Source organism: Nyctereutes procyonoides, unplaced genomic scaffold (genome assembly GCF_905146905.1).
Source record: "Nyctereutes procyonoides isolate TBG_1078 unplaced genomic scaffold, NYPRO_anot_genome, whole genome shotgun sequence".
Taxonomy (NCBI): domain Eukaryota; kingdom Metazoa; phylum Chordata; class Mammalia; order Carnivora; family Canidae; genus Nyctereutes; species Nyctereutes procyonoides.
In genome coordinates this window covers 65,721,907-66,010,264 of record NW_026575049.1, presented here as the reverse complement: position 1 = coordinate 66,010,264, position 288,358 = coordinate 65,721,907, and the positions used below count along the sequence as shown (strand labels likewise).

The 288,358-nt window shown below is 45.0% G+C and overlaps 3 protein-coding genes across 4 annotated transcripts; 2 read left to right on the top strand and 1 right to left on the bottom strand.

Moving 5' to 3' along the window:
* Positions 1 to 49,367: 49,367 nt before the first annotated feature.
* Positions 49,368 to 57,350, top strand: LOC129512198 (40S ribosomal protein S25-like). The gene is made up of 2 exons (XM_055329454.1): positions 49,368 to 49,435; positions 57,002 to 57,350. Exons 1-2 carry the CDS (start codon positions 49,368 to 49,370, stop codon positions 57,348 to 57,350), a joined length of 417 nt encoding a protein of 138 aa, XP_055185429.1.
* A 48,630-nt stretch (positions 57,351 to 105,980) lies between these two features.
* SPRED2 (sprouty related EVH1 domain containing 2) lies at positions 105,981 to 221,682 on the top strand. Of its 2 annotated transcripts, none has more exons than XM_055328615.1 (6): positions 105,981 to 106,118; positions 189,859 to 190,036; positions 197,750 to 197,918; positions 200,088 to 200,152; positions 215,262 to 215,411; positions 218,386 to 221,682. In XM_055328615.1, exons 1-6 carry the CDS (start codon positions 106,093 to 106,095, stop codon positions 219,049 to 219,051), a joined length of 1,254 nt encoding a protein of 417 aa, XP_055184590.1. In that variant the 5' UTR covers positions 105,981 to 106,092; the 3' UTR covers positions 219,052 to 221,682. The 2 variants fall into 2 exon arrangements, with proteins under 2 accessions (XP_055184590.1, XP_055184589.1); XM_055328614.1 differs by lacking the exon at positions 105,981 to 106,118 and adding an exon at positions 187,334 to 187,429.
* A 29,114-nt stretch (positions 221,683 to 250,796) lies between these two features.
* ACTR2 (actin related protein 2) lies at positions 250,797 to 287,154 on the bottom strand. The gene is made up of 9 exons (XM_055328673.1): positions 286,999 to 287,154; positions 279,230 to 279,340; positions 273,639 to 273,854; positions 269,641 to 269,713; positions 265,346 to 265,482; positions 262,814 to 262,963; positions 260,573 to 260,718; positions 256,409 to 256,541; positions 250,797 to 253,483 (listed from the first exon to the last, which is right to left on the bottom strand). Exons 1-9 carry the CDS (start codon positions 287,044 to 287,046, stop codon positions 253,313 to 253,315), a joined length of 1,185 nt encoding a protein of 394 aa, XP_055184648.1. The 5' UTR covers positions 287,047 to 287,154; the 3' UTR covers positions 250,797 to 253,312.
* Between the last annotated feature and the right edge of the window lie 1,204 nt (positions 287,155 to 288,358).

The window sequence follows — 288,358 nt, the reverse complement described above, 5'->3', positions numbered from 1 at the left end:
ACTTTCACACTACATCAGTGGTACAGTTGTAACAGAGACTGCATGTGGCCTCTTGGCCCTTGAAGTCAAAAATATTTACTCTGTGACCATCTGTAGAAAAGTTTGGCAACCCCCATGTTGCTGATCTGGGGACCACATTTTGAGAACTACAGGTATAAAAGATTCCTATCCACCTGCAGAATGATTTCGGGGTTCCTAAGAAAGCCCTGTTACAGATGAGCTTATAGCACAACAAAAGTCAGCCCCAGATGCCCCCAAAAGAAATCTGCCTTTCTCACAAACTCTGATATGACTCCTGACTTCTGGTTTGGGGTAACGGGCATGATGCCTCCTTGAGGCCCAGGAGGTGGGGCAGTGGTTCGGAGTGACAGGACAGAGAAAGAAAGTCCTTCCTCACCAGTAGAACCTAAAACTCTGTGACTTACATACAGATCATAGAGCCAACATTCCCTCCTTTTTTCCTCCCCCGCCAAATTCAAGTGTTAAAATTTCTCTCCCCCTTTCCCACTCAGCCTATTGTGATGCCAAAGTTGACCCTGATATTTTTATTTTTATTTTTTTAGAGATTTTATTTATTTATTCATGAGAGACAGATAGAGAGGCAGAGACATAGGCAGAGGGAGAAGCAGGCTCCATGCAGGAGCCCGATGTGGGACTCGATTCCAGGACCCCAGGATCATGCCCTGAGCCAAAGGTAGACACTCAACCACTGAGCCACCCAGGCGTCCCCCCACCCTTCTCCTTTTAAAGCTGATTCTCTCTGTATGCAAATCACGGAGGACCTGAGCTTTGCCCTACAGCTATTCTTTGCAACTCTGGCCTGGGTCTCTCTCTGTAAGGTAAGTTCAGGAGGATGATCAACGGAAAGAACTCAATGGTTTTACCAACCATGGACCTAAGTGAAGAGGTCCAGATGATGATGGCAATGATGGTGATGATGATGATAATTTGTAGCAAATTTTAAATGTGCCAGACGCTGTTCACATTTATCCATACAATTCAGAGAAGTCATACTGCTATGGTGATCAGGTAAGAGAGCAACTGAAGCTAAGAATGGTTGCCCAAGGATACTTGTTATGCACTGAATTGTGTTCCTCCAAACTCATATGTTGAAGTCCTAATCCTCAGAAGCTCAAAACATGCTATTTAGAGATGGAAGTTTAAAGAAGCAATCGAGTTAAAAAGAGGTCATCAGGGAATCCTTATAAAAATGGGAAATTTGAAGACAGACACATAGAGAGGCAATGTGAAAAGATCTAGGGAGACAATGGCCATCAACAAACCAAGGAGAGAGGCCTAAAGTAATCCTTCCCCCGTGATCCTCCCAGGGGCCAACCCTACCAACACCTTGATTTCAGAATTCTAGCCAGAACTGTAAGACAATATACTTTTGTTGTTTAAGCCACCCAGTCTACAGGACCAGCAATCCTGGCAAAGCAATGCAACACCCAATTGGTATTTAACTGCGATGTAACTGACCTCTACCAACGGGCCTTCTGAACAATAAATACGCCTGCCACCTGGCCAAGAAGATAGAGCAACTGCTCCATTTAGGCTCTCCCAAGACGTGGCTGGAATTTGCAGCCAGTTCTGGCACCAAAACTAAAGCCATCAATGATGGGAACACTGGGGCCTGTTGCTTCATCCATATTCCTTGCCCTCATCCATCAAACCCATTCCACCTCACATCTTCCCCTTTTTTATGGTACTTTTCCTAGCTGGTGCCTTGGGCCACGGACAGCCACTGTGTTTCTCCCAGTCTGTTCCTCCATCCAGAACATGTTGTAACCTTTCTTCCCATGTAGACAACCTCCTCTGTTTCTCAGCCTTTCTGCTGAATATGTCATCCACCTCCTGCTTTCCCATACTCCCTTGACCCAAGGCAAGAAGACACAGCAAATAGGCATCCCGCTCACAGTTTCTGCTCCCAAGATATTAGTCTTTCACCCGTGGCCAAGCTTCTCCTCCTCTGACACTCCCAACATCTACCACAGCCAGTGTTCCTCTTTCTAGGCCATGCCCACCTCAACGGAGAACTTTGGCATCTGCCATCATCATAAGAGATTTCAACATCTACTGTAATGAGCTCATTCCATCGAATATCCCAGGTTCAAAGTTCCTCAATCCCCCAGGACTTTTACCTCCACACTATCCTCCATCCCCCCAGCCTCACCCACTTGAACCATGTCACTTCTAACATTGAAAACCATGGCCTCTTGCCTTTAACCTTTCTGACTTCCTCCCTTCCACTAGTTCTGTTCTCTGCCCTACCCTTCACTCTCAGCAGAAAGCATGCATTTCCGCCTGCCTAGCCAAGACTCTTCTTTCCCCTGCTGTTGGATTCCATCCTGCCCCCCTGGGAGTGATGGCCAGCTACCAGCTTTCTCTCATCAATACTCTTGTTTTCACCGTTTTCCTCTAGATGGTCCTTTCCATATTGGCAGTATTTAAATGCTGCCAATTCTCTCTCATCTTTAAAGAGAGGGAATTCCATATGTACATTTTTTTTCTGGAAGATATTTAAGAAATTGATCACAATTATTACTTTTTGAGAGAGGGACTAGTGTTTTGGGATGAAAGGTGTGGAATTTTACTTTTACTTTTGTACATTTGCTATTGCATTTGATTTTTTACCACTTATATGTAATATGTTGATTTAAAATAGCAATTGGTAGATAATGATTTAACCATTGCCTCCTCTCCTTTACAGAAAGCCCTCCAGGGATGCCTGGGTGGCTCAGTGGTTAAGCATCTGCCTTCGGCTCAGGATATGATCCTGGAGTCCCGGGATCGAGTCCCACATCGGGCTCCCTGCATGGAGCCTGCTTCTCCCTCTGCCTGTTTCTCTGCCTCTCTGTGTCTCATGAATAAACAAATAAAATCTTAAAAAAAAAGAAAAGAAAAGAAAAGAAAAGAAAAAGCCTTCCATTGGCCTCATCCTTCAGTCTTCAGAGTTAACCTCCTTTAGTGCCCTTTGGTCTCTGCCCTGGAGGAGACCCACGCAGGCTCTGGAAGAAGGTTCAGGGTCACAGGAGAGAGGAATTGTGGGTTCACAGAACCCAGAGCAATCTGGGAGATGTGGGCTTTGCATGAGTACATCCCTTTATCCCACGGTCTCCTCACGTCTTGTGAGAGGAAAGGGGCTAAAAGAGGGCCAGAGGTGCAGTACCCAGTTCAAGGACCCCTTCCTGCCCACGTTTGATGATGGTGCTCTCCATGTTCATGTTGTCACTTATTTCTAGAATGCCTGGCCTTCCTGGAAGATCCTTAGTCATTCTTGAGACACAGCTATATCATCACTGGGGCCCTGGGGTTGTAAAAGGCAGTAAGACACAGTTGCTCCAAGAGGCAGGGAGCCTGATGGTAGTGACAGCCAAGTAAATTGGCAAAATACAATGTGATGAGCACAACAATCAGGGTATAGCCAGGGTGCTAAGGGCATGGGAGAACCAAATCATCTGGCCTTGGGGGGCTTCAAGGAGGGCCTCCTCACATAAATGACCCATAAGACCAGGAAAGCAGGCCAGATTTAAGCAAGCAAAAGGGAATGCCCCTAGCAGGGACTTCTCCAGTGTTCTACCGTCAGATATGCTCAAACATTGCTGTCTCTCTGACAACAGCATTGAGGAGCACATGGTGCAATTGTAGAAGCTGAACATGCCAAACGCTTAATGCATTTCACGCGTGACAGGTTGTATTAGACATGCTAATCATTGCCCTTAATGCCCTCACCCCTTTCAGGGGGAGTAGACCTTAACCATGATCCTGTCGTCTGCAACTCTGTCTCTAGTTGGAAGACATGAAAGGGCCACATGCTGACTGGTGAGTGACCAGGGGACAGGGTGGGAGGCCTTGAGGGCTGGTTGAAAGCAGTCAGAAGAAACTGCTGACGTGAATGGAACCAGAGACACAATGTCTTGCGCTGACCCCCCAGGCCAACTCAGAACCCCTAGTAGCCTGGCCTGACTGCAGCTGGTGAGCCTAAGGCCTGGGTGACTCTCTGCCAGGAGCAGAGACCTTCACCATGGCTCCCCTCTGGGTCAGGATCAAAGTAGGGGAAAAGAGATTCCCAAACCAGTTTGTTCCTTGTAAACTGGAGGGAAGCTTGGCTGTTGGCAAACAAACCATGGGCTAAAATTTGATATTTTAATTACCTGCACTTTCTCTTTACTTGATTTATTGTCCAGCCCCCAGTGGTTTCAAATCCCTTTTGCAATACACAGCAAAATATAACTCTGTCTCGTACCATATTTTGCAGATCATGGTCCTTGGGCTGTTTCAATTTAATATTTGCCACTACATAGGTCTTTTCTTCCCGCATGTTTTCTCCATGATCACCACAAGAGGGAGCCAGCAGGTCCTCGTTAGGACTTGACTTTCTCTGCTCAACTCCAGGCACCCCAGCTGGCTGAAGGTGAAAGATGGAAATGTTACAAACCCAGTACCAGTAAACCAAACTGCAGTTCTTGAATTTTCTGGTGGGTAGCACTCTGTAGAACGCTAGGATTTGGGGGCAACTTATTTAAAGGGAATAAGAAATGAAAATCTTGGGCATCCTGGGTGGCTCAGTGGTTGAGCACCTGCCTTCAGCCCAGGGCGTGCGTGACCCCGGAGTCCCAGGATGGAATCCCATGTCGGGCTCCCTGCATGGACCCTGCTTCTCCCTCTGCCTGTGTCTCTGCCTCTCCCTCTCTGTCTCTCATGAATAAATAAAACCAAGAAAGAAAAAAAAAGGAAGAAAAGAAAAGAAAGGAAAGGAAAGGACAGGACCTGGTTTCTGAATGGAGAGGTAGAAACAGGAAGGGACCAGAAGCAAGGTAGGAGACTAAAAGCTGGCTGTGATTTGAGGCAACAAAGCAATGACAATCACTCTGAATTCAGCACCTCAATTAATCCTTGTAGTTTCATCACAGCAGCACTTACATACACTTAAAAAACAACAGAATGCACATGTGGGAAATATTATATATTTTATCTACAGGTAAGGCTTGTTGCACATGTCACAGACCCCTTGCAGTAATTCTGCAGCACTTTCCACCCTGCCCTGGCTCCTTGGCACAGAATACAACAAATATAAATGTGTGACGGTAAAGAGAGATGTTATGCTCTCCGTCCACCAACAGAAGAATTGCCCTAGCACTCCTGCTCCATTGCAGTGGAAATGGGGGCCTCTCCCTAGGTGGGCTGGGGTAGGGCTGGGGCAGGTCCAGGCAGCCTTTACATCCTAAGCTTTGGCTTTTCCATCTCCCTCAAGCCTGAATTTCTCATGAGACAATCCTCCGCAGCCTCCTGAGCTCTTGTGGCTCAACATGCAATCGAGGGAGGTTAGAATGACAGAATTGTGAGTGACCCAGATGATTCTCCTCCTTCTCCAAAGCTCCCTTGCCAGGACACCCTCACTGAGCAGGACTTCCTGGGGCCGGATGTGGGGGCTTTTCTGAAGAAATCTGCAGTCAGCTGTGAATAATCACTGTTGAGCAAGAGAATGAGCTCTGGACTCTTGGTCACATCTGAGACAATCTTAGCTACTCACACAAATCTGCCCGCTGGAGTGAGAAGCCACACGGTCTTAGAAACCAGGAGGTCCTCTGAGCAGCACCGCAGGCCATCTGAACTCACCAGGATGGAATCAGCACAGGCCACATGGGGGAGACCATCCCACCCCCTCTCCCCATGCATACAGGCCTTGGTTAAGAACAAAGGCTACCATCAGGCACTATCGCTGATGCTTTGAGAGTCCAGGAGATGCACCATCTCCCTGGGAGCTTTCAATCTAGGAGAGGAGAGGCATGAGCCCCAGTGGTCCTCTTGTCTCTCAACTGGCCTTACTCATCTTTTAGCCTCCCACTTAGCCAAGCACTGTGTCTGGCACACAGATGATGCTCCCAAAATGTTTGCTGAGTATTATGCATAAAATGCAAGCATCAGTCCTGAGAGGGAGAGAACGTGCACTTGCTTTGGGATCCATTTACAACAAAGTTTCTCAAGAGTGACGCTATTGACCTTTTGGGTCAGAAAATTCTTTATTGTGGCTCTCCTGCATATTGTAGGATCTTTAGCAGCATCTTTGGCCTCAGTAGAACCTCCCACTCAGCTATAATTGAAAGTTTCTCCAGCCATTGTGAAATGTTCCCAAGGGCAATGTCACCCCCCACTGGGAATAACTGGGTTATAGCCTTTAAGTCATCCCACTACCCAGTCTTTCTTCTAGGGATTTCTGAGATTTCTCTATCCTGTTTCTATGAAAAAATTATGCTTCCTGAAATCTGTTACCTCAGAACCTTATTCTCCTTTCAATATGTCAAACAAGTAATATGCTGAGTGAATTCAAATTGAGTTGGAATTCAAATTAATGGAAATAGTTGCCAGTGGTTCCCTCATCCCTACTCACTTCCACAGTCCTTCATTTGTCACAGGGACATCTTAATAGGGACTACTTGGAATCAACCCTATAGTACTGAGCATCCTGTGACGTAAGTACCCAGTATGGCACAAGGGGGCCCCCGCAACAACACTTCCCAAGAACTGCTACAACAAGCTACTGAGCACTTGAACTGAAGCTCAAGGCAATGAGCTTGCTCCCACCTGATGGAGAGATGGAGCTCAGCGGAGTGGTATGTGCCACTCTGAGAAGATCACCTACTCCTCCTAAGACCCCGAAGCCATGACTTGAAATGGTGAGGATTTTAGGTTACATCCAAATCTAGCCCTGAAACCATTTTCCAAATTTCTGTATGTCCCCTGACCCACCTGTCGCCTGTAAGGGCCCATCCTAAAGATCCTAGAGATTTGGGTACGTGTCCCAAAGCCCTGATTTTCAAACATCTGACATTGAGATTCACTGGCTGACCCAGTGAGGATCACTGCAACATAAGCCTATTCTTCTAAAAAGGATAGAGAAAATGAGTGGAGAGAAAGCCCCGTGGCCCAGAAACACTGGTCAGCTGTAGAAGTGACCCCGGGGAAAGCCATGCACAGGATCCCCATCAGGGGTCCTCTGCTGTTCTCAGCTCGCCTGAGTTGACTGTGACACAGAGACATCCCTCAGACCCTGTCCCAGTTCCAGGCAGTGAGTCAGTTCAGCCCAATGCTCTAATTTAAAGCTTATTCACAAATTATAATTTTAGTACAATAGGGTACAGCTTTAAATAAGATTATGAGAAACCCACCCACCTATGACACGCCAGTGGGCTGCTCATCTTCCAACTTTGGGTGGACATTCTGTTAGTCACAGAGAAGCATCTGGGCCCAGCTCACTTGTCTCTCCGCTTTTTGTATCTCTAGACATTTTACCAAACAGACACTGAGTCAGAATAAGTGGGTTTAGCAATTAAAATTTGTGTGGAGGCTGCCTTGAAGAAGCATTTGGTGGATTTGGAAATAAATATTCCTGCACAGCAAATCAAACACTCATTGTAAAAACCTGAATGTAATATGCATGAAGACCAGCTCGAGCTGGAATCTCGCGGCATAATCTTTTCCTCCTTCAGCAAGGAACACAAAGGACTTCCACTTGCTTGCGGGGAAAGCTGAGTAATTTAGAGCAGAACCGTCTCTGAGCACAAGGAGCAGTGAGATCCTGTCAAAGGAAGCTTCTCTCTGCTTCTGCATAAGCACATTTCCATCAGGAACCTTGGTCAGCAAGGAGGACCCCGGACGACATCCCACCGGCTAAACCCAGGCCATTAAAATGAAGCACGGAGCCCAGCAATCTGATCACACCCAATTTCCAGTCCATCTTCTCCTTCGGGCTCCGAGGGGAACTCAGGCCTGGGATGTTTCTGCATTCTGAAAGCCCCTGCGAGGCCAGTGGGGGAGACCCTCTGCCGAACCTTTTCCAGGCACGTGAGGGGATGAAAGGCCACCTTCTGCAGCACCGCTGCCTACAAGCCTGGAAGATGTTCCTCCAGGACGGACACCTTTGTTTTCTCGTGTTTGTTGTGAGAGCCAGTGGACCTCCCGTGGCTACCCGCTAGCTTTGATGGGAGTGGGGTAGGGCCGTGGCTCAGTAAGACCAAGCCTTGGCTTCCGTTTACACAAGGATCACTGGCTAGCTCTCTTTTATAAAGTTCCTGGATTACTGACTGAACCTCCACCCCCAGCAGCTGGTGCAAACATCTGCCACCCAAAAGCCAGGCAGACACACACACACACACACACACACACACACACACAGAGCTGCGTTGCAGAGCCTGGCATAGCCTGTTCCAGGCAGTGCAGCTCCCACTGGAGCGCGAGGGCTGATAGTGTACGAAAGAACAGGGCCTGTAACAGGAGCAAATGCCATAGCAGAGCCAGTCACTGCACCTGCCAGGCTTAAATGAGGTTCTCTCATTTCCCCACCTAGATATCCGACGCTGTGCAGGGCTGCCAGGGGACCTGTGCTTGAGCTGATTCCTGCTCCCCGAGCTGTCCCCATCACATCCTAGGATATCAACAGCAATCAATGCACAGTTAGGTCTCCAGTCTGTAGGACTTGAGGCCCATGGCTCTTAGCATTTTTAAAGCCACAGAAATGCTGAAAAGCTGATAAAAGCCAATGTTTCTTCCCTCGGAAAAGTGCACTTCCACACATAATTGACCATACAGTTCCAGGGGATTCAGAGAACCTCTGAAAACCATTCCTGAAGCACAAAAAAAAAAAAAAAAATCTCTTCCCTGGTTACTGAATTTTAAAGTGCAAGAGCATTCCCTGCTCCCATCTAACCACCTCACACTTGCCCCACTCCGGGTAACCAAAATTAAACCATCTCTTGCGCTGGGATAAAGCAGCAATATCTAAACTGGCCAAATGTTAAGGCCGCATGTAGCAGGCCCTTTCTATGTCCTACAATAGGCAACACCCCTCAGCAGCTGTGTGTGAGGGGCTACTCCATGCCAGGCCCTCTAGAGGCTCAGAGAGGTGAAGTACCCTTCCTGGTCAGGCACACTGGCTCCCAGGCATGACTGCTAATGCCCCAAAGGCCCATCAGTTGCTCCAAGCATGGTTGGCTGGAGCAAATGCCTTTCTCTAAACTGGTAGGAACAGACTGAAATCTCAGAGCATTTGGTGAACAAGTTGTTAGAAATACAGTTTTGCTTTGTTTGCTACCGGGATTGTCTTTGTGTTCATTTGCCTTCTGACTTCCTGTTCGGAGTGGAAAACGAGCACATAAGTTTCTAGAGGCCCCATCCTTCTGAATTTGTAACAGATTCAGAACACACTGACTTCAAGGAGCATGCCTCTATCTCCTGGTACAGATAAGAGATACGCGTGATGAATAACAACAAAAACTTGGATTGATACGGAAATTGGTCACTGATACGATACTGTCTCGGCTGTCATCACATAAAACTAGGAAAACCAGCAGTTTAACATCTGTGTTTTAAAACATGAGTTACTGAACAAGCTTAGTGAGGTCATCAGAGGAGCAAGCACTCAGAGTGACTCCTCTGTGCCTGGCACTGTGCTGAGCCCTGAAAAGAAGGAGGTGAATAAGGCAAGTCCTGTCCACAATCAACTCATCATCTGGCAGGGAGGAGGGGAAGGCATATGATTAAGTGGAATAACAATATGATAACTGCTTTACCAGTGATATGACCAAGGTGCCAAGGGACAGAAGGCAGGAAGTGAGTAATGCTGAGGAAAGGAGAGGCAAAATCTCAGGGGGTTTCTAAGGGGCCGGGTCAGGGCACAGTGAGGGAAATGCATAGGGTGCGTGGAGACCCACTGGGTGGCAAGCTGGGAACGAGGGACCAGGACCGGCTGCTGGAGGCAGACACACAGGACGTGAGCCAGAAGAGGAAGATGGTAGCCAGATTATGAAGGCCTTTGTCATGTATGAGAAGTCTCTAAGAGATTCTTTTCCTGGAGAAAGGATTCAATCACATTTGCACCGTGACAGCAGCAGGAAAGGTGGAACCCCCTGGGGGAATTAAGAAGCAGGAAATGGAACAGAACAGTGCCATGCCGGCTTCAGTCAACAATGAACAAGGTAGCATTTCGGTTCTAGAAGGCCCCCACAAGCAAGCCCTCACAGAGAAAACCAGCAGAGTCTGAGGACATGTGGGATGTTGAGGCAAGGCAGAAAGAGAAGAATGAAGCACCTCTGAGGTTTCTAACTTGGAGAGGTTGGTAGACCAAGAGTCTCTTCAGAGAGGAAGAAAGCAGAACAAAGCACTGGTTTGGGGGCTAAGGAGACAGAGACGATGAGTTGTGTTTTGGACAGGTTGGTTCTGAGGCAGCCAAAGGAGAGTAAGTCAATCGCCTGAAGATGATGGCGTCAGAGGGTTTGAGCCTAAAGCATGAACAAGAGTCAGGAACTAAGGATGGAACCTCAGGAGCAGGAATGTTTACAGGGAGCTCAAGGAAAGAGCCAGAAGGAAGCTTAGGATGGAGAACTAAATGCAGGGTATGGACAAGACATCTTCCTAAAAGGAGCAAATATCAAAAGCTATAGCAAGAAGAACGGGACCCAGAAGGAAGTCCTTGGGCCAGGGAGCTAGGCCTTCCTGTCTGGCCATTCAAGTTCAGCAGAACCTCCCAGGACTGGGAGTGGAGGCAGAGCGTTTACACCACTCTGTAGGGAATGTTGGCCAAGGAGGGAAGGAGAGGCCACCCAGCCTCACAGCAGAGCTGGTGCTCCTCTACAGCGAGTGACTTAGTGCAGGCTGGGTCACACAGCCCCACCAGACTCACCACTCACCACTTGTGTTTGGGTAGAGCCACAGAACAGGGCAAGTATGTCCACACTGGCTGATGTCGAGACTGAGTGCTGGCATGGCCAAAGATTACTAGGTAAGGACTTCTGTGGTCCTGAAATGTGGGGTGAAAATGATTACTCAGCATTAGAGTGAGGAGGTGAGGCTCCAATGGGCAAGAGGAAGAGGAGGAGTATCTGCTAAGAAAACACAAAACCAAGAACGAAAGTGGCAAAGGGTCTGGTTGGTTTTGATAATACCTAGATGACATTTCTGGGAAGCAGGCATTCTCAGACACCACCAGTGAGGATTTAAACTGGCATAATTTTATCAACAAGTAACCAAACAACAAACAACATTTAAAAGATACAATAGGAATGGGCAGCCCGGGTGGCTCAGTGGTTTAGCGCTGCCTTCAGCCCAGGGTGTGATCATAGAGACCTGGGACCGAGTCCCATGTTGGGCTCCCTGCATTGAGCCTGCTTCTCCCTCTGCCTGTGTCTCTGCCTCTCTCTCTCTCTCTCTCTCTCTCTCTCTCTCTCATGAATAAATAAATAAAATTTTTAAAAAAAAGATACAATAGGAGGAAATATATATTTGGTCTTGGTCCTTTCCTGGCATGGAGCTGCTAAAACCCTTGGGATTTCCTAAGTCATGAGGAATGGTGTCTTTTGTTATGTTCATAAGGTGACTTTTGGAAAACCCCTAGGTCACCTAAGGGGGAGTAAGGCTAGTTGACAGGGGAAACAACCTTGTGATTAGAAGGTTGGAACTTTTAGTCCCCCCTCCAGGGACCCGAGAAGGGCTGGAGATGAGTTCAATCACTAACAGCCAATGATTTAGTCAATCATGGAGATGTCATGAAGCCTCCAGAAAAACCCAAAAGAAAGGGTTCCAGGAGCTTCCAGGCTGGTGGAAGTACTGGGAAAACATGGAAGCTCCTTCACCTTCCCTATGCATCACTTCCATTTGGCTACTCCTGAGTTATATCCTTTTATGATAAACTGGTAATACAGAAGGTAAATTTTTCTCTACAAGAAAGTTCACATTAGCTTTGTTTGTAAGAGTAAAATACTCTTGTTTATGAGTAAAAAACTGGAAACAATATAAATTTCCAACAATAGGGAATCATCATACATCATGATACATCACTATAGGATCATCATACATCACTATAGGATAGAATACTATGAAACCATTTAAAATGTTGGGTAATTGACTATTTAACAACCCAGAAAAATGCTCACAATGTGCTATTAAAGTTTCAAAAACAGTTTACAAAAGATAATGAGTACACATATACATTGTGTACATATACTCATATATACTCAGCCAAAAGACGAAAAGAATATGCACCAAAATAGCAACACATTCATATGAAAGACTAGGGAAATATTTACCAAAATAGGAACAGTAGCAAAATTTCTGATTGTTATAACTACAGGTGGTTTTAATTTACTTTTTGCTTCTCTGTATTTTTAAAAATATTTATAATAAACATATATAGCTTTGTAATTAAAAACATAATGAAACATAATAAATAATATAAAAATAGTTTAATAGATAAAAATAATTTAATATAACAAAATACTCTTTTTAAGTATAAAAAGTAATAGAACCTGATCATTAAAAAGTTAGAAAAGTATTAAAGTATATTAAGGAGGGGTAGCCCTGGTGGCGCAGCGGTTTAGCGCCGCCTGCAGTCCGGGGTGTGATCCTGGAGACCCGGGATCGAGTCCCACATCGGGCTTCTTGCATGGAGCCTGCTTCTCCCTCTGCCTGTGTCTCTGCCTCTCTCTCGCTCTCTCTGAATGAATAAATAAATAAATCTTTTTAAAAAAAGCATATTAAGGAAAAATTAATTATTCCATTTCACAAATTCCTCCAAGTCAAACTCCCCCATAGGGAATCACGAATAGCTTTGTTTTATTATTGTAAACCTTTTCTTTTTTTTTTCTTTTCTATCTAAATATATGTATACTTTTAAAAGTAATTGAAGATGTTTTTATTTTAGCTAAAGTAGAAGATTAGGTCAGGGGTCAGCAAACTTTTTTCTGTAAAGGTTAGGACAGTAAATATTTTCAGCTTTGTGGATGGTGTCTGTTGCAGCTACTCAACTCTGCCATTGTAGTGTGAAAGCAGCCACGAATAATATGTAAACAAATGAGTGTGGCAATTTTCCAATAAAACTTTATTTACAAAAACAAGTGGTGAGGCAGGCTTGGCCCACGATCCATGGCTTTCAGACTCTTGGACTTCGGTGAACAAATAAACAAACTAGAAACGCCAACTTACTGAACATACTGGCCAAAGAATATAGTTTTTTTGGTTCCTGTTTCATGTTAACATCAGCTACAGTTCAAACAGCCATGTTTCTGGATTGCCACGTAGTATTTCTTCCTTTTTAATGACAGTAAATAATGATGACTTTTTTTATACACTTCAGCCTGGGCTCCATATTGCAAGTGCCACACTACCCACCGCTCACAGCCAGGCTAACTGGATCAGGGCCCCATGCCAACGTTCTGAAACCGACCACCTTGGTACCACTCATCGAGCATGTGCTATGTACAGGGCACTGTGCTGCTAATGCAGCCTCGTACTAATTGTGGTCAGGGTCCATGTCTCGTTCACCTTTTTATTTCCAGCACTTAGCACACTGCCTAGCAAACATGGATCACTAATTAGAGTTGAAGAAATGAGTGAGCCAGAACCAAAGTAAGAATCCTACCCTCAAGTACTGTGGCCTGGTAGTGAGAAAGGCGCTGGCACACAGTGGGTGCTCAGTAGACAGGAGTCTCCCTCATATTTATATATAACAAATTCTATAGCAGCAACTGCTAGTGCCACAATCATGAGTACTTTAGACGAATGTTCCTCAAAGTTCTTTGTGAATTTGAATCACTTGGGCTTTGGTATTAAAAGGCAGATTTTGATGTAAGAGTTCTGGGGTAAAGCCTGAGAGTCTCTGCCTTTCTAACAAGTTCCCAGCAGATGCCAATTCTACTGGTCCAAATAGTAAGTAAGGTTATGGGAGGTTCAAGGCAGAGGTAATGACTGAGCACTGAGGAATTGGGGAAGCTGCATGCCTCCCCAAAAGCCTCGGAAATGTGGCCACTATTGAGAAGCTTAGTTGAGAAGCTTAGTTATGCTAGGTAAGAAAAGAAGCCTATGTCAACATGAGCCTCACAGGGAACTCCACCTGTGCAGTCCTTCATGGTCCAGGATAGGTCCTCAGTTCTACAGACCTATAAACTGAATTTTATTGATCTTTCTGGCATAACTAGATTGCTCTGACCAGAAAGCACGCCGATGGCTTCTACTGAGAAAGAAAAAATAGGCTAATATTGGGGCAAGAGCTGAGGAAATCAGCCAGGACAGATAAGACTATTCTTTCCTCCTCTATCAGCCAAAAAAGATTCTACATTTCAAGTGACCAAAGCTCAAGGGGCAGAGTGAACTCTGGAAGATGAAGCCCAGCATTAATACTCCAGGTTTCCATTTGGTAGGGGCACAGGAACATTAGCCTCCTGGTCTAGAAAACCAAGGCTCTTTGGGTCAGGTGTATGCATCAGTCAGAGCTCAGGAAGGCCCTCAGAGTTGCTGAGAGAGACACTAGGTGCAGGTCCCAGAGGAAAGGGGACCAGAAGTGATCCAAAAAGCAGAGACTCAGGCGGCCCAGCTGGCTCAGTGGTTTAGCACCGCCTTTGGCCCAGGGCCTGATCCTGGAGACCCGGGATCGAGTCCCACGTCAGGATCCCTGCATGGAGCCTGCTTCTCCCTCTGCCTGTGTCTCTGCCTCTCTGTCTCTCTCTCTGTCTCTCTGATCTCATGAATAAATAAAATTTGTTAAAAAAAAAAAAAAAGCAGAGACTCAAGCACAGGGCTGGCCAGCAGACTAGCTGTACACAGGGAGCTGTCCCTGATGAAGATAGGCACCCACAGCCCTTGGGACACTCAGCACAAAGACGACAATTTCCAGACGCACACATTAGTGGGGAAGGAGCTAACACACTGCCACCCCGGGGGCTCCTGGATTCCAGCCTGGCCTTGATGGAGCCTGACGTAGGTAATGATTCCTGATGGCTGCTGGGGCTATGACTGCTGAGCACTGATACAGAAGCCATCAGGTAGCACTGAGTTGAATCCTGCTATCCCATCTCCAGATTACTACATAAAATGTGAAGGCCAGTTTATCATGAGAAATGTCATTGTCAGTTGTGATAGGCAAGCCTTCAGTATATCCCCTTCTTGGTGGAAGAAGCTGAGCTAGGATGCAGAGGTTGCCTAGGGATCTGCATTGTCCTGGCTGAGGTCGTCCCTAGACCTACCAAGCCCTCAGAAATCCCACCTAAGACAGGAATGAGCCCCTGGGTCCTAGTTGGCCACCTAGGAAAAGCTAACCTTCCGTGTCTCTCCTCGCCCTAATCGCAAGCACAAACCCTCTGTTTTCATTGCCATTAACAACTCAGTTCTTCTTTATTACCCTATCTCTATGTTTTCACAGCATGTCATGTGTTCCCAACTACCTGGTTCTTTTTCTTTGGTTACATCTTGAGTTAGATGACTCCTAATAAGTGTTCTTTAACTTCACCAATAAAATATACTGGATGGAGATTAACATTCAGGAAGGTTGGTGTAAGCATGTCTCCCCTCTCAACTATAATTTGTTGGCTCTTATTATCATTGTTCAGTCAATAAATATTTATTGAGCACATATTTTATTCCTTACAAGACACTAGGTAGAGTAGACCCAAATGTCAATAAAATACTCATTTCATAAGTAGGGGTTCCTAGCCCAGGGAGGGAGATAATATGTAAATGAGCATAGATAATACAGATACCATAAGAGGAATAATGTGGTTTTGTCCAAAGAATGGAGTTCAGGAGAGTGTAAATGATGCCACCCAGAGAACTGAGCAAGGGAGTGAGTAATGGGAGAGGCAGCAACTTTGGGGTTGAAGCTGGAAAGATAAATAGTGAGCCCATCATTTCTAAGACACACTTTTTCACATTTTTACATTTCCAAACTGGTATGTGTCATACCATCACTGGCAGCCAGGTAGGTGGGTAATCATGTCATAGTTGTTATCTGACATCTGACACTATCAGGCACAATCAGGAAAGTGCTGGCATCAAGACCTGCAGAAGAGCGCACCTGGGTGGCTCAGTGGTTGAGCGTCTGCCTTTGGCTTAGGTCATGAACCCAGGGTCCTGGGATTGAGTCCCACATTGGGCTCCCCACAGGGAGCCTGCTTCTCCTTCTGCCTATGTCTCTGCCTCTCTCTCTCTCTCTCTCTCATGAATAAATAAAATCTTTAAAAAAAAAAAAAGACCTGCAGAAGAGGTGTCAGTAGCTTAGAAGAAAGTCTCAAAGAGGATAGTAGAGCACCCTTAAGAACCATGATAATAGGAGCGCCTGGGTGGCTCAGTGGCTGAACCTCTGCCTTTGGCTGAGGTTGTGATCCTGGAGTTCTGGGATTGAGTACCTGCAGGGAGCCTGCCTCTTCCTCTGCGTATGTCTCTGCCTTGCTCTGTGTGTCTCTCATGAATAAATAAAATATTTTTTTAAAAAAGAAAGAAATGTGACAACACCAAGGCACCTCTCTATCATGAATATATAAATAAATAAAATCTTTTTAAAAAGTGATGAAGGATAAGAGTGCGCTTGTTGTGCTGAGCACTGAGTAATGTATGGAAGTGCGGAATCACTATGCTGTGCACCTGAGACTAACACTGCACGTCAACTATACTGGAATTAAAATTATAAACTTGATTTTAAAAAATAAGTGATGAAGGGCCACCTGGGTGGCTCACTGGTTGAGCATGTGCCTTCAGCTCAGGGCATGATCCCAGAGTCCCGGGATTGAGTCCCACATCGGGGTCCCTGCATGGAGCCTGCTTCTCCTCCCTCTGCCTATATCTCTGCCTCTCTCTGTCTCTCTCTGTCTCTTGCGAATAAATGAATAAAATCTTTAAAAAAAATAAATAAGTGATGAAAAGATAAAAATGTTATGCAATTAGATAACGTGATGACCACACAACCTGTGAATAAATGAAGACCCCCTAAATTGTACACTTGGAAAGGGTGAATCTCTAGCTCAACTTTCTTTTTTAAGTGGGGAAAACAACTGGGGAAGATTAGAGATGTTTTGGAAGTGGATGGCAGTGATGGTTGCACAACAATATAAATGTACTAAATGTCACCGAACTGTATACTTATAAATGGTTAAAATTGTATGTTTTATGTTACATATATTTTTTAACACAATAAAAAATGTAGGGGGACAGATCCCACTATGAAACTCTTCCTCATCTATGCACAAAACTATATGCTGATCAACTTTCACCTTACCAAGGGTTCTGTGCAAATGATGTCCATATGAGAGGATCTCTGTGTATTACAGCTACAGGTGATTTAAGAGTAAAAATGAATGCAGGAAGTTGTGAAATGAATAAAATATAAAGCTAATCATTATGAACTTCCCCAGATAGCAATAAGAGAGGTAGAGGTGGATGCCAAGTATTTCTTGAGGCAAAATCCTAAAATTCTGGGTTAACCACACATGTTCAAACCAATAAAATCACTTGCTAGAGCGCCCCCAGCAGGTGCTGAAGTCAGAGCTCTGGCTCTCAGTAGCCAGCCCCTTTTTACCTCCTCTCAAATGACCACAGCAGGGGCCTCACACCAGAGCCTAAAAGCCTGGAGGACCAGAGCAGCAATTGTGACAGTAACAAAGATCAGACTTGCAAAGTTGCAAAGAACTGGTCCCAGGTCTTCCTTCTAGAAGCAGAGGACCAACTCCCTATCATTCCCTCCTCCAAGCGGTCCATGCAGCCCATCTCTGGACCATCCCTACAGCCAAGTGCAGACATGACATGTCATTCCCAAACTTATAACAGCAGTGTTTATCCAGCTTGCATATCCACCTGCTGTGAGCTCACTATCAAACCAAGAGCCACAGTGAAAAGACACCACACTCACCATGGAGACCAAATTGCTCAGTGCCCTAAACCCTTTTCAAATAAATAAGTTTGGGATGCTTGGATGGCTCACCAGTTGAGTGTCTGCCTTTGGCTCAGAGCGGGATCCTGGGATCCAGGATTGAGTCACGCATCGGGCTTTCTGCATGGAGCCTGCTTTTCCCTCTGCCTCTGTCTCTGCCTCTCTCTGTGTCTCTCATGAATAAATAAATCTTTAAAATAAATAAATAAGTTCACTAAGATCAGAGCTCTCTGTTTGGAATGATCTATGGGTGATAACTCCTCTCTAGGGACTTTATTTAGCTTAGTTTTCAAAATTGGCTAGCTGATAGGAAGGTGCATTGCCAGGCCCCAGTGTCTGACCAAATCCACAAACAGCAGTTAGCATTGGCCCCTTAGCTATGAACAGCCAGCCTCCCAGGCATCAACCACAAACTTACCTGCCAGCACCTCTCCAAAGAAAATCTTACTAGAGAAACTGCCTGGTCCAAGAAACTTGGACCAACAGAGCAGAATACCAAGCTCAAGGCCTCCTGGGTTCTTTTGAAGCAATGCAATGTTTAGATTGATTTTTACATTTCACATGTTACTAGAAGGCTAGTTACAATTTTTGTTTCTCATGAAGTCCACTAATCTGGCTATACCTTGCTTGTTTGTTTATGGATGTGTGACTGAGGTGAGCCAATCTGCCTGTCTTACCTTTGTCGTCTTCTCAGAATCGATATGCTGCCCATTCTTAGGAGTATGGGCTTTTGACACAGAGACCCAGATGTCACTGTTTGGAGTTTTATATTTTTTCTTATTACATTTTAATCTCAATTTTGGGTCGTCATTCTGACTTATTAAGATGGTTTTATACCCTATTTTTATATCTCATATATTAGCTATCCCTTCTTTCTAGCTTTGTGTCCATCCAAATCCATGTCAGTCTCTTCACCAAAGTCACTAATTAAAAAAGTTGACTGTGATGGTTAAAAAAAAGTTACGAAAAAGAAGCAGACTGAATGTAAACAAGAAATAATCAATTTATTTTATTGATATGATTTTTAATGTATGCATAAAAATTATATATGATTTTAAAATGTCTAAGAGAGTTCTTTTAGTAAGCATAAAAAATTCTAAGTGATAAAAAGTTTATAAGATCATTTAAGTCGCAGCATGTTTCTTCTTTTTATTGGTATAAAATAATAGCATGTCTTGCAATCCATCAGGTCTTCAAGTTACTGAACTCCAGTAAGAATTTGCCAAGTAGGACAAATGAGGAAGAGCTCTCAAAAGATTCTTGCATGTACAGAAACTGGGACCTGGAAGAGAATGTGACTTACCCAGGGGATTGCTGGTTGGTGTCCATGCAACATGGTGGGAAGGGAGAGATGAGAGTGGGAATACAGGAGATAACAGATTTTAAAAGAAAGTGGTCCATACCACTTTGAAATGAGGGTACCGTGAAATGAGGGTCTCATTCATTAACAAACAGGGAATTGGGAATTTGTGACCAGAAGAGTGGTGACTTAAGATATGGCAATGAAGGGATGTTTCTTAAAGACCACTCAGGCTTCTATGTGGGTGAAGAATGGAGGAGCTCAAATCTGCATGCAAATGATGGCATTGCCTTAGAGCTGGACCCTGGGTGAAATGTGACAGAGATTGAAGTCTAAACAGTGACAGTTACAATGAGTTGTTACTCATTAGAATGGCCAGGAATGAGTGACCATTAAAAGTAGGAAGTGAGGGTCAGGCAGGCAGAGGTCACTAAAGGTTTTTACCTAGAGTTACAAACTGGATGTGGCCTTTGGCCAAAGGTCATCCTCACTAGAAGGCAGTACTCTCTCACACTTGCTCTCGTTCTCTCTCTTTCTCTCTCTCTCTCTCTGACTGGACTTGTTTACTCCTTGCCCTAAGATGTGAGAACCCACACTTATTTGGGGCTCACAGGCATCTGTACTTGGATCACACATGGTTCGGGGCGCATTAAGCACCTCAGTAGGGGATCCCTGGGTGGCTCAGCGTGGTTTAGCGCCTGCCTTTGGCCCAGGGTGTGATGCTGGAGGCCCAGGATCGAGTCCCACGTCAGGCTCCCTGCATGGAGCCTGCTTCTCCCTCTGCCTGTGTCTCTGCCTCTCTCTCTCTCTCTCTCCCTGTCCAACATGAATAAATAAAATATTTTTTAAATAAAGGACCTCAGTCAGGTCTTCAAAGCTTCATTTACACTCTAGGAATTGTCCAGGTGGAAGGAGCGGTGTGAGTTTTTGTCCCTTGAACATGGCAATCCAGGCTTTTTGGAAATGTATATTTAGGGCTGACTCCATCAGGATGGAATTTGAGTCAAATACTTTCATAATCACTTGTTGCCTTTTTGCCACTTAGCCCTAACAATTCTTTTCCGGTCAAATGTGCACCACTTCAAGGTAATCACCATCTTTCTCCAGGGCCAAAAAACAGTGCTCACATTCACATGTGTTGACTTGCAACTAGGCTGGAAGAGAGGAAAGGGCACGGCAGCTTGCTGACACGCACGGTCCATCCTCCCAGACAATGGGGCTTCTCTCACTCCAAAACCAAGGCCAGTGAGTTTGGAAGGTTTGAGAGGGTTGGAGGCAGAATGGCATCACAATGAAGTGTTTGGTTTTAGAATCTGGGAGACCTTTATCTCTGGTCTGCCACTTATTAGCTGGTACCCTTGGGTTGTCAGTTTAATCTCTGAGCCTCAGCTGGTTTGTAAAATGAGAATGGGAATAACACCCACTTCACAAGGGTTCTTGTGAAGATTAAACAAGATAAAATGCTTTGCACAGTGCGTGACACATTATAAACACAAAATGATGTGCAGTAAGATGAAAAAACCACTGTGGATGAGTTGGAGGTGGGTAGTTTGATAAGCTTCTCTATCTCTCCAACAGCAAGTGCAGGCAGAAAGATAGGGTCAAGCAGTGTTTCTCAAACTTTTGAGCAAAATCCCCATAAGAAATACTTTTTGTATTGTAACCCAGAACGCATAACAGATACATGATTGGAACAAAACAAGTTTTACCATATAATTACCATGCACAACATGGGAGGCACTCTGAGACTTGATTCTTCATTGGTCTATTCTGTTTCATTTATTTATTTACTTTTGAAATTTTTCAAACCTACAAAAAGTGGGGCACCTGGGTGGTTCAGTCAGTTAAGTGTCTGTGTTTGGCTCAGGTCATGATCTCAGGATCCTGGGATCGAGTCCTACATTGCTCAGTGGGGAGTCTGCTTCTCCCTCTCCCTCTGCCCGTCCTCCCTCCCTGGCTCGTGCTCTCTCTTCTCTTTCTCTCTCTCAAGTAAATAAATAAAATCTTAGGAAAAAAAAAGAAAGAAACTACAGAAAAGTTGAGGGAATGATACAAAAACACTCTTTACCTAGAGCAGAATTTCCCAACCTCATCACCACTGAAATCTCAGACCAGATGATTCTTTGTTGTGAGGGCTATTCTGTGCATTGAAGGATATTGGGCAGTGTCCCTCTTACCCACTAGATGCCAATAGTACCCTCCCCCTCAGTTTTGACAACCAAAATGTCTCCAGGTACTGCCAAATGTCCCCTGGTGGGCAAATCTGTTCCCCTTTGAGAACCATTGACCTAGACTTACCAATAGTTAACATTTTACCATATTACTTTATCTTTCTCTCAATACACGCTCACGCACATATGCTTCGAGATATATTTTTTTGGTTGAACTATCTGAAAGTAAATTACAGACATCATGGCACTTGATACTTAAATAGTTCAGCATGCATCTCCTAAGAACGAAGCCATATTACACCCAAAAAATTAACATTAACAATAATCAGTAATATCTTCAGTAATATCTTTTTATTTTCTAAATTGATTTCATGATCTACTTGCGTGGGTCATGACCCACAGTTTGAAGCTTAGAAAAGGAAGATTCCAAGGGCATATTTACAGGAGTTTCACCAACACATTGCTGTTGTTCCCTCCTCAGCTGCCCCGCCCTGCAGGGTACCCAGGAGCTCTCCCAGGCGCCGGTGGTGTGTGCCCTGGCCTGTCTTCCCAGGGTTGGAGGGAACTGCCGAGCTGGCGCATGGTGGCCTGACCACATCACAGGCCCCGGCTTGGGTTCAGGTTCAGGCAGGCCGCCCACCCTTTCCCTGTTTGCTAAGCTCCTTTCCTTTACCTGCACTGGCTCCAGGAAAGTGGTTATGAGTTGGTCCAGAAATGTCCAACAGGCAAGGGCTGAGACACATGAAAGTGTGTGAGTCACTGGCCGTCTTTGATTTTCCTGACCTTATAAACCTGGCCTTTGTATCTAGCGTCAGGACCCAAACAGCATCAAGACTTGGAAAGTAATACAACCACAAGCAGAGGGGGAGCTAACTAGCTACCAGAACCCCCTGCAGGTCTGGAAGGATCAGTGAGGAGCAAGAGTAAAGAAAAGCTTCTCCCACAGGCCCTGAGTAGCACCTTCCATTATCCTGGCAAGGAGGGTTCTTTTGTGTTTGCTCTTGCTTTTGTTTTCTTATGAAGGCTTGAGACCTGGGGCACCCAGGTGGCTCCGTCAGTTGAAAGGCCAAGTCTTTATTTCAGCTCAGATTATAACTTCAGGGTCCTGGGATGGAGCCCCACATCAGGGCTCAATGGGGAGTCCACCTGAAATTCTCTCTCCCTCTCCCACCCTACCTCCCCACATTTGCATATGCACTCTTTCTCTCTCTCTCTCTCTCAAAATAAATAGATAAATCTTTAAGAAAAAAAAGTCTTGATACCTGTGTAGGTCAGACTTCCTTGAAAGCCAAGGCTTTCTCTAGCTTGAAGATGAGAAGTAGGGAAGTTACTCTGGTATTTGAAAAGAAAGAATTGACTACAGTCTGAAAAGCCAAGGAGAAACCTCCACTGGAAAAGACTATTAAGTCTAGGAGGCAGTTGCTATGACAACAGCCCATCACTCCAAAGAAGACCCCAGAATACAGGTTCCACCTCCCCAAGCCAGAGTGCTGGAGTGATATACCACCTGATAAGAAGAGACGAATGGTGAAGTTCAGTGATGGGGTCATAAAGAGAAATGAATTATCCCAGAAATGAAGAAATGCCATCTCCATGGCATCCCATAGGCTGCTCCAGTATATCAGTCCAAGGCTGAAGAAGACAATTCCAAAGCAGCCATCATGGCAAGTATAGAGATAAGAAGCAGCCATGGATGGGAGTGCCACAAATATTCACTGGTTGGAAACTGCTTTCACATACTATTATGCACACAGTGCCCTCAAGGTGTTTATGACAATCCAAAGTTATCTCATTTAGTTTTCTATCTGTCCTCCATACTGGACTACAGGGACATGAAATCCTTGTCTGTTTTGTTCACTTCTGAGAATAATGCCCAGCTGACATTTGAACAATGAGAGAGTGAGCAGACAAGTAAGCAAGTGTACATGGTTTCTCCTCAAACTGTAATGAGATGGATTCAATTCACCCAGATTAATAGAGGAAGAAAGGAAAGCACAGTGATGTCAGTTCATTCAGTTAATCAGTGGTAAGCCTGGGCCTTAAAACCAGAACTCCTGATTCTGATCCTCACATTTGCCTAAAATAAAAAAGACGTAAAATTTGTCTTGATCACTTACTTCTCTCATGCCCCTAGGACTTACAGATTGTCAGACTCATAGGACAATCCCAGGGCTGGTGGCTTTGCATTCATCAGCTCAGGTCTAAAGTCAGCCAGATGCTTTCTCAATCTGTGGGGATCTTTCTTTGCACCATTCTCATAAAGGCACAGCATGGTGAGCCCAGGGCCTAAGCAGTGACTTCATTTTGTCTTCGGCATCCCCTGCAACCCTCACCCCAGCCATAAAGATGGGCACGCATCACCCTGTGAATGCTGAAGATGCCCATCCAGGAGCCGACACCCAAGCAGATCATGTTCTACAGTCAGAATAGTGTTCCTGGTTGACATTAGAGAAAATAAATTAGATAATATTAAATTCTAAGAGGCCCAGAGGAATAAAGTGACTCAAACAAGGTCACAAGCAAGTTGATCTAGGTAAATTAATTGAATGTGTACTTAAAGGGAAAGTGAAGAAGGAAGGAAGGAAGGAAGGAAGGAAGGAAGGAAGGAAGGAAGGAAGGAAGAAAGAAAGAAAGAAAGAAAGAAAGAAAGAAAGAAAGAAAGAAAGAAAGAGGGAGGGAGAGGAGGGATGGAGAGAGAGAAGGAAGGAAGAAAGGAAAGAAAGGCAGAGAAAGGATGCAGGAAGAGGAGCAGAGGAGAGGGCAGGGGAGGAAGAAGGAAGAATGGAGGGAGAAAGGTAAGGAGGAAGGGAGGGAGGGAGGATCCCAGAGAGGGGAAAAAAGACAGTATCCTGTGGTGCTTCAAGCATTTCAGATTAGTATGTGAGAGAAGAAGCATTTAGGGACATTTAGGGACAAGGGGACCTTCCCAGAGCCTCTCCCACTACTGGCACCAGTGATCACTCCCCTGCCTTCCCCCAAGCAGCTATGACTTCTTGTCAATTGATCCCACTCCATCTCTTTTAAAAGCATCAAGGATTATGCTGATTTATCACCACAGAATGCAAGTCTCAGATATCACAAGGATGCTGTACAAGAACAAGCTAAAAACAGAACTGAATTCTGTGTCTTCCCCAAAATTCCTAAAATTGGTCAGACACACACACACACACACACACACACACACACACGCGCGCGTGCTTTGCTCCCCCGGCCTCATTCTTGCCATTGTTGCCAGCAATTCCCAAAGCCTAGCCTAGAGACTCACTGCACATGGGGCTCCCTGGGGATCAACCCCAACCTCATGCATCCGTGGCTGAGCCCTGCACTGCCCTAGTGCACCCTGAGTGGATAGAGCTGTGAGGAAGGGCATCCTCTGTTGATGCTGTCTGTCCTAGGCTCTAGCTGGTGCTTTTACAGTACTGTTAAGTACTGTTTAGTACTTAATCTTCCAACAAGACTGCAAAAATCCCCTTTTAACAGATGAGGAAATAAAGGCTCAGAAAGACAAGGTACTTTATCCAGAACACAACTAAAAATCTGCCTCTGAAACTCTGCTCTTTTCATTAAACCAAACTCCTGACTCATCATTCTAATTTATTTCAAGCTGAAAACACATAGCTTTCAATTCTCCAAAATAAAATTGGCCATATTTGCTTCAGGCTGGATAATGAAAACTTTAAAATTTAATTTCATCATGGATAATATTAAAATTGCAAATTTGGGTGAAAAAGTCAAGGACCAACGTTAAGACTAATCTCAACCCAAGGGAGACCCCCGTGGACAGAAGACTGAGCACTTGCACATACTCTCAGGAAGAGCCAGAATGTGACTCTTCACCAAATCCAGCAGTATCGCTGGCTCTCAGGCATTATTAGGTCCTCCAAGGTTTATAACAACAGCCTCCCCACACCAGGCTGTGGCTGCATCAGGCGAAGCATGACCAAAGGAATATGAGAGCCTGACAAGGGCTCTCATTACTAACTAGAGAGGATTCAAGCTTGCCTCTGTCTGGAAAGCATTCTTACATTCCAATGTGCTGTTCTGAGTGGGAGAAGAAAAAGACACAGGGTAAGGGCAAAAGTTCTGGAGTTGGATATAACGCAGGGAACGTGCGTGGGGTGGACTCAACCATCAAATGTCTGCTCATCAAAAAAAGTTATCAGCCAGGGATGCCTGGGTGGCTCAGTAGTTGAGTGTCTGCCTTTGGCTCAGGGTGTGATCCCAGAATCCCGAGATTGAGTCCTGCATCAGGCTTCCTGCATGGAGCCTGCTTCTCCCTCTGCCTGTGTGTCTCTGCCTCTCTCTGTCTCTCATGAATAAATAAATACACAAATAAATAAATCTTAAAAAAAAAAAAAGTTACCAGCCATTGACCCAAAGAGATTCCTAGGAGATAAGAGCAGGGCCACTCAATGATTTTTTACCAACCTAGTGGTGCCAGAGACTCACTGAGGGGTAAGCAGGGCTGAAAGATGGTCTCATTCTACTGAAAAGCACCCAAGCCTGAGGCACGCACCAGAATGCAAGTGAATTAAGTCGCAAAGAGAAACTCAACCCCACATGGGCCCCCATCTCCTACATTGGCATAATCTTAACCTGCGGCAACTTTTTTATTTGCCATGAGCCATCCACGTCACAAAGACCAGAAACGCTCAAAATCTCTTTGATCAGCACTTTCATTGTAGAAGACAGGTGTGAAACCAAACTGCAGCAGAAGATGGCCTGATGAACAGACCAAAGGTGATTTGATGAATCAAAAGTTTAATGGCCTCACCCTGAGAAGAGCCTGGTGCGGGTTGATCAACTCAGGGATATTTTGCCAAGGAGACTGCCAACCCCGTTCCCTCCCATTTCTGCAGCTCTGTGAAGGCCAGACATAGTCAAGGAGAGTTTTAGTGAAATTCCTCTCCCCTGTACAAAGCAAGGACCACATCAGTGGCATTTCTCTTCTATGGCTGGGCAATCCTGCTTCAAAGACTACTCTTTTCCCAGATGCCATGGGTCATTTGTTCAGGCTACAGTCAAGTCCTACAGGCCTGGGTACTCTCTTGTCTCTCTCTAGTAGCTTATTTATCCCTCCCTCATCCAACATCTGTGGTTCCCACAGAGATCATTTAACTTCCTGAGTTCAGGGTTCAGGTTGGCCCCCCAGGTGCTGATAAGAATATTCTCACATAGAAGAAGAAACTGTAGCAACATCTGAAAAACACATCTAGGATTTGATCTGTCCAGATTATTAACACAAAGTCTCTGTAGTTCACCACATTGGCTAAGATGTTTCTTCAGTGAAATTCTTCAGGACTTCATTGGTTAAGATACAGGTTTGGCTACTTCAGAAAAAAACCAAAACAATCAAGGTTTAAACAAAATAGAATGTAATTTCTTTTTCACATAATATATATAATATAGGACTAACACCATGGCACCATTTGGGACAAGGGGTTTATATTTTATTGCTCTGCCAACCGTAGTCATAATCTTTATCTTCATGTTCTAGGATGTGGCCTGGTAATGTCCATGCTTCTATCACTAACAGCAGGACAGAGGGTGATGGAAATTCAAAGTAAGCTTCTTCCATTCATTCCGTTATTTATTTAAAAGATATATTCCTTTATTTTAGAGACAGAGAGAGAGAGAAAGAGAGAGAACAGGGGGGAGGGGCAGAGAGAGAAGAAGAGAGAGAATCTCAAGCAAACTCCCTGTTGAGCATGGAGCTCCACCTGGGGCTTGATCCCAGAACCCTGAGATCATGACCTGAGCTGAAATCAAGAGTCAGATGCTCAACTGAGCCACCCAGGTGCCCCAGCTTCCTCCCTTTAAAGACATGACCTGGAAGACACACACATCACTTCTGCTCACCCCATGGCCATAATTGAGTCTACATCTGAAGTCCACATCCTAGCTGCAGGGCAGACTGGTCTTGTAGTAGTCTTTAGCTGCGCAGCCTCATGCTCAGCTGAAAACTGTGTATGTCTATGTAAAAATGGGAGAATAGATATTGTCTCTGCCCGGATGCTATTATTTCTCCTTTCCACATCTCCATTGCTTTCCCTTAAAGGCCCACGGCTCCTTAATGAGACTTAGTATAGCCTAGTATATAAAATTAAATGAGAAATATGCTACTTATGGAGAGCAAAGATGTCACATGGATTCAGACATGATTTTAATAAGTCAAAGTACAATGTCTTTACTGTATCATTCTAAAGTTCAAGATGAGGGGCGTTCTTCAATTAGTACCTGGGTATGGGGAGCATGTTTGCTTGAGAGATGGTTTCATGTGAGGAAAGAGTAATAAGCAGGGAAAGGAGCTTGGAGTTCCACTGGACAGGGCCCTACATGGCAAGACTAAGGGGACTGCTTTCTTTCTTCATGCTGGATTTCATTTTTGTGTACATGTTCAGGGTTACAGAGCTTCATTGTGTTTCTCTGTAAGTAAATGAGTGTACATAGATAAAAATCTTTAGATCCTATTTGTTCCTGAATGAGGGTCAGCTCTATGCTTGGCTATCATGGACTGAAGTCTATAACGTGATGGCCTACTACAAGCTAGCTCTATCATTATACTTCCTCCATCCTCCCTTTATTATCAGTGAAATGTCCTGTCCTGTTTTTAGCTGAAAAAGCAATCTCTGAGCTCTGGAAAAATAAATAAAATGAAAATGAGATGTAATTATGTATGGTTGCAACCATAACCACAGGCTTGGTTGGTATAAATGTTGCAATATTTTATTGGTCAGCTTCTGATCCACCACATGAAACATTTTTTTTTAATTTCAAACACTTCTCCCCACCTCTATTGACTACATAATCATTCAAACTATTGTTCCCAATGGACCAGAGGGGGTTACGTGTGCGTGTATGTGTGTGTGTGTTTGCAGCATCCAGATAGGAGGGAGGGGTTTAACTAACATATCATTGCCTTCTGTGGAGAAAGAGGGGACATGTATAGTCACCCACTTTAATATTAGTTCCAGCTCATTTTTCCTGACCAGAACACCTCACTTAATAATTAGCTCAACTCTTTCTGTGGCTTCATATATAAACATGCCACATTTCAAAGTACATGAAATAAGTATAGTAAAGTATCTGTGCAGTTCAAGGAAACTGAATTCCCAAATTTTATTCTCTGGGCCTGATTGGGTTCCATTAGCCTCCAGTATTCTTTCAACAACAACAAAAAATTGTCCCTCCCATTATATAAAATCCATGTAATAAAGATGTTTAACCAAAAAAACAGAGAAAATGAGCTCCCACAGAAAGAAATGAAGAAGGAAGGAAGGAAGGACGGATGGACGGACGGAAGGAAGGAAGGAAGGAAGGGAGGAAAGAAGGGGAAAGGAAAGGAAGGGGAGGGGAGGGGTGAGTAAGGGATATATGAGGAGATTCCCCCATAAACACCAAGCTTGAAGGCTCTCCACATGTATGCAAAGGTCACCCTCCCTCCCACAGTAGCTTCTGAAAACATCCACTTCTCTTTTAAATACAAACTGTCCAGCCTTTCTTTCAAAAACTACCCCTCCACAAATAAACATGTGCTTAGAGTTGGTCAACAAAATTGATCATTTCTGCATTGGTCAGCCCATATTTGAAGAATCTACAGGCTGGAAAGGCCCTGGCGGCCAAAGGGGGGAACTTCTGCCTCAAGGAAAGATGGAATCCAAGCCAGGGATTCTTGGCCCCTGTTTAATAGCACATAGAAACCTCAGAGTGTTGGGAAAGAAAAGAAAACAAACAGCTGAAAAATCAGATTTTTCTTTCCCCCTCTGTAGACGTTTTTTGAGTTACAAAAAATCCTTCGATGTTTTGCAAGGTCTTTAGACCTCTAAACAAACCAATTAATAATTTTATGAGCAAATCAACTTGCTTGTCACACAGTAATATAGTCTTTAACAATGACATTTTGGAGCTGTAAACTCTACGTTTGTTTTATGTTGTACACATTCAGATTTTCCTCAACTTCACACATCTAACAATACCTCCCATTGTTTCTAGTTATGTAACATTCAATTTGACAGAAATGTATTGAGGTGCTGCTCTGTGCCAGGCACCACACTAGACTCCAAGGATAACACGGTGACGTGCCCGCATAAAGCTTACAGTCAAACAGAGGAGATGGGTTTTAAGCATCAAAGCACAAAGAATTCAGTTTCTTCTGCTATTGCTCTCAAATCTCAAATCAATTTGAATCTGACTTAACACAAACATGCCACTGCCGAGGGCTACCTCTCTCATGGAAGTGGGCCTCCCCGGGCGTGCAGATGGCAAGGTGTATCATAAGTGTGCTCCTCGGAAGCCGCGATGCCACACCCACTTTGCTCTGCCTTTCATTTCAGGGCACCTGTCCAACCTCCAGCTGCCAACCGGCACCTCTGCCTACAGGCTTTCCCTGCCTGCCGGAGCGTGCTCTACGAGGTCATTAACTCCCACCACCGCCACCAGCATCGGCCCTCGAGCGGTAACTGGCAGGAGGTGGTGGCCAAATACCCCAGCAACCTTGCGTCTTGGGAAGCACATGTAGAAGGCCTGTTTTTTGCACTGGCCTCCACAGCTTCCGAAGGTGAGCTAGCTCCCTCCACAGGGTCGGCCTTCTGCTAACTTGCCTGATAAAGTGCCCTTTGCTGGCTGCCTTCCCCTCCCATCTTACTTCCTCATTCCCCTGCAGTAGTTTCCTAGCACATCTCCTACATAATGTACTTGAACTCAAATCCTTGCTCCGGGGTTGCAAAGAGCCTGCCTGATGCATCTTCTTCATAAAGTCAATCAGCATTCAGGGGCAGCTACTGAGCTCTGACTGTTTCATTTTTCTGATTTAATTTACTCATTTTCTCTCTCTTTAGAGAAAGAAAGGTGGCAGTGTCTCCTACACATGGTGAGCTTTTCGAGGCAAGTACACTAAATCACGTGGCCTTTCTTCCTCTGAGCCACTGTGTCATGAAATTTGCCATCATGGCCACACAAAATCTCTTCTCTTTCCACTGACACCTATTTCCTGTTATTCTGTTCCCTGGTGACAGAGGCCTAGAATGGGGAGAAGGATGGGAATGGGGTGAAATGAGCCACTGGCATGCCCTCTCCACAATAGGAAAGAACAAATAAGTCCAAAAATCTCATTTTTGAGTGATACAAGAACAAACGACCCTTTATAAAGGTCACATGGAGTCCACATTCTTCACTCCTCTCTGGAACTCGCAAGATCAAACTACATTTCTGTTGTCTCCACAAAGGGGCATTTGCCAAGAAGCCACCGAAGCTCTCTCTTGTTTATTTTAGGATGTCTAACTTAGCAAGAGTCAGAAACAGTTTGATCAATTTAAGTCAGATACGGGGATTTAGTAACGATGCAGGAGAATCTCATAGACCAGCCAAAGGTGTGGAAGAACAGAGATCCAGTTGAGTTTGGGTAGAATAGAAACCCCTCACAATGGGCTCTGCCCCTTTTCTCTGCTGCTCTCTGTAAACTGACTTAATGCTTCTCTCTCATTAAAGACTGTTTTTCTTCAAGTTTTCTCTAAATTGCTATAAGCAACAAAATCTATATGCTTTAAGGAGAAAGGGATGTTTGAAAAAACTTGGATGTCCTCAGACATTTGGCTGGCAGGTACCTACATGACCTTACAGCCACTTCCGTTCTGATTGGTCATAGCATCCACTCAGGTGGAGTCAGTGCCTGGCCATACTATTAACTAAGTATCCTGAAAATCACCCTGATGAACTCAGAAAATCATTGAGTGTGAAGAAACAGGCTTTATTTTTTTTAAGATTTTATTTATTTATTCATGAGAGACACACATAGATAGAGAGGCAGAGACACAGGCAGAGGGAGGAGAAGCAGGCTCCATGCAGGAGTTCCGATTCTGGAACTCCGGGATCACATCCTGAGCCAAAGGCAGACAATCAACCGCTGAGCCACCCAGGCATCCCAGAAACAGGCTTTAGACTGAGCTTCCCAGAGCAACTCCCAGAACCCAGCAGAACTGCCACCAACTCCAAAGCTACTCTGCCTCTCCCATCCATCAATGCCATCAAGATGGAGCCCACTCAGCCAAACTGCTCGCTTACATAATTCCCAAAGTCCCTCTTTGGTTGATTATCTGGTTGGGGTAATCTAGGCCATCATTGTACACTCTTTCTGCAGAGAAAGCTGGGAAGTGTAATTTGGTTTATTTGTGGTTTTTGGAACCCACCTTGAAATGGCAAGATTCATAAAATATGGCATATCAAAATGTGGAAATATTCACAAGATTTGGGCAGCCACACGTGACAGTGTTCATTATAACCCACAAGGCAGGGGAAGAAAAGGCCACAAATGATACAGCTTATAGTATCAGCCACTGAAGAAAGACTAGCCTATCTCCAATCTAGTCTAAAAATCCCAAGAAACAGATCTTTGACCCAAACCATTAAGCACCCCTCTGAAATAGTTATAGGGCCATGAAAGAACATGGTTCCTCCTGAGGGAACCACATATGTTTTGGGGTGGAAGGGTAGATAGATGAGGGATGGCAACCTGAAAAATAGAGGTTTGAGGTCATTCAAAATAATAAGTAATCACAAGATTAGTTGAACGCTATGTAAGGGATCACTGAAGGATTCACATTCAAAAATATTTCAGTAAACTGGGTGTCAACAAATATGAATCGCCCAAATAAAGGTGAACACTGGGGGATCCCTGGGTGGCTCAGTGGTTTGGGACCTGCCTTTGGCCCAGGGCACGGTCCTGGAGTCCGGGGATCAAGTCCTGCGTCGGGCTCCCAGCATGGAGCCTGCTTTTCCCTCTGCCTGTGTCTCTGCCTCTCTCCCTCTCTCCCTCTCTCTCTATCATGAATAAATAAATAAAATCTTTAAAAAAATAAATAAAGGTGAGCACTGGGGAGTAGCAGTCCAAATGAAAATTAAGCACTTACAAAGATGCTAATCATCATCAGTCATTAGGGAGATTCAAAGCCACAAGAAGATCCCACTACTCATCCATCAAAATGGCTAAAATTAAAAAGCCAAATACTGGTGAGGATGTGGAATTCCTGAAACATTCATGCTTTGCCGTGGGGAGTGCAGATACTTTAAAAAATAATACAGCATCCAAACCTCCAGTTACAAGTCACAGTGATGAAACGTACAGCATAGGGAACATATTCAGAAATATTGCCATAACTTTTGTGCGATGACAGATGATAGCTACACTTGTCATGGTGAGCATTTCATAGTGTATATAACTGCTGAATCACTGTTATACACCTACAATGAATATAATCCTGTATGTCAACTATACTTCAATTAAAAAATAAATTAAAAAATAAAATAAATTTGAAAATGTAAAAGAATACCATTTGTTTTAAATATATATTCGCCATCCTCCTCTAAGAGAAATTAAAGCATACATCCATATGTTAACACATATAAGAACACGCATAGCGGCTTTACTCATAATCTCGACTGGAAAGAGTCCAAGGGTCCATCACCTGGTGAAGTGATAAACACATGGCGATACACCCATACTATGGAACGCTACCCAGCCACAGAAAAGAATAAACGAGTGATACACCCTACAACATGAATGCATCTCAAATGCATTGTGCCAAATGAAAGCCAGTTTCAGAAGGCTACAAACTGCATCTCTTTTATACGAGATTCTTTTTGAAAGGCAAAACCATGGTGATAGTGGTGGTCAGGGGCCAAGAGGTGAGGGAAGGGGAGTGACTATAAATAGGAAATTTGGAACTTTAGGGGGTGATGTTCTATACCTTGATTTTGATGGTAGTTATGCAGGTGTGTGTACATTTGTCAAAATTCATCAAATTGTACACCTGAGATGGACAAATTTTATATCATGTAAATTATACTTCCATAAATTTGACAAAAATAAAGAAAAACAAACTGCTCACCTTTTCCTGCCTTTTCTGAAGTCTTCCATTCTTGTGTGTGTAATGTCTGCAGCATGAGATATCCTTTTTTGAGTTGTGTTTTTTCCAATTGTTACTCCAATCATTACTCTTTCTTACTAAAATGCAAATTCTCTGAGGGGAAGGAGTCATTGAAAACCAACCTAAGCCAGTTTGGCTACAGGCACCATTGGTTCTTTTTGGTAGAAGCAGTAGCTGCTGAAGTTGGGAGGATTCGCAGCCTCCTCATACCCTCCGCATCCCGTTATGTTGATGGGGAACCTCAAACCAAATTCTCCCACATATACACACATACTAAGAAACAACTTATTAACAAGTAAACACAAAGCCTGTTTGTGTATAAAGCCTGTTCTATAAGCCCTGTGAAGTCTAAGCTCTCTACCTTTTGAAATGTTTTGACTACTACCTTATATAAAAGATTTATCTGAGAAAGACAAGGCCACATTCCAGAAACAAGATCCTGTTACCCACACAGGTGGCATTAGGTAACCAGACATCCTCCTAAACCAATGACTGGATATAAGACCATTTAAGGATCAAGTGCCTGTTGCCTGCTCTAAGGATGCAGGATGCAGGCTGTGCTAGACTCTTCTACCCAAATGTTTCTGCTAGTGGCCCTGAAACATTTTCACCCACCTATACACGTATCTCATATTCAGTTCATCAAACTGAGGCCCACTTTTATAATGCAGGCTACTAGCTATTACTCTCACCCACAAAACCCCCTTGTGATATTCACTATGCTAATTAGCGAAGCATAAGGCACTGAGCAAGGTATGGACCGTGTTAGTGTTTGTAGCAGCTGCCTGAACTTCCTGATTAGGATGAAGCTGGTCACGCCCTGGACTGGGTGTTCTTGGCAAGAGCTGCTACCCTTGGAGCTGGAACCAAAACAAATAGCACAAACTTAAGATTCTCTGTCTATGCTGAACTTTTTGGAAGTAAATTACAGACATCTCTCCAAAAACATATCCTCTCTTCCTTTAAACTCTTCATAAAATTTCTGACTTCTAATAGATGCTTAGTAACTGCTAATGACTTAATGTTAAGCAAATTAAGAATCAAGGGTTTTTAAAGGGTCAGGCAGAGAGGAGGGAAGGAAGGAAGTCTCTGGCCTTGACCCTCCTTGCCTTTTTGAAGGTATAGACACTCAGCCCTGAGCTTTGCCTCAGCTTCTAATATAGCTTTTTGAGAAGCTTTTGGGGCCACTCAGGCGTCCCCCCTTTAATTCTTAATTCTCTTAAAAATAAATAAGTAGAACCTAGAGAACTGCATGCACCCACTCTACATTCTCCTGGCCATTATACCACAGGCCTAGAACAGTTGGCCCTCACTGAATGCATTTTGAAAAATTAAAAAAGTAGCACAAAAACACACAGACCTGCTACTTGATTGATTTTGTGGGATGGATAATAATGCACCATTTATATCCACATGTTTTCTCTACTTTATGTCCAATGGTCATATGTGCAAATTTACCAAATAAATTTCATAGGGGTGGCCAACGGGTACAAGAAGCATAGGGTCATACCAGAAAATTCAATTCCTGACCTTGTTAACATCATCTTTTCACTGAATTATTCTTTTGTAGACAATGAGAAGAATATATAGTTTGAATCTCAGGCAATGTATTTTGAATCTCAGGCAATGTCATCATACCAATGAAAGTAGGAAGTCACTTTCAAATATTTTATCAACATTTTTACTCAAAAGAATAAGGACAGAATCATTGAATAAAGCACAGAAGAGAATAAGACAGACATGGAGAAATGTGGAGCATTTAAATCAGACCTTAAAAACCAGCAGCCAAAAATCTGAACTATGTATAGTTCTATATATATATATATATACATACACACACACATATAGTTTGGCCTACACAGTAGTGACCCATTCCTTGATTTTAATTTTTTTAATTAGTAGCTGATATGTAAAAATTGGGATATTTCATATGAAGTCAGATCTCTTTCTCATTAAAATATTAAGTAATATTGCAATGTTGAGCCACAGCTCTCTCAAGGCCCTGATCCTGAATTTCCTTTAGCAGGATTTCCATCACTTTCAGCACATGTTCTGTTTCTGAAAATTACCACATTTCCCTAATACCCATTTTTAAAAATTGGAACTTGCAATTTCTAATTTCAAGTATATTTTCTGAGACACTATACAAAACAAAAGCCAGAATAGCATTCTAGAACTAACATGGTAAAAATTCCAAACCATGAAAATGCAGAACTTATGAGTAAGAACAGAAAAGTTTCAAATCAGGTGCATTTATAGTACAGACCAAGGATAAAATATGCTAATGTATTCATTTTGGTGCATCTACCATAACTGGGGCCTTCAGCCATGCCAAATCACAGAGATAAATTTAGAATCAATCAAAACCATTAGGATTATTAGTTCCTACGTAAGAAAAGCAGGATTGATAAACTCCTGCCTAAACAGAAATCAGTTCTTTGGCCTATGTCTGCTCTTCTACACCGTAATTGCAAAATTCCTAGTATGGATACATCACAGCCAAGAAATGGAGATGACCCAAGCAATGAACCAAAAATTGGAAGGGACCGCACTAATTTGTGAAACCCAGTACTGAGCTGAAACCAAACATCATTTTTTTTCTAAATTGTAGACTCACCCAAAAAAGATTTCTATGAAAACCAATAAAATTCAATTAAACTGATATGAACTACAACTGAACCAAAGTTTTCTGAAAGTTAAACCAAAACACTAGACTATTATCTGAACCAAACTAGTATTTTGTTTGTTTGTATCTTCCTCTGCTAAGTATCTTTAGAGGTCTTCATACTTTTGTCCCGGTTACTATATATATCAAAACTATAGGAAACGTATTTCAATCAGTCATGAACTCTTTCCAACTCTGACAGAAACTGCTAGTTGCCAAACAAATACCCATTCCATTCTATTTCTTTAACAAAACCCAGATTTAGTCAAGAAGACGATCTATCCAACTTTTTTTTCCTCGCCTCCCTTGGATACAAGGGTGACCACACCTCAGTTTCAAACTATGAGATTTAAGCAGATGTCAGGTGGAACTCACAGGAAACTTATTTGCCATGGACCCATTCTATATTCTTCCATCTTGGAATTCAAGTACATAGCTAGAGTTCCAATCATAAGACAAACTTAAAGATGGAAGCTATGCACTAAGATGACAAAACAAAAATAAGGACACAGAGATGCTAATATCCTGTGGGTCCATTCCGGCTCCAGACTTCTTTCATATGAGAGTTAAACAACCTTTATTGTGTATGAGCCATTGTTTCGAGGGTTTTCTGTTATGTGTAGCTAAATCTTATTCTAACTTATAAATTAAGTATCCTAACTATAGAAACTATAGAAAACAACTCAGTATATCTTTTATTCAACAAATATTCATTAAATATCTACTATGCATCTAGCATGTATTAAAGATACTGACATATTCCCTGCTCTCATGGAACACAGAACACAGAAAATTTGGCTAGATGATTAAATCCCAGACTCAGCTTGTTAACTAATAATGTCTTTTAACTTGGAGAAGCTACTTCATTTCTCATAAGCCTCAGTTTCTTCATATGGAATATGATGAAGCTTAACCACATTTTTCTCAGGCCATTCATTTCAAGCTTTCCCATTGTATGATACAGTTGGGTTTCCACAGAAAGTCAACCATTTTCTCACTCTCCACGGAAACCTATCTCACCCTCAGTCTCAGAGGCCAGTAAATACAATCCCAAATGAACCCCCTCCAACCACAGTTAGCAAGGCCAAGGCTGGACGGATGATCAGAAAGTCTGAAAATTCCCTTCTGAAAAGTCTGAAATTGGAAGATTTCAATACTGAGTCAAGGTCACATGGAATGGGGGTCAGGGTAGGTGGCATGGCAAACCAGGAGCATGTGTGAACCAACGTTTGGGGAGCAGAGGCACGAGGCAGTAGGGAAAGTTGCCTACATAATGAAGAAGGAACCTGCAAAGGAAGAGCAGGCACGAAAATCCAAAGGTACCAAATTGGCAGCCTGACAAGGCAGATCTAGTCCTTATTTGGATTCTCATTTGGCTCACATTTTAATAATTTGGACTCGTTGTCGACATTTTCAAAAGAGGAAGTTTTGCATAACATTCTGAATTTCCAGCATCTTTGAATTAGTGGGAGAGCTGATGACACAAGACCCTCTTATTGCACAGCCACAGGAGACCAGAGCAGATATGTCTAAACAAGGTGAGTTATGTCACCACCTCCCTCTCCCCTCATCTTGCACCATCCTGTCTCCTTCATTTCCCCTCCCTGTGGGGCTCTGGTTGGTAAGTGAGTTTGAAGGCTCTGTTCCAGGCAGTGTAGCCTCAGAAGAAAACGACCAGCTCAGCCACAATCGTCCAATTTCAGTGTCCCCTGTGTAGCCCCAGCTCTGTTTCAATGATCTCCTAGGATATTTATGAGATTCCAGAGTCAGCAGTCAGGAAAGCCAAGAAACCCTAAAGGCTCAGAAATGGTCAGAACCAGGTACTTCTGAGGCAGAATGTTAAGGAAGGACTAAAATGAATGTTGGTTGAAAACCAGATTAATAGCAGCTCACAGACACTACCACTTAAGCTGAGATGGAGCAACAGAGACCAGATTTAGCCTCCAACCAGACACAATTAATAAAACAGGCAAAATAGATGCAACAATTGTTGTCAAGACACTGGCTATTAGGCAACAAAGTACAGCTATTGCCAAGAGACAGGAAATAAAGAAGGTGCACCCCACGACTATCTCAGCAGGCTGCCTTGAGATAGTTTCTACTTCCACCAAAGACTAGCAGAACACACAGTTCTCTTTAATGCAAAAAGATCATTTACCAAAAGAGTCCATAATCTGGGCCATAAAACAAGTCTCAATGAATTCAAAAGGACATAAGTCAAACAATATATGTTCTGAGACCAAAACGAAATTAAAAAAGAAATCAATAAGGGAGGGGCGCCTGGGTGGTTCAGTCAATTGAGCGTCTGCCTTCAGCTCAGGTCATGATCCCAGGATCCTGGGATGGAGCCCCGCATCAGGCTCCCTGCTTATTGAAGCCCTGCTTCTCCCTCTCCCTCTGCCTGCCATTCTGCCTATCTGTACTCCCTCGCTCTCTCTCTGTCAAATAAATAGATAAAATCTTTAAAAAAAAAAAAAAAGAGAGGAGGGATCCCTGCGTGGCGCAGCGGTTTGGCGCCTGCCTTTGGCCCAGGGCGCGATCCTGGAGACCCGGGATCGAGTCCCACGTCGAGCTCCCGGTGCATGGAGCCTGCTTCTCCCTCTGCCTGTGTCTCTGCCTCTCTCTGTGTGTGTGTGACTATCATAAATAAATAATTAAAAAAAAAAAAGAGAGGAAACCAATAAAGAAAACATACCTTAAAAATCCCAAATATTTGAAAACCAAATATTATAATTCTTAACCCATATGTCAAAGAAGAAATCAAAAGAGCCATTAGGAAGTATTTTGAACTGAAGGACAATAAAAACACAATATATCAGAATTTATGGGATACAAGTGAAGCAGAACTTAGAGGGAAATCTATAGCACCAAACGCTTAAATTAAGTAAAATAAAAAGAAAGTCTCAAATCAACAACCTTAGCTACCTTCCAACTTAAGAAACCAGAAAAATTAGATCAATTGAAATCCAAAGTAAGCAGAAAAAAGGAAATCATACACTAAAATTTAAAGAAACAATACTAATCCTATACACTCTTCCAAAAAATTAAAGAGGAAAAAAGGAAATCTACGAAGCCAGCACTCTCTGATACCACGCCAAAGGCACTGTAAGAAAGAAAAATTACACACCAGTGTTCCATATGAACATGGATGCAAATTTCTTAAAACAAAATTTTGGCAAATTGAGTCCAACAGTATGTTAAAAGAATAATATATTATGAGCAAGTAGGATTTATCCCAGAGTTGCAAGGTTGATTTAACATTTGTAGATCAATCAATTTAACCCAAGATATTAATATGTTACAAAAGAAAAACCACCTGACTATTTTTGAAAGGTGCAAGAAAAGCACATAACAAAATCTAACTTTTATTTCATTTCGAAGTAGGAATCGATGGGAACTTCTGCAGCCTAATAAAAATACCTATGACAAACCAACAGCTAACATCATACTTAGTGGTGAAAGACTGATTATCTTCCCCCTAACATCAGAACAAGGGAAGGAGGATGCCTGGGTGGCTCAGCAGTTGAGTGTCTGCCTTTGTCTCAGGGCGTGATTCCAGAATTCTGGGATCGAGTCCCACATCGGGCTCCTCACAGGGAGCCTGCTTCTCCCTCTGCCTATGTCTCTGTCTCTCTCTGTGTCTCTCATGAATAAATAAATAAAATCTTAAAAAAAAAACAAACAAGGATGTCTGTTTTCATCACTCATATCCCACATTGAACTAGAGGTCCTAGCCAGTACAATAGGCAATAAAAAGAAACAAAAGGCATCCAGATTGGAAAGGAAGAAGTAAAACTGTCTTTATTTACAGGTGACATGATTGTCTATGTAGAAAATCCTATGCAACCTACAAAAATAGCTACTAGCATTAATAATGAGTTTGCCAAAGTTTCAGTGTGTAAGAGCAATGTAAAAAATCAAATTATATTACTTCATACTAGCAATAATAATGACAAATAGGATTTAAAATATAATACCAGTTACAATTCCATCTAAAAATATGAAAATCTGGGGATCCCTGGGTAGCTCAGCGGTTTTGCACCTGCCTTTGGCCGAGGGCGCGATCCTGGAGTCCCGGGATCGAGTCCCGCGTTGGGCTCCCGGCATGGAGCCTGCTTCTCCCTCTGCCTGTGTCTCTGCCTCTCTCTCTGTCTACCATAAATAAAAATAAATCTTTAAAATTAAAATTAAATAAATAAATAAAAATATGAAAATCTTAGGAAAGAATAAGACAAAAGATGTGCAATAAAAACTAAAAAAACATGGGGAAGAAATGAAAGAACACTTAAATAGAGATATACTGTTTTCTTGCATTGAAATATTCAATATTGCTAAGATGTACATTTCCCCCATGATCTATAGATACAATACAATCCTAGTGGGCTTGAGCGAAATAAGTCAATCAGAGAAAGAATTATCATATGGTTTCATTCATATGTGGAATATAAGAAACAGTTCAGAGGATCACAACGGAAGGGGGGTAAACTGAATGGGAAGTCATCAGAGAAGGAGAGAAGTCATGAGAGACTCTTAACTATAGGAAACAAACTGAGGGTTGCTGGAGGGGAGGTGGATGAGGGGATAGGGTGACTGGGTGACTGGGTGATGGGCATTAAGGAGGGCACATGATGTGATGAGCACTGGGTGTTATACCCAACTGGTGAATCACTGAACACTACATCTGAAACTAATGATGTACTTACTATATGTTGGCTAACTGAATTTAAATTTTTAAAAAATCCCAGCAGGCTTTTTTTTTATAAATTTTATTTATTTATTTATGATAGTCACACACACACAGAGAGAGAGAGAGAGAGAGAGAGAGAGAGAGAGAGGCAGAAACACAGGCAGAGGGAGAAGCAGGCTCCATGCACCGGGAGCCCGACGCGGGATTCAATCCCGGGTCTCCAGGATCGCGCCCTGAGCCAAAGGCAGGCGCCAAACCTCTGCGCCACCCAGGGATCCCCCAGCAGGCTTTTTATGTTATACGTTATATTACCATATATGTACACATTATACCCTTACTTTTATTTTATATTGTTAACTTTTACATTAACAATATAAATGTAATTTTTTAACTGACAAGCTCACTCTATCATTCACTTAAAATGCAAAAGACAGGGCAGCCCGGGTCGCTCAGCGGTTTAGCACCACCTCCAGCCCAGGGTGTGATCCTGGAGTCCCAGGATCGAGTCCCATGTTGGGCTCCCTGCATGGAGCCTGCTTCCCTCTCTGCCTGTGTCTCTGCCTCTCTCTCTCTCTCCTTTGTGTATTCTCATGAAAAAATAAATAAAATCTTTTTTAAATATTGCAAAAGACAATGCAACAATTCAGCTTTGAAATGTGGAGGGCTACCTAACTTCAAAACTTAGCATATAGTTATAGTAATCAAGATGTGTGGTATTAAATTCAAGATAAACAAATAGAACAAAATAGAGTATACCAAAAAAACATTTGCAAAGTACAAAGGCAATTTGATGGGGAAATCAAAGTCTTTTTGACAAATGGCCATGGAACAGTTGGATATCCACATACAGAATACAACTTTGACCCACACCTCATACCATATAGAAAAAACTCAAGATGGATCACAGACCTAAATCTAAATAAAACCTAAAAGTATAAACTTTTAGAAGAAAGCAGCAGAAAATTTTTCTGATCTTGAGTTAAGCAAAAAATTCTGAGGTATAGCACCAAAAGAACAATCAATAAAAGGAAAAAAATTGATATATTGGATCTCATCAAAATTAAGAACAGTTGCTTTTTGCAAGACATTGCTAAGAGGAAAAAAAAGACAAGTCACAGACTGAGAGTAAATACATGTAAGTCACACACATTTGATAAAGAATTTATATCCAAAATATGTGAAGAAATCTTAAAACTCAATAAAAAAAACCAAAATAATCAAATTTTGTAAATTCAAGAGATTTGAACAGACCACTCACCAAAGAAGATATACAGATGACAAACACCTGCAGAGATGCTCAACATTGTTATCCATGAGAAAATGCAAATTAAATCATAAGATACTGCTAAATACTTACTAGAACGTTTAAAATTCAAATGACCAAGTCAAGTGTGGCAAAGATGTTGAACAATTAGAATGTTTTCATTCATTGCTGGTGGGAATGTGAAACAGTGTAACCACTTTGGAAAATAGCATGGCAGTTTCATTCAAAGTTAAATATACACCTACCATGTGGCCCAGTCATTTCATTCCTAGGTGTTAACCAGAAGAAAGATGAAAAACCATGGGGATGCTCGAGTGGTGCAGTTGGTTAAACATCCACCTCTTGGTTTCTGATCAGGTCAGGATCGCAGCGTCATGAGACTGAGCCCCTCATCGGCTCTGCACTCCATATAGCGTTTGCTTGAGATTCTCTCGTCCTCTTCTTCTGCCCCTCCCTCTTGTGTACTCGCTTCCGCTCTCTAAAATAAATAAATAAATTTTTTAAAAGATGAAAAACTTATGCCCAAACAACAACTTGCACGTGAACAAGCACAGCAGCTTCATTTGTAATAACCCCAAACTGGACACAATCCAAATGTTCATCAACAAATGAATGGAGGGGGGTCCCTGGGTGGTGCAGCGGTTTGGCGCCTGCCTTTGGCCCAGGGCGCGATCCTGGAGACCCGGGATCGAATCTCACATTGGGCTCCCGGTGCATGGAGCCTGCTTCTCCCTCTGCCTATGTCTCTGCCTCTCTCTCTTTCTCTCTCTGTGACTATCATAAATAAATAAAAAAAAAATTAAAAAAAAAAAAAACAAACAAATGAATGGAGGGCAGCCCAGGTGGCTCAGCGGTTTAGTGCCGCCTGCAGCCCAGGGTGTGATCCTGGAGACTGGGGATCGAGTCCCGCATCGGGCTCCCTGCATGGAGCCTGCTTCTCCCTCTGCCTGTGTCTCTGGCTCTCTCTCTCTCTGTCTTTCATGAATAAATAAATAAAATCTTTAAAAAAAAATGAATGGATAAATAAATTGTACCATAACAATACCATGAGATACCACTTAGCAATAGAAAGAAATGAACTATCGATACACTCAGTAGCATGGATAAATCTCAAGATAATTATACTAAGTAAAAAAAGCCAGAACTCCTCTCCACAAAAACAACAACAAAAAAATATGATGTATGATTCAATTTATACAAAATTTGAATAGAAAAATGCAAAGTAATCTATAGTAACAGCAAATCAATAGTGTCTGAGGATGAAGACAGAATAGGGGCAATAAATATATTCATCATCTTGATTGTGATGATGATTTCATGAGTGTATACATAATTATGATATTATACATCATAAATAAATGCTATTTATTTTATGACAATTATATCTTAATAAAACAGTTTAATCCTCAGGCTCCAAGCAGCTCTATCCAACTAGTCCACTGGTTTTCCATAACCCTGACATTAGATTTAGGTTTACTCTCTGGAGGAAGTTAACAAAGGGCCTGGGCACTGGAAGACAGAATGCCCAAAAGATGGCAAGGGAATTACAAAAAGAAACAAATAGGAAAGTCCACATACTGAAGGCTGAGACTTAACAGCCCTGCCCACCTTGTCTCCTGGAACCCTGGCAACCAGGCCTATCACATCCAGGCAGAAGACTGGAAAACTCTTCTCTAAGCAATCTTATTGGCTCAAGAAGAAAAATAAACATTCTGACATTGGGGGTTCCCCCCCAAAAAAAAAACAGTATAGCCAGGTAACCCTACAATGAGGCTCACAACAAACCCCATCTGTGAGATCATGAGGTCAGAGCTTCTGATTGGCTTTTTAATATCCCCCTCTTGAACATGAGCAGACAATTAAAATTAGAATTTGTCCTGAGAACATGGATAGAAAAGGTGCTTAAACCTTTTCTATCCCTAAAGCTAAGGGACATTATTAAAATAGAGAAATTATTGTATGCTTTAGGGGATGTCATTAGAAAAGGCCAAAAATAATTTGCCCAAGGAGTAACAATTTATGCCCATTATTAGGATATGCAAAGATATACATCAAGAACCAGGTGGAAAAAAGAAGTAGTTGCCTCTTGGGAAGAGAAAATAGGGACAAGGGAATTCCTGTAGCAACAAGAATTGAGGGACTCCATTTAAAATCACGTGCCTATGTAACTTTTGTAAACATTGTGGGGAGGGGGGAGTGTAAGAAAATCGTTTAGAGATGAATAAAGTTCTTGAAAAGTCAAAAGATAAGATGACACGTTTGCCAAGACATTCCCAGTTTTCATCTATTAATAGTGCTTGTTTACTCCCCAAATGTCTGTCTGGCTAACTTTACAATGGATGTGTCAGACTGACACCTCTCAAACCCACCGATCAACCTTAACATCGCCTTAGCATGAGACATGGTGTCCTCCCCTGGGATCCAATAGATAGTACGCAGCACCACCTATGAAATATCCTTCCGAAAAATCAAAACAAGAGAAGAGGGGGATCCCTGGGTGGCTCAGCAGTTTAGCGCCTACCTTTGGCCCAGGGCGCGATCCTGGAGTCCTGGGATCAAATCCCACGTTGGGATCCCGGCATGGAGCCTGCTTCTCCCTCCTCCTGTGTCTGTGTCTCTGCCTCTCTCTATATATCATAAATAAATAAATAAATAACTCTTAAAAAAAAGAACATTACAACAAAGGCAGTTATTGGGGCTGAATGGTGGGTACGTGGGTGCTCAGGCACAGTAGTCCCCTTCCTTATCCAGAAAAAACGGTTTCAAGCTCCCCCCCCCCCCCCCGTGCATGCCTCAAACTGCAGGGAGTACTCACCCCTACTCATGCGTACCTATGACAAAACTTAGGGACTCCGGTGGGGGGGGGCGCTCAGCGGTTGAGGGGCCACCTTCGGCTCAGGGCGCAATCCCAGGGTCCCGGGTTCGAGTCCCGCACCGGGCTCTCCACGGGGAGCCCGCTTCTCCCTGTGCCCACGTCTCTGTGTCTCTCATGAATAAATAAATAAGATACTTAAAAAAAAAAAACAACTTAGTTTGCAAAATAGGCGCAGTAAGAGATTAACAGTAAAAAGTAGTAATAGGGCAGCCCCGGTTTAGCGCCGCCTGCAGCCCAGGGCGTGATCCTGGAGCCCCTGGATCGAGTCCCACGTCGGGCTCCCTGCATGGAGCCTGCTTCTCCCTCTGCCTGTGTCTCTGCCTCTCTCTCTCTCTCTCATGAATAAATAAATAAAATCTTAAAAAAAAACTAGTAATAAAAGAGAACAGAACACGCTGTAATGAAAGTCACGCAAACGTGGCCTCTGTCTCTCCATATACCTGACTCCTGAACGCGCCCTTCCGCCCGCGATGCTCTGAGAGGACAAAGTTACCACGTGATGGGGCGACGTGAGTGACGCGACGTGACGTGACGCGCAGGACGCAGGCGCGTGAGGCAGCTTGAAGCTCCTGCTGTGACCTTCCGGTGACTCCTGAGGAGGGGCGCCCCCGTCAGTCAGCTGCTGCGGACGGGGGCGACGGAAGCTTCCAGAGCCCCCGCGGCGGAGGGGTGCGGGGGCTGCTGTGCCCGGCTCTCTACTCTGGGTATGTTTGAAATTTTCAAAAATAAGAACTTAAAGGGAAGAGGTAAAAAAAAAAAAAAAAAAAATCTAAGAAATGAGCAGGGGCGCCTGGGGGGCTCGGTGTGTTGGCAGCTTCCTTCAGCTGGGGGCGCGGCCCGGGTCGCGTCAGGTCAGGGTCGGTCTGCACGGCTCTGCTTGGCGCTCGCTCTCTCGCTCTCTTTTTTTAAAAAAAGTTTTTAAAGAAGAAATTAATAAAGTAGGACTTCGTGGGAAGCACGTGGACTGGGAGTCCTGAGTTCGGGTCACGGCGCGGGCTGCTCCACTAACCGGCCCGGCCCGGCCCGTGTGAAGCGGACAGGTCCCTTGTGGGGCCTGTGGGAGGACGGGTTGCCGCGGTCCCTTCCAGGTGAGGCTGTCAGGGATGCGGCGACCTGACCCGAGGAAGGGAGCGGAGCAACGGCCCTGAGGACTCGGCGCTTCCCAAAGTCTTGAGCTTGCGGTGGAGACGCTGGTGGTGAGTTGCGGCCCAGGGCGCGCTGGGTCCCCTCCTGAGCCCCTCGACTAGCTTGCAAGCAGCGAGGTAAACTGCCTGGAAACGTCTTCGGAACGTTCTGGATTAGGAAGTGCCTGCCGACCCGACGACCCAAGGAGGCTTGCTAAGCAGCTGCGGCTTCTTAAGTCGTCAGGGAAGTGTGATTTACACGTCTGTATTACAAAAGGGCTTATTTTCAGCCTTTCCAAAAAAACAGAAAGAGGGAAGCGTGCCTAATAAGGCGGCTGGCATCTGAGGCAGAAGTTGGCTCTTCCTTATCCTCTCCTTTCCTCTTCTGAGCCCGCACCTGCGGGTATATGCCCTGCAAACGTGCGCCTGAAGCCCTCTGTAGGATTGGAAAGAAAGAGCAGGGGTGGAGGAAACCAGTACCTACCACCTCAAGGGGCGAAGAAACGACAGAAGCGCCGTTTTCGTCTCCCCACCCCGGCCGGACCCTGCTGCCACGAAGTGTATTGTTCACGTGGGACTGGCTGCCCAGTGCCACAAAGGAAACCCTTATGAGAGAGAGCTCCTTGAGATGCCCTTGGAAACAGCGTCCCAGAGATCTCTGTGCCCTTGCCCTGAAGAATGAAGAAAGCTTGCCCTGCCACCGTTTGTAGAGCATCATCCATCGTGAAGGGAAGGGGCAACTCACACGCCAGTTCCCTCCTTGGCACCCCACCCTGGGCTCCCAACTAAAACCTCAGCTTCTCTCCCTCAGCCTATCACAAGGGCCTGCGAACAGCCTTCGGCCTGCAGGGTGGTCTTCCACCTTGGTCCCCTTTGCTTTAGGCCTGAACCTCTTGGCCTCTCAGACTCTGCATCTCTCCAGTCTCCCCAGACCTCTTTTGTTAGTCGGGGGCACTCCCAAACCCTGCAGGGACGGCTGTGGGAAGTGCAGCCCCAGGTAGTGGATACCCCAGCCTGAGGTGGGGAGGAGATAGAGCAGCCCCAGGAGGGGTGAGGGGATGTGGTCCCCAAGTCTTGTCCACCAGAGTCATCAATCGAGGCAGCTCAGCACATAGTGCGGAGTCAGAAGCCAACGAGGATCCTGAAAGGCAGAGAGAGCCTCAGGTAGCCAGCAGAAGGTGAACCGGGTCATTTCCGGAGATGAAGCATAAGTGCCTGAGGTAGCTTTACACCTCCCCCCGCCCCCCGCCCCCCCACACAAAGTTTAGTCAACACAAGTAGCGCAGGGATAAATTCTCCTGAGAAACTACCTAACCTCTTTCAGATTAAGCTGCTGTGTTAGTTTGGGTGTATTTGGTTGGAACAGAATGCTTGGCTCACCGCGGTTTAAGCAAGAAAGGCGTTTTAATATCTCCGGGAACGAGAAGCTTGAAGTCGAATCCTGTCTGCCGCAGAACAGCAAGAAGATGTCAGGATGCTGGACTGCTGTCTCTACGGTTCTCCTGGCCTTTCTCTCGTGGTCATAAGATGGTTGTCATAGCTCCAAGCATCACATTTTCAAGCGCTATCACCCAAGACAAACAGGAAGGGGAGAGGCAGATCTCTCCGTCCACTATACTCTGTTGTCAGAGCAAACAAATCCTTCTTCTGAGTCCCCAGCAGACTGAGTCCCATACCTGCCTGTAGGCAAATCACAGGCGAAGAGAAGCGGTGTGACAGACTTGGCTTAGACCACGTTCAAAGTCTGGACCTTTCTTCCCTGAGCAAATGCTGCCCTTTGACACCTGAACAAAATTTGAATCATTCGCATGAAGAATTGGGTGGGGGTAGGAAACGGAACACACAGGGTCTATCACTACTGAGGTCCTCTTTGTCTCCCTTGTTTAAACCTCCTCCCACCTCCCCAGTGCAAACCACTTTTATCATTCCAGACTTTACATATATACACACACAACACACTGTAGTAGACAGTAGATTTGGGGTATTTAATAGACTTAGGGTAGCGCTCACGCATGTGTGTGATAAACATGCCATCCTACTTAGCATCTTCTTGCAATTTGCTTCGCCACTCAACAATATATCTCAGTGATCCATCCATATCAATACTTATTGATCCATTCTATTTTTGCAACAGCTGTATAGTGTTTCCTAGTGTGGACATATCACAGTTTATTCAGGTACTTCCCTACTGATAGCCTCTTGGTTGTTTTTAGAATAGCTGCTAAGCACTTCTGTGGATAAATGCACAGGATGTTCTCCCGTTGCCCCTCCAGATCCATCTTCCTCTGCCCTGTGTTCAGATTGCTGATCACCATAAATAGCATGAGCCAGCTCTCTTGCTCTCTGGCGTCTGGTTGGGTGAAGCCTCTGTGAGTGGCAGGAAATCCGAGAATCTCAGAGAAGTTAAGAGTGTTATCCCCCTCGTTCACTTCCTCCCAAGCTGCAGGTTAGGTTAGCATTTGTTCCTCTACTGAGGCCACAGCTCCTGTCCAGGGGATGCACATCCCTACAGCTAAAGTTCTTAGGGGGCTCCAGTGTCCGCTCGTGTCCCCCTGCTACTTCAGGCCCAACAGTGGTAGCATTTCTCCCTGCTGCTGACAGTCCCCCTCCAGGAGCTGTCTCCTGGATTCTGATTGAGCTGATGACGTTCATTTAAAAGAACAAGAACCATGAAGACCCAAACTTTTCCGTGCATGGCTCCATTTGTCTACTAATTTGCCTCACTATTCCTCCTAGTGTTGCCCCTTCCCAGCTTTTACTTTCATCTCCTCTTTATCACTTGGTCTCTGTGTAAGCAGCATCCCAGATGACCCCCACCCCAATCCACCCAGCTCCTGGACTCGACTCTGCATGTTACGCTATGAGGACACTGGGTCCTCATCCTGACTGACCTGTCCTCATATGGGGAACCCACTAGGTTTTTAATAGGCAGCTGCTTAATGGGAGCTAGAAAACATTCTCCATTCTCACAAAGCAGGACCAGGAATGTGCATGTGGTCTCCAACTACAGGAATGTTTCCCCAGAGACATGAGAAGAGCCCAAAGGCTCCCTCTCACCTCTCTCAGCTCCCTTACATTCACTTCTTGCTTCCTCTTCTTTTTTTTTTTTTTTTTTAAGATTTATTTATTTATTTGAGAGAGAGCAGGGGAAGGGGGCTGAGGGAGAGGATCTCAGCTCTTGGGTGGTAGAGTCAGAATTTGAACCTTAAGTTACTAGACTTCACAGCCCCTATTCATTTGCAAGGAACTCTGGAAATGTGTTGACTAGTTACTAAACTCATCTCAGGGCCTAAAGTAGAGAAATTCGTTCATGTGGAGTTTAGGAGGAAGCATGAGGTAAGCCTGGGTGGCTCAGTCAGTTAAGCATCCAACTCTAGGTTTTGGCTCAGGTCGTGATCTCATGGGTCTCTTAACCAGAAGAGTTCTGACTCAACCACCCAACAGCTGAGAAGCCTCGTGCAAGTTATTTTTCTGTTTTTGCCTCCATTTCCTCATTGTAAAGTTGAAATTGTAGTATTACTTACCTCTTAAGTTGTTTTAAAGATACATTAGATGTATCTAAATATATATCTCAAAGGTCTTAACATAAAGCCTAGTCTGGGGAGAGTCCTCTCATACGTGGTAATAGATATTATTCACTCAACACTATATAAATTGCTGTGGAAGTAAAAGCCATGGTCCGATCCTCAGAGAGCCTGCAGTCTACACTGGAAGATGAGAAGAACATTTATGAACAACACAGGTGACCCTATATTTTTGAGGAGCAAGTTATATGGCATGAGTTCTAGGGCAACAGTATTGGGATGGTTCTTTCGCATAGCTGACCTTTCATGTTGCCGGACAGGTTCCTGAGGGTAAACACCAGGCATTAATGCCTCTTGCATGCCCAGGGCTTAGCACACAGTAGACAATCGAACAGTCTGTCTAAATACCCAAGGAATACTTGGATCACACATTAGAACAAGCACCTCATTCTTTACAAAGCACTTTGAAACTGAAGCATCATTTCATTTCCATAACAACCCTGTATGATAATTACTATTGTTATCATCTGAATTTTCCAAAATAAGGAAACTGTCTCAAAAAGCTTAGCACTTTAAGTCCCAAAGGCATTTTATAGTAGGAATGGTCTGGGACATAAGACCTTTGACCATAAATATGGAGCTTCCTCCTACAAAGGGCCATACAAGCTCATAAGCTAAAAAAAAAAAAAATCTATCCTCTGCCAAATGTCTTTTTCTGCCTCCAGTATGCTCTCTTTCTAGCTGATGCTGCTGGTTCCATCCATCTTCCTTTAGCTAAAAGGAATCCAGTTCATTAGGATTTCTTTTCAGGGAGGCAGAGACTCTACTGTTTATCCAAGCCCCTAACAGACATATAAATGCACAATATAATCATTAAACTCTGAAATACATGACACAGTCATAACCACACACAAGCTGGGAAAAAAGCTCATTACCTCCAGTGGGAGATACTGAACATGCTTAGTACTCTCTCTTTACAGGGTCAGGGCAGAATGTTAGCTCTCTGGTTAGGAGAAATGTTTTCTTTTGCCCAGAAATTCTTCTAAAAGCCATTATGTTATTGATAAATCCTAGGTTATTTGTATGCTTCTGAATGCATTGGAAAGCAATGTTTTAAAAAAAATTTTGTTTTATCATGGAAAACACTGCACACCCTTTGGGAAAGGAAATCAACCAAAATGAAGTGTGTAGGGGTGCCTGTGTGGCTCAGTCTGTTAAATGTCTTACTCTTAATCCGGTTCAGGTCATGATCTCAGGGTGGTGAGATTGAGCCCCACATTGGACTCTGCACTGGGCATGGAGCCTTCCTGAGATTCTCTCTCTCTCTCTCTCTCTCTCTCTCTCTCTCTCTCACTCACCCCACACCCCACCCCCAACTTGTGCACATATATGCAGGCATAGTCTCTCAAAAAAAAAAAAAGAAAAGAAAAAAAAAGAAATTAAATGTGTAAAGTAAAAAGTGAAAATGCTCAAGAAAATGAGAAGACAACCACAGACTGGGAGAAAAGTTTTGTGAAAGCCATACCTAATATAGAACTGTTGTCCAAAACACACAAAGAACTCTTAAAACTCAACAATAAAATGAACAACTCGATTTAAAAATGGGCAAAAGACCTGAACAGACAACTCACCAAAGAAGATAAGATGGAAAATAAGCATATAAAAAGATGTTCAACATCATAAGTCACTGGGGAATTGCAAATTAAAACAATAATGAGATACCACTATACACCTATTAGAATGGTCAGATCTAAAATGCTAACAGCACCAAGTACTGGCAGGGATCTGGAGCATGGAATGGAATGAAAATGGAAACTCTCATTTGTTGCTGATGAGAATGCAAAATGGTACAGCCACTTTGGAAGACAGTTTGGCAGCTTCCTACAAAACTATACTCTTACCATACAACTCAGCAATTGTGCTTCTTGGTATTTACCCAAATGAGCTGAAAACATGTCCACACAAAAACCTGCACATGGATGTTTATAGCAACTTTATTCACTTGGAAGCAAACCAAGATGTCCTTGCCAAAACTTACAAGCAACCAAGATACCCTTCCTATGTGGGTTCACTGTAGCAAATGTAACACTCTGGTGGGGGATATTGATAGTAAAGGAGGCTGGAGAGGGGTGGGGCTGGGGATATATGGGAAATCCTTGTACCTTCCCTGCAGTTTTGCTGTTAACCTAAAACTGCTCTAAAAGTCTGTATTTTTCAGAGTGAACGTGATTTCCCCTCAGCTTCCCATGCACAATCCCACTCCCTATACGCAGTTGTTGTCAAATGTTTATTATATTTTCTTCCAGTCTTTTTTCTCACACACACATAACGTATATGAATATGTAAGGCCTTTTTTAAAGGTCAGCACAAGGTCTGTATATACAATAACAGTGTCTTGTTATAATAGTGGAAATACTTCAAAGTACCTAGTTGTTCAAAATGGGGAATAGTTAAGTAAACTGTAACAAGTTGTTAACTTGTTATACACGTTGAACAACTACATAATGGAAACTACTTTGGACTCTAAAGAATCTAGAGAAGGAGGAGGAACGGCACCTCTAGAGAAGAGTAGAGGTGATGGTGGTAGTGGAGGTAACAGTGGCAGTAACAGTCATAGCTGTTGTAATAGCAGCAGTAGTAAGAATAAAGTAGTAGTAGCAGTAGTTAGAGTAAATAGTGGTGGAGTAAACTAGTAGTAGCAGCAGTAGCAGTAGTAGTAGTCATAGTAACCATAATAGTAATAAAGTAGTAGTAGTAGTAGTACTAGTAGTATTACAGTCAGAACCGGATTTAAATTCCTGTCTTCCGGGATCCCTGGGTGCCGCAGCGGTTTAGCACTTGCCTTTGGCCCAGGGCGCGATCCTGGAGACCCGGGATCGAATCCCACATTGGGCTCCCGGTGCATGGAGCCTGCTTCTCCCTCTGCCTGTGTCTCTGGCTCTCTCTCTCTCTCTCTCTCTCTCTCTCTGTGTGTGTGTGAGACTATCATAAATAAATAAAAAAAAATTAAATTCCTGTCTTCCTATTTAAACAATTACCAAGCACTTGCCAAACCTTAATTTTTTTTATCTGTACCACAAAAATACTAGTGCTTACTACTAAATCAATTAAATTGAGAGAATGTATGTAAAGTCCTCAACAAAGTGTCTGGCACCTAATAGATGCCACAGTCCCTGCTCTAGGGTAGACCCTTTTCTTGTCTAGCACAAAGTCAGCAGTAAAATAAATGCTAGCTGAGTTGAACTGGAGTAGAATGCTATAACTTTTTAAAATCAATATTGTGGGATCCCTGGGTGGCGCAGCGGTTTAGTGCCTGCCTTTGGCCCGGGGCACGATCCTGGAGACCCGGGATCGAATCCCACGTCGGGCTCCCTGCATGGAGCCTGCTTCTCCCTCTGCCTGTGTCTCTGCCTCTCTCTCTCTCTCTCTGTGACTATCATGAATAAATAAATAAAATCTTTAAAAAAAATAAAATAAAATCAATATTGTATTTAGACACATGATGTGAGGTTTGGGATATCAAGAAAGACAAGATTTAACAGAGGGAATGAGGCACTGACACAACATAGAATGGTCTGGGAGTTGAAGTCAGGGAAGCCTATGCTCTCCTGCACAAAGTGTAAGGACCATCACAGTGATCTGGATGCCAGAAGCTGCAGCAAGACTGCCCATCTCCCCTGATAATGAACTTTTCTCTGTGCTGCTATCATGGCTCTCTGTTGACTCTCTGAGAGAGAAAAAAAAAACAAACCTGTGCCCAAAAAAAAAGGCAGAAAAGTAAGTTCTGATAAAGGAGAAGGAAGGAGGGATACCTGGGTGGCTCAGTGGTTGAGTGTTTGCCTTCAGCTCAGGGCGTGATCCCTGGGTCCTGGGATCAAGTCCCACGTCGGGCTCCCTGCATGGAGCCTGCTTCTCCCTCTATGTCTCTGCCTCTCTCTCTCTGTCTCTCATAAATAAATAAAATCTTTAAAAAAAGAGAGAGAAGGAAAGAGGAAAGTCATTGCTGAACCTATAGAACACTGTAGGAACATTCTTTAAAAAGAAAAACAACTCTAATTTTATATTACAAATATGTGCCCATTGTTGAGGAGAAAATCATCCACAATCTTACCAGCAAGAGGAAGCTCCTGTTAAAACCTTGGTCTTCCCTCCTTCTCATGAATCTTCTCCTATGCTGCATACATATATCATACACATATGTGTAAAATAGTATATATGTATGTGTTTTCTATATATGATATCCTCTCATCATGTCAATAAAAAGTCACCCATGACATCAGTTTTAATGGCTGAATAGAATTCCAGTGTCTGGCTAAACCATACTTTATGTAACCAGTCATCCATTGTCAGATATTTGGGTCATTTCCAAAATCTTGCTATTATAAACAGAGCTGCCAGGAACTTCCTTAGAGCCATACAGTGAACTTCTGATCCTCTTTCACAGAAGGATGAACGAGAACAATGGGCTATTTGCAAAAGTTGACTTCAACTCCAAACCACAATCCCCCTTCCCCACCCCTGGTGATACCCAGTCCTCTGGAGTCCAGCTGGAGGAATCCACGGTCAGGACCTTAGATTCCTGAGGATTTGCCCCACTCCCAGAAAGAGTGTCTGAGACTTTCTGAATGCACACAATTAGATTTGAGGGCCCTGAAACCAGGCCAGCTCTAGCCCAAACTGGGAAGCAGATGAAAGAAATCTTGGCTCCCTTTCAACTCCTTCTTCACTGTTTCCTTTCCCTAGCACTGTCCAGCCCTCCCAAGAGGCAACTACCCAGCATCCCAAGGCCCTGGGTCCAACTCTCCGCATCTGATCCCACTAATTTCTACAGTTGTGACGACAGCCAGACCACACCTTCTGCTAACGTACACTCTTCAAGAAGCTCCATTTAACATCTTGAGTCAACCCGACATGCTTTGAAGTAAACACTGCAGGAAGGCCCAGGTGAGTAAGACTTATCCCTGCCCTCGGGGAGCTTATAGTCTATAGTCTACTTCGGTTTCCTAGGGATGCCATAACAAGTGACACAAACTGGGTGGCTTGAAACAACAGAAATGTATTGTCTTACAGTTCTGGAGGCTACCAGTCAGAAATCAAGGTTTCAACAGGGCTGTGCTCCCTCTGATGGTTCTAGGAGAGATTCCATTGTTGCCTCTTCCCCATGTCTCATGGTTGCCAGTAATCCTTGGTGTTCCTTGGCTTACAGCTATACCTTTGCAATCTCTGCCTCTCTCTACCCATGGCCTTCTTCCCTGCACATCTGGTCTCTACGTCCAAATTTCCTTCTTCTTATGGAACACCAGTCACACTGGATTTAAGGCTTACCCTAATTCCATATGACCTCATGTTGACTAATTACATCTGCAAAGACCCTAATTCCAAATATGGTCACATTCTGTGGTTTCAGATGGACACGAATTTTGGGGGGCATCCTACTCACCCCAATTTGTGCTCTCATAGAGACAACGATGAATATAAAAAATCAGGAGCACCTGGATGACTCAGTGGTTGAGTATCTGCCTTTGGCTCAGGTCGTGATCCTGGGGTCCTGGGACCAAGTCCCACTTCAGGCTCCCTGCAGGGAGCCCTCTTCTCCCTCTGCCTGTGTGCCTCTCTCTGTGTGTCTCTCATGAACAAATAAAATCTTAAAAGAAAAAATATATATATGTATATGTTTATGTGTATGTGTGTGTGTGTATATATACCATATATACAGTGTGTATCTATATATATATATATGTATGTACCAAAACTGTAGGCATCAAATTACTATCATTGCTTTAAATGGACCAAGAGAGCTAAAGTATGGGGATATGGAGTATGCCCTGCAAGTATCTCCAAGTCGCCATCTTGTACCTCCTAGTCTGGCTATGCCTATGAGCCAGCCTTGCTGCGAGCTCCCAAGGGACCCTCTAAAACTGCCCGTGGAATAAGGAATACTTGAATTCCTTCCAGTGCTGCTCACAAGCCCGTTTTTTTCTGACCATAAGTTCCAGAGACCGTTGTGGCAGGGAAAAGATAGAATGTAATGAATATATAAAGGCAAACCTGCAACACCTTTTCCCTGAATTTGCTGTAGTTTTGGTACATTTGTCCCCTTTTCCTCTGCTATCTCAGGTTTAAAAAGTGGGAGGAGGGCAGCCCGGGTGGCTCAGTGGCTTAGTGCCACCTTTGGCCTGGGGCGTGATCCTGGAGACCCGGGATCAAGTCCTACGTCGAGCTCCATGCATGGAGCCTGCCTCTCCTTCTGCCTGTGTCTCTGCCCCCCCCCTCTCTGTCTCTATCATGAATAAGTGGATGGGATCTTTAAAAAATAATAATAAATAAATAAAAAGTGGGAGGAGGTACCTGAAGCAGCACTGGGCTCTTTGAACCCAGGAGATTGCTGGGTCCTGCCCTTGCTCTGTACTGCTAGCACAGCCGGGCTGCAGACTCCTGATGAGACAGTTAGCCAGGAGCCTTTCTCACCAAGACCTTGGGCAGCAGTCTCTGCCTTTTCAGAGCTGGTCTTCAGCCTTGCAAGCACAGGGCACAGGCTGGAATTTAAGAGCCACCCATCCCAACCCATCCCTTGGGTGTGAGAAGCCCACAGGGTTCTCTTCAGAGGCATTTGCTCCACAGCTAAATCCTCCCCTTAGACAACTTACAGGGTGACTATTGTTTCTCTACTGGTTTGTACAGATGACAGGAGCAACTCATAGCAAGTGTTTTCATGGTCCATACCTCACCATGTCCCCACACGTCCAGTGGAGACTCTGACCCTGTCCCCAGGCTGTCTTCTGTAGGCACTTTTCACTCTTGGCATGAGAGTTTTGTGTGGAAGTGCAGGAGAGGTCAGCCTTTGGGAGCAACCCTCAAGCAATGAATAACAGGAGATGGTGAAAAATGCCCCAGATTTCTTGCACTTGGGAGGAGGGGGCATAACTCTGACTTTTGCTTTCTGAGGTCTCCCAGAGGTCCCAGCAGGACTGGGCCCTGGTTGCCCACAATGCAGTCTGTTTATTAGAGTATCGTGGGTTATCTCCCTTCCCTACTTCCCTCCCTGGGCTTCCTGGCATCTCATCCCAAACAAACTACTTGCACTCAAATCAATGTTTCCAGGCTGGTTTCGGGACACTCAGGACACACGGTTGCATTAGCATGCATTTCTCTGTTGGGTAACGAGTTCCCCACAGAGAGGCACCAAATCTCACTCTTCTGAGCACTCATTTGGTCCTTGCCAAATGTTTTATATGTATTACCTCATCTCAATAGAGTCCAGCACTATCATTATTCCCATTTTACATATTAGGAAAATGAAGCTCAGAAAGCTTAAGTCGCTTGTCCTAAGTCATGCAATCTAGAAGGAGCTGAGATTTGAACCAAGGCAGCCTCTCTCTGTAGCCTACACCATTGATGATTGCCATTGGGAATGGTCTTCAGTAAATGTTTGTGGAAGAAACAAAGATGCTAGCAAGCAAACCTGACAAGAATTGGTACAAAGTACTCATTATTTGGATGCTGGAGATAGGGCTCAAGACCACTTAATTTCTTGAACATATTTAAGACCCAGTAGAGACAGAGGCCATTAGAGTGTCCTTTCCCAAATTTTCATGAGTTTTTTTTTTCTATTCATTTATTGATTCAAGAAGCATTTATTTATTCCTACTGTGTCCAAGACACTGGACTAGGCCCTGTGCAGGCTACAGAGAAATGTAATGTAAATTCAAGGAGGTTTTTTTGGTCCAACATCTTAGTGAGCCTGCAATGAGAGCAGCTGCTCTCTGAGCTTCACTATGCTGCAGGGACATCAAGAAAAAAGATCCTGGAAAGTCGCCCAAAAAAGACAAAGACCCAGTGAACAAATCTGGGGGCAAGGCCAAAAAGAAATGGTCCAAAGGCAAAGTTCGGGACAAGCTCAATGACCTGGTCTTGTTTGACAAAGTGACATATGACAAACTCCGTAAGGAAGTTCCCAACTCTAAGCTTATAAGCCCAGCTGCTGCCTCTGAGAGGCTAAAGATTCGGGGTTCCCTGGCCAGGGCAGCCCTTGAGGAGCTCCTTGGTAAAGGATTTATTGAACTGGCTTCAAAGCACAGAGCTCAAATCATTTACCCCAGAAACACCCAAGAGGGGAGCTGCCCCAGCTGCTGATGAAGATGATGCATACACAGGTCCTACCAGCTGTATGCTTTGGAAAATGAAACGTTATTAAATCAAAAATAAATAAAGCAAATTCAAGGAGTTTATAATCTGCTGGGGGTGGAGGAGACAAAAATAAGGCAGAAGTAGTTGAAAAGATAAATTTTAAGACTAGAGCCATCAGGGATGGTGAACGGCATGGCAAAGACACGCGAGCCAAGCCACAATGCAAGGGGATTCCAGACAATTTGCTCCATCTTTCTGCCCTGCCCCCTCCTCCAAGTCAAAGCAAATTGGGGAGGAAAAGGTAATGTTTACCAGGGGCAAAACCAAGGTTTAAGAGACAACTGCTGAGGATTATAGATACATGGTCATTTGCAACTGTTTTTCAAGCTAAGACACGCATAAAGGAATACAAATCACATACTTAAAGAGGTCACCTTTCCTTCAGGTCTCAAGATTGAGTAAGTGTGACCGCCATGGCTCCTGCTCCAAAAACTTGGCACCAGAGGACACTGTGTAACCGCCAGCCCTCACTGTTGTGCTTGGATCACACTGCCTGGAGTCCAGGAGTCAGACTTTGGGGATTGAAGATATTTCCCTGAAGGCTTGGCAGCGGAGACCTCATTTACAGCTCCTGTTCTGGGAGAGTATTGCTTCTTTACTCACCTTCAACTTCTCCCCAGTGAGGGAGTGGGCAGGCCAGATTGGCACACAGGATGAGAAATGGAAAGAGCCTAGCCACGCACTCTGCACAATTTGGTAGAGATCAGGCATGGAAAGCCTTGAAGACTCTGGGCTACTGTGGATAGAACTGGCTCAAAAGAACCTCACCCTTGGTGGCTGTGTCCAGACCTAAGAGGCCCCACTATCATCCAACTACCCTCAAATTAGCATACTAAGTAAAAGCAATGTCTGCTATGCAAACACAACTTCAAGACCTACCACCAAGCCTCAACCAGTAGCTGCCCCCAGGCCTCTTCCAAATAGAAATCCTACAGGCACCATTCTTGCCAGCTCACATGGGGCAACCAGAGTTTCACAGCCATGGCTATTGGAAGTCAAAGGCTGGATCCAGGTTCCAGGAGTTTCCAGGGAATTTTGCCATTTACTCAGCAACAGTCTGAAGCCCAACTACCACCAGCAGTTGTTGAAATGACACTTGTGTAGTCAGTGAGCCCATGTGGGGATCATATCATGGCTTTCCCCACACTCTGCCACAGATCAGGCGAGTGTAGGTAGGGCTATTGGTGTGGGTGGGGCTGTGCGTACCAGGCGCTGAGAGCAGAAGCATAAATGCTTCCCCATTTCCTCTTCCTCACCTCCCACTGTTCCTCAGATGCATTTCATAAAGCTGCTCAGAAGGTGGCCAATTCAGTAACACATTGTTTTATTGGTTCTTCCTCCTTCCCTGCTTCACTCTCAAATAGACCACTCACACAGAAGCATTCCTGTCAGGCTCTGCTTTCAGGAGAACACAGGCCCCAGCCCTCAGAAACCTCAAGAGATATCACACTTGGCTTCTGAAAATGAACCCAACAGAGCACAGCAATGAGAGTTTTCTCAATCTTTGCTTGTGCTTGTGTTGAATATGAAACCAGTCAAGCATTAACTCAGGGAGGTTCTCCACACATCCAGCCCAAAGAAGGAGAAAATGATCCCTCTATCTATATGAGGGAGGCACAGCAGGTGAATTCTTTTCACCAGGTCCTATTTCATTTTGTCAATTCACTAAAACCCATCTTGTGGGAGAGCCAGTGACTCACCATGTAAAAATGGGAAGAAGAGTTTCATTGGAAGTGGGAGGTTTTGGACATTTGCTTACACGCACACATCAGGACATAAAATGAGGTGACGTGGCGTAGCTGATGTCTGAATGCCCTCAGCTTAATGTAAAGATTTTAACCAAATATAGTAAAGAGGCTTCCATTTGAGAATCTAGCTCTCTCTTTCAAAGCAGATGATGGGTAAGAATAAGGGCAGGAACTAGGCAAGTGGAGAATGGGATTAGTGTTAATATAAACCTGAGAGGTAAGACCAGACTTCTAGGGAGGAGGGAAAGAAAAACCTCACACCCCACCCACTCCCCTTCGCGTGCCAATCTGACCATAATGGCTTTCAAAGTGACATAGAAAACACCTAGTAATGTAGACATCGTCAGGGGAAAGGTTGTTTTATTTAGGTGTGAGAACTAAGATTACAAATAGTAAGAAGAGTTGTGTCTAGTTTTTAGCACCTGTCACTGATTTAAAAATCATATTTTAGGCTTAAGACTTTGTTATAACATCATTTTTTCCTAAATTAAAAAAAATGTGAAGACTAGAACAAAACAATTACTTCTGAGTCTTCTGAAAGGCTGTGATTCAAAAAATAATAAAAAAATATTTTCTTCATGCCCTCACCCCCAAAGGAGGGGCCATGAATACCTCTGACCGTCCAGCTCCTGAGCACCTTGGCACCCAGTGAGAAGCATGAACTATTCAAACCCATTCCTAGGTATCGACACAAGAGAAATGAAAACTTTAGTTCACACAAAAGCCCATACGCAAATGTTTATGCACGCTTATTCAGAATTGCCCCAAACTAGGCATGACCCAAATGCCCTTCACCTAGTGAATGGAAACAAACTATGGTACGTCCATACAACGTAACAGTGCTCCTCAATAAAGGAACAAACACAGATGTAGGCAGCAGCAGAAGAAATCTCAAATGCATTTTGCTAAGGGAAAGGAGCCAGTCTGAAAAGACTATAGGATTCCATGTATATGTCATTCTGGAAAAGGCAAAACAGAAAACAGATCCCTGGATGCCCAGGGTTGCTGGTGAGTGGAAGGAGGGGACTGATTACAAAGAGGCAAGAGGGAATTTTTGAGGATAATTGAACTGTGTGTATGTAGCTGTGGTGATAGTCACAAAACTGTATGCATTTGTCAATGCTCACAGAATTGTACCTCACTAAAAAGAGTGAATTTTACTGTGGGTAAATTATACATCAGTTAAGGGGGGGAAAAATGTCATGAGCCATGGAGTCCCCGGCCTGGGAAAGAACTTCAGCTCCTGCTGTTTCCTTTCTGTGTGATCTTGGACAAGGTTCTTAAGCTTTCTGAGCCTTGGTTTCCTCTTCTGTGCACGAGGATTTAATAGTGCCTCCCTCACAGGTTACAAGGATTCAAGGAGTAAGGTGGGGCCTGACACCCATTCAGTGTTAGGTCTTATCATGACCATCCAGCCAAGAGTCAGGGTGTCAGGCCCCTCCCCAGGTGGTCTTGCTAGCTCAGGGCCCACGCTCCACCACCCCAGGCCTCCTGCCACCCACCCGCTGCCCAGCCTGGATTCCTGGCGAGAAACTAATGCCATCCCTTGAGAACTCTGGGAAGCAATCTGCACTGGGTTAGAGCTTGGTGTTCCTGAAACCTGGCTTTGGGTTCCAACCAATAAACTGGCATCTCTAGGAGTTTTTAAATCTTTCCTGTGGCCACTCACTGTGCCCCTCAGCCGAGCCAGTGAGCTCATAAATGCCACACCAGGTGAAAGTCGCATGCTCATTCTCCCGTGCTCCTGTAGGGCTGTGATCTATCCATTCTTTAATTCGTGGCACATAGTAGACAGCCAATAAAGGAATAGGATGTACAGTCCCAGGGCAGCTAGTTTCTGGACATTTTATTAGACTGTGCTAGACATTGATTGCAGGTTCCAATTTTTTTCTTTCTTTAGGTGTCTGTGTGTGTAATTCTCCTAACACTTTCTCGTGCATACTAATGAAAACCTACTCCCCAACTGAAGTGTTTTAAAGATCCCAAGCCGACTTAGGAAGTTGGGAGAGTTTTTCTTTAAGATTTTATTTACTTATTCATGAGAGACACAGAGAGAGAGGCAGAGACGCAAGCAGAGGGAGAAGCAGGCTCCCTACAAGCCCGATACAGGACTGCATCCCCAGGACCCGGGGATCACACCCTGAGCCGAAGGCAGAGGCTCAACCACTGAGCCCCCCAGGCATTCCTACATTTAGGAAGTTTTTTTGTTTTGTTTTGTTTTGTTTTGTTTTAATGATCTCTGAGGCCAACTACCTTTTTTTTTTTTAAGATTTTATTTATTTATTCATGAAAAGACACAGAGGAGATAGAGAGCCAGAGACACAGGCAGAGGGAGAAGCAGGCTCCATGAAGGGAGCCTGATGTGGGACTTTATCCCAGGACTCCAGGATCACACCCTGGGCCAAAGGCAGGCACTAAACCACCAAGCCACCCAAGGATTCCCCAGTTAGGAAGTTTTATGGAACATTCCATTCATTATATTAAGTAACAAGATAAATCCCCTCCTAACAGATTTTCATTGATTAGGAGGAAGTCCTTGGCATGAACTGTATGTGTACCTTGGGCAGGATTTAATTAGGTTCTAGGTTCTAGGGAGAGTCACACCACTCCTTACCACCTTCTACGCCTGAGTCCGCACAGTGTCACCACAAAGACACCTCACCCACGGGGGCCTTAGTTTTCTCCCTTGTAATTGTTAAGGCCACTTCAGAGTCATTCCAGAACCAACAGCCTCCAACTTAGAGGTTGTATTCCCATCGGTGGGAGCAGAGACATTTTATTGGAACTGAGGGCGACGGGCCGATGAGGAGAATGACGGAGCTGACCTGAAGAAGAGGAACAAGTGAAAAGGAATGTCGCAATAGTGGCGGCTAATTGGCAAGTTTCTATTTTTTTGCTTTGAAACTTCTTATGATGGAATGAAAGATGCTCAGCCCCTCAAATGGAGCAGACAAATGGAGAGCGGGTACCCGAGGGCTTCAGCTGAGATTTGTAATGTTTTATTCTTTAAAATTGAATACAATTCAATAGGACTATGTGTTATATCGGGGTGTTAGGAGTTCATATCTGTGAGTTATAATGTACTCTGCATTTTTTCGTGTGTTTTAAATATTTCTTGGTAATTTTTTTCAAGACACACTTCCTTCCTATAAGTAACAAAAACTGTGGCGTGAGGGATTTTTTTGTTTTTGATTGCAGAAAGGGTGTTTCTGTACTTACCTGAGTAATCAGTCCTTCCTTGGAAATAACCCCCTGCCACGGACCCCCCCTGTCTCTCTGTCCCCTCCCACTGCTCGATTGGACCCCGCCTATCGGCTTGGATTAACAAAGGGAGCGACCACTAAAGCTGAAAGCTGAAAGCTCCGGGACTTCAATTCCTTCGGGCAGGTCAGCTGCACGCCTCCCCACGACGGGGTGTGGACAGACGCCCTGCTACTGGGCCTTTGCTCGAGGATGCCGCCGGCAACAACCAGACACCCTGGCCCGGCCTGGAGCAAAAAGGATTCTGCATTTCAAAGGAATGGGCGAGGAGAGGGGCGGATCAGTCTCACCTCAAAGGCTAAAAATAACCCAGTTTTGTAGAACTGAGTTCGTCCACAGGAAAAGAGGACTGAGTAGGATCTCTGTATCCCTCCTGCTGAACTTGTGCTGGTTGGGAAAGAGTTAAGCTGGGAGCTCCATCCCAGGTTCTCTTCCAAGTCGACTTACAACTAGAGCTTACCACTCATCTCTTAAAAAAAAAAGATTTTACTTATTTTTTCATGAGACACACAGAGAGAGGCAGAGACACAGGGAGAGGGAGAAGCAGGCTCCCTGCGGAGAGTCTGATGAGAGACTTGATCCCAGGACCCCAGGATCACGCCCTGAGCCCAAGGCAGCCACTCAACCACTGAGCCACTCAGGCGCCCCAGCCACTCATCTCTCCCATAATAAAAATGTGATTAGTAGGAACCAGGTGGGGTTCTGTCCCTCTGTTAAGAGGCAAGCCCCAGCAAGTGCAGGTGCAAGGCAGCCTCCCTGAGGCTCTCTTCAGCACGCCTGGGCCTTTGGCCTCTCTAGGCAGTTTGAAAAGGCTGGAGGGGCTGATTAAAAACCCCACCGCTTCCCCTAGATGGTCTCATAACAAAGGAGATAACAGACAGAAAGTGCCTTTAGCCTTCTTGAGACTATCCAGCTGATGCTCCAGGCTACTTAGGGTCAGAGCAAGATGCCTCCTTTAGCCAAGACAGAGCCCTCTCTTCACTGGGTTTCCTTTACTGCTGAACTGCAGATTCTCTCAGACAAGAACCCCTTACTGCACGGGATGCTTCTCCTAATCACTCAAATCTGGGTCTTTGTAAACCTGTCTGAATTCCTTCTGCAGCAATGACTCCCGTCACAGACAAGGGTTAGAGACACCTAGGGAGCCCCACTAGCTGGCTGGGCCTGGGGAATGTCAGACCTACAGACTTGACAAAGATTCTTTGCTGGACCAAACTTCAGCCAGGTTCCCGAACCTTCTCCTATGCCCATCTGTCCACTTCCTTGTAAAATCCAGTTTTACCAAAACCCTTGCTAGGTCAGGTTGACCAGAATAACCCCCCCCCACACACACACACAATATTTGCTCACCTCCATCAGGTCCCTTATCCTCCACCGCCCTCAAGTGATGTCGGGTCCCCCTGGCCTGCCCTCAGCAAGAATCCTGTGAGGTGGGGACTAGCCAGCGGCTCCCTTACCCTGATGTTTCCTCTTAGTAGTTTCTCCATTGACCCCCACCCCTCCTGCCCCTTGGCTACTACCTGGCCTGCTGCATTCCCTGTTGAGCCCCATTCTGCCTACTGTAGAACCCCGCTGCGGCCGTCCTGAATAAAGTCTCACCGTTTTTCCCAAGTATCACTGAGGATTTGTTTTTTTGTTTTTTTTTTTTTTGGGGGGGGGTGTTAGTGTTTTCTTTAACGGCCTCCTCCTGGGTCCCTGGGCTGGACATCCTTCTTGGGAGGAGTAAGCAAGGAGTGAGGTTCTGCTCTATCAGATGGATCCACTTAGTAAACAAGCCAGTTTTCTACACACTAGCTGCTCTTCAGTGCAAGGACTTGCATGTGGAATGTGGCTCCACTCATCCATCCTTCAATTGGAAATCTCACTCAGCGGAGCACACAGCTGTCACAAAGCCAGTTTTTCTTTTCTTGGTGAATATGCACCCCCCTTCCCTCTGCCCCCGAGCATTGAATTTAAAGGTATATCAAGGACCACTCTCCCCTTCATCCTGGTGTTGTTGCTAAGTGTTTACCAGGCCCTCATAGGCTGCAGCAAACTTCAGCTTTTGTAGAGGGATAGATCCAAATAAGGCAGCCTCTGAAAGAGGTAAGAAGGCCAACTGCCTGGATGTGGACCTGAATAATTATTCAGGTTCTGCCCCCTAAAATCCTAAAATTCACCTCTTTGAATTACTTCTAAGAAATAATATGAACAGGTAACATTTTTTAAGGGATTTATCTCTGCCAGGCCCTGTACTCAGCCTTGAAAGAGATCATCGCGTTTGATCCCTACGTTTACAGCGGCGGGGACTGGAGCTTTTCTTTTTTTTTTTTTTTTTCTAATTTTTTTTTTATTATTTATTTATGATAGTCATACAGAGAGAGAGAGAGAGAGGCAGAGACACAGGCAGAGGGAGAAGCAGGCTCCATGCACCGGGAGCCTGACGTGGGCTTCGATCCCGGGTCTCCAGGATCACGCCCCGGGCCAAAGGCAGGCGCCAAACCGATGCGTCACCCAGAGATCCCCCTGGAGCTTTTCTAACAGGGTCATGGAAATGTTCTCACTGTCACACAGCCAGTAAGAAGTGGAGCCAGGATTCAAACTGATCCCGTCTCATTCCACGTCCAGAGTTCCTAACCCTGATCTCTAGAAGGGCCCTCGCTGAGATGCCAAGTGGTCTAGTGGGGCAGGAGAACGAGAATAGACATTGGAAGACGTGTTCCTGAACCTAATGCTTCATGTGATTGTGAGGAATAGTACAACATCTCGGGATCTCAGAGTCGCAGAAAGGAAATAACGATATGAGGTTGGCTTCCTTCACAAGAGTGGTTAGACGGGTTTTCCTGCTAATCTCTAGAGGGAGGCAGAAAGGAGATAAGCAAGCTCACAGGAGGAAGTGACCAAGATTCCTCAGCTTGCCATGCTTCTTAGAAAGTATCCCTTCTCCCCATGGAACTCCCCCCCACCTTTTTTTAAGATTGTATTTATTGGGACACCTGGGTGGCTCAGCGGTTAAGCATCTGCCTTCGGCTCAGGGCATGATCCTGGAGTCCCAGGATCGAGTCCCACATCGGGCTCCCTGTATGGAGCCTGCTTCTCCCTCTGCCTGTATTTCTGCCTCTCTGTGTCTCATGAATAAACAAAATCTTAAAAAAAAAAAAAAGAAAGTATTCTTACAAAAAATAAAGATTGTATTTATTTATTCATGAGAAACACAGAGAGACCGAGACTCAGGCAGAGGGAGAAGCAGGCTCCCCTCAGGGAGCCTGATGCAGAACTCAATCCCAGGACCCCGGGATCATGACTTGAGCCAAAGGCAGATGCTCAACCACTGAGTCACCCCGGTGCCCCTGAGCTCCCTTTCTAGCTGGTGCCTGGAACACAGACCCTGCCCCCAGCCTTCTCTCTGGGGTTTCAGTAGCCACCAGGGAGTTCTGGAAAAGAGCACACACAATGGGCTGCTCTAGGTGCCCAGGTTTCATCTTAAGGAAAGTGATATCGCCCTTTTGCTGGGTGCTGGAGGCCTTCCTTCCACAGGAAAGGATGTTTTTGGAGTCTGGCAACTTAGCCATTTTCATTGAAATAGTCCCCAAAGCAGAAGAGAGGTTAATGTCTAAGGCAGATCCTGAAGAGGTCCCATTACAGGCACTGAACTTCTCTGAAGCTTGGTCTTCAGTAGTCTCCCCTTATCTGTGGTTCTGTTCCAGTTACTGTTGTCAACTGTGGTGGAGAAGCAGACGATCCTCCTTCCCACAAATAGATCAGCGCTGCACAACATGCTCCACCGTCCCTGTCACTCCATCTCACACGTAGGCAGTTTATCATCTCCCATCATCACAAGAAGAAGGGCGAGGACAGCACGGTAAGATATCTTGAGAGAGAGAAAGAGACCACATTGACGTAACTTTTATTACAGTATATTGTTACTGTTGTCCTATTTTATTGCTGTTAATCTCTTATTATGCCTGATTTATAAATTAAGCTTTAGCATAGCTAAATAGGTATAGGAAAAAACATCGTGTATATAGGGTTCAGTACTATCTGCGGTTTCAAGCATCCACTGGGGGTGGTCTTAAATAAGAACAGACTACTGTATATTTTTTTAAATACATGCAAAGTTTTCATTCTAGTCATGTCTATGTCTGTTCATTTTATTTTCTCTTTTTTTAAAATTTTATTTAAATTCAATTTAATTATCATAGTCTATCATTAGTTTGAGAGTTTGGGGATTCATCAGTGTCTGTAACACCCAATGTTCTTCATATCACGTGCCCTCCTTAATGCCTATCACCCAGTTATCCCATCCACCCACCCACCTCCCCTCCAACGACCCACAATTTGTTTCCTAGAGTTCAGCGTCTCTATGGTTTGCCTCCCTCTCTGATTTCATCTTATTTTTGTCCCTTCCCCTATGTTCATCTGTTTTGTTTCTCAGATTCCACATACCAGTGAGATTGTATGATAATTGTCTTTCTTGGACTTATTTTGCTTAGTATAATACCTTCTATTTCCATCCACATCGTTGCAAATGCATGGCCATTTATTTTAACAAAAAAAATGTTTTATTACTTAGTTGCATTATTTATCCCCACCCCAAAACCTTGGGTAATCAGTTGTAGTTACTTACTGAACACAGCACTGGTTTTACAGACCTTACTTCACTAAATACAATCACCCTCATGAGCAAGTGCTGTGATCCTGCCCACTTTAGAGATGGGTAACTAACTCTTCCTTACTTCATTGCTGTCAGCACCATAGAGACATGTTTTGCCTCCAGCTTCTCTGCCCTGGGTGCTATAGATGACTACTCTCCCTTAATTAAGGTCATATGAAAGTCTTCATCATTGTTATTTTTTAAAACATAAAACTGCGTAGTAAATATTATGATAAACATACATTCCTCAAACTATACACTTTTCTAAGACTGAGAAACCCCTCCCACCCTTCTGAAAATGCCTGAAACAGAAATTTGCCTTGAGTGTTCCTTTATTTCAGATAAAGACGCAGTTTAATGTGGTGATTAAACTACTTAAACTCAAAGCTTGGGCTCAGGAGTTACAAATCCCCACTAAGCCATTTCCCCCTGACGTGATCTTGAGCTAATCATTTACTCTCAGCTTTAGTTACTTACCCATAAATTGGGGATAATAATAGGACCTACCCATAGGGTTGTTAGGAGAATTCAATGAGCTAATACATATATATATATATCACCTGTCACAAAGTAATTGCTAAATGTCAAAAGCTTTCCTTATTAAAGAGCTTTGGGGTGGAGATTGCTTTCAGCAATACCTTTTAGTCAATGCCTAAAACCACATTTCTGAGGTTGGGAAGATGTCACTGATTGCAAATCCATCTTCAGATATCAGAGCAGGTATACTGACCTTTGGCTATGAAAATGTAATACCTGAGCAATTTCTTGGGTTCTGAGCAGGAGAAGGGGCATGAGGTAAAGTCTACTGACAGTTTTAACAACTGAATTTCTGTAGGAACCTAAAAGCCATTTGTGAGGGAAGAACTAATCCATAAGGGGACCAGTTAGCTAACATGAGGTGATCCCTCTGAGACCATGTCAGTACTGAGCCTTGCAGGCTGCAGATCTGAAGAGATCACCCCACTCTGCCCTGCTGTGAGGCAGCCCTAATCACCATCAACCCCAGCTGATCTGACAGTAGCTGCTCAACACTGGACTTCACCTTCCCCCTAGTCTTCATATTCTCATCTCTGCAGGATGAAGAATTCCTAGAGAGGGGGCCCTGCAGTCTTCATATCTATACATCCCTCCCTGTAAATCTTTGCAGAATGAATTCATGGGAGGCTGGAAAATTCTCTCCCCTCTCCTCTAGGTATGTCTGTGTAACCAGTGCCAGTCCTATGGCCTGTATACATATATGTCAAAACACATGTCTTCCAGCCCTTGCAACCTTCCTATGCCAGACTTGTGTCTGGTCATTCTGGCATGATCTTTATATTCTTTATATTTGAACTGCACAAGTGCCTTGGTCTCCCTGGTATCATCTTTCTGAAACATTTATTAAGCTGGACTACTTAGGCCAATGAAAAAGCCATTAACTTTGGCTTCTTGATCTAGTAGCTAAATTGGGAGAAAGATGGGGAAGGTGGAATCTTTCTATAGCCTTCCAAACCCTGCCTAAAGAGAGGACTTAGGAATTGTGGCTCCTCTCCCACACTCTCATTGGCCTGTATGCTTATCTCCTCACCCAAATCCTATATATGAAGATGGCAGGGACGTAACATACCTGGATAAACTGAATAAGACTTTCTCTCCACAGACCTTATGGAACCTGGGTCCCCCACCCGTAAATAGATTAGTCTGATGTCCTGGCAAGGACCCTGGATTTATAATCATTGGCCCTACTTCTTGCTGGCTGTGACATTTTGGGTAATCACTTAACCTCCCTAGGCCTCAACTTTTTATTTATAAAAGCAAGAACAGCCCAGGATGTTTTAATGTTCTCTGTGACACTAAAGTCTAAATAGCACTATACAAACATGAGGAATAGTTAGTGTCCCTGGAAAATGCCTTCCTTCCCCACAACATAAGCTGGTGGAGGTTCTGAGAACACATGCCCCTCAGGAAAGAAAAACAAGAACTAGTGGATCACATTCAGAGCAAAAGAGAGGCTGTACAACCCCAGCCATATTTAGGTAGACTATCTCCCAGAACCTTTATGGGGGAATGTGACTCTGAAAGTTGCCTTCCCATGGGAATGAATGGGAATTGTCCTATAGACGTATCAATGGAACCTTTGGCTTGAAGTACTAATGTATTAACTGATACATTAACTGGCCCGTTTAGAGGACAGAATATGTCAAGAACTAATGTGCCTGAAGAACTAATAATCCAACCTGTACTCTGTTGTCCAGTGCTATTTTGGGTCTTATAAACCAAAAGCAATTAAAAGAAAATCAATGCTCTTAACAACTGAAAGCCAATCAAGTTACTTAAGATTTTCCCCAATATATATAGCCATTGACTGATTGTCCGGGAGCCTGGCTATAGCACTTTGAGTCTTGTGCAGACACCAAACTACTTAGCCAGCAGACAAAAATATGGAGCTCTAATCATCCAATCAAGAGACCATTAAAATATGGGTCATAAATCTCTGTTTCTGCCACAGTTCGCCAAGGACAACGGCTGGCAGTCTTCCAGCCTTGCTAAAAGGTATCTCTGTGGAGCTGAATCCTATTTTTCTCCTCCTTCTCTCTCAGTTGTATCCCAAGATTGGGGTGCACAAGTATCCTCAGGGACCTTTTGTTTTCCTGCCAGAAAGGGGATCTTTTCTCCCCTATAGTACCTGGGAGGGTTTTACCAGTTGAGTGCTTCAGCCTCAGCATTAATTCTGAGAATATTTTATCTCCAGGCTGCCTCTGCCTTTGGGCATGATCGGGCTCCCAAAGTTGCCCCTATAGTCCAGCCCTTGCCCTCCAAAACTGTGTCAGAGGACAGAGAAGCAGTGTCTGCCCCTAGATCTGAACTCAATGAAGTTCTGTCCTGTGGCCAGGGTACTCTCGGGTCAATTTGTAAGGCTTTTTTCTGCTCAGGAGGTAACTGGCAGGGTGATCCAGTCCTGGTACCACTGTTGCTGAGGGGATTGAGAACTCAGTGCACATGACCCATTCCAGCACACTAATTGGAAAGGTCTACAGACCTTCTGATCTCTAAGGTTTCTTCATCAAAATGAGCTTATCATGGAAGCAGAATGCCCAGTGTAGGGCCTGGCACACAGCAGGCACTCACCAATGCTGGTGCTTTTTCCACCTGCAATTGACATCCAACTGCTGAGGCCCATAAGAACCAACTGACTTTCTAACTCTGGAGAGGTGTAATCTGTAAATACTCAAACCTTGATAGCTATCAAGAACGATGAAGAATCCTGTTCAGCCTCTATTTTAAAAAAACTATCCAATACCCTTCTAACCGTGTACAAGAGAATTTCTAACAAGCCCACCTATTGAATTTCTAACAATATCTGATGCTCTATAATAGAGGTTCCCAGATCGTTGGTGGCTAGACCAGTATCTGCTCGTTAGAACTGCAAATTCTTGGACCCCACACCAGACCTACTGAATCAGATACTCTGGAGTTGGGACCATGCAATCTGTTTGACAAGCTGTCTGGGACTGACCCACTTGTCTAAGGAAACATAACTTTGTGTTCACAGAAGTGCCTGACACAAAGTAAATGCTATAAAATGCTGGCTGTTATCATGTATTAGCATATGTGAACATAAGATTGGGATGATATACACATTGGAGTAGAAGATATAGTCAGAGAACTGGAGAACTCTTGAGTGGAAGCCTCAGGGTACCAAGAACCAGGGCCATTGTGAAGCAAGCAGACAAAAACCAGGAAGGCAAATTGAACACCAATAAAAAATTAATTTATTTAAAAAAAAATACCAGGAAGGCAGAGAGCAGTACCGACCTGTGTGATTAACAATCAGAGAAAATTATAGGCAGGGTCTTGGCAGGACAGACCCAGCTGGGGTGAGGTGTGAAGATCATACCCAAACATATGTTTGAAATCACATTAATCAGAGTCACTTTCTTAATGCTATGAAAGTTTTGTATTCATTGTATTTCATATAATTTCCATATTATTTTTAGCTGACTTTGCTGTTATGAACCACTGGAAAGTATTTTTAAATTTTTAATAATTTGTTTAAAACACTGATCAGGGGCACCTGGATGGTTCAGCCAGTTGAGTGTCGGACTCTTAATTTCAGCTCAGGTCATCTTCAGGGTCTTGAGATTCAGCCCACCCATGGGCTCTGCACTCAGTGGGGAATCTGCTTGAGATTCTCTCTCCCTCTTCCTCTGCCCCATTCCCCCTAAAATAAATCAATCTTTTTAAAAAAATAAATTATTGGGCAGCTCCGGTGGTTCAGCGGTTTAGTGCTGCCTTCGGCCCAGGGCCTGATCCTAGAGACCCAGGATCGAGTCCCACATCAGGCCCCCTGCATGGAGCCTGCTTCTCTCTCTGCCTGTGTCTCTGCCCCCCCCCCGTATCATTAATAAATAAATTTTAAAAAACATAAATTATTAAAAAAAAAAAGCACTGACTAGGCCAAGATGGTAATGTGTAAATGTGTTCTGGTAGGTGAGAAAGAGGAGGAAAAAGAGCAGAGGGGAGCAAGTTGAGAATTCAGGTACTAGAACTGGGTGCATCTGCTATGGCTGCCATACAGGGTGACTGAGGAATAGTTGGCAAAGCTCTGTGGGTTGAAGGATGTCTGCAAAAAACATGCATGATAGATATATAGAGATATATCTATCTATCTATCTATCTATCTCTCTCTATATAGAGATAGATATATACACACAGAGAAGGAAATGGTAGAAATACTAGGGTAGAGGTAATCTAACTTCTCTGTGCCTTAGTTTCCTCATCTGTAAGATGAGGATAGTAATAGTATTTACCTAAGAGGGTAAATTATAAGGACTAAATGAATTAAGAATACATGTCACTTTGGAGAAGTATATAGTAAGCATTACATGTGTTCCTACTACTATTTTAAGTTTATTTAAATTTGGAGGTTAACTTGAGAGGATATTTCACTCATTTCTAGTTAATGATGGAGTGACAACATGATGAGAAAACAGATGGGAAGGAGGTAGATTTGCAAGGTCATTTCAGTCGATTCATTGCCCTAGAAAAATATATTGACGTCTTAAGGGATCATAGCACATCATTTCTTGGTGAATCAGAAATTGGTCTTGGCTGACACCATTCACAAGCTTGTGTTCTGGCATGGTGCCCACACCCTTGCCCCTACATAGTCAACACCCCAGAGAGCAGTGAATCAATGTCCTTAACCAGGCCAACCAAACCAGTTAGGAGCCATGTTAGGAATAATTTAAAAAACAAAAACAATCTGATGGAGGAGAGCTGCAAATAGAACTTTTAACCTTGACAGCTGTCCAGAGTGAGTTCTGTGGCTGGAAGCCATCACTCCATCTGTCTGATAAGTCATTGAAAAAAGTTCACCATCTTCAGGTCTTTAAAGATGAAGGCCTATCAGCCCACATGGCCTCAGATGTGTACAGAAGCCCCAGGCCCCTGACTTCCCTTCGTGGCCAAGATGCCCCTTCTAAAAGTCATCTGAGGAAGTCACTTAACCACTCAGTTTCCTTATCTTGGAAAAGAAAAGAACATTCAGTGCCTTAGTTCCTACTTTTCTCCCTAGGGAGTTGATGGTAGCCGGGTAACTAAGAATCCTATCTAGAGTATCTAGGGTTACAGAGACTAGCAAAATATGCCTGATTCATTCACTTTGAATTCATTGATGTTTCGGGAACTGGAGTAACTGGATAATGTGGGGGATGGGCACTAGGTCTGGCCCTGTGTTTCATACCTCTGGGAATCTGGAGGTTTAAAAGACAAAATCATGAACACATCTTTTATAAAAGATGCTCTTCTCAAATATTACTGCTGTCTTCTCATTCATGGACCTATTCATGGCATATTCTTGCTTATATACTGAAATTTTTCCATTTGCTCTGCTCATGCACAGTAAGTAATTACTGATGCTACCCCTGGAAACAGCCCTACTAGGAAAATATTGTAAGCTAAATCCTTCACATTTTGAAGCCTTTGGATGTGTTAAGAGGCCCATGCCTTCTTTACTACTTCAATTGGATGAGAGGTTAGCCAGCAGGAGAGGATTTAAAGCAACCAAAATTAAAGCTAAAGCAGAAGAGAAGCAGAATCATCTTAGTGTCTGCTTGTTGGCTTTATTTACTTCCTATTTGATCAAACAATGCTCAGGTTGATAGTGATTCTGACTGTGTCATGCATTAGAGTCACCTGGACAGCTTGTTAAAATATTCATTACTGGACCCAGCCTCATAATTTTAGACTCAGTAGGACAAGGAAGAGGCTTGAAAATTGGCCTCTTCCCTGCAGATTCACAGGAGGTGCTGCTGCTGGTCCAGGGATCACACCCCGAGAAACAGTGGGTTGAAAGGTACATTCTTACAGGTGAAAATCTTATATTCTGTGTCTAGTTAGGGTGAACACTGTCCTGGTCTTCTTGGAATTGAAGAATTTCCTTGGATGCAGGACTTTTCAGTGTTAAACTGGGATAGTGTTGAGCAAACCGGGATGGTTGATCCTCCTAAGAATGGAAGAGATGGCAACATCCCTAATCTTTTTTAAGTTTGGACTAATTCAGCAGGCTACCTTGTTAAAAATTTAGTAAGTCCCAGAGGCTACTTATGGGTACATTAGACACATCAAAACAAATTAAAAAGTGCAGTCGCAGTTCCTGTCCTCAAAGAATTTCCGGTCTAAGTTAGTCTTTCAGCCATTTATTCATCTGTTGACTCAACACGTTTTTATCGACTGCCTACCTATGCTGAGCAAGGCGGGTGGGGGTGCGTCAGTGAATAAGACAGCCACGTGCTGTGCCCTCGTGGAGCTGGCTGGCTAATTGAGAAGACACTGAACCTGTGTGAACAAAGATGAAACGGAAATAATTCTCCCCCTGAAGCGGCATATGAGACTCATTTGCGTTAATGTCCGAAGACTTTACAAAAGGAAACCGTGTGTTACAACGATTATAATCACATCACCAGAATCTTCTGAAAAGTCCTGATTACCATCTCACATTTCCCAGTTTGGGCATGTGGAGGGCAGGCCGTGAAGCCAGAGGCCAGGAGAACTGAGGCTTAGCTCTGGTTTGGCTGCTAACTTCTCTGCGACCTTGAAGGACCCACCAATGTCTTTGTTCCTCATTTTCCTCACACTATCACTGTAAGGATCAACTGCGATATTACTATGGAAACACTTTCACTATCAGCAAACTGATTTATTCGGAAGACAATTTATATGTAAAGACACCATGCAATTCTAACATCACAAATTTCCTGCTGCAACTGAAGTGTTCAAATCAGAACAATTTCTGTGACCTGTAGATCTTTCATGGAAACATTTTTTGGAAATAAAGAGCCTAGGTGAGCATAAGTTTTTCATTTTAGAGGATAGGACTTCCATAATTTAGAAATTCCTGAGGATGTATGGAAAATTCTTTGAAGACTCAGGATTTAAATTTGTGCCACTCCATTTGAGATCAAATTTCTAATGCCAGAGGGCAGCGCGGGTGGCTCAGCAGTTTAGCGCCGCCTTCAACCCAGGGCCTGATCCTGGAGTCCTGGGATCGAGTTCCACGTCGGGCTCCCTGCATGCATTTTATTTTAAAATAAAATCTTAAAAAGAAAAGAAAAAGGGCTATTTTCAAGTGTGAGACAAGGTCAAAGTTAAATTTTTTTTCTAATACCAGAGATCCTAAAGAATACCTACGTAGCATTAGGGAAAAAATATACATCTGCTGTCACCTCTATTTTTTCATCTGGGGGAAAAAAAAAGACCTCTGTATAAAGTTGAAAGATATTTTTAAAAATTTGTCTTCCTTTTTTTTTTAAAGATTTTATTTATTTATTCATGAAAAACACAGAGAGAGGCAGAGACACAGGCAGAGGGAGAAGCAGGCTTCCTGGGGGGAGCCCGATGTGGGACTCGGTCCCAGGACCTCAGGATCACCACTTGAGCCAAAGGCAGATGCTCAACCACTGAGCCACCCAGTCATCCCAGTTTTCCCTTTTTTCCCACTGGGTATATGTATGTGCAGACATTGTAGGGTCACATGGTATATCTGAATCATGTCATCCCCTCCTACCAGCAATTTAGTAGCCCTTAGATTAAGGATCAAATAACCTGAGGCGGATCCCTGGGTGGCGCAGCGGTTTGGCGCCTGCCTTTGGCCCAGGGCGCGATCCTGGAGACCCGGGATCGAATCCCACGTCAGGCTCCCGGTGCATGGAGCCTGCTTCTCCCTCTGCCTGTGTCTCTGCCTCTCTCTCTCTCTCTGTGTGTGTGCCTATCATAAATAAATAAAAAAAAAAATTAAAAAAAAAAATAACCTGAGGCTAGTGATCCTCAACCCTGGCTGCTTTACCTAGGGTTGAACTTACAAAACAAAACAAAACCTGTATCTGTTCCCTCCTCCTCCAATTGAATCAGAATTTTTGTGAGTGGGGCTTGGGTACTAAATTTTGTAAAAGCCACATAGTCTGGTTGCCTCTACGATCTCATCTGCCTGACCCCTCTCTTCCCTGGTTCTACTCAGCCTCACTGGATACAGTCCAGGGCATTTGCACATGGTGTTCCCCCTCGTAGGGTAAGCATTCCTCCCCTGACCTGAACTATACCAAATTGCTCCAACGTATACCCTCTTAGCACCAGAGCCTGGCCTCCTTAGCATGTGTCACAGCAGCATTGTACATTTATTTGTAAGATCCTTGGATTAACGTCCACCTTCCCTCTCAGGCTCTGAGTTCCTTGAGATCAGAGGCCAGTTGGTTTCTGTTCACTGTTGTGTTTTTCCCAGCTCCAGTGAAGGGCCTGACAAATAAGAGGTACTCGATACTTCTATTCAATGTAGGAAACAAATGACAGGATGGGAGATGATCCAATATTTTCTGTCACAGGCTTTAAGAGATCAAATAATAATAATAATATGTTTCAATAGATGGCAAGGATGCAGAGAAAGGGGGACCCTCTTACACTATTGGTGGGAATGCAAAGTGGGGCAGCCACTCTGGAGAGTAGTGTGGAGGTTCCTCAATAAGTTAAAAATAGAGCTACCGTACGACCCAGCAATTGTGCTACTAAGTATTTACACAAAGACTACAAATATAGAGATTCGAAGGGGCACCTGCACCCCAATGTTTATAGCAGCAATGTCCACAAGAGGCAAGATATGGAAGGAGCCCAAATGTCCATCAACAGATGAGCGGATAAAGATGATGTGATGTATATATACAGTGGAATATTACTCATGAGAAAGGATGAATACTTACCATTTACATAGATGTGGATGAAACCACGGGGTATTATGCTGAGTGAAATAAGTCAATCAGAGAAAGACAATTCTATGGTTTCACTCATAGGCAGAATTTTTTTTTTAAAGATTTTATTTATTCATGAGAGACACACACAGAGAGAGAGGCAGAGACTCAGGCAGAGGGAGAAGCAGGCTCCATGCAGGGAGCCCGATGTGGGACTCGATCCCGGGACTCCAGGATCAGGCCCTGGGCTGAAGGCGGCGCTAAACTGCTGAGCCACCTGGGCTGCCCTCATAGGCAGAATTTAAGAAACAGAATAGATGAACATGGGGAAGAGGGGGAAAAATAAAATAAGATGAAATCAGAGAGGGAGACAAACTATAAAAGACTCTTAACTATTGAAAACAAAATGAGGGGGATCCCTGGGTGGCGCAGCGGTTTGGCGCCTGCCTTTGGCCCAGGGCGCGATCCTGGAGACCCGGGATCAAATCCCACGTCGGGCTCCGGGTGCATGGAGCCTGCTTCTCCCTCTGCCTGTGTCTCTGCCTCTCTCTCTCTTTCTCTCTGTGTGTGTCTCCCATTAATAAATAAATAAAATCTTTAAAAAAAAAAATGAGGGTCACTGGAGGGGAGGCAGGTGGGGGGATAGAGTAACTGGGTGATGGACATTAAGGAAGGCATGTGACGTAATGAGCACTGGGTGTTCTATGCAACCGATGGATCACTCAACTATACCTCTGAAACTAATACACTATACATTAATTCATTTTAAATAAAATTTTTTAAAAATTTAAAAAATTCTTCCTAAATGTCATGTGTAAATCTAAGGAAATATTGTCACAAAACGATATCCCGCACTTAATCTTAGCTACAGCTTCCCCAGCCAAGCTTCAAAGACAAGCATCATTTGGAAAATAAAATTACAGAACTAATATAACGAGCCATATCCTGTTGAGAGTTATTTTGGGAGGAGCCTATAAAAGGACAGCTGTATGCTGCCTTTTCAACGCCCGGATGGGGGTCCACAGTTTGCAGCTTCCCCTCCAGAGAGAGATTTTCTGAAAGAAGAGTTTGGCCAAATAGCAAGTGCACGGCAAAGCCTGGTTCTGCTCTCATCCTGCTTCCATGGGGGCCTCTGTCAGTAGGTCAGTTAGTTCATCTGTAATATCTGTCCCTAAATCCAGAAATGCACAGCAGCCACGATTTGGGTTCACGTGTTTGTAGCGTTAAACATAAGAGAGTCCCAGGGTGCCAGCGATTTCCCTTTTTTAAGCCTCTAGATAAAAAAGCCAGAACTGGTAATCTGGAGCAAAGAAGTTTCTATACTAAACTGAAATGCACAGGAGATAAATTTCATTAACAAAACAAAGAATGGTCTATGTAGGGTGTGGTAGGGCCACAGATTCCAGATTACAGACACATATACAGTGGTTCAGTCAGGATATTTGTATTTGAAAGACCAGAGGCAAGTAACAAAAAGCAATGACAAATTTTAAAGTTACAAATTAGCTCCAGTTCTCTTTTCTGTCCTCAACCACTAAAAAGGAGAGGTTGCTGAAAGGAAATGGAAGGCTGGGGTGAAGTCTTTGTTATATCCTCCTCCTCTGGGCCTCAGGCTCCTCCTATGCAATATGCAGGAGATGGAGTCAATAAATACTCTCTGAGATGCCTCCTAAGAACAAAAGAAAAAAAAAAAACCTCTATGACTGGAAAACTTTTTACTGAAAGAGATACGAAGGCATTGAGGGATAGAGCAATTATATAGCTCCCACAGTGTTTGATGACTAAGGTCGTCATCAACGGAACAAATCCCAGACTGAACATCCCATCTCCCCCCTCACAAGCCTGCTACAGCCACAGCCTTCCACGTCCTGACCCCATGCGGATCTGCCCTTCCTGTCGTCACTTGGCTGGAAAACCTTGGAGTCACCCCCATGTCTTTATTTCTCTCATACCTTACATTCGACAGATCCTGCTGACTCTGCGTTCAAACTATGTCTGAATCTGAGCACTCCCCCCCCCCCCCCATCTCCTGTCTGTTAATCAAGGAGCAAGGGGAAGCAGGAATGCTCAGCCTGTGGCCTCTTGGAGCCCTGTTTGCCCCACATATAAAACAACCCTAATTATGACCTTGTTGTTTTCCTGTTGGAGTGGCTGTCTTTTTTTTTTTTTTTTTTAAAGTAGGCTCTACGCTGGGCCCAAACTCACAACCCTGAGATCAGGACTTGAGAGCTGCTGGGACACCTGGGTGGCTCAGCGGTTGAGTGTCTGCCTTTGGCCCAGGGCGTGATCCTGGGGTCCTGGAACCCAGTCCCATATTGGGCTCCCTGCATGGACCCTGCTTCTCCCTCTGCCTATGTGTCTACCTCTCTTTCTCTCTCTCTCTCTCTCTCTGTCTCATGAATAAATAAATAAAATCTTAAAAAAAAATAGACTTAAGCTGAGATCAAGAGTCAGATACTTAACCAATTGAGCCACCCAGGTGCCCTGCCATTTTCTTCTTCTTCTTTTTTTTTTTTAATGAAGTAAAGTTGACACACAATGTTACATTAATTTCGGGGGTACGACATAGTGATTTTGACAAGGATATACTTAGGCTATAGTCACAAGAATAGCTATGATCATACAACGCTACTACAATACCACTGATTATATTCCCTTTGCTGTATTTTTCTCCCTCCATGACTTACTCATTCCATAATTGGAAGCCTGGACCTCCCACTATTTTGCATCCATTTGGCCCATCCCCCCTGTCTGCCCCCCCCCCCCCCGTCCATCCCCTCTGGCAACCACCAGTTTGTTCTCTGTGTTTATGGGTTTTCATTTTAGAGGATAGGGCTTCCATAATTTAGAAATTCCTGAGGATGTATGGATGTATGGATGTACTGGTTTTTTAATTAGTTCATTTGTTTTTTAGATTCCGCATATAAGTGAAATCATATGGTATTTGTCTTCCTCAGTCTGATTTATTTCACTTAGCAAAATACCCTCTAGGTCCATCCATATTTTTGCAAATGGCAAGATCTCATCTTTTTTATGGCTGTGTAATATTCCATCACACACACACCACCACCACCACATTTCTTTATTCATTTATCAATGAACACATAGGTTGTTTCCATATCTTGGCTATTGTAAATAATGCTACACTGAAAATAAGGATGGATGTGTTTCTTTTCAAATTAGTGTTCTTGTTTTCTTTGGGTAAATATCCAGTAGTAGAATTACTGGATCATATGGTATTTCTATTTTTAACTTTTTGAGAAACCTCCATAATATTTTTCACAAGAGCTTCACCAGTTTACACTCCCACCAATAGCACCCAAGAGTTCCTTTTCCTCTGCATCCTCACCAACACTTCTTATTTCTTGTCTTTGATACTAGCCATTGTGACAGATGTGAGGTCCTGTCTCACTGTGGTTTTTGATTTGCATTTCCCTGGTGATGAATGATGTTGAGCATCATTGTACATTTTATTTTTAAAAATATTTTTACTTATTTATGACAGAGAGAAAGAGCACAAGTGGGGGGGGGCAGAGAGAAAGGGAGAAGCAGGCTCCCCCCAGGACCCTGGGATCGTGACCTGAGATAAAGACGCTTAACCCACTGAGCCACCCAAGTGCCCCATCTTTGTTCATTTTAGATATCAATCCCTAACTTGTCTTAAACACTGCAAATTCTATCTTCTTCCATTCTGTCAGCTATTAATTTTGTCCATAGTGCCCTTTATTGAACAAAAGTCCTTTATGCTAAGGTAATATAATTTATTGAATATCTTGTCTTAGGGCTTGTGTTTTCTATTTTTGTTTAAGAAATTCTTTCCTGGGCAGCCCCGGTGGCGCAGCGGTTTAGTGCCGCCTGCAGCCTGGGGTGTGATCCTGGAGAACCGGGATCGAGTCCCACGTCAGGCTTCCTGTATGGAGGAGCCTGCTTCTCCCTCTGCCTGTGTCTCTGCCCCTCTCTCTCTGTCTCTATGAATAAATAAAATATTAAAAAAAGAAGAAGAAATTCTTTCCTTGGGATGCCTAGGAAGCTCAGTCAGATAAGTGTCCAGCTCTTGATTTCAACTCAGGTCATGATCTCAGGCTCATGGGATCGAGCCCCCATCAGACTCTGTTTGGCCGAGTCTGCTTGAGATTCTCTCTCTCTCCTCACCTCTCTCTCTCTCAGTCTCTCTCATAATAAACAAATCTTGAAAGGAAAAGGTTTTCCTTAATTCTTGGTCACAAAATAGTATAATTAAATTTAAATAAAATGTTTTAAAAATAGTCTAATGTTTCCTGTTAACCTAATTTTATTCCATAAGATGAGCCAACCCAATCTAGCTAATAATTCATTCTTTGCCTATTGATTTATGAATTACCTTATACAATTAAATTCTCATACATACATGGGATTGTCTCTGAACTCTGTTTCATTGGCCTATTTGCCTGTTTTTGTACTCAAACCACATTGGTTTTATTAGTATGAGTTAAAAAAAATGTTTCCCACAGTTCTTTTTTTTTTAAGATTTTATTTATTTATTCATGAGAGACAGAGAGAGACAGACAGACAGAGGGAGAAGCAGACTCCATACAGGAAGCCTGATGTGGGACTTGATCCCGGCATTCCAGGATCACACTCTGAGCCAAAAGCAGACTCTCAACCACTGAACCACCCAGGTGTTCCATTTTCCCACAGTTTTATTAAGGAATAAGTATTCTATGTATTTAGGTGTATAACATGATGAGTTGATATACATTGTGAAATGATTACCGCAATTAAGCTAATTTATGCATTCGTTATCTCATATAGTTAACTTTTTTCCCTTGTGATAAGAATGCTTGTGATCCACTTAGCAAATTTCAAGTATACATACAGTATTTCAAATAATATACACACAAGTATACATACATTACTTATTAGCTATACTTATCATATAATTGAAAGTTTTTACCTTTAGACCAACATCTCCGCATTTCCCCCCATTTCCTCTTCATTCTCCTAGGTCCTTTCAACAACTATCCTACTCTTACTATGGCTTTTCAGTATGGTTTACTATCTGGTAGGGCAAAACCCCATGTTTTATTTTTAAGGGTGACATACTGCATAATATGCAGTATTAAATATATTGATTTCAACATGAAGTTTACAGGGCTGTTCATAGAACTTTCTTTCTCCATTTAGAGTAGGTTTTTTTTTATTTATTCATTTAAGAGAGAGAGAGAGAGACAGAAAGAGCAACAAGCAGGGGGATGGGCAAAGGGAGAGGGAGAAGCAGGCTCCCCACTGAGCTAGGAGCCTGATAATGGGGCTCCATCCCAGGACCCTAGGATCATGACCTGAGCCAAAGGTAGACACTTAACTCACTGAGCCACCCAGGGGCCCTAGAGTAAGTTTTTTTTTTTTTTTTTAAGTTCCTCAAAAGATCTCACTGGAATTTTGAATGGGATGGCATAAAATTCAAAGATTAATTGTGGGAGTATTTTTATTTCTATATTATTAAAGCAGTCCATCCAACAGAGCATGGATATGTATATAGATCATCTTCCATGTCCTGTATTAGTTTTTCTTTTCATTTTCAAGATTTTGAAATAATCAAAAACTTACAGAAAATGGGGATGTGGGCAGCCCGGGTTTAAGTCCAGCTCTGCAGTTTAGCGCCACCTTCGGCCCAGGGCATGATCCTGGAGACCCGGGATTAAGTCCCATGTCGGGCTCCCTGCATGGAGCCTGCTTCTCCCTCTGCCTTTGTCTCTGCCTCTCTCTCTCTCTGTGTCTCTCATGAATAAAAAAATAAAATCTTAAAAAAAAGAAAGAAAGAAAGAAAGAAAGAAAGAAAGAAAGAAAGAAAGAAAGAAAGAAAGAAAATGGGGATGTATAAAAGAAGGAATCATTTTCTTTCTGAGCCATTTGAGAGTAAATCTCTGAACTGATGCCTTTCTCATGCCTTGATGATATGTGCTGCATTGTGTATTGCTTATGAACAAGGACATCCTATCACATAACTCTCAGACACCATCAAAATCAGGAAATTTCTACTGATATATCTTCACCTTACAATCCTGGAACTCCAGGTTTCATCAACTGTCCCAATGCCATTTTGTATAGCAAAAGAATCTAATGCACAATGAAACATTGCATTTGGTTGTCATGTTTCTTTTGTCTTCAGGCTAGAATAGTTCTTCTGTCTTTCCATGATTTTCCTGGCCCCAGTTTACATATAGTTATTTTGTAGAATGTCCCTCAATGGGCTTTGACATTTTTGTAGGATTAGATTCAGGTTATATGTCAGGTTATGCACATGCCCACAGAGGTGATGCTGTATTTTTCTCACTGCATCCTATCAGAGGGTTCATGGTGTCAACTTGTCCCATATTAATGATGTTCCCTTTGATCAATGATCTAAAGTGGGGCATGCTAGGCTTCTCTTCTGTGAAGTTACTGTTTTCCCTTTGTAATTAATCAGGATGTGGGGGGTATTTTGAAACCATATAAATATCTCATTTCTTCTCAACTGTTCAAATTATTAACTTGTTTGTTTCTATCTGTACTGAAAAATTTTTCTGCTTTACTCAAAGGGTTATAATCCATCATCATCATCATAATTTTGAAGTTGAAGCTGTCCCCAGTGTGGCCAATGGGAGCTCCTTTAGTGAGAGCCTTTTGATACATCCCTACCATTCTATGTGCACTTTCTTGATTTCTGGCACGATGGAATTTGCCAGAACATATATCTCTACATAGATATTTTCCTCATGCCACCCCATGTGGAATCTGAATCCCATGTTAGGTCACCACCTCTCCCTATACACACATACATATTTCACTCTGCACCAAGGGTGACACCTGACACTTTGTTACTAGATTCCATCCTCCAAAGGAAGTATATGCCATGATCTGCCCCACCCTAATGGCTAAAGACCAAATATGCAAGAAAGAGAAGAGCAAAAGGAAGTAGAACTTGGCCTAGAGTTTTTAAAGTTTTATGAACAGAAATTTTGTATATTCTTGCTAAGGTTGCCATAACAATGTACCACAGGATGAGTGGCTTAAACAACAGAAATTTGGTTTTTTACAATTCTAGAAGTTAGAAGTGTAAGATAAAGGTGACTTGCTTTTATTTTTTCTGAGATCTTTCTCCTTGGCTTATAGATGGCTGTCTTCTCCCTGTGTCTTCATATGGTCTTCCCCCTATCATGTCTATATCCTAACTTCCTCTTCTTTTTTTTTTTTTAATTTTTATTTATTTATGATAGTCACAGAGAGAGAGAGGGAGAGAGAGGCAGAGACACAGGCAGAGGGAGAAGCAGGCTCGATGCACCGGGAGCCCGACGTGGGATTCGATCCCGGGTCTCCAGGATCGCGCCCTGGGCCAAAGGCAGGCGCTAAACCGCTGCGCCACCCAGGGATCCCTAACTTCCTCTTCTTATAAGAACACAGTCATATTGGATTAGTGCCTACCCTAAGGTCCTCATTTTAACTTAATCACCTTTTTAAAGATCCTATATAGCTACATCCTGAGGTACTAGGGGCTAGTGGCATCAACATATGTTGGGGGGATACCAGTCAACCCATAAAACTTGGTTAGGCCAATTCCTAGATATCCTATTGCTTTTTTATTCTCTTATATTTTAATTACATTTTGGAAGCTATGCTCACCACTATATCACCAACACAATGTTTAATTACATTTTGGATGATTATTGCTAGTATAGGCAAATGATTTTTAAATGTTGACTAGCAAACCTTCTGAACTTGGTTATTAAATCTAATTCTTTGTTTCCTTTACCATCAAACAATGATATATTTATTTCATTATCTGACATCCCCTTTCTCCACCAGCTTTACTTCCCAGTGGCTGCTATTTCCTGGAGGTGTCCTCTCACTTTCATTAGATTCCTGTAGATAACTCTGATAGCTTTGCCTATAGTCATCTGTTTTAAGATAGGGGTGTTGGGCTGCATAAGGAAGTTGGAGTTTGGCTGGGGGACTGAAGGAATATTGTACAGGATTGTTTTAATCACATTGGCTTTTTTTTTTTTCTTCATCCCACCATGATCTGCTATACAAGTGTAACTTAGAGAATAAACCACTCTCTGCTCTTACCCCTATGGAAACTGAGAGCAAGAGCTCTTGGTGAAGAATATAGTCAAGTCTCTCCCAGAAATTTCAGGACATAAAAGAACATTCATTAAACAGTACATGGCTCCTTTCTTATTCCTAGTAGTTACACTGTATCTGAGAATTCATGTTCATCTTTAAGTGTGTGTACATATCTGTATCTGGCAAATCCAAAAATCACCCTTGAAATTGTCAGGAGAATGAGTATTCATACTGTAGCTACACTGATGGGAAAACCTAAAAGTCAACTCAGCTTAGAGAGAACAATGCCCACACCAACACTCTTACCCCATAGCTTGGGCCCCAGAATAAGATACATGGAACAGATCACATGCCCCAGGTAGCCACTGGTCCAAGGAGGTTAGAGACACATAAAACATAACTGAATCTAACCTAGAGCTTGGAGTCCAGAGCCAAGGGTCAGCTGAGCTCAGTCAAGCCAATCTATCAATCTAGGAGCATGGGAATAAAGGATTGTTGTTTTAAGTAATTGAGCTTGTCTAAATAATTTGGTAAACAGCACAACTGTGGCAGTAGCTGACTGATAATACACTTTATGTCAGAGGAAACCAACTCTAAAAAGGGAGAAGGGTTGAGGCTGACACTTTTGAGTTATGCAAACAGTGGATATCTCTGTCTTATCTGGTATTGAATTAAATATTAAATTGTATTGATTCACTTATTCATGCTTTTATTCAAAAGATACCTAGTGAGGGATCCCTGGGTGGTGCAGCAGTTTGGTGCCTGCCCTTGGCCCAGGGCACGATCCTGGAGACCTGGGATCGAATCCCACATCGGGCTCCCGGTGCATGGAGCCTGCTTCTCCCTCTGCCTATGTCTCTGCCTCTCTCTCTTTCTCTCTCTGTGACTATCATAAATAAATAAAAATTAAAAAAAAAAGATACCTAGTGAGCATCAATTATCTTTTAGACACTGGGGACAAAACAGGGAGTAAAGCAGGTGGAACTCCTTGCCCCATAGAGTTTATATTCCAGTATGTGAGATGCATTGGCTACAGGCTTATATGAGTAGAGGATATACTTTTAGAATATCTTAACCTCAGTGCAGCCAGCTCACATTTGTTTAGCTACTACAACATGGGCCTTTAGCTATTCATGTAATCCAATTAGTTCCCTTCTCTGCTTCCCTTTTAAAAAGAGTAACTTGCCCTGAGTTCCTGCTATTTGACAAGCACTAAAACTACATTATTCTTAGTCATTACAAAATCTTTAGAATGGTTAGCAGTATTCCCGTTATGCACATGAGGAAACTAAGGTGAGAAAGGTGAAGTAATTTGTCCATAGTCATGCAGCTGGGAAAGACTTGCTGGGATTTGAGTGTACAGATACCAAGCCCTGTCTTGATGAACCATACTGACTCCCAAGAAAGCTTAGCGTTGCCTTGAAAGCTTCTAGATTAAAAGAAAATATTCTTTAATGTGAGCAATGAAAATGGTGGTTTCTGGGTATTACCTCTATGACTTCATCTTTTGCTACTAAATAAATTTGGTTTTTTTTTGATTCATATTTCATGAGCATATGGTTTAAGCGCATTAGAAATTATTCAGTTGTCTATAGATCTCAGAACACTTAAGCCTGGTTAGTTCTTCAAATTTCTCGTCCAAAATATATTTTTTTAAAGATCTATTCATTCATTCATTCATTCATTCATTCATGATAGAGAGAGAGAGAGACAGAGGCAGAGACACAGGCAGAGGGAGAAGCAGGCTCCATGCCGGGAGCCCGACGTGGGACTCGATCCCGGGACTTGGGACTCGATCCCAGGACTCCAGGATCGTGCCCTGGGCCAAAGGCAGGTGCCAAACCGCTGAGCCACCCAGGGATTCCCCCCTCTCATCCAAAATCTAATCCCAACCCCACTCCAAAAACAAAATAAAACATAGCAAAAAAAAAAAAAATTTCCAGAATAACAATCTTAGAAGCCAATATAAGTAATCAAAAGTTAAAGATAATGGCTCTACTGGCCAAATTTGGAACAATTTGAGCATTAAAAATGATAATAAAAGATTATAACTATGATATTGTGATTTATAAGAAACCAAATGCAAAAATGCAACACTTGATCCTTGATTGGATTGAGGGAATGCTTTAAAATATATTTTTAGAAATGGAAAAATCTGGACCATATTTTAGACTCTAGGATCATGACCTGAGCTGAAGGCAGTTGCTCAACCAACTGAGCTACCCAGGGGCCCCCTTTGACCATATTTTAGAAACACTGTTTCACTAAGGTTAAATTTTGTGGGTGTGATAATGAGACTGTATTATACAGGAAAATGGCCTTATTCTTAGGAAATACAATGAAGTATCTAGAGTGAAGCATCAAATTGTCTATAACTTACTTTCAAAAGGTTCATCATGTGCTTCTCCCTCTTGCTGTGTCTCTGCCTCTCTCTGTGTGTCTGTCATGAATGATGAATGAATGAATGAATGAATGAATGAATGAATAATCTAAGAAAACAAAAAGGTTCATCATGGGGGATCCCTGGGTGGCTCAGCAGTTTGTGTGTGTTTCTCTCATGAATAAAGAAATAAAATCTTAAAAACAAACAAAAGTTTCCTCATGTATGCATGTGGGTGGATAGAAAGATACAATAGAAAATCTTGAAAGAGCAAGAGGAAAAAAGAGAAAGAGAAAACAAATGTTTATCATGGTTAATCTAGGTGAAGAAGCCACAGATTTCATTACTTTTTCTTTCAGTTTGATTGTACATTTGAAAAATATTTAGGAAAAAAATGGGGGAAGAAAAGCAAAAGATGTTGGTGTAGATGGTATCTCCACTCCTTACCTTGCTGGCATTTGGAAAATGCCAAGATCTGAAATAGATCATCCTTGGAAGATGCAGTTATATCTGAAGCCTGGGTCAGTCAACTGCTCTCCCTGCAAACCCACATTGAACATCTGGCCTTTATGTTTGGCACACTCAGGGGCTGACCAAACGGGGCATTGGCTTCCCTTCTCCTTCCCCCAGTGTAGGACATTATGATGATCATGTGGAGCTCATTTTGATAAACAAGAGGATATGGGTGCATTGCTGAGAACAACTGAAGGGTGAGTCAGGAAAAGACTCGGAAGGAGATGAGGGGGCAGAGAGATGGGATGTTCGCAGCTGGGAAACAACTTGGAATGTGTGGGAAATGTGGAGGATGGGAGTCTAGAGAGGGTGAAGGAGCTGGGGCTTATCTAAAATCCCTTGGATACAAAAAACAACAGTGATAGGCTTATTGGGTCTTGTTTATTTACCTGCCACAAGTTCCCACTGTGAGATAGACAGGTGGCACCTACCTGCATTTCTTCATGCTGCAAATGAGCACAAGCTTCCTTCATACTCTTTGAGCCGAGCTTTCCTTTCCTTGCAAACAGCTGGTCTTCTTTAAATTAATGTGCCCAACGGAAGGAACCACACATTACAGAGTTGGAATATGTGTGAAGTCAAATTGGAAGAGAGCAAGGTTAGAAACAGGAAGACTAGTTTGGAAGATTTCAGAGTCGTCCCAGTGACTATGGCGGTGGCCCAGACCAGGGGGTTGCAGAAGAGATGGTGAGGTGGCAGCTGGATTCTGAATGCATTTGAAGGCAGGTGTCAAGAGTGTGTTTATCATTGATACCTGGTCTACAAACATCGCCGGCCCCTCTGATTTTCCTCAGGATTCCCTATCTCTGTGGTTTTTATTCTTTAACTGAAGGGCTTGGTTTCTTTGAGTCACAAGGTAAGTTGGACTATTGACAAATGAAGACAAATCCATCTCTGATTCACTATACACTATTCACACTATTCAAAGGGCAAGCCCTCCTGATAAATATTGACCAGCAATATTAAAGGAAATTGGGTCCAGCTCCACATTCCACCTTTTCTAGGAAGTCTTACTTCACACAGTGTGATATCTGTCTCCTATGAACTCAAGGGAAGTCTTATCTATAGTAATAATATCATACTGACTAGAGTATAGTACTTTACAACTATTTTATATCATTTGGGGAGGTCTTTTGTGATCCAGCATGATTATGCCCCTGTTCTGTGTTCCTATGGTATCTTGTTCTTCTCCTGTTAGAATTCTCACTATATTTTATTGTAGGTTCTTGTTTAATTATCTTTCTTGTTAGATGGAAAAGCTTTATGAGGAAAAGACAGTGTTATACCCCTGGTTCCTAACATAGTGCCTGCCTCAGTGAAGGCATCCAGTACATTCCTACAACTAATGAATCCAATAACTTTTAATTTCAAAACAACTCTTACAAGGTGAGTATCATTGTCACTACTTCGTTAATAGGGAGAAGGAGCTGTTGAGATTGTGGTCACAAAGCTAGTTAGTGGAAGAACTGAATGGGAATGGTACCCAGATCTCAGCTCTTGCCACTGTGCTCCACCTGGAACCTAGAAGAGGTTCATTTCAAGTGTCAACAGACACTTGCTGATTATTTCCCACACGTCAGGCTCTACTATGAGGATATATGTTCATGGGGGAGGGGCATTCAGAAAAGAGTAGTAAGATTTGCATTCAGATGCTGGAAACCAAAAGTGGGGAAATGGACATGCAAATATATAATTGCACTGTAGTGTGGTGAGCACCATGGGAGCTCCTAGAAGGAACGTCTAACTGCCTGGATGAGGGACGACTCAAAGGGGTCCATTTCATATGGGTTTAGAAAAAGAAAAAAAAGTATTTTCTAGGAACTGAGCAAGGAAGGTTATTAAAGGATAAGACTGATGGCTGGCACCTCCAAAGCTGGGTAACTTTGTTTCCTGTTCTGTTACCAACTCTCCCATCCTACCCAAGCCCCAAGAGCTGGCTTCCAGAAATAAAAGAATCAGTTCCAAGAACCCAGGCTTACTTCATTCAAAAGCAGTCAATGCATTAGGAGGCCCACAGTGTGGAGCCAGGTTGTGTTATAACACCCCTGCAGCAACTCTCCCTGGGCCACAATATACAGACTGAAATATCCATATGAGTGAAGTTTGTGGGATTCAGGCCACAAGGCTCAATTCTCCCTATCACACACAGGGCCCCCAGTGTCACTTCAATCAACATATAAAATCTATTTTTGTTACAAGTGAAAGACCATTGGAAGTCCTCTGACATGGAATAAAGTGAGAGTATTGGAGCAAAGGAAGACCACTAGTTTACGGGAGCCTGGGAGGAGTTGCCTCCTAATACTGTAAAACCAACTAGCCAGGATAGTCGACAGTTCTCATAGAGACATGGCACAGAAGGGCAGCCAGGAGAAGAAGGTTACATACCACACTAGGAATTCGAGGAGGAAAAGATATTACCATCAGCAGTTAGGTGACAGGAAAATTTTAAGTAGGGAAGTATGGTGACCATATTTACATTTTAGAAAGGTAATGGACAACCGTATATATTTGGGGAAAAGAGGACAGGGACAGGGAGATTGGTTAGAGGGTTAATGAAAAAATACCAGTGAGAGATGATGAGGCATCTTTCTGGGTAATGAGAATGAAGAGGAGGAAATGGATTCAGAAACTATTTAGGAGATGGAGTCATCAAGACCTGGATGACTAATTGCATGTAGGGGGTGAGAAAATAGGAAGAGGAGAGGATGACTACTTGAGTTTCTGACTTGGGAAAGTGGTTGAAAAAAAGAGAAAGAGAATGTGTGTGTGTGTGTGTGTGTGTGCGCGCGCGCGCGCGCATGTGTGTATAAATATGCACATGTGTCTGTCTTGTCTGAAGAGATTCGGCTTTGTAACTGCTGAAGTGACTCACCCTAGGTACATGTTTCCAGTAGGTAGCTGGATAGGTGGTCTGCAATCAGCAATGCAGAAACATCCAGGGTGGGGGTAGTAATTTGAGAGTCCCCAGAGTTTAATGGTAAGTAGGAGTGAATGAGGTAATCCAAGGAGACTATATCAAGGGAGGAGAGGGCTGAGGACCCAAACTTAGGGAACATTAACATTCAAAGGCAGTTGGAAACCGTTGCGCATGAAGAAGACTGAGGAGTCAAGCCACACAAACTCTAAACTCTAAACACCACTGGGATCCTTAGATGTTCTAGCTCAGTTGGAATTGCAATTGGTTGGATATGACAGAAATCTGACTACAGTGGATTAATCAATTTATCTGGAAGGCGGGACACCTGGGTGGCTTAGCAGTTGAGTGTCTGTCTTTGGCTCAGGGCGTGATCCCGGGGTTTCAGGATCGAGCCCCACAGGGAGCCTGCTTCTCCCTCTGCCTGTGTCTCTGCCTCTCTTGTCTCTCATGAATAAATAAATAAAATATTAAAAACAAAATTTTTCTGGAGGGCGGTCCAACCAGGGCTTAATGAAGCCAACAAGAGTCATGCTCCTTCCAGTTCCTTTTGTCCTCATGGTAATAAGATGGCTGCTCCACTTCAGTCGTTAAGTCCTTATTCCAAGCAGAAAGAAAGGGAACGACAAGGAACAAAAGGCGTATGCCAAGCCTTCCCCTTTATCAGAAAAGCAGTAGTTTTCTGAGAAGCTCCATCTGTTAAACTAAAACTTGCAACTCATTGGCTAGGATGGGGGCTATGAATATCTCACTGTATCAGAATTTGGAGGAGATGAGGTGGTGGTTGTTGTTTTTTAACTTTTTGTTTGGGAATAATCTCAAACTGACAGAAAACTTGCAAAAATAGTACAAAGAATTCCTGTATACTTTTTATTCTGAATATTAACATTTGCATTTACTTTATTGTTTTCTCTCTCCCATTGCACATTTACTTCTACATTCCTCAGAGTATGATTCCTACAAATAAGAATCTTCCTTTACATAACCATAATACAGTGATCAAAATCAGAATATTAACACAGATAAAATGCCATTATTTAATACACAGCTTTTGTCAATTGTCTCACTAATGCTCTTCATTGCAAATAAACTTTCCTTCCTTCCTTCCTTGCTTCCTTTCTTCTTTCCTTCCTTTCTTTCCTTTCCTTTCCTTCTTCCTTTCCTTCCTTTCCTTCCTTCCTTCCTTTCCTTTCCTTTCCTTCCCTTCCCTTCCCTTCCCTTCCCTTCCCTTCCCTTCCCTTCCCTTCCCTTCCCTTCCCTTCCCTTCCCTTCCCTTCCCTTCCTTTCCTTTCCTTTCCTTTCCTTTCCTTTCCTTTCCTTTCCTTTCCTTCTTTTCTCCAGGAACCAATCCAAGATATACATTGCATTGCATACATTGCACATTGTTCTCATGTTGTTTTAATCTACTTTAATCTAGAAAGTTCAAATTGTTTATCTCTCATGTCATTGACATCGTTATAGAGCACAGGCCAGTTACTTTGTAGAAAATCCTTTATTTGGATTTGTCTGATGTCTTCTCATGATTCTAGTGATGTATTTTTAGCTAGAATACTACAGAAGTGATATGGTGTCTTTCTTAGGGCATCATAAAAGGAGGTACATAATTTGGTTTGTCCTATTACTAACGATAGTAATTTTGATTACTTGATTAAGGTGGTATGATAGTATTGGTAAGATTTTCTTACCACAAAGTCACCATTTTACCCTTTGAAATTAAATTAATAAGAATCTGGGGCGCCTGGGTGGCTCAGTCAGTTAAGCGTCTGCCTTTGGCTTAGGTCATGATCCCAAAATCCTGGGATGGAGCTCTGAGTTGGGCTCCCTGCTCAGTGGGGAGTCTGCTTCTCCCTCTCCCTGGCACTCCTCCCTCTGCTTGTGCTTTCTCTCTCTCTCTCTCTCTCTCTCTCTCTCTCTCTCTCTCTGTCAAATAAATAAAATCTTTTAAAAAATTAATAATCTGTGGGAGATCACAGACTATATAAATATCATGTTTCCCATCAAACTTTCACCTACCAGTTTTCGCATCCATTTGATACCATTTGATGATATTGCCTGAAATAATATTATGGTGATTGCAAAATGGTGATGTTCTAATTCTGTCATTCATTCTATAATTTCTTAGTTTGCCTTTTCCATATAGAACTTTTTTTCCTCCTCCATTCGTTTGTTTCAGTATGGATTCATAGATTCCTATTCTATTCCGTAGGTTAGAATCTACTATCATTATCTTGATGCTCAAATTGTTACTGACTGGCCATTAGGAACTCCTTTAAGCTGACTTCTGTGTCCTCTTGACTTACCTCCATCATTCTTTGAGCACTTTTCTTAAGATCACCATTTTTAATAGGGCACATGACCTCCTTGACCAAATGTCTTTCATTAGTCAAAAACCAAAGGAGAAATGTAGATGGTGTGGGCAACCAGTTGTGTCTACCACACCTTGCTTCTCATCAGCCAAGGGCTGGTGGCTTAAATCCAGGCTGACAGCCTTGCTTTGTTCTAACAAAACAATATTGTGCCCACGTTCCTAAGAGAGCCTCAAGGCCATGTAATTCCATCCATGCCTTTGCTCACTGTAATCCTTTATCACCATCCAAAGTGAGTGCTCCTAGGTCCCCTGTGTTGCACAACTCCTGGGGGTGTCATTCATATAGGAAACTATGGATGATGTACTAGAGCAAGGGTTGGCAAAATTTTTTCTATGAAGAACCACATGGTCAATATTGTCAACTGTGTGGGCCATTTGATCTTGTTGCCACTACTCAAGTCTGCCATTATAGCAGGAAAGCAGCCACAGATAATACATAAATGAATTGGCAAATGGCCAGGATACAAGAAAACTTTTTTTGTGGAAACTGACATTGAATTTCACATTATTTTCATGTATCATGAAAATAGTACTCTTTCAATTAAAAAAATCATTTAAAAATGCAAAAACCATTCTTAGCTTATGGGCTTTTCAAAAATAGGCAACTGGCTAGATATGACCGTAGTTCCCCACTCCCTGCCCTGCTCAGCCTGAATTGTCATATAGGGTGGCCCTGCCTCCAGCCTCACCCTAATCTCCAATCTGCCATCTTGCTCTGGGCTTTCTTGTCACCTTTTGCCCTCCTCTTTCCCAGGTGCCTCAGAACCTCTTTGCCTCAAAACCCCCATTCAGTTGCAAACTTCTTTTCACCTTTAATCTCCTAGCTCTTCCTTGCCTGACTGCAAAGTAGACATATTACCTAAGGAACTTTCCTTGCTGAATTCTAGAAAGGATACTGCTTATTTTCTCATGCCCCATAACCCATGGGCATGAGAAGTGGTGTTGACATCCTCCACATTCCTTAATCCTATTTCTAAACCTTTACTCTTGCACCCTCTTGCAAAAGCAAGAAGGGTCTCCTGTGAAGCTCTTATCATCAGAACTCGTTGAGCAATTAGCCAACACATATTGAATGATATCCTTACAACCAGTAGGAGATAAGTACCATTATTATCCCCATTTTGCAGAGAGGCACAGAGTCACAGCCAGGAAAATGGCAGAGCCAGGATTCTAATGCAAGCAGTCTGTGCTTGTTACCAAGATGGTATATGACCTTTTCTGACTGATTACGTACCATGTGGATAATTATTCTCCATCTGAGTTTCACTATCCATTATCAGTTAGGCACCTGGGCAGAAACAGATGCGCACTCAACTTGAGTCCTTCGAAGAGGATTTAATAAATGAACCATTTATAAAGGTATAAGGCAGTCTTTCTCAACCTTTTTTCATTATTCTCTACCCTAAGGAGAAAATTCAAATGAATTTACTAATTAATTTTACTAATTAAATTAACTTAAATTAATTAATAAGACATCCAGTTCACCTGGATCCAATCTATTCTTCCTGCTATATGTGGAAGTCTTTCTAACTGCCAACAGTGGGTGCCTCTGGGATGGAACTGGATGGCTGGAGGCGGGCAGGAGGATGACCTTTCCAGCTTTTGAATGTTGTACAATATGCTTGTATCATCTAATTTTAAAACGTATCTTTAAAAATTGACCTAAAATGCAAATATGGTCATTCTTTCCCATGCTCAAAACACTTCAGTAGCCCATCTGCCACCAAGTTAAAATCCAAATTTGTTCACATGTCACCCCTGGCATGTTTCTTTAGCCTCATCTCCACCACTTCTCATCTCAAAGCCTGTGTCCAGACATGTGAATTACTGAAAAGTGAAGGCATTCCCTAAGCAACAATCTTCCTTTGCTGCCAATTTGCCCATAATACCGTTTTGTATCAGTCTCCTGTCTTTGTATACCTGCAGTTTTTACATCCTAATGGAAAGCCTCTCCTTCCTCTCTTCTTCCTGGTGAATTCTTCATTCTTCAAGGTTCACTTAAAATGACTTCTCCAGATTCCCGTGAGATTCGCGGCAGATCTTCCTCTTCGTGCCACGACTGCACTGTGTAGTGATGAAGACTACAGGCTGTTGTGCAAGACTCTGTAGATTTTTTTTAAGATTTTATTTATTCATGAGAGACACACACAGAGAGAGGCAGAGACACAGGCAGAGGGAGAAGCAGGCTCCCACAGGGAGCCCGATGCAGGACTCCATCCCAGGACCCCAGGATCACGCCCTGAACCAAAGACAGGCGCTCAACCACTGAGCCACCCAGGTGCCCCAAGACTGTGTAGATTTAAATCCTGGATTTGTTACTTATTAGTTGGTGACTCTGGGCAAGTTATTTAACATTTAGTGCTTCCATTTCCTTATTTGTAAAATGGAGATTACTGGGTATCTAAACAGACAAAAATTCCTGCTTGGGCAGAGTTTATATTAGATTTTAGAGCAAGGATTGGCAAACTATAGCCCTTGTGACCATTTCAGCCACCTGTTTTGTAAAAAAAGTGTTATTGGAACATGGCCACACTCATTTACTTATAGATTGTCTATCGCTTCCATGCTGCAGTGGTTGAGTGGCTGCAACATAGACGACGGTGCCTGCAGAGCCAAAGATACTTACTTGAAGAAGATACTTACCTTCAAGGAAAAGCTTGCTTGCCCCTGCTCCAGTGAGAGTGGGCACACACATGTCAAGTGTATAAAATTTAGAAACATCGCCTGATAATTGGTAACTACTCAGTAGATGCCAGCTTTATTACTATTACTGCATACCCTTCCAATAACACTTTATACTGGTACTCGGGTGACATTTTTGCTGAATAAATTGAATAAGCAGAAATAAAGAGGAACCAGAAGTTGGGGTCATGGAAGCCACTTGAGGAAGAGTTTTAAGAAGGTGGAAGTGGTCAGCTACGTTAGGTGACAAATCCATACTGAAGAAAGATGGTCAGATTTGGCAATCAAATGAGGTGATCTAGCTGAGGAACAACTTGTGTGAAATTGTGAGGACAAAAAGTAGACTATGGTGGATTTAGGAGAGAATGGAAATGAGGAAGGAAGTAGAGATTATATAATATATTTATAATGTGACATCTATGTGACAGCAAGTATTGAAATAAAAATGAAAATGTGCTCTGCCACTTGAATTTTTAAAAATTTCATTTATTTACCTGAGACAGAAAGAGAGCACAAGCACAGGAGTGGGAGGAGGGGCAGAGGGAGAAGGACAAGCAGACACCTTGCCAAGCAGGGAGCCTGCTGTGGGGCTCAATCCCAGGACCCCCGAGATCATGACCTGAGCAGAAGGCAGACACTTAACCAACTGAGCCACCCAGGCGCCCCTGCCACTTGAATTTTTAAAAATCAGCTAACCCAAAATGTCAAGTTTATTGAAATATTGGGGTATCTGATGGATTTTCTGCTTATCTTTGGGCTCTTTAGCATTGAGTAAAATGTCAACGGTTAAAATTCAAGCCCAGAGCTAACAGAACTTGAGGCTGAAACTTCAAGTGTAGAACCATTGAAAGATTCATGATGATGTTGATGATAAAGCAATGTTTGTTTCTTTTGTGATCTTAATTATTGTGTGATCTTAACTGGTTTGAAATGAGAATTTCAATGCAAATAATGGTATAAATCTGCCTGCAAAACATTTATTATAACTGCAAAAGAACCCTGTACCAGCGTATTTTTTGTTCATTCCATAAACGTTTGCATGCATCACACATTGTGATAGATATAGTTATAGTTATGTGTATATAGAAAGAGCTTAGTTAATTTGGTCATTGTTTTCCCCTTCCCCTCCAGGAATTTATGATTTAGTTAGTAAAGAAAGCTAGTTGAGCAAATAGCTTCAATATTTGTTATGAATGTTAAGGTAAAAGTTTAGATGGGTTATAGCAGAGTCACAGAGGAATAAAATATTTTATATGAGGCTATTTTGCCATCTGTCACTATTTGCCAACTATTTTTATGAATGTGTACATTAATACTGAAGAGAATGTTATCAAATCATAGCTGTTTCCTCAAAAACATGTATGAGACAGGACTCTGAACACATGCATATTATTACTGAGGTTTTTTTTAGGGGCTTACAAAAGAGGATGTTTAATATTACCTTATTTTTATTAAAACATACACTGTATGGGGCGCCTGGGTGGCTCACTTGGTTAAGCATCCGACTCTTAATTTCAGCTCAGGTCATAATCTCAGGGTCGTGAGATCGAGCCCCACATTGGGCTCCATGCTGGGCACGGAGCCTGCTTAAGATTCTCTCTCTCCCTCTTCCTCTGCCCTTTCCTCTTGTGCATGCGTGCACTTGCATGCACTCCCTCTCTCCCACAACTTTAAGGTGAGCCACAATGCAAAATTATATATATTTTCATTCCTAGGCAGACTTTGGAAAACTAAAAATAAATCTTCATTTTCTCTTTCATGAATGAAGCTACAACATTGATAAGCAACATTGCTTCCCATAAGCACAATGAGAAGTGCCAAGGGTTCATCTGGTTGTATTCCAACAAAGGCACCTTAGTTATGGAACTTGGACTTTGAGTTCCTGAGTTACGGTTTTAGATATGATCCTAACTATCTGTGTGATCTTAATTAAGTCACTTGACTTATCTGGGTTTATCTCTCTCAGCTTCCTCATCTTAAAACAGGTGGTTCTTTAAAATGTCCTTTGAACTCTAGTACTATATTATTTTATACTACTGTTCAACTGTGGACTTTCCCAGCCCCTTATCTGACACCAGCAAGTTGGGCCAGTGACACATGGGAAATTATTCAGAAGGTTACTTTCTCTGATCCTATGGGACAAAATATGTTTTTAGAAGAAAAGAAAGAAGGCAAGCCATGGTGGCCTGTCATTCATTCACTCAGTAAGTACTGCAGGACACCCACTATGGGGCACAGTGACTCTAGATCGAGTAAGAGACTAAGGTAGTCTCTCTGTCAGTGAGCTTACAATCTAGTGGGAAGGTAATATATATAAGTAGATACACAATTACATAATGTGCAAAGAAGCCCAGGACAGAGGAAGATGAGGCCAGACATTGGAACATCTAGCCCCACTGAAGGGAAGTGATGGAACCCTCTGGAGGAAGTAATACCCAAGGGAAGCCAGGAGGAACAGTACTTGCTTGGCCCTCCTGGTTCTGTGGGAAACTGCCTGGCATACAGGGCATCTCACCCTACAATTTATTCATTTATTTATTCATTTTTCTTTTTTTTTTTTCTCTGACATACTGTTTTTCTACTCCTTTCTTCAATATATTTGCCCAGATGTCTGTATGTCTGGGTTCAGGTGAAAGGATCATAGAGAAACTCTTGCCGCAAACTCACAGTTTCTATTTCAGATCTTTTTACCACCTCCACTACCATCACTTCCAGCACTACCACTACCACTCTACCTTCATCATCACCTCTCCACACCTCCATTATCATCACCATTTCTCAATACCTTTGTCATCATCACCATCATCATCACCTATACCACCATGAGTACCACCTCTGCCATCATCAAAAATGCAGGGATCCCTGGGTGGCGCAGCGGTTTGGCACCTGCCTTTGGCCCAGGGCGCGATCCTGGAGACCCGGGATCGAATCCCACGTCAGGCTCCCGGTGCATGGAGCCTGCTTCTCCCTCTGCCTATGTCTCTGCCTTGTCTCTGCCTCTCTCTCTCTCTATCATAAATAAATAATTAAAAAAAATGTATACAAGCAAGCCTTTCTTTAACTAATTCCAAAACTGTGCATAAAGTCTGATTTAATATAATGAACAAATTGGGGATGATTATTTGCTTTTCTATATGATTCAATCTATGGCAAACTTAGTTTAGCTTCCCTGGTATTTTTTTATACGTGCTTTGGTTTACAAACATTTTAATTGCCCAGATCTCTTTAGGAATACACATATTTTAAGAGGCAAGGCATATCAGAGATAGGATCTTCATGCTGAGAAAGAAGGACAAGCATAATAAGTTTCGAAGGTCTCTTTATTAAATTATGGAGAAGAGTTTTAAAGCATGTACAAATCTAAACATTAAGCAACTTTAGTTATTTGGTCATAAATCAGTGACTATAAAGGTGGGAGCTAATTCTATCAATAGTACCCCTATATAAAAATAATAACCTATATATTTATATATATGATATTTAAAAATATGAATCATATATTTATATACTTATACATGTATAAGTATATGCACCACATATATACAATACTTAAAAGTGTGATCAATGTATATTATTATAAATATCCTAATATCCTTCCCTAATTGTGAAACTTGGGTTAGAGACCTAAGTAGATTGTAAAAATTATTACAAGTTCCTCTCATTCTTGTGTGCACATCCCTTGCCATATGACTGTGCCACTCTATCAAGAAGGAGAGTCTAGGGGCCCTGATTGGCTCAGTTGGCTAAGCATCTGGCTCTTAGTTTCAGCTCATATCATGATCTTAGGGTTGTGAGATGGAGTTCTGTGACAGGGTGTGCTGGGCCTGCAGTCTGCTTAAGATTCTCTTCCTCTCCCTCTGCCCCTCCCTCTCTGCTTGTTCTCTCTCTCTAAAAAAAAAGAAAAGAAAAAAAAAGAGAGTCTATTTTCCCACTCCTTGAGTCTTGATCTGGGTTGGCTGTGACTTATTTGGCTAATAGGATATTAACAAATGTGACGCAAACAGAGGCTTGAAAAATGCATGCACTTTGGGGTTTACCTCTCTTGCTGATTTGGGAACCCTGCCCACCACCGCCATATGATCTAATCTGTGCTGGCCTGCTGGAGGATAAATAGGTCATGTGGAACAGAGAAGAGCTAGTCCAGCTCAGGCCCTACTACATCAACTAGCCCACCCACCACCAAGTATATCAGAAACCATCCTAGACCATCCAGACCAAGATGATCTGGCCAAAGCCAAGAGAGCCACTGAGTCAACAGACCAGAGACTCATGAAAATAATAAGATATTTATTGTTTTAAGCCACAAAATTTTCTGGTGGTCTGTTATACAAAAGCTAACTGATACAGGAACCATATATTCCTGAGTTTTATTCTCTTTTCCCTTTATCCATTCCAAAAGAAAACTTGTTAAAATGGTTTATTAGAGCCCAGGTTGCTACAAACACGATTTTTCATTTCTTCCAATTCTAAAAGCTCTGATTCTTTTTTTTTTTTTTTAATTCATTATCAAGTTTCCTTTCTTGGTTATGGTCTTCACAAAAGAAAGGGGGTAGAGAATAAAGGTAGGAAAAACAACATTAAGACTGAGGAAGCGGGAGATGTGAATTGTGGTGTTGGTGGGATGGTGACATAAATAGAGTCACTACAACTCATAACAGTGTTGACTAACTTCCTGGAAGAAGTCCGTTCTATAAAATCAGAATCTCTATGAAACTCCTGGCATTGACCCCAGATGTCCCTATGTTAAATTGCAAAGACACATTCTAAAATTCTCCTTCTGTTCCATTCCTTAGTTCCTCTCAATCTTTTTCACTATCCAAAATCTGGCATTCTATTTTAGTAGAATTTTTTTTGGCTCTAAGTGACAGCAGCCCAATTTGATCTTAAGAGTCCAGATCATCCTTAAGCTTCAGGCAAGACTGAATCCAGTTGCTCATATGATGTCCGCAAGGAGCTAGCTATCTATCTCTAGATTCTGCTTTCCTCTCTGCCGGCCTCTCTATATCTCTTACTCCCTGACCTATTTCATAGACCCCAAAGTTGAGTGGTGGCAACTGTCAGTTGTGTCTCTGAATCTTGGGGCACCAACCCCTCCTCCCCTCCCCCACCTGTCACCCCTAATCACATTAAAGTCCCTAAGATTCATCCAATTTCTCTATACAGAGTCTTGGGGCAGGAGATTGGGAATTGGTATCTTTCCTCCTCAAGAGGCCCCAGGGCTCCTCATGCAAACTGCTGCACCCAGTGACAAGTTCTGCCTCCTTGGGGTCTCAGAGAGGGGCCTTGATCCAGTCATAAAAGTTTCTTTCACGTAGAGGTTAAAACCACAAACGCTTCTAGGAGCCAGAAGCCTGACAGACAAGGCAGCGGCCACCCCAGACAATAAATTGTTACCAAGCAGGAACTGGGCAGTCACAGTTGCTGCATCTTTGGAATTTTTTTCAGGAGCCAAAAATCTTGATTTTTATGCGAAATATTCTGATTTTGAACTGTTAGCTTGCTATTTTTTTTCTTTTTTCTTTTAAAGCAGGCAAAACAAAAACTCATCTGGGGCCTTAAGTGGCCCAGGGGCTATCAGTTTGTGAATGTGGTTTTGCACCCTAAATCCTAGGACAATGAATGTCCACTTGCCCCACATTTGCATAACTATGAGGCCACTACAAAGAACCGGGACTGACAAAGATCGGCTGTGAACGGGCTACAAAGGTTCCAGGACTTCAGGAGAGTCCAAGGTCCTTCAGCGTGGCCATGTGGCCTCCCTGACCTGGCTCCTAGCCTTCTCGAGGTCCTGTTACTCCCCGGCTCCCCCACACTGTTTTGCACCTTTGTGCTCCCTGGGCTATTCTGGAGGCCCCTACTCCCAGTTATCTAATCAACACTCGGCCTCCTTCAAGACCCAGCTCAAATACCCCTTCCCTTCCTGGACCTCTGCTTTCTCTTTAGCTTACTCTGTGGTTTTGGAGGGGTACTCCATTGCCCTGAGGGTTTTCTTGACAGGCCTTAAATCCCAAGGGATTTAACCCCCAGATGGCAACTCCCTGGGTTCATTCATTTCTGTATCCCCATTGCCTCAGACTACTCACACTTTGAGTGCAGTCTGGAGGACAATTTGAAAAATACTGAGCCTGACTATTGCCGTTGGCATGCCAGAAACCCATTGGCAAAGCACTGGTCATTCTTACTTTGGGAAAATAAGTTGAAACTTGTTTAAGAGAAGGGGGGGGGAAACCCTCTGCATACTTTCATTTTTAAAATGACCACACATTTGTGAAATATTTGTTGCAAAGAATGGGTTTTCATACTTCCTCCGACTTGGACACAGCTGAGTCTTCTAAGGGTTCTAGAACTGGAGAATGGCTAAACAGACTCGTCGCACTAACCCCCGCCCAGCCTCAAAGGTTCCCAGGGCTCTGAACTGTCGGGGATGTTTGCAGCCTCAGAGGGGAGAGGGAACCAGCCAGCTCTGCAGAAAGAAGCTGCACTTCTCCAGAGGCGGCGGCCTAGGTCGGGGGAGCGAGCGGCCACAGCCCACCGCCGAAAGACCCTTTGAATAATCGGCTCAGAAACCGAGGCTGCTGGAGGTGTAAACTGAAACTCCAGAGGCTAACCCTACGCGGTTACATCTTCTCGACCAGAAGGCTGCCCAGGCCTGTCACTCATTCGTCCCTGCTTTCTCTGCCTCCCGCTGCGCGCCCCACACGCGCACACAGGTGCTGCCCCGCCGCACCTGCCGTTGAGCCTGTCTCCTACACCTCGGAAAGCAGCGAGGCTGGCGTGTCCTTCATAGTATGTGACCCCAAGGGAGGAGGGGGGCAGGGACAAGGGCCTGTCATCTCCGCCACTTAAGATCCCGGCCGCGCAGCAGCAAGGGAGCAGGAGCCGGGAGTGCGCCGCGCCGGGGCACCGAGCCCGGCCCGCCCGCCCGCGGCTATTTATACCGCGTGGGTTATGCAATCCGGCTGCAGCCATTCATGCCCGGGCTGGGACGCCCCGCGGGGGGGGGGGCGCTCATTCCCGGGCGCCGGGTCAGTTTCTAAGTTTGCATCATCTCCTTCGTTACGAGAGCTTGGGTTTCCATTCCTGCCGGCAGCCGGCCTCGGGGGTCGGGGGGGCACAGCTGGGCTGCTCGAACCCCGCCGGCACGCGGCCGCCCGCTTCAACGGCAGAAAGGCGCCGGGGCGCTGCGGAGCCGCACGCGGGGCCGGGCTCCGGGCAGACCGGAAGGAACTGATACCCCGAGCTGCGGATCCCCACCCCCGCGCGGCGGGAGCGCCTCCGAGCGCCGGTCATTGAGAAACACCGGAGGGGCGGGGGCGGGGGCGGGGGCGGGGCCGCACGGACCTCCCCGCAGCGCAGTCGCCCCCGCCCCCGCCCCGCCCCCGCCCCGCGCGCGCCCCGAGGCCGGGGGCCGGGGGGATGGGCGGGGATTTCCCGGATCCCACTCCCAGCCCCACCCCGGGGAGACGTACCCTCGCGGCCCCAGCCCGAGCCCCGGTAGGGTGCGGTGGCGCGGCGCAGGGGCGCAGGGCGCGAGAGGGGAGGGGGAGGGGGGAGGGGGGAGGCCCGCTCCGGCCGGCGGGGAGCGGGGGGCCCGGCCCTGCGCGTCTACTGAGCATGCCCGATCCGCGGCCGCCGAGGGGCGCTCCGGTTCCGCGCTCCGGGCTTTCCGGGCGGCCGGCGGAAGGAGCCGCGGGGGGGGGGGTGCTGCCCCGCCCCCCCCCCCACCCGGGCGGGGAGGCGGGGGTCCTGCCGGGGGCTCGGGGCTGTGCGTGCAGACGCGGGAAGATCGACTCCGCTGCTGAGGCTGTGCGACCTCGCTCCGAGGTCGTGGGCAGAGCTGCGCGACCCCTGTTGGGCCGGTGGGGGGCGGGGGGGGACATGGAGGTGGGTATTTAGCGCTTCCAGCAATGTCATTAAATGGAAGCCCTAAATCCGTGGTGCCCGCTATCCTGGCAGCAAACTCAGTAGACTTTGGTAACCCCCCCCCCGAATTCAGATCAATAAACACATATCAGTTATTCGCCCCACATCGCCATTTATTGTATGGAGCCGCAGGAGTCACAAGAATTGATGGGGGAGGACCAGGAGGTGACTTGCTGAGAACGTTTCTATTTTAAAAAGCCCCTCTTGGATGATGAAGGAGGCAAGAGAGAACTGGAAGGGTTTCTTTATAGAGGAACACGAAAGTGAAGGGGGGGGGGTAGCACCGAATGATACAATGGGCCGGGGAGGAGAAAGGGTTGCTATGAATCTTTTTGCAGTGTGCTGCTTATTAACACAGTAGCCATTTATTCTTCCCAGCTACCCTGTGCTGTGGGTGTTCTCCTGTCACTACGAGTGTTGTAGCCAAGGCTCAGAAAACCAAAGGACCTGATGGAATCTGGCATCAGGGCATCCAAGTGCGTTGCTGGTGACTCCTGGACCTTAGAATGTTCTCCTTCGCTCCTCTGGCTGTCTGGTCTGCCATCTGGGCCAGTCATTCACTGCTATTAGCAGGGCGCTGGAGGAATGAGTGGTGATGACACGGATTGGCTTACCTACCTGCACGAATTAATCATCATCTCACCTGCCCCCTTGCCATTCGGTCACTCTTAAGCTGCCTCCTTAAACTGCCACTATTGCTACCTTGCCTCCTTAAACTGGAGGGTGGAGCCATACAGATGCCCATTGGGTGGATAATTCTGACATGGACAAATGTCCGTCCCTGGAAGTTCAGGAATGACTGGGATCTCTTTCAGCTCCTCCAGGAGAAAAGCAATGACCAAAGGTGAGAGCTGGAGAGATGCCTTAGCCTTTGTTCACTGCTTTCTCATAAACTCTCGATGGCCTCAAAACCCGAGGAAGACAAGACTTGCCTTGTTATCCCTGTTTTATAAAGAAACTGAAGAAATCAGTGCTAAAAGTCTCAGTCAAGGGCTCAAGGCTGCTAGGGAAAAACCAAACCCAGGCATTCCTTCCCTGTCTAGTTCCCTTTTCAGCACTACACACCAGCACTCAGTATCAAAGGCAGGTGAACCCCTCTACATGTCCACAAAGATCATGGTTTTGATAGGCATGAGGCCTAGGGTAAACCACTAGTTTCTCCTTGACCCAAGGTGATACTGTTACTATCTTTGAAACACTTGTGGCTCTCCAAATGCATATATACACACTTTAGGTATACTACATTTGAGACATATATTTAATCTCTTAATTTGTTCAATGGCTGCTACTTGGTTAAAATCTCTGCACGTTCTCCTGGCATATTCAGTAGGGTGCAATGTCTACTGTGCTTGGAGAGCAGGAAGGGGCAGGGACTGTACTTCTTGCTCTCTATCTAGCAAGACCCCCAGGAAGAAGCACTAAACAACTATGTCATCTGTGGGACCCACTGCAAAGTAAAAACGTGGAGCCCGTTGTTCCAACACCGCAAAGAATTTCAAAACGGCAACAGCAGAATGTCAGACCAAGTAAAGATCCCTGTGCAACTAATTGCACAGGTTGCATGCCCTGTCCATTGCCCAGACAGTGCTGCTTTGGAGAACATGGGCCCACCCAGCTCATGTACCTGAGCCAAGACAAGACACATCATTTAAAGACAAAAGGTAAGGAGAGTGGGTATCCAGTGTGCCAAAGCCCACAGGACTGGTAACCTATGGCCCAGTAACTGGGGCCTTCGAAGGGCCATCCTCCAACACGAGAGAGGTTTACTAAGTAATTTTTGAAATGTATTTGGGCTCACCTTTTAACCCAAGGAAGCCCATCATTTCTACTGAAGTGCATTTGCATTTCTGAGCTGTGATGGAGTTACCTTTTTTTTTTAAAGTACAAATATCGATTCCTCGTAAATGTCCACTCCTCTAGCTAGACAGAAAAAAACAAAAAAATCACAAGATTCATGAGAAACTGAAAAGCCTCTGCCATTCGGAACCTTGGCAAAAACACCTGTGCCGCCCCCACCCCACCCCCGCCGCAGCGCGGGGGAGCTGGTCTTCCAAGCCCGAGCACCCCTGGGGCCTCCCCTGAACTCCGCGCCTCCGCCCCCGCCCCCCACCGTCGTTAATCCAGGGGTTCGGATGGAGGGAGGGAACCAAACTGGAGCCAGATGTGCGCGAGTCCTCGCTCCCTCCCGCCTCCTCCCTCCTCCCGGGCTTCTCAAAACCCGGAGCGTCGTCCAGCAGGGATCCGGAGCCAGGCAGACGCCGCACAAACAGCTCCGCTCCGCGGCTCCTCCGGGAGCGCCAGCCGGGAGGGAGGGGGCAAGGAAGCCGGGCATGCTCAGTAGGCGGGTCAAAGTTTTTTTTTTTTTTTTCCTCTCTCTTCTCCCCCCCCCCCCCTTTTTTTTTTCGGTCGCAAGTAGGAAGCTTTTTTGCACTCCACCACCTCTGGCCGCTGGGAAGACGTCATCGCTTCCGCCCTACTTCCTCCTCCTGTTGGCGGCGGTGAGAATCCAATATGGAGTAAATCGGCGGAGTCGGGAGATGGGGCTCGGACGGGGCGCCCTGCACCGCCTCCCAGGCGCACCTCCCCCGGCCGCCGGCCGCTCCCCGGAACCGTGATTGGCCCGGGCCCCGGGGGCGACCCCGGGCCGAGCCCCCGCCCGCGGCCGGCCCTCCCCCGGCCCCCGCAGCCCCCGCCGCTGCACGGCGCGCTTGTTTTTCTGTCTCCCCCGCCGCCGTCCGCTGCCCGGGGCGCTCCCGCTCCGCCCGGGCCGAGCCCCCGAGCCCCTCCGGCCGGGCCCCGGGCGCCGCGGCGCGCGCCCCCTCCGCGCCCCCGCGCGCCCCCTCGCGCCGCCCCCTCCCCAGCCCCATCGGGCGGTCTCCGGAGATGTGAAGCCGGGGCTGAGCGCGCAGGAAGATGAAGGGAGCCGGGCTGCCCGCCGCGGGACAGGCGTCGAGGTGAACAGGAAAATGACCGAAGAAACACACCCGGACGAGTAAGTTCGGCTGCGGGGCCGGAGCGTGCCCGCGGGCGCAGCGTGGGGTGGACTTGGCGTGGGCTGCGCGCCTGCCCCCCTGCCCGCGGAGTGGGGAGGGGGCGGCGGGGCCAAGGGCGCGCGGGTGACCTCGGGGCGCCCCCCCCCCCCGAGATCTCCCGTGGCCGGAGCGGAAGGCCCGGGCACCCCCGCTGCGGCTCCCCGGGGCCGGTGGGTTTTCCCGTGGGGGCTCCGCGGCTCCCGCCCCGCCGCTCGCCCCCCATCCCCATCCACCCCCATCCCTCCCCATCCCTCCCCATCCCCGTCCCGCCATCCGCATCCCCATCCCCGGTCCCGCAGGCAGCCCACCGGGGACCCGGGCTCCGCCATTTCGTTTTTCTTGAATCGCTCTCATTTGCATACCACATTTTCATTCATAAAAAAAAAAAAAACAACACGGCGGAGCGGAGGACGGGGCGCGGGCCGCGCGGGGGGCCTGCGGGAGCCGGGGATCCCCGGGCGGGGCGCGGCGCGGCGGGGGAGCCGCCGGAGGGGTCCCGCGGCGCGTGTGAGCTCGTGTGCACGCGCCCTGGGGCTCGGGACGGGCGCCCCGCGGGATGGGGGGGCGGATCCGAGGCGGGGGTTGCGGGGGCTGCGGGGGCGGGCGGGGCGGCGTGCGCGCGTGCACGGGGTGCATGGGGTGCACGGGGTGCGTGCCCGGCCCGCGGGCCCCAGGGGAGCGGTGCTAGGGGCGCTCGGCTGGGGGGCCCCCGGGTGACCCGCCGCCCCCCGCGGGCTCGCTCGCCCAGCCCCGGGCCAAGGTGAGGCTCCTGCAGCCTCGCGGTCGCGGAGTCGGAGCTGCCGTCCCCCCACCCGCGCCCGGGCGCCTCCGGTGCAGGGGGAGCCGAGGCCGAGCTCCTGGGCCCGGCGCCTAAGGTCGTCGGCCGCGGGTCCGAGCGGTCAGCGCTCGGCGGCCGTCCCCGCTGCTCAGTGGCTGTGCCCGCCACTAGCCACTTTTTTTTTTTTTTTTTTTTTTTTGTGAATAAGACGCTCTCCTTTATTGTCACATGATATCCCTCCCCTCCTCCCCTGCACATTCATAAATCCGGAGCCTGCCTCGGCTCCTTTCATTCAGAGCTGCCCTTAGCGAAGGTAGCGGTGGCGCGGGCTGGGGCGCAGAGCCGTGGGCGGCGCGGGGGCGCGGGGCCGTGGGGGCTGCGGGGGCCTCTGCTCCTGCGAGCCTGGACCGTGCCGAGAGGGGAAGTGACTCAGGGCTGGGTGACCCGGAGGGCTTCTCTTGCAGCAGGTGACCGAATGCTGTGCTCTACTCTTAAGAATCTACTTTTTTTTTTTTTCTTTTTCTTTTTTCTTTTAAATGCCCCTTTATCCTTTGGCGTCTGCTGTTGCCAGGCTGGGCAGGAGAGGGTGAGAGGGTGGGTGTTTGGGAAAAGGGACTTGCCTTCCCTTGTTCCCCCCCCCCCCCCCGGGGGGATGTTGGACTGCAGTCACCCCTGGTCTGCTAAGACACCTGCCGCTGGGGACCAACCCGCCTGGAGTGCATGTCGCTGCGATGCCACCACCGCTGTTGATCTTTTTTTAAACGTTTTTTTGCCTTTGCCTTCATACACTGCATTTTGAAACTGTAAAATGGGGGGAAAAAAGTTGCTTTTGGGAGGAAGAAATATGCTGCTGGGCCTTGTTCCCTTCCGAATGGACTAATAGGCCAGTGTTTCTCTGGGTCTTCCTTTGTCCCTGCACACGCAAATAGCAGTAGCAGCAGGGAGGGATGGTGGCCTTGCTCTGGACGTTGGGATTCGTGTTGGAGATTGGTTCCACTCGCCCTGCCCTGGGGTCCTTGGCTTTATTCCCTTGGGAGTACTGGTCCGGCCTCTCCCTTTTCACTGCAGCATGGCAGCTTTGCATCCTACCCCATCTGACAGCCAAAGCAAAAGGATTTGGGGTGGGATCATCAGCAAGAAATGACTACCTCTATTTCATGCTTTCAGAGCACTTGAGCTTGGAACTGGCTGCCCCACTGCTGTCAGAAGCCCAGTTGAGACAGTGGGTTTTGAGGACAGGTTCTGGTTTCAGTTAATCAGAAAGCTGTAGCGCCTTAGCCTACTGCAGAAATGGCCTTCCTGGGATTACTTTTAATGTAATGACCTTGGCATGAGACGTGAAATGTAAGCCGGTAAGAACACGGGCTGCATGGGCTGTTAACTGCCGTTTGTGGACACTGTCCATTGTATTGTTCAAGTTCTTATGTAATGACCCATCTGAAAAATGCCTTTTAAACATTAGTGCCTGGAAGAAGGTTTCTCTCTGGATTGCAGAGCTTGCTGTGGTTGCCTTTTTGTTGTTGGGTTTCTTTTTTTTTTTTTTTTTTTGCGACCATTGTCTGGAAGCTCAGAGCTAAAATTATTACTGGATTACAGTGGTCATAGTTAGCCTAGGTTTTTGCTAGGTTTATTTATTCCTCCTCTAGTATGAATTTTGATCTTTTATTTTCTCTTCTAATGGCTTTATGTTTGGGGTCCCGCAGATAACCTTTTGGAAGTAGACCAGGTGTGTTTCATATAAAGAGATTTGGAGACCTTTGGGAGTCACAGTTATGTCTTAGGTATAATAGATTTTTTTTTGAGAGTCCATATATATTTAAGGTTTTTGCTAAATGGTACAGAAATGTAATAAATACATTTAGCATCAGAGTACAAGAAGTCAGAATCTTGCAACTGGCAAAATTGTGCTGGATTTTAAAAAAATAATAAATATTTTAACTTAATTAATGCTCTTTTCCATGTCGATTTAAAGCTTTTCTAATAAACATATGCTAGCTCAGGAAAGCTTATCTGCTCTTTCTGCCGACTGTCCTAAAATGTAGCTTCTACATAGAAAATACTCTGACCGGTCTCCTCTGATCCCACTCCAGCTACCAATGTACAATTTTACAGTTTTTTTTTTAATGATTCAAAACTAAAAAGCATCCACAAACTATTGAAAATGATCTTTTGTAAATGAGAGTGGAAAAAATTTTTTTGATCTTAGGCATTTTGTCTGTATCTTTAAAGCATTTGATTAGGCTCTTGAATGATTTGGAAATTTGTTGACAAAATTAAGGAACTCTTCTCACATGAGCTTAATTCAGAAAACATGGGGCTACCATTTAGCTATTCTGTTGCTCTCATAAACCTCTCTGCAAGACATATCCTGCTGAGAATGGATTTGTAGCTTCCTCCTTAGTCATGTTTTTCCTAATGTTGGAAGGTCTTCCCTTAAATTTTTTTTTTCTGAACCATTTCAAAGAAATTAAACATCAGAATGCTTTATATTTAAATACTTGAACGTACTTTTCCGAAAGATGAGAATACTCTTCCATGAAACCATAGTACTATCATCACACTTCACAAAATTAAGAATCATTCTGTTGTCTTTAACATTCAGCCCAATTGCCTGAAAATGTCTTTTACAACTGTCCTTTCAGCCAGGTGCCAATTAAAGATCCTGAGTTAAATGCATTTAATGTATATTAAGGCTCAGGGCTCAGCCATTTGCTCACTTTCTGATCTAAGGCAAGTTACTTACCTATCACCTTGGTTTTAACGGAGTGAATGAAATGGGAATGAATGTTACCAGTTTCATGGAGTTGCTGTGAAAATTAAATGAGATAGCATGTGAAGCCTCCTGTTGAGCACCAAGCATAGAACAGGTGTCTGGTGTTGGCTCTTAGCAGGGCCCTGGGATAGGTTTCTTATAGGCTCAGCTTGTTCATTTTCAAATAATCCTATGAAGGAGTTGCCCCATTTATATTTTATTTTTTAAGATTTTATTTATTTAGAGAGTGTGTGTGCACACAAGAGTGATGGGGGGACAGAGGGAGAGAATCTCAAGCAGACTCCCTGCTGAACACAGAGCCCGATGATGTGATGCGGGGCTTGATCCCACCAAGCATGAAATCCCGACCCTGTGATTATGACGTGAGTCGAAATCAAGAGTCAGAGGCTGAACTGACTGAGCTCCCCAGGCGCTCCAGAGTTACCCCATTTGACTGAGGAGGAAGCTTAAGTGAAGTTGCTTGCCTGAGCAACCATTTTTTTATAGCCCTTGACTCATTCAATCTTCTCAACAGCCCTCTGGGGTAGGTAGGGTATTATTTCCCCCCTTTATAGTTGGGGACACTGAGGCCCAGAGAAGTTGAGTAACTTGTCCAAGGCCGTATCATTAGTAAATGAAGGAGCCTGGCTCAGGAAGGACTGTGAGGTACCTTCTCGGAAGAGGACAGGCTGGCCAGCCTTAGTCACCCTGACTTCCGAGCTCTCGCTGTTTCTGTCAGTCATGCTGTCCTTAATTCTTCTGAATCGATGACAGTCTGTCATTGTAATTTTTTCCACTTCTTTATCTTCCCTGAAATTGCTGTGAGGCACATACTGAATTAAAGTGAATTTAAATAAATTTGGGCTTGAGAATTAATTCCATGATACACCTTAAGATAATGGGAGTGTGAATTCATAGTTGGTTATTGCTGGAGGTTAGCTGTACATTCATTCTAGCAGTTTTAGAAATTAGACTTGGTACAACAAATTTTGATTCAGTTTCTTTGCATTAGCCTTTAAAAAGGGATGTTTCTACTCCACATATATAGAACTCCTTAAATTGTTAAAAGCATGCAGTTGGCTATGCAGAACTGGAATTTGGTTCATTCATCAGAAGATCTTGAAAGCAAGATGAAACAAAAACTTGGAAAGACCTTAACAAAATTGTAAGAGAGGACATTATCCTCGTATACAGTGGAGTGCCTACTGTGAGGCTGTACATCTTTCTTTACCGGTGGTGGACTTGGACTTCTCTCCATCTACTAAGCTTGTTTCCCCAAGGACTTAGCAGTGCTCCCTCCTTTCTAGCTATGGCTGATCCTGTCTGCTTTCCACTTCCTTTAACCAAGTAAAATATGTAAAAGTGAATCAATACAAATACCCAAACTACTTTGCTTCAACAGTCTACTTACTCATGCTTTTTATTCTGAAGTTTTTCTTCCTTCCCATCAAGTGAAATTCTGGTCATTCCCCACCACTCAGTTCTGCGGCCACTCCTTTTATGAGATCCTCCTAGACTTTCTTCACCTCCCCCTTCAAGTCAAAACTGAGGACTCTTTCCTTTTTAAGATTTTTATTTATTTATTCATGAGAGACACACACGGAGAGGCAGAGACACAGGCAGAGGGAGAAGCAGGCTCCATGCAGGAAGCCTGATATGGGACGCGATCCACCAGGACTCCAGGATCACCCCCTAAGCCAAAGCCAGATGCTCAAGCACTGAGCCACCCAGTGCCCCCAGACTGAGGACTCTTGATAGCATTTTTCCCTACACTGTTTGGCAGTTCTCACCATTTAGAGTTGGGCTTATACCTAGCTAGATTCTTACCAGAATAGGAGCTTTTTGGATTCATTGAGTTGAGAGGATTACCTCTCAACTGCCTAGTAGTCTTCTAGTTGTTGGCTCAATACCATTGGACACATTATGGTTGCTTAATAAATGTCTGTTGAACTTAACAGAAATGGATTTATTTATTTTTGTATTTTTGTATTTAATTATTTAAAAATGCTTTGTCCCTACCAACGGCTGGCTGCAGTAATTATAATCATTGTGTTTGGTTGACTTACAGTGTGGGTAAGCCTCCTCTGAGAAACTGCGTTCCTATGAAGTCCTTGGCACATTTTGTGGAACTTGGGTGCAGAACTAACTATCTGGTAGTGATCTGGGATTGACAGGTTAAAACTATTTTGATTCCAATCACTATTGTGGGAGTTGGGAAGTGAAGGCTCTTGAGTGCAGTAAGCCCAGGCCTCTGTTTCTGCCTCTGCAGGAGAATCTCCGCGGAAATCACATATTAACAATTTGCAGTAGCTGCAGGGTTCTGATGGAGTCTCAACACTTGAAGTCGGAGACAGCCGTGCTGATGAGTACCAATATTGGCATAGTTCCTCTGTTACCGGGCGGAACACAAATACGCAGTCTGACAGCAAAATCCTCAGAAACTGAACAGGATGATAATAGAGGCAGAGCAGCAAGTTTGGGTGTGTGGGTTTTTTTTTTTTTTTCTTTTTTGGCTTATTTTCTCAAGTAAATTGGATTGGACTGGGTTGGTTGGTTGGTTTTGAGACCCAGTCATATTGATAAAAAGTCTTAAATGCTTCTTTTTTTTTTAAATTTTTATTTATTTATGATAGTCACACAGAGTGAGAGAGAGACAGAGACATAGGCAGAAGGAGAAGCAGGCTCCATGTACCGGGAGCCCGACGTGGCATTCGATCCCGGGTCTCCAGGATCGCGCCCTGGGCCAAAGGCAGGCACCAAACCACTGCGCCACCCAGGGATCCCTTAAATGCTTCTTTTTAATCAATATTTAAGGCTAGAACATTGATGATTCTTTAAGTAATTTTCTGGGGTGTGTAGTCACTGGAGTAGAAGGGATATTTTTGCACTGGTGCACACAGTGCCCTGTGGAGCAGAGAGCACCGTCTCGGTGTTTGCCCTGGGTGGGCATGAAGAATTGTTACTGGAGCTTTGACATGTGTCCCATGTCATGGGAAGGAAGTCAAGCCAGGATCTTAGTAAAATACTTGATGGTAACTGGCGTAGGAGTTCACTAAATTAAGTGACAACTGTTTTATAACTAATTTCTCAGGTAGACTTTGTCAGCAGGGTGTTCACTTGTGGCGTATTGTGCACAAGATAGCAAATTGTGCTTATGTTTTTTATGCCCTCTTCAAAGTGTAGTTTGTTATTTATTTAAAGACCAAATTCCTGGTTTTGCATTCACATAGAGCGCAGAGGTGAAGAAATGGATTCTGACTTCATCCTAGCATTTAGAGCTGGCGATTGAAGGGATTAGAACGAGGGCAGCTTCTGAAATGTATGGCTTCGGCTCCTCTGTGAACTGATATAATGATTTTTCAAATCTGGTGGTTCTTGTTCTTATGTACATTCCCTCTGGTCCATTCCTAAGTGCTTAAACTTAATTATCAGGTTAAGTTTTTAATTGTCTTTCCTAGTTCATCTGGTAATGACATTTTTGTCTTTTCGTTTTCATTACTTATTCTTCTTACTTCTTTTTCTCCTTGCGTTGCTTAGCCTCTGGCTTCCAGTATTGATTTTTCAGATGAGCTCTTCTTATTTTGTATGTGCATCCCACCCTGGGAATGCACAAAGAAGATTGGCCCTATATGCCCTTCTAGGGGTGAGAATAATAGCTTCTTAAGCCTTACGCCCATAGCCTTGCAGAGTGCTGAGCTCTTAGTAGGCTTTCTGCAAACGTCTATTGATTGGTGAAAGCAAATATTCGTTAATTGAAAAATGATTTTACCTTATATCAAAATATAAACTATTATTCTTACTGTACCTACATCCCAAAAAGACTTTGCGGTTACTACCTTTTCAAAACTTGTAGGAGGGGCAGGCTGCCATGATGGTAGGGGAAGAAACATGGATTTTGTGGTCACACCATGCTTTAGTCAGGGCCCCTGGCAAATGTCTGAAGCCTGGAGCCCTGGTTGATGTAAATGAAGCTCACGCTGCTCTCTGATCCATGGCTGTTAAAAAGTGGAAATGAAAATGGGAAGGTAGAGCACTTCAGCACAGTGCCTCATAAATTGGGAATTCAGTGGGACTCACCCACCTCCAGTGTCTCCTGTCACAGAGCAAGGTATGATTTATTTTTAGAATTTACAAAGTAGAAGATCCCCATTAACAATATTTTACCTGCACAGCAACCTTTTGAGGCAAGAAATAACCTTTTGAGGCAAGAAATAACCTTTTGAGGCAAGATTCCCACATAATGCCTGTGAGAGCTGAAGTGACCTGTTCCAGGGGGTTTCTAGGAGGACAATTAAAGCCTAGAAGTCATATTTTGCTTTTTATTTGGCTTTCTGGTGCTGTGCTTTTAGGACCTAGAGTAGCACTTTAGTTCTGGTGTTGTAATACCAGTAAGGCCCTGCTGGCTTTTGGCCAGCACTAGGATCAGTGATCCTAGTTGGCTATCTTTTTGAGATTTCATGTCTTGTGGAAGCTTGCCTCCTTTGTTTACTGTCGGTGTACTTACCTGTTAGTAGCATCTTTGGCTTTCTTGCCATTTTTGTCTGTGGTTGAGAAACCTTTCACACGCCATTCAGATTGTTTCTAAGAGTCCGTAGACTTGGGATGGGCTGGGTTGAGGGGGTGGCTGGCTGAAGGTTCCCTTTTTTTTTTTTTTAATTTTTATTTATTTATGATAGTTACACACACACACACACACACACACACACACAGAGAGGCAGAGACATAGGCAGAGGGAGAAGCAGGCTCCATGCACCGGGAGCCCGATGTGGGATTCGATCCCGGGTCTCCAGGATCGCGGATCATGCCCTGGGCCAAAGGCAGGCGCCAAACCGCTGCGCCACCCAGGGATCCCTGGCTGAAGGTTCCCTTAGGAGTGAGTTGGCTCATGACTTGTTTTGTCCACTTGCATGTCCCGTTGGTGTTTATGTTTTACATTTTCAGCCAAAAAATAAAGTGAATGTTAGATCAGAGGTTTAATTTAATCAGCATCCTAGTAATTTTACTCATTTTTACAGATCTATTAAAGCTGCATAAGTGTGAATATAGTCTTAATATAGTGATTAAATCGTTCTCCTTCACTTAATAGGCCAAATCAAATCTGTGATTTTTCTCAGACTCAGAGTTTGAAAACAGGCCTGCTCTTCCAGGGTAGTATACGTTGGCTCAGTGTTACTTCTGGCCCTGAAGGCCTAATGGTGTCCTCTTAATTAATCTGCATATAAACAGGTTTCAGGTCTGGAGTCTTTGTTTTTGAACCAGCTTTGAGGCCTTTACCATCCATTCTTAGATGTCTCTTACACTAAGGAGAATTAGGGGGTACTAGATTACAGGTGTCCATTCAGAGCACGGTAGACTTTGAATCTAAAAAACTTGACTTTAGAAGATACTTGGACCCTAACTGCAAAGCTGTTCATTAATTATCATATTGGATAAAATAAATAACCAGGGTGGTGAGGCTGGAGGAAAGGGAGTGACTAGCCGTTGAGTGCCATTCACTTACGGCACACCTAATCCCCCAGAGAGTACCAGAGCTGTGACTCAGAGGGAGTCTCTGTCCTGAGGGAGCTTTTACCTTCTAGGGTGCTAGGCACTTTCATATTCATTAGGGGTATGAGGACAGCATCATCTTGATGAATGACTCTCAGAGTTTTTTCTTTCCTTCCGTTGCTTCTTCAGAGTTCCTCCTAGCTAGATCTGCATGCTTTGGGATTCCCAAATTTGGGGTGGGGGGAACTCTTTACCTGGAGCATTAAAGGAACAACATACCCTTCCCAGAATGGCCTAACAAGCTCTTCAAGTTATTTTTAGGGTGTGTGTGTATTGTGTACACTTGCACACTCACATGTGGAAGGAACATGCCTGACAGGCAAGGAAAAGACTCACAGAGGTTAAGTATCTTGTCTGAGGTCGCAGAGCAGAATTTATTATTTTTAATTCCAGGTCCTTCGACTTCAGATCCCATGTCTGTAGAATATTATGGGTCGTAACTTCATAGAGCATTAGTTTTCTTGTGTAACAAAATTGTGTGTGCAGCTTGATTTATATTATTATTGAGCAAATGAAGTTAGAACTCACTTCGAATCCTGAAAACACCTCGAAACTGTGAGGTGACATTTCTTTCTTGCGTTCCTTTTCAGCTCTGGGAGGGAGGGAAGCAGTGCCCACAGGGTGGCCTTTTCTGTACTGATATAAAGAGCAACTTTACAGGGTACCTCTTTGGGAAAAAGACCTAGCCACCTTATCCTCAAAAATCCGAATGAGCAGAATGGATAACAACGCACACTATTCTCCTGGGCCTGTGTTCTAGCCTCACTATTTTGAGAGGAGGATCAAACTTGAACCTGCATTGAGAGTCTTGCGAAGGGAGGATTGTGATTTGGTAAGGCCTCAGATTCCTGCATTTTTAAAAAAAGATTTATGTATTTTTGTTAAGATTTTATTTATTCATTCATGGGGGGGGGGCAGAGACAGAAGCAGGCTTCATGTAGGGAGCCCGACATGGGACCTGATCCCAGGACTACAGGAGCCATGCCCTGAGCCAAAGGCAGATGCTCAACTGCCGAGCCACCCAGGGATCCCCAAGATTTATGTATTTATTTGAGAGAGACAGCCCACCCACGCAGGAGGGGCAGAAGGAGAGGGAGAAAGAATCTCAAGCAGACTCTGCGCTGAGCACGGAGCCCAGTGTGGGGCTTGATCCCAGGGACCCTGAGATCATGACCTGACTTGAGCGGAAGCCAAGAGCCAGACGACTGACTGTGCCACCCGGGCATCCCTCAGATTCTGCGTTTTTATTAAACTTCCAGGTGCCGCTGGTGCTGCTGATCCATGGGTCAAAATTATGAGTTGCAAGGGCCTATGGCTGTGATGCTAGTAAGCTCAGAGCTGCCAGGTTTGTGTCTTCAAAGTCGGCTTCACATACTTGGTATTTGGAATCTGTTGAAGAAGCTCACTGGATGGGAAGGTGGTGCTTATCCATGGAGGGATATTACCAGGCAGCCACTTCTCCATCCCTGGCAGGGTTTCCAGCTTTGACTTTAGATGGGAATGTGCTGGGAGAATTTTTTCTTACAGCTTAAAAAAAAAAGTTCTTGGTGAATGCCAGGAGGCCCAAGAAACCCGTCATGTAAAAAGAAATACGAAGTCCCGGCACTTTGTGTGGAATGTCTATGGTCAGCTGGCATTCTGCACCTTCCAGACAAATCCGTCTTGTATGGAAAGCCTGCAGCCCTGGGAAGCAGGCGTGCTCAGCCCTAGAAGAAATCACAGGAAGTAATTAAACAGAGAAGGTCAGAGAAAGAGGAAGTGGTTGTGTTGTTTCTGATGCGAATAGCATTGTTGTTCCTGGGGACGCAGATGATGGTGTTTAAGTCTTCTGGAATGCGGCTGCTTGGGGATTTGATTGTATTTAAATTGCAGCCCTTTCAGTTTATTCTTTCAGACAGCAATCTAGTTAGGAAATGAATTGCTTTTAGGTCTTATCAGAAATACCCACGTGCCCAAGCAGAAGTTTTAAGCAGGGAGTTGCTTATAGCTTGGCAAATTGCACCTAAATGAAATGAATGTCAAGACTATTAGAGGTTAATTTTAGGTGTCTGGAGTTCTCCTTAATTCTCCTGATTAAACACTTTAACATAATAGTTTCCTTAATTGGAATAATGATGGAATATTAGCATGCATATTAAACCATTTACCCAAATTTGAATAGGGTTAAAATGCAAATTATCCATCACTTGTCAGTGCTTACTCTTCAGAGATGATTCCTGGTGAGAGATGGGGAGAAGACTGGAATGTGAATTGGGATGGGGCTTTCCACTGGAAGGCAGCATTGCTTGGAAAGCCAAGAATAGATCAGGGGCCTAAAGTAAGAGACCCTTTGTTCCCCCAAAACAGTGGGTACTAAAAAATACCCCACTGCTTATGATAGTAAAACTACAACATGGAGGCGGTGCAGTGGGAAATCCAAAATGAGCTAATGACCCTCTGGTTGTGTCTTCATTAGCTGGTCACATTTTTCTTTGATGGGAAGGTGATGGGAGACTAACGACCTCCCCCTGCCCTAGCATTTAGATACCCCATCTGAAAGTCTTTTTTTTTTTTTTTCTTTTTCCATCTGAAAGTCTTGATCTGATGTCACCACCCAGCAGTTAAACCAGTGGCTGAGATCCTATAAGCACTCCCAAGTGTCTGTACTGAACACATAATGTCACCTTTTTGTATCTATTACTCTATTTCAATGTATGTAGCCACATTTAAAAAAATTATTTATTCTTGAGAGACACACACATAGAGGCAGAGACCTAGACAGAGGGAGAGGCAGGCTCCTTGTAGGGAGCCCGATGCGGGACTCGATGCCAGAACCCCGAGATCACATCCTGAGCTGAAGGCAGGTGCTCAACTGCTGAGCCACCCAGGCGTCCCTGTAGCCACATTTCTAAAATAACAGTCATGACCTCATTAAAATACTACACAATTCATGGTGGATATTTGTGTATTTTTCTCAACTCACGGTTATTAACAAACAGCTGTAATCCCTGGGGAGGGGAGCCGGTCCCCGAGTTTTCTCCGTATGAATCTTTTTTACTTAGAAAATTGGGAATCCTTGCGGCCCTCGTTCTGGATGTGAGAACTTAGTAAGTGCGGTCATTCTTGGGGGAGGCATGCAGACGAGGGTGCGGTCCTACTCCCAGGGCGGATTGGTTGGAAGGTCTGAGAAAAGCAGGGGCCAAGTTTAGTTGGAGAAGGTTGAGGAGAAGTTGAAAATGATGAGGACATGTCCCTTAGAGACTCGGCAGGTGTTGGGTCTTCTGAGTAAGGGAGGGAGCGCTGGGGGCGTGAGTCTTCCCTGTCTCCAGTTGTCGCCTGTGGGCTGCCGCGGGCAGCTGTCCAGTCCCTGTGCTGTGGATAGCGGCAGCGTCGATGGCTTCCCTTTCAACGCGCGTGGACGGCTCTGGGGTCGGGAAACCCAGGTTCCCGGTCCTTCCTTGCCACTGGCCTCCTACGCAACCCAGGCTGTCGGGTTTCTCTGGACTCTGCTTTCTCATCTCTCAGATAAAGGGGTTGAATAACCTAAAACACTACCGGAGGACTCTTCTAGTTCCAAATATTGCAGGGAGAGTTAATGTCAAAGAAAACGTATTCCTATTTATTCATAAGCATAATAGTCTGTTTTTGTTTTAATCGCAGCACAACTGACGCACAAGGTCTCGTTAGTTTCAGGTACACGACACAGTGGCTCAACGGCCCGTGCCTCATGCTGCGCGCACCACACGTGTAGCTACCATCTGTCACCGTTCGATGCCGTTACAACGCCATTGTCTGTCTTCCCTGTGCTGTACCTCTCATCTCTGTGACTCACTCATTCTGCAGCTGGGAGCGTGTACCCCCCACGCCCCTTCCCCATTTCCCCATTTCCCCATTTCTCCCACGCCACCCCTCCGACAACCACCATTTTGTTCTCTGTGTTTATGGGTCTGTTTCTGCTTTGCTTATTTTGTTGTTTTTTTTAGATTCCACATATAAGTGAAATCATTTGCTATTTGACTTATTTCGCTTAGCATAATACCCTCTCGCTCTGTCCATTTCGTTGCAAATGGCAAAATCTCCTTCCTTTTTATGACTGACTAACATATTCCATGGTGTGTGTGTGTGTGTACTACATCATCTTTATCCATTCATCTGTCTTTTTGAAAAAGATTTCATTTATTTATTTATTTGAGAGTGAATCGGAGAGCACGAATGGGGTGAGGGGCAGAGGGGGAAACAGACTCCCCACTGTGAGCAGGGAGCCCGACTCGGCTTGATCTTGGGACTCCTAGATTATGATCCAAGTGGAAGGCAGATGCCTGACTGACTGAGCCACCCCTGCACCCCACCCATTCATCTCTTGATGAACACTTGAGTTGCTTCCATATCTATTGAAAATAATACTACAATGAATATAGGACTGTATATATTTTTTTTAATTAGAGTTTTGTTTTCTTTGGGTAAATGCCCAGGAGTAGAATTATTAGATTCTGTGGCATTTCTGTTTTTACTTTTTGTGAGGAGCCTCTATACTGTTTTCTACAGTGATTGTATCAATTTCCATTCCCACCAACAATGTAGGAGTCTTCCTTTTTTTCCCACATCCTTACCAATATTTGTTATTTCTTGTCTTTTTTATTATTATTATTATTATTTAGTTATTTGACAGCTCCAGAGAGCACAAGTTGGGAGAACAGCAGAGGGAGAAGCAGGCTTCCCACTGAACAGGGAACCAGATGCGGGGCTTGATCCCAGGACCCTGGGACCATGACCTGAGCCAAAAGCAGACACTTAACCGGCTGAGCCACCCAGGTGCCCCAGTTTCTTGCCTTTCTGATGCTAGCCATTCTGACAGGTGTAAGGTGATATCTTCTTGTGGTTTTTAACTTGCCTGCTGATTAGTGATGTTGAGCATCTTTTCATGTGTTTGTTGGCATGATACTCTTTTTTTAAAACAGAAAAATATAAAGCAGAAATTAAAACACTTCTTGCTGCTCCAGTCAGGGAAGCCTTCACTTTCAGTAGGTTGGGTCTTGAATTTTAGAGGACTCAGATAAGGATGGTGGCCCTAATGGGGAGGCACAGGACAGGCCACATAGGGAGGAAGTGTCTCTTTTTCGAAGGATTTCTTCCACAGGCAGGAAACTCCTCTAGGCTTATGCCGGGGGAGCTCAGAGAAAGAGGTGATTGAGTTGGCTGAGGCTAGCTTTGGGAGGCTGTTCAGTGCCAGGCTCACAAAGCAAGTATTTGGACGTTTGTTTTTAGGTAGGACAGAGCTGTTCAAGGTTTTTATTTCATTTTATTTTATTTTATTTATTTAATTTTAATTTAATTTTATTTTATTTTAAGATTTTATTTATTTATTCATGAGAGACAGAGAGAGAGAGAGGCAGAGACACAGGTAGAGGGAGAAGCAGGTTCCATGCGGGGAGCCCGATATAGGACTCGATCCCCGGACTCCAGGATCATGCCCTGGGCCGAAGCCAGGCACTAAACCAATGAGTCACCCAGGGATCCACAAAAATGCTTTTGTGCCTCTCCGTTGGGGCCTCAAACCCCGGTCTCTCGCGTGACAGGCGGGAATACTCACCACTATACTAACGAGGAACTGCACTGTTCAAGGTTTTGAAGCAAAGAGGTGCTGATGTGATATGTGGGCAAATGCAAAGTTGAACTAGTCAGAGGGTGCAGGCTAGGCTGGAGTCAAGGAGGCCGCTAATAATCCTTTCTCTGTCATACAGGGCAGGACTCTTCTCTCTGGCCTTACTTAAATGCAGTAGGCATTGCTGTAAAAAGCTTTGTTCCTAGGAGGGTGTTGTTAGGCTTATTGGAAGATCAAGTGCGCCATGGAATTCAGAACAAAATTAACTAACTTTGTAGATCAAACTTGCAACTTGGGAATAACCCAAGTGAACGTTGTTTATGTTTGTTTTTAGTATTGTTACTTCTGTAGAAACACAGCACTCACATCTGTTGAAATTGCCCCTGTGCAGTGCAGGATGCATTGCCCTTCCTCAGTCGAGTGAAATGGTTGCAATTAGACCATAAAAGTATAGAACTGGAGAGGATCTTGGGAACCTGCCATCTCAGCTCCTTTCTTTTACACATAAATTGCACTTTGGGGAGGTCAAATGAGTATCCTGGGGTCACACAGCTAGTCAGTGGTTTGGGATATGTCAGTGAGGACATGTCATCTGGCCTTGGTCCCAGTCCTGTTTTGGGCAATATGTTAAACATTCATGACAATTCCTGTCCTTGAGGTGTGGAACCCTTGGGTGGCAGGATAGAGATGGTGGGAAACAATCACTTCGGGTTAACGTGGTCCACGTAGACGGTGAACCGTCAACATTGAACAGATTGCCAACTTTGGTCGGCTCTTGTGCAGTAAGTTGCAACAGGTGAGCTTGCCCAGTGCTGTCCCTGTGTGGCTCACCTGCAGACGGTAGGTAGGGGTCCTGAGGTATGGCTTCCATGTGTTGTGTTTCGGGGACAAAAGGGTTGGGAGTGGAGCAGAGGAGAGCCTCTTTCAGCTTGCCATTCTGGGAGACAGGAGATGAGCCCTTCGGTGAAAAGTTGAAATATATGTGATGTTCCAAGGTTTTTGCACCTGGGCACCAGCAAAAAAGTTTTGAAACATTACCTCTGCCCGTTCTTCCTCCCCAGCTCCAGTGGCCTCTGTTCTCCCCATGTGTTTGCTTTTGATGCTAACTGCCAAGGCAGTGTGGTCATAGACAGCAGGAAGTCATATTTGATGTGCAGGTCTCGTGGGGTGGGGGTAGGTGGATGCCAGGATGGGAAGGGTGGCGGTTTTGGCACATCCGTGTGAGAACACTGCATGCTTCTAAGCCAGCAGGTGCTGTTGCCACTAAAGAGGGAAGGGAAGAGTTGACCACCTGGTCAAGTAAGAGCATTTTTTATGGTAGTGCTTTTTACTTGAGGTTTTTCTAAGGTCACTGCCCCATAGGTTGAACCCAGATAAAGTTGGGATTATCCTCTGGATCAGACACAGCGAGAGTTGTAGCCAAGGGCTTGAGGAAGAATGAAAATAATCTCCAAAGCAAGACCCTATCCCCAAAAGCCTGAGGTCCAGCAGGGAGTCTGGGAGGCCATAGTGGGATTTGAGCCATTTCCTAGTCCTGCTGTGAAACGGTGCTCTTCAGTCAGGACTCCCCCTGGGCTGAGGAGATTGACCCTCCTGGGGTAGGGTAGGAAACTGGTATTTTTAACACTTTCTTTCTCTTGGGCTTCTATCCACCCATCCCCTTTTTTTTTCTTCTTGTGCATCCCCATCAGCTGGGCATTCTTCTCACTCATAAAGGAAAAGGGTCCCTTGTGAGCCCAAAGATCCCACTGTGGAGTTTCAGGCTCCTAGTTCCAGGGTTTCTGGATCCTCGAAGTGATGCGGATCATTCAGGTGTAAATGATGGCTCCCCCTTCCACATTTCCTCTTACTCCACAAGGAGCTGAGCACAGCATTGGCCAGGAGAAAGAGACAGGTGTGGTGCACCCAGCACCCCTGGCATGCAACCTGAAACAGACCCCTCCCCACAACGGTCCTAACTAGGACGATGTATCAGCATTAATAAGAGGCCCCAAGGTGGAGCCTATCTGGGCTTGCAAGTACCCTTGCTGCTTCCCAGTCTTAACCTTTCTCATCCCTAGATGAATTGAATTAGAACTTCACCTCCGCTCTGTGTGTCGTTATTAAAGTAACTCTGGGAGATTCTCCTGCCAGGGAGATCAGGGTTGAGGGTCAACTCGTAACTCTGGGAGATCAGCCTTAGACTGATCAGGATTTGGAAGAGGAGGGATCCCTGGGTGGCGCAGCGGTTTGGCGCCTGCCTTTGGCCCAGGGCGCGATCCTGGAGACCCGGGATCGAATCCCATGTCGGGCTTCCGGTGCATGGAGCCTGCTTCTCCCTCTGCCTGTGTCTCTGCCTCTCTCTCTCTCTGTGACTATCATTAAAAAAAAAAAAAATTAAAAAAAAAAGAATAAAATAAAAGAAAAAATATTCTTTAAAAAAAAAAAAAAAGGATTTGGAAGAGGAGAACTAGAGAATGCCCGGCCAAACCTAGAGGTTATCACCAACCAAGATGGCACCAACTAGGGAAAATGGGCTCTTTTTAAAACTCCTGGGTGACAGATGTTAACGAGATTCGTTGTGGCGATCGTTTCGCAGTATATACAAATATCGAATCATGTCACAGCTAGGGTCACCTGAAATAACATGATGTTAGATGTCAGATCTCAAAAAAAAAAAAAAAAAGACACCCCTCCTCCCTACACCTCCCCAGTCTGTCACCACCATTAATTTATCCTGAGGAGCCTGCCCTTTCAGAGGGTGTTCAGAAGGCAGTGCACCTCCACATATCTATGAAGGGAAATGTTCTGATAAGTGTTCCTCCTCCTTTTCCTGCCCTTCCCTCTTGGTTCCATCTCATTTGAGTTGGATAACAAATAATTGCTAAGGGAGGAAGATACCAAATTGACATTACAATGTGAAGTGAGAATATAAGAGACAAAAAATAAATTCAGTTATTGATCCAAGAGATCTCTTATTTAATTAAAAAAAAACTAAAGCATATGAAGAAATCACCTAAAACTGTCCAAAATTATGACTGTTTCTAAAAATTATTATTTTTAAAAAAGGTTTTGCTAAAACTTTGAAAGCACTATTAACTTGGTGATGTACCACAGATGCCTGTAGCATACACATTTCTATTTTAATGGTTAAAGTAGTAAATATAGGTTTTGTTTTGTTTTCTTTACTGGAGTGAAACCAGTTCTCTTGCAGGAAACAAGAATAGTTCTTGCATTTGATTTTTGACAAACCTTTGTTAAGGCGAGACTGGTATTTGCTCGAATTTAAAGGAAAACAGTTATAAAATCATATGCTTTTACCTAGAAATGAAAATACACTGACTTAAAACAGATGTCTCTAACAAAAACTGATGCCAGGTTTTAAGATTGTAGCTTGTCACCCAGAAGTAGGAGAAAATGGGACACGGTCTTGTGCAACAGCGTAAATATACTTAATGCCACTGAGCCATACACTTAAAAACAGTTAAAATGGTAAATTGTATGTTATGTCTGTTTTGCCACAATTAAAAAAAAAATCAAGCCAAAAAAATGGGACTGAAGTCATGTAATGACTTAATAAGAACTCCAGAAAAATGGCAGTTTGAGCACAAATGTCTGGGCCTGTGCGCCCTCAGACTCTGAACCTCCCATTGAGAATCCTCATGTGTAGATTTCTAGTTTCCTTTCAGCCCCTAAATCTCCTACTTCCCCCTTCTGCTCCTCCCCTCCAGAAAAGCTCCCTCCACAGAGACGGTCGAGGCAGATGCACTTGAGATGCCTCCGGTGGCACTTAGCCCTGTAGCTCCTAAAGGTTCCCACAGCTCACTCCGTGTGTGCGTCTCTTGACAAGGGGTTGGGACCTCTGAGAAAACGCTCAAGGTCCAAACAGCTTTGTGGGAGCGCTACCACCACCACTGGTCTTGATTGATTTTGGGGTGGTGAGGCGGTGAGCCCCTCCCTGCCAGGGAGATCAGGGTTGAGGGTCAACTCGTGCAGTAGTGACCAACCCACGTGGCCCTGGGCAAGCACTGCACATCCAGAGAGCCTCCTCCGTGGCTCTCAGGTAGAACAAGAACGTGGACTCGGATGTTGTGACAACCATGTGGGGTGATGCTGCAGAAAGTGCACTAACACACACACACACACACACACACACACACACGTGTAAAATCCAAACAAGTAAGACCACCCCTCTTCCTTTCCCCTATTTGGAGACAAGCAGATTGCAACTGGCCGGTGAAATCAAGCTTGTGAGAACGAATGTGTGCCGTAGCGCCTGGCTGTGAGAAAACAACTTGCTCTTTAAAAATGTCAGGCCCCTTTTTTGGTGTTTTTGAAACTTGATGTTTCTTTAAGTAGTTTTACTAGTAGCACGATGGCATCAGTTGGATTGTTGGCATTGCCAAGGTGGCCTACCCCTCGAGTGGGAATATCGGCGACTTTTTATATAGATTTCATGAGTTTTTCAATAAACTACACACCAGCTCTTACCCACAAGTACTCATTCTTGATTGTTGAAAATTTATACTCATTCATAAACTGTTTATAGATTTGACACTTACTGGCCTTGGGAATACTTAAGTCACCACATCACCACATTCGATACTTAATTTGGTAATCTCTGTGTCCACCAGAAAAAAACAAATGTTATAATGAGCTGCTGTGATAAGCGTTTGGGGATAGGGCTATTCATGGTCGAGGGCAAGGTTGTCCATATGAAAGCACCCCCACGCCTCCCCCTTCCAGGATGGGAACATGGGATCAGAAGATCTTACCAGCTCAGGGAGCTGAGAAGTATGCCCTGTTCTACGAGGCTGGATGGCCCTTCGGTTTCTACTTGGACACTTTGGTGATAAGGAGCCCACGTGCCCGGTGATTTGGGCACGCAGCTCTGATTGTCGGCAGCCTCTTCTATGGAACCACTGTCCTCCACGGCAGCAACACCCAGCCCTCTTGTTCTGGCCGTCCTGCTGGTACATGAAGGCTTGGCTCCCTTCTGGCCCCGCGGCATCCCCGTCTCCTTATCAGTGTTCAGGTTCAACTATCTCTCTTAGAAAACCGGGGCCCAGAATTGGAGGCGCTTTTCCAGATGCAATAGACTCTTAGATGTTGTGATACTTGCCTCTCTTTGTGCAGTCTGGGGTGGGCTGGGGGCCACGGGTCAGGATAAAGACGCCTGGCTGTTGGCATCAAAAATGCATGCTGCTCGTGCTGAGCCTGCACCCTTGAATTTTCTTTGAATGGACATACTGGTCACCTTCAGTTGCTGTGGGCTTTAGAGGGGTACAACTCTCTGCCCGGGACAGGGCAAAAAGGAGGCCCTCCTAGTGCCAGCTGAGCACTTAGGTATCCTGTGGCTCTTGGTGTGCTGGGCACTGATGGGGGATGGGCATTCCCTCCTTTCCCAAAGAAACTCTCCGTTTGCAGATGAAGTACTCTAGTCTTGATTCCCTGGATGGCATTCTTGGGCTGGGGTGCAGAAGGACAGGCAAGAAGGGGAGCGAGCTGCTAACAGCATCGAAATTGGTCTTTCTCAAAGCTAGTCCTGGGCCACCTACTCAGTCAGTAGTCCGGAAGGCTTGTTAAAAATATGCGTGTCTGCAACCCACCCAGACGTCCTGGATCAGCCTCTCTGGGGTGTGGCCCAGGGAATCTGCATCTTTCAAAAGCTCTCCTAGGTGATTCCTCTGACTACGAGCCAGATTTACTTCCTAGATTGTAATTACACATCCTTGATGTTCGTTTTCCTAATTGTCCAGCTACTGAGTACTCAGGAATCTTAAAGGCCACCTTTGAGCCTCACTCCAGCCACCCAGTGCTTTTAATAGTTCCTGAGTATGTGTTTACACAATCTGCATTTTATGAAGTCCATAAAGACATATTTACCCAACAAGTCACCAGCGCTCCAAAGGTCAGTTTTCCTCGACTTGTATGAATGGTTCTTAACTCAAAGTCAATTAACACCAAGAGAGATGCCAATTAAGGCAAGGAAGTGAGCTGTTGGGGCCAACATTCCATCTCTAACTTCTGTCCCCTGTTGTAGCCGAGTTTTACAAGTCCCTTCACGCCAGTTACTTCACGTAACCTGTACGTGTGTGGCCAGTCATGGCATACAGGTAAACGTGCCGTTTGTCGTGTCATCATGGGGGAGTGCTGTTGAAAAGCATATAATTTAAGTAACTATGAAATGATGCCATGTTAGCACTTTTGCAGCTGCCTGAATCGCCCTCCCCATCGCAGGGGCCATCACCGGCCTGCTAGGGGAGGCTGGCCGGGCCGCCCGGGCTCCTGCACTCTTGCTCTCAGTGGTTGAAGGAGTCTCACCTGGGCCTCTACAAAGAGTAACTCCTCAAAAGAATCGCAGAAGATGAGATCATGTGGGTCACGTGCTCAGCGTAGTGCCTGGTATGGGGAAAGCAATCGGTTTGGAAATGAGTATGTCCTGCAGCAGCTGCGGTAGGTCAGGAGCCTCGGTTGGTAGGTTCCCCCCAGGGAAGGTGCAGGCCCTCCTCGGTGGACGGGACCCCGTCCAGACACCAGCTGGGCACCCCACGCTGACGACCACCGTTCCTGGAAGGAAAGGTATGGAAGTGCAGCAGGCTCCTTCTGGTTTCACCGGGGACTCTGCGTGACATCTTTCCACCTGCCTTAACTATAAAAGCCCCATCCTTAGGAGGAAAAAAGCTAGGTCCTCTTTTGAGTTGATTTGGGAACCATTTTTAGTTAGGTTAAGCACTGCGATTGAGTGGGGAGGCGCCTGGGTGGCTCGGTGGTTGAGCATCTGTCTGCCTTCTGCTCACCAGGGTCCTGGGATCGAGTCCCATATTGAGCCCCGCGCAGGGAGCCTGCTTCTCTCCCTCTGCCTGTGTCTTTGCCTCTCTCATGAATAAATAAATAAAATCTTTACAAAACCCAAAACTGGGATGGGGAGTGCAAGCAGTGATGTGAAAGAGCCTCTGCCTGAGAAGGGACCATCAGATGCCACCAGCACACTGAGGGCCCCAGTGTGGGCAGGGAGGAGGGACCGCCAAGTGTAGGCTACTTGTAGATTTTCGGGCATCAGCATAGGAGTTAAAATTCTGCCTCCCCCCTGTATTTAAAATTATTAGTCTTCATCAGGAAACAACATTCCCATTACTAGAAGTGAGGCTATTTATTTATTTATTTATTTTAAGATTTTTTTTTTTTAAGATTTTTCTTTTTAATTAGAGAAATAGAGCAGAGAGCAGAGCAGGACGGGGAGGCGGAGAGAGAGAAGCAGGCTTCCTGCTTCTGACTCCCCTGGGGGGTGGGGAGTTCCATCTGGGACCCTGGGATCATGACCCAGCCGAAGGCAGGTGCTTCACCGGCTGAGCCACCCAGGTGCCCCTGGGCTGCTTTAAATATCAGTTGAAATGATGTATGTACATAAGTTGATGGGTCCCCGAAGAGGTGCTCTGTCATGGCCATCCCTGAATTTTGAGGTAGCCACTGTGTATTTTGGAGGGTGGGGCTGAAAAAGCTAAGGGTGATGAAAGCCAATATTAGGGCAGCGTTTGTGGGCCAAAAGAATATTTTTAAAAATCTGACCAGTTCCTGGGCCCCGGGCCTTGCATCCTGTACACAAGCATTGGAAGGGGGCTCTGGTTCTGGTCAGTTTGCTTGGAGCTCTGTGACCGGTTCAGAGAAGTGCCGTGGCCTCAGTCTCCCCCTCAGAGGTGGGGGGGGGGGAGGTTTCAGATTCTGATTGCCCCTCATATTGCATTTTTTATCTTCCCAAACTTGGGCACTTTCGTCTCTTAAACGGTATTAATGAAACGAGGCTTGTGAGGATTCCGTGAGACACAGCCCGTGACGGTGTCTGCTGTGGCGTCTGGCACACCCGAGGTGCCTACTACGGAGTGTGACTGGCATCTAGAAAGCAGTTTTGTCTCGGTGAGGGGGCCTGAGGGCTGAACAAAAGGGAAGGATCATGCCGCTCGCCGGATAAGCAGCTCAGAAGGCGCCGGCAAGAAAGGAGAGGGGCCACGACGGGTTTTGTGAGCAACTATCCAACCATCCCTGGCGCTGAAAGCGGACTGCTCAATCCTGTCTAAGCCAAGCGAGTGGACGTGGGGGATCTAGGACTCCTCATCTATCTGGTTCATTGAATACGGACAGTCTCCTAGGCTGTTCCAAGGATTTGTGACCGTGCAGGGTTCCAGAGGGGACTCCCGGCAGAGACACAGGAAAGAGGAAGAAAGGGGGCACGGCCTGGGTTGGTGGCATTTGGGGAGTTACCCTCCATACACGGGTCAGGTCATCAACATTTTGATGATTTTTTTTTTCCCTTCTGTCCCTTTAGTCCTCTGGCTTCCTTGCCCGGCTTTCCATATTTTTTTTTTTTAAAGATTTTATTTATTCATGAGAGACACAGAGGGAGAGAGAGAGGCAGAGAAACAGAGGGAGAAGCAGACTCCATGCAGGGAGCCCGATGTGGGACTTGATCCTGGGACTCCTGGATCACACCCAGAGTCGAAGGCAGAAGCTCAACCACTGAGCCACCCAGGCGTCCCTCCATATTTTTTTTTTGTTTGTTCCGGAAAGGAAAAGGACTACTAGAGCATCGCATGCTCTTGGATTAGTAGTATTTTAAGATGCCCCCAAGAGCCAAAGGGAGAATATCCTCGAAATGGAGTTCTGGGGTGACCCATGCCCCCGAGGTGAAGCATGAACAGGGATACGGTGTCTTCAGACACTGTGCAAAGGCAGATGGGTCCACCAGCCAGAGAGAATAAATAACAAGCTGATCTTTGATTTAAGCAAGCCAGACCCCAAAATCTAGATTTGCAAAAAAAAAAAAAAACCATGAATGCGGGTGTATGACAGTCCCTGTACACCAAGATTCAGCATAAAATCGCTTTAAATAGGCAGCACCCCCGCCCCCAAACTTGAGCTGAGAGGGACTTTGCTATGTATCCACCTCTTTGATTTACCAGCAGTTCCTTGGCATCTGTGGCCACGTAGCAGTGTATTTGAGCCCCCTCCCACGACATCTTTACTTAAGGAGGATCATTTAAATGGCCCTGAGATGATCATCTGATGGGTTTTCCTTGAATTCAGGCGTAGGTATTAATCATACCCGTCCACACACACGCACACAGATGTGCAGCCATCTCAAGTTTCTGCTACGAACTTGTGATTTGTGAGTTTTCTCATTGTTAGCTCACAGTGGCTGTGAGGTCAGAGACTTTCCATCGTGGGACTTTGAGCTGTGAACAAAGGAGCTGAGTGTCTCATTTGGGAAAGAGGCTAAACTTCCCACTGCCCCAAGTAGTGTCCAGTGACTTGGACCAGAAACCCGCGTGAGCTGCCCAGGGCTTGGTTGGAGAGCCCTGCCTCTCACTTGTGGGTCTGAGCGCTCAGGAAGGTGGATCTTATCTCTAAGGAAGTGGTGGCTCCCTTTATCAGGCCATTCTGGTGGAACAGGTTTGCTCCCAACAAAGGGGAGTTTGATGTTAACTATTTCTGGCCTCTTACCTGCAGCAAGGAGGGCTGATTCACCTAGCCAAAAAAAAAAAAAAAAAAAAAGTGAAATAACAGAGTCTGAAGTGTGTGTTGCTACCTGCCCTAACCTTCCATCCCCCCTCTGCAAGTCCTCTCCAGAGATTTAAAAAGTCAGGACGTTTCCAGGTGCGGTTCAGAGCGTAACGATGAGCTTCATTTCCACAACCCCGGAGGCCCGTCACGGCCTCTCTGAAAGCTCCTTGCGTCTTGGAGACAGCCGGGTGCACAGACAGGAGGAGTCAGAACACTGGGTCCCTCCGAGCAAAACGAGGCTCTTTGATGGAAGGAGGAAGGGAGCACGTGGCTCGTGTTGCTGTTTTTATCATTTCAGTGTATTATTCTTGACCACCACGAAGAGTGAACTATAAGGAGGGTGTTGGAGGATGAGAGAGTGTGTGGGTGTAGGTTTGGGTGGAAAGGACTAGGAAATCCTGTTTTCTCACATTTTCTCTAGGGGTACAAGTTCGGTTTTTCCTGCCTCTGGGATGGTGTTTGTGGCTCTGGCATCCTGCCCCGAGCTGAGGTGCTTGCTCCTGTGACTCACGGGGCAGCATTAGCTCCAAGGAGTATCCCTCAACAACCTCTGCAGGAAGCAGCATGTTGCTACAGAGGAGGAGGATCCTGAGGCTTGGGGGTTAAACCCAGTGGTGAGAGAGTGTGGTTGGGCCTGCTTGTTTTCCCTTCCCACGGGGATCATCCACCTGAGCGCCTTGGAGAAAGGGTTGTAGGTGTGCTGTCCATGGCAGGGGGTCAGCTGGGGGGATTCGGTTGGATATTCAGAAGAGTTCCCGAAGGGAAAGGGCAACAGTCACTCTGCAGAGGTCCTGGGTCTCCTCAGACAGGAGTGCTCTGGGGGGGAGGAGGAGGAGGAGGAGGAGGAGGGTGGATGAGCCTGAGGACTTGTGGCGGAGCTCAGATGTAGCTGCTTAAATTAGTTCAAAGTGAGAAATGTAATTACTATACTTGCTCCAACCAAATGTCTGAACATTGTTATAAAATGAGGTGTAATCACAGAAAAGAAGATTGCAGTGTGGCATTACTCCCACAAAATAGTCTTTTGTGTTCTCAGGAGCCCCGTGGTGCTGATTAATCTTTTGGGGGGGGGGGCTGCTGAAGTCCCATTGAGTTCAGGTGTGTGTATTGGACGCACTTGGGAGGGAGGGGAGCATTTTCGCCCTGCTGGTTTGGACATCACTCACAGTTGGAATGTGTGACGGGTTTGTGATGAAGGAAAAAAAGAATCACCATTAAACATTTTAGTGGTTGAGGATCCCCGGGTAGCTCAGTGGTTTAGTGCCGCCTTGGCCCAGGGTGTGATCCTGGAGTCCTGGAATCGAGTCCCACATCAGGCTCCCTACATGGAGCCTTCTCCCTCTGCCTGTGTCTATTCCTCTCTTCTCTGTGTCTCTCATGAATAAGTAAATAAAATCTTAAAAAAAAATTTTTAGTGGAATATTTGAGGCCAGATCTAAGCAAGAGGAAGAACCAAGGCAGATGTGTGGCAAGGAACCCTCATTTACTGATACTTGAATGATAAAGGGAAAGATGCAGTAGGTATTGGGGTGGTTCCCTAGATCCCTGTTTTGTCCACGGAGCTGAAAGTGCTGTAAGCAGGAGAACAGAGCCCTGATTTGGCCCTTGATTAGCCACGTGACCTAGAGAAGCTGCTGACTCCAAGCCTGTAAGTTTCTTTTCCGGAAAATGGGCCAATACATGCACAGTTACAAGTGACACCTGGCACTGAAGAAAGCACGAAGGCTAAAGATTAGCAGGCTGCCATTATCGTAATCTAATCATGTTTATGGCCTCGTGTTTAAGTCACACGTGTAACCAAAGAAAGTGGAGAACACATGGAAAAGGGCCAGGATCTGTTAGGGAGCGCGTGCCAGGACCTACAAGAGGTGGGTCCAACAGAGGTTTCTCTGGCCAGTTGCTGGGTAAGGAGGGATGCATTTGGCAGAAGGAAAGGCTGATGTCCAAGCTGGGGAGGGAGATGGTGTGTGGGATGACTGGGCTGTGTGCAATTATAAGGAGTGGACACGCGGTTTTGTAGATCTGAAAACCTGTACTCTTTGTCTAATAAGTGGCTTCTCTGTGGTCTTGGGTCCCAAACTTGGGTCTGTTGACCCTCCAGCTCTCAGAGACCCCGGGGTCCACTCTGTGCACAGTAGGGTCTAGTTCTGGGGGGTCAGGGCAGTTTGCCTGGTTTGTTCATTGTGCGCAGTGCCTGGCATGCTAGGAGCCCGGCAGGATCTGCTGAATGAGCGAATGGGGATATAGCATGAATGAGTGTCTACGTGAAATCATGTGTGCTCCTTGAGGAAACTCCCCGAGAAAATCGGCATTACTGAGACCGTTTAGCCATCCAATAAGGAGAGGAGAAAGACTTTTAAAACATTTGGTTTGGTCACGAACACGTTGTATAAACTTGTTTTTATACCTACTTACCATGCAGTTTATTAATATACTTAATATATGTGATTCATTTTGCGAGTATATTTGATTACAGACTTTTAACTTCATTTGACAGGGTTGCCTGCCTACACACAATCCTTAAAACAATGAAAGGGGAACACGAGTAACGTGAACGTCCCTTTCAGAAACTGATTATGCTGCTGCTGCTGCTGAGGCCATGTTGAAATATTCTGTTCACCTGGTGATCACGGTGCTGAACCAGCGCCAGGACGCCCAGGCCTCCTAGCCCGGGCTTTGCTGTGTGTGTGCATCACCCACGGGTTTGGCTAAGCTTTGGGCTCCCAGGCAGCAGGTCTGGGGTGGAGGGGCTCAGACCCTGCATTTCTAGTAACTTTCCTGATACTGCTCCTGCTGCTTTCTTGGGACCATACTTGGAGTGGTGAGATTTGAATTTTCTTTAGTATTTTGAGGTTTTTCTTTGTGTTCTAAAGATGTCTACATACGTCATTCTACATGTTGACTCTTCTGTACCTAGTCTCTTCTGGAAATCGCTGTTTCCTGAGGAGGGCTGCTTGGTTTGTGCATGGTTAATATGGCACTGCCTAGCATCGCTGCTCCTAGAAGCTTGGACATTGCGAGAGTCCCTGTAGACCTTTAGTGAAGTCTGGTGCTTTACATTTGGCTTTTGGGAATGTGTTTGGGCTTTTGGATGTAAATCAAATGTCACTTTTTGCAGTGTTGGCAAAAGGTATGGGCTGTGCCAGTAAAATCCTCGGGCAGAAGCATAAAATGCCCTAAACATGGTAGATTCATTTCTCTTTCTCAATTTGACCCTATGGGCTCATCGTTGTCTGACCTTTTTTGGTTAGTACTGAATCACACTTTTCTGGGAGTCTTGAAAACAAAAACCTTAATTACAATTCTTTGCGTGTCTGTGCCATGCCTGTTGATTTTAATAATTTTGAGTTTTTAGAGAATTTCTTCAGATGCAGCTACTTTGTGGGAGTCCATTTCTCTAAATTGGGCAACAGTATAGGTGTGAGCTTAACTTCCAGTTTATCTTAACGAGGCTGTGATTGCATAGTGAGCTATGATAGGAATTACTGTTCATTCACTAATTAAGGCTTTACCCACTTCAGTGCTGGGACACCCCGGGGATCAAACCTGCCCCCTTGTCCTTTTCCCCTCTGCAGGCTTGCCTGAATGGTATATCTAGTCCCATGGCTTTGCGTCCTGTCTGGGTGCAGATGATGCACAGGTTGATCCCTCCAGGCTGGCCCTTCCAGAATTCCAGATTTGTCTAAGTATCGCCACATGGATGTCTAGCATGCATCTAAACTCAAATGTCCGAAACAACTTCTGATCCCCAGAAAGTGGGCAGCCCACTCACCCAACCTTCCCTGTTTGACAAATGACACCGGCATTCCCTCAGTGGTCCGGATCCCAAATGTCATGGTATCTTTGATCCCCTCTCCTGTACTGCCTATTTGCATCAAATCCATCCAACAGACTGGTTGTTTCTTCATGACAAAATAAAGTTGCTCCCTGTACCTCTTTGCAGCTGTCTCCCTTGGTCAGGCTGCACGATCTCCCTGCTGAAGCACTGCTGGAGCCCTCTGGCACTCTGCCTCCCTCTTGCCCCTGTATAACACGTTTTCTTCAGGGTAGTCAAGTGATGTTTACAGAAACCATATTGTTTCATGTCTCTTGTTCCCTGGGAACTTCTGACCTGCTTTACTTAATCCCTGGATTCTTGCATCGGCCTAGATCGATCATTGTCCTCCCTGACACCATTCTTGTGGAAGCCAGACCAGCTCTTTTCTTGTCTCAAGGTCTTGGTGTTGGCTATTCCTTCTGACTAAATGCTGTTCCTCCTGCTCTTCCCATCACTGGCTCCTTCATAATTGTATCTGAGTTTAAATACCACTACCCTGGGATGCCTTTCCTGACCCTGGTCACCCTGTAACATCACCCAGTTTTAAATCTGTGTGGGATTTAATCACTGTCTGTTGAGTTATATGTTCATGGTCTATCTCTCCATCCATCTTTGTCTTTGCTCTAGTGCATGGTAATACTTACTAGAAAGTACCTGAATATAGTAGAATCCTAAGTATTTGTTGCCTAAACGAATGACTTTGTCTTAAATGCAAAGAACTTTAGAGTTCTACCAGCATTGGTGTTTATTTACTACTGCTGGGGCAAAAAGTAAAAAAATAAACATAATTTCTAAAGGTTTTTTTTTTGCTTTGTTTTGTTGTAGTATAAAGAAATTTCCAGAGTATCAGAAAGTGAGGTCCTGCAGCTACAGGTCTGCATAAAGCACCCGACCCTCCTAGTGATGTCAGAGTTCTTAGGAAATGAGCGTGCCTTTAGAATTACCTTTAAAAAAAAAAAAAAAAAACAGATGTTCTTATGTTTTAATCCTCAGAGTTGCAGTTAATAATCTGTGGGTGGTCTAAATGTTCGCATATATTGACCCACCGCTTTTGGCAAATACTTCTTGAGCTCTTGCTACTTGTAAGTCTTTATATTTGATGCCAGAAGGGGGAAAAATGGTAGGAGACATGGTGACCGACCTTGTAATTCTACTTGTAAACATTTAGTTGTTGACTTCTGGTTGAACATAGTTAATTGAACAAGTGTATATATCTCTGCTTCCTCCCAAAGCTCTAATAAAATGACATAAGGAATAAAAAAACAGTATAAACCCAGAAACCTCCCAGAGAGATACCAGCCAAATTTTGCAAGATGGAATGCCACTGCGTGAATGCTGATTTAGCAGAGTGGAGAAAGCTGAAACCCAACTGCGTGCCTGGGTGGGTGGTGCAAGGTTGGGGGTGGGATAGATGGAAGTTTTTGCTACAGAATCCGAAAGGCAGGGATTCCAGATGCAGCCTGAACCAAAAAACAGGGAGTAGAAGAACGTTGCATCAGACAGAGTAAGGGAGAAAGAAAAAGGGAACACTGTGAAATCAAGGGACAAGGGTCCAACACAGGGCAGAAATGAAGAGAAGAGTCCCTGGCAATGCAGCTACACGTTCAGGCCCTTAGAGCCGTCCATCTAGATGGTGGGGATGCAGGAAGGTGGTCCTAGAAGGGATGGCACTAAGGGTAGAAATGCTTTTGATTCTATCACAAGAATATTTTCCAGCTCTGGCCCAGTTTGCAGATGAAACGGTCCTTGATATATAGAAAACTAAACACAAGGTGGCCATTTTTCATGTAGGAATAAAAAGTTACGGGACACCTGGGTGGCTCAGTGGTTGAGTGTCTGCCTTTGGCTCAGGTTGTGATCCCCGGCTCCTGGGATCTCATCCTGTGTTGGGCTCCCCGCAGGGAGTCTGCTTCACTCTGTGTGTGTTTCTCATGAATAAATAAATAAATTCTTTTTTAAAAAAGTTGCAAAAATTTTAACTATCGAATTATACAAGTTCAGCTCTAAATATCTAATTATACCAGTGTATCACCAAATCTTGATTTAATGAAAATGTCCTATAACTATTCAAGAAGGCATGAAGAGGAGAATCGTGGAGGAACTCGGGCGATGGAAGAGTGCCAAACGTGAGAAAGCCAGTAGATAAGTGCTCACATTGATGTCACAAGGGTTGGGGTTGTGCTTTATTGGAAAGATATTCACACTTGTATCCTCTACCACTTTGGGCATAGGCCTGTCAGGGGCTGTTCCTTTGGAGGAAGTGACATGTCTAAAGAAGTCTCACTAAGACTCCTGTCTTCAAGAAGTTGGCAGTCTAGGGGCACCTGGGTGGCTTAGTCAGTTGAGTGTCTGCCTTTGGCTCAGGTCTTGATCCCGGGGTCCTGGGATTGAGTCCTGCATTGGGCTCCCTACTGGGCGGGGAGTCTGCTTCTCCCTCTCCCTCTGCCTGCCACTCCTCCCTCTGCTTGTGCTCACTTGTTCTCTCTCTCTCTCTCTCTCTCTCTCTCTCTCTCTCTCAATATGTGTCAAATAAATAAATAAAATCTTGCAAAAAAAAAAAGAAAGAAGAATTGATAATCTAGTTAGAAAGTTCAGAGTCAGGGCTCCTGGGTAGCTAAATCGTTGAGAGCCAACTCTTGGTTTCAGCTCAGGTGGTGATCTCGGGTTGTGAGGTCAGGCTCTGTGCCCAGTACGGAGTCTGCTTGAGACTCTCTCTGCTCTTGCCCCACTCCCCCACCCCACCCCCTACTCTCGTGCATAGGCTCTCTATCAAATAATAAATCTTTTTTTTTTTTTTTAAAGGCCAGAGTCTGAATTAAATATAATTACAGCTTACCTTGTATTGGGAGCAAAGGGCCCAAAAAGGTGACAAAAAACCTTGGAATTTGATGGTGCAAAAGGGGAGGTTATCTTGGTTTAGGCAGTTCAAAGAAACCTCACAGAAGAGAAAGGAATTGAGCTTTGCCTCGATGGGTCGGTAGGGTTTGGGTAAAAGGAAAAGAGGTAGATCCAAGCCTACTGTGGTTGCCAATGAGAAAAGTTAACCTTGCCATTTGTTCAGTATGGTGGTTGTGAGGGCTGTGTGTATTATTTGGCGTTGTAATTGGCTAATTTCTGGCAGAACCTGGATCATGTTCAGGATTCTCATCAGTGTTGGTCCAGCCAGGTCACATAAGATCATATAAGCCCAGTGAATGGGGGTGCCGGGATGCAATGTGCATCTATTTCTCTATCAGAATTTTCCTACGTCTATTTCATTCAAAACAAAGAGAAAAGTCAAATCCTTTTCCTTTATTCTCTTCTGATGGCCATGACTGAATTTTTCTTGCATGAACGGTTCTTGTGTTCTTATTTAAAAGAAGAATTTGGCATATGGCAGACCTCTTCAAGCTATCTTTAGTTGGTTGTGGGGTGTAAGTGATTAAGAATGCAGCTGTACTTGCTACCAACACATGCTTTTAAGGAGCGAACTGCTAAAGCAGACAGGCCTGGTTAGAAGTTTAGAATAGCCTCTTGGGATCAAAGATCTAATTTTTCAAGTGCATGATAGTCAAGAGTCCCTCCCCTCAGGGCTGAAGCCTTGAGGGCTGTTTGGGCCCAGACGCAGCGTGACTTATTTGTTTAAAATGGCGGCCACTCTTGGCTCTGGAGAGGCAGCCATGCTTCACTTGGAGTAGACAGGAGGAGGCTGACTTCACTTTACTTTGTATAGTTTGGCTTCAGTGCTCCTTAGGAATAAAACATTCTTTACTTCTCTAGCATGTCCCAGGACAGATCCATCTCTGTCCTGTTGCTCAGTTACACTGTGGTACTGGGTCCTTAGTCTTCAAAGCTTGGAACTCCCTCTTGCCTTTCCTCCAAAAATTTGTTCTTTCGGTGAGCAAATATTTACCAACTTTCTGCCATATGGAGGACTTTGTGGAGAGCACAAAGATGAATCAGAGGTAGGGCCTGTCCATAAATGTTGTCAGTCACCTAGAGGACGACTTGCAGTAGGGCAGCCACACGGGAGCTTTTCCCACGAAGTGCCCAAGAATAGCGCCATGTGCTGTAGGTGTTTGGAAGGGGAAGGAGATTCGTTACATGGGTGGGTTGCAAGTAAACCCTCATGGAGAGCGTGACATTTGAGTTGAGCCTTAAGGCCAGGCTCAGCTCTGCAGAGAGGAGGTGTTTCAGGCAGAGGTGTGTAGCATGTGCTCTACAAAGCAAGAGGATGATGGCAAATTAGGAGAAAGGATCATCGCTGCTTATTCAGTTCTCTCTGTAGCTCAGGAGGCACTTGGCTGAGCTGTCACCTTGGTTTTCCCATTTAATTGTCATAGCAACTTTTTTCCTACTACAGAATTGAAGTCCTGGAGCATTCAAAATAACTTGCCCAAGGAAACTCCTAAGTAGGAAATGAGTGGGGATTTGAACCCAAGACAGTCTAATTCCAGATCTCAGACTTCTGGCTTCTAGGATAGAACAGGCATTAGCTTAAGCAAAGGATCATTTGAGGGCAGCCCTGGTGGTTTAGCGGTTTAGTGCCGCCATCAGCCCAGGGTGTGATCCTGGAGACCCTGGATCAAGTCCCACATCCAGCTCCCTGCATGGAGCCTGCTTCTCCCTCTGCCTGTGTCTCTGCCTCTCTCTGTGTGTCTCTCATGAATAAATAAATAAAATCTTAAAAAAAAAAAAGAATTTCCTAAAAAAAAAAAAAAAGATCATTTGAGGGGAAGAGGAGTAGTTTGAAAGGTAAAGTTGACAAAAAAAGTGCTTTGGGGGCAGATGGAAGAAAGAACCTTGATTGCTGAGCTAATTACTCTTTAAGCAGCAGGGAGCCATTGAAGGCTTGTAATGGGGTGTGACGTGGCCACAGCAGGGGTCCCAGCTCTCTGGCAGAAAGATCTGAGTTCCTCACTCCACACCACACCCTAAGCCGGGTGCCTGATACCCCTACTGCCACTTCATGGTCCTGACAGCCCTATAAGAGAGGTGCTGTGGGCGCCCCCTCTACCCACGAGGAAACAGTAAAAGTTGAGAGGGGTTAAGTGACTTGTTAGAAGTGGAATAGAGTATAGTGTGTGAGATAGACTTGAGGTTGGGGGCAGAGAGAGCAGTCAGGCCACCACAGGAGCCATGAGATGAGGGACAGAGGTGATACCAGGAGGGGAGGGAGCAGTGGGGGCGACAGGATGGGCGCACAGGTTTCTGACTTCCATCTTGTGGGGTACAGGTGCTAGAGAGCCCCAGGGCAGCGTGAGCCAAAGGGAGCCCATGGCCTTCCTTTCCAGCCCTGTAACCACCGAGCAGGGTCAGGTTGCTACAGGGTGCCCACACGTGGGGCAAGGCCTCTGAGCGCTGGACTCAGCAATGCTCGAGGTCCACGGGGATTCAAGGTGGTAAGAAAAGAGTGTGGAGGAGGATGGGAGCTGGAGCTGCGGCCTTGGCGGCGCTGAACACTTGGATCTGAGGCCGGAGAAGACCGAGGGATGGAATGAGGCAAGTCCAGGACGGGCACATGGGTGGATAGCCAAGGGTGATGGCTCAGGAGGGGCCAGTAATGGAGAGAAGCTGCTGAATGTGGCAAAGTCCTGGTCATAGGCAACTCTGTATTTTACACTTGCTGCTAGAATCAACCTGGACCGGAGGCAGTTTCTTCATTTTCCTTGTTTCTTCAGGTGGGTCAGGTGAACGTTTGATCGTGTGTCTATGAAACAGTGGTAAGCAACAGTCTTCAGATCGTGTGTGCGCCTCAGATTTGGCTCAGCAGCAGTTCTTGGTGTGGGAGCTTATTAAGGCTTCTTGGCTGTAGAGGATCTGTTGAGCGCTTGCTCGTGTCCACTCACAACGGTCTTCAGGTTTCCACCAGACTGGAGGCCTGTGTGGGGTACCCACAGCCACCCCCCGGGTGTGCCCACCCTGTGGAGGAAGCACTCTTTGCCAGAGACCTATGCATTTTAAAAGCAGGGATTTGTCTGTGGAGTCATCTTTCCAAACCTAATGATGTATAATTGCTTAGTTGTTGAACTGTGGTCAATCTGTTTCTAGGAGGAAATGAGAATTTAAATCATTTGCTGGACTTTAAAATTTTTTACATATGATGAGGCCTCTCCTCCACGGGTACCTATGGCATAGGGAAAACTTTGTTCCCAAGCAGCAGTCACTATTGGGTGACTTTCTGCAGTTTTCTTCCCTGGGTATTTTTCACACATAACAAGTATTTTTTTTTTTAAGATTTTATTTATTTATGAGAGATACAGAGACAGAGAAGCAGGATCCATGCAGGGAGCCTGGGATCATGCCCTGAGCTGAAGGCAGATGCTCAACCACTGAGCCACTGAGGCGTCCCCATAACGAGTAGTTCTACAACAGTTGTTTCCTTGTGTGGCTTTAAACCCATTTTAGAGATGAAGAAGCCCGGGTTCAGAAGGTAAGTAGCTTGCTCAGGACTCCCCAGCTGGGTAAGTGCCAGAGCTGGGATTGGAACCCGGCTTTCTCTGACTGCACCACGGCTTTCTGCTTTCATTCTCACGAGTAGTCGGACAGTTGGCAATGATAATTACTGAATGAATAGATGAATGATGAATGAATTCTCCAAAAAAGAATAGCCTATCTGCCCCGTAGTAGGAGAGGATATTTGAGATAGTTGTTTGGAGAAGTGGGCCGCAGCCCAGGCAACACCAAAAAGCATCCTTGTATCTGGTACATCCCTTTCCTATGTGTAGGTTTGCAAAGGGAAAGGGGAAAAAACTAGGACGATTCAACAAATAGGGGTGGGTAAAATTGCACTCTTCTGGCTCCGGATTTGGGAAATCAGGTAGGAGTTGGAGCGGGCAGGGCAGGCTGGGGAGAGGTGCCACGTTTCCTGCCTGTTCCCACAACAGAACAGCATCTCTGTGCGTTTGTCGGAAAGGCGGTGGAAGGCTTTGCCCAGCACTATTTTGGATAACGCGCTGCCTCGTTTTTATCTCTGTTGCAATAACTTCATGGAAGAAAAATGGATAGTTCCCTGATCTTTTCGCCTTTTGAGAAGGAGTCGGGGAGATCTGCTTTGAACTCTTGACCGGCTCCTCACTGTTCCTTATTTCCTGTTGTTTAGTGACAGAAGTAGAATCTCTTGGCCATGGAGCTCTGGGGCCGGAAGTGCCCGAAGGACCCCAGGCTCCTTCGGACTCTGCTTCCAGCCTTCATCCTTTCTGCTCAGCTCCCACAATCCACCACAACACCACTTAGGACAACTAGAATAGGGCCTGGGGTAGGAAGAGGATTGAGTGTCCCTGGCCTGTTCTGATTAATCCTATTCATTGTCAAGCTGAGCTTTTTAATGAGCTGATTCATTACTGAGAGTAGGTCTCATGCAAATCCCCGGTTTATATCGTGTGGATTTAATCTCTTAACCATTTCCTCATTTCAACACAAGTCTATTGTACCCTGGGTTTTATGATTTCCTTCGAATGTAGAGCCTCACCTCGCATTTTACTTCAAGACCGCCAGGTAAATAGAAAAGAAAAAGCTTAAAAAAATAAACCAAACACATGGGTGGATATTTAACTTCTCTCTAAAGGAAGGATTGCCCACACATAAAAGTATTGGAAGGAATTACAGAAGAATCACTGACAAGTTTCCAGGCTTTTGTTTGCATGACAGCATAGACAAATTTAACGGACGCATGAGCATGTGCGTGCGCACACACGTTTGCCTCAATTGTGATTTATGGAGTTAATACGAAGCTGTGAAAAGTTTAGGAAATTGCCAAAAAAGACACTAAGACAATCACTAGAGAAACAGACTACTTTAATATTTTAAAAATGCCAAGCGAACTGGTTAAAGGAGAAGGAGACTTGGCTAAACAAAAAGTTAACCCCACAAATTATTAAAGTAACACAGTGGAACAGTAGCATTTTTCAATTGTTAATAATTATCGAATAGAAAATTTTTTTGACGGTGCTATGCCTGGTGAGGGGACATTTTTCATACACTGCTCTTGAGAGTAGAATTTAATGTACTTTTTCTGGAAAGCAATTTGGTTATTTATACATATATTTTTAAGTTCACCATCTTTACTCAAAAATTCTTCTAGAAATTTGAAGATCATAATTCTAAGGAGACACATTTATGGACAGAGGTGTTTAAAGTTACATGGGGTCAAAAATGTTGGTAAGAGCATAGAAGACTGGTTAAGCCACATGGATCATCCACGTGGTCTGATAGCATGCAGCTTTAGTTTGTTCAAGGAATTATTACTAATGATACAGCATTGGCGGGAAACAGGATACAGAACTCTGACAGAGACAGAGAATGAAAGCAGAAAGCCGTGGTGCAGTCAGAGAAATCCGGGTTCCAATCCCAGCTCTGACACTTACCAGCTGGGAAGTCCTGAGCAAGCTGCTTCTGAACCCGGGCTTCTTCATCTCTAAAATGGGTTTAAAGCCACACAAGGAAACAACTGTTGTGGAACTACTTGTTATGGGGACGCCTCAGTAGCTCAGTGGTTGAGCATCTGCTGTTGGCTCAGGGCGTGACCCCAGGGTCCTGGGATGAGTCCCACATCGGGCTCCCTGCAGGGAGCCTGCTTCTCCCTCTGCCTCTGTGTCTCTGCCTCTCTCTCTCTCTCTCTCTTCCTGCATGGGGCCTGCTTCTCTCTCTGCCTGTCTCTCTCTCTCTCTCTCTCTCTCTCTCTCTCTGTCTCTCATGAATAAATAAAATCTAAAAAAAAAAAAAAAAAAACCCAAACTTCTACCTATCACTATCCAAATTTACCCTAAAATATATGTGTAACGAAAGGACCAAAAAGAACCTCATCACACTGTTAGCACTGGTTGTTATGGTCCATTTCTGAGCTATGGTGTCCTAGGCATGTCTTGTTTCCTTCTTTATTCTTTTATGTATATATTGAGGTGACCAACTGTTCCAATTTGGCCGGCACTGCCCTGGTTTTAGCTACTGAGAGCCCTACTCCGGACAGTTGGTCACTCTAGTGTACGTGTTTGCATATTGAGATGGCGTTTGTGTCATTTGGCAGGAAAGGCCAAAGATCAGGTGACAAGGGACAAGCTGATGGGGCCTGTTGGGAATCAGGCAATAGATTTTCTGGTAATAAAATGAATGTGGCTTATTTTAGAAAACCCAGGAAAAAGTACATCGGTAAAACCTTAAACGGTGCCTGCGTGTAGCCAGTGTCATTCTAGATGCTTTCTTTAGGTGGTTACCATTGTCTAATCACCCCAGCCTGTGGAAGGAAGAAGTACTGCTGTCGCATCCCCATTCACAGAGGCCTAGAGAAATGGAGCAGCTGGCGCACGGTCCCACAGCTCTCAGCGCGGCCCGCCTGGTCTGTTCACCACCGGCTGCATCTCTGCAGACCCTCGCCCCGTTCCGGCCACGTCCGCTGCTGCCCCCTCTTGACGTTTATGTCCTTCTCGCCCCTACCTGGCCACCAAGTTGGCCGCCCTCGGCTCACGGCTGCTCCTCATTGCAGCCCCCGTCATGCCGGGGCCACCACTGACCTCAGCCAGAGGAAACACCTTCCCCGTCCGGAGCCTGGGCTGGGGATTTCCATAGCAGAGTCGCTGGCCTCTGGTGATAGAGCTCTTTCAGTTTTGCCACATGATCTTGTGGCATAGGGCTGGGTCCAGGTGCAGCTGCAGTTATTTCTGGAAACACTTCTCCTTTTCCTTTACTTTGCTGAGTCTGGCTCATCCGCCGTCCTCTTCTCTGAAGGTGATTTTGGCTCCTCTGCCCAGACCAGCAGACATTTCTGTAGGTGCTGGAATCTTCCACGATGGTTCTGGACTCTGCACATTTCCAGATGAGTCTGAACACAGGGATGAGGTGAAGTATATTAGAATATCCATCCTCCCTTTTGCTCAAAGCCCCTGGTCCCTGCACGTTGCTGCGTTAGCAGTGGTGATCTCTGGGTGGTGGATCACAGGTGGTATATTTCCTTTTTTTGCTTATCTGTCTTAAACACTTCTTCAGCAAATTTGCTTTACTCTCCAGGTGTTAAAAATGTATTTCAGTTTTCTCTTACAATGCAGTTTTGCTTCTGTTGAATTTCCAGCTCCTTCAAAATCCATGCATGGCAAAGTGCGTCCTAACCCTCGTTCAAGTTAGAGCAGCTCCATTTCTTCACCAAAAAGAAATACCTTCAGCTGTTGTCTGAACTTGTACCTTGCTGAGAACTCTGCCAGAGTTTCTGGTTGTTTTTGTCACATTAACGGAACAATGAGAGGGTAGTGGCATTCTTTACCCATGATGTGGAAGCACAGAATTGCGTTTCTTTTTAGGTGTGAGGAGCAGGGGGGCCGGGCAGGGAATGTGTTTTTTTTTGCTTTTACATCTTAGAAATGTTATTTGACAAATAATCAATTTAGGTCCTCCTTTATGGGACCGTGGCGGTAAGCTAACACAGAGTTTAAATTTGGACCTCGTGTGTCAGGTTTTCAAAGAACCTGTGTGTTTCTTTGTACTCTTCCTTCCAAAAAGTTCAAAAGTATGAGTCACTCTCTCTCCCCTTAACACACTTTTTTTTGGGAGGGAAGAGGGAGGTAATGTAGCAAGATGATTCTTTCTAAATTGTTAGAAGTAGAATATCTTCAAAATTTTAGCGGTCAGAGGAAAGACCATGTTTCCTAAGGCAAAATACTCCTTAAAAAAAAAAAAAAAAAAAGGGACACCTGGGTGGCTCAGTGGTGGAGCCATCTGCCTTTGGCTCAGGGTGTAATCCTGGAGTTCTGGGATCCAGTCCCACATCGGGCTCCCTGCATGGAGCTTGCTTCTCCCTCTGCCTGTGTCTCTGCCTCTCTCTCTCTCTTTCTCTGTCTCACGAACGAATAAATAAAATCTTAAAAAGAAAAAAAAGGACTAATAATACATCATTTTATTGCTGAACCCAAAGGGGTGATAAGGCCTCTGCATGTGCGAAAACAGGTGAGAACTGCCAGGGGGATCCCTGATGCTGGGGCAAAGCAAAGGACTTCTCATCCTCAAAGGGAAGGGATGGAGGCCTGAGAAGCTACATGGAAGGGAACTGGCTGGGCTAGTCAAGATTTGCAGAGCCCCTTGTGCCCACAGCTCCCTCCTCAGGCCCAGCATCTCTGGGGAATTGTTAGAAATGCAGAATTGCCCTCTCCCTCCCCCAGATGATTCACCAGCACTGCCTGGGGGTACTGGCGGCCTGTGGGGCCACCCAGTAGAGCCATTCACCTCTAAACCAAGGACAGTGGGGGGGAAGGTGGGCTAGGAGCTGGACTGAGGGACAGTTTAACTTGTGTTACAGTCTGAATATATATTATAATGTAACATATAAATTTATGATACTGGACCAGGTGCTCAGGGTTTGGGTTTTTTTAAAAAAATATTTATTCATGAGAGACACACGGAGAGAGAGGCAGAGACACAGGCAGAGGGAGAAGCAGGCTCCATGCAGGGAGCCCGACGTGGGACTCAATCCCGGGACTCCAGGATCAGGCCCTGGGCCGAAGGCAGTGCTAAACTGCGGAGCCACGCAGGGATCCCAGGGATTTGGGTATCAGGAAAGGACAAGAACATAAGAGGAGTGAGTGTGCGTGCGTCTGTGTGTGTGCGCGTGCATGTGTTTGGGGGACAAATGGTCTCCCTTTCCTCCGCCCCCTTGTCTTACTGGTCAGTAGTCTTTGGATGGGACCAAGGGACTAAGTGCCCCAGCGGTAACACACCCTAAGCACATGGTAAGCACCCCAGTGAGGAGACTGGTCACCTTCATTCAAGCAAACAATAGAGTTCTTCATGAAGGTCCTCACCCTGTGGGCTCCAGAAGTCACTGAAAAGGGAGCTGCAAGCCTCTGGGCCTGGACTGATTTGACCAAGGCCCAGGATAGAGGAGGAACAGAGACGTCAGCCGGGAGACAGGCATGGGCTGGGCTGGGCAGCCTGCTCAGATGGTGCCCTGGGTGGGCGCCACCTGACCGCTCCTCGTTTGTCAGGTGCTGATAAGTCCCTGCCCTGCCCCCGATGGGGGACATGTGATCCTTCCATGGAGGCCGTGGATTCACTCAGGTTAGACTTCTCCCCCTAAACAAGTATGAAAATAAGCGACCAAAGACCTCGTGAGTGAGTCCCTGGCCTGGTTCTTTTTGGCTGTGCCAGGCACTAACCCGGCATTGTGCTAAAGACGCGAGCCTCACTGCGAACTCCCTGGTTTTTCAGTATTTATAAGTTCCCTTTTTACGTAAATGTGTACGTGTAGTTTGCATTTTTAGTTAACAGTCTAAGCTGGACTGTTAACTAAAAATTAACAAGATCTAAGCTATTAGATCTATGCTGGAAACAGATACGCATTCTCGGTTGCATAGGGTTAATTATTTTAAATATTTCTGATTTTGGTTAACCAGATGCTGTAGTATGTTCGCTCTGGAATTCACATGTACAGAATTACTACCTAAACTTGCCACATAGGTCCTTATTGACTTCAAAAATAGTTTTGAAACATTTACCTGGTATGTTTTGAAACTTTGGTATTTTTCACTTACTGGTATCAGAATTGAATATATATATACAAACAAATTGTTCCCTGTTTGGTAAACTGAGACTTGGGTGTGTTTACTGTGATTTTGCACAAAAAATCGACAAGAGTTACAAGTTATTAGATGGGAAAACTAGAAGCCTCTGGAGGGAGTTCTTATTCCGTTTTCTGTGGTCGTAGCTGGAGAACGGTGACTGTATTCCTGAAAGAGAAAAGCACAACCAAGAGCTGTGAATACAGCCCAAACGGGAGATTGTTCTGGTAGCCACTTGGAATTTCTGTCTCTAGGATTCTGTGACGAGTGAGGGGACCAGCATCGATTGAGTACCTACCACTTAACCCATTCTGCATGAGGTTTTTAGCAAAAAGGCCACAAAATCATCCTCTCACAAGGGAGGAGCCCCTCAGTCCCCACGTTGGGGTGTTTAGATATTCAGGGTATTTGCTGAGTACCTCATAACCCAGGTGTTTTCCTGTAACACTGAAGCCAGCTTCAACTTAAAAAACAAAAGCAAAATGTAGCTCTATAAGAACTATATGTGGGAAATGTTTGCTGAGTAAAATGTGGTTGGGAAAGCGGGTCTCTACATGAAGGTTGGGAAGGATGGTCTAATGTCCAGGACTCCGTTTTTTTGGTTCTTTTTTTTTGGGGGGGGGAGTGTAAGATTTTTATTTATTATTTATGCATGCATGCAAGAGAGAGCACACTAGTAGTGGAGAAATGTAGAGAGAAAGTGAGAAGCAGACTCCCCACCAAGCAGGAAGCTGGATACAGGGCTTGATCCCAGGACCCCGAGACCATGACCTGAACCGAAGGTGGACGCTTAACCAACGGAGCCACCCAGGCGCCCGAATGCCTGGGACTTCTGAGACACAAAGTGCCCTAAATGTCCAGGATGATGGCTGGAGGTCCAAAACCTGCAAGGTCCTCCCTTAGACACCCTGAGCGTGTTAACTTGGTTTTTCTTCTTCTGAAGAGAAGGGAACCATCCTGGAAGGATGGAGATCATCGATTTTTGACAGATCTGTGATTACGTTCGGACCTTACCAGGTTGGCAGCACCGGTCTGGGTCTGGGATGACCTTACATTTTGAAGGGGGAGGTGCACCCTAAGTGCAGAATGCAGTAAACAAGAAAAGCGCAGAGTGTTGTGGACCCCCGCCAGCAGAGATGTGAGGGAGAACCAGTGGTCCAGCCCTACTCAGTGGCTCAGTAAAGCGTGGTGGCTCTTGCTTTTGTGGTCAGTGTAACTGAATGGCTGTGGGGTGTGGGGGGTGGAGAGGAATGTTCCTTGACTCAATTACTCAATTTGGAGATCTTCTAATATCAGAGAGCTCAGAAAGTTAACGCCTGTGCCTTTTCTGATTCAGTATCACCCCCCGCCCCCCCCTTGGCCTTGCTGTCTCCCATGAGCATGATCAGTTGCCAATTGCTGGAAAAATCAACTTTGCCTGAATGTTTAGGAAGCTATCTGGGATTTTCAATGTTTTTCTTCCTCTTAAAGAATAATAGAGCAGGCTCACATTTCAGGGGTGGTGGTGGTCATGGTTCATCTCTTCTGCTCCCTACCTCATTCTGCTTCCTTGCTCAAAAGAACTTCTGGGCCCAATCATTCTCTCTGAAGAGGTCATCATTTCAAGGGCAGTGAGATCGCATTTACAGTTTCTAGGTGAGAAAAATCCGAGGCTCTTGCCTTTGTCCTACTTCCCGACGGCAGTTGGTGGGGAATTAAACATTGATCACCCTCTTCCTCTCAGCTCTACCCACCCCGCGTCAGATGGCATAAGCCGAGAGAAGGCAGTGCTGGCTCTCCTGTTTACCATCCTTCCTTCAATGCCCCCCACGATGCTGGCAGCGGCCAAGGAGGTGGCGAGATTTCTGCCGCTGCGCCAGCTGGGCCACCTGTGGAACCACTGCCAAAGTCAACATGTGCAGCCTTTGTGTCTGGCCAGTAGGTTTCATAATGGTGGTTAATGGAAGTTCCTGTTCAGACACCCTCGAGCTCGTTCTGTAATTCCGTCCCTAGAGGGCCCGAGCATCTTCTCTTATGTAAAAGCCAGATCTTCAGGGAACTCTCAAGATTTCTCCTCTAACTGATGACTTGGCAAGGTCCTAGGAGGCTCTGTAAGTGACCATTAGAAGGAGAGGGCGACATTCCTGGTGGCCGTTCTGTAGAAATTTGTAGTATTCCTCACGTGTACCAAGTTTTGTTCTGGAAAGGTGGGAGGGGGAGGCACAGAAATGACCAGGCCGTGAACTCGGAGCCCTGGTGATGTTGGTGTGCCTCACCCGTGAAGGAGAGGCGGGCACGGGAGGCGCCGAACTACAGATCCCGCGCGGGGAGCCCAGCGGAAGGGCCGGGTGGACGGGCCGCTTAGGATGGAGCCTCGCGGGGCTGACGGATCACGTGCTGAGTCACCACACCGGACACCTGAAACGAAAGTCACACTGTGAGCTAACTAGATTTAATAAAAAGCAAACAAACAAACAAAAAAAAGAGGATGGAAGCCAGTTTCCTTGTTGGGAGGCCTTCTTTGAAAAAGGAGGGACGAATGCCCATGAGGGTGAAGAGAGGGGAGAAGGAAAGGTTCTTTTCGGGACGGGTCGTGTCCTCTGCCTTTGGGGCCCCCGAGGGCTGCAAGCTGTGCAGCCTCGGGGCCCCTCCGAGCTGGCGTTGCCGCGCTGCTCTGGCCAGCCTGAAGTCCTTAGGGTTTCTGTGTTCCCTTTTGCTGCGGCCCCCGGGTGCCCCTTAGTCAGCCGCGCACACGGACGGGCTGGGCCAGCCGGGAAGGCTTGGCTGTGCTCTAGAAGCGGGGCGCCGTGCCGGGAGGGGGCCCGTGGCAGCGGGGCAGATGCTTTGCAGGAGCGGGGTGAGGCCCCTTCCGAAGAGACCCGGAAATCTCTGGCGGGACAGCTTGTGGAGACCTGCCCCGCAGCTGCTCAGCTGCAGCGCATGACCCGCGGATCAAGGTTTGTGTCAGTATCGAGAGCTTCACTAGAACAAATATTCATCCAAAAATAAACTTCCCGTTCTTCCTGTTTTTATAACTGGCCTATTTCCTCCGAGTTTGAGGCTGGTCTCCAGTTCCGTGGGTTATTAATCTTCAGAGGATCAGGACCTCTATAGAAGTATTTCCTGTACATGTTTATCTACCCAGCCCTAAATTATTTTCTCCAAATGATAAGAGAACTTTTCCATGCTGGTGTGTCAGACGCTTCCTCTGAGAGGTTTCAATTAGGCAGCCCGGCGAGCGAGGCCAAGCCCGAGACGTCCGTCCCAGCACCCGGGAGAGGCGGCGGCGGCCAGGGGCCTGCGGGGTGTCCGAAGGCGCCCCCAGCTCACCGCGCCACGTGGCAGCCCCCCACCCCCCACCCCCGCGGCCAGAGCCCTAGGAGCTGAGGTGCTGGCTGCAGAGGCGCCTACTGCATCTGCCCCTTCTTTGAAGAATTTAAAATACCCCTCACTGGGCCATCATTTGTTCGAGAAACATCTTCCAACTTTGCCCCCTTGACAGACAAGGGGACACGACCATATCCTTGGTGCTCGTGACTGTGCACAAAGAAAAGAGGAGCCGTGTGGAAGCTCGGGCCATGCTCAGACCCGGTGGCCCAGCGGAGGAGCTCGGGGAGGCGGGCGCGGCCTTGTCCCGCGCGGGCCCAGGACCCACCTGCCTCTGGGACAGGAGCTCCCAGCTTCCTGTGCATACGATGCGGGGCCAGCGTGCTGCTGAGTGGTTCTTAAATGAAAGCCTTCTTGTGCGACTCTTGCCGAGAGGCCGTGGGGACCTGGCTGCAGGGGTGGCGGCTTGTGCCGCAGCAGAACTTGGAGGGAAGCCAGCCGCCTCTTGCTCAGGCCTTCCCGGGTGGGGAGTTTTTTTTTGGGGGGGGTGGCCCGTTTTGCACAGGGCGCCCCCCTTCCCCTGGGCAGTCCAGGTGGCTGGGTTGGGAATTTCTGTGCCAGCCCACGGCCCACCGCTTTCCACCTGCACGGTGCAGCGTGGTGGCCACCAGCCACCTGGGCCGTGGGGCGCTCTCAGTGATGCATGGGTGACCTGAGACGTGCCCGGAGTGTAAAATAACACAGTGCACTTTGAAGACTTACTACGAAGAAGAATGTAAAATAATTTCTCATCAGTTGGATGACTCGTGGCAAGGGAAATATTTTAGATACATTGGGCCACGTCCACTGTATTCTAATGAGTTTTGCCTGTTCATTACTTTTTTTAATGTGACTATTAGAAAATTTTTAATTGCACAGGGGGCTCACATTACATTTCTCAGGGACCATGCTCCTGGTCTGTGTGGTGAGATCAGCTGCCAGTTTTGTGTGGCTTTGAAGGTGGTACGTTCCCAGGGGCTGGGAGGGGAGGGGTACCCCCTCTCCCTGGTGGCCTGGCTGAGGGGAGACCCAGCCCTAACTGGACTCTCTAGGACAGTGAGTAGGACAGCCTCCTTCTAAGCAAAGAGTTAATAACTTCATAAGCAGTTATTTTTAAAAATCCTTTTAGAAACACCCCCTCCTGGCTTAATTTTTTTTTTCTTAGCCTGCTTTGCAGACTAGCCTCCTTCCTGGAAGCTTCCTCCACCACCACCACGCACCCCCTCCCCCCATTCAGAACTCCCCGTGTCAGCATGGGGCCTGCAGGGATGCTGTTGTCCATAGGATCTTCCTGTTTTGTTTTATGTTCTTGTTTAGATTGTTCATCTATTCCCGGGTCAGGCTCCAGTAGCTGCCACCCCAGGAACTACCCAGTTAGGCAACAGAAGCCACTATTTCAGACCCGTGCATCTTTGGAGTGGAGTGGTGGGAGTGAAGCTTAGCAAAGTCCTGCTCTGACAAAGACAGTAGTACAGAACCACAGCCAACCTCCTAATGTCTGGGGGTGCCATTTCAGGTTGGGGGGGGTGAGAATCCCACTGGTACCTGAAAGCCCGAAATAATTCCTGTCGCAGGGAGGAGTGTCATGTTGACTTCAGAAGGCCAGGAACCTGTTGGGTTATATACTTAGCATTTTGCCAGAGGCTCTTACAGGGTGAAATTTCTCGGCTGGTGCACCTGTGCCCGGGAGGGGATTTCTGTCCTCAGCCGTCCCAGCAGCTCCACACCAAGGAGCTCCATTTTTTTGGTGCATTTTGTCCATACTTCTGTCCGTTGAATAGTGAACTTCTGGTATAATCAACATGAGAACCAGCTTTTCTCCAGTGCTTGTTCTGTGTGACATGCGTTATTACACGTAAGTTAATTGGCATCACAGACTCCAGTATACCCCAAAGTAGGAGCCATTGTTTCCCCCTTTTGCAGATGGAGAAACTGAGTTTAGAAAGATAAGTTCCCTGAGATCTCATGGCTAGAAATCAGTGGGGCAGGGAGTACAGTTTGGGTTGTGGAACTCCAGAGCTGAGGACTTACCTGTAGGGTGTCACTCAGCGCTGCCCAGACCAGCCCATGAACGCGTTGTTCCATTCTGCACGCGCGTTTGTTTATGGACATGTCTGCTGGTGCAGGCTGGGACACGACACCAGGGAGGCTTTGATTCTGGGTTGTTGAAAAGCTGAGCTGAGAGTTGAGGAGTACTGTGAGTGTCTCAGAGCTTTGCTAGGAGGACAGCCTCTCACATGGCTTTTAAAATGTTATATGCTACAGCGTCTTCTCCCCAGGGGGCTTTTTGGCTCCAGTGGAAGGTCCCAGCCTATCTGGAAAGATGTTCTGTTGGCCTCTCCAAGGTGCCTTGCAGTTTATGTTGGTGCAGAAAGGGCAACTCCACGGCTTGCTGGCTAATTTGGGGAGGTTTGGAAATAAAGGAAGGGGTTAAGAGCTGTCTGCTCTGGAGTCAGGCTCCTGTCTTCATTCATTCGCCCTCTGGATGGCTTCATGGGTTGGGCTCTTTGCTTCTGGGCAGTGGTCTCAGTTGCAAAATGGGGATACTCGGTACCCATCTCAGATAACTGCTGTGCAAAAAAGGACACACAAAGGCATTGTTACTTGGCTCATCAGGTAAATGTCAGTTAACATTTCATTACGAGGTTCATTAATGCCATTTAATGCTGTATGATGGATTAGAGTCCTACACAAAATGTACTAGAAAGTATGATCATGTGGCCCCAGTTTTTTTGTTCTAAGGCAAACACATTAGAATTTATACCTTTGTATCTGAATGTGTAGCTTTGTACTTGAGTGTTGTATCTTTCAAAGCTATGACCTCACCTCAGGAAGCAACATGCATATCTTGATCTCTGAGCCATTGGCTTTGAAACATTTTCAAAAGCCTTTCCTTTTTGGAATTCTCGGATGGAAAGAAGTTGATTATATTAAGTATTTAAATTGTGAGGGTGGGGGTGCCTGGGTGGCTCAGTTGGCTAAGCATCGGCCTTTGGCTTAGGGTCAGCATCCCAGTGCCCTGGGATAGAGCCCCACATGGGGCTTGCTGCTCAGCGGGGAGCCTAGTCCTCTCTGCCTCTGCCCCTCGCTCCCCATTTGTGTGTGCTCTCGCTCGCTTGCTTGCTCTCAAATAAATAAATCTCTTTAAAAAAAAATTAAATTGTGAAAGTAGATTCTAAGTTTGGAAATGGCCTTAAGTTCTTTAGAGCTAAGTTTAGTTAATAAGTCGAAAATAAGCTTTGGTGGTAGATCTGCGAAAAGTTAAAAAATGGCGTTTTAACTAGAAAGTCAGGGTGAGTGGGCAGTATTGACTCAGATCTGTAAGGTTGTATTTTTGGAGTACGTATTCATCTTTAGACTAAGTGTCTTCAGTGACACTTGCAGCTGGGTTGGCATTTGGGGTTCATGTAGCTGGTAATGGGGCTGGGAGCAGAAGGTTCCCTGCTTCCCAGGAGTAGAGGCCAAAACCTGGCTCTCCACGTTGTTAACTTGCCTTCTACGTCCGTTTACCCTTTGTGATACACAGAATTCAAAGCTGGGTGTGCGAGAAGCCTCCCTCTTCCTTCTGTATTGCCATGGACTGCTGAGCACCTAGAAAGCACCATTGGGCTGGCCCTCACTAGGGGTGAAGGAAAATGCACGTCCCCATTGAAAACGGTGGAAGAAAGTTCGACTTCTGTATCTTTAGGCTCAGGATGACTAATAGGTTTGTCCGGAAGGGCTGGGTCCCGAAGCAACCTTTGGATTATTTCCTACAGGTGGAAATTAGAGGTTGCCGTGTTCAGTGTATCCTAAAGGTTATCTTGACTGTGGAAAGAGCATCGGGCTTTAGAATTTGGCTGGTCAAATTCCGGTGCTGCTCTCTGTCGCTGGGTTGCCTCTAGGGTCATAACTTGAATTGCATAGGCCTCGTTTCCCTCCTCTGTAAAGTTGGATCGCAGTTCCACTTCAGGGGTGTTGAGAGAAAGGGTCAGAAGAGGTACATCTATGGCATCCCTGGGTGGCGCAGCGGTTTAGCTCCTGCCTTTGACCCAGGGTGTGATCCTGGAGACCCGGGATCGAGTCCCACGTCGGGCTCCCGGTGCATGGAGCCTGCTTCTCCCTCTGCCTGTGTCTCTGCCTCTCTGTGTGTGTGTGTGTGTGACTATCATAAATAAATAAAAATTAAAAAAAAAAGAAGAGGTACATCTATGGAGAGCCCCCAACAGGTGTAGACCCTCCACCTCTCCCAGGGTCCTGAGAATGACACCTCACTGCCTTGCAGAAGCCCCCAATCCTACATCAGAATATGCCGCCTGCTGCAGGGAAATTTCCCCAGTCCTTTGTGAGGTGCAGCTTGCACTCCTGAAAGGAGAATTGCCAGTTCCTATCTGCTTTGAATCAGGCCAGACGTGTAGCACTCAGAAGCTATAACAAATTAAGCTGCCTAAGGCCCTTCTGCCTCTTAAAACAAAAGCTTTCCTGTAGCTAACCTAGGCTAGCCTCGGCAAGGTGCACACTGGCTGCTCAGGTGAGTGAAAGGAAACGCTCAATGGAATGTTCAGTATGAACTTGATTTTGATCACAGGTCATTTCTTGGTTGGATTTAAAGGAGGCCCACTTTCAGGTTTTAAGCTGTTGGCCAAGTCCCTAGTTTTTACTGTAGTTCTGGTGTCATCCTTAATTGCACCGGTCATTCAGGGAAGGCTGGCTGGGGTCCCTGACTTGGGGACCCTGGCAAGATGAAGAACTAGGCCAGCAGGGTCACAGGCAGCCTCCAGCAGGGACCCCTCACACTTAACTTCCGACTTCCCTTGAACCACCCTGTTAGGTTCCCAGAGCTCTGATTTCTCAATTTTTGCTGCCCATTAAAATTACCTGGGGGAAACCCTGAAAAATCTGGAAATCTAAGCTGTGCCCCAAACAAATTAGATGCCAATGTTTTTGTTTGTTTTGTAAAGGCCAAACTCCCAGATGATGCCAGTGTGCAGGCACGTTTGAGAAGCAGTGCTTTAGGTGACGAGATGAAAAGTCTTCTGGTCCCGTTCCTCCTGAGTTGACTTGTCCTGTCTATCCTCCACAGATTATCTGGGGCGAGGGTGTCCCCTCTAGGGGTTGAACCTGCCCGTTCCAGTCAGTAGTGAGGTCTCAGTGGCATACAGCTATCATAACAACCTGTTTTCTTAGGAAACGTTTATACATTCACAAAATGAAAAGAATAGTTTAAGGGATCCCATGCACTCATCACCCAGAGGTTCGTGTTTCCTTTGCCCCACCACACGCGCTTTTTGGGGAAGTGGGGGGAAGGGGTGGCCTGGCATATTTTAAAGCAAATCCTAGAGGTCATTTCATCTATAACTACTTCAGTGTGTATCTCTAAGAGATTAAGGACTTTTAAAAAAAATAACCACAATACAATTAAGTCTTTAATCACATGTAATAGCATATCTGGACTCAGTTTTCTTCCAGTTTGTCACAAAAATGCACTTACACATTTGCTTTGTTCCAATTAGGGTCCACACGAGTATAATTCATTTTTAATAGTGTGACGTCACCCCGGGGTAATTAAACCATCATTGTGTGCACACAGGTGAGGATGCACATGCAGGTCTGACAAAAGGCGTAAATGGCATACGGCGCATCCAATGTTTACAGGAAGGTCTCTCTTTGCTCCTTACCTTCCTTAGTTAGCCCTTCTGGTGAGACCTTGACCTGTGCTGGAGGAAGCGTTTGTTGAGGCCCCAGTCACAGCCACCGCTGTGCAGCTCTGCCTCTGCCTGGAGGCATAGTGTCTTTGGTGAACTTAGAATAGAACCTGAGGCTGCTTGCTGAAAGACAGTATGAGTCAGCTCTGTGGACAGTTTCAGATTTCCTGCTCCTTTGCTGAAGGCAGTGGCTGGGAAGGGCTGGGACTGCCTCTTGGGCTCCTGTCTGGGCACTGCTGAGGGGTCCTGTCCTGCTGCTTCTCCCTGAGCATTCACCTGGGACGTGTGCTCTGATGCAGGGACCAGCCAACTCAGCCCTGCTTCCTTAGGGTGCAGCTGGTTCTGTGAGGCTTCACCTCCAGTTAGACCTCTGGGTTTAGGTCCAGGTGATGACGTGGGGGAGGGGGGCAGAAAGACTGACACAGTCACCAGTCACCACATTGACACAGTGTGGCTCTTAAGAGCTGGGATGCTGCTGGAATTTCTTAAAGGGACCGATGACTGGAGAGCCCCTGGGATGAATGGGTGGCAAGTATTTGTGGGGAGTGGTCAGGAGAAGGACAAGGATGGAGGATGGGCAACCTAAATAATTGGACTCTGGCTCCTTCCACAAATATCTATTTGTGTGCCCACTCCGTATACATCATATCAAATGAGAATCTCCTATTTCCATCACCATATTTTTTTGCTTTAGAAGAGCTTTGTCTTGATTTGGATTTGCATGGCAAGGTTTTTATTCCTCCTGTCTCTGTATCATGGTCAGGTTACAGAGCAGTAAACAAGCATCTTAATATGTAAAGGCAACTCTGATCTCTAAAGTTGTTCATCACCGGATTGTTTTCAATAGCAAAAGGTTCAGAAAACCCTAAATGTTCTTTAATAGAAACATTTATAGTGGTTAAATAAATCGTACTATATTTCTATGATGGAATATCGTACAGATGTAAAAAGGGAATGAATTTGTTCTGTGTTGCCATTTGGAAAGATCCCCAGGAGGTAAAAAAAATAAGATCCAGAATATGTGAATAATATTATTTGTATAAACCCTTGAAGGATACACAAAAAAACCTTTTTTTAAAAAAAAAAAGATTTTATTTATTTATGAGAGAGAGAGAGAGGCAGAGACACAGGCAGAGGGAGAAGCAGGCTCCATGCAGGGAGCCTGAGGGGGGACTCCATCCTGGGTCTCCAGGATCAGGCCCTGGGCCGAAGGCGGCGCTAAACTGCTGAGCCACCCTGGCTGCCCCGGATACACAAAAAAAATTTTTAAAAGACGTTTGCTACTGGTGTGTTGGATGGAAGAAGGACCAGAGCAAATAGGATGTGGTGGGAAGATACCTTTTTTTTTTTTAAGGATTTTATTTATTGGAGAGAGAGAACGAGAATGAGGGAGGGAGAGGGAGAAGCAACTCCCTCACCAAGCAGGGAGCCAGACGTGGGGCTTGATCCCAGGACCCCAAGATGACCTGAGCCAAAGACTGACACTTAACCAGCTGAGCTCCCCAGGCACCCCAAGGGAGTATCCCTTTTTATATTTTGATTTATGAATCATAAATGTGTTACTTATGCAGAACAATCACATATCCTGCAGATAAATTGATGGCTTATCATGCCTGGGCTAATCTTAGACAAGCTTCTGACCACTCCTTGCCTGTACTTAAAACACCTCAGAGTCTGGTATGTTCTGAAATGATCAGTGAAGCTTTGACCAGCCCATGGAATATGTGCCATATTTTTCTGTGATGCCTTACTCAAAAGCAGATTTATAAATATTTGCTTCTTTTCTGAAGCCCATGGGCTTTTCTCCTTCCTCACCCTGAAATATAAACTGAGCTGACATCTGAATTTTAATCAGAGAGGACAGGGAACGCAAGCCACCTACGTCCTCCAGCACAGTTGGTTGCCCTCTTAGGAGGAGGAGGCATGGTGGGAGAAGCTGCGGGCCAGGGTGAAGGGATTGGGATGGCTTCCCTTCCCATCTCTCGTCTCTCTGTGCAGTCTTCTGTTTCTCCCTTGGCATCCCGTGTGCCATATTGTCTGTGCATTTGTCTTTATTTCCAGCTTCTACTGAGTGGTAGCAAAATCCCTTGGAGCTGAACTGGTCCTATGCTGGTAGCTAGGAAGGTTCTAACATTAAGACTTGTTATTCACGTTTGGCACCTTAGTATTAGGGACAGTTTCTCTACGGCGTACAGGAAACAAATGAAATGCGTGCAACAGTTTTCTCCCTCTTGAGTGAAGAAAGAAGGGCGGAAAGAATCTGGAGGAGACTTGAAGCAAAGAACATGGTTGGAGTGGATTTTTTTTAAAAGTGTTTTAAAAGATGAAATTCAGGGATACTCAGGACCTATTCTGGGCTCTGCCACAAGTATACTTTATATGTTTTATGCCAGTTTGTGCATTTGGGCCTTACTCTTTGGTTTTGCATCTGTAAACTACATAGGACCCACATTCATTGGTCATTCTCCTCACTATTCTGTTTTAGCCTTCTGGTACTAATTTTAATAAAACTGGTAGGCATCTAAGTGAATGGAGAGAGTAAGCCCTCCTTGCTCCCTTTTTGTCCTTGAATGAGTACTACAGTGAGAACTGTTCTAGGAGTGAGCACTGACCAGGTTGAAGTTTGACCAGGGACTTGTTATCTCACTTACAGGTGTTTTTCTCTTTTGAGTAGAGCTGTACCCATGAAAATGGCATGTGGCCCTAATTACCCTTGGCAGCTCTGGAGGAGGCCAGCATACAGCCTTTTATTTGCCTCTTCTCCAGTCTTGGGAGGGATCACTGTATTCGTGATGGAGCACCAAGTGAGGTAGTTGGCCAGCATTTGCAGTCCATGTTAAAAGATGAGTGTGTGCTGCATCTCTAATTACCAGGGTCCTCTCAGTGGTAGCAACAGATCAGGAGGGGCACATGGACAGTTGGTCCCCAAATCTTGACCAACTCCAGAGTGCATGTGTTCATTAAGAAAAAGAGCCTCTCTTCTCCTTTTATTTATTTATTTATTTTTAAATTTTATTTATTTATTCATGAGAGAGACAGAGAGGCAGAGACCCAGGCAGAGGGAGAAGCAGGCTCAATGCAGGGAGCCTGACATGGGACTCGACCCCAGGTCTCCAGGATCAGGCCCTGGGCTGAAGGTGGCACTGAACCGCCAAACCACTCGGGCTGCCCCTCTCTTCTCCTTTTAAACGTACTCAGACTCTGGCTTCTGTTCTCATGTTGAATATAGGAAAATTAACTATGCATATATGAGCTTCCCCTATGAGGCTTACCTAGCAGAGAGAGAGCAATGATCTTCTCTTGGGAAGATACTTTGGATTCTCCTCTTTCCTTTCCTTTCTCAGCTTTTTTATGACCACCTTTGGAGATTCCTGAGAGGGGAAGATCCTTTAAAAGGTGGTGCCAAAGTGAGTGATCTGTAAGCCTTACCTGATCACTTGCACTCTGTTGACCAGCAAGCCCTAACTCAGATTCGTTGGCCCATTTTAAAAATTTCTGATGGAACTAAATGTTGATGGCGAAGTCCAAAACAATTTTCAGAGAAACAGTTTTCGGAGTAATCTGTCGCTTTGGCTGCCCTTCTGGTGATTTATTTAACCTGGTACCTGAGAATTGTAGTGCCGGTAAATATTCTGGACACCGACCATCATCTACTTCTCTTGGTCTGGAATCACCTCTGATTGCCTTTCAGAACCAAAAGTTATCAGGGGGACAGAATTGAGGGATGGTTTTGGGTTTTGTTAGGTAGGTAATATAGACTCAGAGTCCAAAGTTGTGAGCCCAGTTTCTGGCTCCTACAACTAAATTTGAACAAAAACCTTGGCTGCCGGCCATAGTTTACTCCTATGTCAAGTGTCATTGGTCTAGAACTAGAAATCTCTTGAAGTTTGCTTTAGGATTCTAGACTGCTCTTCTAGTTTTTTAGTTAATATCTAAGGTCTCTAAGATGTGAAACCCATAAATTATTTATCCCCCCACCCCTGCCCAGGGTGCTGAGTTAAAGAACTAAAAAAAATAATAATAAATAAAATAAAATAAAATAAAATCCTGTTAAGCCTTATACACAATATCTTTTGTTTTGATTAAAAATGAATAAATAAAAAAAATAAGGAAACATTTCCCAGTTATTTGTGTGATGGGGTTCAGACAGTGACAAAGAATACATTAAATTAGTAAACAGGCCTGTAGATGCCTGTAATGCTCTTACATTCTACCACCTAGATGTCACTTCAGGTGAATGTTTTCCTTTGCATTTTCTAAATGTTCTACAGTGAGCTTACCACATTTTGTAGTAAAAAAGAATATACATTACAAAAGTTTGCTACTACCTTTCTGTCTTTTTCCTCTTTCCATCTAATTTTCATCCCCAGTCCCTATTTAAGCCAATAAAGGTTCATATGTGTTGAATGAAATGAAAGAAACTCTGGTTTACCAAAGGTTTACCATTTGTTAGGCACTGAGCTACAAAAATGTGTGTGTGGGGGGTCTTTTCGGGAGTCTCAAATCCAATAGCAAAGGTGACATGCAAGTCACAGCAAAATGCCGTAATCAGTGGTACTGATTGCCATGAAGACAAAGAGAATGTACTAGGCTTCATTTCCTACCTCTAGTCTCCGTCTAGGATAAAAGTCCTGTGAAATCGTAAAGCTCAATGCTTGCATATGATCCAGCCAATGTTGACATTAGCTGCTGTTGTTGACCAATGTTGTTTGTAAGGAAAAGACAGTTCTAGCTTTGGGGTGAGATCCACATCCTTTTAAACGGGTGTGTTAGTTTAGGCTGGCCTCTTAGATCCAGGGTCAGAACATAGCTTTGCTGCCAGTCTCTTGGTCTTGATCTACCAGCATTGCCAGCCTTCTTTTTTTTTTTTTTTTTTTTTTTTTATTTATGATAGTTACACACACACACACAGAGAGAGAGAGAGGCAGAGACACAGGCAGAGGGAGAAGCAGGCTCCATGCACCGGGAGCCCGATGTGGGATTCGATCCCGGGTCTCCAGGATCGCGCCCTGGGCCAAAGGCAGGCGCCAAACCGCTGCGCCACCCAGGGATCCCGCCAGCCTTCTTTACACTCCTCTCTCTTCTCTGTTCACTTGTGTTAGTAGGCAGTTTTCTCGTGTCGCTGTTACCCATCAATGCCTTGTAGAATTCTGGAGGTTCAAAGACTGGATTAGGTTAAGCCCTACGTTTTCCAGACAAGGGAACTGAAGCACCAAGAAAAGTGACTCTGCCCAAAGGCACATAACTAGTGGGAAAGCCAGGCCCAAGCTACTGCCTCCCAACAGAATGAATTTGCAGGATTTCTAACTCCAGCAGTGTGTGTTTTTTCCATAGGTGAACAGTCAAAGAGCACTGTCGAGAGTTCTCAAGAGAGATTTCCATTTCCACAACTGAATATCTGTACAGCCATGTGACAAAAGTGGCTTCCACTTCGGAAGTGGCTCTAGGTCCAATTCTTCTGCGAGAAAGGTTTGCTCCAGCTAGGAAGCTGCCATTATCTTGGATAAGTGTTTTGTGGCCAGCGTTATGGTAGGTTTAAGACTTCCTAGAACTACACAGCCTTTGAGCAGCTTCAGGTCCAATTCTGTCCTGAAGTTAGGGAAACAACAGAGTGGGCTGGGCTGGGTTGGGCTGATGGCAGATTTGGGTCCGGCACACTCGGCCTGTGTTGGATCCTCATGGAGTGAGTGTATCTTGAAGAATGACCTATCCAACCATAAGCAGATTTTCAACAGACCTCACTGTTGAGTGTGGCACATGATAAATACACTCACTGGTCACTCATTGGGCACTTCCCATGTTCCCTTTCCAGGTCTTGAGGCATCTTCTTCCCTTGAACTTAAAATCTCAGGCACAGGTGTAGGTTTGTTTCTCTCTGCAGCCCATGTCTCTGAGGCCAGGCCCTCTTGCCCTGTTTGTTCTCCAGGCTTGAAGGGTTAATATGGTCTTCTGGTGGAAATCTGGCCTCCAACTTGGCCATATCTCCAAAACCCCTAATGCCCTTACCTTTTCCTTCCTGATTAAGCTCTTAGCTCCTTTCTTAATTTCCCAGAGTGAGTTTCCCATGTTTCTGATACACCTTGGATTCCCTCTTCCACTTTTGTCAGTCCTGCCCTGTCTGAAGGTATTTAGACTCTCTGGGCTAAATTGACCTCGTAATCCAGCCCCCTGTTTTTATTGCACACAGGCCAGGCACAAAATTTGTGGGTATTATCACCATATAGAATGCCCCGCACCAAGTAGGCACAGGGTGAATGTCAGTTCCCTTCACCTTTCCTTCAAGAAATCCACAAGCCTTGAAAGGTCCTCACATCATAAGGTCTCTTATCTTTAAAAGAAAAAAAAAATCTAGGGCACCTGGTTAGCTCGTTTGATTAAGCATCCGACTCAGGGTGGTGATCTCAGGGATGTGAGATTGAGGCCCCCCAACCCCAGGCTCAGTGCTCAGCAGACAGTCTGCTTAAGACTCTCTCCCCTTCCTTCAGCCCCCGACTCCCACACTCTCAAAAAACAAAATATCAGCTAAACATAATAGCTCATGGGCATGTAATCAGTGCAGGTCTTCTGGCTCTGACCAAGCTGAACATCCCCAGAGTAACCACGAGTGTTATAAAGAACCTATTTAACCCTCGTGCCAGCCAGTTACACTTTCAGGAGCGTGGCTGAAAACTGGCTTGGTCTCAAGTGAGACTTGTCACTGTAAGTATGTCTCTGAAATCCTCTCAGTAAGTGACAACAGAAATCATCAGGCTCCCCCTTCCCTTTCTTGAAGAGCCCTCAGCATGCGCATTGGTATTAACTGTGCAATTTCCTATTGGATCGACTGTAAAGTTGTTGATATTTGCCAGTGAGGCAACAAGTGGCCACCAGAAAGGCTGTGTATCTGAGTACACCTCAGATTTAATCTCTATCCAAACAGCTGCCTAAGGCTTTTTTTCCCCCCCTATAAGAGCTAACTGAAGGGAGTTAGAATGGTTTCTTTTGTTTGAGTTTCCTCTCCCAGAGACCAGTCCCAGGACTCCCTTCACCTGCATTATCCATTAATGCAATGGGTTCATTTCTCCAAATAAACAAGCTTTCCTGCCAAAGAAAACAGGCAGCACGATTGGATGCAGGGACTGCCTTGGGACCCGCATCTAAAGCATGTTCTTCATTTTTCTGGGTTGGCCCTCAGTCTCTTTACTGGGCTCTTGTCGGCAGTGATGATGTTACGGCAGCCCTCGTTTCTGAAGGCCCCTCAAATTGTATTAGTCCCGCCTGTGGCTGTCCAGCCCTCTTGAGAGCATCCTTCATTTCTGTTTGTTCAGTTTCCTGAATGCCTCTTCCAGATCATCTTTCACCTCTTGCTTCAAGCTCTGGGGACACATGTGGTTTCAACATAATGTACAGATGTGACTTGGAGGAGGGGAGGCAGGTCTGTGGGCTCACACTCATCAGCCCGACTCTGAAATAGGGAGGTCTTCCTCTTTGAGGGGGTCAGTCAGGGAGGAGTGGAGATGGGAAGAGCCCCAGGCAGCCCCAGGCCCTTTAGATACCCCCTACCGGCCGTGACATAGGGCACTGGGGTGCCGGTTTTGCATCACAAGGAAGGCACGAGCTCCGGCCCTCCTGGACCAGATCACCCAAAGTAACGCCTGTGTGTCTGGTTTCTTAAATTGAGACCTTAACAGAAGAAAGGGCCAATGACCGAAACTACTATAGCGGAAAGACCCGATTCTTTCTTTATCTGCTAAATTCTTGTTCGCCAGTCGTTGGCAAACTTTTTCTTTTTAGTAAATAGTTTCAGCTTTTGGGACCACGGGGCACTGTCACAACTGCTCGCTCTGCCTTTGTGGCTGTAAAGCAGCCCTGGGCGATATAGGAACAGACCAGTGTGGTGGCTGGCCCTAAGTTGCCCACTCCTGCCCGTCTAAATTTATAAGACTTTCAAACATCCCCATCTTTGTTGTTTGCATAAATTCAGGCATCCTCTGTACGTGGCCGGGCCTGTGCTAAGTACTTGTTGTGAGTGATCCCATTTATCCCATTCAGGACAATTCTGTGAAGGTATTAATATTATGCCCATTTTACCGATAAAGGAGCAGAGGCTTAGAGAAGTTGAATAACATAAGGGCCGGGCTGGATTGTGAACCGAGACAGTTTGACTCCAATTCCAGGCTCTTTCACCACTACACAGTACGGCCTATAGATTTCATCACTGATACCCACATTTGCCTTTAGATCTTGACATTAGCCAGTATTTGGACTTTTAGCCTCTCTCCATCCCTGCTGAAAAGCCCAAAAACATGCAAACACATCATTGCTAAAAACTCCTTTACAAATTAGCATGTGTCAAAAACTTAAAATGAGTCCAATCACGAGTTACAATAAATTGGAAGCCAAGTTCTGCTATGCTTCCCAGCTAGTTTTGCTTCCTAAATACCTGAGGATCATAGGAGAGGAGTATATAAAAGCCCAGGAGTCTGAGGCCAGAGGAGTCCAGGCTGATTTCTAGGTTCCAAGACCCAGTGCTGGGTGGGCCTGGAGCAAGCTGCTGCGCCTTGGGATGGCCATTCGTCTCTAACGCCAACCCTGCCTGAGCTGTGAATCTGCTGTACGCGTAGGTGCCACCGAGGGCACACCGATCTCGTGTGCTCAGGGAGACTGGGTATTGCATGCTACAGATTGTTTGCTGACTCCTGATGGTCATTTGCGTGCAATCTACCAAATAGGAATGTTCATTAACGATGGCAGAAACCAAGTTCGGATGCCTTTCGTTGTTGTAATAAATAAGGCGTGGTCTGAAGAAAGCTAAAAAGAGTAAAAAGATTGTGTGTGTGTGTGGTGGGGGGGGGGACAATTCCATATCCCATCACATACAGCAATGTTTCCCAAAGTGTTTTCTTCTCGTGGGGATAGTCACGGGAGGAGGGGTTCCTGTGGTCAAATAAACTTCCGAAATGCAAGACTAAACAAACAGTATTCTCAAGGATATAGTTTGTAGTTTTCCCAAAATGTTTGTTTGGTTGTTTGGTTTTGTTTTTGGATCCTCTTCTAAAACTGTTTATGGGGAACACCCTTTGAGAAATCTTAACCCAGAGACCTTTCCTAGTGTAGACTTTGGTAAATTTCCTTTACGGTGCATGATTTTTTTTTTAATGGGTGTGGTGGTACCAGCAACTGTGGTGGTTATTAGAGCTGGCAAAAAAATTTTTAAACAAGGTTATGTATTTTCTTTTATGTGTGTTTAACTTTATTTTGAAGTGTTTCATCATCATAGAAAAGTTGTAGGAATAGAATGATGGGCTTTTTTTTTTTTCTTTTCTATTTGTTACCTCCGCTAGATGGGCAAAGTTTTTGTTAAGATTTTATCTATCTGGGATGCCTGGGTGGCTCAGCGGTTGAGCATCTGCCTTTGGCTCAGGGCGTGATCCCTGAGTCCCGGGATCGAGTCCACATCAGCCTCCCTGCATGGAGCCTGCTTCCCTCTCTGCCTGTGTCTCTGCCCCTCTGTATGTCTCTCATGAATAAATAAATAAAATCTTTAAAAAAGGTTGTATCTATGTATCTATATATCTATCTGTCTGAGAGTGAGCGCGCACATGTGCACACATATAAATGGAGGGAGAGGGGCAGAGGAAAAGGGAGGGAATCTTGGGCAGACTGTGTGCTGCGCATGGAGCCCACCGCGGGGCTGGGCTGATGATCCTGTGAGCATCACAACCCGAGATCATGTCCTGAGTCGAAACCAGGAGTCAGATGCTTAACTGACTGAGCCACCCAGATGCCTCTGAAGGACTCTTTGATATCCAGTTCCCCATTTGTTAACATTTTACCATAATCGCCGTGTTCTCATTCTGTGTGTGTGTGTGTGTGTGTGTGCATATGTTTATGTGTACACATTATTATTACCATTACTTTTATATATTTTTTAAAAAGATTATTGATTCATGAGAGACAGAGGCAGAGACAGAGAGAGAAGCAGACTCCCTGTGGGGAGCCCGATGTGGGACTCGATCCCAGGACCCTGGAATCAGGACCTTAGCCAAAGGCAGATCCTCAACCACCAAGCCACCCAGGTGTCCCGCTTTAAAATTTTTTTTTCCGCTTTTAAATTTTTAATTAAATTTGATTTATATATTCTTTAATGAACTATACGTTTATTTCTTCAAATTACTTATAGAAACTCAAATTAGGCTAGAGGTTTTTGAATTTCCCCCCATTTCTGCCTGTTGTAAACTGTGTTCTGCAAATGTGAAAAGTTTTCATTAAGCTGCAAGGGGGGCATTTTGATAAGCCTGTAGCTTGCAGCCTTTATGAGGAAAGAATTTGTAGAACCAAGGAGGGCTTCAGCTCAGGTCTACACATGGTCCTAAGCAGTTTGGATTCATTGGATTCATTCGTCAGTTGATGTTCTATGGGGACCATCACAACCATTTGTTGCATGTTTTCAGTCCACTTGGGCGATGTCTTTTGAGGACTGGCCTTGACCCGACACACCCTCCTGTCCTTTGGATTCAGAACTCAAGGGAGCAGTTCAGAGGTCCTAGGCTGTCATAGGACCTCTGTGTTTCAAGTTTCCTGTGGTGACTTGTCACACTTTCAGAACATATCAACAAGGACGATTTTTAAAACAACACCTAGTTTCAATGGTGGTTTTGTTTAACATACATTGGAGCCTCCATATCTATTTTTTTTTTCCAGGCATGAAATCAAAGCTCTCTTTCTCCCTCAGATGGTTTAAGTAACCCAATTTGAGCATAAAGTGAGTCGAGCAAACACTGCTACCTTACAAAGAGATGTGTTGGTATAAGGGGACTATGGATGTGACTTACATAACCTCTCATGGAGTGTTTCCAAAACCATATAAGGAAGCTGGAAATAGTAACCTCTCCCTTGTAATGTCAACATTGAGATCACGAATGAGACTGGGGCTTGTGTCCTCAAAGGAAGCATAAGGAACAACCACTAGATAGTCTTGGGAGGGGAGAGCACCAGGCATTTGTTCATTGGGTGGATACAGCTCTCACAGTGGCCTTTGGACATGTGTGTCATATCTTCAAGCTGGAAACTCCCACGCCCATGGTCAGTTGGTTGCACTCTGTGAATGGTGGCCATTCACACATATGATAGGTTCGTACCAACTAAAAAAGTGCCTTGTTTGGGTACAAATTAGACTGTAGGGACTAGGAAAGAAACCTTTAATTTTTAAAACAAAATTAACAATCTTTGGATAACTCAAAAGAAGAGATAATAATATAGCCAATCCCCATATTACTTACTACAGATGTAGCAATGATGAAGATTTTACCACATTTCCTTACCACCACCCCCCGCTTTAGCTAAAATATTCATAACAAATCCCAAATATCCCATCATTTCATTCCTAAAAAGAAACTTTAAGAAGTAGACATTTTTATAAATACAGTGCCACTCTCCCACTTGACAGGATTAACCAGGACTAAAATTTTGATGTGTAGTTTTTACAAGAGCTCCCGCAGCTGGGTTAACTTACAACGTAAGAATCAACAGGGTCTGTGCCTATACTAATTCACTGATATCTTAAAAGAGAGAAGTCCTTGCTCTCAGCTCTGAACCAAATTATTTGGTTTGGAGATGGGGGCAGGTAAGCAATTTGCGCCTGTGGTTCTACCACTGTATTCTCAGGTATTGAGCTGTGCCACTTGCTTCCTGGGCATTTCATAGTATCATCAATGATTGATAATCATAACTTACAGGAATTTTTTTAAACAATATTTTAATTGGAAAAAGCATCTGTCAGCTGTCAGGCTTCCAGCTTCCACTTTTGAGAAGCAGGATGTTGAATGTGAGTAATGACACAACAGGCCTATAAAATGCGGACTAACCCTCGGATGACTCATCCAGTACGATGCAGTATATTTGTCAAGGAGACTGAATCATATATGGGGGAAACCACTTTTCAAGCAGCCAGCTGGTTCTCAGGTCCGCAAGAGACCATCCATTTTTATCGGAAGCTTTATAGTAGCAATAATGCTAATACCCAGCACTTGGGCTCTACAATGTAGAGGAAATGGCATCACCCAGCAGGTATGTGCTCACTGTTTACGTGAACTTTATTTTCTCCTTGTTCTCTTCTACCTAACCTTTCCGATAATTTAGCATTTTTTAAGGGAGGAAAAAAATGATTCTAATTGGAAGGAACTGAAGTGTGTGTGTATGTGTGTGTCTGCGTGTGCGTGTGCTCACATGCAAGGACAGATAGGTTACCACTGGTCTTCAGATGAACAGAGCTCTTTTCCACTCATCTCCCTCGCTGCAGACAAATTTCTCTTTAGATATTCAGGTGAACTCATCCCTTTTTTAAAGCCCTGAGTTTAAAGGACTCTACCTAAGGAACAGCTTGCAGAGGTGTGGTATACCTTTTGGGTGGGTAGCTTAAAACTTTTAATAAATTAAAAAAAAAGAAGAAGAAGAAAGAAAACCCAGAGGTGGTCTAATGGATCTGGTCTAGGAGTAATCATTGTGTTTATTATGTTGGATTTTTTTTTTTTGGATTTATTTTCAATATTGTGATTTTTCTTATCCTTCAAGATACATGACTTCATGCAAGAAAGCTTTATTCCCCTACCGAGTATGTCTAATTTTTGCAAATCATAATCTGCTCATGCTGAATTCATGCATTACTTTTCTAGGTGGGAGAAAGGGTAGTGAGGGGTTGGTAACAACATTTAATTATAGCTTTCACATGATCTGAAGGATTGTTCTGCATAATTGGGAAGCCGTGTCGCCTGTCTGACCTTCTCTCTTTCTTCACTCACTAAATTTAAACAATGCCTGACTCGTTAAGGCACAGATCTTGTTTATTTGAGTATATTAAACATTCCTCTGTGTGTTGACAGTCCATTGAGTGTCTCCTCATATTTCTAAAAAATACTTTTTGTGTCCTACTTGTTAGGGACAGATGCTATACTTAGTTTATAGTGGCACTATTTATGCTTTTCTGGTCTGTCTGTCCAGAATGGCTGGGTCAGGACCCCATAACACAACTGCCCACAAATTTGCCTAAGATTTAACATTTGCAGAGCAGCTCCATCTATGGTGGTAAATTCTGTTATCACTCAGAGAGCATTAACCAGATCTAGGCTTACAGAGCTGGAAATGTAGGCAGTCTTTGTTGTCTCTTCCCCATTCTTGTAAAGCCCGTCATAATGACTTGTTTTCCTTGAGGGACGTGTACTCCAAACTGTCCGTAAATGTATTAAATTTACCTATTTGAATACATTCAGAAATTTAGATAATATGGAACGCCAGCATGAAGGGGGTTTGTTTTTCTGTTCTGTACATTAGGAGGTGTGCTTTTTTTTTTTTTTTTTTTTAAGAATAGCCAATTTGTTTTTGAAGACAGGACCATCTCCAAATTTCATTAATTTTGCATTCTATAAATGAAAGCCACCTGTTATGCTGTAACATGCTAATTATGGTAGAGGACAATAATGAAGAAGAACAGTATTTGAAATATGTGGGGGTTTTGCTAAGAATTTTCCTGCCCACATCTGTAGTGCTTATTTTTATATGTGTATGTGTATACATGCTTGTATCGTGCATAGTTAATAATAGCATTTGGTGGTATTAAAAAATACTTCAGATTCAAAGTAAGGCTTTTTATTCCTTCTCATTGACTTTTTTTTTTTTTTTTAAGTTGCAGAAGAAAGGCTACTTTAAAAATGTTAGCTTGAACTACAGCCTGAATTTATGGTCTTCTAGTGGATGGGGTTCTCCTGCTTTGGTGGGTGTCATGGCTCAAGTTTCACTGTTAGAAGTCATCAGGAAAATAATGTGACTTAAAAACATAAATTAAAGGTAGAATAACTCATCTGTTCTGATTTCCCTGAAATCTTAGGCTTTGTTTGATCTTTCTCCGCCCCCCCCCCCTTGAGGCTTACAGAAAATGGTTACAGGCAGGTACATAAAAACATTTTGTCTAAATTTCGTCTAAATTTCTGTATTGGAATTTTCAGTGAAAATAACTTACTTTCCCTGTGATTTGTATAGTCGCGACTCAGATCCTGTCCAGATGATTTTAGGGCGACATAGGTTTTGTTCAGCTTTGGTTTCATTACCCACTCAGGGCATCTTGATGACTGTGATTTGGCAAGGACAGTCACCCCTAGGGTTGTAGCCACCGTTCTCAGAGGCCCCTGTGCCGTTAAGCACCATGAGCTGTTGATCCGGAGTGACTACATGTTTTTTAGATTCCTCCTTCCTCTTTTGAGAGAAAAGGAATACAGAGCCATGGCCAGTACCAGGGGTCTCATATTCAACTTGGAAGCAATCAATAGGTATTGAGTGAGATGCTGCCTACGTTCAGAGCTATGTGCCAAGTGGTGTTAAATTAAAAAATGCCAGTGATCTGGGCCCAGCCCTCTCCTTGCTTTCGTTCCCTCTTCATTGTGGTTCATCGTTATTGGCAATAGCTGCCTCCTGGGTTTTTTTTTCTTTTTATTCATAGATTTACTGGAGTCTATAATCTGGAGCCACTAATTGCTCTGTGTAGAAGCAACTTTTAGCTATTCCCTCTTGGTTCTTCAGAATCTAACTCTTCTTGGATGGATATTGAGAAAGAACTGCCCTAGTAAAAACAAAAAAAAAAAATTCATTTGATAGTTTTGGAGGCCATGTTTTTGGAGCCAAGTAGAGTGACAGCCTCGGATGAAGGATTCATTTATTTACTTACTTTCTTGGTTTCTTCTTTGAGGAGTGGCAGTCAGGGAGAGCATTTGAATCCTCAAGGCTTAGAGTGTCCAGGATATTTTATTGGAACAGATTAGTAGTAAGCATCAAAGATAGTTTTTCCATATCTTAGGGAGTTGGAGACCCCTCCCCTCTTTAGCATCTTTTAAAATTATATTTAATAACTCAAATCTGTAATGAATTCGGTAGCCATTTAATAAAAACCTGTTTATTTAGAATCACTATAGATTGGGGCACCTGGCTGGCTTAGAAGAGCATGGGATTCGATCTTAGTGACGTGAGTTCTAGCACCACATTGGAAATAGACATTACTGGGATCCCTGGGTGGCTCAGCGGCTTAGCGCCTGCCTTTGGCCCAGGGCATGATCCTGGAGACCCGGGATGGAGTCCCATATCAGGCTCCCAGCATGGAGCCTGCTTCTCTCTCTGCCTGTGTCTCTGCCTCTCTCTGTGTATGTGTTTCATGAATGAATAAATAAATAAAATCTAAAAAAAAAGAAAAAAGAAATAGACATTACTAAAATTAATCAACATTTAAAAAACACATATTTGTGTCTAGAAAGACCTGTTTCGTGAGTTTATAATCTTCTCTAGCTGTACAGGTGGATGAGCAGTGGTAACTCCAGCCCCCCAAGGGGAGAGCTGGACCTGTCCACTATTCTGCTGTTACACTGTCCTCCCCACATCCGAAGTGTATGGTCACTCTGCCTACATAGTGCGTGGGATTACCAGCACTTGTAGGTAAATCTTGTATCATTATCTGGAAATGACAGCTTTCCTGTTGTGTCTCAGAAAAGCCAGAGACAAGTACAGAACAGCCCTCTTAGGACCTATAAACCTCGCTCTTAAGGACCCACATATGGGGTGAACGACCACTGTCTTATCCAACCAGCATGAACTTTTCTTCATCCTGAGCATTCTTTCAGATATAAATTTGCTAACAGCTTGTTTGCATTGTCATCTGTGCCCAGATTGTCTTTAGGGTATATGTGGGACAATTAGGGAAGCCATGCCCGTTCCCAGTTGGATTCTTAATCACCAACATTTCTTTGTAATTAATGATTACCATAGAAAAAGCGAATGCTTGAGAACCAGGCTGGCACTTCAGCCCTTCCTGAAAGAGCTTTTGGCTTCTGTGACAGCTCTACCTTCCTCACACTCTGACAGCAGCACAGGGAGTGAGCTACATCGTCTTCACAGAGCTCAGTATGCAAGGAACCACAACAAGATACTATTTCTTTCCAGATTTCAACCCAAGAGATGACTTTTAAGTTTTCAGTGCTAATTCATGCAGTTGTAAAGATTTTTCACATTGGAGATGTCCAAGCTGGGTTTGGCTTTTTTGTGGTTTTCGTTCAAACACATGTTCCTTGTACCCATCCAGTGAAAGAGATGGGTTGCCTGCCCTTGCTCTAGCCCCACGAGGCCTGCTGTTTGACTGGGCCTCTTGAATTCCATGAAATGGAGCGCAGACAGCATGTGTCATAAAGGCTGCTTGGGAAGGGTGAAGAGCAAAATTAGTGTCTGTGGGTGGGCATGTGTTCTCATCACATCGCCAAAGAACTGCAATGTGCAAAATCTGGCAGGAACTTGTTCCAGAGAAAAATAAAACAGCCCCTTTTTTCCTGCTTTGAGAAATATTAAAAACATCGCTAACCCTCATGTTAAAGGAATAGAAGAACTGTTAGAAAATCTGTGATTTTGTGTGTCTGTGTTTTAATAATCTTAGAAACAGGTTAGTAAAAAGGACTAATCATATGAAATATTTTTTAGGGATTGTGTCACTTATATTGTAAACATAATAAGACTTCTATTCGAATATAATTGGTTAAGGATGAGGGGAATTTGTTAGAGCTAACAATTAGGGGAAGGTCTGTTATATTTAACTTTCCTCTGTTCTTTGATGTGATTTTATAAGAAAAGCCATTTTTATCTCTGTAAAACCAATTACAAAGGAAATGTTTGTGTTTTTCATATATGTGATCCGCCTTGTATCCGAAAGAACAAAGTGTAGGCCACACTTACATTTATATTTGAGGCATAAGATCTTCCATTTATAGTTACTTTGTGAAGGTCTTACAAATTTGTTCATTGTTCCTTATAGTGTAGAAGAATGTTTCGTAGCTTAAAGGGTGCTCATGATGTATAATAGTTTGCACAATGGACATATGCTGACTTGATAATCAGGAGGGAGTTTTGTGGGTGGTTGTTGGTTTGGTTTTCTTTTAAAGATTTTATTTTTCAGCAATCTCTGCACCCGACATGGGGCTCAAACTTACAACCCCGACACTGAAAGTCACATGCTCTACTGACTAAGACAGCCAGGTGCCCTTGTTTTGTTTTGTTTTGTTTTGTTTTTAAGTGGCAGTGTTTACTTCTTAAAGACTACAAAAACATTTCTTAGCCTAAACCCCAAATTCCTGCATTTGGGGTCCTTATTGAGTATATGCATTTCACATGTCCCCTTCTTGTTTCTTAGATTGGTTATCTTTTTTTTTTTCTTTAATAATAGCCAAATAAGGGATCCCTGGGTGGCGCAGCGGTTTGGCGCCTGCCTTTGGCCCAGGGCGCGATCCTGGAGACCTGGGATCGAATCCCACGTCAGGCTCCCGGTGCATGGAGCCTGCTTCTCCCTCTGCCTGTGTCTCTGCCTCTCTCTCTCTCTGTGACTATCATAAATAAATAAAAATTAAAAAAAATAATAGCCAAATAAATAAATTAAATAGACCATCTTAGCAATTTTTGAGTACATAGTACTTTCATCATATGCACATTGTTGTACAAATAATCTCCAGAACTTTTTCATCTTCCAGAACTGAAACTATACCCAGTAAACAACTCCCCATTTCTCCTTTGTCCTAGACCTTCACAATCACCATTCTACTTCCTGTTTCTATGAGTTTGACTACTTTAGAAAGTGGAATCATTCAGTGTTTGTAATTTGGAGACTGGCTTATTTCACTTAGTATAACGTCAGGGTTCTACCATGTTGTAGCAAATGACAGGATTTCTCTCTCTCTCTTTTTTTTTTTTCATATGAAAAATGTTCTCTGTATGCATACTACATTTTCTCTATCCAGTCATCCCTTGAAAGACATTTAGGTTGTTTTTGCCTCTTGGCTGTTGAGAGTAATGCTACAGTGAGCATAGATGTGAAATTAATTGCCTTTTGAGATAGGAATTGACTTTCAATAAATGTTAGTTAATCCTCTGTATGCAAACACACCAGAAAAAGTGTCATTTTGTCATATCACCTTATGTTTATCCAGCCTTTTCAGTTTACACCAGAGTTTCCATATGCCAGGTTACTCACTGTGGGAAATTGCTGGGTAGGTAGCAATTCTCGATCTGGGAGAGTGTTTCGTGCCTTCGAGGATCGTGCCTTTCCTCGAGGTGAGCTTAGGCCTGGGAGGTGGCCGAAGCACACTGGTGAATGAAATGAGCTGTGGGTAGTTCCTCTTGAATGACATTAAGACAGGAGCCCTTTTCTTCTTTCTTCCAATATTAAATGACAGCCAACAGTGACAGCATGACTTTAAGGTAGTGTAATTACATCTCCTTGGCTGTACAGCCTGCCACTGTCAGTAAAGCACCGTGGGTGGTTGGCCATGGCCACTCAGTTGCCTTGCCTCAAGCAGTGGTCTTTAGCCACCACTGAATGCCTGGTTGGGCTCCCTGAAGCAAACATGGTGGTGATGGTCAGGAAAGCCCGGTCAGGTAAGCAGCTTCACCTCCAAAGGTCTCAATTTCAAGACTCACTCAAGATCATGAGTCTTGAAATAAAACCGCTTCCAGTCCTTCCACAGGCTGGTAGACTTTGTTGTGTGAGGGTAGCTCTAGAGTTTCTTGGAAGTTCTTTTTGAACTGAAACTAGCATACTCTCCCATAAATGAAATAATATTTTAAGAATAGGGTGTTCAACGGTGAGCAAGCTTGGTAGCTAGTTGGCCTACACTTTTCTCTTATTGCCTTGTTCTCTTATGGCAGGAGAGTAACTTCCTAGAAGCACATGTTCCTGAGTGGATGGCTGTTTTGCAATAGCTCGGAAGGAAATTGCCCTCGTAAGGTCAAATCCTGTCTCTGTTGTGGTGAAGAACTAGTCAAGAATCCGCTGCCGGGCGATTAGCCTGTGAGCCCGACGCTTGTTTTGTCCTTCTTTATTGTTGACCAACAGTCACCGGCACCACAGGACAGAACAGTTTCCTCAGGGACACCGAATTTGGAATTCCTAAACTGTAGCAGTCATACCGTGTACCATTGTTACATTTGCATTTAAGCCAGTCATCCCAAGTTAGGTTAACTTAAGTGCTTTCCTTTGGTTTGTCTGCTGTTGAAGTGAAAAGATTTCTCAGTCTTCCTAGCACGTGATCATCAAGTTGGCCCTTTTTAGGGCTGGTCAAGATCCAGGGGTCCTAGATGAAGCCTAAATCAGAAGTTGAGAGGGGCATCTCGGTGGCCCAGTGGTTGAGCATCTGCCTTTGGCTCAGATTGTGATCCCAGGGTCCTGGGATTGAGTCCTCATGGGGAGCCTGCTCTCTCTGCCTGTGTCTCTGTCTCTTTCTCTGTGTCTCATGAATAAATAAATAAAAAGTTTAGGGATTCCTCCTTGCTTACCCCTTTTCTCCCACCCCACCCCCCACCCCCATCGGATAGGAACACGCTTAGTGAGAGCTAAATAGAACTGGCTGTTCCACAGAAGGTGAGCAAGAAGGCTTCTGTCAAGGAAACTTTTTTTTTTTTTAAGATTTTCTTTATTTATTCATGAGAGAGAGAGAGAGAGAGAGAGAGAGAGGCAGAGACACAGGCAGAGGGAGAAGCAGGCTCCACACAGGGAGCCCGATGTGGGACCCGATCCCGGATCTTAGGATCACGCCCTGAGCCAAAGGCAGATGCTCAGCTGCTGAGCCACCCAGGCGTCCCTGTCAAGGAGACTCTTAGCAGTCAAAACCATTTGGGAATATAACTGTGATTCATGTATTTCAGGGTTTGGTTAGGCTTTTAGACTGGATTGGGAATCCCGATGCTCACCATTTAATGTGTTGTTTTTTTTTTTTTTTTTCCTGTGGGAAAAATACAGTCCAGTTTACAAGAAAATTTTTAGACCAGAACTCATTGGTGACGTTGAGGGAGCCTGGACCAAACCAGCACCGAGTTGCTTTATCAAAGGTCTATATAGTAAATGTCTCTCCACATTGACTAGGTAGGCAGTTCTCCATTACCTTTTCTTAACATTTTTTCCCTTTCTCTCTGAAGGTAATGAAGATTTGGTACTGGAGCATCAGTCTTGAGTCAGTTGAGTAAAGCGCACAGGATGAACTATTCGGGAGAAAGGGAGCAGCACATCCCTTTTCTCCTCTTTGCCTGCATTTGGTTCATAAATATGTCTTGGGGATTTTCTTCCATGTGGCTAAAGAGCATTTCCCATTTGTGGATGGGTAAACCCAGCTAGATGGCTACATTGTGTCTGTTTTCTTTAAAGATCTTATGAAACTTGTTAAGACTCCATTTTCATCATTTTCTTGTTTTTTTTTTTTTTTAAAGAAATACTTCAATAGTTCGTGTTTGCTCCTAAGAACCTTATAATTGCCCAGTGCTACTTGTACCGAGAGAGCATATCTGTTAGTTTGTTGTGGTTTCAGGTCTCTGTACTTTCAAGGGTTTTATTTTCTCCCCCAAATCAAAGTCTGTTTTTGGGGGAACACGTGGGTGGCTCAGTGGTTGAGTGTCTGCCTTAGGCTCAGGGTGTGATCCTGGGATCTGGGATGAAGTCCCACATTGGGCTCCCTGAGTGGAGCCTGCTTCTCCTTCTGCCTCTGTCTCTGCGCCTCTCTCTCTCTCTCTCTCTCTCTCTCTCTCTCTCTCTCTCTCAAATAAATAAATAAATAAATAAATAATAAATAAATAAATAAATCTTTTTTTTTTTTTAAGCATTCGGTAGCATTTTGCTCCTGCAAGTTTTCTGATCTGCTTTTGTAGAGTATTTGGGTGACTTAAGTTTGCTAAGCCCTCTGGCACAGCTGAAGGACTTTCAACCCACCCCCCCTTTACACAAAGTTAAAAGGGGTGGCCAAAATTGAAAGGACCTCAAAGGTCACTGGACCCTGTCCCTCATTTTACATATGAAGAAACTGAGGTTCACTCTCAGATTGTAGAGTCTGGGTATCCCACCCAAGAGGGAGAAGGAGTTGTGCAGTAGAGGTTGTGTCTGCTGATTGATCTGGAAATGAAGATGGTGCCTCTACTGCTGGAAGGGTTGAGGAGGACCTCCCAGCCTCTCCCCCAGCTCGTCATTTCATTCACGTGGCAGTGTCATTAGTGATACCTCCTCATTTCTCCGTATGATTCCTTTGACAGTCAGTTGCCTGTACAAGAAACTGGAAGAGACCGGGGCAGCCCCGTGGCTCAGCGGTTAAAGCACCTGTCTTCGGCCTAGGGTGTGATCCTGGAGACCCGGGATGGAGCCCCACATCAGGCTCCCTGCATGCAGCCTGCTTCTCCCTCTGCCCGTGTCTCTGTGTCTGTCTCTCTCTCTGTGTGTCTATCATGAATAAATAAATAAAATCTTTAAAAACAACAAAAAAGAAACTGGAAGAGACCAACAAGAAGATTTTATACCCGCTAGATCACCTAGGTTAGATACCTAGGTTAGATAAGGGAAACCTGTGTCACCACATAGGAACCTTTGAAAAAAAAAGTGATGTGGGCTGTTTACCAAGATTAGATCTTAGTCATTTATCTGCCCCCAAGGCCAGTGACCTTGAACAACTCCCTTGTGTCTGGATTACAGTTTTTCTAAGCAAGGGGTCTGGAGTAGATGGTTTCTACAATTTTTTTTCCCCTAGCTTAAAAAAAAAATGCATATCTGACTTGTTTGTGTAGCTCTTCATAGTCTTGATTGAAGACCCAAACTCCACCCTCAGGCCCACCTGTATCCCGGGCTCTACTGGGAAAGGAAGAGGTCCAGAATTCTTCAGGGAGAACAGATGCCTTGCATGTGCTTTGTTTCTTTGTGTTAAGCTTTTTGTCTCTGTTGAAGGAGGTGGCGGAAGCTTAGAAGAAAGGGAAAGAATGAATTGGTAATTCTTGCCATCTGAAAGGGCATCTAGGTCCAGTAGATCCTTCGGGAGCAGAGGCAGGGAGGCTCCTAAGAGCTAGTCAGCCTGTTGCTAGCTCAACATTCTGACTGACTTTCTTCTTTCTGGGCTACAGTATCACTTTTGTGTGAGAGCAGGTTTTATTAAGGACTAGCTCGTAAAGGATATTGTAGATTTAGGAATTCGGTAATTAACATAGTTTGGTAATTTCCTGACCTTTTCACCGTGGTTTCCTTCAGGATGGGCAGTGGGGGGAGTAGCAGATGAGCAAAATGAGAAATGTGACCTGGACCACATGGAAAGTAGGCTGACTTTTTAGTGCCATTATCAATATCTTCTAGGTTTAGTGTTGATCTCCATTTAGGATGATAGTACAACAGTAGGGACGTCTGGGTGGCTCAGCAGTTGAGTGTCTGCCTTTGGCTTAGGTCGTGACCCCGGGGTCCTGGGATCAAGTCCCACATGGGGCTCCTCACAGGGAGCCTGCTTCTCCCTCTGCCTCTGTCTCTGTGTCTCTCATCAATAAATGAATGAAATCTTAAAAAAAAATAGTGCAGCACCATAAATTTTCTTATTATGAAAGTCTTCAGCTGTTGAGAAAGATAGAAAGAAGTGTACAGTCAACACTCAGTAGCTCCCGTGTCTGCAGCTAACATTTTGCTGTTACTGCTTTATCACCTGGGCATCTGTGTGTCCACCCCTCTCTCCATCCAAGATGCCGTGTTGTATATATATATATTTTTTAAATGTATTTCAAAGTAGGTGCAGATATTAGTCTGTTTCTCCCTAAACATTTCAGCATGTGGATCATTAGATACTCTCTTCCTTTGCTTTCTCTAATTCAATGAGAAAGAAAGCAAAGACATTCTGAGAAAGTCAGATTTGGACGTTCAAGGGCTGCAATTTAAAGACCTGAATTGGAGATTATTAACTTTAAACAACTCCCTTTGCCATTTGTGTTTTGAAGTACCAGTGTTTCTATTACATATATACTTTAATGTGGTGAGAGTTAATTTTCCCTAGTAATCTGACATTTCCATTAGCTGGCCTTTGGGGTTTAAATGTGGATCGTAAATACCATTTTTGGAAGGGTGTGTAAAACAGGGAAAGTCAAAGAAAATTATTGCTTTCGGAGTAAAAAGTAGGAGAAGAAGAAAGAGTTCTTCAGGGGTGGGTTGTTTTGTTTGTTTTAAGTTAGTAATCCTTTGATCTTGATTAATTATGAACTCCACTGAACTCTGGGCTCAGCAAAGCAGCCGACGATAAAAGCAAAATCATAAACCTAGATTCAGACTTCGGCCTCTCTCCTCCCAGGCCTCCCTCACCCGCTTCCTACAGTGTGATCACCCTGAAACTTGGCCCTTCAGGACAGAACTATTCCAGTCTGAGAAGTAGATTCATTATATTTCAGTTCGAATATATATATATTTTTAAAGTAGTTTACCCAGGTCCAAGTTGTCCTGCTCTGGTGAATTTTTTTTTTTTAAGATTTTATTTATTTATTTAAGAGAGTGAGCACCTGCACAGAGGGAGAGAGGAAGAAGCAGGTTCCCTGCTGAACAGAGCGCCGATGCAGGACTGGATCCCAGCACCCTGGGATCGTGACCTAAGCCGAAGGCAGACACTCAGCCACTGAGCCACCTGGATGCCCCCTGCTCTGATGATTTTTGACAAAAACTCAGAAATCTTCAGTATCTACTTTAACAACTTTAATAAACTGTTATGATTAAAAAAAAAAATCTTACCCTCACTTGCTAAAATGGTTTGCCTGAACCTAAAATTTCCCGTGTTAACATTGAGATGATCTGTGCATAATGCAGAGATAGAATTCACATTGAAATAAAACACATACATATACATGTATATGTTTAATCTTGTTGCTTCAGTAACTAGCCTTAGCAGATTAGATTCCTAAGCGTGCGGGTTACAGGAGCAAGGAGCAGAGGCAGGCTGGCAACATGTCCACTTGGGTTTGGAAGTCTTGTTTGGTATAGATTTGCCTTGAAAGCAAGAGTCTAAATGTGAGTTAGACCCCTTTTGTGCTAGTATAATTCTTACTCGTGACAGAGCAGAGAATCATTTGATGCTGAGCTTTACAAAAGAAAGCTTTTCAAAAAATTTTTCTGACTTTGTTGAATTCAGTGGAATTGTAATTTTTAAAAAAATTAAAAATTGTATCATATTTACTTCTTTGTTGTCAGAGTTTAATATCTGGGAACCAGTGTTTTAAAACTCAGATCAGGGCAGCCCGAATGGCCCAGCGGTTTAGTGCAGGCTTCAGCCCCGGGCCTGATCTGGGGACCCGGGATCGAATCCTGCGTCAGGCTCCCTGCATGGAGCCTGCTTCTCCCTCTGCCTGTGTCTTTGCCTCTCTCTCTCTCTCTGGGCCTCTCCTGAATAAATAAATAAAATCTTAAAAAAATAAAACTCAGATCGTTTAAACTCTTCCACAGCCTGCTGTCAAGGTAATTAATTACCCACATATAGATACTGGACAGATAAGGATACAGAGGTCCCATGTGGTTGACCAGGACACCCACCTAGGATTTAAGGGCTCGTGCTTAGGGATCTCCAGCTCCCTAATTCCCACCCCCCCCCCCCAGGGTGAGGAAATTAGGATTTCTGCTATTAGTAGGAATTAGAGCAAAGAGTCTTCAAATTTCAAGAAAAATGGTTAGTTTCTTCACTGATTGTGTATCCCCACACACACATATTCACCATAAACTACCAAGCCTGTCCTTCCCCATCACTCCAGGCTTGACCTCAGCGGGGCCTTTCTTCTAACTGTATGCATTAGTTACCTCAAGAGGTACTTGCTCAGGAAAGTTATATTGACACAGGGAGAGTTGCCAAAGAGCCATTAAAAAAAAAATCTGTCTTTGATACAACTTCTGAAATTGCCTTTTCGCGTGCAAAGTTAAGATTTACTTCAGCAAACACTTCATTTGCCAGATTTAAAACTGCCCAGTGTTATGGTTTTAGGTTGTATATTAGCAGAACAGCCCTCATGCCTTATCTTTATTGTGCCCTAGTTGTAAGCAACTCCTTATCACGGATATTATATATTTAGTATTCTTGTGGCTGCTGAATTTAAGTGCTGGGTATATATATTTTTTTAAGATTTTATTTATTAGAGAGCACAAGCAGGGGGAAGGGTAGAGGGAGAAGTAGGCTCCCTTCTCAGCAGGGATGTGGGGATATGGGGCTCAATCCCAGGACATCAGATCATGACCTGAGCCAAAGGTAGATGCCCAACCAACTGAACCACCCAGGTGCCCCTAAGTGCCAGGTTTAAATGTTGGCAGGAAAAGTTTTGTTGTTGTTTTTCAAAACTACAGCTCCATTCCTAAGACATTTGATATATTAAATCAAAAGATTTTTACAGAAGAAGAAGAAAAAAAAAAAAACCCAAGAGCAGGATAAGTAGGATCCAGCCGAATCACTCTTTTCCTGTGGTGGATTCATACTTGTTCAAACTACAGGCGATAAAATTTAGAGGTGAAATGAAAAAATTCATTTTGAGCTCAGTACAGTGGACTGAGTTTAATATAACTTTGTAAACCTTGCTGGGAAGGAAACTCAGAAAGGTGATTGCTGGCAGGCCCACGCACTGCTGTTGGGCGACACCACCTTCTGTTCACAGACCACAAAGGTTGGCCCTTAGACTGGGGGCTCTTGGCTGAGGTCGGGGCACAGAGGCTCTCCCTGGCCTCGGCCAGCTGTCCCGTTCTCCAGCCCGGTGGAACTGTCGGGCGTGCTCCCAGGGCAGTGCTCCCAGGCTGCAAGGATGTCAGGGGACCCCTCAGTGCCTCTGGTATTTCCTCAACTATTTCCTCAAAGGCCTCGTTAAGCCACTGTAAAGCGTATGAGCCTAACGTCCAGTCTTGATCTTTGTCCTTTTTCTGTCTTTGCTTCATTTCCTTTCCTTGGCCATTACGGGTCACCAGACACAGCAGCAAAGAAAGAGGGAACAGAGCGGTGGATGGCACGCTGCCCGGTACCCTCCACGTGGGCTAGCCCTGCAGAACGTCCATTCCTGAGGACATCTACGGGGCAGGTGCCTTGGCCCCGTGTGAGAGAGAATGTGCCAGAATGTCCAGTGCACGTGCTGCTTTGGCTCTTAAGGCCGGAAAGTGTAAAGTAGCACTTGAGATTAGAAAATGTGTCTATTTACAGTGTTGTAACTTAAAGGAAGATATTACAGAGGCACGGAGCAGGCTAAATTGGCACTCTGTTCAGGGTATGGGCATTTATTATGAAGCCTAGATTCATTCACTGGCTTTGTCAACTGGGAGTTGGTGATCGTTTTTCTAAAGGAGTATTTTTGTATTCAGTGTCGATAGGAACTGGTAGAAATACCAGTGGCCGTATCTAATGAACTTGTGAGCTTTGGTTTTAAGATTACTAAAAGTAATAATCGTTCGTATTTCGAACACCCAGTCTTGCTGGCAGTGTCCTTCACGATAATGGAGAAAGCAGCCCTTTCCATTATGTGCATTAGAAAATGGTGTGTGGGTGAATGAGTCTATTTATACGCTTCAGTGTAGCTAGGTAGCACAAACAACAAAGATGCTGTGTTCATATGTGGCATTTGAGGATGGGAAGGGACGTGCCCCATACCTCCCCCTCCAAGGGTGGGACTTGGAGGGCTCTAGTGACTTTGCAGAACAGCAGACAAGACTAACGTGGGGATTCCTCAAACATTTTCTCATACCCTCGCTCACGGGTTCTGAGTCCAGCACACAGTAAAGGAGGAGAACCTGTTCACACCCCTCTGGGGCTCCCACGGGACCCCAGGCTTGGAGCCTGTGCTGGTTCCTGGATGAAGTCAGTGTAAGACAAGCACCCACTACTACCATGACCTTTTGGGTACCACATTTATATATTGGGGTTCTGTTCCTGGAAACTCATTACATTACCATTTTTAAAACACCTGCATTGGCCCTGCAGATAGAACATAGAACAGCTCTGTCGTAACACCCTCTGGGGGCTTTGCTCTGCAAGGGCGAGATGAGCTGTGGCGTCTCAGAGAAGCAGCAGTACGACAAAGATGTCCTGTCTCGGTAAATCTGGTCCTGGGGAGAGTGCTTTGACACCAGGCGTTCAAAATCATGGTGTTAGTACCTGTTTGAGTATGTGGATCCTTTTCCCAGCAGACACGGGGGTAGGGCAGTCCCCAGCACGACTGCGTGGCTGATGTCACAGATGTTCAGTAACTGTAGGGAAGGCTTTTTCTTAAGCAATCTTATTAGCCTACTTTTCAGCTTCCCCAACTCCAATATCCTGCAAAGCAGTTTTCTTTATGAAGCAAATGTTGGACATTCAGAAAATTCCTTCTGTGCTTCTAATGCCTGCTCATCGGCGTTTGAGAGGAGAGCTGATGGCTTTGCCAGAATTGGCTGCTGCCAAGATCTAGCATGTTTAGTGGGCTTTTCGTGCCACGGTTTTCTATAGTGGCCTAACTGTCCACATTTTAGTAGACATTAGGTGAACAGAGCAAGTGTCCTACCTCTAGTGGCTGGTACAGAGCTGAAAACCGTGTTACCACCATGCACAGAACTACATTATGGGTAACTTCTTGCCTGTAATTTGGGAATGTATACATTTCTGAGACCAGAGCAGTCCACTTTTAAAAAATAAAGTAGTTGGTACTCACTGAAGTGTCACCCCTCCTGAAACCACCACCTGCTTAAATAGCATATGACAAATATCTGGCTTCTCGGTGCATTTGATTCCGCTGAAATAATTTGTTGATTCTAATTTTTTTTATTTTTTTATTTTTTTAATCTTTATTCATGAGAAACACAGAGAGAGACAGAGGCAGAGGGAGAAGCAGGCTCCATGCGGGGAGCCAGATGTGGGACTTGATCCTGGGTCTCGAGGATCACGCCCTCAGCCAAAGGCAGATGCTCAATCACTGAGCCACTCAGCCATCCCGATTCTAATTTTTTTTAAATGACAAGGCCTGTATTTCCTATTTCTGCACACATAGAATACTTGATATACGCATATGATAACATCGAAGACTCTGTAAAATCTATAGGCACGAGGATGAGAGGGAATGGGGGTCAGTGCGCCTGGCTCCCCTGGAGGACCTGTGTCATATTTGGCTCAGCGGGCAGCCGCCGGGTGTGCAGGGGAAGGGGGCCTGAGAGCCAGGATCCCGGCTAATCCCCATCCGGGTCTGGTGGCGGCGAGTGGGAAGGAAGGGGGCAGGCATGCTGAGCAGAATGGGGAGAGAAAGGAGCCGCCTCAGCCGATGAGGGCTGGCCCCGAGGCGGGGGCCCTGGGCACTTTGGGGGCGGGGGCAGGAGCACGGGGCCACCTCGCACATGGCAGATGGAATTCTTTTCCTCTACAGGTGTGCCCGAAACGGAGCCTCAAACCAAGTGTCTAGAAATCCGACTTGCATTGACAACTGCAGGAGCTCCGTTTTGGGATTTTCTTGTGTTGTCAAGGGCCTGACAGCCTCCCTGCTTCCCTGCTCTCTGCCAGCTGAAAAGGGCCGGCCGTCTGGAAACCCAGTCCTTAGTGGCCAGGGAGCTGGTCTTCAGAGGACCTGTTTTGTCCTCAAAGTCAGACGTTTAGCAAAAAATAATTATGATGGCTGCAACTTACCGAACTTCCCAGTGTCGAGCACTTGGCCTCTAGCACGCTTCTCACCCCCTGAGACATGCCAGCAGGTCCATCCTCTCTGGGGTTTTTGCAGATGAGGAAACCTGAAGCTCCACCAGAGGCTTCTTCAGCTACGGAGGTCAGGGTGCCACTGAACCTGTCTGGCTCTGAATGGCATTTACAGACCGAGGTGCCTCATCACCAAGTCCTACGATTCCTTTGTTTGCTTTGTTTACTCTATATTGTGGGCCAGGCAGGGCCTGCTTTGAATCTGGAAGAGAACTTAGAACATAAAAGCCAAAGACCCAGACCTTGCTGTGTGCCACCTTGGAATCCATGCCTCCAAATAAAAAATATGTATATAGTTTTGAAATTGTTTTGCCTCCCCATCCTGCCATAGGATGTCCCCGCCCTCTGTTGCACACTGACAGATCATAGAACAAATCTTACTTTTACAGATAAGCCCATGTGTTTGGAATGCAAAGCTTTTTCCTCAAAGAAATGACCTTTAAACAGCAGGTCTCCAGTTCATGTCATAAAAGCCACTTTTACTCACAATGCACTGAAAGAGTATGATATTGTTTGGGTGGTGGTAGTCAGGTCCCATATGTAGTGACACGGAGTCTTTGGGGCACTTGAGCTCCAGTTCAGACACTAGGGCTCCTCCATTCATTTGGTATTTAGATCGACACGTGGAACTTCACCAGATCCTAATGAGTTACACTGGTTTAAGCAGTTGCTGCTTGCAGATGCATTTTTTTAAAATTTTGTTATTTTTGACAATAGCATTTTAAAAATTTCTTCTTTTTCCCCTGTGCAAATTAAAAAAAAAAAAAAAAAAAAACAACTAATCTGCCCTTGCCCTTCCTGTCTCATCCTCCCCCAAACAAACCAACATCTGGCTTAAACATGTTGTTTAATTCTTTCCAGAAAGAGACAGAGGGAAGGTAGGAAGGGAGTTTTCGTCCCGTATACCTATTTGGTAGTAGAGTTCACTGATGTTTCTGTTCTGGGTGGGGTGAAGTGCCTGAGGAACATAAATACAGCACAGATAGGAAGCAGTTGGCATGTGGCCATGCAGCTGGATTATCCAGACATCCTTCACAGCTTTTAGTGCAACACTTTATCCCCTGGCTTGTTTTAAATAGCCAGATGCCTCCCTTAATGCTGGCTGATGGGGTTGTTGCCGGAGAAGATGGGCTGGGGGGGGGGGGGCTCTGTTCCCCACCCCCCAGCACACACACCCCATCACAGAGAGGTCTATGCTCTTGGGAAGGGGCACAGGAGGAATTAGGGCCAGAGAGAGAATGTGGCAGGCTGCAAGCAAAGACCAGAATTAGCAGCTCCTGTAGTCTGGAGGCCAAGGGGTGGAGTATTTTTTTTTTTTTTAAATCTCCAATAAATGAATACTCTTTGGAAGTAAGTTCATGGCACCAACATAAGTAATGCCAACTTCCCTTTTTCCCTGTTTACTTTATCCCCTCAAAGGAAAGGAGACAGCAGACAGCTGCAACACAAAAAATGTAAAAAACAAAAAACAACAACAACAAAAAAACGTTTTAACAAGAGGTGTGTAGAGTTTCAGATATTCACCTTGGCCATTTCCTATCAGGATAAACCCATAGTACGTTCCCAGAAGATCTGAGAAAGCCATGTGTTTCATCTTGGAGAGTTACAAATTCTGGGGACCTTTAGTTTTTCTAGAATGAATGGAGCATGGGTGGGAGGGAGAGGAATGTATTTTCAACTTGTCTGCATGTAACTAATCTAAATGAATGTTATCAAGAGATTAGGAATATGGGTTTGAATCATGAGATGAGTGGATTAATGATAGATACCACCTGATTATTAAATTTACTTTTCTTGTTAATGAAATCTTTATCCTATCCCAACTAAGCTATTTTGGCTGATAAGCGAATTAGTATTGAATATTTTTTTTCTTGGGATCCCTGGATGGCGCAGCGGTTTGGCGCCTGCCTTTGGCCCAGGGCGCGATCCTGGAGACCCGGGATCGAATCCCACGTCGGGCTCCCGGTGCATGGAGCCTGCTTCTCCCTCTGCCTATGTCTCTGCTTCTCTCTCTCTCTCTCTCTCTCTGTGACTATCATAAATAAATAAAAATTTAAAAAAATGCATGCTATGAATATTTTTTTTCTTGGAGATTTTGTTAGCTACTAATAACTTTTTAATATTTAAATATGTAAATATTATGTATCTAGCCCATTCATTCCATAGCCTACCACATATAAAACACATGCTGTAGGTTCTAGGAATGTAGCAGTGAACAAAAAGCACAAAGGCTCTGCTCCATGAAGTTTACATTCTAGTTGGGAAAAGTGGGCAAACAAATCGGGCGGATGTTGTTTTAGTAGCATGTAGAAAGATGAAGGATGAGAAGATTTAAGAGATTGGAGGGTGTTACTGTATATAAAGCAGAGAATCTTCCCTGATGAATTAATCTTGGCCAGAGACCTGAATGAGATAAGGAAATGAGCTGAGTTAGTGGGGAGAGAAGGGTATGTGTGGGGGGGGGGATAGCAAGTGCCAAGGCCCTGAGGTCATAGTGTGCTTAATATGGAGGACGAGGGCAATGGGACTGAGGTAGAAAGAACAAGGAAGACAGTGATAAGTGCTTGAGTTTGATTTTTTACTTGGAGTAATGTAGGAAGCTATTTGATGGTTTGTTTGAGGAAAGTCTCATGATCTGACTCACCTTTCTATTTTCTTAGGACGTTGGGCAGGTGTGGACATAGGAAGGCCAGGTAGGAGGCTGTTGAAATAGTCTGAAACATGATGGTAGCAGGGATTAGGGCACTGTTGATGGGGGTGATAAAAAGGAGGTTCTGGCTATATATCCAGGAGACAACCCAATAGAATAAAAAGGTATTGAGAATTAAGAGTTCAATCTGAAGCATGTTGCTTGAGATGCCTGCCAGATGCCCTAGGCAGTTGATTTTACTGACCTGAAGCTCAGGGAAGAGGTCTGGGTAGAAATGTGAATTTGGGCACTATTAGGCCCTAGAAGAATTTTAGGTAGGTTGGTTGGCCCTAGTTTGGGCTATGGATGGTTTAGCCATAGTTAAAGGAGAGAGGCAGAGAGTACTGGTGCAGAGTAATAGTGGGTACAGGTGCAAGGTCCCTTCTGACTTTGCTTATTTCCCCAGGGCAATTAAAGGAAGCTCATCCACCATCCGAGAGGGACAGGCTAGGAGGACCTATGAAATGATCTTCTTGGGGACAGATGAGGGAAATGTATCAGCATGCTGGGGGGCACTTACGAGCCCACTTGAGGTTAGTGACTTTAAAACTAGACCTTTGTCTTAAACAACAACAGCAACAAAAAAAAAGGACACCTGGGTGGCCCAGCAGTTGAACGTCTGTCTTCAGCTCAGGCGTGATCCGGAGTTCTGGCCAGGATCGCTGCATGGAGCCTGCTTCTCCCTCTGCCTGTGTCTCTGCCTCTCTCTGTGTGTCTCTCATGAATGAATGAATGAATGAATGAATGAATGAATGAATAAATAAATAAATAAATAAATAAATAAATAAATAAATAAATAAATAAATCTTTTAAAGAAATAAAATAAAACTAAGACCTATGAACAAAGTCGTGTTCAACAGCCTGGGTGGGGCATGGAGTTAAGTAGATGGTGGAATTTCACCAGGGTTGGGGTCTCACCAAAGCATTACAGTGAAGAAAGAGAGGGCGATGTGTTGTTTTTGTACAAAAGCGTGTTGTGATAGATTATGGAACATAAATTGAGCAGTGAATCGAGTGAGAACATGAAGATATGGGGTCGGGGGACGTGGTCAGAGCGATAGATGGTTGGTCCCAGTGGGGTGAAGACTTGTAGGAATGTGGAGGGAGTGAGCTGTGAAGTTGGGAAGTGGTAGCTGGAGAGCAGGATGCTTGAAATTGAGGTTAAGGGGATGATGCAGAGACTGGTAATGACAAGGTCGCTGTGTGACCTGGGCTTGGGTTACATAGGTTGGGGGTAAGACAAGGGCGTTGAGGAAGAGTTCCAGAAACTAAGAAGCCAAAGAATTGTGTCCGGATCCTCTGTGTAAATAAGGAGATTACCAAGAATCACAGCAGGGATCATGGTAGAGAGATGGAGGGACAGTTTGTAAATAAATGTCTTCCTGGAATGAGGGAAGGGATGTGGCCCAGAGGTCTGTGGAAGATTGAAAAGGAGGGTATTGGGGGCATGGTCAGACCTGTGAGTCTCAGAGGAACTGGAGAGCACACCAGTAGCCCGGGCTACCCTGCCCCACCTCGCCCCACCTCTAGGCTTCGCATGGAGGGATGCAGGAGAGAGACCGTGGCCCCAAGTCGTGGGCCCCAGGAGCTCAGCCCTAGAACACGCTTCCATTCAGGTTAAGAAAGTGGAAGGAACTTCTGTGAGGTACCCAGAGCAGTCAAAATCATAGAGACAGAAAGTAGAATGGTGATTGCAGGGCTGGGCGGGGTGGGGGAAGTACGGGGAGTTAGTGTTGAATGGGTCTGCAGGTTCAGCTTGGGAATATGAAAACCATCGTTCTGGAGACCGTGGTGGTGACACTGCAGAGCAATGGCAGTGTACTTGGTGCCCCAGACTCGCACACTTAAAAGGTAAAATGTTATCTCATATGTATTTTACCTGCTTTAAAAATGAAAGGAATGATGAGTTAACAGGGAGCACGGAGGCATGGTGGAGGGGAGTAGAGTCACAGGAAAAGTTGAGGCACAAGGGAGTCCCGGGAAACCTGAGTGAGTGCTGGGTGAGCAGGGGTGTAGGGCAGTGGCCTCTGGTAGACTGGAGATGGCAGTGGCCGGGCACTGGCTGGCGTGGGGGGTGGCGGAGGGTCTTCCCACAGTCCCGAGGACAGAAGGCCTTCTGTGTTACTCTGCATCGTTATTTCCCCCAGAATCTGGCCCAGTGCCTGGCATATAGAAGATGTGAATATATGTTTGAATGAGTAAAAAAATGAATTCTGTCCAAAGAAAGAAAACAGCAAATGAGAATTTAAAGGGCCTTGCCGAGACACCCAAGTGCGTTTCCCCAAAAATAATGAAGAATGAAAAGAGCTAGAGTTGGTCTCTGGAGAAGAAAGAGGATTTTTGGCAAATGTGCAAAAGAACTTATTGCGAAATTGAAATTTAGACTGGAAAAAATAAAATCATAAACAGAAGGCAGCACATGTGTAGAGGGTATTGGGACTGAAATGCTTTCCCACCTACATACATGATTGCATGGTGAATGTGCGATTCGGAAGGGAATTATCCTGTTCTTGTGCTAAATCAAAAGATTATTAGTTTTAAAAAATGTTAAGCCTAGGCCATTCATTGTAAACTAAGTTTTAAGGGTTGAAATGGTAATATCCTCTTAATAGGTTTGTCTTTCCTAACTTACAGATAACAAATTACAGCAATGAGCTCATTTATTTTATTAATACAGCCCAGAAACTAGAGAATGTTATGCCTGCGTATGTCTTCAAAGACTCACAGTTTTTTTAAGAATTACTGGGTGTCTTTAAAAATGTATATTTGCCGTGTGTTTAGTTTAAGTGTTGGGTCCCCCCCCTCCTTACATTGAGAACCTACCCTTTACCGTTGCTGCGAGGCATAGATTTTCTTTCGATGAGTCCAGAAACATGCTGGCTGGTGGTCCCCTTGCATTGTGAAACGTGTCCTGCAGCTGCCAGACCATTGTCATGCCCCGTTCTTCTTGTTGTCGTTTTAGTGACAGCTATATTGTGCGTGTCAAGGCTGTGGTTATGACCAGAGATGACTCCAGCGGGGGATGGTTCCCACAGGAAGGAGGCGGGATCAGTCGCGTGGGGGTCTGTAAGGTCATGCACCCCGAAGGCAATGGACGAAGCGGCTTTCTCATCCATGGTGAACGACAGAAAGACAAACTGGTAATGGCAGACATGCAACGCATGGGTTTTTAAATCAGCAAACGACTGATTGCTTTATGTTTAATCATAGCCCTCTTCTCGTAGGTTTTGGTGGTGGTGGTTACTGTCTCCCCCCCCCCCCCACCGTGTCCTCCACCCCACCCCCTTATTTCTCTGACTTCAAACTGTTGTGAAAGCTTCTTCGGAAGTTAGAGCTCTGGAGCTGATGTCAGATGCAAAACGTTAACCCTGGCCTTCCCGCGGAGGCACTTTTTACCACACTCCAGACACCGCAGGTGCTTAGAAGTCGTGTATTTGGCTGTCTCTGTGCGTCTTTGATGAATTCCGCTGTCTTTGTCACTGTAACGAGATACTCAAAACAAAAGTGTGTTCTTTGTTTTGAATCGCACTGTCGGGAGCTGTGAGGTCGGGGTTTTTTTTGTTTTTTGTTTTTTTTCTTCGTGTTTTTTTTGTTTGTCTGTTTTCTTGTTTTTTTAAATGTAGGGTTTCTTCGTGGAGCATGCCATCAAGGCTTGGCTGGTAAAAGGTCAGGTGCGAAGGCCGAATGTCACCCGACATGTTACTTGTCAGTACTGTTTATTGAAAAAATACTGTAGCTTTGGTTTCATACACTAATGAATAAAACATGTTTGAATAAAAGTAGTGGTATCACACATCTCTAATCATTCTACGTGCTCATTAAATACATACTTTGGAGAGTGATCATTACTCTTTCACGAGTGGAGCATTGGTAGTTCATAACCTACAGTTCCACGAAAGAACTTGGGTGTCCAGGTTTAACTTAGGAAGAAATCTATGATGCGAAGAAAAATTGAATGTCCAAGCCTATTTTTAATTGGTGGCCTTGAACCTGAACTTTGCTCCTCTCTGTCCTGTTTGATCCTGGAGTCTATACTGAGAAGCCAACTGTTGCTTCACAACGTGCAGGATCGTATTGGATCTCACCAGGGAAAATAGCAAGATACCACAGGAAACGTCCGTGTTACGTCTGAGACCCTTGACAGCGAGCGTGTTGTTGAGTTTTATGTGTTAAATGTACAAATGTAATCTTCTTTTGCAACCACTTCTTTCTGTTTAAAAAAGTTACCAAATAGATAAGACAGGACAATTTGTAAATGTTATATATAGATTAACAGAAATGCTATTTTCACACTTGATTCGTTTCCAGAAAGAAGATGAATGAAAGTTTAAAAGGAAGAACATAAGCTCATTTTAAGAAGGGTGTCCATTCAGGAAATTCCCTACCCATTAGTCAAATAATCAAAACGTCCTTATTTGCAATATATTCTCAATAAAGGCAATATGACCACACTACCAGTAAGAAAGTAAGATAACTACCATTTAGCTGACATCTGCCATGTGCTAAATACAACACTAGCCCTTTAGTTAGGTGACATCACCGTGTCCTTACAATAGCCTGGATAATTATAAGCGAAAAAAATTGAGATTCAGAAATTCCCCTTGTTCTTGGGGGACCCATCCTTAGGACCTGGAACCAGTATTTGATACCTGTCACTTTGACCCTAAAACTGAGCCAAAGTCACATGTGTACAACTGCCGTTAGTAGTTTCTCCCCCATGTGCTTATTTTTTATTTTTACATAGCTCTGACTGGAGCTTGCCAACAATTTTGTATCTCATTTGCTTTGCCTTAGCAAATTTTCTAGTTGCTGGTATCAGGTTGATGCAACATTGTTTATTTGATCATCTCCTTAGGGTTATTATCATTGTTAAGGTGCTTTTCCTCCCTGGCACCCACCCAGCATTACCTGCCTGCATTCTCCACATTTACTATTTTCTTGGAATAATTCAGAGCGTCAAATTTGTATGGCTTTGGATACTTGTACAAAAAACTGCTACCAGCATGGATGAGAATTTCCTTTAACACATGGAGGGTCTTATATTTTAAGTCTTGACCAATTTGACAGAGTAAGAGTGGTATCATGTCATTGAGCACTAATGGTATTGATGTTTTTCTACTTGTTAAACAGCTATGAATTATCTGTCGTGTCCTTTGCTTATTTATCTGTTGGGGGCCTTATTTTTCTCCTTGCTACGCATGCCCTCTCCTATAAGAAAGATACTCCTTTTCATTGGCCATATTTACTGCAATTTGTTACTTAAATTTTGTTTTGGTGTTCTTTTTCAACAAAAATTATAATAGGATTTTTCCCCCACTTCTTCCCTTTTTATTTTTATTACTACTTTTGTGTTAGCGAATTATCGTGCCTGAGCAGCGAAGACTTTTTAGATCTATTTTTTCTTGATAGTTTCACAGTTTGTCAGAGAATATGTCAACGTAGCATGGCCTTTAGATTGTCTCATCCAGCCCCTTTGTTTTAGAAATATAATTATAAACTTGGATGTAACCACTGACTTGTACCTAATAATTGTAAACTTTTACCATTTTGGTCAAGGCCCTTTATGTAAAATAAAACCTCAGTTAAATTCCTGTAACGTTCGGAAGGAGGAAGATACTTTTTAACTCCACCTTGCAGTGGGGAAACTCAAGGCTCCAAGAAGTGATCCATTTCCTTGGTCTTAAGCACGTGGTCATTAGCAGAGCCTACATTACAAACCATTTCATTATAAGGCCAAAATCTGGGCCCTCACACTAACTCTGCATGGTAATACGACGGTCCTGGTTGTGGACCAACTCCTATTATTTGTTGCTGTGGTACAAGGATTATGTGCCTCATCCCCCCATCCTCCCCACCCTGTCATGTTTCTCTGTCACTCCATTTCTCTTGCTGTGCCTTTTATATTCTGTGACTCTACACTTCTAGACTTTTAGGTGCCCTCACACTGAAATCACACGCCCCCATATACCCAGTGCTTCTCCATCTCTCTACCCCTTACACTCTGGGAAATTCTGGACTCTTCTACTTGGTGGTACTTAACTCTGACACCCCCGCTCCCCTCCGCCCTGTCCCACGACACACACACACACACACACACACCCTTTGGAGCTGTGGTGACTCCGTTGGCCTCCAAGCTTTGGCCTTCAAGCTGCCTACTAGAGGGCATGAACCCCACATGGGAGCCTCCAGATGGCATAGGTTGTTGAAGGACCCCTCCCCCCCCACACACAAAGTGGTGGAATGGTGAGGAGAGGGTGGAGATCATTTTTGGATGGATAGTATCAGAGTTGGTAGTATTCCAACTAGGACCAGAAATGACTTTTTCTGATAGAAACAGCGTTATCACTAGTTTTCCCAACGTAGTGCAGTTCTAGAATTTAGCACTTTGGTTCTTGTTGTTATTTGAATTATAAGTTGAAGCCTGCGAACAGAACTACCATTGTTTCCGTGTGGAAAGTCTGTGTTCCAGACGTTCATTCAGAAATGGTTATATGGATAATTTTTTTTAAGCTGGGACAATTAAGTTTTCCTGAGAAATGATACATAAATGTAAAATTTCTGAGTTGAATTATTTTAGATAAAGTAGAGAAGTTTACTCCTTACATCCCATGAGAAACCACCCTGTGAAGATGAATCACAATCTAAAAGGTTGGTCATTCCACTCGTTGTACATGTGCAGATCTGTGAGCATACGTGCACGTTGGGTGGGAGTTCCAGCTGGTAGAGCTCTTTGGGCGACAATTTGGCAGGATGTTCATTTTAAATGTATGTACTTTTTAACCTGCCATTTCGTATTTAAACCCAATCCTAGAATGTTAGACTTAGACACAAAGATTTAAGGAAAGCAAAGTTTCTCAAACATTTTTTGGTCCCAGGATCCCTTTCTACTCTAAGAATGTATTGAGGCCCCTAAAAGGCTTTCATTTTTTGAGTTACAGCTACTTATTTTTACCATATTAGAAATTAAAACCTAAATTTTAAAAATTACTTACAAGTCACTACATAACTATTTTCCAGAATAAAAACAATTGGAGGAAAAGAGTAGCATCGCTTTATATTTCTGCGAATCTCTTTTAATATCTGACTTAATAGGGAATTGCTGGATTCTGAGATCTACTCCTGCTTTCAAGCTGTTGCCGTTTGTTGTTTTGGTTGAAGTTTATGAGGAAGACCCAGCTTCACACAGATGAGTAGTTCAAAAAGGGAGAAAATTATTAATAGCCTTTTCAGGATATTAGATATAGATGTACTTGGATACCACACCAAAACTCGGCTTGGAGTAAGTAGTTTCTGAGATGTGTGATCTGAATCCACATTAATGAACTTTTCATACTGTTACAGTAAAATCTACTGGTTTATCTTTCACTTTGAGTGGACCTTTTACTCATCCCTGATTTTGTGACGTCATGTCATTTGAAAAATAATGGTTTACTGAGTGCCGCAGATCTTCCAGATGTTGATACATTTAATCTATAGTATCAAAAAGTCAACATTTTTCAACATCACCACTAATATATCATTAGAAAAGTTAAATGTTGGGAAGCTGTCCAAAATTCTAATTTCACTGGAAAGTGCAGGTTTTCTTATTGGCAACAGATGCCTCCAGTTGTTTCCCTTGAAGTGACGGGCTCGCCGTGTTCCTTTTCAAGAAAGTATCTGCCAGACCCCGGGGCCGAGTAAACCGTAGTTCATCCGCCGGCGGTTCTTTCAAGGAAACCTGGTGATCCATGAAGAAGGCAGTTAGTCCAGGTCACACTGAAACAGTTGCACAAGGACCTTTCCTTGAGACCGTCTTCATCCATATGCAGCAGGCGTGACAAGCTGGGAGAAATGCCCCGCCCGCCCGTCCCGCCCGCCCCGCATCCTTGGAGCCCTGCCTGCTTCCTCTTCAGCAGAGCAGCACCGCCCGGCGCACTGAATGCAGAGCCAGAGGGGACAGTCCCATTATGTGCGCCTCCTGTTTCGCCTCACAGGCTAAAGGCCGAGTTCAAGGGTCACGATTTAATACCTGCTAACTGCTTCGTCGAGGACACGCCGACGTGAGCTGGCCTCACCCGGCCCGAGTGGCCGAGCCGAGTGGCCGAGCCGAGCCCCGCGGTCGCCAGTTCGCTGCCCCGCCCTGGCCCATGCAGCGCCGCTGCCGCCCCACTCGCTGTGCCTTTCGCGTCCTCGCCAGAAATGCTAACAGTGAAAAGGCCAAGAAAAAAAAAAGGTTTTACTCTGTGAAAATAATAGTTTTGCCGTCCTGGACCCCGTGACACGAGTGGGGGTAGGAGAGGGCAGTCCTCCCAGGAGCGCACGGGACAGGATCTGGGGACGTGGAGAGGATGTTCGCTCCGGCGCTGTCCCCGGAGTGACCGGCCGGCGATCCTAACGTGGCCCGCTGAGCTTCCCTGTGCCAGCTCCAAGATGCGTCCTCCAGGAAGGTAACAGGCAAGCGGCAGAGCCCGTTACAGGTGTGGCCGCGTTTAAAGTCGCTCACGCGCAGGCTTCCGTGCATAGAAAGAAGGCGCTGAAGGGGGCAGGAAGGGGCCTGGCCCTGTGTCCCCCCGGGCGGTGGCCGGCTCTGGAGGGAGAGAGGAACAAGCATGGAGCCCTCATGGATTTCATAGATTTTTTTAAAGCTCCCAGCGAGAATCTATAATCCCTTTTCTCTCCCCGTGCATCTCGATTAAAAGGATAACTTGTTAAAGCCTCTGTCAAGTTTTGAGTTAATGCCAAACTCCACTAGAGGGTTCATACCTGCGAAGGTGAAAGCATCTGAACTTTTTCCTTTTTCTCACTAAACAGATAGGTAATGATGTTCTTTCCTCTAACAAGGACATAAAGAGAGGGTATTTGGTCCCCTTGCCCTCACTGATCTTAGATGGCCGAACTTTTCTAAGAATTCTGTAACTTCTCTAAGAAAATTTACCACTGGGAGAATTTTAAACCTGGAAAACATCAACCAAAGACTAATGTTTTTTCACCCTAAAAACACGGAGAGGGGTGCCTGGCTGGTTCAGTCAGTAGAGCATGAGACTCTTGACCCCATCGGGGTCATGAGTTCGAGCCCCATGTTGGGGTAGAGTTTACTTTAAAAATAAATAGAGAGAAACTGGAAGTCTGTTTTTTACAAAAAGTTTATTTTGAGACTTTGAATTGAGACTATTAAATTCTAAAATAGATAACATTTGTTGGTTAAAGCCTTGGTTATTTGAATTTCCCCAATTTGGAATGGGGCTGGGCTGACATTTAATCATTGCACTATTCTTAGAGAAAAATGGCCATAATAAGCAATTTAATCATAAATAGAACTATGTGAGGGGACTTTTGTCTTCTTTCAATACAATGTGATAAAGTGAACTGCTGGGATCTCCGTTTGATATACCAATGTCACCATTATACTCATCTATTTATTAAGTCGGGGACCATTTATTAGGCAGCGCTTAATTTCTGTTTGCTTAGATGTATTCTTGAAACTTGTCTGCATTTAAAGTTACTCTCTAATTTGAACTTATACTAATTTAGGCAGGGCTTTTACTCTTTCCCTCTGCTTAGTCTAAAATTAATAAGATCTGATTTTGTTAAATGTGGAGCTTTGCCAGAACAAGATCAAAGCTATTAAAACTTAGCAAAATCATTTTAGTATACCTAATGAAGCCGTAGGAGTAAATACTGTCCCTATTTTGGGTGTGTGTGTGTGTGTGTGTGTGTGTGTGTGTGTGTGTGAATAAAGAATGAAGTTTACATTTACATGACGGCACTGCTTCTTTTATTATATAATATTAAACTCTGGTGTCTTTATCAGCAACAGCACTGTGCTGGACATGGAGTTATTTTGTAATGCATCTTGATCTTTTACAGCTTGGTTAAGGGCACAAGGCTAATGCACATGAAACTGTTAGAAAATACTGTGAAATCAAGTACCAAATTGTGAAGGTCACAGGAAGAACTGGAATAAATAAAAGAGTAAAATGTGATGGTGGGAATATCCTGGGAAACGAGTGTGACCCTGTTAAGTTTCTCATTTGGTGTTTTCCAAGCATGTTGGTGTCTGTGTTCTCTCGTTGATAGCATTGGCATTATTTCCATTTTAAAGATAAAAAAAAAAAAAAAGAAAATCAAGGGTCTGAAACAATTAGCTCCAGGTCACAGCTTTCGTAAAAGGCATTTCTGGGACTAGATCACTAGAAATGTGATTGTTGGAATAATGCAGATCAAAGTTTACAGGGTGGGAGCAACTGAAATGAGGTTGATACACAAGATAAAGTAAAAAGGATGTGGACCTTAGTGGTCAGTAATACAGGAGATAGAGAAAGCAGAAGAGACGGAGACAGGCGTGGAGATTTTGAGATGGAGAGCGTGAACAGAGAAAGGTCAGCATTGCTAAATATGGGAAGTTGGCAGAAATTTCAGAACAGGTTAATTTTTTCAACATGTTGCATGTGAAGTCACTGGGAAACACCCATCGGGACAGAAGAGGGAAGATTGAGAGCCATGAATACAAAGGCCCTGACATAGAAGTAGTAGACCTGAAACAGGAGCAAAGGCCCCAAGCGCTGGGCCTTGGCGTAGTGCCCCCCACAATCAGGGGCAGGAGGAATTAAAATGATGGAGAATTAGGACGTTAAGTGGTACAGTGAGGCTTACCAAAGGCGAACGGGGTGGGGGACCATCAGCAAAGAGCAGATGGTCCACGAGGCAACAAAAGCTTCTTTCAAGATGGAGAGATTCACAGATGAGAGAAGGCAGGGATTGGAGGGTTTTCGTTTGTTGCCAGCAACGATGAATGGTTCCTAGTTGGGTTTTTGTAACCAGACACCGTCGTGTCTGCTTCACAAGTAACCAGCCTGTGCGTTTTGATCCTTCAGGTGGTATTGGAATGCTATGTAAGAAAGGACTTGGTCTACACCAAAGCCAACCCAACCTTTCATCACTGGAAGGTCGACAATAGGAAGTTTGGACTTACTTTCCAAAGCCCTGCGGATGCTCGAGCCTTTGACAGGGGAGTGAGGAAAGCAATCGAAGACCTCATAGAAGGTACTGGATTTTGTCACTGTGTTCTTAAGGGGACAATGGGAATGTTCCAAGGTCTTTTTTTATTCCAGTTGTCTGCCATCCTATCTTTGTGCTTTATTTGGGGGAGCCCTGGAGGCTAGGTCAGTAGATGCCAAAACTTCAGGAACCTCCACAGAGAACAATTGCAAAGTGACAGTGTATAGGGGGAAAGGAGATGGGTTTCAGAGTAAGGGGTGATCCCATTTGGTTTGTAGACTCTGCTCTGAAAAGCTAAGTTCTGGACTTGCATGTCAATGGCTTGACAGATGTCACCTTTCTCTGACTATTGAAATGGCTTTGGTCTGGTCCATGTGGGCTCAGAAATGGAGAATGGATTCTGATGGGCCCAGAAGGTGCCAGGTCTTCCCACTGCCTTCCTGTAATGAGAGCCCAGGGTGTTTGGCTGGCACCGAAAAGGAAGGCGATCTGTGACTCCTGGAGCCCTGGCTTGGTCTAGGCCTTAAGTCTGTGGGTGAGTGGGTAGTAGACATCGCATTTGACTGTGGCCTGGAAGGCTCTTGGGCAGTCAGTTCTCGTGGGCCTTCCTGGAGTCTGCACTTCACCACGTTCAGTTATCCATTCAGAGAATGGAAAGTGCCATGGCCAGGACCCTGTTGAAGAAAGAAATAAGCAAGGCACGCGAAAGCCGAATTCAGAATTCGGAGAGGTTAATTACAGAAGAACGTGTGCCGCATTTGTTTAAGAATTGAAGTGTTCGGATGGCATTTTCTCCTTTGTGGATTCGAGGTGAGAGCAAAAAAAGCAAATCTTGTAAAGAAGATTCGCTTAACATCGGTAGTAAGAGAGTTCTAGCTAGAACACGACCCTCTTGGCTACAACCATGTGATGGCCAGAAAGGCAGTAAAGACCAGAGTTCACACGATGGGTCTGACATAAGGTGGCAAATGTTTAAAATGTTACTCAACGTAGCTTTTAGACGTTTACAGAGAAAACAGCTCCCATGTTATTGATGGAATTGTGCTGTATGCCATTCACTGAAGCGACACACAAATTTGATTCTCTCACTTGTCATTTTTTTTCTCTGTATATGCCCTACCTAGCGGTTTTCTGTGAGACTTTCCGCAAATGCCAGTCGACTGGAAGAATTGAACAAGTAGGGAAAACTCCTGAAAGATCAGTAGTAATTGCACAGGGGACTTATTTTTTCTCCTGCAACCTCTTTGTTAGAAATTTAAATCGTTCGCATCCCTTTCTGAGCAATTCTTCTAATTCCAGTTGTATGGAATAGCAAAATATTTTCCAGATGCACGTTTTGAAAGACCTAACCAAGAAAAGGAGATAGAGAAGAAATTTCCTTTTCGGTATACCTATCACTTGGGCAGGTTTTAATATGTTTTTCCTTTTGGCCACTAACAGTGTCTGTTAAGCTGGTCCACACGGTATTGGGTACTGTTAGGGGAAGAGAGAAAAGTTATATGGATCTGCATACTGGAGTGAAGAAGGAGATGGACAAGTAAATACCCTAAATGCCCAGATCATTCCATGATAGAATAAATGGGGTTTTCTGGCATGAGCCCAGATTTCCAGCCTGCAGAAATAGGAAACTCACCGATGCCCCAACATTGTGAGAGAGAACCTCTTTGTGTGGGTGTCAGCTCAGAAGGCATCTCCCACCGTCTGGGTTTTTGAGTCCAGTGTCGAATTCCAGAGCAAGAGTCGTGACTGTCCAGTCAGCCCTTCTTGTTGGCAGAAGAAAAGACCAAAAAGCTAAGTCCAGGCGACGGGGAGACTGTGGCGGGTCCCAGCTGGGGGGCTACTGTGCTTCGGAGCAGCGGGCTGGCTCCCCTGCCCACTCGAGGTGCCTCTCTGGGTGCTGCTTTGCCAGTGGCCCCTGCAGAAGTTTGAGGGATAAACTGAGAGCTACAGTCGGCAAGGTGTGATTTCCGGAACGTTCTAGCTAGAGTCTATTAAAGAAGAGTGAATGAAAAACGTTTAATTCCCAGGTCATGTGTGTCTACTGATGATTCATATTCAAAAGGAACAGAGTGTGGTTTCATTAAAATACCTTTTTTTTTTTTTTTAATGATTGGCTTTGACTTATCCTCAGAAATGCGTTCTACTGTATTTTTTCTTTTCTTTTTTCTTTCTTTCTTTTTTTATTTTATTTTTTTTTTTTTTTTATCTTTTTAGGTTCAACCACATCATCTTCCACCATCCATAACGAAGCTGAGCTTGGCGATGATGACGTTTTTACAGTAAGTTCCCTTTGTCCTTTGCTTCCTGGATTAGTTGGTGAATAGTCAGAGAGGGGTTTTGTTAAAGGGTGTGAGAGACACTTTGGAGTTCGGCATTTGCTGTTGCCGTTGGGATGCCAACGGGGGAGATCTCCGTCTTGTCCCGATTTTTGCTCTGCTAGCCGAGCCCATGTTGCCGTGGTCCCGTTAGCCACGTGGCACAGCAGCATCTGCTCTCCCTCATCTGTCCATGGTCTTCCCTAGTGTGCAAGACACTTCAAATCAAGGCAAACTGCGGGACACCTGGTCACCCAACGCAGTCTTCTGTTTAAACAGCCCCCTCCCTGGCATCTGAGGGGAAAGCCCAGAATAGCCTTTCTGATGAGTAATTAAATGTCCGATAAGAACAGCCTGAAGGCTGAGTTGAGGTTAGGCCCAGGTATGCTAAGGCAGGAAAAGGCTTGGATGTTTTGACACAGCTTGAGTTAATGGGATATGACTGGAAACCAAATGACTCCTCAGCTTGCTTCTTCATTAAAGTCTTGTGCTTCTAGAATTTAATTAACAAATAGTTCATTGCACACCCGCAGTGGGCGCGGCGAGGACGCTGTAGGGCAGCATTTTCAAACTCTTCTCCTTGACCCACTAGTAAGAAATATTTACATTATAGCCCAGGACACACACACGTAGACACCTGAAACCAGATCATACTTCATGTTCTGCATTCTCATTTTTTTTTCCTCTTCCATTTCATTTACTTCCACTTTCTATTACGAGACTTTTAAAGCACTGCAGGAAAATTCAAAGAACAACTCAGTGAACACCTAGATTCAGCGGTGGAAACATTTTCTCCCATTTGCTCTCCCTGTGCTTGTGTGTACTTACCCATGCACACACACATGGTTTCAGTTTTTGTTTTTCGTTCTCGTTTTTGCAGATCCACTTGAAAACGAGTTCAACCTCAGTGCTTTAATTCTTTTAATACTTCTGCATGCATCTCCTAGAAATAAGGCATTCTCTTACGAAGCACGACATCATGACTGTAACCTAGGAAGGTTAATAGGAATCTTATATCATCTAAGATTTCCCCACTAGTTCCTCACTTACCCCAAGTATCTTTCATAAGCTGTTTTTATTTCGTATTTTTAAATATTGGCCTCAGCCCTTTGAAGGTGTTTCCCGGTGCGCTCATCACGGAACCAGGGATTTGAAAAATGCGACTTTGGGAATATAGAGGCGTGTAACCCGTGCCTTGAGCCCTCGTGGAGGTAACAGGATGGTCTGCACAGAGCAGAGAGTGACCCACGGGAGGCTGGGGGAAAGGCCCCGGTGCAAGGCCCAGGGTACGAGGCCCAGAGTGCTCCACCTCTAAGGTGCTCCACCTCTAGGTGCTCCACCTCTAGGTGCTCCACCTCCACCTCTAGGACGGAGGCCAACCCAGACCTGGGGGGAGGCATTTGAACCGAGCTCGGGAAGGGGCCTCCTCGCTGGCAGGGGACACGGTGGCGAGCTGCCTGAGGGCCACGGAGCCCAGCCTGGCGTGAACAGCGCGTGCATGGAGGCGTCAGGAGCCGAGCTCCCGCGTTCCCATTGAGCGGCTGGTGCGAGGTGGCCCGAGCAGGCTTCCTCCAGCGCCCCGCAGATCCCCTCAGCAGTTGGCATGTTGCTTACATCTGTTCCTTTGTCACGTTTTTCGAGAGACAAACAACAGCAGGCGGGTTAAAAGGTGGCTTCCTGTGCTCCAGAGCAGAACTGTCCCTCGCAGCTGCTTCCCAGCTACCTGCCAGGAGTGATTTATAGACCGGCGCGGGGCGGGAGGGAGAGGGTGATGGAGGCCGGGGCCCTCCGGGTCCGGGTCCAGAGCGAGTGTGCGGAGCCCCTGGTTCCAGACACCCGCGGGCCCCCAGGAGCCGCGCTTAATTGCCTCCCGGTGGACCTTGAAGTCTGTTTGCCTCTGTAGCATCTGTTGACAAACAAGGACCTATTAACAATAGCACCTCCCTCCCCCAAGCAGGCCTGGCCTAGGCCTTTGACCGGGAGGATGGGAGGGTCACCTGATGTGAGGTGTCGGAGCCCCCCAGGGAGCGCCCCCACGGACTCCTGCACCGTCCACGGCTTCCCGAAGCTTCTTGTCGTCTAAAACTTCTTGATGGGACAGATACTGAGAACTTGGGGCTCATGCAGTACGGATAGAGTATAAACAGCGAGAAGACCTTCTGAACAACACGATGGACCAGGATTATGAGGGTTTTCTGGGAGAACAGTGTGTGTAAGGTTGAAACTTGAGGAATGGGGGTACGGGGGGTCTGTCTTTGCCACAAGCACCAGGGGGTTCCGTCTGCTTCAGGGGATTCCTTGGGGCAGGAAGGAGCACAGGACGTTGCGGACAGTATGTTGATGTGTGTTCTGCGGTGGGAAGCAGTGGAGGAAGAAACACCCCAACTTCCCCTGGAGCTGTTGGGCGCTCACCGAGCGCGGGCTGTCCCTGCTCACACTTTCCCAGCCCTCCTGCTGATCCCCCAAACCAGGAGTCCTCCTGACTCCTCAGGATTGTGAAACCAGGCTGTGATTCCTCAGAGGAACATCAGTGCCCCGCTTGGTGTGTGGATGAGCGCGCGCGCGCACGTACACACACGCGCGTGCAGGCTCCGTGCTTCCGCGGCCACCTGCCGTCGCCCCCGCCGTGTCCCCATGCCTGTCCGTTCTGTCCAATGCCACCAGCCCGCTCTATGTCCACGTGCTTCCTGCCAGAGCCACCAGCAGAGGCTCCCGATGAGTGGCCGTTCTGATTTTCTTCTGAGTTTGGGCTGTTGATTCATTCTTGCGTCCTAATAGTTCTCCCTCCCATCAGTTACAGTTGTTTGGTCTCCTTTAAAATTCCAAAGCACTCAGATGGTGATTCCTGTCCTGCCACTTGACAGCCTGCCCTTTTTCTGTTTTTAAATTTTTTATTTGCTGAATGACTGAATCGTTATCTAATTAGAAGCAGGATATTCACCACTATAGTCTCAGCAATCCTATAAAGCTTTGGTCTAAAAGTTCTCTATAAACAGGTGATCTGAACCTCAGATACAGTGTGTAACAGTCAGAGGTTTACGTATTTTATTCATTTGCCTTTTTTTAAGATGTTATTTATTTATTCATGAGAGTCACAGAGAGAGGGGGAGGCAGAGGGAGACGCAGGCTGCATGGAGGGAGCCCAATGCGGGACTCGATCCCGGGACTCTAGGATCACACCCTGAGCCGAAGGCAGACGCTCAGCTGCTGAGCCACTCAGGCGTCCTTGCCTTATTGTTATCCTGGGAGGCCCTGCAAAGTTGGGTGATTTTTCAGGGATTCTTGGTAGCTTTGTGTCCTGTTTTTCTATCTGTGTTTTCTGCTGTGTCTACAAAGAGGAGCTGAACAACTAGCATTGTCAGTCCCTTGAAGCTTTTGACTGCTCCTGAGGCTTCTTGCCCTTCCGTTGACTCTTTCCCCCTTGCAACACGGTCTCACCCCGGGCCCTCTGCTCATGGGGACCTCAGTCATAGTGACTGGCACAGGTGAACACAAATACTTACGTGGCAAGGGTGTGCCTGGCATTACATATGCAGGTATCAGGTCTCAGCCATTTGGTAAAATTTGGAAGATGAGTAATGCAAAAAATATAAAACAACAACAACAGGTTAGCATTCTGTTTAACAGTATTTTTTGGCATTGCTAAGGGTTGGCGTACTCTTGTTGGTGCCTCTGACCGACAGCTTCTAGTTTCTTTCATTTCAGGGCTGGGGAGATGGAATGGAGAGACCCTCAAGTCTGTTCCCGCTCTTGTGCTTTTGTCCTGCAGAAAAGACATGTGCTTTGGCGTATCTCACGGAGGAGGCCCGTTGTCGGCCTGAGATAGGAACACTTTAGCTCCCTGGATAGGCTGAGCTGCTTTGGTCCCCAGCTTAGGACTCACTTCCTCCCAGCTTCCCAGAGTTGAGGACTCCGAGGCCAGAGGATTTGAAACGTACAAGAAAAGGGGTTTGGGGTGGGGGGGAGAAGAGGAGAAGTAGAAACAATGGACTGTATAGAACCGCTCTGTGTTTTATGGCCATTTAATGAAGAATTTTCCCAAATCCTATTTCATAGGGTTGGGTCCATAAAACCCAGTGGTTTATTTACTGCTGCCAGAATCTAAGATTATTTTTTAATTGTTACTAGCATCTTCATAGATAAGGATAATTTTAATGTGATCTGGGGAGAACGCAGCTGTAGTGTATATGGACACATACTTCTAGAGCAGGCTAATCTAGAATCTGCAGTCAAGTGTTGTCCCTGCTTCAGCTGTCATTGTGCTGAGTGGCTGGATTCTGGCTCTAAAGCTGGAGGATTAGGGAAATATTTGCTTTATAGACAGATACTTGGGGGTGTATAAAATAGCTAAGTCTTCATCTTCCATAATAAGAAGTCCTGAATAACTAACTCTGCAAATCAGGAAAAAATCCTATATAACCAACCACACAGCATTAAAAACAGTGGAGGGGCATCTGGGTGGCTCAGTCGGTTAAGAGCCTGACTCTTGATTTTGGCTCAGGTCATGGTCTCCGGGTCAAGAGATCGAGCCCTGCCAGCAGCTCTCCGCTCTGCAGGGAATCTGCTTGAGATTCTTTCCCTCTCCCTCTGCCCCTTCTCCTGTTCTCTCTCTCTCTCAAATAAATAAATACATCTTTAAAAGAAAACAAAAACAGGGAGAGAAGAAGGAGCCACGAGAATTTGAATTGGAAGTGTATTTTTCGGGATCCCTGGGTGGTGCAGCGGTTTGGCGCCTGCCTTTGGCTCAGGGCGCGATCCTGGAGACCCGGGATCGAATCCCATATCGGGTTCCCGGTGCATGGAGCCTGCTTCTCCCTCTGCCTGTGTCTGTGCCTCTCTCTGTGACTATCATACATAAATAAATAAAAATTAAAAAAAAAAATAAAACGGTGCTCAGTCAAAAGGGAAATGTGTACAAAAATCATAATAAAATATTGCTACACCTTCATCAGAATGGCTAAAATTAAAAGGACGATACCAATTGTTTGTGAGAATGTGAAACAAATGGAATTCCCTTAAATTTTTTGTGGGAATATAAATTGATACAATAACTTCGGAAAATTAGGTAGTATCTACTAATTCTAAAATAATAAGTATCGTATGTTCCAAGAGTACCACTCTTAGATATATACCTAACAGAAATAAGTACTTTTATTTATCAAAACGTGGGTGAGGGATCCCTGGGTGGCGCAGCGGTTTGGCGCCCGCCTTTGGCCCAGGGCGTGATCCCTGAGACCTGGGATCGAATCCCATGTCGGGCTCCCGGTGCATGGAGCCTGCTTCTCCCTCTGCCTGTGTCTCTGCGCCTCTCTCTCTCTCTCTGTGTGACTATCATAAATAGATAAATGTAAAAAAAAAAAGGAAGTGTATTTCTCTGGTGCACAAGCAGAGATAGGGAGGAGCAAAACTACTATTGATGATATTAAATGATAAATGTATATTGATTCAAAAAAAAAAAAAAGAATGCCAGGGTTTTCTCAGCACGGGGGCCAGGAGGTCAAGGGAGAAAGCAGAATCGAGAAGTTCCAGCGATCCTGGTTACCCCTCGTCAAGGCTTTAAAGACCTAAAGAGATGCAGCAGACCTTGAGGTCTGCGGCTGGAGCTGGAGGTACTCTTCGCTCTGCTTTCTCCGCCTGGTGCTGGGAAGCAGTATGTCCACCGTGCAAATAATTAGCTGGAAATGTTTGGCTTGCGGGCAGGCGAGGTTAGCGGTAGACATGCCAACTCCTTAGAATTACAGGTCTCAGAATTGGAAGGGATTTGGAGTTCCTATCACATGAGCCAGCCTGCTTCCTTCTGGCAGATGAAGTAGGCTTCGCCTCATTTTACGGCCTGGGCCGTGGAAGCAGCTCAGAGTCCACCGGGTGACTTGCCGAAGACCCCGCGGCCTGCTCATGGCACAGGAGCCGTGCACGCCACCCCCCAGCCTTTCCAGCTCACCACTATTTTGCTCTTCCTCTGCTGAACAATTATATTTATGATATTTCAGCTGTTCTATTTTTTAGACAACAGCCAAATACAGGCGTTATATTTTAGGGTTCTCTTGGACCCAAATTGGAAAGGGGAGAAAAAAAAGAGGATAAATATATGAGCGGTGCCCTGTGTGGCCCATTCATGTGACAGACTTGGAGCCCAGCGGTCCCCCAAAATAGCACCTCAAAGCTTGACCGTAGGAAAGCCTACCGTATGTAAGGTCTCGATTTTGTTTTTTCCCCTGCCTTCTAGGTTTTTACTACCACCACCCGAGTATTGTTTCTGGATTCGGGCAGCCCTTCTCAGTAGCAATTCCTAATTAAGCCTTGTGCCTCAAGGCATCCGTCCTATGTAATGAGATCACTACTCTCCCGTGTACCTAGAATGGTACTAACCTGTGTTCCATCCTTTGCAGAATTGGGAAGAATAATCCGCGTCACTGTGCGTGGGTCTAACATCTCTCCTAGAAGCCGGTTGAAGAAGGCTGGTATTTGGATTACGTTTGGCATTTCATCATACTTTAGGCAGGCAGCCCTCCTTCACATAGGAAAAAAGTCACGGCTTTTACAACATCGTCCGCTTCCAGCCATGTTTTGCCTAGACTGGAAAACTTGGTCCTTCCTCATGCCCTATGCCTGAACCCTTGACATCCTGTTTACTACAAGCTGCATTTTATTACTTTCTGGCTATTCAGAGCAGTTGTCCCTAATGACATCCCAGGCGCCTCCCATCCACCCCAGGTGTTTTATAAACCATGGCTAGAGCAAACGTTTGAAACCAAAGTACTAAGAAGCAATTTGTTTTATTGTCCTAGATGGGCTTTTGAGTATTTGCAAGTTGTGCTTGTTTTCATTCTTTTTGGGGTTTTTTAAAAGATTTTATTTATTTATTTCTGAGAGACAGATTGAGAGAGAGAGAGAGAGAGGCAGAGATACAGGCAGAGGGAGAAGCAGGCTGCATGCAGAGAGCCCGACGTGGGACTCCTGGGATCACGCCCTGGGCATGAAGGCAGGCACTAAACCGCTGAGCCACCCTGGCGTCCCTCATTCTTGATTTTAGTAGGAAAAAAAATGAATTCATTGTGTTTTGTAATTAAGTTTTCAGTTACAGAAGCAGAAGACTGCAGCATGCTGTGTTTCCTTTTTCTTAAAGTTTTTTCCCAGCTAATCCATCCTGACATTAAAACTGAAGGTAAACCTACCGATTTGGTAGTAAGTGGGGTTCGTTTACTGATTTTCTGCAAAGTGGTGTGTGACCCCTGAGTGTGTGGAGTTTGGAAGCTAAGGAGAGGCCTTTATTCCAGACTTGGTTCTGCGAGTAGTTAACTGTGAGTCACTGATCCTTTGGACCTAAACCCTTTAAAAGGTGGGGAAGCCCGAGTGGTTCAGTGGTTTAGCACCTGCCTTCGGCCCAGGGTGTGGTCTTGGAGACCCGAGATCGAGTCCCACGTCGGGCTCCCTGCATGGAGCCTGCTTCTCCCTCTGCCTGTGTCTCTGCCTCTCTCTCTCTCTCTCTCTCTCTCTCTCTCTGTCTCTCTCTCTGTCTCTCATGAATAAGTAAAATCTTCAAGAAAACAAAAAAAAAAAAACAAAAACCCTTCTAAAGGTGAATGTATTTCCTTTGAGCCTCTATCTGCTGGCCCAGGGAAGGCAAGGCACTGCGGGTGTGGAGCTACCCCTGGCACCTTGCCCTGCACTTCCCACATACGTGACTGTACTTGGTCCTCGCAGCCACCCTGTGAGGGACATACTGACACTTCCGTTTCTGCAGATAAAATCACCAAGGCTCAGTGTGACTCAGTTCCATACTCTGCCCACCCAGAATACAAACTTCACATCTGCTTGCCGCCTTTCAGAGAATTTTAAGAAAAGGAAGTGTTTGTTCACTAAGTTTCAATAAATTGTTCTTACTAGATATACCAGATCCCCTACTTGCAGAGCAGCTTCCTGAACGATGGCCTCTTCAACTAGCACCTCGGCTCAAAACTACTTCAGCTTCGGCGGCGGCCCGAGGTCCGCCTTGGCCCGGCTTGGAAGCCTCAGTCTCATTGTAGATGACCAGTTGCTCAGAGCTGTTTCCTGTTGCCTCCGCCTCTGGAGTCCAGGGATTGGGCTGAGTAGGATGGCGGAGAGGCGACATAAAAGAGAAAGTAGGTTGAAAAACGTAGGCTACTGCTACGGAGTTCAGCTAGTGAAACTGGTCTCTGGTGGTTTAGTAAGAAAAGCAAAAATGTTTTGGGAGGGGCCGCCATAGGCTTTGTGGTCGACACCAGGAAGCAGGTCCCGTAACTGCTACTGGCTGAGACCCAGCACTGCGCAGGGTGGCTGGAAGGTCTCCGAAAGATGGGTGGGAGCTGGTTTATCTTCTAAATGACAGTAACTATCAATCTCACATTGCCTAGGAAGGGGAGGATCTTTTTTTATTCAACGCCTGATACCTAGGTGGCTAAATTAAAGCAATTACTATGTCTAGGGCTCAGACAAAAGCTTGGCAATGCTCTCCACTCAGGAAGCCCAAAGGCACTTGGTAGCCCTCCCACTTGCATCTTTCTTCATTTATATGCATCGCATCTCATCTCTTTAGGCCAGGCTAGCAGGATACTGTTCTGTCCGTTTGACTCCTTCATACAGAGCTCATACCTGTTCAGGGTTCCCTGAAGCCCCGCCTCCCTGCTCCCAGCCCCTCAGCCCTTCCAGCGAAGCCAAGCTGTGGGTGTATCAGAGTCCTTTCACAGTAAAATTTCACCTAACTTCAGAATTTAGAGACATAAAGACTATTTTTTTCAATGAGTGGGAATTTTGTTTTGTTTCTTCACAATGAAAGAATGCCCACTTTATCCTCTGGGTCCCAGAGAGGAGAATGTCCTCGAGTCTGAGGACAGAGTCCTGTCTTTCCCCCGCTCCTGCAGCCGCCTCTTAGACCTACACGGCCTGCCTGCTGGGGCCACGCAAGAGCCCATGTCTGGCTGATTTCTTGCCTTTTTAGAAGAGGACACCTGGAACCTCTGTAGGCCTTTAGGGCAGGTGAGCTAGCGTTGCTACCTGTTCCCAAAGACTTGCTGACAAAATGGGTGACAACGCCCTGTTTACTGAAGGAAAAAGGGTTGGCCATAGGTCTGTGGGTCTAGCAGGTGCTGAGGGGAAAGGCGTGCTTTACTGAAGAGTTGGAAACAACAGCTCATTAAGCCACCTGAACCAGAAGCCTTCTGAGGCGCTCAACTGTGCAGTTTACTGTCTTCTGAGAAGCAGAAAGTGTCCAGAGTCTCGTGTCATTGGTCTCGTTGCCCGGCCCGAGGTTGGGAGGCATGGTATACATTTATATTTAGTGCATGTACATACTTTTTAAAAAAAAGAGAGAAGCCCTTGCAATGGAAAGAAGGTCGAATATTGCGTTGGTTGCATCAGCTGTTGAGCTCTATTTTGGTGGCGGATTGCAGTACAAATAATACAAATTGTGGTCATAACTACTAGGTAGCGCCCTTTAAAAATGTAAAATAGCAGCAGCATCTGCAGATAAGACAAGAATTATACTTGATCAATCTGAAGGAAGTCTGTGGCCTTCAGATCAGTGAAGTGCAACAGTCTTGGTCAAACCCCTGGGACCTCTGATGTTCTTAAGAGGAGGGGAGGCGGGGGGAGGGGGGATGCCTGGGTGGCTCAGCGGTTGAGCATCTGCCTTCGGCTCTGGGCGTCATCCTGGGCTTCCGGGATCAAGTCCTGCATCAGGCTCCCTGCATGGAGCCTGCTTCTCCCTCGGCCTGTGTCTCTCACAAATAAATAAATAAATAAAATATTCTTATTTTATTTTTTTAAGATTTTATTTATTTATTCATAGACACATAGAGAGGCAGAGACACAGGCAGAGGGAGAAGCAGGCTCCATACTGGAAACCCGATGTGGGACTCGATCCCAGGTCTCCAGGATCACACCCCAGGCTGCAGGTGGCGCTAAACCGCTGCGCCACCGGGGCTGCCCAATAAAATATTTTTAAAAAAATAATAAAAGGGAAGGATTCCATAAAGATTTTATTTATTTGTTCATGAGAGAGACAGAAAGGAGCAGGCTAGGCTCCATGCAGGAAGCCTGATGTGTGGGACTCGATCCTGGCACTCCAGGATCACGCCCTGTGCCGAAGGCAGATGTGCACAACCGCTGAGCCACCCAGGCGTCCCCCTTCCCCCTTATTTTACACGTGAGGAAACTGAGGCCCTGGGAAATCCAACAGCTTGTCCGAGACACATGGCCTATAACCTGGCTTGGAGTCCGTTCTCTTTCTACCCTGCAGTTTGTGCAGAACCTGGCTGTAGGGTTTCTGGGCGAGGTGGTCTGGCTCCTTCAGCATTTCTTAACTTTGGTTTTCTTTGTCTTGTGTAAAACACGTTGGCCTCTTAACCTCCTGACACGGTTGCTCCTTGTGTCCTGTGTTTTCTTCTCCTCGTGCGTGTTCCTGGGGACACGGGGATGAAGGGACTGTCCTTGTTTGTCTTCCTGAAGGTGGGGTTCGTCCCATTTGTCTCCATCCCCAAGACGGAGAAGGAAATTGCCAGTTGCCAACCTCCTCACAGTCACAGATAGACGGAATAGGACACACACTCCAGGTGCCTTCTAATAGGTCCAAGTGTCCTTGAAAGAACAGCCCTGGGCACGTCTTTTCCCTAAGCAGCGTTTTCCTGCTGCTTTTTCTTTTGGAAAAAACAAAGATTCAGTAGGAAAACCCAAGGGGAGCTGAAGGGATGCACATAGCCTTGAAAACACTTGTTTCACTTTGAAATGCATCATCTGACCCACCCTGAATGCCCCCAAAAGCCCTTGGTCAACAGCCAGGATTCCATCCCAGGATGGTAATTTAAGCAAACTGCCTCCTCAGCTGCTCTGGCTTCTTGGTTCTCTCCCTCCTTCCTTCTCTGAGCTTCCCTTGGGTCAAAGAGGTTGGCCTCCCAGATGAAGGAGGCCCATTCCGGGACTCTGGGCATGTGAACAGATGCATGTGCTTCTAAGAACTCCCGGGAAACCCAAGGAAAGGGAGACTAGCCAAGGTTCCAAGAGTAAGAAATCCTGTCTTGTAAAAATATGCCCGTGCAGTAGGAGGGAGCCAGCCGCGGGTTTACGGGAGACCTGGATCTTCTCCTTCCCCCATTCGTTTCAGTTTCCACCCACTCCAGGCAGCCTCGGCTCAGTGTCCTTTGCACCTCGGGTTTTGATGGACTGTCCGATACTGTAACCCTAAAGTCAGTTATTCGGAAGAAGTCTGCGTCAACTTTTGAAGCTCTGGTATTTTTCTCTCATTCGTTGTTAAATTCTGGGGAATTAAAAGAAATAGCTGAATTCTCAAAATAAGTACTGTTTATGCCTGCAGGGTCTGGCCATGGGAAGCTTGCTCTCTTTGAGGAATTTTATTAGATGTTCACTGGTCAACTTGAACCCTTTTTCTCTTCCTCTGAGCCTTGCTCTGGGTTGTCCAGGCATCTAGAATGGAAGCCACTTAGACTTGCCCCTGGCCCGTCACCTTGTGTGTCTGAGCCCACAAAGCACCCAGCCCCTAAAACCCCAAAACCTTCCAGGGAAGGAATGAGTGTCAGGCAGAGTAGAGGATCAGGCCCCTTGTCTCTCTTTCCTTGATTTTAAGGTGGGCAGGACCCCTCTTCTATGCCCTGACTCTTGCTCCGAGACCCTCCCTGTGTTCCTTTTCTCCGCTCCTATTCTGTCTAGGTTCTTCCTTGTCAAAGTCTTGCCTCAGCTTTCCGCCCTAGTAGAGAGCTTTAACACCAGGCCACACAAAGCTTCTTACCTTGAACGAGATCACACAACTTTTAATTAGAGGATGACTCACATCCAGTCTTCCTGAGCCGAGACCTTGTTACTTAGCATTAGATTATTCCATTGCATTTTGTTGTTCGGCACCTCATATTAGGTCACAAACTGCACAGTTGGGTGTCTTTTGAATAATGGGCCTGGACATTGAGTCAGAGTCCAACCCAAAGGCAAGATTTTTCGGAGGCTACATTTTGCACATGGAGATGGCCATGCTCGCTGGGTCGCGTTACCCAAGGGCTCCCGCGAGGCAGCAGCGCCTGTCCCCACGTGGGGGAAACCTCAGTCTGCAGCTTCTGCCTCTGTTCTTATTGAGCTCAAAGCCTCAAAAGAGGCAACCCCTGGAAAGAGCAAGGTGAGCTTAAAAGCAGCCAGAGCCTGGTGGAGTCGAAGGTGGAGCTGCCAGATTGGTAGGTTGGTAGGTGTCATGGGCTGGTGCGCACAAACAACCGACATTCCAGGAATCCAACAGAGAAAGTGTGTGTGTGTGTGTGTGTGTGTGTGTGTGTGTGTGTGTGTGTGTAGCTCATGGGGGGCTGCTTTTCTACAGTGTGTGTGTGGCAATTCCAAGCAGAGTTATAGCTTGGAGAATCGGGTCTGAAGTACACGTGGATGGGGTGTCTGGCTTAGTAGGTAGAGCATGTGACTCCTGCTCTCAGGATCATGAGTCTGAGCCCCGCGTTGGGCATAGAGATTACTTAATTAGAAAAAAAAATAAAAAAAATAAAAAAAATAAAAAGAAAAGAAAAGGTACATGTGAAGAAGAGGATCTTCCCCCTTGTTCGTTGGAGGTGCCCTCCTAGCACATTGCTTTGGTTTATAGGTCACACTCACTGCGTGGCAAGGTCTGGCTGATGGTGTAGATGTGGAATAAGCACTGGCCTTAATGGAGCCTGTCCCACATGCCCTCCTTGCCAGAGTCCGTGCTCACCCACTGCCGTCCAGGCATGGTCCTCAGCTCTGCCTGCAGGAGGCGGTGAACAATGGGCACGCCTCAGAGCTCTCCGTCCTCCTTGCATCCCCATAAAGATTCACCATCAGATGAGGAGAGACTCAGAGGCGCTGCTCGGTCTCACATTCCCTGATGGCTTCCAGGAAGCTTTGCACTTGACTGTGCGGTGGGAAGAGGCTGTTTGGGGTTGGGGAGGTAGGAGGAGTGCATCAGGGTGGCATTGCTGGTTGGCTGATGAGCGCTAGGGAAACCCGGGTGTGCCTCCTTTCTACACATCGTGAACCTGGACAAAGGTTACAGAAAACAGGGTGGGGGAGTGAACAGATGATTGACACAGGAGGTGAGCAGAGGTGCACAGTACCGTGTGTGCTCAGTAGGCTAGCTTCTAACCCGAGAGAGGATGGCCACGCGGGGTGCAGCTTCAGAATTTAGCCCTTGAGATTTGAATCACGCTGAAGGGCCTGTGCCTACTCACTGGGAAGTGTTTATTGAGATCTTTAGGAACCTTTGTATGATGAGACATCATCCCCTTAGCTCCTGGGTTTGCCTAAAGCAGGCTCTTTACTTGGAGACATTGTACTTCTGAACCTCAGCAAAAGCCCTCTGCAAGCAGGCATGGGAAAGGGCTGGCGCGACCTCGAAGCAGCCGTGTGGGGATGGCCGTCCCTCGCGGGCCGTGGAGATCAGGGGCTGCATTTCAGTGCAGCACTGCGGTGGCCACCTGGCCGGGTCGGCAGGTCCCAGTGTGCTGTCCCGCCGGCGACGTGGACACAGTAGCTCCTGTGCTCCCCGGGCCCAGCTCACCGTGTGCACCTGTACAGTCCGGGACTGCTAAGAGTTCATTTGCCTTATTCCGTGTGCTCTACGACCACCTGCATATTAAGGGGGGGGGCAGTCAGTACCCCCAAAGACGTGAGGCAAGAGCGGAGAGAGCTGAACAATAGGACGGAGTTTAGGAAAAAGAAAAAATTCTTGTTACTGGGATTCAAGGAAGAATTCTTCCCTGAGTTCTGACCTAGAAGGACCCTTTGAACTTCAGAGATAAAAACAGCATCTTTTCTGATCTCAGTTAAAAAAAAAAATCTCTTATTGCGTCGGAGTGGACTGTAAATCTCTATCTGAAGTAGTCACTCTGGATTGGGAGATGAGAAACAGGTGTCAGCTCTGCATCACTTGGACCAAACAGGATGAAGGGGGAAAAAAATCAGAAAGGTTGGGTCCCCAAAGAGGTGCTGCACATGTCCACCAAGTTTTAAAAATTAACAGTAGTCGCGTAATGGGAATACAGGTGTCTTTGTCCTAAATACTTGTCCCATTTTTCTAGGCATTACTTTAGAAGTTGGGGGTGAGGGTATAAAAATAACTTTCATATGTCTGTTTTACCCTTGCCCCCAAAAAGATACAGGATGCTAACAAAAATATATGTATATAAATAAAGAGATAAACAAGCAAAGGAGACCACGGGAATATAAGGTTGAGAAGCAAGAACTAGGAGTGCCTTAGTATTTGCCAGAAATAGGACCCCCGGATACTAGGAAAACCTTTTCATTGACTGGGGGGAGAAAAGGAACTGTGATCCTGAGAAGCCAAGGGAGGAAGGGGTTCTGAGGGTTCCCGGTTATAAGGGTGGTGGCCACAGTCCATCCCAGTATCTGATCACCTTCCACAGACACTGTCCTTGAGCCTCCAGTCTGAACCCATCACCTCTAGCGGGAGAGCAGATCTGCACTTAACCACCAACAGGCAGGGACCGTCATTCCCATGCGATCCATCCTCTCTCTCTCGCTCTCTTTTTCCAGCTTACAGTGACCCCCAAGGCTTGCCTTCAACCCAAAGATTACCAAATTTCTTCCTGGAAAGCCAATGCCCACAATACCCTTGAGATACCCTTATTTCTGAGACTGGGATTAGCTCCACACAGGAACATTTGGGTTTGATTTTTGCCTCCCCTGCACTCACCAGAGTACCATGCACTCAGGGCTGCAGATGGGGTAACCGTTCCTGATCAAACTGGGACGGCACCCGCAGGAGGCCCAGTGTAGCGAGCCCTCTCCCCGCAAAGCCCGGTGACTGCTCCCACATTTGAGAAAACAAACCCAACTTTCCAGGGTTGGGTGGCTGGCTTTCCCTTTCCCTGCCCTTTGAGCCAGGCACATCATGTTTAGACAATCTGGCCCTTTAGGGGTCCTTCTGCCTCCCACAGCCAAGATAAACTTCATATTTCGGGAAGTCCAGCAAGACACCACAAGTGTGGGTAGACGGCGTGTTAGGGTTTGCTATGTGGGCTTGGTTATTGTTTTTGTTTTAATTAACCCTTGGTTACCTCCCTCTACACAGACAGCTACAGACAGTTCTTCTAATTCCTCCCAGAAGAGGGAACAGCCTACTCGGACCATCTCCTCTCCCACATCCTGTGAGCACCGGAGGATTTATACCCTGGGCCACCTGCACGACTCCTACCCCACGGACCACTATCACCTCGAACAGGTGCGTGGCAGTCTGGCTCCTGTGAGGGTGCGGGGTGGATGCCTCCCGAGTCTGGACCGGCCCCGTCCCCTTCCCCGTGCCCCAGCGCTCAAGCCCAGGCAGCCTCTGTTTCTCGCATGGATGGTGGCGGCAGCCACTCCTCCTTACTTCCTCGTGTGTGTGCGTGTACACGCGTGCCAGACCCCGTGCTAAGCCTTTCATGTGCTCATCTCGTTGAATCCTCACAAATCACCCCACGGCAGGTCCTCGCCCTCCCCAGTGTACCAAGGAGAAGGCTAAGGGCTTAGACTCCTCGACAGAACAAGCGACAGATGCAAGCGTGTGCTCACCCAGGGTGTCCTGCTGCCTCCCGAGCTCCTCTGTCCAAAGGGCTTCCTGGCTTTGGGTGAAAGCCCAGAGCCACGATCAGGAGTAAGGAATGCCGTCCGCTTGGCTCAGGAACCCTGGCATCGCAGGCGGCAGGCCCAGGCTTGCTTGGGGAGATGTAGCTGGAGCCTGGAATTCAGTAATTCAACAAATATTTACCGAGTGGCCGTTCTGCAGAGCAGGTTCCCAAACTGTGGGACATGGACTGGTGCCCGTGGAGGGTGATGTGGCCACCAGTCTGCTTGGAAAAGAAAAAAAAGCATCATAGGGCAGTGAGGGGATTTTTTTGTTTTGTTTTTAATGTAAAGCTAGATTTACAGAACTTTTTTTTTTTTTAAGATTTTTTAATTTATACGTGAGAGACACAGAACGAGAGAGAGAGGCAGAATCCCAGACAGAGGGAGAAGCAGGCTCCGTGCAGGGAGCCCGACCTGGGCTGCCCTAATGATTTTTTTTTTAAGAGTTCTGTAAATCTGGGCAGCCCAGGTGGCTCAGCGGTTTAGCGCCACCTTCAGCCCAGGGCCTGATCCTGGAGACCCGGGATCAAGTCCTGCGTCGGGCTCCCTGCATGGAGCCGCTTGCTTCTCCCTTCGCCTCTTTCTGTCTCTTTCATGAATAAATAAAAATCTTATTGTGTGCTTCCTAATATTTTGGCATAAAATGTTCTTTTTAAAAACCACATTATGGGAGCTATAGATGGGAATTAATTGACCTTAATTGACTCTCCTTACTTTGCAGAATAATTAGCAAAGCCTATTCTGCTCCCAGGATTTGTTTTGATTGATTTAAGATTGTGGTTTTTCCAACGTCTGTGAAACGCTCTAGAATCTAATCGGAATCAGGCAGTGTGTGTGAGACGTGGCCCCTGCCCTCAAGGAGCACACAGTCTGGTGGGAGTGATGGATAAACGTAACTACCATGCGGTAAATTCGGTGACAATATCCTAATGACGATAACGGCAGCAGGTGTCAGCCACACCCTGTGCAACAGGTTCTGGGTGCGCAGCGTGTATAGATTAGCCCTGTGCTTTTTGATCAAGAATCTGAGGCTTGGGATCCCTGGGTGGTGCAGCGGTTTAGCGCCTGCCTTTGGCCCAGGGCATGATCCTGGGGACCCGGGATCAAATCCCACGTCGGGCTCCCAGTGCATGGAGCCTGCTTCTCCCTCTGGCTGTGTCTCTGCCTCTCTCTCTCATTCTGTGTGACTATCATAAATAAATAAAAATTAAAAAAAATAAAAATTCTAAAAAAAAAAAAAAGAATCTGAGGCTTAGCGACTTACTAGGACCTTCCAAAGTCTGAATTTTACTTCAGTGGGTTCATCCAGAGCTGTGTTCTCCCCACCCCTTAAAAAGCCTTCACACTCAAAGGACCTCAGTGGTATGAAATCTCACTCTGTCCCAACGAAGGTGCCTGGGACCGGCAGGCTTACCTACATCTCTCTGGTAACCGTGTGTTCAGCGCCTGCCCCCCTGGACAGGGCCTTGCGGGAAGCCGCAGCAGGACTGGCTCCGAGATGACTCTGTCGCCTGCAGGAGGTGGTGGTGGTGGTGGGGCCTCTGGGTCTGGCCTGCCTGAGCTCACATTACAGCTTGCCCCTCACCATCTGTGAGATCCTGGCAGGATCCAAACCCCAGACAGCCTGCAGATCTGCACTCCTACCTTTCTGCCTCTTCCCCACCAGATGACAAGATACCCCCGTATGGTAGCTCCTAGCCTTTTTTTTTTTTTTTTTTTTTTTGCTTTTCTGAGCATGACCCACAGTGCAAAATGCATTCTGTATTGTGACCTGGTGTGCACATATCACACACACAGATACCCACATGTGCTCCCCTTACCACAGGCTGTTACCCAGGCCGTGCACGCCAATATTTTTCAGTTCTACTGGGGGAAAAGCCCGTCTTTTTTTTTTTTTAATAAAGGTTATATCAATTTATGTTTTATTTAAAGATCTTATTTACTCATGAGAGAGAGAGAGAGAGAGGCAGAGACACAGGCAGAGGGAGAGGCAGGCTCCATGCAGGGAGCCCGATGTGGGATTCAATCCCGGGACTCCGGGATCGCATCCTGGGCTGAAGGCAGCACTAAACTGCTGAGCCACCCCAGGCTGCCCAAAAAAACCCATCTTAACAAAAGAGAACACACTGTACAAAAACAGGTCAAACTCCGCTAGGCTGTCAGAAATCCGGACCGTGGTCCCCGGCACCTTAGGCTTCCTAGGGAAGGCCTCCCAAGTTCTGCTTCTCCATCTGGGTGTCTTCAGGTCTAAATAGTCAAAGTACATTCTTTTCCCCACAGTCCACACACTTGCCCACCTTAGAGGGTCATACCCTCAACAAAAGGGGGAAAAGAAATTTCGGGGCCCCGGGAAAGGGTTGAGGATGACACCTTGAAATACCCCTATGACCTCGGGGATGTGCGGTAATGACAGGACAGGTGTGTCTAATGGGTGTTTGGTTGGTTTTGGTCCCACTCCCACCCCCATTCCCCCCCAGGAATGGCTTTGTCGAGGCCAGGGGTACACAGGGTGGGGGGCTGTTTCCTCCTCGGCCTCCCAACCCGCCCTGCGGCTGCTGTAACACCATGTGTATTTGCTTGTCCCCGGGCAGCCGATGCCCAGGCCCTACCGCCAGGTGAGTTTCCCCGACGACGACGAGGAGATCGTGCGCATCAACCCCCGGGAGCGCACCTGGCTGACGGGCTACGAGGACTACCGGCACGCGCCTGTGCGTGGCAAGGCCCCGGAGCCCGCGGACGACACCGACTCCTACGTGCGCTTTGCCAAGGGCGAGGTCCCCAAGCACGACTACAACTACCCCTACGTGGACTCGTCGGACTTCGGCCTGGGCGACGACCCCAAGGGGCGCGGGGTTGGCGTGATCAAGACCCAGCCGGCCCGGGGCAAGTCGCGACGGCGGAAGGAGGACGGTGAGCGCTCACGCTGTGAGTACTGCAGGGACATGTTTGTCCACGAGGAGAACCGGAGGGGCCGCTGTCAGGACGCGCCCGACGCTGTGAGAACTTGCATCCGCCGGGTGAGCTGCATGTGGTGCGCGGACAGCATGCTCTACCACTGCATGTCGGACCCCGAGGGCGACTACACAGACCCCTGCTCGTGCGACACCAGCGACGAGAAGTTCTGCCTCCGGTGGATGGCTCTTATTGCCTTGTCCTTCCTGGCCCCCTGTATGTGCTGTTACCTGCCCCTCCGGGCCTGCTACCACTGCGGAGTGATGTGCAGGTGCTGCGGGGGGAAGCACAAAGCGGCCGTGTGACTCAGTTGCCCTCCTCCCCCCCTTCCTCCCCGGTACCAGCCAGGGGAGCCCCACCTGGTGGACTCTGCACTTCCCCGGCCACCCCCACCCAGCCACCCACTGCATCGGCCACACACCCACCCACACACACGCAGTGTCCATGGAAAGGAGCCCCCGCGCACACACTCGTGTATTAGTGACAAGCCGTAATCACTCGGTCTCCGTGCGTTCACGTCACGTCTTTCGTCCCCACCTCTGCTGGTGCACAGGCGCCTGCAGTGGGGACTGCCGCTTTGGGGTGTGTGCTGGCGGCGGGCTTTCCCAGGTGCACTCTCCTGGTTCGGCCTGCAGCGAGCTCAGGAGCCCCGCTTCTGGCGCCTGCGTGAGGTCAGGTTGATGAAACCCCGCCAGGAGCCTTCTGACCTGCAGTCAGGCGATGGCCGGGAGGCGAGCTGGCTGACAGACTTCTGCCACAAACAAGATCGCTTTAACTTTTGTAAAGCCAAATTTCCCACGTAAGCTGCAGTTTCTGTCTGCAGCCCATCGTCATTTTCTGTGCCCTCCCCGCCCCCCCCAAAATCCGTTTGTTATTTTACTGATGCAACACATTCACCCATAAAAATGACTAAGAATTGAGCCTTAACTTCAGATTTAACTTGTGTGAATCAGGATAATTCCCTAAACCGCATTGCATCTGCATCCTCATGGACCAGGGCTAGAAAAGGAGGATTTCGGGCTTCTCTGAGCCTCCCCGGTACCCCCTAAGGTAGAACTTTTTAAAATTTTGTCTCCCCACCACTTCTGAAAACTTAGCAATATTAGAAGAAAACACTAACAAAGAAATTGTGCTCGTTGTTTTGCAAACGAAATAGTCTCACACACACACACACACACACACACACACACACACACACACGTGTTCTCCAAAGAGTTCCAGCTGAGAAACACTACGGTTGTGGTAAATAAAATTAAAGGAGCATCCTCCCACGGGCCCACTGGCGATTATCTGTAAAAAAAAAAAAAAAAAAAAACAAAAAAAACGGGGGGGCGGGGAGGGTAGGGGGTGGATTTTAAACGTCCTAAACCTGAAGAGTGGTGGGTTGCATTTTGTTCGTGGGTTTCCAATTTGTTTTCATTCGGGACTGAATTTCACGTCACCAAATTTTTCATTTATACTTGGGGGGCGGGGGGGGAAGGCCATATGTAAAACCCCTTCCAATGCCTAAGTGTCTTTATCCTGCATCTCCAATCCCAGACTGGCCAGTTCGGGCGCACAGATGGTTAGGTCAGCAGTCTGGGTCTGTCGCCTTGCCGTGCAGGAGGCTTCTCATTAGCTGGAAGAGAGTATTTTTCTAATATAGTGCGAGGAGTAGCCCAATCTCCTTGCTGCAGAAAAGAAGAAAAGCGAAGAGTGGTACGTAGCCTAGTACAATCAGAACGTCGCGGAGACCGTGGGGGCAGGCCCGGCCAGCCCGGCTGTGCTTCCGCCGTGACCTTCCCGTGCTAACGCTCTCCGCGGCTCCCTTCCCCCATCCCTTCTCTGGTGCACACGGGACCGCAGTCTTCAAGGAAAGGGACATTTTCCCAGTCCGCCAATCACACCGGGGACGTGCCAGCCATGCTTACCCTCGTGGAGTGTTGTCAGCTCCCCGAGCACCCGTCACATTTCTTCGGCCAGATCGTCGGTGTAAGTTCTCCGTGTGCTCACGAGTCAGTCGGTGGACGTTTCCTGTCGTCGGAGTGACCGGTTTGGGCCTTCCAGCTCGGCAGAGGAGCCGCGAGCCGTCGGTCTGGTGGTGGAGGAAACGAGAACGATTCCCAGCCTGGAGACCACGTCGAAAGCCCTCGGGCCCGGCCGCCAGACCCAGACCCGCGGAGAGACCGGCCCCCGCCCGGCCCCAGCCTGAGGCGCTTCCTCAGGGCATTTCTCAAGGTCTCTCCTCTACAAAGCACAACACTAATGTAGGTTTGTCAGACCTCAGCTCAAGTGCCCCTATTTATTTCACTAGGAACACACTTACCCTGTCGCGCGGTTGTTGTTTTGGGTTTTATTGGGTTTTTTTTGTTTTTTTTTTTGGAGTCCCCGTTGAGTTATCGGCCCCGTCCTTCCCCACCCCTCTGAAGAGTGACGCTAGTGCATCCTCCTCCGCCCGCACGTTTCGGTCTGTGAAGGCAGCAGGCAGTGAGCGGTTAAGGGCACAAGGACAGCCATGGGGACATCGATGTAAATACGTCTCTAATTGCCACACTGCAGCTGAACAGTGTGTAGTATTTTCCCCGTCAGCTTTGCCATACTGACGTCAATCATTTGAGAGAAATTATTCAGATTTTATTTTTGTATCTGTGGTAACAAAACATTAACCAAAAGATTTGTTTGGAAGCTTCCCCCCACCCCCACCCCCCCGCCCCCAGCTATTTGCTCACATTAACAAATTAAAGTGCCTGAAGCATAATTCATTCTTGACCTGTATACTAAAAACCCTGTTGTATTGATTTTTTTATAATAAGCCTTTTTACCTCTGTGTAAAAAATATATATACAAGTGTATGATGTACATTTTAGTTCTTAACTTTTTTTTATGGTTTCTAATATGTATGACCAACGTAGCCATCGCGTTAAGATGTACCATGTAAATACAGACACGTCCCATCAGCTCGCTGGCTCGGGTGTTTGTCCGGTGGGGGGCCCGGGCGGGGCGGGGCGGGGCGCGGGGCCGCTGGTCGGGCTTGGGGGGCCCTTCCCGGCTGCGGTTATGTCCTGTTCCCGAGGGGAGACCGAGGGGAGACCGCCGCTCCTCGGGCTCCATGCCTCAAGCGAAAGGAATGCTGCGCGTCGCCGCCCGGGAGGGAACACGCCGTCGCCCCAGGCCTGGCTCCCCCAGGCGCTCCGCAGAGGGAACAGCTGCGCTTCCTCCGAGCTGTTTTCTGCCAATTCCCGCTGAACCTCGGGTGGGGCTTTGGGAGTCTCTTTGGGCGTCTCAGAAGACGCGCTAGCACGGCAAGCCCCTTGGCCTCCCCGAGCGGGCCTGGCCCGGTGGCCTCGGGCCCGCCTGCCTCCCAGCCGGGCTCTGGACGACAGTCCCCGGGGAAGTAAAGCGTGGGCCTGTCACGGGCCACAGGCAGGCTCCGCTCCCCTCGGGAGCCGGGCGGGGCCTCAGAGACCTGCAGGCGGGCCCTGCCCTCCCTCTTGGTTTTAGCTCCTCCGGCCCCTGGCAAAGGCGCACAACCACGGGAGACGCTGGCTGGAAAGCAGGAGGCGGGGAGACCGGCCATGAGGAGGAGCAAGAGCTGAGAGACCCGGAGCCCGAGGCCGAGGCCGTGAAGAAGCGGGCGAACAAGCGGGCGAAGAGCCACGGGAGGACGCGAGGAGCTCCAGGTGGGCCGCGCTTCCCGCCCGGCCCCGCTCGCCCCCCTTGTGCGTCGCCAGGCAAGAGCCCTCCCTGCGCCCTTGGCCCCGCCAGGCGGCCTCAGGGTGAGCCCCCTCACCCCAAGTGGGGCCTGCTGGCCCGGCCCCGCCGTCAGTGCTTGGCCCTTAGCCCGTGGCCAAGGGACGTCACCTCTCGAGCTTTGGCTTTTTCAGGCTCTAGCAGACGGGACGCCGCCTGGCCTGGGCCCGTCGGGCGGGTGACAGGGGGCACCTGCAAAGGCTGGGCCCGGCCGCAGTTCTGGCGCTGGGGACCCGAGGACACCCCAGGGACCCGAGACCAGGCTCTTGAGGCACAAGACGCTGAGGCCACTGGGGCTGTCCTGGGAGTATTTAGACCTTCACCCCCTGCACTTCCGAACCGGCTCGGATCCTCGGGGGCCCTCGCACAGGTGTCCACGGCCCAGGCACCAGCGGTGGAGCTTGCCAGAAGGCCGGGGGCTCCGAGCAGTCCGTGGAGACGGCTAGGCCTGGCTCAGCGTGCTGGCCTGGGATTGGAGCCCGGGGTCTTGCGGAGCGCCGCTTTCTGAAACCCTGCGGCCCTCTTCGGTGGCCTTGACCCCTGTAAAAGTCCGTGCCCTCCTCGCCTGGACCTCTGCTCCTCCCTGCTCGTCACCACCCCACACCCCCAAACAGTGGGCACCCCTCAGAAAAGCAGGTACATCTTCCCAGGGGAAAAACTATTGGAAAATTCTGTCTTACGGGGACTCCTAGGGGGGTTTGTTATTCTAATGTGGCTTCGTCACCCCACGGGAATGACGGGCCAGAGCTTGTAGAAGGTGCCAGCTGCTTGCAGGCATTCTGACGGCAGGCTCCTTGGGCTCTCTGATCTGTGGGGGGAGATGGTCCGGAATCCCACACTCTGGGCCCGAGCCAGGTGTGTGGAATGAAGGGCGATGGTCCTGGTGACATCTTGCATGACCAGACCCCAGTTGTCACCTAGCAAATCACAGCCCACCAGTCTTCTCAGATAGAGGTCCCCTCAAAGCAAGGCTGCCCCCCAAAAGGCAGTGTTGGGGTGGGGGTGGAGCCAAGACCGAGCAAGGAGCAGGAGGTACGTTCCTTATTTACTGATGAAGAATAAAACCAGTTGTGTGATAGTCCTACCGTGGCCTCTTCTCCCCTCTTGTCTCTTCTCTCGTTTTCCAAAATTAAAACTTGAAGGAAGGGCATGCTCTGATTATAGAAGTGATGCACACAGTCGTTATAAAAATGGTCATATCCTGCGAAAACATGAAACCGGGAGCCTCCTTGCGTCAGGTTGCCGGGGCTGCCTCAACAGTACAGTCTGGGTAGCTTCATGGGAATTACGCGTAGTCTCAGTTACAGAGACTAGAAGTCCACAAACGCAAGATGTGAGGGAGGAGTCTGTTCCAGGCTTTTTACACAAGCTTATAAATGGCCATCTCCCTATGCCTGTTCATACTGTCTTCCCTGTGTCTGTGTCCAAATTCCCCCTTTTTATAAGGAAATGTCACACTGAATTAAAGGCCCATCCTAATGACCGAATTTTTTAAAATTTGATTACCTCTGTAAAGACTCAGTTCTCCAAATCAGATAAAATTCTGAAGTAGTAAAGGCAAAGAACTCCATTATTAATTTGGGGGAGACAACTCAACCCATAACACTCTCCTGGTCCCACCAAAAGTAAGCCTGTGTGTTTTTCTGGACTTTCCTATGCATTTATACACACGTTGAGTTTATGTTGTTTTTACTTAAAAATAGGTCCTTAACCACTCTTTCAATTCAAAAACTTAGTCCATTTCTATATTATTGTTAGGCACGTGCTCATTGCCATTTGTTGTTTTCTGGCTCTTGTGTAGCTACTCTGTTCCTTTCTTCCTTTGTGCTTTCCTGCTTTCTTTGTGATTTTATGATTTTCTGTAGCGATATACTTACATTCCTTTCTCTTTTTTGTGTCCACTATAGGTTTTTGCTTTGTGGTTACCATGAAACTGACATCTGGCAACTTACAACAGTCCATTTTAAGTTGATAACAACTTGAGTTTGAATATGTTCTAAAGCTCTACATTTTTACTCTCCCCCCACTTTGTTTTTAATACATTTTACATCTTTATATCTTTAATTATTTTTAAAATATTTATTTATTTATTTATGATAGATGGGGGGGGGAGCAGCATGCAGAGACACAGGAGGGAGAAGCAGGCTCCATGCCAGGAGCCCGACGTGGGACTCGATTCCGGGACTCCAGGATCGTGCCCTGGGCCAAAGGCAGGCACTAAACCGCTGAGCCACCCAGGGATCCCCTGCCTTTAATTATTATAGTCATTTTCACTCCTTTTTTTTAAAAAAAAAAAGAAAAAGATTTATTTATTTATTCATGAGAGACACAGAGAGAGAAGCAGAGACACAGGCAGAGGGAGAAGCAGGCTCCATGCAGGGAGCCCGACATGGGACTTGATCCTGGGTTTTCAGGATCATGCCCTGGACCGAAGGCAGGCACGAAACCGCTGAGCCGCCTCAGGGATCCCCTGTTTTTATCCTTTGTACTAGCTTTATAATTAATCCACAATCTTTATAATATTACACTATTCTAAGTTTTATCATATATTTACCTTTTTCAGTGAGATTTATATTTTCATATGTTCCTATTACTAATTAGCACTCTTTCCTTTCAACCTAAAGACATCCCTTTAAGGGCCCCTGCTGGCTCAGTTGGAAGAGCATGTGACTTGATCTCTTGGAATCATGGATTCGAGCCCCACATTGGGTGTAGAGATTACTAAAAATATTAACTTAAAAAAAAGAGACATCCTTTAACATTTCTGATAAGGCCTGTTGAGTGGTGATGAACTCTTTTAGCTATTGCTTATCTGGAAATGTCTTTATTTCTCCTTTGATTCTGAATAACAACCTTGCTGGGTAGAGAATTCTTGGTTGGAAGTTTTGTTTTGTTTTGTTTTTCCCCAGTACTTTGAATAAATACATCATGCCAATTCCTTCTGGCCAGCAAATTTGTGTTGAAATATCTGCCGATATTTTTATGACTGCTCCCTTGTATGTAACAAGTTATTTTTCTCTTGCTGCTTTAAAGATTCCTTATGTTTGGTACACCTGGGTGGCTCAGCGGTTTAGCGCTGCCTTTGGCCCAGGACGTGACCCTAGAGACCTGAGATCAAGTCCCACATCTGGCTCCCTGCATGGAGCCTGCTTCTCCCTCTGCCTGTGTCTCTGCCTCCCTCTCTCTGTGTCTCTCATGAATAAATAAAATCTTAAAAAAAGATTCCTTATCTTTAACTTTTGACATTTTAGTTATAATATGTCTCTACAGACCAATCTGTACGCTGCCTATAAGAGAATCACTTCAGATGTAAGGACACAAAGATGGAAAGTGAAAAGATAGAAAAAGATATTTTATGCTAAGGAAACCAAAGGAGGACTCTATACCTATACTTATGTCGAACAAAACGGACTTCAAATAGACTACAATAAAAGACAAAGAAGGGCATTACATAATGATGAAGGGGACAGTCTGACAAGAGGATATGACACTTATAAATATTTATGTACTCACCATAGAAGAGCCTAATAAATATAAAAGCAAATATCAACACACCTTAAGGAAAAAATAAGCAGCAACAGAATCATAGTATGGGGCATTAATAGCCCACTTTCACCAGTGGATAGCTCATCCAGGCAGAAAATCAATATGGATACAGTGGCCTCAAATGACACGTTATGCCAGATGGACCTAAAAAGTATATACTGAACATTCCATCCAAAGTAACAGAATACACATTATTTTCAAATACACAGAACACTCTCTAGGATAATCATGTTAGACCACAAAACCGGGCTTAATAAATTAAAGGTTAGTCTGGTCACATTCATGTTTTCTAAAAAAAAAAAAAAAAAAAAATCATGTTTTCTAATCACAAGGGTACAAAATGAAATCAATTACAGGGAGAAACTGGAAAATTCACAATATGTGGAGATTTAAAAACATACTACCAAACAGCCAGAATCAAAGAAAAAAAACTCAAAAATTAAAAATACCTTGAGAGAAATGACAGTGGAAACACAGCATACCCAAAACCTATAAATTGCTGCAAAAGCAGTTCTAAGAGGGAAGTTCACAGTGATAAATGCATACATTAACAAACAAGATCGATCTCAATTTTAAAACCCTACTTTATACCTTAATGTACTAGAAAAAGAATAAACTAAGCCCTAAGTTAGTAGAGGAAGGAAATAGCAAAGATCAGAGCAGAAATGAATGAAAAGGAGACCAAAAAGACAGTAGAGAAGATCGATGAAACCAAGTTCTGAATCTTTGAAGAAATAAGATCGGCAAACCGTTAGAGTCACTGAGGAAAAAAAGGGAGGACTCAAATGAAAGGGAGGGAATGGGTTAAACGTCCTGACTCAATTTCAGCTCAGGTCTTGATCATTCCTAGAAATACATAAGCTACTGAATCAAGAAGAAACAGGAAACTTGAACAGATTGATTACTGGTAAAGAGAGTGAATCAGTAATCACAAACCTCCCAACAACCAAAGGTCCATGACCAGAGAGAGGGCCTCACTGGTGAATTCTACCGATTTTAAGAAGAATTAATACCAATCCTTCTCAACCTCTTCCAAAGAACAAAAGAGGAGGAACACTTCCAAACTCATTTTATGAGGTCAGCATCACCTTGATATGAAAACCTGACCAAGGACACCACAAGAAAAGAAAATTACAGACTGATATCCCTGGTGAGCACAGATGCAAAACTTCTCACCAAAAAGTAACAAAATTCAGCAAAACGTTAGAAAGATCATAAACCATAATAAAGTGGGATTTATTTCAGTTATGCAAGGATGGCTCAATATCCATAAATCCATCAACAGGACATACCCCATTAGCAACATGAAGGATAAAAATCATATGATCATCTCAATAGGTGCAGAAAGCATTGGACAAAATTCAACATCCATTTATGATAAAAATTCTCAACAGGTCAGGTTCAGCACAGTCTACTTTAGATTCCCTCTCTCTGTCCCTCCCCCCACTTGCACACATGCTCTAAAATGAAATATTTTTAAAAATTTGTTTGAACATGGTTAATTTTCATCAATAATGTTATGTTAGCATGCAGAGGCTTAAAGTTTTTAATAAATATTTTTAAAACCTCTCCATTTTAATCTCTACTATAGGCCTATTTTTTTTTAATTTTTTTTATTTATTTATGATAGTCAGAGAGAGAGAGAGAGAGAGAGAGAGAGAGAGAGGCAGAGACACAGGCAGAGGGAGAAGCAGGCTCCATGCACCGGGAGCCCGACGACGTGGGACTCGATCCCGGGTCTCCAGGATCGCGCCCTAGGCCAAAGGCAGTCGCCAAACCGCTACGCCACCCAGGGATCCCTCTACTATAGGCCTATTAACAGCTATTAAAGCTCTTTGTCATCCTCATTAACTTCTAAGAGGATAAAGAGATCCTGAGAACAAAAAGCGAGTGGCCTTTCTCCTCCTTAGTTAACAGCTATTTCTTAGTCATTTCTGCCCTTACTCTCTCCAAATGCAGCTTTGACTCTGGCTCTTCTCTTTTGAGGTACTTTCTATTATCTTATTTTAGCCAGTTCTCATCTGTCTCCTTTCTTAGCTCAAGATGGTTTTGTCTTTCTAGTTCCTTCTTTAGCCAGTTCTGCAGAGGCCAGATCTTTTTCTTTTTTTTTTTTCCTTTAAGAGAGAGAGAGAGAGAGAGAGAGAGAGATGGGGGCGGGGGAAGGAGGGAGAGACAGAGAATCTTAAGCAGGTTCCACGCCCAACATGGAACCTGACTTGGAGCTCCATCTCATGATCCGAGCTGAAACCAAGAGTCAGAAACCTAACCGACTGAGCCACCCAGGTGCCCTGAGGCCATCCATATCTTCTTGCATCTTCCCAGAGAAGCAGGGCAGCAGTTCTCTTAGATTAGCATCTGTTTCTATAGAACAATAGTGTTCAGAGAGTTGTGCTGCCCCCAGCCCTGAGGGCGGGTCTCCTTTCCCTCTTTTCATTGGCCCCTTGTTGGTGTTCACATGGAGAGCCCTCTCTCCGGGCTCAGCCTTGGCCATCAGGCAAGGTAAATGCAGCATCCTTAGCCTCCCACTTGGGTGCCAGCAGCCTCCTCTGTGGATCTGAGGCTGCTGAGCACCCTCTGGGAGATTTCTGAACCAGCTGATGTGTTTCTTCTCAGGCTCTCTAACGAGGCTGGGGAACGCAGCAGACCTTGAGCAGCCATTCCCGGCCCCCTTCCCCTCTCTACCCATCAGGGATACTTCCTCTAGCAATTCAGCATCTGAAGGAGATGACGCATGCCTTTAGCCACCTTTCTTTCACTGCGTTACATCCTGGAAATTACAGTCCTTGTCGCTTTGGAGAAAGGCAGACGAGGGGAACTAGGCCGTGTCTGACCTGGAAGACCACTTCCTGCCTGCCCAGGTGAGAGATGATCACTGACCAAGGGACGGAGGGAAACAAAACCTAGTTCTTCCCCTTCCGGGGGCCGTCTGGTTCAGTGGAGCCAACATGAATGACATGACATCCAAGAATGTTCTAAATGCATCCCAATGGATGATGTGGTGAGTGAAAATTCTGCCCGGATTTTGGCTCGTGGCCCCAGTGTGGTCAGAGGGCCGTCGCCAGGCTTCACGTGCGTGTGGGATTTCTGGGAGGCGTGCAGGACGCTCGCAAGGGGGTATCAGGTGTGTCTGCTGTGCTTCTGTGCTCACCTGGGAGTCTTTGGAATTAATATTTGTGGCTTGATGCAAAAACCAGCCCACGTTTTTCCTTTTTTGTCAAGACTGGGTAATAACTACCTCTGTCTCATGCTTGCCATGCTCCATTAGTAACTATGGTTGCCTTTTGAGTGTCTTCCAAAAAAGACTTCCCCTGCCAAGAGAGAGAAAACTGATCATGTCTACGCAGCCCTGAAAGCTGACATTGTAGGCCGTCACAAAACCACCCTGTGCGGTGTGCAGCGAAGGAGAAAGGGCAAGAAAAAGAAACACGGGACCCCAGGCTGTGGTCCCTTTCTGAGTCTACCTTCTGGGGCCAGGAAGTTGTGGCACGGTTCCTGCGTGCAGCTTTTGAATGAACGTCTTTGCCTCCTTGCTGGCTTGGTGTGACAAGCAGAAGCCACTTTGAAGATGCCTCGCCCCGACAGAGCCCAGATATTTACATAGTGGCCTTTCATTCTGTGAACAGAGTGTGTGCCTCTGCAAATATTTTCGGCCTCCCTGCATGCCTGTGGGCCCCTAAGTGCCATTCACCAGCTTTTAAGTTTGTTTTGCAGGCAGCAGGCCGCCCAGAGGAAGGCCTGACTCAGAGCACAGGGGGGCCCGGCCCGGCTGTCTGCCGCCACCACCTCCCACCACTGCCGACCTGGAGGGGAAGGAAGTGGTGGGTTTTACAGCTGGTGTTTTAGGTTTGGGGGGGGGGAGAGAGAAAAGAGTTTTTCAAAAAAACGTAAAAGGACACTAAATGTAAGTAGATGCACAGTCTTGGGGGAGGAGAGAGATTGTGTGTTTGCAGGATTCATCACTCCGCCCGGTGACAGCGAGGGAGGCCTGCGCTCAGCCTCTGGTATTTTGGGAGCTGGTTCCAAACACTGAGAGGAGCAGGGGGCCCTGGTGCCTTGCCCCTTCCTTGGAAGAGGGGGGTCGCGTCTGGGTTATGTTGAGGCACGATGGTGTTTGCTTCCCTCTGTCTCCTGTGACTTTGCACTGAGCTTCTCATTTTCCCATCAAATGGCAGGTTGGCGGCTTCATGGGCGCAGGGCACAGGGCGCAGGGAGCAGGAGGAGGGAAGGAGGAAGGGGGAAGGGGGAGGAGGGGAGAGGGGGAGGAGGGGGAAAGGAGGGGGGAAGGAGGGGGGAGAAGAGGTGAGAAGAGGGAAGGAGGGGGAAAGGGACTCCTGACAGCTGGGCCTACAGCACATCAGCCCAGGGACAGAGAGAAGGGCAGGCCGCACCCTGTCCCCAGGCCCAGAAGCTTCGCACGCCTCAGCATGAACCAGAGTAGCGGCAATGCTGTGCACGCTGCACCAAGAGGGATGGTGGAGGGGACCCCCCGCCCCCCGCCACCGTGTCTGCTCTGTGACCTGGGCCACCACACCACCTCTGTGGCTGCCTCCTGGGGTGGCGGGCGGGGCGCAAGCCTTACCCGCTCAGTCTCCTTCAGAAACACCCTGGGGGCCTGGGCGCTGCCACAGTCCGTCCCTTTCAAAGCCAAGGTGGTCCTTACAGCACGTGCCAACGCCTAGGGCCTGGGTGGCTCCCTGGTTGCCATCCCCAGTACCCAGAGATGACGGAAGCAGAGTCTCTGACCCAGTAACCTGGTGAGGGACCCCCAACTGTTCCCACCTGTCATCTCGCTCTGGTGATCCAAATGAACAACGCGGTCACACACGTTTGCACAGCCATGTGCCTGAGGATGCCAACTGCAGCATTGTTGCTGATGGCAAAAATTCAAGACAGGCCCGAGACACAGAAAACTCCAGAAAGTCCTCATGTCCCTAAGGAGTGGACTGGTTAAGTTCCTATATTCAGGTCTGTGCTGTGAACCACTGTGCGGCCAAGTGAAAGGCAGTCGCGTACTGACAGCACACGAAGAGGAGGTGCAGAGGGTGTGGACAGCACACAGCCATTTGCACATACATGTGTAGACACACACACGGACACATCTGTGTGTTCCTGCAGCTGGAAGGCAGCACAAGCAGCCAGGCGTGGGGACTGGATCCGGGCTGGGGTTTGGTGGGACACATTTGTTCCGCTGTAACCCCCTAGTACTGCCTTTTGCCGTATATGGACGGATTCTACTTTGAGGTTTTTTTAATCAAAGAAGAAAAAAAGACACTGGTGCTAGAACCCCAAACCTAGGGGGCACCTGGGTAGCTCAGTGGTTGAGCATCTGCCTTCAGCTCAGGTCATGATCCCGGGGTCGGGGATCGAGTCCCAAGTCAGGTTCCCCACAGGGAGCCTGCTTCTCTCTCGGCCTGTGTGTCTCATGAAGAAAGAAAATCTTTAAAAAATAAAAAAAGAGGGCAGCCCCCGTGGCGCGGCGGTTTGGCGCCGCCTGCAGCCCAGGGCGTGATCCTGGAGACCCGGGATCGAGTCCCACATCGGGCTCCCTGCATGGAGCCTGCTCCTCCCTCTGCCTATGTCTCTTCCTCTCTCTCTAGCTGTGTCTCTATGAATAAATAAATAAAATATTTTAAAAATAAAATAAAATAATAAAAATAAAAAAAAGAACCCCAACCCTAGATTTTTTAAGATTTTATTTTATTTATTTATGAGAAACACACACAGAGGGGGAGAGAGAGAGAGAGAGAGAAAGAGAGAGAGAGAGAGAGAGAGAGAGAGAGATTGAGATTGAGACAGGCTCCATGCAGGGAGCCTAATGCAGGACTCCATCCCGGGACCCCAGGATCACGCCCCGGGCCGAAGGCATCGTTAAACCCCTGAGCCCCCCGGGGACCCCCCAACCCTACATTTCAAGCCAAGCTTCGCTGCATCACCACTGTGTGACCTGGGTCGAGCCTCGATTACCTGTGAAGTGGGGCCAGTACTAGTGCCGTCACTGGGCCACCGTGGGGAGTTGGGCGCAGGCCCAGCGCCCCCGAAGCCTCCTTGGCCTCCACTCACGCACCCACTCGACTGTCTCTGGCGGAGCCCAAGGGTCCCGGCCGCGGCCAGAGCAGGGGCCGGCACAGCCCGGAGGGCTCCCCCTAGGCCCCTCCCGGTCAGCACACAGGCTGCTCGGTCGGAGACACGCCACTCTCCCTCTCGGGGCCGCGGGGTTGAGCCCCAGGGTGGGCATAGAGGTCACTTAAAGAAAAACCCACAACAACAAACATTAAGGAAATCTGAATGAATCAGAAAAAAAAGGTAAAACAAAACTTGGAGCTTCAGGTGAACGCATCCGCATGCAGGGAGGGCGCCACCCCCACTCCACTGGGACAGGAGCTCCTGGGACCCCTCTGGAGCCCCCCCCAACGTCTCTTTACCTTATTCATTTGTGCCCTTTATAACATCCCGGGGGACACTGGTGAAGGAGTGGAAATGGACGTGAAAGGAAAGAGGAGCGAAGAGCGAGGGGGACCGCGCGAAAGAGCAGCTTCGCCCCTGCCCCTGGTTGCCCGCAGATGGCCCCGTGTTTGCTGCCAGGAGAGCCCGGCTGCGATGGAAGATGCTATTCCCTGGAGTAGGACACAGAGAGACGAGGAGACTGAGACTGAGACATCAAAGAGGGAATGTGACGGACAAAATGTCAACGACAAAACCAGTTTTCATTTTTTTGTTTTCCTTTTTTAGGGTTTTAAGTCAACTCTACCCCCAACACGGGGCTCAAACTCCCGACTCCGTGATAGAAAGTCACGTCTCCACCCACTGAGCCGCCAGGCACCCCGAAGAGCACTTTTTCCACCTCGACTGCATGATCCTTAGAAGTCCTTCTTCTGATGTCGTCTCTGTGTACACTGGAATATTCCTCAGCCATTAGAAATGACAAATACCCAGCATTTGCTTCGATGGATGGAACTGGAGGGTGTGATGCTGAGTGAAGTAAGTCAGTCGGAGAAGGACAAACATTATATGGTCTCATTCATTTGGGGAATTAAAAAATAGTGAGAGGGAATAAAGGGGAAAGGAGAAAAAATGAGTGGGAAATATCAGAGAGGGAGACAGGACATGAGAGACTCCTAACTGGGAAACGAACTAGGGGTGGTGGAAAGGGAGGTGGGCAGGGGGTAGGGGAGACTGGGTGACGGGCACTGAGGGGGGGCACTTGATGGGATGAGCACTGGGTGTTATGCTATATGTTGGCAAGTTGAACACCAATAAAAAAATAAATTTAAAAAAAAAGCCCTTCTGCCTCCAAGGGAAAAAAAAATGAAAAAAAAATACTTGTTTCTGTTCTACGGTCATAAGAAATTCAGCATCTTTCACGATAAACAGAAGGAGCTTGTTGTACACCTTTTCTTATGGCACAAAACTGGAAACGGGTAGTGTTCTCAGAGTACACACGCGCACAAGCACGGAACACGGGTTGTGTGGGCCTGTGGCTCGTCCCGGGGAGGCAGAGGACCCGGAGTCCGTCCCCTGCCCCGCCCCCGGCCTCCCCACTGTAAATACTGCTCTGTCTGCTCTTGTCCGTCTGGCCAAAGGTGATCAGGGGCTGCAGCGAGGGTCACTGGGCCTCTCGCATCCGTGCAGCAACTGTCAGGGACCCGATCACGCCCAGCGCCAAGCAGGCCAGAGGGGGACTGAATTCTTATTAGCTGTGGTCCTGGAACAAGGGAAGGATCTTGGAAGCCCCGGCTGGTACAGGGGGACGGAGCTGCTTGCCTTTGGGAACCCGCTGGGCTGGGGCCAAGAGCACGCTGGCATCCTCCCTCACAGAGGGGAGACCAGAGGCCCTTCGCCGCGCAGGCACCTGCGAATTTCTAGATGCATCTGTGACCGTAAAAGAAAGGGAGGACCTTCACCTCTTGGAATATGACGGCGATGGAACTCCACCCACCCTGTGAATGGGAGCTTGAAATCCTAATTAGGGGGGCAAAGTAATTGTGATTTTTTGGGGTATCAAAAGTTAGGAACTAAAAGTCTATCAACTCTGTGGGGCACCCGGCTGGCTCAGTCAGCGGAGCATGTGACTTTTGATCTCAGGTTGTAAGTTCCAGCCCCGTGTTGGGTGTAGAGATTACCTAAAAATAAGAGGTATTAAAAAAAAAAAAAAGTCTTATCAACTACATCTGTATCCCTGGCAGCTGGCACAGAACCCAGCATATAGTAGGTGCTCAGTACGTGTATAATGAGCGAATGACCAATCCGGAGGCCTTATAATATCTTCCTCCAGTCATTAAATAAAAACTCAATTTTCATAAGTTCTATTATTCTCAAAGGCAGTGAGTGGCCTCCTACCGTTTAGAAAATTGCTCATGCCTGTTAGACAGCAGAAAGTCTCCCTTAAACCACGCGCCGCTCCCCTGCTTGATTCCCCTAGTGGCTTCCATACACTCTGAATAAAGTCAAAAGCTGGGGATCCCTGGGTGGCTCAGGGGTTTAGCGCCTGCCTTTGGCCCAGGGCGTGATCCTGGAGACCCGGGATCAAGTTCCACATCTGGCTCCCGGTGTGGAGCCTGCTTCTGCCTCTGCCTCTGCCTCTGCCTGTGTCTCTGTCTCTGTCTCTCTCTCTCTCTCTCTCTCTGTGTCTATCATAAACAAATAAATATATCTTAAAAATAGAATAAAATAAAGTCCAAAGCTCTTCCCGCGACCTTCCCACAGTCCTACAGGGTCTGGCCTGCACCGTATCCCTGCGACCTTATCCTCTACCTCTGTCCCCTGCTTTTCCTCGCTTTAGCCACACTGGCCTCCTCGTTCCTCAACACGTTCCTGCCTCAGGACCTTTATATTTGCTGTTGTCTCCACCTGAAATGCTTTTCCCTGAGATCTCTTTAGAGTTTCATCCTTACTCACTTCAGGTCTCCGTTCAAACGTCACCTCTTTAGAAAAGCTTTCCCAGCCTACCTTATCTAAAATCACAACCCCTCTCACTTACAATGGCCAGATTATGGACCAACCCAGGTGTCCGTTGATAGGTGAGTGGATAAAGGAGATGGTGGTTATCTCCAGGCTTGGGGTGGTTTTCTTCCTTTTTATGCTTAGTTGTCCTCTTTCTTCTTTCTTTCTTCTTCTTTCTTTCTTCTTCTTTCTTTCCTCTTCCTTCTTTCCTCTTCCTTCTTTCCTCTTCCTTCTTTCCTCTTCCTTCTTTCCTCTTCCTTCTTTCCTCTTCCTTCTTTCCTCTTCCTTCTTTCCTCTTCCTTCTTTCCTCTTCCTTCTTTCCTCTTCCTTCTTTCCTCTTCCTTCTTCTCCCCATGCCCAGAATGGAGCCCAATGCAGGGATTTTTTTTTTTTAAGATTTATTTATTCACGAGAGACACAAAGAGAGGGGCAGAGACCCAGGCAGAGGGAGAAGCAGGCTCCCTGCGGGAAGCCCCATATAGGACTCAATCCCAAGACCCCAGGATAACACCCTGGGCTGAAGGCAGACGCTCCATCACTGATCCACCCAGGCATCCCAAGTGCAGGGACCTGTCCTCCAATGCAGGACTTGAACTCATGACCCTGAAGTCAAGACCTGAGCCTAACCAAGTGAGCCACCAGGGCACCCCTGCCTAGCTGCATTTTTATTTTTCTGTAATGCCTTTAAAAGGGGGGAGAAAGATAAAAACTAAGAGCTCACGTAGGTGACACAGTATTTGCAGCTGTCATTCGGTTCCTCCCTAGCTGCGTGACCTTGGAGCGCTTGCCCTCTCGAGTTCCTCATGTCAAAGCTTCCCCACCTTGTTCCTTCTGGGAGATTCTCTGGGAACCACCGCTGTCCCACGGCGCCCCTCCCGCCCTGGGCCCCCGCCAGTCCAGCCCGGTGATGGCAGGTGCAGCCCCATGACAGCGCGGAGCCAAATGCACGGACCCTCGCCCTGACTCTGCTTGCGAGCAGCTGGGACAGAGCCGCAGGGTGTGCAGCTGGGGCGGTGGGAGCCAGGGCCGCCGGAGCCAGCGCAGGGCCCCTCGGCCAGCCTCCCCCCAGGGGCATGAGGGGGCTCCAAGCAGGGCCAGGAGGGGGGATGCGGCCCGACAGCGGCAGAGGCCGCAGTGACAGGCGGGCCTGGGCTCATCCTGTCTGCGCCTGCCCCAGGCCCGGTCCCTCGCCCCGAGGATGACGACGGTGCCCAGGTTTGGGGTGATTGTCACCAGCAGGGGAGGCCCTGCAGGTCCGGCCTGGCGGAGGCCCGCCCTGCGTCTCCCCCCGCCCCCGGCAGCCCCCCGGACCCCGAGACCTTCTCACAGCAGGTGCCCCCGGGCGGGAAGGGCACCGCGAGCTCCCGGCCTGGGAAGGGCCGTGGAAGCGGGAGGAGGCGCTCACAGGTGTGATGGGCGTGCGGGCATGGACGGTCGGGGGACTTCAGGAAATGGGGCAGGAAGGACGGACACTCAGTGGCCCAGGTGCCCAGAGCTTCACATCCGACCCCTGGCTCCCACCTGAGCTTAGAGCACAGAAACTCCTTCAAAGTCATTATCTACTTGGGGCGCCTGGGGGGGCTCAGTCTGGGCCCCCATGTTGGGCATCTGCCTTTGGCTCAGGCCATGATCCCAGGGCCCTGGGATAGAGCCCTGCATCTTTCTCGCTCATAAATAAATACATAATCTTTTTAAAAAAAGTCATTTTCTACTTCTATAACTAGTTCAAACTCTTCCAGTAGAAGTGGGGAATGCAAAGTCTACCCAGACCATGTCCTCTTATTCTGATTTGTGCCAGTGGTTTAGAGCTTCTTTGTATGACAAATATTTTATAAACTCTTTTCAATACCCCCAAATAAAATTTGAGGATTATGAGCTATTGACACACAAGTTAATGTAATTAATGTAATATCCTAACAGGTTTTTTTTTTAAGATTGTATTTATGTATTCATGAGACACACACAGAGAGAAGTAGAGACACAGGCAGAGGGAGAAGCGGGCTCCTCACAGGGAGCCTGATGCGGGACTCGATCCCAGGACCTGGGGGTCATACCCTGAGCTGAAGGCAGACACCCAGCCGCTGAGCCACCAGGCACCCCAGCACAGAGTTTTTAACCTAACTGTTGGCACGGGCCCACATAGGCCCGCGGCCCTGTCCCTACACTGCAGGGTGGCTCGGGGCCTCCCAAGGCCTCTGCTTACCGATGCCAGCAGCCCCTGACCCTCAATCACAACAACCAAAGTTGTCTCCAGATATCGCCATATGTCCCCCGGGGAGCAAAATCGTCCCCCATTGAGACCCACTCTTCTAACAAAGAGCATCAACAGAAAGATGATAATTTATAATAAAGTAGCTCGTATTGCAAAATACAGACTCAAGCGTGGCTGCCCCAGAGGACAATGCAGCAGCCTGAACCTGCTGATAAAATGCTTGGGGTTTAAGAGAAGAAGATCAGAGCAGCTTGTACAAGAAGAGAAAAATGAAAGGCAGGGGTACGGGTGGATATTGGAATAAAAACTGATGTTACGCTAATAACAGAACACTCACCTGCGTGTAAGACAAAACCACCATGATTGAAATAGAGAGAGCACGCTGAGGCAAGCCACAGACTCAAAGTCATAAATGAGCTGGGACTTACTTATAAGTACAGAATCCAGACGGTTCCCCCCTTTATGATTGGGGTTATCGCTCTAGGGACAGAGTCTCTACTTAAAAAGGACTTGGGCTGTGTCCTGCGAGGATGGAGTGAGAGAGGCCAAGCAGGGACACAGGACCCTCCAGAAAAGGAATCAAAATAATGTGGTTTTTTTAAAATTTTTATTTATTCATTCATAGAGACACAGAGAGAGAGGGGGGCAGAGGAACAGGCAGAGGGAGAAGCAGGCTCCATGCAGGGAGCCCGACGTGGGACTCGATCCAGGGTCCCCAGAATCACACCCCAGGCTGCAGGCAGCGCTAAACCGCTGCGCCACCAGGGCTGCCCTCAAAATAATGTTATTGAAAAAGAACAGGCAACTAGAAAAATACATTTTAGGGTGGGATTCTTACATCCTAGATTTCCTATCATTGTGCTATTTAAAAAAAACAATAGGTACATAGATGGCAATATTATAACAATTTTTTAAAGATTTATTATTTATGAGAGGGGGGGAGGGAGGGGCAGAGACACAGGCAGAGGGAGAAGCAGGCTCCATACTGGGAGCCCGACGTAGGACTCGATCCCGGGACCCCAGGATCATGCCCTGGGCCAAAGGCAGGCGCTAAACCGCTGAGCCACCCAGGGATCCCCTATAACAATATTTTTAAATGTTTTCAAACAATGAAACTCAAGGAGATCCTTGTATTTCACAAGCCTGTTTATATCTGGCTCGAGTCTGTTCAAAGAAAGCTCAAATCCCTGTTAACAAATTTTCAGTTGGTGTCATTGCTCAGTACCTGGCCAACGGCACCGAAACCCTTTTCAGAAGAATTTGTAGTTAGAAATGCTTAGTGCGTCAAGCTGGCTCACGCCTGCACAGCGCGAGCAGATTACACGGTAATTTCCAGACAGGATCTCTCCTCCTTTTGAGCTGGCTTCTCTCTGTGGAACAGTCTTCTAAATTACTGGGCTCTTCAAGTAACTTCTTGGAACTTATTTCCAGAATTATTATGTTCTAAGTCTCGCTTACGTTTACATTGGTAAGGAGTTTCGTCTGGAAGGATATTCAAAAGCCATGTGGGACAGGAGATCATTTTTCTTCGTACGGGATTACTCGGGACATTGCAGGACACCCAGCTTCCAGCCCATCCCCGAATGCCAGTGGGGGGTGTCGACCAAAAAGCACCCCCACTAATCTCCAACATGCCCCCTCGGAGGTGCCGTAGCTCCTGTTGATTACCCCAAGCTGCCATGACATCTCAGACGTGGGTCACTGCCACCCAAGACGGCCTTGACAAACACCCACTTTGGATGCATAGACGCCTATGTTCCTGCCACCAGTGGGGGTTTGGGGCACCAGGTAGGGGTACATCTCTTATCTCCACTAGTATTATCTCTACTACCTTTAACACGTCAATGCAATGTTTGTTTTTTTTTAAGGTTTTATTTATTTATTCATGAGAGACACACACAGAGAGAGAGGCAGAGATACAGGCAGAGGGAGAAGCAGGCCCCACGCAGGGAGCCCGACGCAGGACTCGATCCCAGGACTCCAGGATCATGCCCTGGGCTGAAGGCAGGCATTAAACCTCTGAGCCACCCAGCGATCCCTGCAATGTTCATTAATCATAACTCAATGAAGCCCTCAACAAGTGGTGTTACCATGGTAACAACTGTTGAGCGTTAACCTGGGAGTCAGACCCTGGGCCTTAGGTCTGTCGTTTCATTCAAATTTCACCATAACCCTGTGAGACAGAGGCTAGGATTAGCCCACGTTTTGCGGAGGGTAGTTTGGGTAACTTGGCCCAAGTGGCCAACTAGCGAGAATCTGAACTCCTGGGACGCCTGGGTGGCTCAGAGGTTGAGCCTCTGCCTTCTGCTCCAGGCGTGATCCCAGGGTCCCAGGATCGAGTCCCACATCGGGCTCCCTGCATGGAGCCTGCTTCTCCCTCTGCCTGGGTCTCTGCCTCTCTGTGTCTCTCATGAATAAATAAATGAAATCTTAAAAAAAAAAAAAAAGAATTTGAACTCTAGCTCTTACTCTATTCACGATACTATTTCCCTAGAACCGGCTTCTCTGCATTCAAGTAAAAGGAGTGAACGGCAGGCAGAAAGCACACTTTTATGAAGAGTTGTAGGTGTTTATACCCCAAGTTTTCCCAGACTCGGTGTACATGCAGCGCAGCCCTCCGACCAGCACCTGTTTTAGAGTCTTGTGTGCTTGGAGTTGGAGCGGAAGAAAGGCTGTTTGGAATCTTTGAGCCTTGAAAGCTGCCCCATCGTGAAAGAAATACGGAGCTTAATTTTCCATTTCACTCCCAGGGTCAGCTGACTGGTCATGGCTGCCTAGGGTTGGGAAGGATTTTTAAGGCAAGTTGGAGAGGTTATCAACCACTGATATCTGTCCTGGCTCGGGAGAGGGTCCATGTTCTGAGGAGATTATCCTTATTTCCCTAGGTAGGAAGTTATACACCTTAGAAAAGTCTTCAAAAGGAGGGATAAAACTGAAAAGGAAGTTTTGGTGGGATTCTAAGTAACCAGAAAACTCTAGTTCCTCTGAAAGCCTCTTCATAGTCATAGAAACATTAAAGTAGGAAGGACCTTCAAGGCTGTCCGGACTCGTCCGTCAGAAGAGGAGCGGAAAAGGGGGGGGGGGAATACACGTACACAACGGACTTCTCCCCGGGGGTCAGAAAGGAACGAGACCCTGCCATTTGCAGCAACACGGATGGATCTAGAGGGTATTATGCTAAGTGAAGTAAGTCAGAGGAAGACACATACCATGTGATGTCACTTAAATGTGGAATTTAAGAAACAAAACAGATGAACCAAAGGGGAAAAAGAGACAAAGGAATAGACTTAAAGATTTGAGAGAGAAAGAGCATGAGCCTGGAGCCCCGACTCAATGCTCCCTCCCGGGCCCCCAGGATCATGCCCTGGGCCGAAGGCACATGCTTCACCCACTGAGCCACCAGGCACCCCGGGAAACAGCCCCTTCACTATGAAGGACTGACGGTCCTGGGTGGGGGGCGGGGGAGACAGATGGTGGGGACTAAGACTCACTTATCACACAGATACTCGAACGTGTTGAGTCACTGTGTACACCTGACCCTAAAACTGACATGACTCCGTGTTAACTGCCCTGGACTTTTTTTTTTTTTTAAGATTTTATTTATTTATTCATGAGAGATATGGAGAGAGAGGCAGAGACGCAGGCAGAGGGAGAAGCAGGCTCCCTGCAAGGAGCCTGATGTGGGACTCGATCCCAGGACCCCGGGATCACGCCCTGAGCCGAAGGCAGATACAGACACCCAACTGCTGAGCCACCCAGGCACCCCTGCCCTGGACTTTTTAGAATCAAAACATTTTACAGAAAGATTATTTGGGTTTATTTGCTTTAGAAAACGCTCGTCAAAAATAGGAAGAGAAACAAGAAGGAGCTTCTGGTGGTGAATTCGAAGTTCACCAGAAAACTCGGTTCCTCAGAATATTCCTTCACGGACTTGAAGAAACTTCAGGCGAGGAAGGACGTTTAGGGTTCCTCGGGCCTGTGGTTCCCCAATTCGGCTTTACAGTAGAATCACCTGGGGAACTTCTGAAAAATTCTTGCCTGGGTCCTGATTCAGTGGGTGTGGGGATGGACTCGGGAATTGACATTTTCTTAAAATTCCCCTCCTGGTCTTAAGGCTTGGCCTGGACTGAGAACTAGGGACTTGGTCAAAACCCCTCATCTCACAGATGAGGAAATGGAAGCTTGGAGAAGCCTCGTGGTCCCAGGGACACACGCTGGAGCACAGCAGGCCAGGGCCCGCGGCCTGGAGGAGTCCCGGGGCCCGTGGCGGCCCTTGTCCTTACAGCCGCCCGTCGCCTGGGACCACACACCCTAGGCCCGTGCTGTCCCCGCGCCCCCACCCCACCCCCAGCTTCTCCTGCAGGGCCTCCATGACTTTTTTTTTTTTAAAGATTTTATTTATTTATTCATGAGAGCTAGATAGAGGCAGAGACACAGGCAGAGGAAGGAGCAGGCCCCATGCAGGGAGCCCGACGTGGGACTCGATCCTGGGTCTCCAGGGTCACGCCCTGGGGTGAAGGTGTCTTTTTTTTTTTTTTTTTTTTTAAGATTTTATCTACTTACTGGAAAAAGAGAAAACAAGGAGGGGGAGGAGGGCAGCGGCAGAGGGGGAGACAGACCCCCTCCGAGGACCCGGCCGCGACCCGAGCCCAAGGCAGGAGCCCCCCCACCCGGGCCCCCACTTGCCACGTTGTACTCCCCTTGGTGCCCCTCACGGCACCAAACACGACAGTGACAGCCACAGGCCGCGGTCCCCAGGGTAACCCTAGAGAGTAAGGAAGAGCCGGCAAAGGGGGAGATCCCCGAAGGGCCTCGGCCCGCACACCAGCTGCCCGTCAGGGGCACGAGGGGAAGGCCGTGTTTCCAGCTCAGGGGCGGGGACGGAGGAGCTGAGGGGGTGGCGGGGGGGGGGGACTCCCACCCGGGGCCACAGGGCATGTGGGAGCCAGGATCTGAGCCAGGGCTCACTCCCGCCCTTGGGAACCCCACTATCGCTGTGGCCGGTCCTCGTCCCTCGGGGGATACGGCCCCACAGATGGCTTGTTGGCTGCCGGGAGACACCGAGGAGGAGGGGAAACCGAGGCATGTGGGGACAGCGGACGAACGTGGACATTCCGGTGGACAGCAGCCAGCACCCTGGCCTTGCCCTCTGGCCGGGGCGCCGGCACCCGGACCTGCTCGTGGGGAACCCAGATTGAGGAACGTCCTGCAGGATGAGCCCCCGCTCTCCAGACGCTCGAGGTCACAACAGGCAGAGGACGGCCGGGGAGTGGCCCCGGGGTGGAGAAAGCAGGGGACACGGGGTCTTCAGGTTCGTGCGGGGGTCGGATGGGCTCGGGGATGCTCTGCGGTCTCTTGGGCCGCTGGCAACCCCGGACAGCCAGATGATGGCATCACAGGCCCTGAATCTGGGGACCGTCACGGTGAGGAGGGAGCATCCGTCCTTTGGCGACACACAAAGACACGAGGGCCACAGTGTTGCGGGCAACTTGGGACCAACAAACACTGCTGTGGCGCTCCTGGCAGTGGGCAGAGAGCTCAGCCCCCACACAGTGTGAATTAAAAAATCTTTGTCTTTATGTGATTAAATAATCCCACAGTTTCCTGACATCAAGGAAAATACTTCTCAAAGTGGCTTTCTTGGTTTCTAGCACTTCTGCTTGATTTCAGAGGAGGCACACCCAAAATTCTGCTTGCGCCCCTGCCCGCTCCCCTCCGTACCCTCAGCCCCCCCGAGGGGAAAACCCGGCTGTGACTTTGTTTCACTGTGTTTCCATCCGCATGCAGCCTCCATAGTTCCTAGAAATTTATTTCAGATTTTCTCACTCTTCCTGGACTCGTAGGGGGAGCAAGACGAGTCGAGCAGGATCTGACCTCACGTCCAAACTGAGGGCTAAATAACCTAATCCTCGCAGAGCGAATAATACGATCCAGTGCAGAAAAAGGTATTTCCTGCAAAACCCACGTAACCTCAAATGTGCTTATTTAGCGTCAACTGAAACCGATGTTGTCAGGAGTTGGTTTTTGGTTATTTTTTTGTTTCGTTTCCTGGTTCACTGTCAAGTTTGACTGCAAGTTAATGTAATGCAGCCCGGGTGGCTCAGTGGTTTGGCGCCGCCTTCAGCCCAGGGCCTGATCCTGGAGACCCGGGATCGAGTCCCATGTCGGGCTCCCTGCATGGAGCCTGCTTCTCCCTCTGCCTCTCTCTCTGCATCTCTGTGTCTCTCATGAATAAATAAAAAAATAAAAAAAATAATGTAACGCATATACACGTGCAACACTTGCAAAATCCTTGGCTCCTGCGTAGCCGGGGGCTCCAGGCCCTCCCCTGAACAGCTGCACTCGGCTTAGAAACCCTCGGCCTCCTTTACAGTGAAGATAACTGGGCAGCCTCTCAAAACGCCCACCCCTTGGCCTCTTTAAAGGTGTATGGTGCTATCCAAAGGCTCATTAAGATGTTGAGGAGCCCCATCTGTGAGGTGTGACACACCATCGATCCCGAGGAATCTAGTCTTTGCCATAGTAGCACAGAACTGTGGAGGTGGTCAGGGGCCGGCTCAGTTACCTAAGAGCACCTGATGGAGATTCCTTGGCTTAATGGGTTTTGATTAAACAGTCAAGAGATCACGTCACCCTTGGCATCACTACGGTCACTTCTTTCAGAGCATTTTTTTTTTTAAGCGATGAATTACTTTCAACAAGTTCATGAAACCTACTTAACCCCATTATGAAAACCTAAGGCGAACTGACAGGGTGAATGGCCTCACGGTAAAACTTGCTGGTTATGGTCAAAGAGAACCAGGTTCCCAGGGGCCTAGATGGTTCTAAACCTCCAGAAACATGGGAGGAATCGGTTTCGGGGCCCTCGCTAGGCCCGGCCAGGCGCTCCACACTCTCGGCATCTGGGCCCTAACCCTCAGCCAGCCCTGGGACTACGTGAATTACAGATTCTCGCACAGCTCAAGTACTTTCTTGCAGCTTTTTTTGGTTTTGCTTTGTTTTGTTTATCCTACACAACTTCCTTCCTTCCTTCCTGCCCTTTGCTCCCCGGGGCTTGGAGAGAGAGGCTGACCACTAATCCGGTCCCCCCTGCAGCAGCAGCAGCGACAGGAGAACCACAGGGGACCCGGATCCAGACCCCCACCCGCCCGCCTCTAGCCAAGGGGGGACAGAAGCAGACAACGGCCATTGTCAACCACACTGCTCCTCCCAGGAGAGAGCCGGGAAGGTCCTTGCACTCAGGACAGTAAGACGGCTGCTGCCCAAGGGACACCCGCGGCCCAGCCGGGCCACGGGGCAGCCTCCACGGCCGGCCTTCGGCGCCCTGAGCAGTCCAGCAGCCAGCTCTTAGCAGATTCAACGACTCCAACGTCCCCGGTCCCCAAGTGTTCAAGGGCCACTTGGATTCCGGGGGCCACCGCGAACCTCAATAACTGACATTCTTTCCATTTCTCGCCTTCCTGTTGTGTGTAGAGATTTGGGAGACTGCAGACGAATCTGTCAAGTTCTGATCTAAATTCAGGGCCTTGGACCAGAATGAGCACCCGAGAAGCAAAATTTAAGCCTACCGAAGGGAAATAAAAATTAAAGCCCCAGGGACGCCCGGGTGGCTCAGCGGTTGAGCGCCTGCCTTGGGCCCAAGGCCTGATCCTGGGGACCCGGGATCGAGTCCCGTGTCAGGCTCCCTGCATGGAGCCTGCTTCTCCCTCTGCCTGTGACTCTGCCTCTGTGTCTCTCATGAATAAAATCTTTTTAAAAAAATTCAAAAACCCAAACTTGGTAGACCCTCCCTCCAAGGGCACGGCTCCTCTGGACTTAGGCCCGCCCCAGCCCGGCAGGCGGTTCCTCGGTTCGGCCCGGAGCTCCGGCTTCACTCCCGGCCCGGGAAAGGCTCGCTGGGCGCAGAGCAGGCGGTGGGGCCGCGTCGAGCGCTTCTCCAGGGCTGCGGGACCGGCCACCCCCGCTGGGGCGCTCCCCTCTCCCGCCCGAGTTAACCCAAGGCGCACAGAGGACGAGGGCTTCCCCCAGGCCTCTGCTGGGGACGGGAGTCAGACGGCCCCTCCGGGATCGAGGCTTCGAGACAGGCGGGCACACGGGGAGCACGGGGAGCACGGGGCCGCTGCGGGCCCGACGGCAGCCTGCGAGCGGGCTCGGCCTCTGCGCCCTGCTGCCGGGGATCTTCCTCTCGCGGCCTGATTTCTCACCTCCGGGGAGCAACGAGGACGGGAGGGGCCCGCACGGGCCTGGGGCAGCACCGGGCGGCGGGGCCCCAGCACGCGGTGGCCGGCGCGGCCTGCTGCGGCTTGTGGGGGGCTCCTCCTCGGGACCCCGCTGCTGCGCTCCCGGAAACTCAGGGAAAGGCCACAGTTCGATGACGCTGGCTCAGGATGCAAGTCCCGTTCCCTGAGAGGCAGTAAACCAAGGCAGGAAAATACTCTCCTTTTCCAAAGGGGTTTGAAACAAAGGCCCTTTCAAACGGATGAGACTGGCAACACTTTGGAGAGTAATAAAGGAAGCCAATTTTCTCAAGGCACACAACAGGAAGGGGGGAGGGGAGGGGGGAGGGGGGAGAGAGGGAAGGGGGGAGGGAGGGCAGGGAGGAGCCAGAGTCCCAGAGCCCCTGGTGGCGAGGCTCTGGGCAGGGAGCACCGGGCTTCATTCTCTTAGGCAACGAGGAAGCACAACCTTTGGGGAAATACACCCAGATTTTTATCCTTTGAGCCGCAGCTTGTTACTTCTGTACAAGACACCCCGGTTTCGGCTTTAGGTTTTTCCCAGGCCAAGGGAGCTCCTCTCAGCTGATCGCCTCCACTCCTGAAAGCGGGGCCGGGCGTGTGTCGCAGCAGGTGCCCCGGGGGCAGGTCCGGGCCGAGGGGACGCTCGGACAGCGGGAAATCGGCTGCTCTAGATGCGACAGTTGGCCGCGACAGGCTCCCAAACCAAGGCCCGGGCCGGGCCTCTTTGGCTCCCCCGTGAGCCGGGCTCTGCGGCTCGGCTGCGCTCGCTCCCCCCACGGGGCGGCCCCTGAACGCCCGCGGGGCCAGGAGTCCTCCTCTTCCCACTCTTCCCCGTGGGGCTTCCCTCCAGCGTCGTTGCCCTCACGGGCCCACGAACGCGGCCCAGCACCGAGCGCCCCGCCCAGGGTGCCCGGGACGGCTCTGCTGCCACTTGGGAAGCGCCCGCGGGAGGGGGCTCGGGCCAGTCTTGGCTCCTCTTAACCGGTCTGAGCAGGACAAGCACAGAAGAGCGCGCACGTGAGACGGGGAGACACAGACCATCCTCAGCCCAGGCGTTTCCGAGCTCACCCAAGCCAAACACGACACCGTCTCCCCACTTTTAAAAGACCAGGAGTTTAGAGTCAGAGGACAGTTCTCCTACGGGCACTTCCACGGATTGAGCAAAGGCACGAGGCTGGCACGCGCGGCTAACCCCGAGGCACGTCAGCAAGATGTGCCCCCCCCCCCCGTGTCCCCGGCCACCACATCTCCGCTTAGGGACGAGCTGCAGGTGGACATCTGCAACCCCCGAGGTGCCCTTCCAGCGGGCAGAGGCGGGGCCTGGAGGCTGCAGTCTCCCGAGATGGAAAATTCAAGAGCAGCTTTACCTGGTGAAGACGGCGGGAATGGGATACACGTCAAGGGGCAGCAAGCGCAGGCACCGCCGCACGCTCCGGGGCGAAGAGAGCAGCAGCTCCCCACTCGCCGGAGGCTCCATCGGACTCCCCTCCTCCTCCCCTGCAGCTGCTTGTTTAAGCTTCCCGCACGCTCACCTGCACGGGCTCACCTGCGGCCCGCACCGAGGCCTCCCCCCCTCAAATCTCTGGCTAACAGGATCCTCGCCTGAGAAAGCAAACGCAGGGGGTTGAGTTTCTGGTTCTTTCCAGCAGCCGTCAGCCACGCTAATAAAACCCCACAAACTCCCAAATTCTGGAACTGGGTTTCTACTTTCAAAAACACAAAACCAACCAACCAGAACTTCACTATCTGTACTCGGCCTCCAAGCTGCATTCAAAAGTTTGTGGGTCAGTTGCATGGAACTCGAAACAGATCCTTCCCCCCCAGAAGTGACGCTGCGTCGGGGAGGTGGGTTGCTGCTCGGCCAGACTACACATCATCTTAATCCGTCAAACGGCTGGATCTGGCTGGATCGCAGCACTCGCCGTACCAGCTGGAGCTCGGGAGCGGGGAAGCACGCAAGTCAGAGGGAGGACAAAGCTCTAAACACAATTTTGAAATACGCAGTTTGCTCCGGTTATTTCATGACTCCCACACCCAGCTCCCCCGGACGTTTACGGCCCCTAAAAAGCAATAAACCAGTAAGTCCACATCTTCCCCGGAGTCTGGTTACTGCGAGGCGCGCCTTGGGCCAAAGTTACAGACCTTCCCTTGCCTTAAATCACAAAGAGCTGATAATCTTCCTGAGGTGTCGGCCCAGTCCCTGGTCTTCCTTTAAATCCACACACGTGTGAATGGCTAATGGTGCTTTAACCTCCCCAGAATTTGCATTTTGAGTAAAGGCTGTTAGCACCCCCAGGACTGAGGACTGAGGATGTTTGGGGGATGGGGTGGAAACCAGCAGGGGGGCCACCCAGCACCGCCCAGACGTGGTGTCCAGGGCCTGTTCCCACCCCACTCCTGAACGTGTTTGCCAAGAGCTCCACGGGGCATCAGGGGTGAGGGCAAGGGTGCACCGGTGTGCGCCCGGGCCCTGGCTCGTTCTCTGGGGCTGCCTGCCCTGTGAAGACCCTCCAGCAGGGGAGTGAGAGCTTGGGGGGGGGGGTGGCGGGGCACCCGGCACAGCTGGAAAACAGGCCAACCCTCAGCCCCTCAGCCCCTAACTCCGTAGGTCGAGTCAGGGCAGGAACCTGCATTTTAAAACATCCTGTGTGATTCTGACTTCGTATCAGGAGTGACACTGAGTGGCAAGTAATTTGACTATTTTGGAAATTTAGCTCATTATGCTCCACCTACCTAATTTCCTATAGGATACTTGATGTATGAAATTCTACCTAAAACTCTAAATAAAAACAAAACAAACGAGCAAAATGGCCTTTTTCATTGATCATGGAAGTCTTCTGAATCGCACCTGGTCATCATGGTTTTAGTTTCCAAACCTACATTCCTTTCAGCAGTTCTTAAAGTTGAATGTCAGAAGCTTTAGATCTAAGAAAGAAAACACAGACGTGGAGAGAGACCGAAAGCTTCGAATCAAAGGGTCAAATGCTAGGTTATCAACTTATTTTTGACATTGGAGTCTCACTTAAAGCCCAAATTTCTTACTCTTCAAATACCAAGTTGGCACGAGACTTGAAAACGTTTAAGAGCAGTTAATGGAAGTATTCCTCACTCAGGAAATCCTCAGATTTTGGTTACCTAAGACAGGCCTTGGAATTTCTTATGCATATTTTATAATATACCCGGAGAAAAAATCCCCACCCCTGCACAGAAGGCAGCCACTTCACAAAAAGATCAACTGAATATTGTTGCAAGTCTTGACTTCAGTTTCTTGAGCTAACTGCTAAAAACGTCCACCTTTATCTGATATTCATACCTTTGCATTCAAAAATTTTTCAATGACTTTTTTAGTGCATAGAACTCTTTAATTCCTGAGGGTTGAGCCCTCTTCTCCAAACCCATATTCAAGGAAGAGCAAGGCGGCTTGGTGGGGTATCCTTTTTACCATTAAGAAAAGGCACTCATCGGGCAAAAGCTCAACCTGATGCTGACGGCCAAGGGCAGTGTTCTAGTTTACACCTTGGGCTTAGAAACCATACTTTATTATTATTTGACTGCGTTCCGCACTCGCCAAAACCCAAACCCAAACCTTTCAGCTGGTGCACGCAAGCATAGTTAAAATACTAATTCTTCTCTTTCAAGGAAAAATATTTGCAGAGTCCTTTCCAGTCTTTTTCCTCCTCTGGGTGGGCAGGAACTGAGGGTAGACAGAGGAGACAGGACAGGAACTGTTCTGCCAAAAAGACAGTCATAATTTAGATCCCCCTACCCCGATGGGGCTTTTACATCTGCACACAACACAAAATGGAAATACTTAGAATAGGTACAAAGCATATTATTATTATTGTCACTGCCATAGTAAAGATGATTTAAACAAAACTATAGTGTAATAGCTTCTGTCTCCCTATCTTCGGATGGTAAACGATGTAGAGCACGATGCTTTAGGAGGCTTTTAAAATGTTAAGTTTAACTTGAAAACCTGGTGTAAGTGTATACAACAGCTGCCTTATTTACAACCCCAACGCAAGTTTTTCCACTCTATAGCTAAGATTACTTGCAATACAGTGGTTAAAGCCAGTAATTTGGCCCTTCCAGAGTATTCAAGCTTTTAATAGGTCAAGGAATTTGAGCTGGAGGAAAAGAGGGACCCTACACATACTCCAGGTACTGTGGGTAGTTGGGTCCATTAGTCCAAGATCAGATTATGTGTTAAATATTGAGCTAAAATCAATCCGTGAGCTTCTGGTTCACTTTTGTTGGGTACCGTTCTTTGATGCTTCTACAATTAGCACATTTCCACACTCAACTGTGCAGCGCTCAAAGTTTATGGGTGAAGGGAAAAAATGAGGAGCACTGCAACATTCGTTCCATCACCGAGGAGCAGCGCCCGGTATCTTCTTCCTCTGTGGCATATGGACACAGTGGTCATGTTATTCTGGCAACCAGGAAGAGGCTGCGGAAGACGTGGAGGCAAACCCCAGGAAGTCCTGGGGGAACGTGGCCATGAAGGGAGAGATGATGAGATTCAAGCACACAAGTTAATGAAGACTAAACGAAAATCCTATCACCTACTCCTCAGCGCCTATCCTCAAAGTAGGAAAGCAAGGAGAGGTCAGTAGAACAAAGGGGCACGTTACATAGAAGGTCTGTCTGGTGTTCCTAATCCTACAACAGCCATTGTAAGTCTTGCAGGAAATAAAACTGTCCGCGTGAAGGAAAAATTACAGCTGTGGCTGTAATTTCCTCTGGTATCCAGTTTCTGTTTTCCTTACGTATTTAAAATCATACCGGAAAAAAAGAGGGATTTTTTTTTAATTTTTTTTTTTTTTTTAATTTATGATAGTCACACACACACAGAGATAGAGAGAGGCAGAGACATAGGCTGAGGGAGAAGCAGGCTCCATGCACCGGAAGCCCGACATGGGCTTCTTCCCATCGATCCAGGGTCTCCAGGATCGCGCCCTGGGCCAAAGGCAGGTGCTAAACCGCTGAATTACCCAGGGATCCCAGGATTTTTTCTTTTAAAAGAACAACACGGAACTGGAACTGAACCTCGCCTGACAACTAGTGTGAAGTTGTCAATCCAATTTGCATTAGCAAAAATGAAAATATGAATAAAAATAAAATGAGGGCAGCTCAGGTGGCTCAGCAGTTTAGTGCTGCCTTCCACCGGGGTGTGATTCCTGGAGACCTGGGATCGAGTCCCACGTCGGGCTCCCTGCATGGAGCCTGCTTCTCCCTCTGCCTGTGTCTTGGCCTCTCTCTCTCTGTGTGTCTCTCATGAATAAATAAATAAAATCTTTAAAAAATAAAAATAAAATGAAAAATGAAATAAAAATAAAATTAAATAAAGAGAAAAATGATAGGCAAAACCAACACAAAATTCAAATTTACTTTCAAAAATCTGATTTTATTTTCTGAATCAAAAAGAAGTGCATTCACGTTAAATGTAGAATGTTTACTGTCCACTGATCTCTCAAAATGCTTTCCAGATATTAACAACAGTGCTTAGAACTGTGTAAAAAGTCAACATCCAATACCACGTTTTAAAGAAAAAAGTTTAAATGTAGGACTTATCTCTAAGAAACCCTTCTCAAAGGTCAAGGCATTGGCAATTCCAATTTAAAAATAATTTTAATCATTATTGGAAATTTAAGTGACAATGGTTTCCAAGAGCTAAATAAACATCAGATCTTTTTTAAAACAGAAAAAAATTTTAATTTCTGAGGGACTCCCGACCTGACAACTTCAATTAAACATAGTATTTCCACTACCCCCCAGATTACTAAATGCATTATTTTGCCTTGGAATAGGAAAATTAGAAAATGGAAATTTTAAAATTATACTATATATTTATATATATAAATACACCATTTTAACTGTCATGTTTGCTAGCAGAATTATGAAAGTAAAACCAAATTCTATATTCAAGGGATAAATGATCTTTCATTGTTCTAAGAGTCCATCCTAGTCCTTGTTGTTTTCTACCCTCATATATTAAAATCATGACCAAAGGCTAAGAGTTAATCCATTTACCTTAAATGAACAGCTGGGTAGCTACTGTCCTACATTTGTGTCCTTTAGCCCAGGACTCAAAGGCTGGGGGATTTAGAAGAACATGATTTAGGAACACTTTAGAATTCCAAAATGACTGACATCCATGTCCCTCCACTCTGGTACACGTTATTCATAGGCTATTCATGTGTACTGAAGCATGGCCAGCATGCAAACTTCTTTTACTTGTTTCAAATTGAGGTAAAACAGACAAAAATATTTAATATTAACAGAAGCTGCATAATTAAAACTAACCTGCTTTTGCTTATTTCATATAAATTGATTTTTAAGTTTGCTCACAAAAAAAGACTCTAAAGCCAATAACCTAATTTCAGTCACCTAAAAATTGAGCTGCTTTGCTCAAAGCCATTATTAGTAAAGAGTATTTTGAAATGAAGAAAAACATTTTTTCCCCAGAATCTGCATCTTGTCCTTAGCGTGATACAATTTATTACTTTATTTTTCAAATTTAGAAAGAATTCAAGTCTGAGTACTATTTGATGTTTTCTCAGTAACAAAGCAATACCGACGGGATTCATAAATATGATTTTTCTGACAGACGGGAAAGTCTGCTAACATTTAAGAAATATCAACAACTCTTCTTTCAAGTGTAAGGTGGCTGAGATTTACTAGTTATGATTACTTTTTCAGTACAAATACAAATTTAAATCTTGATTTTTTTTTTGCCAATGTTTTAAGTAGTCAAATTTTACTCCACTTTCAGGTTTCAAATTAAAATAATAATAAAAAACTAATGAAAATTACCCAACTGGCAACAAGTCCCATATTTTAATGTTATTTTTAACCCAACAATTATAACCTACTGCCAGTAATTATTGTAATTATTTATATGTATCTACTTATTAAATAAGCACTGGTCAGTTATATAAAAGAGTAACTGCAAGAATGGTACTTGGCACTGGATTACCTTAATGCTTCTAGTATAAAAAGAAGCACTATTAAGCACTTTTTAAATCTGTAATTTGAATTTCCAAGAGCATTTTTAAATTGTTAATTTTCCACTGATAGATTCTAGGGAGTCTACTCCCAAATAATATGGTTGATTTAAAAACAAAACAAATAAATCCCTAAGCCACATGGTAATGTAATGGAATATTACACTTGCTTTTTATATCATGGAAGCAGTTCCAGGCAGACCAAAAGTAGAAGAAAACCTGCCAGATCAAAGTACTGCAAATAAATTTCATCTTAGATATCTCCGAGCAGAAAAGCTCAAAAATCAAAAAGTCAAAATCAAAAGACCACTCCCTGCCCCCACGCAAAAAACCCACCCCAAACACTTTAATTCTGAGCCTAACATTTCCCTAAAATGTTAATTCCAGAAGCTTTAAGGTACTTCAACTGTGCAGTAACTGTTGAAAGCACCACACCAGAGGAAATGCTGTAAAGGGGTCAACAGCTGCCCGCCCATGCCTTACCACCCCCACCCCAATAATATGTAAAAAGCTCCTGCAAAGTTTTTTCTTATGCTAATGAAGGCATACCACCTAGTGTGCTAAAGACTAAAACTAGCAACATTAGAGCAGTAATGTGAAAATAGGAAGCCGACAGCAATGATCTAAATGCCTACTTAGAAGAAACAAAGCAGCAGACAGGACCCTTTGCCCTCTCATTGTGTTTGTAGGGAAGTGGTTGAATTAAACAGATTTACCCACATTAACAAAAATTTAACAAAGCTTCCCCAAGACACCAGAATAAAACCTGACCTTTCCAGTCAAAGGGCACAGAGAGGACTCTTCCATGTCCTGGAGTTGAATGAGTTCAAAGATTGGCAATAAAGGAAAAAAGAAAGCATTTAGGGGTGTGATGCGAACAAGCTCTGGAGTTAGTTTATCGAACAGTCACACCAAGTTTCTCCAGCACACGAACACCCTTTTCTTGGTATTCTTGTCGGGTCATCCAGAAGTTGTCTTTGTCTTTCATGATATCTGCTAGAACTGCACCACCCAGGAACACCATATGCTTTCTGCGCGGTGGGTCTTCGATGCGGATCTTAAATTTCTAAAGGGGAAAAACAAGATCATAATATGTCACAAGTGCATAAAGCTTTCTGCTTTATGAAAATGATTTTTTCATATATTCTCCTGCTGAATTCTCACAAGTCCTGTGACATAAGTAGGATGGCACAATTCCGTATCTGAGGCAGTGACATTTTTTGTATATTGCCCAAAGCTCACAGCTAGGAGATCACACACATCCATCCCAGTGTGCTCAGAACAGCCCTCATTTATACCCGTTGCCCCAAAACTATTAACAACACCCCCGTCACTCTCAAAAGTGTCTTGATTTGACCAAGAGATTTCTACAATCAGCCTACTGAGAGCCCAAGTACCAGAGTCCTGATTGTGGCAGGTTTTCCAATCTCCTGGTGACGACCACATGAGCAAATCACTTAGCCAGATGTCAAGAGTTTGGGGAAGAGGACTTCCACGGTTTCTTCAAGGTCTAATGCCTCTAAATCATAGAGGAAGGGGTCCCATGTAACAGTAAGACTGAAATTCCTTTCTTATAAGCAAAGCTCACTTTATATTGTCTCAAATTCAAATGAAATGTTCTCAAAATAAACAAGACCAAATACGGTCAAGTAAACCACAGGGATGCTGGAAAAATTGAACACAGCAACCAAAATTAAAGACAAGTGGGACAAGTTTTACACTCTGTAGCCACTCTTGATTATGTAACCACATAAAGACATACCTCAACCTTGCATGCGCGTGTGCTCTCTCCACCACTTCCTGGTGTTGTCCTTAGTGACTTGGTCTTTCTCTCCCTCTTAAACTCATGTGGCCCAACACCAAATACCGACTACTTCACAGCTGCCCCCAGCAACCGAATACGACACGTCTTCGTTTAACTGCATCACTTCTGTCACTTGAGCCCCTCAGTGCAGCTCAGCAACTCCATGACACGTTTCTTCTCTCTTCTACTCACAACCATTCCATACCTCCTCCACTTCATAAACCTCCACCATCTCCCCCCTCCCTCCGAGCCTAACTCAGCCTTCTACAATCTTTCTTCCTCCCTCCAGCAACAATCTACTAACCACACCAGACTCAGCGATCCTTTTTAAAACAAGTCAGACCCTATCACTTCCCTGCTCAAAATCCTTCCCAGGCTTTCTATCTCATTAGGAGTGAAGCTAAAGCCTTCACTGTGGCTGAACAAGCCTTGCCTCCAACCACCTTTCTGAGTTCACTCCCAAGCCTCCTTGGGCTCACTCCTTCCCCTCTGGCCATGCCTGCACATTCCCAACAGCCCTTGCCGTTCCTGCCTGGAAGAGTCTTTGCACCAAGGGTTACGAGGCTCACCGCTCACTCTATTTAGGTCTCTGCTCAGAACCAATCCCTCAGAGCCCGGCCCTGATCACACTATAGAAAGATGCGTACCACCTCCCCAGTCACTAGAGCTTTCTAGCCCCTGACCTTACTTCACTTTTCTTCACCGTGCCTTTTACTACGGACACACTAGCGGAATCCGAGTGGGGATCTGGTTTCTATTTACTACTGTTTTGCTTGTTTGAGCACCTAGACAAGTGTTTGGCACCCAGAAGCAGTTCAAGAAATAATCACCTGAGACTAATTTTAAACTCTATGCATAACTCAAAAATAGACAAATAAGCAAAATACTTAAACAAGGCTCCTTTTGAGACTTTTAGTTTGTTCAATGCATGTGAATCCACATTCAATTTTCACAATCTGAGTCACAGTTGAAAGATATGACATTAGTATCTCTGATATATACAGTCCCCTGTAATATGTAATCTCATTATCTACAACAGCAGATCAAAGTTGCTAGGACAAAGCTCAGCGATTAACTCAGAATTAAATGCCTCCCAGCTGAGTGCATAGTATCTACAGTATACTTCACACACTCCAGCGTTTGTAGGAAAAAAAAAAATCAATCCCAAATAACCATCAACTATTATATACTAGTTCATACGTTATTTTTTATTCTATACATTGACAAGTACCAATTAACACCTGTTTCAGGAGCTAAGATAGCTGATGGGGATTCAAAATATTTGATATATGATGTTTTACAATCTGATTAGGGAAATAAGACATATGCAAGAAACAGTCAGAAAAAAATAACCTAAAATCAGAAAAATGAGACAGTCCAAGAGTAACAATGAAGGCTGATTACATATCCTAAAAGTAAGTTAAAAATCACCCCAAAACATCAAAGAAGCATTTCTCTCTCCATAGTACAGCAGTCCCCACTTATCTGTGGCTTTGCTTTCTGTGGTTTCAGTTACCCATGGTCTGGAAGCAGATGATCTCTTTCTGACATATCACTACATCAAAAGGCCTGCATAACGCACGTCACCTCATCATGTAGGCATGTTATCCTCTCACATCATCACAAGAGTACAGTACAGTAAGATATTTTGAGAGAGAGACTTTTGTATAACTTTTATTCTCCTATATTGTTAGAACTGTCCTATTTTATTGTTATTGTTAATCTCTTACTGGGTCTAATTTATATATTACTTATCATAGGTGTTCTTGTATAGGAAAAAACATAGCAATGTGGGATTCAGTATTATCTGTGGTTTCAGGCATCCACTGGAGGCCTTCAAACCTGTCCCCCACAGCAAAGGGTCTGGGGGAGGGACTTGTCTCGGCAGGTTCTTTCTGCATTTAGAGGCAGCTGACTCCAGGCTATTACAGATGAACCGGAACATTTGGCCCCGGACCTCACTGCCTCGGGCCACTGAATACAGAGCTGACCAGGCCGTACCACCGTTCTCAAACAGAGCTTACCTCCAGTCACTGACTTCTCCCTAGCTCTTCACGCCTGCACGGGACTGCATTAATAATTTGTTTAGGAAGACTTCTTGCTCCCTCTGGTGGCTGTCAAGATTCACAAGCTACTTTACAGGGTTTTCAAAGTATATTAACAGTTGCATTATTGATCTGTACTTACGGAAAGTTTTTCCACATCTCCCTTTAAAACTCGTTCTAGGTAAAGCTGTTTAAGTTCTCGTTCCAACCGTGATGGCAGCCCAGGGTACATAGTAGATCCTCCAGAGAGCACGATGTGCTTATAGAATTCAGATCTGGAAGGACATAAAAGGTACTCGTTTGGGGTTTCAGATGAGGAAAACAGTCTTTCAGTTTCTTTTATATCTGTCGGCCTCAGGGGGATTGCTGGGAGAATTAAATAAAACTCAACATGGAAGTTGTGGGGCTGAATGTTTGCTATTCACACTGCCATTAGATAACCAACCCTCTGTACATGTGAAATACTGTAATTTTAATGAAATGACTTCTAAAGCATATGACATACTTTCTTGCAAATATAACTGAGCCTTTATTAAAAAAGATTTTATTTCTTGAGAGAGTAAGTGAGCGCCGGGGGGCGGGGAGGAGTCAGAGGAGAGGGACAAGCAGACTCTGCACTAAGCATGAAGCCTGACTCCAAGCTCAATCTCACAACTCTTGAGATCACAACCTGAGCCGAAATCAAGGGTCGGATGCCCAACTGACTAAGCCACCCAGGTGCTCCAGTAATTGAGCATTCAATAATAACCATAGTTTACATTATAAACTTCCACTATTTGGAATGTCTTATCACAGTGCTTCCCCGGAGCCACCGTGATGTGGTTGTTACTATAATTAATCATTTTCTACTATGATTTCAGTTCTTGCTTTTCAATTTTTCCATTTGCCTTTTGTTCTTTTGCTTTGGAACTGCCTGCTGTTATTTTAGGTGAGACTGAGGTGTTTGCTTACTATAGCAGTCCTCTCTTTCTCCCTTAAATACGCTAATGGTTATGATACCAGATAATAAAATCTAAAGTAACTGCATATGTAGTAAAAGTAACATAACTGAGTGAGGGTCTGAGGAGCTATTCTCATAGAAAAGTTCAGGAGCCAAGTCACATCTATTTTAGCCTCACTCAAACTGGCTTCCAATGGCTCAGGCTATTACAAACCCAGCTTATAGAAGAGCGGTTTTTATATTTACTTGCAGAAGTATGCACATGAGTGTAGCATTTGCAGCTGAGATATGGCTACACATGGTATGTGCCCACCGGCATTTACATGGACACCTTGAACATGCAGAACACACAAAAGTTGAGCTGTGCTACTTCTCAGTGCTAACTCTATCGTAAGGGTACTGAACCTGACTCCAGTGCTTTGGGAATAACAAAACTTGAATCACCGCTGATAGGCATACACTTTCAAATGCAATTTTACTATTAACGATCATTAAATCAAGGGATGAAAGTAACTACATAATCCCTACTGTGAAAATTTACTTCCTACCAGAAGTTTAGAGTTTTGGATCATCTTCCATTAAATTTATTGCTTGTTATAAGACAACTGTTATTTTTATTACTTTCTATTATTATTCTCTTCAGTCATTGCACAAAAATTAGTTTGGTGTTTATTTAATTCAGGGTTAACCAGACACGTAAGCAAACACTTGCCTTTTACAAAATGCTTCTGAGTAAATTCCTCCTATAACCTGAGTGTATAAAAGAAAGGCTTTTCAACTAGGACTCAAACCCTGGGTGCAATAAAAGGTTATAAGCTTATTTAATACTGAGTAAATACAAATTTTTGTATAGCCAAAAAACACTGTAAGCAAGAGACAAATGGAATTAGGACATATATTCTGCAATAGATATCACAGAGCTATTAATATAAATATAAAAATAACTTTTTTTTAAAGTTATTTCCTTTATTTATTTATTTTTTTAAAGATTTTATTTATTTATTCATGATAGTCACACACAGAAAGAGAAGCAGAGACACAGGCAGAGGGAGAAGCAGGCTCCATGCACTGGGAGCCCAACGTGGGATTCGATCCCGGGTCTCCAGGATCGCGTCCCGGGCCAAAGGCAGGCGCCAAACCGCTGCGCCACCCAGGGATCCCTAAAAGAAGAACTTTTAAAAACGGAGAGGGAGAATTGCAAAAATTCTACAGAAGCAGCAGCCAAAGCCATGAACAGATAATCCACCAGAAAAAGATAAGACCAGCCCTAAACATAGAAAAATACGTTCACCTTCACTTTTAAGTAAAATACAAATTCAATCTACATTGAGACATCACATCAGTCTCGTGACTGGCATAAAAGTTAAAAAGCTGCCAAACCATGACCAGCTGTGGAGACACAGGTGCCCTCATCTATTTCGGTAGGAAAGAGGAGGGTCCCACTTGCCACAGAGGGCGCTGAGCAGTAACAAAACTACGTGCATTTATTTATCCTTTGACCTAACAATTCCCTCTCTCAAAATTTTTTAGAATATACACACCCACCAGTACAAAAATGTGTGCACAAGGTTATTAACTCCAACATTGTGTGCAAAATACTGGAATCTACCTAAAGAACCAAGATTCACTGAACAGACCATGATATGTATACACTGGAAAAAAGGAGGATGACCCCTAGGAAATGGTACAGGACTGTTTAGGATGTATTAAGTCAAAGAAGTAAAGTGCAAAAAAGCATTTATACTATGCTACCTTTTGTGTAAGAATACATACACTCAGAAAGGATAAGCCTGAAACTAATGAGACCAGTTACCTACAGGAGAGAGGACTAGGGTGGAGAACAAGGGGTGGGGACAGTCCTATTTCCAAGGATCCTTTTTATATAGTTCCAACTATACATATGGTAATGTTTCATCCACAAAATTATAGATAAGCCAGGACTATCCTGAGCCACAAAACAATGTGCTCAAAGAGATAACAGCATGTCAAAGAACACAGAGGTATGTTTGAAGGGGCTCTCACTGGCCAAATCAGGAAGAATTTGAGCATCAAAATAAAGACAGTAATAAATTATAATCACCGGACAAAGTCATGAGTCCATGATGATAACAAACAAAACAAGGAAAAGCACCTCCTCATGCTGGAATGCCAATTAATAAATATAGAAGGAATGATGGAATTAGAAAATCACCTTTAATAAAAAAGGATTTAGGCAAGAATCATCAACAGACACTAAAAGGGGTGGTGGGCAGAGTTTGATGAGGAATAGGAGATCAACACAGTCTCAAAGAATTTTCCTACAAAAAGGAGAATTATAGACCAATATCCCGGATGAACATGGATGCAAAAATTCTCAACAAGATACTAGCCAATAGGATACACAATACATTAAGAAAATTATTCACCATGACCAAGTAGGATTTATCCCCGGGATGCAAGGCTGGTTCAACACTCGTAAAACAATCAATGTGATTCATCACATCAGCAAGAGAAGAATTTTCCTACAAATTACTTATAAACTAAGGAAAAATACAAAAACTAAACAGGAAGCTTCATTAAGAGCTTACTACTACTAATATCACCAACAAAGAACAACAGATCTCATCTGTGGATGGGAGACCCTGATAAGCACATACCACCTAAGTAGTATTCCAGCCCCAAATGCGTAACCTGAATCTACTCATGAGAAAATATTCAAACTCAAGTTGAGAAAAATTCTCTAAAATAACTGGCCTGTGGTCTAAAAAGATGTCACTGTCATAAACAGATAAAAGGTAACTAAGAGACATGACAACTATATACACTGTGTGATCGTAGACTTGATAATCGCCTGAGGGAAAGAACAACTGTATAAAGGACATTACTGGGACAGAAGATGAAACTGTAAAGTGGATGGCAGCTAACAGTAGATCAGTAATCAATCTCCTGAGCTCAGTAACCGCACTGTGGCTGTAAAAGAATACAATACCTCTCTTCTCAGGAAATACAAAGCAAGTACTGAGGAGTAAAGAGGACTTACTTATGTGTTCGACGTACTCTCAAAAGGCTCAAGAAAAATGAGAGAGGGAGAATGACAGAAGAAACATGCACAACATCAAACTTAGAATGTGACACTGGGTAGAGGGTATACATGAGTTCTCTATATCATTCTTGAAATTTTTCCTTAAGTTTTGAACTATTAAAAAAAAAAGTTTAAGGTGGTTTCTGAGACTCAATGATATATACTCCACATCCAGTGCCACCCTCAAAACATTCTTTTGCCTTATGTGTTCAAAAACATGAGTGAGGTAATGGACAACTTGGTCATTGTAACTGCACACACTCCATCTACTGACAAATAACTTTGAAACTATCATTATGATGTACCTGGTATCAATGTCAGCTGCCTGGATTGTGTTAAAAAGCAATTCAGCAACACCTACTCCCTCAACATTGATCAAGTGAGGCTGAAATAAAGCTTCTGGTGCTTCAAATCTCTCTCCCCCAACTTTGATAATGCGGCCATCTGGGAGCTAGGAACCAAGAATAACAGGTATTAGTCAGCAAAACATTAAAAAATTTCCCAGTGTTCTTTAGAATACTAGTACTTCAAGCACATCTGTTCTATAACCAAAATCACTTATCAACAACATATTTCTTCTAAAATCAGTCTTTCAAAAAGAAAAAAGTAAAAATAAAATACAGTTAGATAGTTATTATCATGCTGTTCTGTTTTTAAAAATGCAGAACATGCCAACATGCCATGCTCCAACACATCAGGAATTTCTTGGAAAAATCACCAATGCATGGACATGTTATGTTCCATTGCTATGTGCAGTTGAGCATAAAAAGGAAGCAATAAACTTGTGCATTTGGAATACTGCTGGTGTCAATGCTGCTTGTCTATTTTAACATATTTGTGATTTATTTTTACCATGTAGCAGAGCATAGACACATTCAGTTAAAAACTTTAAAGAATTTACCAAATAATTACACTGTGAAACTTTACTCTTTTGCCACCATCAGTTTCATCAGTCTACTCTTATTTGTTGTGCAGCTGACCCAAAAACACAAGTTTGAACTGCATGGGGCTACTGACACACAGTTCTTTTTCAATAAATTGAGTACTGTAAATATACTTTCTCTTCCTTATGATTTTCTTAACATTTTCTTTTCTACCTTACTTTATTGTAAGAACATGGTATATAATGTATATACAAAATATGTGTTAGTCAACTGTTCATGTTATTGGCAAGGCAATAACAGGAGGCCATTAGTGGTTAAGTTTTGAGGGAGTCAAAAGTTATACACTGCATAGGGGAATGGCGCCCTGTGCTGTTCAAGGGTCAACTGTATATTTTGTAATCCACCTCAAATTCTTTGAGAAAGGAGGGGAGAAATTAAATAAAACATGTTTGACATTTGTAGTTCCCTCATCTTTTTTCTCATACCATATTCTTCCAAATAAGTCATGTAGATGAAAAATTATAAATCTAGAGGTACTATCAAAAAAGCTTTAGTTTTAAATTTTATTTATCTTATTTTACTTATTTATTCATGAGAGACACACACACAGAGGCAGAGACATAGGCAGAGGGAGATGCAGGCTCCCCAACGCAGCACTCGATCCCAGGACTCCAGGATCATGCCCTGAGCCAAAGTCAGATGCTCAACCACAGAGCCACCCAGGCGTCCTTCAAAAAAGCTTTAGAAAAGAATCGCCAGGGCAAATCTGGAGATCATTAAGTTGCTTGTCAATTCTCTGGATCAGTATTGCTTAAAAATAAGACAATGTTATTTATAAAAATTGTTATTCTTAAAATGACTATTTCAAACATGTGATCTGCAGAGCCTACATGAATCAAATGGTTGAAGGATACTTGCTTTTACTGCCTATTACTTGATTTCGTTTTAGTAATAACTAGATCAAATATGAGATATGGAAGTACTTTAAACCCAGATGACAATTAAGATAACAAGAAGTTAAAAATTCAGGTAGAATCAACTCCCCTAGTATAACCAGGGGTCTGAGTTCTGAGTCTTCCCAGTTACACTTTCAAGTTAATGTCTGTTTTGAACATCTCATTAAGAAAATACAGTCAGGAAAAGACTGCCACCTGCTGAGTTATTGGAGCAATGCTACAGGATGAGCACTTGCCAAAGTGTGCTTCATACAACACGAGTGTCATGAAATGCTGGAATCCTGTAGTCTAATAAGGCTGAGAAACAGGCAGTATGCCATATTCTCACAGGCACACACATACTAGCACAACAAAGATTCTGAGAAATTCTTCAGTAAAGTGGAACCGACTCCCAAACTTACCGGACAATGTAAACACATGTTGAAAAATGCTACTAGAATCTCAAAATAACATCTCTTATATCTAATTATGTCTTAAGGTAGAAAAGCAAGTTATGGTTCTTGCCGTATTTCACATTATGTCATGTCTAAAATAACTAAATCAAAGAATCTTATTGTAGAAAGACATTAAAGGTCACACATATACACATACCATAACAACCCAAAAACAAAAATACTGATTCTAAGAAAACCTACATAAGCACACACCAATGATCACGGTCCTCCATTTTAAACCCACATATATATTAAATACTGGAAATACTTACTGTATAAGATTCAACTAATACTGTGGTTTCTAAGGCCAGCTTCTGCTCTTGCTCAATATTATACCCCACATAACACAATTTTTCTTTAATCATGCGAACTGTTTCAAAGTCAGCAGAATGGTTGAAGGCATATCCTCGTAAAAGCAGCAGCTGATACAAAAAACAGTAAATTCACAATTATTCTGTGAGTTCTACTCTGGCAAAAGCTATCATGGCTCACGAAATAGCTCATGCCCATAACAAATGGACAGTGAATCCTTAGGTCTTACGGAATGTTTCAGAAATAGAAGTAGTACTTTCCATAGAAGGATTTGTATTTCGCTTGTATAGAGAGTGAAAGAATGAACAGTTCATGAATAATAAATGGGTAAAACAAGCTAAAAAAACTAAGCTAGTTTTTAAAAATTACTGCTTGAGTTCTAATGTTTAGATGGTTTTGATAATCAAAAGTCTACGTATTAATAAATAGTTTAGTACCAGACTCCTGTAATCTGCCATTTGCTCAATTAATGCCATACTCATGAAATACCCCTAGGTCTTAGAAAGTTTTATCCCTAACTTCTAATATTATATCTGACAATATTTATATTAGCAAGAGCATTTGCTAATCAAATACACAATGAGAATTCAAGTAGCTAAAAACAAAACAAAAAAACCAAGAAAAGCCATAATATGCATCATGAATAAATTGGACTTTTCACATAAAAACTTTAAAAATTAATCCCCTAATCTCTGTGAGAAAATCCTTGGAAATTCCTCAAACAGAATTTTGGCTTGGAATGAGAATATTATAGTTTTCATTAACTTAATCTCATTACTTAAATGAGATGAAAGGAACTCGATGTCAAGGTGAAGACTTAATACAAACCCATTTTACTGCACAGACATCACCCAAGAAGAGTTTCTCAACAGGAGCACCAATGATACATTGTGGACCTTAATGACTCTCTGTTGTGGGGGCTGCCCATTCACTGTAAGATGTTTGGTAGCATTCCCACACAGCTGGAGAAACCAAAACATGTCTCTCTCTAGACATTGCAAAATGTCCCTGGGGGACAGCATCACCCCTGGTGGAGAGCCACTGACCTGGGGTATAACCACTAGTTATACTAACCAGTCTAAACTTAAAAAAAAAAAAAAAATATTCATGCCTCTAAATGACAGCCTTATATGCTTTCTCAGGCAATATTTTATTATTTATAAGATTTTATTTATTCACGAGAGACAGAGAGGCAGAGACAGAGGGAGGAGAAGCAGGCTTCATGCAGAGAGCCCGACGTGGGACTCAATTCCGGAATTTTGGGATCATGCTCTGAGCCAAAGGCAAATGCTCAATCACTGAGCGACCTAGGCATCCCATTTAAGCAATATTTTAAATAAAATTATACTAATTATATTTAGAACTAAACTTTAATATGTAGTAAACACTAAAAACTGGATATATTCCATGAAAACTACTAAATATTGAAGTCTGGTACAACTGGGCCCGATTGTTTAAAGATTTGAGAGAGATCTTGCACATCTGTGCCAGTAGGGCAGAGGCAGAGAATCTCAAGCAGACTCCCTACCCAGTGCAGAGCCTGATGTGGGGCTTGACACTGGGCTCAGTCTCATAACCCTCAGATCATGACCTGAGCTAAAACCAAGAGTCAGGTGCTTAACTGACTGAGCCACCCAGGTGCTCTAACTGGGCCCTGTTTTTAATCAAGCATCATTAACTTACTATCATTGTTTTTCTGGGGAAAGACAAGAAAAGGGAATCCAATCAAGATTATGGTTTTAACACATGGTTTTTGTTTTCTTAAAGATTTTATTTATTTGAGAGAGAGCGCGCATGCGTGCGCAAGCGGGGGGATGAGGGGGGACAGAAGGAGGACAAGCAGACTCCCTGCTGAGCAGGGACTCTGACAATGTGCGGCTCAATCCCAGGACCATGAGATCATGACCTGAGTCCAAGGCAGACACTTAAAAGACTGAGCCATCCAGGTGCCCCTCAAAGAAAGGTTTTATGGCAGAAAAGGCTGCCTCTCTTGTTCAAGAAGTTTTAAGGTCTCTTCTTAGTCCCCAGTCCTCAGGAGTAGCAAACATAATTACGTAATGATGTATTCTATTATGATTACTATACCTGAGAGCATGTGTGTAAATCTTACACGGGTTTTTATATGAATAATGGGGTAAATGGGTCATTTCCTCTGTGGTACAGAAGATTTGCTATGATCCTGATAGGATACATTCAAATATGTTAAGTCAGTAAAAACCAAATTACAAAAGCCAATTTCCTTCTTTCTTTCTTCTTCTTTTTTAAAAAATATTTTATTTACTTATGTGACACTGAGAGAAAGAGGGCGGGGGAGAAAGCAAGCACAAGCAGGGTAAAAGGCAGAGGGAGAAGGCTCCCTGCTGAGTAGGGACATTGCAAGGCTCGATCCCTGGACCCCGGGATCATGACCTGAGCCGGAGGCAGACACTTAACTGACTGAACCACCCAGGTGCCTCTAAAAGCAAATTTCTGTGATACCTTCTTCTGCTTACCTTGATAAGATATCTGGTAATATCCCTTCCAGCAATATCCAGTCTCCTGGTAAGGTGAGGGAGAGAAAAGCCTTCATACACTGGACATATGTGAGTTACACCATCTCCAGAGTCCACCACTACTCCAGTCAATAAACCTGTGTGAGAACCAGGAGGTTTTAAATAAAAAGCCAAATCAGAAAAATCAGAGCAAGCAAATTTCAAAAATTAGTATAGAAGCCAAACTAGAAACTTCACCAACCAGAATGGTCTAGAAGTCAGCATTTATTATTTGTTATTTTGCAATTTACTTCTAACATCTAGACACTAAAGTGGGTGTTCTCTCACACACGTCTCTTGTGAGACTTTTAGTCTAACCACGCGCTACCCCAGGAGATGGGAAGAAACAGATTCTGAAACCTATACTGAAAAACACGTTCTTAAAGCTCAGTATAATTCGCTTATTTTTCTTTCCAATTTAATCTTGATCCCTGAATTCCCTGAAGTGAAATTTTCTTTTAATTTTATTTTTTTAAAAAAGATTTTATTTATTCATGAGAGAGAGAGAGACAAAGGCAGATGGAGAAGCAGGCTCCACGCAGGGAGCCCGACGTGGGACTTGATCCCAGGTCTCCAGGATCACGCCCTGGGCCGAAGGTGGAGCTAAATCGCTGAGCCACCTGGGGATCCCCCTCTCATTTTATTTTATTTATTTTATTTTTTTATTATTTTATTTTATTTATTTTATTTTATTTAGATTTTATTTATTTATTCATGAGACACACACAGAGAGAGAGGCAGAGACATAGTCAGAGGGAGAAGCAGGCTCCATGCAAGAAGCCCGACGTGGGACTCGATCCCGGGACTCCAGGATCACGCTCTGCACCAAAGGCAGGCGCTAAACCGTTGAGCCACCCAGGGAATTCCCCCCTTTTTTTAATTAAAAATTTTTTTTAATTTATTTGACAGAGAGAGAACACAAGTAGGGGAGGGGCAGGCTGAGGCAGAGGGAGAAGCAGGTCCCCCCAGGGAGCGGAGAGCCCCATGCCAGGCTGGATCTCAGGACGTTGGGATCATGACCTGAGCTGCAGGCAGATGCTTAACCAACAGGGCCACCCAGGTGCCCCTGAAGTGAAACTTTCTAAAGCATCACAGTAACTTTTATGAAAACCATTGTGAGATATAAATACTACACGAATTGATAGTGAACTTGTTGAAATAATGTACTTATTATTTTTGTTTTATAATATATTCCAAACTCTGTTTTGGAAAAATTCCTATTGATACTAGATAGCTGGACACTTGAGAACCATTAATCTTGGTTAGCCAAAGGATCACTTCAATTATTCACCAGAAACAGAAAGACAATGTCAGTTGAACCTTACACTAAAAGAACAGCAAAGAAGCTGCCTTGTTTCCCATACATATATTTAAAATAAAAGTGACTGCAAATGTTACCATCTGCATTAGGGTTAATTCAGGAAAAAAACAAAAACAAAAACCTTTTTCTGACTCAAATTTTCTAATAGTTAATAGGCTAATTTTTTTGTTTCTAACAACAACAACAAAAAAACCAAAAAACTTTTTTTAATCTTATAATATGCAATGTTTACAACTTTCTTCACTTGATCTTGGCCAAAAGGCCAAGAAGCGATTTTTCTTACCCGTTATTTTATCATTTTCACATCCCTGAATAGGCTCTCTCCCTTTATTTTTATTTTTACTTATTAATGATTGATAGAGAGAGAGAGAGAGAGATGCAGAGACACAGGCAGAGGGAGAAGCAGGCTCCCTGCGACGTGGACTTGATCCCAGGTCTCCAGGATCAGGCCCTGGGCCGAAGGCGGTGCTAAACCACTGAGCCACCAGGGCTGCCCCGCTCTCTCCCTTTCTTAATACAAACTTGAATGCACTATAATATTTACTCATGATTCATTCATCTTTGATACATTCATTCAATCCATCTCCTTTTGAAGCTGGTATGTCTTGATTGATGATTTTCTTTCATAAAAGGCTTCATAAAAGCATCTACTGCCTTTTATTGCTGCATTCCTCTCGAAAAGAAACATTTCAGTGTAAAAAGAGGAATCCACATCATTAATTCAAAAATACTCCCAGTAACATTAACTAAAGAAGGGATTTACATTTCATTTTCCAAACAGACCTTCTCATCCAACTTCACCTTATTTTCGCCTACTCCCATAGGTCACAGATTAGCCCTCCCCTGTACAAATCTGACCCATTTCCAGTGGCACACCATTTTGCCACTGGAGTACCTATTCTCTCCACTTCAATTCCTATGGATTCTTGAAGGTTGAGTTTGTACCTGTTCATTTTCACCTTTCCTGACAACTCTAACCTCCAGATTCCCTAACTCCAGTTTTTCCCTTCAATCCTATCTGTAGCATGCAGTCAAACATAGCTTCCTAACTCACAACGTTACTTCCCTTATTCACAACCCTTCTATGGCTCCAAATATCTTCTTCCTATTGTTGTTTAGCACTAACCACCTCACTTAGTAGAATGTACTGTGGCTCAGAGTTCTTTAGGTCATTACTAGACTATCATTTCTCAAAATTAAGGATTCAACAGCTGAACAAAAAAATGGCTAAATATCAGTAATTAAGAGAGGGTATCTTCTCATTGGACAGAAATACATGAATACTGCTAGAAAAATCTGTTAAGGTCAGTTTTATTCAAATACAATTCAAACAAAAATTCACTTCAGCAGAACTGTCCCATCCTCACCACCTAAACAAAACTATTATCACCAGTTTAGATTCAAATTTTTTAGTTATGTTTTTTTCAAAGTATTTTCTAGAATAATTTCTAAAATTTATTTTTCTAAAAATGAAATAAAATTGCCTTGGTGCAGGCACACTCCTTGTAAAGTAACAAGTGATTTTTAATTCCTCTTTAAAGGAAAATTACTCACAGCTGGAATATAATCATCTTAAGGTCAAGAAGAGACCACATCTAGCTTACTTACTACTATGTCCTCTGCACTAAACACAGTGCAAGGTACATTCCACTTGGTGAATGAATAAAAGCTTCTTTAAAAATTTAATTCCTCCAAGAATTTTCTAAGTGTCTATAGGTAGTACTGAAGACAGTTTAATAAGCCAACATGTATTTTTCCAAGGTGATTTTTTTTTTCCTTACTAATTCATGTTTAGAATTAGATGGGTCACCACAATATCAAAGCAAGTCTTCTAAGGACTATGTCATACACACTAATTACTAAGGCTGAAGACTTAGCTCAGGTGTCACCTCCTTCAGAAATCTTCTCTGACATGCTGAGTGAAATTATCTGTTTCTGTATCTTTTTCCCTATTAGACTCTAAATTCTTTGGGGGTATCTTCACATTTCAAGTGCCTAACAGACATGTGGCACATATCTGAGAGCCCCATAAATTCTCTATTAAGACTAGTAGAATATAAAGAACTCTCCCACACAGCCAATTTTTTTTTTTTTTTTAAATTCATGAGTGACACAGAGAGAGGCAGAGACAGGCAGAGGCAGAAGCAGGCTCCCTGCAAGGACCCCAATGCAGGACTCGATCCCAGGACCCCAGGATCATGACCTGAGCCAAAGGTACACGCTCAATCACTGAGCTACCCAGGTGCCCCCACACACAGCCAATTTTTATTCTCAATAGTAAGGGAGGCAGTTACTAATGGCAGCACCAAGAAAACATAAGTTAGGAAGGCACTTCCAACTGTGTACCTTCTCCTCTACTGTGTATACGACAAGCAAGACTTTATGCTAACTTTTTTGGATCTCTAATGTATTTTTTTTTAGCTCTGCCAATTCTAAGGACAAATTCCATATTCACTCCTTACTGCATGAAAAATATTTACAAATAGTCTAAAAGAGGGAACCTCCTACTTTTTAAAAATTGAGAAGTTTTCTTTTTACCTTAAGTCTTCTTTAAGGAAGGAAATAAAAATATGTATGATATTTTATTTGACAAAGTTTAGAAATTATGAAAATATTTAAATACTTGAAAATATTTATTTATTTTTAAGATTTTATTTATCTATTCATGAGAGAGGCAGAGACATAGACAGAGGGAGAAGCAGGCTCCATGCAGGGAGCCTGATGGCGGGACTGGATCCCAGGACTCCAGGATCACGCCCTGGGCCGAAGGCAGACACTCAACCACCAAGCCACCCAGGTGCCCGGAAAAAAATTTAAATAAATATATAAATACCGTGCTTTTCTGGGATTTATAACTTACTGAAAAATCAAATTCCTCTGACATAAAGTGTACTTAATGTCTGCTGAGTTATTTTAAAAGTCAAGTTTCACCTACCTTGAGCATACAAAGTCAGAACTGCCTGGATAGCTACATACACACCAGAAAACTGGTAAGTTTCAAACATTACCTGAAAATGCAAAAGGAAAGAAAGAAATGCTGGAATTTAGAAGTTACATAATAAATACTTTTATGCTTTCTTGACATCACAGAGTAGATTAGTTAAAACAGAATCAAAAGGGACCTAAAGGAGTCCTCCATTCTCCTCAGCTGTCACAGAGCTCCAATGCGGGGAACAGAATTTTGGATATATACTGAGTCCTCAAGTATTTCATAAGTACTATATAGCAAAGTTTTTTTTTTTGATTACTTATTTATTCATGAGAGACAGAGAGAGGCAGAGACACAGGCAGAGGGAGGGAGAAACAGGCTCCCTGCTGGGAGCCCGATGTGGGACTCGATCCAGGGACCCAGGATCACGACCGGAGTCAAAGACAGACGCTCAATCACTGAGCCACACAGGTGCCCCCAAAGGAAAGATTTCTGAGTGTCTTAGTTAATGGCTAATTGGAGTGGAAAAAAGATTTCTGCATTTGAACAAGCCTTTCTTTAATGATGTCCCTTAATAAAAATATCTTTAATTTAAGGGCAAACTATAGAACTTGCTTAACTGCTGACCCTCCCCCAACCCCTTTGCTCCAACCTGGGCCAAACCTGGAGCTCTACCACCAGCAGTTAAAAAAGAAGAAAAAGAAAAAAAAGGGAAGAAAGAAGAAAGAAGAAGAAGAAAGTAGTAAACCATCAGGGCAGAAGACAAAAATAAATGCAGTAATTCCTGAATGCTGGCAGATATAGAAACTGCCTAGCTGTTACACCCACTCTCCCAGCTTGAGCCCCAGTTGTGGCAGCTATGGCACCACTCTCAGCTGAACCACACCAAACGGAGGAGTCTCCTTGTGCTCTCTGGTCACAACCATGCTCATTCTCTGTAGTCTAGGTGGGCTGGGAACATTCTGTAGGACTTTTTCTATCATCTACAGTGAGTACTACTTGACTGGCAGTGCTGCCCACCACTCTGAAAATCTAGATACCTAGACATTTTATAACTGATCACAATGAGAATCACAAAGGGCTTAAATGTTATAACTCTGAAACATATATTCATCACTTAAGCAACTAGATATTCTAACCAGTATTCTATTCCATCATCCCTCATTCTCCCTCCACAGGGAAGAAAACCGAAGAGTGGAAGATGAATTTGCGTTTGTCATCTTGAAAGTCCATCAGAATTTGGTTTTATTTGTAAGATAACTAGAAAGTATTTGTAGTACTAAATCAACTTTCTGGATGAGATTAAAGTAGGGCATTATCAGTCACAGCCAAATTTGCACCCCCAAGTAAAAAGAATATTAATATAAGGCGAGACCAATTCTTGTCATTTTAGGGGCGGGGAAATATAAATAAATAAATAAATATACACACACACATACAACTAGCTAGCAGAAGAGGCATCCAGGTATCATGTCATCTCCCTAACTCTTCATCTGAAAGGAAACTTGGTTCATTCCAACACTGAACTGCTTTCCTGAAGAAGTTTCCATGTGTAGGAGGAACCTTTTGATTTAATGCAAAAATACCTCTCCTGATTTTACAATGCACTGTTAAAAATAAAATACCAATTACAAATAACTACTTATTCATCACAAAGTACTAGTACTTATAAATCACTTAGAATAAATTGCAACTAAAATATGAACTAATACAGTATAGGCTATCTTTCACAGTTCTAGGGGTGATTAGGGAGGAAAAAAAGTAATAAGATATAAGCCATTAAGAATTACATGGATTCTGTGAATAACCCCAGGTTCTTACAATTTTAAAACACTTAATATAAAACTTGAGTTTAATCCAGAATTTAAAAATATTGTCTAGCAACAATCTCTTCTAAAATCCTTCCAAAATTTCCAACACCTAAAAATGGTCATAAAAATAAAACAATATTAACATTAAGTTCTATCTGCAAAGCCACTAAAACAGATTTTAACAAAAAAAAAATTACAAATTTTTACTTCATATATAACCAAAGACACATAGTATCTACCTCATATAAAACAAAACAATGAAAGACAACCTTGAGAAGCTACTTATCTACACTATGAAGAATGCAGACTACTTCTTGCTCTCTGTACCTGCTTCCCAAAGAGCCCTTCCAATCTCCTGTTGCTAACTCCCACCTCCCTGGTCCTTAGCCTTCTCACTACTATCTGCTCCCACTTCCCTGGTGAACTGATTATCTATATCCTGAGGATTCCCAAGTTGCTATCTGTAGTAGCCTCAGGCTTTTCTCCTGAACTTGATCTTTTATATTTTATAGGTCTCTCTGCTATTGGAAAACAAGAGCGATCCTATGAAAACTTAGGTAAAGCTGAAATATTGTAAATCCAAAGAAGCAATTACAATTTATATGGAAAAATGCTGTGAGTGTTCCCAACACCAAAAATAACCTCCTTAGGCTTTTCTGATACTCTAGGGAAAATCTTGCTAATGGATGCAGAAAACAAAACGAGATAAAGCACAGATGCTCACAGACACAGTTCAAAGCTATGGTGCCCTGATGCTGAGTGTAGGTCCGGGGAAGGAGAGGAGCTTGGCGGGGCCACTCCCGCTGTGCAGGGTGTACGCTGCCTCTATAGGCTCGCTGCAAAACAAGTGCTGATGCAATTTTCACTTCCCCCTCCTTTCTCATATAAGTGAAAATCCTCTTCGAATTTCTTTTTTTTTTTTTTAAAGATTTTTATTTATTTATTTATTCATGAGAGACACAGAGAGAGGGAGAGAAGCAGAGACACAGGCAGAGGGAGAAGCAGGCTCCACGCAAGGAGTCTGACATGGGATTTGATCCTGGGACTCCAGGATCATGCCCTGGGCCAGAAGACAGGCACTAAACCCCTGAGCCACCTAGGGATCCCCTCTTCGAATTTCTTTCAGTTAGTGAAAAAACAGGTACTAATGTAGGTCTTTGGTAAAAGTGGAGTGGCATAACATGAACTTTTGAAAAGGGGAGGGTACCTCTATCTCTGACATTTTTGATTGATGTCTAATGAAGGCTGACCAAAACTGAACTCCCGATCCATTCCCCTCAAATCCTGGTCTACTTATCTCAGTCTTTTCCCATCTCAGTTAATGGTAACATCATCCTCCACATGCCCAAGCCAAAACCTTTGGGTCATCTCTGACTCTCCCTCTGTTACACATATTTAATGCATTAGAAAATGCTTTGGCCCTACCTTTAAAATAGATCCACAGTCTGGCCACTTCTCATTACTTCTGCTGCTATTACACCTAATCCTAACTATCATTTTCTGCCTCGATAAGTGAAAATCTTCAAATATGGTCTACGCAAAACACAGCAGCCACAGAAATCTAAATTGGAGCATGTCCCTTCTGTGTGACATGGTTCATTTCACTTGGAGTAAAAGAATAATTCTAAGGGCCTGAAAGGCCCTAGATGATCCTGTCCTATTATTTCTCTGGCCTCATCCCCTGTTGCTTTCCCATACTGGCTTCCTTGCGGACTCTAATATACCAGGCTTGTTCCCATTTTAAGACCTTCACATTGGCTACTTCCTTTGTCTGGAATGCTTTTACCCCATATATCCTGGCAGATTCCCTTACTCTTTGTTTAAACACCTTCTCTCAGAAGCCTACTCTCGAACTCTATGAAAAATGTAACCCCCACCTCCCTTAACCTGCTCTTCCCCCCCCCTTTATCATCTATATTCTTCTAAGGAACCATTCAATTAACTCACTTTTTGGGTGGCAGGGGTGGGGTGGCATAGAGGGGTGGCTGTCACCTGTCAGAATGTAAGTTCCATGGCAGTAGGATTTTATTTTGTTTACTGATATATCCTACTTAGAAATAATGACTAGTTAATAGGATCTGGGGGGGGGGGGGACCAATTATTTTCATTGCCTTTATCCTTAATAACAATGGTAAAAGAATCTTTGCTTTAACACCATATCACAGAAGCACATATATACATTTAAAAACTTACCTCTACAATCTTCTCTCTGTTTTTGGTTGGGTTCATGGGAGGTTCTGTGAGTAAGATTTTACAATTTCTGGTATCTATGTTAAGTTTCTCTGGTCCAAATGTATAGTCCCACAGGTGTTTCATGTCATCCCAATTTCGCACTATGCCATTTTCCATAGGGTAGTTAACTTCTAACATTGAGCGTAATTCGCTTGCCTCGTCACCAACCATAAGATCCTATAAAAGTATAATATCAAGGCTTTAGGCCAAATTTTTGCATAAAATATCTTTAGAAAATTACATTTCCATGATATTTTTGGAAAACTTGGGGATAATTTAATTTTAATTTTTCTGGCACTTTCAGATAAAGTTCTTCATTCCACAAGTTTAAAAAATCTTTTCTTTCAAGAACAATGCCTTGGAAAGTTTAATCATGAATAATAAATTTTTATGTACAACGTGGTTTAAATCAATAAATGGACCTTACCTTTAATACATATGTTTCCAAAAGAAGAGCATTAGCACAAATAAACCCCACATTTTCATATTTTGGAGGGTTTTGTATGAGGTTTCATCTGTTTCTTTTGCTCAAATGTTCAAAAAATAAGGCCTGTGATATGTGAAATAGCACATCAGGGAAAAAAAACTTGTAGAAAAATGCTCAATGCATGCAGCACACGTCTTTGTACTAAATATCAAAATGGTAAGTGTAAATGATACGTTTTAATGTACTATAAAGCATAATGAAAGAAGTTAAAAATAAAATGATTCTTTATTATATTGTAATAATGCAAATATGCACCACGCAACTTACAAATTTCACAAATTTCTACCTGCACATGCCTCAGAACTGAAATTAAGTTTCTATATATGTCTCATCAAGATCAATGGAAATTTGTAGAGATACCAAAAATTAAGACATAGGGAAACAATTTTTAAAAATTATCTCATGAGCAACATTTCCAACCTTAAAGTATAATACTGAAAAACTATGCTAGCACACAAGAAGCAGAGTACTCACAAGTCTTGTCTCCAAGGAGAGCCAGAGCATACTTAAGATGACCCACATTTGAAAAGTCAAATTTTGTATGTATAATACGTCTAATGACGTTGTAGAATTTATTTTAAAAATCAGCTTGTCAAGATAAATAATCCTGATTTCTACATACACTGATAAATTCAACTTAAAAAAGCTATCAGAAACAGCTACTGTTTGCTACAATACCATAAGTTTAAAACATGAGGAAATGAAATGCTAAAATTAACATAAAATGTCTCAAAATGAGGTTTAAATATATATGAGTTTAAAACTTTAAAAAATGACAATTTAAAAAAAGATCAGAGGTAAACCAGAGTGAGAGCTCAAAAAAAAAAAAAAAAAAGATGTCTGGAAAATCCACTGAAAGCAACAAAAAGGAAAAACAAAGTTAAAGCAGATGCTAAAAATGTTCACTAAAATTTCTCTGTTGCAACTAATTTCTTATAAAGTAATATTAGCATAACTTAAATACTCAAATTTCTTAAATATTAACTGTTTAAAATCATCTGATAGGAAAATGGAAAATTAAAAATCTGCATCTGTGAATTCTAGTCAATGACATGCATATGGTAAATTACTTTAGAAGTATGTTGCTACTTTGAATATATCGAGAGGCTGATGGAGGGATGAATAAATAAAATGTGATATGTCAGCAGAGTGAATATTAATGTCAGAATCTAAGTGATGGATATACAGGTTTCACTGTAAAATTCGTACAACTTTGCTATACATTCTAACCACTTAATAAAATGTTAGGGTGGAATCTATACCTACAAGAACATATGTTACTTTTAACCATTAACAAATATAATACACAATTTTGTTACTTACTTTCCTCTAGAATGTATCATTCTATTAGATGGCTTATATAATCAATACACATTCACAACTATAGTTCATCAAATTTAGAATAAGTCTGATTTGATTTCATCAGAATATTTACTTTTATTTCCATGCAAGAATAGAGCTTTACATGTCTGACCCAATACGAACTCAAAATAAAAGCCTCATCTACCTACTTCTAAAACAGATACCCTAAAGGATTAACTGAAAGAAACATCTGGCATTGAATATTTTACCATTCCTCTGAAAAAAAAAGGGCAGTTAAAATGGAAAAAGGTGTTAACCTACAAAATTAGTGCAAATAATTTAGAGTAACTCAAACACCTAATTCAAAAATTTATCCATATCTAAAATTTTAATTAAAAAATCATTAAAACATATAATCTTCCCTAGAACATTTCAACTTCAAGAAATACAAATGCCAAGAGCATGTAACTTGCCCTCATACCTCAGAACCTTAGATTTTTACCACCCACTTACTTCATCCCTGAACTTCAAGCCTAAACTACCACCTGTTACCTGAAAGAATGAGAAATCACAGAAACTGTCTGAGATGCTGTTTCAAAGGCATTTATATTTTACGAAAAGCAGGCAGTATAGATTATATTTGCCAAGAATTATTTTGAACAATGACACCTCAAATTGGAAAACAGAGTGAACACACTTTAAAACCACAATTAAATCCCTAGAAGGAAATTCCATTAAAAAAGTTTATTAAAGCCTACACGGTTCTCTATAAATGTACTCTTAATCTCTTTAAGATTTTACACTAATGCATGATCTTTTATTTAGAATATAGGAATTTCCATTTAAATGTTTTCATTTATCCAAATGAAAACTCCAAAAAGATACTGTTACTAGTTAAAATATAAATCACTAGAAATGCCTGATATTCATCTTTGTCAAAGCTGCTTACAAATAATATCAAAAACACACAAACCTGAAAATACCTACTACTGAAGCACTTAAGAACTATCACACAAAAATATAAAGAAGAGTGAGTTGTCTGGGATGTGCCCAACTTCTAGTTCAAAAGACAAAGGGGCCATATGATGCTGTTTACTTAGGGGGAAGATCTGTTGTTTATGTAAAAGTCTTATAAGACTTTCACATTTTTCTTATTTATCCTCAGGTAATGTTATAAAAATCCGCTCATCAATAAAAATGGCAATCTCTTTTCTTCCCTTTTTACAATCTATAGTCATTTGCATATTAAAGTTTTACTCAATTTATTACATATTTGCTACCCAACCGGAGGTAAATACATACAGACTATGATACGCAATGTTCAATTTAACATTGATCAATGAAATAGATTTATCCATATGTAACAACTTCACCCCAAAGCTCTGGATCACACATATTCTAAATAAAGCTACTTGGTTTCTAATATTATGCACACCACATTCCATTTTAATTATAACATTCATCTACAAGAAACACAAGGAAAACAATTCAAAACTATGTTAGTAATTAGTTCTGGTTTGGTCCATTGTATGCAATCAGGAAAGTATAGGACTTAATTAGTTGCTACTAAATTGAAGCAATGAAAAAGGTTAAAAATCAAAGTACTTAAAATTAAAATATGGAATTACCCCCCTCCCCAATACTACAGGGACACAAAACAACAACTACTGTCCCATCAAGCAAAAGTGGAAAACAAACAGAGAGCATGTGTGTAACCTCACTTACCATCTTTTTGTTATTCTACTTCAACAGGTCAAGAAAGGTGAAGAGAGAGAAGGTAGAAGTAAGAGTCAGAAAAGGCCTAAATAAAATCCTCACTGAAATTTTTAAACATACAAGCAATAGAGACAAATTAGGTAGAGGTCAGATGCAGTTCTATATTTTACGGAGTTAATAATTAGGGCCAAATTAACATGGACAGTTATTACTCCTGAATGAAAATTAACTCATTAAACAATTTAAATTTCCAGTTTTTAGTCTATCACCACATTTTAGCTAACAAAACACAAAATGTATAAGTCAATCCACTAGGCACAGGAATTCCAGAGAGTCAAGTTTCTTTAATTCATTACTGAATTTAAGAACCTTAATTAAGGAAAATAAATAACAGAAAAGGTCTAGCTGAGTAGGTAGAGGGTGAGTTTAGAGTGGCTTTTCCAAGCTCTAGTAGTCAAGTCAAATTTGACACAGATTTCTTCTACTATTTTCTACTGGAAGAACAAATTAACTTGAGAGACTTAAAAGATTGAACAGATTGAACAGAACTGAGCCAACAGAACACAGAATGACAAACCATACAAGCAAATGCTACGGGGGAATTCCTTAGCAAAAATGTCTTAGAATATGGACTAGTTTCATTTCTATCACTTGGCCTTAAAAAGCAAGAAAGTGGGAGTGAAAAGATATGTATTCATTTGTGCCATGTTAGAGAATACAAATGGTTATATGTGATGTATCTGTACACCTCAAAAATGTTATTAACTGTAAATTATATAAAAGATATTATTTAAAAGCCTGATACTGAATAAAAATGTGACTTCCAACTTCATTAAAAGTCTGTCCTTATCACTAGTATCAGCTAAATTTTAAGTTGTTCATTAAAGATTAAATTCAATCAGAATGAAAGGCATTCACAAAAAGAGAATAAGGTATCCCTAAATTTCCCAAAAGAAAAGACCTTGGAAAAAAAATTATCATATTGACTGTCCCACTTGATTGTAAAATAACGAAAGAGGCCAGAATCATTCACTATCTTAAGCTTTTAAAAATTTAACCCAGAACCTCAGTTTCAGTTGGCATTTGTACTCATTGTGTAACTCAATTCTCTAGTACCAAGAGCAGAGCGCTACCAAGTAGCAATCTCTCCTAGCTATTAGTACCTTTCTAGATATCTCAAACAAACATCCCAAAGGGGTCCACTTAACTCCTATTTCAAAAGACTCATAATCTAACTCAAGTTTTGCCAAAGACTGTCCAGATAGGACCAACAATGTTAGCTTGTTCACAAATAATTCAGTAAAAGGACCCCAAAATTTGACTGCCTTTTTTATAATCTGATCCCTAGGCCACCAGAAGAATTTAAGTCAACTGGTGACCACTGTCTTTTTGATTGTTCTATTTTTTCTTTTAAAATATTGTAATTCCCACTTGATTTCCAATCTCTTTAATACAGAGAAAAATCTATCATCCTTAATGTCCAATCTCTCATGTTTAAGTACAGTGAGTAGGTAATGACAACCTTCCTCCTCTCTCCCTACAGTAAGATAAATAATGCAAGGCCGACTCAAGACTTGCATGGCTCTTCCTGAACATTAGAAAATCAGTTACTGTATTAGTGAAAAAAGAAACCAATAAAATTTATAGCCTGTTTTCCTGACTTGCAATATTAAAAAGGAGGAGGATCAGGCCATGAGAACATGAAAAGGAGAAGTCTTAGGTCCCAAAGAGACAGTAACATATAATGAAAAATATATGGAGTTGAAAGACATAAAAATATCAAGCTGATTTCTTTCAAACATATGTAATAGAACTTTAAGTCACTAATACAATATTCACATTAATATATAAAAATCTTATTAAGAGTTTTACTCCATTCAGAGAGTAATGGCATTTCAGTTTTTGTGTCTTTCTTCAAGTGTGGATATAAATTAAAAATATAAGAAATTCTGCCTCTTAGCTTTCTTGGTATCATATCTTAAAACTACTTAATTCAAAGAACACTCCACAAGTTTTGATCCTCATTTATCAATAAATAAAATATTACCTTGATTTCAATGTTTCCCACTTTGGTGGTTGATCTGATAATAGGTCTTCCAACCAAAGCTGGGAAGATGTGTTCTGGAAAGTTAGAGCCTGCATATCCACACTTCACAAACTAGAAGAGAACAGTAAAAGTGGGTTAGTGTCAAGGTATTTACTATGTCCACTTAAAAACAGCATCTGAAAAAAATCACTTTGCATTTATATAGTATTTTAAACTTTTGGTGCTTTCAAATTATCCAACGTAGTCACCCAATCTATCACATCTTCCTTTTATTTCCTTTATGGCATTGACTACTTCCAGAGTTCAAGTTTATTTACTGGTTAACTGCTTATTTGGTGCATAAAGCTCCCCATTACAGGAAAAGTCTCAGGAAAGCAAGGAGCTTAAGCTGAGCAGTTCATAGTGGAGCCCAATGTCTCAAAGAAATCTCAACACACCGTGGTCACACAAGTGGGACTGGGACAGATTCACTCAACAAATGCTAATAATTTTTAGAAAGAGAAATGTTAGAAACTGGGCAGAACTAAAGCTTCAATTTTTCTAAAGCAGGCTTTCATTTATCTTTGTCAATTCCCTTAATCAACATTTATAGGGAGGAAAAACGGCATCTGACTAGGATCATGTTAAAATAAAATGGTAGGCATTTCTGACAGCTTATACTTTTACATTTACATAAATGTACTTTGTAATACCAGGTAACAGAATTTTATATTCGGACAGTATAGTTCTCCAATGAGGGCATAACACTGATTCTGATGATATTTTGTAAGAAACTGATACACTAGAGAAGTTAACAACTACAGTAAAACTGAAAATAAAACCAAGGGTTTTTTAATTCTTATACCAATAATACAGTCTGTTCAGTCTTCTTTTTAAGAGCAGACATTGCAAGGAAATGCAATTAAAAACTTTAGGGTGGGAGGAGGAAGCTATAGCACAGGAAGTGTAATCAGAGTTTCTACCCTCTTCCTTAATAAGTCTTTATTCAATGTAGGTTCTCTTGTGCAAGGATTTTGTGTCTACTGAAGAATCCCAAGTGTCTAGAACCGGGTCTGGCACGTAGAAAGTGCATACTATTAACTGATCAATAAAAATTAAGTTTGCTGTTGATTTGAGTGTATGATACTATGATTATTTTAATACAGAGAATACATTTCATATTGAGAAAAAGTGCATTGTATCATGGCTCCAGGCACCATACATTCTCTGAAAAGAATTAAGGAGAAAAACAGTATCTGAATGTGACAGGACAGTAATAACAAAAAGGTTGACAGAAACTATTAACCTATCCCTTCACAGAAAGCTACTGTGTACAAGGAACTGTTTAGTTGATTGTAAAACTTAGCATCAATCTTAAACTTACTGACTTTTGACTAACCCTCCAAAATACAGAATTTTCATATTTCAAACATTATCTGCACCAACCTTGTTGGAAATGCTGATGAACAACGTTTAATTATAAATAGCCTAAACATTCTGCCAGTCATAACTTCAAGTGAATTTCAAGTCTTTTATAAATAGAACTTTTAAAATATGTTAAAGTCATGACTTATGCAGATTAAACTATGAAAAATCTGTCTGAAATACCACCTGAATTCCTATCCTCTCAATTAACCTTTACATTCTAGAATCTACATAAAACATACCGGGCAGCCCCGGTGACTCAGCGGTTCAGCGCTGCCTTCAGCCCAGGGCGTGATCCTGGAGACTCGGGATTGAGTCCCACGTCAGGCTCCCTGCATGGAGCCTGCTTCTCCCTCTGCCTGTATCTCTGTCTCTCTCTCTCTCTAATAAATCAATAAAATCTTAAAAACAAACAAACAAATAAAAACATACCGTTCATATTCTTCCAAACCCACAAAACCCAGTCCTGGTTAGTTAACCTCTAAGTCACCAAGGCTAGGGCATTTTTCAGTTATAGCTACCTACTTCTAAAACTATGATACAATTCCTATTGGATTACTTTCAAGTCAATAGTAGGATATGATGGCATAAGGAATAATCCATTTGCTCTTACCTACTTCTCCATTTGAGTAGTGGTTGACAGTAAAGAACTATATTATATTCTTATCCCAAAATAATGTTAAACAGAATTCAGTAGTACTAGTCCATTTTTCTACAATGTCTTCTAACGGATTTATCAATGTGACCCAGAAGGAATTGGAAAGACAAATGCCACAGAGGAAATTAATAATTCCTAGTATTTTCAAGTATATTCAAATTAACAGGAAAAGGAAAAAACCTCCCACATTCTTCTATAGCATAAATTCTTTCTTGTCCTTAAGTCAAAATTCAGCTCACTTAATATGAACTGAAAAGATATGGAAGGATAGAGAATCTCTTCTATTTATTATTCTAACCATACCCAAATTTCTATAAGTAAAACTGTCATGATCATCAGCCTAATAACATTAGTCATAATTTACCTTATATTCCAAATATAGAAAGTACTATGTAGATATTAAATCCTTATGTTTACCACAAAGTAATGAACAGATAAGAACACTGGGAGTGTCAAAAGTGTCCACTGCAGTCTAAAAATGCTCACTTAGGGATCCCTGGGTGGCGCAGTGGTTTGGCGCCTGCCTTTGGCCCAGGGCGCGATCCTGGAGACCCGGGATCGAATCCCACGTCGGGCTCCCGGTGCATGGAGCCTGCTTCTCCCTCTGCCTATGTCTCTGCCTCTCTCTCTCTCTCTCTGTGTGACTATCATAAATAAATAAAATTTAAAAAAAATAAAAATAAAAATGCTCACTTATAGATATAAATGCTTTCAAGAAATTTATAGAATGAATGAAAAAACAATCAACAAGTTTTTAAGGGCCATCAGCATATGAAATATAAACAAATGATTTAAGAGAAAAATCATATTAAAATTGCAGGTGGGAGGATGAGCCTGGCATGGGAAATAAAGAAGTCCTGGTGCCGGGAGGAGGCTGTGAAGGTTGATATGCTTCCCCTCTCATTCTGAGAGGCACATACTCAGAAGCATGCCACATGGCAAATACATAAATAAGCACATAGTCAATGTTTACTGATTATAAATGTTCAGACGGGCAGTTTAGATCTTAAAATTCTTGTTTGAGCATATTTTAAGGGATGAAATACTTGCCAAGTGACTAAGCTATGAGACCCCCTGAAACTATCAAAACAACTGTAAACCTACTTACTTATTCTGGTGTTTTACAAAACAAGGAAATTTGGCTTTTAATTCAAATTAAATATATCAATCGCTTATTAATGAAATTACTTATCCAGCTTATGCAGTAGCTTATTGGAAGCAGATGCTGCCACAGTAATCCAGAACTAACACTCCTACAAGGTACTGGATACTCAGTTAAAATGACAGTAGCTGTACTATGTCACATTATTTCAAATCCGAAAGCATTAATAGCTATAATAACAATAATTTAATCAAAATCTATTTTTAAAAACAAAATGAAGACGCAATTTGGCATTTCCTTTCTTGCAAAAAGTACTTTTTAAAAAAATCTAATTAATGATGAGATAAAATTCAAAGAAAATATTCTTTTCTCAACTACTCATTTGGTATCATTTTAATCCTTGAAATACCTCACCCACTCTAATCATTTTAAGACCTGGACTTAGTTCTCTCATTGTGTGCAAGAAGGCTATGTTTAAGAAATAGATTTTACCATATATAGTTTCCTCTTCGTAGCACTGTGGTTTGAACTGGCTCCCTTACTTGCCACTGAGTCATCAAATGGTAAGAGCATGAACAGTAAAACATTCTTTCAAGCAAAAATGAAGAAAAAAAATCCACCTATATATGCTCTAAAAGTACGTTTCTCCCCTGAGAAAAATAAACTGGGGTTTATAAAGCCTCATTTGAGCTTATTTACTTTTTTTCTTTATTAATTCAATCTGATGGTATTAATATATTCATTAATTTAATTGCCTAGTGATTAGTCTCATCTTAAGCCAAATTCTATTCCAAAGCATTTTGCAGAGTGAAGCCAAATTTGTTTTTGGTTTGTTCTTACTTCAGCACTCCTAAATTCAACATATAAACTAGCATAGGGATCTCTGGGTGACTTAGCAGTTTAGAGCCTGCCTTGAGCCCAGGGCCTGATCCTGGAGACCCAGGATCCAGTGCCACATCGGGCTCCCTGCATGGAGCCTGCTTCTCCCTCTGCCTGTGTCTCTGCCTCTCTGTCTCTCTCATGAATAAATAAAATCTTAAAAAAAAAAAAAAAGTTAAAAAATAGCATAAATCTGATAAAGCATACCATAAACAACAAATGTGAGAATTATTAATGAACGCATAATTATCCTAGCACTATAAGCTATTTTGTATCACTAGACCCTAAAAAATTTTTTTTTAAGATTTTATTTATTTATTCATGAGATAGAGAGACAGAGAGGCAGGGACACAGGCAGAGGAAGAAGCAGGCTCTATGCAGGGAGCTCGACGTGGGATTCGATCCCGGGACTCCAGAATCACGCCCTGGGCATGAAGGCAGGCACCAAACCGCTGAGCCACCCAGGGATCCCCAAGACCCTAAAAAATTGTACCAGTCACATAGCAGGTGCAGAGGTCTTCCCCCTTGGTGAACTAGCTCAATGCTGATGAAATCACCCATTTGGCAACAATATATATTAGGGGCCTTGGGCCCAACTCTTGAAAGACACCTAAGCAGATCTCCAGATTTTCACCTGTCTGGCCATTTTCAGGGGCTCTATTTAGATGGAAGCTCTATTTTAGGTTTGAATGGTTACAAAGATGAAATGCATAAATTACTGGAATCAGGTAAGTTTTCCTTCTCTAGGCCACCCACCCTAATTGAGAGAGACCCTAGTCTAGGTGGGAGCTGGTGCAGAAGAGACGCTACGCTGCAAGACCAACATCTGGCATGTGATCTGTAATCTGGCATGTAAACGTAAGAACTCACCCACTTTTAGAAAATTTGAATCAGGGTCTGCCAGCAAGGTTAGACCAAATAATCAACTTCTCAAATAGCCTATGAGTCTAAAACCTAAAATGTGTAAAAGGCAAGTTGCTTTAAGACTAAAAACTATTTACATAGGTTTTTAGAAATTAAATTTGAACACCTTAGTATTTACTTGTAGATAACTCAGTATAGCTTTAGGTACCTAAACTAAATCAAGAGGACTATGAAATATAAGCAGTAAGAAATAGAGAATTTCTGTATTTAGAATCCTCTAAATTTTCAGAAATATCACAGCATTCCTAGCTACATATTACATCAGAACTATTTCTTCATTTGAAGCCAGTCAAGTCTATAGAAAATTCAGATAAAATTTTAAAGTAATTAGAAATGTAACACCAAATACATAAATTTTGTTCAAATTAACTACATTTTTTCTTTACTGATCTCTTAAAGTACAAGAATCTTAAATTATGGATTAGCCATAAGCCTAATCAGTAACATACAATTAGCTTTCTACCTCAGGTAAACTAATGAAATAGTAACAAAAGGAACTCATGGCTAACACTCCTATTCTAATTGAATATCAAAAAGCTCATACACTACAAATACAGAGCTCATTATTATTCGAAGAGAAGGTATAACGGGCTCTGATTTCTAAAGGGAATATAAAATGTATCTACAAAAATATTTTAAATTCAATTTTTAAAGTCTTAGATTTATTCAGAGGTCAATTTGAGACTACAGGGGGAATCAAGCTACTTTTTTTTTTAAAGCACTTTTAACTGACTTTCAGCTGTAAAAGTAATGTTTGTAGTTAATTTGAAGAGAGTCTCATGTTTTCTTAAAAAACAAAACAGACCACTTTCGAATAATGCAGAAGAGTCACGAAGCCTTTCCCATCTTCCCTCCCTCTTATCCCCAAACTCACAGGGTAACCACTACGAACTTATTTCTCCCTCTAAAACTTTAGCAGTTTGTGGACACAAACATATTTACATGTTTCCATAGTGGTGGATCTTTTTTCTTTCTTTTTTTTTTAAGTATACCATTTTGAACGGATGTCCCATGATTATGATATCTCTTCTTACTCTCTTGTTTTTAACTTAGTTCATACAAAACTAATATAATCATCGTTTGTAAAAGTCTGTAAAACAGTAAGGGCAGTATTATGCCAGTAAATATCAGCTTTTTTTTTTCATCCCAACAATCCAATTTCCAGAATATTTTAAAACTCAAGTAAAAAAAAATATTTTTCAGGTGTACAACTAGTGATTTGACAACTGTATGTCGTGACTCCCTCACCACAGATGTAGCTGTCATCGGCCACCATATAAGTGCTGTAAAGATGCCACTGACCAGATTCGTACTTGTCATCCCTGTGATTTATCCACTTCATAACTGGAAGCCTATTTTCTTTTTTTCTTTTATTTATGATAGAGAGAGAGAGAGAGAGGGGCAGAGACACAAGCAGAGGGAGAAGCAGGCTCCATGCACCGCGAGCCCGACGTGGGATTCGATCCAGGGTCTCCAGGATCAAGCCCTGGGCCAAAGGCAGGCGCCAAACCGCTGCGCCACCCAGGGATCCCTGGAAGCTTATTTTCATTCGAATGCCACATTTATGGAAGAAAGAGGAGAAAAGTAACAAAATACCCTAACTCCAAAATGATTAGAAATCATTGTAATGGGACAGCCCAGGTGGCTCAGCGGTTTAGCGCCTGCATGCGGCCCAGGGCGTGATCCTGGAGACCCTGGATGGAGTCCCACGTCAGGCTCCCTGCATGGAGCCTGCTTCTCCCTCTGCCCCTCTCTCTCTCTGTGTCTCTCATGAGTAAATAAATAAAAATCTTAAAAAAAAAGAAAAGAAATCATTGCAATGTAGGGGCAAATGATCACTACAGAACTCATCCATCCTGTAAGTAACACTTCTGTCTCCTAATGTGCCACTCCAAAAAGGTGTTTTTTTTTTTTAATGGGGGGAGGGGTTTGAACGCAACAACTTTCACATGATTTCTAAATCAGTGGTTAGCCAGATTTTTTTTTTTTTAACAATCGTCTGCCTTTTGGAATCTTAAAAACTTAACATGATCTGTTTCTGCATCTAAGGAAGTAGGATGGGGGAGGGAGTTACCAGAATTGGTGAACTTCCCCCGCAAGGTCCACAATGAACACTAGCGCCTTGGGGGGGGGGGGGTGTCCCAGATCTCCCAAGATCAATGGACACAGACGTGCCTCTGCGGGGGCTGCACCCCAAGGGCCAAATTCCCAGCCTGCATATCAAAAAGTAAATGATGCTTGGCTCCACGCTGCTCCCCTACCCCCGGGTAAGGGGGGAGCAGCTCCGAAAACTGCGGCTGCTCGAAAACTGCGAAAGGGCTGCGGCTCGTTGCATGACAGCACTTCCCTTTTTTTTTTTTTTCTCTCCTCGAGCTCGTTTCCTGCCTGCCGTTCGGTATCTTCAATTTTACAGGAAGAGGAAGGCCCTCCTGGTGCTTCTCCCTTCTACAGAAGCAGCGACCCTGGGGAACGGAATCCTCATCGAACAGACCTACCTGCCCGGCCTTTGACCCCTGCAGCCCTTTAGCCAGAGCATCCCCGTTGGGCGCGGCGGCGGCGGCCGGGCTGCAGGCTGGGTCCCCCCGGGCCTCCCCATCCCCCACCCCCACCCCTCCCCCTCCAGCGTCCGCCAGGCCCGCCGCCCCCAGCCCGAGCTGCCCCGGGTCAGCTCGCCCCCCACGCCCGCGGAGGCCGGAAGCGCTGCCCCGCGCCCCCGGGTCCCGGCGGCCCGAGGGCCCACGGGCGCAGCCGCGAGCGCCGAGGGCCGCCGCGCCACCAGCACGTCCCCGGCCGGTTGCTTACCCCGGTGCCGTTGTCGCACACCACCACCTTCCTGCCCTGGCTGTCCATCGTCCTCCCGGAAGAGAGCCGCCGCCGCCGCCGCCGCCGCCGAACGACCTACAGCCCCCGCCGCCCGGCCCTTTCCTCTTCCTCCTCCTTCCTCGCGGCCCCTCCTCCGCCCCAACTTTCTTCCCCCAACCGGAAGTCTCCGCCCGGCCCCACCCGCCGTTTAAGACGCGGAACGCACGGAAGGGGCGGGGATAAGAGGGCGGAGACAGAGACTGGCAGACGTGAGGTCCAATAAGAAGCGGAGACGTGACGAGGCCCCGCCCACAGATCGAGTTTCCGCCGTAGCGGTCACCGCCCACCCGGGCTCTTCTTCGCTGCTTCCGGTTCCGGGAGCTTCGCCGGGCTTTCATGGCGGCGGAGCTGGTGGGTGCTGTGGTCCCGCGTCGCAGGAGTTGAGGGGGCTGCCTAGCTGTCTGCAAAAGAGGCAGGCAGGAAGGTGAGGGACCGTGCATCCGTGGCGAGAGGAGACAGCCGAGCGGGCGGACGCAGGGGAAGCAAACCTGCACGTCCCTGCTGACCCCACCTTTGAGCACGGCTTGCGGTTGTCATTGCGCCGCAGGCCTCTTCGGGGAACAGAACTGGGCTGGATACACACACATGAAGTCATGCATTTGTCCTGATATCTCCCAATTCCAGCCCACCCCCCACCCCCCACCCTTTTTGCCCAATTTGCCTTTAGTCAAGAGGGCGGTAGTGGGCGCCTACCTTTTTAGGCCCGTGGCTCACCACTTCCCTTCCAGCAGCACCTCGCTGCTCCACGTTCTCCAGTGTCTGCACCTGTTTGCACCCAGTCTCGGCTTCGAAATCCAGCAGCACCTCACTGCTTCGCACCTCTCCGGTGTATGCACCTGTTTGCACCCAGTCTCAGCTTCGAAATCCAGCAACACCTCACTGCTTCGCACCTCTCCGGTGTATGCACCTGTTTGCACCAGAGTCTCGGCTTCGAAATCCAGCAGCACCTCACTGCTTCGCACCTCTCCGGTGTATGCACCTGTTTGCACCAGTCTCGGCTTCGAAATCCAGCAGCACCTCGCTACTCCACGCCTCTCCGGTGTATGCACCTGTTTGCACCCAGAGTCTTGGCTTCGAAATCCGACGACCCCAGTTTCAAATACGGCCCTGCCACTCAAGCATTATGTGATTTGGCCATACCCTTGCCTATGCATTGGAATGCTAACCTATGCTTCCATGGCTGGTTGTGAGGATAAAATTCCGTGCATAAAGTATCCATTCAGTGGTAGCTGTTTATTATTAATTACTTTTAAATGTATAGTTTTTTCTACCTATAATGCCTCTACCTTTTTGTTTTAAA

Bases quoted from the DNA above. Each gene is read 5' to 3' on its own strand.
- LOC129512198 (XM_055329454.1), top strand. From the start codon at position 49,368: ATGGTCCGATCCTCAGAGAGCCTGCAGTCTACACTGGAAGATGAGAAG. The intron at 49,436-57,001 runs GTGACCCTATAT...ACTATGCTGCAG, and splicing joins AACATTTATGAACAACACAG to GGACATCAAGAAAAAAGATC.
- ACTR2 (XM_055328673.1), bottom strand. From the start codon at position 287,046: ATGGACAGCCAGGGCAGGAAGGTGGTGGTGTGCGACAACGGCACCGGG. The intron at 273,855-279,229 runs GTAATATTTTAT...ATACTTTTATAG, and splicing joins TGGGAAACATTGAAATCAAG to GATCTTATGGTTGGTGACGA. The intron at 256,542-260,572 runs GTACATCATAAT...ATGTCCTTCCAG, and splicing joins GCAGCTGACATTGATACCAG to ATCTGAATTCTATAAGCACA.
- SPRED2 (XM_055328614.1), top strand. From the start codon at position 187,380: ATGAGGGAAATGTATCAGCATGCTGGGGGGCACTTACGAGCCCACTTG. The intron at 197,919-200,087 runs GTACTGGATTTT...TTATCTTTTTAG, and splicing joins AATCGAAGACCTCATAGAAG to GTTCAACCACATCATCTTCC. The intron at 200,153-215,261 runs GTAAGTTCCCTT...CCCTCTACACAG, and splicing joins GCGATGATGACGTTTTTACA to ACAGCTACAGACAGTTCTTC.